General features: G+C 41.7%; 3 protein-coding genes across 6 annotated transcripts; 2 read left to right on the forward strand and 1 right to left on the reverse strand.

Annotated features, from left to right (window-relative positions):
• The first annotated feature begins 20,076 nt into the window (after positions 1 to 20,076).
• RXYLT1 (ribitol xylosyltransferase 1) lies at positions 20,077 to 32,132 on the forward strand. Its single transcript, XM_080349129.1, has 6 exons — positions 20,077 to 20,373; positions 20,885 to 21,055; positions 22,084 to 22,186; positions 27,061 to 27,375; positions 29,743 to 29,913; positions 31,166 to 32,132. The coding sequence occupies exons 1-6, from the start codon at positions 20,229 to 20,231 to the stop codon at positions 31,581 to 31,583; spliced, it is 1,323 nt and encodes a 440-aa protein (XP_080205255.1). The 5' UTR covers positions 20,077 to 20,228; the 3' UTR covers positions 31,584 to 32,132.
• Positions 32,133 to 66,726: 34,594 nt separating this feature from the next.
• On the forward strand, positions 66,727 to 209,160 carry SRGAP1 (SLIT-ROBO Rho GTPase activating protein 1; the record flags this gene model as incomplete). Of its 2 annotated transcripts, none has more annotated exons than XM_080358401.1 (22): positions 66,727 to 66,793; positions 139,993 to 140,188; positions 142,516 to 142,678; positions 151,084 to 151,146; positions 161,496 to 161,678; positions 162,067 to 162,195; positions 168,669 to 168,890; positions 169,653 to 169,754; positions 171,447 to 171,644; positions 171,764 to 171,848; positions 175,809 to 175,836; positions 178,478 to 178,580; positions 182,294 to 182,354; positions 182,517 to 182,594; positions 184,155 to 184,289; positions 194,065 to 194,170; positions 197,366 to 197,590; positions 198,193 to 198,272; positions 205,650 to 205,830; positions 206,398 to 206,532; positions 206,657 to 207,002; positions 208,783 to 209,160. In XM_080358401.1, 22 exons carry the CDS (start codon positions 66,727 to 66,729, stop codon positions 209,158 to 209,160), a joined length of 3,264 nt encoding a protein of 1,087 aa, XP_080214527.1. The 2 variants fall into 2 exon arrangements, with proteins under 2 accessions (XP_080214527.1, XP_080214528.1); XM_080358402.1 differs by lacking the exon at positions 178,478 to 178,580 and adding an exon at positions 179,091 to 179,124.
• A 20,458-nt stretch (positions 209,161 to 229,618) lies between these two features.
• On the reverse strand, positions 229,619 to 241,962 carry KICS2 (KICSTOR subunit 2). Of its 3 annotated transcripts, none has more exons than XM_080361906.1 (4): positions 241,667 to 241,962; positions 239,475 to 239,548; positions 239,260 to 239,378; positions 229,619 to 234,531 (listed from the first exon to the last, which is right to left on the reverse strand). In XM_080361906.1, the coding sequence occupies exons 1-4, from the start codon at positions 241,899 to 241,901 to the stop codon at positions 233,715 to 233,717; spliced, it is 1,245 nt and encodes a 414-aa protein (XP_080218032.1). In that variant the 5' UTR covers positions 241,902 to 241,962; the 3' UTR covers positions 229,619 to 233,714. The 3 variants fall into 3 exon arrangements, with proteins under 3 accessions (XP_080218032.1, XP_080218031.1, XP_080218030.1); XM_080361905.1 differs by having other exon boundaries at positions 239,260 to 239,396; XM_080361904.1 differs by having other exon boundaries at positions 239,260 to 239,548.
• Positions 241,963 to 243,018: the final 1,056 nt, after the last annotated feature.

A 243,018-nucleotide genomic window follows, 5' to 3' on the forward strand; every position in this document is an offset into this window, starting at 1 on the left:
CAGTGAGGCCTCATAAAGGGCATGTATACTTAAGGCCATGCTGAGGTCAGTTCTTGGCCTTTACATTTTTATTAATGATCTGGAAGAAATGAGAGAATTCTTACTGATTAAAGTGTACATGTGACCCATGAAAAGGGGACGTGAAACAAATGAGTTGATAAGCTGCTGCAAGCAAATGACATGTGAATCAATACAGATAATTGTAATTCAACAATATTCAGGAATTATAGACATAATGAGACACTATCTTGGGAACAGCAACTGAAATGATTGGGGCATCACTTCAGTCAGCTGGAGATGAGCTCTTTGTGCAGTCTGCAGAGGGAATAACAGCAAAACAAAAAGCCAGTCCTGGGATAAATGAGCAAAATAATAACAAGAAGGTTAGAAAGGTTACACAACCTGGCACTAGCAAGTCTTATGAGATGCTGTGGACAGTCCTGGTGCCCACAACTCAAGAGATGAACCAGGAGAAAGATTAAAGGACTGGAAAACCTGTCTTAGTGGAAAACTGAAGTTCAGTCTGTTTACCTTAACAAAAAGGCTAAACTGTGCCTGGATAGAAGAAATATATCATTTGCCATGAAGGTGGTGAGGCACTGGAACAGGATGCCCAGAGAGGCTGTGGGTGCCCCATCCCTGGTAGTGTTCAAGGTCAGGTTGGATGGGGTTTTGAGCAACCTGGTCCAGTGGAAGGTGTTGCTTCCCATGGCAGGGGGGTTGGAACTAGATGATCTTTAAGGTTCCTTCCAAACCAAACCATTATATGATTCTGTCATTCTGTGACTGTGGTTTCTAATTAACTCTAGGGGTAATATTATAGAAATCCAATAAATGAGGGCTCTTCAGTCTCAAAAGCACAAACATAACAAGACTGAGTGCCTGGAAGTTGGAAGTAGAGACACTGAGAAACAGAAATTACATGCATCAGTATTATGAATATTAATCACTTCAATAATTTAACAAAAATAATGATGGATTGTCCATACTGCAAAAATTTAAATTGAGATTTTCTGTATTATAAAAAGAGATGCTCTAGTTAAACATAAACTAGTTCAGGGAAGAACTGACCTGTGCTGCTTCACTGGGGGTCAGAATAAACTATCATCTCTGAGCTTAGAATCTATATTGTTTCATTTCATTGTGGGGGGAGGGCATATTGTATTTACAGTACGTGATTAAAAACTTGATATTATGATATTTTTTCATGAAATTTATTTTACTGTATTGTTAGGATGCTGTCAGGAGGATGGAGCCAGGCTCTTCTTCGTGACAACCAATGACAGGACAGGGGGCAACAGATACACACTGGAACACAGAAGGTTCCACTTAAATATGAGAAGAAACTTCTTCTCAGCGAGGGTGACAGACACTGGAACAGGCTGCCCAGGGAGGTTGTGGAGTCTCCTTCTCTGGAGACATTCAAACCCGCCTGGACACTTTCCTGTGTAACCTCATCTAGGTGTTCCTGCTCCAGCAGGGGGATTGGCCTGGATGATCTTTCAAGGTCCCTTCCACAGAATCACAGAATCACACAGAATCACAGAATGTTAGGGATTGGAAGGGACTTCCCTAACATTTTGTGATTCTGTGCACCAACATTATTCTGTACAGCAGGCCAGTTTGGAATGGAGGAGTGGAACTTTGGTATTTTAGGGCGAGAGCACCAAAGTGAGATTATGCTTGAAAGCACCTGTTAATTGTGGATGCACAGTTTCAAAAGCTTGTACCTTGCACTTCTAAGCACTTCACATATTAAAGCACAGCTTCTACTGGCATCAGTCATGGCTGTTGAAAGCTCATTACTACCACAAATCAAACCCTAGCAATTCACATGGAAACTCAGAAATTAAGGTTGCACAATTAATGACCACTTCTGGATGAAAAATTATTTCAAGTGATTCCTGCAGTAGAGAACTGCAGGAACTCAGTGTCCAAATCCAGTTCTGCAGGGCAACATTCAAAGATTTAACTGTGAGATCCTACTCTGAAATCTCTTCCTTAGACTGGTATAGAACTTTTTGCTTCTGTAGCATGTGAGGCAGGGATACTAAATAACACTGCACAACCCCAGTTCATTCTTGGAATACATCCTACCACCACAGTATGTCTCATAAAGGTCCTATGAGAAAACGGTGCACAATGAGGAAATAAAGGTACAGTATAATGTACATCCATGAGGCTGTAGAGAATTTCTCTGCAATTATGGTATTTCCTAGTTATCAAGAGTCTGTATTTGCAATCTTTGTGCTTTTTCTAACAGTTTATATTTTAAATGTGTCAATTCCAGGCTGCTTCTGTTCTCTTTTAAGCAGAAAAGGCAGCACTGCCTTTTTTACCAGCTGGTTCCTCAATGGAGTAAAAATATCCAGACCTGGGATGCAGAATTGCACTGTATGAGCTAGAGCGGGAATGAGCTCACACAAGGCAGCTGCTGTCCTTCTCTGTCCTCACACGCTTCCTCACTGGATTTCCTACATGGCCATGGGAGCAGAGGAAGAGTGCTCTGACACCACAGATCACCCTCTCTCAGGCTTCATCATGGCCCACTCTCTCCCAACATACTGGTGGCCTAGACCATTCCTGGTTTCACCCGTGGCTTCCTATCTATCGCTCTGTGCGCACATAGGGAGAGACAAAACTGTGAGCTCTTGGAGGTGCAGAAACCAAGGAAAGGAACTTCTTGGCACGTGTCTGTGTGCAAGAAAGGTAGGAAACCAAGGAGAAGTCCACTTGAAGCTGGAAGAGCTGAGCAGAGAGAGGAATCTGGGCAAACAGCTTCTCTGGACACCACACCTGCTGGAAACTGAACCAGGGACCAGCCCCCAGAGATTTGTGTTCAAAAGAATTCCTTCGGCTGCTGAGCACTTGGGGTGGCTGGGGTGCATGGAGCAGGCTGAAGGCCGGCAGCGGCAGGGGCCACAGGCTGGCAGCCACCCACGCGAGGCTGCTGCAAGCTGGGCTCCGCACAGCGCCTGTGAGGAGAGCAGCCAGCGCTTCCCAAAGTCACTGGGACATGAGACGTGCCGGCTGTGTCCATGTGTGTGGCTGAACTGTGCATGGGCAGCACTGCAGCCAGGCTGGGGACAGCAGGCTGCTCTGCCACCCCGACCTGACTCACCACATAGGCTTTCTTAACTACTTTGTGTAGCACAGAGGTGCCTGAGAGGAAGGGACTTCCTCTAATACGCAGGGAGTGTATTGTGCCTGACTAATTTTATGGGTCCCTATTGACAAAAGGCTTTATCTGTGCTTTCTAGCTATTTAACTATAGATCTCAGTATTTGGGAGTTTTGACTCATGGGGACCGATATAATTTAGCTTGATTAATAATTCTGTGTTTTATGTAGCGCGACGAAATCTTTTGGTAACATGTAGTAATTCATTTTTTCATAATTAATGCGTGACAGACAACACAGTACAGACATAACAGACTGTTGAATCAACAGATATATCAAGGTAAGCCAAAGCCTACACAAGCTGCTAGTTAAGAATAAGACAGTGCTTTTGCAACAGCACAAAATCCAACACAAGCTGTAAAACCAAACTGTAAACACATTTGCAAGCAGTCTTGGTCCCACATATCTACCGCCTGTGGTATTGCTCTGAGACACCTTTGCCTCCTTCTGCACCTGGTGTACACCGTGGTGCCACACACTGTATACACACACTTTGCTCTTCCCAATCACAGTAACTTGATCTTTCCATCATATAATAATCCTCTTACATCTTCTGAATCTTGAAATATTGTGATAATGCACTAAAAAGCCACAAGCATCCCCAAACACTTTAACTTCCAACAGTTATCTTCTGAGATGAAGCTGAGTAATGGAAACATTATCAGTAGGTATCCATTTATGGGAATTAAAGGTCTTTAAAAAGTCAAAAAACCTTTTTGTTGTTGTTTTTAAACCCAAATTTCTCCATCATCTGTCCCAGGAGGTTTCCCACCAGAAAAGCCAAGGGCTTGAGAGGAGTGATGATGATTTGCTATTACAGCAGTAAGCCTACTGCAAACTGAGGGATCTGGAGTTGGCAGGCTGTCCTGGCAAGCCCATTTTCAGCAAGGAACTGTAATCAGCAGTCAATGCCTTCACAGCCAAGATTAATTAAGAGGCTCTACATCATTACTGTAATAAATTTGCAAAGGCCTGCCTGCAAGAGGGCCTTTTGTAAATCTTTCTACAAGAAGTGCGCCCCTGAAATGGCTGATAGCACTGCAAGCCTGGTCCTGCAAGATGTCTTGTGTTGGGCTGGTGCATGTAAGTACTTACCATTTCCCTTTTTGTCTGATGTTGCTGAATGCATGTGGCAGGTTGGAAGAGACAGGATCTATAGAGGGTATGGAAGCAGAAAACAGAGACTAGAAATTTGGTACAAAACCCTCCATGTCAACCTTGACAAAAGCAAGGGAAATCTACCCGTTGACTCCATGGTTTCTCAGAGGGTAGTCATGGAAATGGCCAGCAGCACTTGTGAGGTGGAGGCACAGGCTGTGGTTCATCCCTTGGCAGTGGCACGTCTGGCTTCACTGAGCAGCCAGGGTGAAGGTTACTAGGTGATGGTTACCAGTAACGCTGCTGCTCCATCAACACCTGGTCTTGCAGGCCATGGGGCTGGATTTGTCAGAACTGCCCTGTCTTTTATCATCAGTTCACATGCAGAGGTGCTGCCTCTGCAGCCAGCTTGGTGATTCCCAAGGACCCTTCAATGGGACAGCATTGACCAGAGAGTTGTGGAGATGCTTTGAGTCTGTGTTGTTTGCAATAGAGAAGCAGTCTGTGTCATGAGGGCAGATGCTTCACCTCAGAAACATCCTCATGACATTTGTCATCTAATTAATATGCCATTTCAGTCCTTACATGTTCAGTACTTCCAGAAACTTGTATTTCAATCAACACTTCATGACTGCATGAATGTCAGTCTCATGATTTATTATCAAAAACTTTTCATTCTCTACATAGAGGCTCTCAAAAATATAATGTTTGTCTTATTTGTAGAAAGGTCAAAAAGGTATTGCAGAGGATCCTGCTGGTACTCTTTATATATTCACTATCTGTTTGGAAAAGCAAAAAGTATGAGCACAGCTGACAGGCTATACGGGATAACAGATGCTGATACCTGTAAATAAAATGAACCCTCTGTAATCATATCTTAAAGTATTCAATTGTGAAAATTTATTTAAAAATACTAACGTTGCCTGTTTTCCACCCAGTAGACCGTGGTAGTGCTCCTACAGTTTATTAACAACACCAGCAAAATAAGAAGCAATATAGAAGCTTCTGGTCTCTTGCTGCTAGAATATGTCCACAGAAAGCCTCCTTACAATCAGCGTAATTATTTTAAATTTGTGCGTAGCTTTCATCAGCAAAGACTTTGTCTGACTTAACTATCAAGAGATGCTTCCCACTGCGAGTGCTTGTCTTGCTCTGTCAGGTGTGTCAGCTGTCACTTGTATTCTGAATATGATAAAAGATGGTGGGCTTAACATTTAAACCAGCCTATAGCTTCCACAGCTCGGTGGCACACAAAGGACATAAGCTCACATGCCTGATGTACAGGAAAGGCTGTGAACTCTACATTGCTAAGTTAGACACAGATAAATTCTGCTTACCTGCATTTATCATCCTTGATGACATGCTGGTGGTGCACATCTGCCTGCCTCCTTGCAGGGCATGCTGGCAGCTGCAGCCATCACAGCAGCTGAAGGCACCTGCCTCTGGTACAGCCACAAAGAAGGTGGCATGTGGGCTTTTTATGCTGAGAGTTTGCCACCTTGGATCATGTGTGACTGCAAGGGAGGCCTTCCCAAAATTTTAAAAAGAAATGGAGGAATCCATAAACTACATTTGGATGTAGAGGTCATATTTTAATGCAGATGCAACCAGTGTAAGTGCAGGATGTGATATATGGGAAATGTTAGGAAGTAAAGTTTTAAATCCTGTTTGCTACATTAAAATTACTTTTACCATCTGCTTGGAATACCATCAAGACACAATAAAGGCCAATTTTAAGTAGAATACATAAATAAGTAACATGATTATTATGAGTACGACTATTACAGAAGGGAAGTGAACGTCTGTGGAGGGGCTTTAGTATCTGTTTAAGAAACCTATCAACAGTCATTAACTCTCTTTTTCCTCCCAAGACTAGCAGCTCCTGTTGCTGTGGACTCTGTCCTCAGCCTTTTTTCAAAGAATGTCTGAAAAAAATCAGGTCCACCCATAGACAGGAGTGTCTGAGGGAAGCCCTGATGCTTTGGTCTGATTCTGGGGTCTCTTACAAAAAAGATTGCCTCAAGTCAGTCTCTCTATTTTTTTAATGAGCAAATTAAGCAGGTTCCAGCCTCAAAGCTAGTCTTGTCACAGGCAGAATTTATAAATACTTTATAGCAAACAGAAATTTTGGTTAATAGAAGCATCAACAACCAAATCTTTACCTACAGTTATGTTGGCCTGTACATGTGGCCTCGGCATTAACCATAGAAAATTTTTCTGTTAAAGTTTTCTGCAGCCACACTAGTTTGATTACTTATGATCATTACAATATTAAAATTGATGTATTTCAGAGGTTCATGATGCACTTCAAAAGTTGCATTGCAGACAGCCACCAACAACCAAAGCAGATGACTTGCTGCTCTGAAATTAGTCAGCCAGGCTCCTGTAGCTGTCAGAGGTTGCCAATAGCTGTTTGGCTTCTGTGGTTCTACATAACAGTTTCTCTCTTGTGAAACTGTGGAACTCCATGCAGCATTCCAAATGCATAGACATTATCCCTGTCGTTTTATGATTCCGGCTGTCACAGCAGGGGGATGCCGCTAAACAAGAGTCTAAAAATTATGTTGATAAAAAGGCCTGGAGAGGAATCATGGTAGGTTCCTAGTCCCACATTTTTTACCATTTACAGTTAAATTGCACAGATTCATTCCTGAGAATGTACCATTTATTTATTCAGTGGTATAATGATAGTACAGTTTTGTTTTCTACTTCTTCCCTAATGATCTCTAATGTGAGGCCTTTTTGACATGCCCTGAGCATTACATTGATGTTTTTAGAGCACTAGCTGCAATAACTCCAAATCTTTTCTCCATGAATCATAGCAACTTATTCAGAGACAATCACTATGCATCTGTAGTTAGAGACATTATTTTTTCAAACCAAAGGCATTAACTGGCCTTATTGGCACTGCAATTCATCTGCTATATTGCTGTGCAGTTATTCAGATGATGTCTTCTTTACCTTAAATGAAATGTATTGTAACGCATACAGCAAACAAGCCAATGCTGCATAACATTATTGTACAGACAGCATGCAAAACACAGCAGAAAGCAAAGGTAAGAATTTGCAGTCCCAACACACATTATAGTTATTCAAAGGACTGAACATGCTGTAACCCAAAGAAAAATATACCTCTCTCTCCCCACTCCTGCTCTATTTCTGTTCTTTTCTGTCTCTCTCTTATTACCTGGTAAACTTCTCTCTTTCAAAGAATATTCCAGAAGAAGATCTCATATTAAAAAGCATCACCAAGTTGTACTCAGTATCACCAAATATTTCAAAACTAATGAGCTGTATTCCTCCAGTTACTTCATATGAACAAAAATTAGAAATTAAACCCTCTCTATTCGTTTTACTGTTAGAACAGATATAAATGTTCATGTTATACAGCATTTGTTAATGAACAACTGTATTGACTTCTCAGAAAGCGGCATCTTATTGAACATTGATAAAAATGAAGTTCTAATCACAATGGAATTGTTCAAAATGTTAGTTGATTGGTTGCACGAATTTTTGTGAGGAACTGTTATCCTGAAAACAGAAGATGCTCTAAGATTAACTGGAAAATAAGGGAACAAGAATTTAAAACAATCAATCCTAGCAATGACTGAAGGACACTGCCAGCTGACCCCATACTGTCACTCCTCTGTCAGCTTCAAGCTGAAATTTTCAATATATTTTAGGTCCATTGTCAAAGGCAATATCCTTGGGCTAATAATCTCCTTCTCTGCATGGACATGTGGACATGTCCCTCTGAAGGTTTTTTAAAATGGAGCAAATCTATACAGGTGGATCAAATATGTACAATCAATAATACAAAATTAGTAGGTCAAACGTGCTGAAGTCCACAACATGGATGCATAAGCTCATTTCAATGGAATAGAAATCAGTGCACAAACACTTTCCCCCTCATCCTATTCCTGTTCCGGAGGGTGTTATGTTCTGGCTGTGTAACTCAGTGCCCATAAAAAGTGGAATGGCACTATCAACTTGTCTGAGCTGTCTTCACTTGAGGATGGTGTGATCAGACACTACCTCTTCTCAGGTCCAATGTGCTGGGCTGGATTTTACCTTCTCATGACAGCAGGTGATGGGTTAGGATCTCACTCTGGAACAGATAACATAATATTCACAGTGGACCATAACTGGACTTCACACTTAGGAAAACTGAATACATCAATGTGTGGGCACATCACAGATGTGTGGACCACAAAGATGTGGCAAAACCTTCTCCTTAAACTGCTAGAAATGTTGTAGATTACTTCATTTAATCAGATGTTCTTGTCAATGAAACCAGAAGGACAAGTCTTGCAGTAGCATCCATGAGCTACTTGCAGAGAGAAGAACCTCTTACCTCTGGTTGGTACAAAAAATGTTAAAAAAAACTGTTAAAAATCAGTGCTTTCATCATGTCAGGATTCCTAAGCAGCTTCAACAGGAGAACGGATTTGGCCCCACCTGATGGACAGACAGGCAGACTCCCCATATTAAAAGAGAAACATTCTGTTCTGATTTAAATAGTTTCACTTCCCCCATAACTTAATCATTAGGGAACTGTGAGATTGCATAAATAGATGCCATTCAGAATATAAACAGAGGAGTCACTTAGATTTGTTTCCTTTTGGCAGAGTACATCCAAAAGGATGATAAGCAAAGATAACGTATCTTGAAATTCCATCCTAACAAACAATAAATTACCCTGCTGAAAACAGGATTTCAAAGTACAATTCATGCAATTTCTCAGCCCAGCACACAGCCAGATGTCTTGAGGCCAAGTAAAACCACCTCAGAAGCAAAAGTATCTGGCAGGTCATATAAAGGGTCAATAATAAGAGTATCACACGAACCTGTGAAGATAGTAGCAAATGAATTTCATTATGGATTCAAATTCAAAGTTTTAGAAGAGCAGAAGTTCCAAATTTAAGGAGCAGTTTCAATAGTTTTCCATTTACTATCTATCCAAGGACTCTAAAAGGATTTGCCGTATAATTAAAACCTTTCAGTGAGATGAAAGAGCTCAACAGGAAAAATCAGATAGTCAAAAATAAAAAGGTGGCTTCTAAATATAAAATCATACTACTTGTTACAGCTTTCATAATTAGCTTCTTTTAACTCACTTCCTACTGGGATATATTCAGAAAGCCTAGGGCTTTCATTATTTCCATGTCTAGTAGGAAAAAATATAAAAATTAGGAAGATAAAATAAACACAAAGGATTTGATTTAGACTGCATACATAAGAAGAAGGGCACAGCTGCATTTCCTTAGGTAATTCTAGTATAAATAACTGAGAGCAATGCTCACAATCAGAAAAAAGATGATAGTGTTTCAAAAAATGATTTTTCTTCCACTGGAAGTTGCTGCTTCTCAGCTGTAATTTACTGATTTTGTGTGTCATCTTAAGACTTACACAGCGGGAAGTAAACAAGATTCACTTAAACCACCTTCAGGCTGACCACTGACACGAAATCCAAACAGAGCTGTGACAGTAACTCTTCTTGGTAGTCCGACTAGTGCATGGAGGAGTGAAGCCACCAAGCTTAAGGAAGAAGAGAAGTTTATTTTGGTTCATCTAAGAGCATTTTATTCTGGTTTATCATTACAGAGTAAAAAAAAAATAATAATAAACAAAATATAAAAATAAAAAATAAAGAGCCTATCTTCAAAATGGACTTTTATTCAGCCCAGAACGAAGCAATTTCATTCCAGAACATATTTTATTTCTTTGCACTGTTATTTCAAAATGTTCACACTACTCCACCTGTTTAAAAGTTGTTAAAGTACTTGTAGATAGTCTCAGATTCATGAACAGATTTAGCTAAATGACATGTGCCATTCTCAACTTGTAAAATATTTGAATGAAAGATTATCCATGTACAATATCTTCCTGATTGTTCAAGTGGCATGAAAGAGGGTTGGAAGAGAGCATGCACAACAATAATTCATGCTATGGTAGGCTGCAGAAGATGAAAGAGGGAATGAAACCTGACAAAGAGCCATTGTACAGAAGCACTTGGAGAAGTCATAAACGACAGGAAAGCCCAGTCCTTCCTATTCAATACAAAAGTCTGTGAGCTGGAAAATAATATGATTCCTGTCTCCTTCTTGGAAGGGAAATCACTCTGAGAAAGAGGTCAAGCAATAAAGAAACATTCACAGGTGAGAAGCTCAGCCTCCTAGGCTTTAAAGAGGAATGTGAGCCTTTGTAGCCTGAGAAAAGAGGGACCATGCTGGTAGAAAAGGCCAAAGGGAACAGCAGGAGCATTATGATCACAGGCAGTCATGGAGGCACTACCCTTCCTGAGCCTTCGACAGATTGTAATAGGTGAAGTTTCATTTTGTTGAACCATAATACCTAGATCTATCCTTCACAATCCTTTCACAGGTGTCTGCTCCTTATTAAGCACATAAGCATCCTTGTTCATTGATCTACAGGTTAGAGGTCATTACCTCTATGTTCTGATCTTATTGTTTGGCCTTCTTCCGTCCTGTTTCTAACTGTATGATGTATTATTATTTTCTTTGAAATAGTCCTCTGTGTAAAGATTCCTTTCTGCTTGTCACATAAGTTACTTATCTATTAATTGTATCACAATTTAGGATTGTATTTTTAAAATAATAAGATAATGACTGCTTTCAGCCAAAAAGAAGAACCTGATATCAGCAATCATATATGGGCATTACAATGAGCTGCTTCCAGCCTCCTAAGAAAGCAGACATAGAATGGTTTCCATGTACTTTATGATACCACAGTATTGCAAACAGGCTGAATATGTGATACACCTTGTCCATAAGAACTTCTGCTCTTCAGCCTGAATCCTAATGACATTACAGCTACATGTTACATACCCATTCATTTGACAGCATGAGAGCAGAGGACCAAGATGGGCATCAGGCACAGTTGAAGCCAACATGCAGGTGGTGACGCCACATTCTCACTTGCACTGCCATATCTCACAGCCGCAACCAAGTCCCAACATGTTGGCAACATTGACATGTAGTGTAATGTAATGGCTACGTACCTGCCTAACATTCACTTAGTGAAGGAGAAGCTTCTTCTTATACCATCATTTCTAATCAGCTGATGAGATGAAGCACGGACAGCTATCTGTCTGTGTCAGGCTGCACTAAGCCCAGGAGAGGCTCAGCAGAGAGTAACCTGGTCCAGAGCTAAGGGGGGAACAAGGTGCCTGACCGTTCCCCTTTTCACTTTTCCTCCCACCAGCTGGCAGGTGCCTTCCTTTTGCAAAATACTGAGTATTGGCACAGGTGAGACACATAAAAATCAGAAAAATTATTGGGGGGCCAAAAAGCATATTTGAGTTGGTATCTGGGTCTGTTTTGGAGGACTGGTAAAACAGCCATTCTGCTGCCAATGCAAAGTTGAACTGTTTTGTTAATTTGTCCTCTTCCTGGGGTCAGCAAAACTCAGTTCCGCCTACACCCATAGCTGGGTCTAAAAAGAATTCCTGATTAGGAGTGGCAGGACTGCTGTACCAGCACTGGGCAACAGAATTTACCTTCAGCTCTAATGTGATTGCCTTAATTTAAAGTTACTGTGAATCGCATGGGGACAAGGCAATGCTTGGATATCTTTTTCATTCCTTGCTCAAACATGAACCAAATCATCACTTTCTCAGCCTTCCTGAAGAAGGAAGTGAAGCTTGACCTCTGGCTGCAGATCCAGTCCAAGTTCTTTAAATGCTCAGTACTCCCAAAAGCCTTATTCTAATTGCTTCTGTTGAAAGGTCCATTGCACAGGGAACAGGCACTGATAGGAACATCAGTGTTGGGGAATAATCACGCTTCATTCTGAGGATGTGGTCGTGTTCAAACACATGTATAGTTACATCTGAAACTGTATTCTTTCAGATATAAGAAAGGTCATTACAAGGATAATATTTCTTCCTGAGATTAATTCACCAACATGGGCTTTAAAAGCAGATTTCTTTTATATCTTCCATATCAATTGGGCAAAATATGCATTTGTTACAGTACATCATCCCTCAAACCACAGCAGCATGAGAGCACTCCTTGATGTTGTGCTCTTTGTCATGTTTCAGGGGTGTGATGGTTGTCTGAACACTTCCACATCTGCTGATAAAGGATTATCTCCTGAAAAGATTATACATAGTGGGTTTGGATTTATGTCTAACCACATAAAACATTGCTCATAAATGTCCAGTATGAAGAACTCAAAATAATAGCTCTGATCTTTGAACACACATGAGGAGAGATGGAGAAGAAGTGGTAAAATGGATCGGCATCCACAGGACTGCTCACATCGCAGGAGACGTCTCCAGCCTCTGTTACCCATGTCCTTTGGAGGAAACCCAATTGAGACAAACAGTAATCCAAGTTCCTAGATCAGTAAACAAGCTTTGGAAGAAGCCTAAGGAAGGTATGGTTCAGATCAGATTCGGTTCAGAATATTTTTATTTAAATGTAAAGACAGCAACTTAAAGAGAATATTTAAAATAAGGAGGCAGAGAGCCTTCTAACACCTAACTTTTTCCACTGTATTTTTTCCAGTTAGAGACCAGACATGTTGAAATCAGGGTGAAATTAAATCTATACAACAGAGTCCTATGTTCCGTTGAGACTAGCAAAAATACAATTTCTGTTAGCCCATCTTCAGGTCCCAATAGACTTTCATCCATTCAACTTTTGGCAATGAAGTTTTGGGTAAGACACAGTGCCATATATGTAACCCCCATGTTTGTTTTCATGGGAGTGAAATTAGATTTCAGCAACAACAGATTCTGACCAATTAGCAGCAGCTAATTCTTCCTCTTTCCCCAAACTGCAAAACTGCCATTATTAATACCAGTAAAGAAATGTTAAATCAGAAGTCACCATGTAAGGATGAGCACCAACTACAGGGACAAGGGTATGCTATCTAAAATTTAAGCTGCGTTTAGTACTTTGATAAGAATTGAGAATGAATCGCTACTTCAGACCTCTCCTCCAAATCTCTGTGTCATCTATCTAATGCATCTTTAAGAGGTCTGGACTTCAAGATAATGAAAACTGAATCTTGGGAACTCTTTACATGCTTCACCTCAAAATAAATAAAACTGTTGGTGCGAAGAACCATAGAAATCTTGGTAGGAAAGTACCTCTGGTGTTCTCTAGTCCTACCTCCAGATTACAGCAGGACTATTGCTAACATAAACTCAGTCAATGCTTTGCCCAGTTGAGTCTTGAAAACTTCCAAGGATGAAGATTTGCAGCTACTCTAGGTAACCTGTTCCAGTGCTGCACTACTCTTCTAATGAAATGGTTTATCTTGATGTCCGTCTTGGATCCCCTATGCTGCAATCTGTGGCTCTCTCACCTTCTTCAAGTAGTCTGCCAGTACCAATAACATTCTGGCCCCACCATCTTTGTAAGTACCCCTCATGTAGTTGTAAGCTGATATTAAATCTCCCTTTGCCCTCCTTATTTTTGTCAAACTAAAGAGTTTCAACCTCCTAATCTCTCCCTACTTTTTGTGGTCTCATGTTGACCTCTCGATAGCCCTCCACTGGACCCTCCAGTTTCTCAACATCTTTGCTGAGCTCAGGGTCTCAAAAACAGGTACAGCTGTGGCTTCATCAATGCCAAGAAAACATAGGACTTCCCAAAGTCTGCTGGTCACGCTTCCCCTAGAGCTGCCCAGGATACAGTTCACTTTATTTGCAAGGAAAACATTTGGTTTATTGACAGTCAACTTGGCATCCAGGTTCTTCTGGAAGGGTTGCTGGCCCCTACCCTGTACTGACACATGGGGCTGTTCAATCCCAGGTGTGAAACTTTGCATTTCTCTTTGTTAAACTCCTGTCAGTTTTCTCAAGACCTCTCCAGACTGAAAGTTCAGCATGCCACCCACCCTCCTGCCCAGATTAGTAGCATCTGCAAATTTGCTAGCTCATCATTCATGTCATTACTGAAGGATTTGAACAGTATAGTCCTTTGTATGGATCCCTGGGTAATGTTGTTTATTACAAAACACTGACTGGGCACAGAGTCGATTACTACTTCTTGAATACTGCTGCTTTGATTTATTTTTCATTATGAATTCACTTCTTAGGCAAGAAGGCCCTCTGCTGAATTTTACAGTCTTCCTGCACAGGAGGATTGTTTGGTTTTGAGTGCTCCTTAAAAATGAGCCTGCCATAGTGAGGCACCTTTCCACACTATGGCATCTTCCCAGGTGACTGTCTAACAATAAACAATGAAGTCCTGCTCTCCTGAAGACCAGACTCCAGACTCCACTACCCACCATTCTAACCTTCCTCCAGCTTTTAAGTAATTAATTGCTCTGAATAATTTTAAAAAGCCATTTTTTAGAAGATCTTTAGTTTAAGAATAGGCAAAATTCCTTAGTATTGAAGTCATCAGACAAAGAAGTATTGGGTGCCCAACATAGAGTGCCACTTTTTGCCAAGTGCTCCGTGTTCCTTCTCTTATCACCTGTGTAACTGTCATGTAAATGAGGCCCGTACAGGAGTATCACAGGAGACGGTTTGATCAAGTGCCAGAAGCACAACTGTTCATATGCTGGATGGAATCACAAACTGCAGCTCTAGAATTCCTCCATGAGAAATTACATTGCTTGCCTTCTGGGCATTAATTCTTAGAGAAATTGCCATTTCAAGTGATTTTAAATGGCACTGCAACCACCTCAATTAACACTGTAGACTTTAAATTATCCCTTCTTTCCCCTGCAGGCCATGTGATACAGAAACTCAGAGTGACTCACACCACAGTGTGATATTCTAATTTAGTTTTATTTTAAAATGTGGCCAAAATTCCTGCTAGTATGAAACCTACTACAGTTCCTCCTATAACAATAATTTATTTCCCTTGGAATCTGCTAGATGAATGTGATATACAAATATGTGTCTCTTTGCTACTCAGTGTAAGAATGAGGGTAGGAGAGATTATAATCCCATCTATCGACAAACCATTTATACTATTGAAAAACCTTGAAGATTTACACAAAAGGCCAATGTAATGGTGTTGGTTTTATAAGCGTTAGCTTCTCAGGAAGAGGCTTTTCTCTTTTAAACTAAGAAGCTACATGGCCACAGGTGGACACCCACTTATTGATCCAGCTGTACCAAAAAAAAAAAAGTCACTGCCCTTAATTTTTCACCACTATCAGTAGTTCCTTACCCGCACCTCTTGGCCTCAGGCAATCAACCCCTTGAGGTCACAGTTCAGCCACTAATTAGTTTCAAGTAAAAGTGCAGTTAACCTGAGCCTGATTCTTCCTGGAGGGTGATGCCAGAGTGTGCTCATAGGGACCAGAGCCAGCAGAACAAAAACCTATTTCCATTAACTGAGCAGTAATGAGCACCAGGGGCCATTATCTCTCTTGTCACAAGAGACGTATCCAGATGAGAACTCCTGTCAAAGCCCAGGAACAGGTGCTGTGATCTGTGGCCTGCAGAGAGGCCTCTCTCTGGATTCAATTCTTTAATTGCCTCCTGCAGACTTCTCCCTTTCATTCTGTCTTGTATGGTCTCGCCGAACAGGAGACTTGGGCATTTTTGTAACAGCAGCTGCCTGGTAAATTCTGCAGGTGGCAGTAGAAAACCCTGCAAACTTAATTAATGAAGACAGCACTAATAGAGCAGTAATTATACCCCCAAAGTTTTCTGCAGGGATTCTGGCAACAACTATCTTCATTCCATGTTCTAGCTAGATGTCTAACTGATGCTTTCTTTTGTTCCTAGTTGTGTCTTAAAACCTTGCTCAGGTCTACACGTTATATGTTGGCAAATACAGTTTCCTAGAACTTTCCAGTAACATCTGTCAATCAATTCCAAACCAACAGTCAATGAGCTGAGACTAGGATAAGTAATGCCACAGAATTTGACAACAGGTTTTGTTGGAAGAATGAAATGGAGATCAAAGAATAATTTATTGTACGCAGTCATGAGTAGTAAAAACAAGTATCAGGAAGTATTGGTTTTATCATAATATGTACAGAAAAAATTGCTTTTCACAGTAGAAGTCTTACTTTTACAGCTCCTTACTCAAATTACCTGATGTCTAGCAGAATGTATTTTGACTTAGGCTTCCAGCCATACTCACAATATTAATTTTGAAATTCCAGGTTATTTTTCATTCATTATAATGAACTCTTGAACAGAATAGGCATTTGTTGAATGTACTTGACACTTCCATGCTCTTTTAGTTCTTTTTCTTATTTCTAAACACCGTTATTGAATGTGATGATACATTTTCCCCCCTGTATCTCCTAATTTATGGTGCCTTATAACATAAATAACTTGTAATGTTTAATTCTTTACTCCTCAAATCCTTGTTATTAAATAGATTCTATTTTTGTTGTTGTTGTTGTTTGGGTTGGGTTTTTTTTTGGTTAGAGCTTCCTGTCTTTATCGAGTGCCTGTAATTCAAAGAAGATGTCAATTATTTTATATCAGCTGGGATTCATAAGACTCCCAGAAGTTCAGTGTCATGAACATTTTACGAGGAGCCAGCTGGAGCACCATGAGACAAGATAATTTGCCACAAGTTCATACAGCAAGCTGCCTCAGAGCTAATGAAGAATCGAAGTCTCCTAATTTAGCGGATCTGAGGTCAGGATTTTTGTGAGTCTCATTAGCTGCTACTGGTGGGCTTTTCACTCTCTTCTACACTGTAGGACATGTCTGCTGCTTAATTTCATCTAGGAGATTTAATTATCTTGCTTGCACAGAGGTCTAAGTCATCTTTGATGCTCCTGATATCTCCTCCCTTCTTGTGACAAATCACTTGACTTTTGGTTTTCTGCAACATCTCTGAAGTCTGTTATCGAGTACTAGGAAATAGTACTTGCTAGGCCTTTGTAGGCCCCCACAGGCACTGTGTATGAAGTACAGGTATTTCCTAAATTTGGTATCTGCTGAATGGTTTCCCATAATTTCAGGAAACTCTGTGGTTAAGGTGATTCCTTCCAGCTTTATGTTCCTATAAGTTTTACCTCTATAGTCCCTGGCCAAAGCTCCTACTCTAAGATCTTAATCCATGTGGGCATTCTGTTAATTACATCCCCTCAGCCCCGACCCTTAGCACATTTTTAACATTAAATATATTCTTAAGTTCCACTAGTTTCTATGTGACTTGTGTTTGCATTATAGGAAATCCATTTATTTGAGTCTCTCCTGAACTGGATGGATATTTTGAACAGGAGCCAAAGCTCTTTTCATAAAATGAGTATGCTTTTTTACATTATGTATAGCTTTTTTCCATCCTGTTCTGCCCACGAAATAAGCCAATGCAACTTGCAAAACGTACAATAAATTAATATGAGTAGGAAATGTAAGATTAAGATGTTATGTTCAGGAAGTATACACTCTTCCTTCTTACACATATTTTCACTACATATTTACTGCATTTTAATTTCTTGCCAGATGATCAAACGTTGTCATCTACTCTGAGGCCATAATCTACTACAGTTGTTCCGAGACTTTGACAGATTTTGTGTTTACCTCACTTCAGCTGGCGTGTCTTTCACCTCTGCTGTAAATAAGATGACTATATCATCACTACTGTGAAAGACCCGCTGGGCAATGATCACTACTTTTCTAAATTACATTCACTTTCTGCACTTCTTACTGAAATTCACACATTCAAATGCAGACTTTCATGATGCTCTATTTATGAAGTGGTCTATGTAATCCAAACTCTTCTTAGCCTAATCCTTCTTGACTTCTTCTTTTCAAGCATCTTCTATCATTTTTATAAGAACTTAACTGCACCTGTCTGGGGCAGAAGAGAGAACTTTCTAATAATCATTCAAAGCAGTGAAGCTGTGCAACAGGAAACCTGTGTTCCCAAATGATTGAATATTTTACTTTCTTCTTTGCTCTTCTTAATTAATTTCTATTACTTTCTTCTTTCCTTTTGGCTCTATATTTATCATACTTTCATTATCATATTCTGTTTTAAAATAAAGTCTTTGTACAAAGGCTTTCTATGAATTTTTGCAACTCAGCACAAGGGTCCAGTTACTGGTACAGTCTAGAAAACTGACCGCAGTTAAAGCTGAAAACAATTTATTTTCATATTGACCACTACAGACATCATGTCTTTGAACTTTCCAAAGTTTGTGACTTTACCACTTCACTGTGCATTCACGCAGATGCACTAAGCAAGAAAAGCAAGAGAGAAGCTCAGTCTTTATTTTGAAAGCATTTATCTGGTGCACTTTTTCCATAAATTTATAAATTTCTATAACCAAAGCAAAGTGGCCATAATGCCTAACAGGAACAAGCATATTGACCTGCAAATTTGCAATAGATTACCACTAGTACTGACAAGAGTCATCTGTATTACAGCAGATTTTAAATGGGTGGGATTTCAATATATAGAGGGTTTATAAGAAAGATGGAGTAAAACTTCTTACCAGGGCCTGCAGTGACAGGACAAGTGGCAACAGTTTTTAACTGAAAGAGATTGGACATAAGAAATATTTTTTTTACAATGAGGGTAATGTGACACTGGAATAGGCTGCCCAGAGAAGCTGTGGATGCACCGTCTGTGGCAGTGTTCAAGGCCAGGTCGGATGGGGCTTTGAGCAGCCTGGTCTAGTGAAAGATGTCCCTGCCCATGGCAGGGGAGTTGGACTAGATGATTATTAAAGTTCCCTTCCAACTCTTCCAAACCATTCTATAGTTCTATGGTTCCATGAAATCAGGGTTACAGTTAGGATTAAGAGCTGGGCGGGAAAAACGTGATGAGTGAAGCTAATGCAGACAATCAGGGATATCAAAGGACTCAATGCTGCCAATGTGGGTCATCAGGATAGATTTGTAGTTCAGTGAGTGAGCAGGTCGTTAAACTAGATTTAGGATTTGCCAGTGGGATGACTGTAAGCTATTTCAGAAGGCCTGCTAAGGCAACTAGTTAGATGTTGGTTTGGAGCAAGCAGAGGTCCACGGAATAAATTTTAGGTCAGGGTTAGAGCAAAGTTCAATGATCATAAGAGTAAAAAAAAAATGATCAGAAAAAACAAAATAAAACCCCCACAAAACAAAACAAAACAAAAAACCAAAACAAACAAACAAACAAAACCCCAACACTCAGATCCAGAGCAGGCTGAAGGATTGTGTGTTGTGTCATCATCTACACTGTTCCAGACTCTGCTTCAGGTAGGTGAAGGTCCCATGAGGACCATGGTGTTTGAAAACAGACTAACAGAGGCTCTACAGAAGATGTGCCTTAAGAAGGACTCATGAATAAACTAAAAAGAGCTTCAACATTCCCTGTGTAACATCACTCAGTCTGGTTCACCGGCAGCTTTCCCTGTTATATAAAATACCCATGACCTATCCTTTTACCATCTGGTTGCACATGTCACACAGCTGCTGGGCAGGACCACCCTTCCTCCTGTGCCCCAGAGGCACCAAACCGCCAGGCACAGATGACAGGAGCTGCATATAGGGACTGCATATATCAAATGCTAAAGGTGACATGTATTTACGTATGTTCAACAGCCTCAAGTTGTTAGGAGCTTCTGAACCCATCTTCAGTGCATATTGATCCTGTTCTTTCACAAGCCTTTGGAAGCGCTCAGGAGAACGCACCATGTACGGTGCACCACGGCTGCCCGCTCGTCCGAGCCGCGGGGGCAGCAGCCGCAGAGGCAGCGGCGCCGCCCGGGCACCCCGCGCAGCACGTGTGGGAGGCCGAGCCCGGGAGCTCTCGGTTCTCGGCTGCAGGGGCCGAGCCACCGCGGGACAACGGCTTCAAGCACTCAGCGCGCACCTGAGGCTGCACCGGCAATGCGGGGGGGGTTGGGGGGGCAGAGGCAGGTCCTGGTACGCGGGGCTCCGAAGCTCTTCCCCGGGGCCGCAGCCCAGGGCCGCGGGCGGAGGCCCCTCCCGCCCCAGCGGGCGCGGCTCCCGCCGCCGCCTCACGGCGCCCCCCGCCGGGGCCTCCGCCCGCGCTGGGCGGGATGCGGGCCGCTCGCAAGCGGCTGTGCTCCGCCTTGATCGTCGCTTACGGCCTCTTCTCCCTCTACGCGGCCTACACGGTCTTCCTCCGGCCCCGCCGCCCGGCCGTCCCCCGCCCGTCCCACCGGGACCGCCGCGGCCCGCGAGGTGAGAGCGGCGACGGGGCCGCTGCGAGCCGGCCTGCCGCGGGCCAGCCGGCCTGCCCGCTGCCGGCCGCGCAGCCGCGGGGACGGCGGGTTCGATGTGGGGCCAGCGCGGTCGATCACCTCCTGCCTGCGCCAGAGAGGCCTCGGGAGAGCGGCGGCGCCTCGGCCCGGTGTTGTCCTCGGCCTGCTCCGTGTTCTCCAGGCCCCGGCCAGCGCGCTGCCTCCAGCGCCCCTGCTCGGGCCGGCCGCGGCGGGCGGGGCTCGCAGGCAGCGCCGCAGGGGGAGCGGGGCCTAGGCCCCCGACTCCGCCGCTCCACCGACCCTCCCGCCGGGCCTGCGCTGGCGGCGGCCACTTCCCCGGGGCCTTGTGAGGCAGCGGGCCCGGCGGGGCGGGAGTCTCGTCGGGTGCTGCTTGAAATCCTGAATTCAGGAAAACTGGACAGTTTTTTTTCTAAACTTATAAGTCTGTTCTTATTATGTGACTTTTTAAATGTGACTTTTGGGTTTCTTAGATCATGCTGCCTTGGGAAATGAAGAGTGGAATCCGTGGGAAGAGGAGGAGAAAAATGAACTGGTGGCTTCTCAGCAGAGATACGAAGCTAATCTTAAAATGATTAAAAGTGCAAGATCTCACCTAGAGCAAACCAGTCTTAGAGTTCAGATTTGGGGCAAAGCAGCAATTGGTAAGCAGATGTAGTCAATGTCTGTTAATCCCTTAACCTTTGTGATAGACCACTTTTTTCCTTAATGACTGAAATTTGTGTGTGTGTTTATGATTAAATAATGTGGCTATCTGTACATGAAGAGCATTAAGGAGCTGTTACTTAAAATTATGGTAAGACCAATACTAGAGTAGTTAGACTCCAGTTTCCTTGTGTCAGTTCTCATTAAGGCTGGTTTTCACATCTGTCAAAGAAAATGGTTCAAATGGCAGAGAAACACAGTTACTTTTTGAATCTGATCTAGCTTGCCGTACAACAAAAGGACAAGCCTCTTACTTGGTTGTATCAGAATTTAATTTTTCACATTTGCACTTTATGAAATAAAGCATCACACAATGGGAAATCAGGTGTTTTCTGTACTGCGGTGCTACTGCCACTGATGAACTTGGAAATTCTTCTGTTGTAGAACATGCCAAGTCTCCACATAAACCGAGGGCCAAGGTCCTTTCAAGATCTTTCAGTACTGCTGAAGACATGTAATTGTTATTATTTTAACTTTTTTGAAAATACAAAGTTTCCAATTTAAGTTGAACTTTCAGGTAGCATTGTACAACAGGTTGGTTTGTTATGTGGTGATACATTCTGTCACAAAAAAGGTGTTTCACAAAAGCTTATGAGAAATATGCCTGTCATTAAAATGCTGATTAATTTTTGCTCATTTTTCAGTGGTAGGTGTACTAGAAAGAGATGCTAACATATGTGGTACCATGGTATATCTTCATCTACTGATATTTTGACAGCCAAGTAATCTTTTTAAATGCCTTGACTAATTCCAAATCATATGGAATTGACTTGATGCCTTAACTAATTCCAAGTCATACAGAGTTTGGGAAACAGTGTCCATATTATATAGGAAGCTCTGAAATTTTTTTCTGCAAGTTCTTATGTTGTTATGCTTTTTCATTTCCCAGAAATGCTTTATTTGCTGGGAGTGTAGAGTAGGCAAGATCTGTGCATTCAAATTCTCCATCATATCTTCATTTCTGGAGGTCTTTACCTTTGGCAACATATTTTTGGAGGGCACCTTCAACCAGCTGATGTGACTGCACAGTGGAGAGAAGGAAGCCAAAAAGCAGGAAAAACCTACTTCAGGTACTGGCTGCATGGTGTTAACTTCAACTTTAACAAATGATGCATTGGAAAGTTAAATAACATGATAAGATGCACAGGTGCGTTATTTTGTGTATCTCAGAGCTACAGTTATTTTGAATATCAGTTGCAAGTACTTTAATTTTGTTATGTTTTGATAACTGAGGAATATGCATACAACAAGGAATGTTTATGTTTATTCATGGAAGCACATACTTGATAAAACCAGCACATTCTAGCTCAAACATGCTGCTATTAAAAAATAGAAAACTAAGGAGCAAATTTCATCTGCCGTTTTATGAAGATTTGTGTATTTGAAAGAAATGTGGAAAGACTTACACATGCTGGGAGGTCAGGCAGCCAAGAGATCTCGGAATGGGGGGAAATACGACCCTGAGGGAAGTCTGAGAACTGCGGTTTGGGGCTGACAATTCACTGAAATAAGCTTGGAGTTGTGAGGCAAGATGTCCCCCACTATTTGCTTTCTGTTGTATTCAGGGAAAAGGGACTTCACTCTTTCAGTCATGTATAGGATCGTGTCAAAAAAACTTGTTGTTTCCAGAATGAAAATCTCAAGCTATAGAAATCAATTATAGAATCATTTTGGTTGGAAGAGACCCTCAATATCATCAAGTCAAACCACAACCTAACTCTGACGCTAAACCATGTCCCTAAGAACCTCATCTGTACATCTTTTAAACACCTCCAGGGATGGTGACTCCACCACTTCCCTGGGCAGCCTGTTCCAGTGCCTGACAGCCCTCTCCATGATCAAATTTTTCTAATACTCTACCAGATAGATTGTCTTCTTAGTATGGATGTGAGGATTTTTTCAAACCCTTAGTTTTCATGTCTATAACATGAAAATAATTTGCTGCACTTAATGAGTCTGTCACTTGACTGATTATGGTTATTTTCTCTCTGGTGTGGCTGTTTCAGATGAATAATAACTTCACATGGTTCCTTAGGGTATGCATCTCTCAAATAAAAGACTTCTATACTGACATTTAAATATGTTCCTGTTATGTTTAGAGGAACCAGGGATAAGAGAGTCTTTATTTTAACCAACTTGGATGCTAGATCCAGTAAAAATATGAAGTTTAAGTTTGGTACCAACATAACAGGTCAAAATTTGACAGGCTAGTAGGAACTTGTTCAAAGTATAGAAAGTACGCAAATATAACTGTTACTTTAATGATTAGAATTATGAAATGAAATAGCAGAAGTTCTACTTTTAATTCAAATTGGAAATGTTACTTTGTATTTTTTTGTGAGGAAGAATTAGTACATGGCTTTGGCTGCTCGCTGGTTATCAGATTTTCTAGAATCACTGACTTCTGTATTGCCTGGCTGAGGTAAATTACCTCCATTTGGTTACTAGATGAGGCTAGAGGGAAGTAGCTGAGGTGACATATTTGGAGAATATGTCCTGCTGGGCAATTGTATGTGGTAAGTCTAATAATTGTTAAAACACAGAGCTCTCATGTATGTTTTTCAATAATATCAAATCTAAAGACACAAAAATACCAAAATATCACTTGAACACAGTTGCATGAATAAGCCCATTTTGTATATTTGTGATGAAGAATGCACATACTTAATACCGATTTTGATGGCTTCAAGTTTTTACCAAAGAAGTTGACTAAAGAATGTTAAAAGTATCAACTTCTGCATAAAATGTAGGGACATTTATTGAAAAACATGAGTGAAGAAAGAGCTGCATAGCTGTGGATTTTAGTGACAAATTGGCACGTTCATACAAGAAGCAGGAGAGCTGGGTTTAGCACTTTTCTCAGCCTGAAGCAATTCACACCCTTCTCTCCTGTCACCTAGGAGGATGCTGTATAGCGGGGAGTGCCAAACTTGTCTTTTATGATTAAGAGAATTCTTAAATTTCTGTTCCACTGAGAGGCACATCCTCTCTATTTTATCAACAGTCAGTGCTGCCTTCCTCCACCCCCTGTTAAGCCCAGTTGCTCATCAGTTCTTAAGTCCCATTCTCCTGTCCTCCTTATGCAAATTGCAACCAACTTGATACATGTCAGAATGAAAAGAAATTGGTCAACAAAGTTAACAACCAGCAAAGATTTCTTTAGCTGCCAAAAGATTCTGCCAAGGATAGCTTGTGGCAATTTAGTTTCCTTAACAGACTTTAGCGAAGCTTTTTGAAAATCAAAATACACTATGTCTGCTGCATTCCCTTTATCTGTGTTCTTATTGACACACTCATAGATCTTCATCAGATTGATGAGATAGGATTACTCATTTCCAGCAGTGTTTATCCATGTATGTGATCAGTGATCTTACCTTCTGATAAGATCCAGTGATCTTATTGTTTATTACAGACTCTTCCAGAGAGGGAATTCATACGGACTGATCTGCTCCAGAGTCCTCTCAAGCTGTTTTTGTAGGTGGGAGAGACACTGACAGACCCCTTCTCATCAAGCATAGTGTCTCTTCATGACAGCTGCTGCAAAACTTTGCCAGCAGTTCTGCAGTTTTGTTTATGTGGTCCTTCAGAACTCTCAAGTGAATGCCATCCACATCCAAATCCTCAATTTGATATAACTCTTGTGTTTTTTCACCTTATATTTCTTGCTGAGGAGAATGAGTTAGGTGTGGGAATCTTTCCTTCTATGGCTTTGTCATCCCATTTTAAAGCCTTTTTAAACTGTTGTCCCTTCAGTTCTGTAGTTGTCTTTTTGGTATATTTTTAATATATTTTTATTTTCCTCTATTTAATGAACCTTTACCTAGCAGCCAAAACATCCTTTTACAAGGTGCTTTTCAAATTGCTTTTAGCCTTCATTTTCTGTTTGCATTTCATGAGCAATATTTATGAGCTTTGTGTCCTCCTTGTTTGGACAAGCTTTTCATTGTTTTCAGTGCTGACCTTTGACAGCCCCCCTAACTTTTATATTATGCTGTATGGGTTTTGTGGGGGGCACTGTATTGTTTTGGTTTTGGAGTGAAGCATGCAGCATGCTTGGGCTTCTTATACAGTGATTTTGAACAGCCTACACACACCTTGCAAGCTTCTTGTTACTTGGGCTACTCCTTTCAGAATTATTTTCTTGATTTTTCTCATTTTTAAGTAATTCCTTTATTGCATAAGGAGTATTTGTCTCTATGCTGGATAGGTTAGGTATGTTGTCTCCTGCTACAGTGTTAAACTTAACCATATTGCTGTTACAGAATGGCTGTCTCACTAACACCTTCAGAATTAGGGCTGAAAGACCCAGTCTGGAATAGTATCTTTTCATATGGTTTCTAAGACTAGTAAGGAAAAGCAAGGACTTTATAGGAAGCAAGTCAATTATTGAGTCCAAAAAATGTAATCTCCCCATCCCATCCTTGATCTAGCCTTCTAAGACTACTGTCTTAATTTTGAAGCTTCTGTTATCTCTCTTACATTTCCCAATGCCAATTGTATTCCGACCGGGTGCTAATAGTACAACCTTAGCACTGTGTTTTTTATTATTAAAGTAAGGGATTTCCATAGTGTTTCTTTTTTTTTTTTTTTCCCCCACTGTAATTTTATGCCATTAAACTTATTTTCCTAAACACAGGTTGTCACTTCCCTAACTGTAAATCCTGTAATTCCCGTAGGCTTGATAGCCTCATAGCACTGTCCATAGATAAAACCCTTTTCCCCCAGGTCTCTTTTTACAAGGTGGTCATTGGATCAGCTGTGTATCCTGTTCATTATTTTTGGCATCCTGATGGTCAAGGTGTTCTCTCATACGAATCCCAGTGATTCTTTTCTCGTTGTCTGTTAAACTTCCAGATTTAAGTTGTCTTGATTCCAAATCATGAGTCTCATGAAGCTTGGCTCCAAAATATGCCACTTGCACCGAACCAACAGCATGTCGGCTTAACTCAGGTTTAAAATATGCTTGCCTGAGGTCTCTCTGCTTCAGATAACCTTGCTGGAGTAGTTTTTACAGCTTGTGCTGTGAATTTTCCGCACTAAGTACACTTTTAACTGTCAATCCCAGCAGTTCATAAGTTAGAACTCATCATCATTCTAAATTAGTTAAAACACATACTTAATTTTAAGTTAAGCTTTGCTGGTAGCTGAAAAACTGTAGTAATGCAGCAGTAATGCTTCATTGAGGTTCATGAATGGCTGTTGTCAGATACTTGTAAATTATTAGTGCCAGTGATTTTGCAACATGATTGAAATTCCTCTGTTAAATACATTGTCCGAGATCTAGAAATGCAGTTTTCTACCTCAAATGTTTGTGCTTACTAGCTTACATTAGAGCCTCAAGTTTGACATGGGTCAAACAGGCAACATAAGTTTACATTTAGATAGTTACCTCTTGTGTTATAGTTTCTACTCAGTATCAGATGACACAGTGGTTTTTTGATCTAACCTTAACCAAAATTACTGAAAAAAGTAGTATGCCAGACCAGCTTTCTGTACTTCATAAAGATATCTGGTTTAGTATATTGTAACATATTTTTGGGAGGATTTCTCTCTTGTATAGTATTCATTGATTATTACCGGAATCAAGAAAAACTTTGACCTTTTGTGAACATCAAAGTACATACTTTTTCAGAAGCTGACTGATTTACCCACATATTGATGTTTGAATAAGGTAGTAGTTCTGGTTTATCAGCAAAATACCTTATTTTCATTTAATTCTAAATCTCCTTTTTCCTGAATAAAGACAGAAGCAGCTTTATTCCATTGTTAAACTGTAGATGCTAACAACAGAAATGGTTACAATTGCACAGTTAGAGTATATTGCATTTACTTTATTGAAGAAAAAAAATCTCTGGAGTACAGACTGTGTAGTAAGGATGTTTAGAGGATTAAGATCCATAATTTGTCTAAAGAGTGTTTACTGTTTGTGTTTTGGTTTTCACAGCTTCATCACTGGTCCATCTGTAGTTCCTGGCTACTTCTCAGTTGAGGCTGAGAATGTTGTGCTGGTTCTGAACGGGAGAGAAAAAGCAAAGATTGCTTACGCCACGCAGTGGTTGCATTATGCACAAACGTTAATTCAGACCCACAAAATACAGCGTGTAGCAGTTGTGCTGCTTGGAAATGAGCAGTGCAACAATGAATGGATTCAACCATACCTGAAAAGAAATGGAGGATTTGTAAATCTGCTCTTTGTTACGTATGACTATGTGTTGGTAAATGAAGAAGATGTTTTCCAGTGGCCTTTAGGAGTAGCTACGTAAGTGTTACAGACACAGATTATAATTGAAACTTAATTGTTATGCATGAGGTACAGAAAATATGTCTGAATGCTTCTGCTGATGCCCGAAACAATTACAGTAGGTAAATTGTAGAACATGATCGTATTAATGATTTTCTAAATCAAGTGTTGGAAACTTTGGAAATTGCGTTTAGCAATAGAAACAAAAACAGGAAAAGAATGCTGGGATTTAGGAAGCTTTTAAAAAATGAACCTGTGTCTGGTAGGGTTTTCTGTTTGGTTATTTTTTCTTCAGTAGATTTGCTCTAGAGGTTTATCATAACTGCTGATGTAATAAGTACCAGTGACACGGGAATTCAAAATATATTTACGTAATTAAATTTCAACTACTGATTGTTTAGGAAAGGAAAGGGATGGTACTGGTAGTACTTTTTTAACCCAGGTTTTTGCTCTCAAAAGGACGTCGTACACCTCCTGTTTGGAATTAGTGTACTCTCGTATCACAGAAACCTAAGCTGGCTTAACTGCTCACTCACAAAAACATTTTTGTTTGACTTACTGCTCAAAGTATTTATGTGGAGTAGATAAAGGTTTGATTCACTTAGTTGCATTTTTACTCCTTATTAGCAGAGTTAATAGTGGTTTACTTATCACAGTACCATAAGATGAAAAGAATACAGGATTATTTTCATGTATTGTGTTGAATTTTAATTCAATATCCTGTATTGAGCCAGTTGGCAAACTGAATGGAGTTTTTATACATAGCTTGAACTTGTTCATAGTGTCATTGAAATACACTAAATTTGTCTTCTTGGTAGTACCAGACAATTAATGGTATTGAAAGTTCCTGAGCAAAAAGAAGTTGAGTTTTTAGATGCCAAGATTAAGGTGACAGAAAACAGAAAGAAATGACAGTTAGAACAGTAAACTGGGGTGCAAAGCTGGGCAGAGGAAGATACATCGGGTATCAGAATGGGGTTTGCAGTCCTTGTGCGCCAACAACAGTTGTAAAAATAGTGGCTAAAGGTATGCAAATGTGCCAGATTTTCCCACTGAAAAGGGAAAGTAAAGACATAGAATCCTGCAGAAATATTTATTGTGAAGACATAAAGATTTTCTGAAAGTAAATTAATATTTACCATGTAGAGGAACTAGGAAAGGTCTGTTCCATCAAGATTTGGGAAGGTCAAGGAAGTGAATATGTGTTCAGAGAACCATTCACTAGTAGCAATGGAGAAATCATTGTGAAATAAAGTAGAAACTACCTTTGAAACCAGCAAAGTATTGGGATCAGGGCATAGTTTTTCTGACAGGGAAGTAGAACAGTGATCCATCAAAAATACAGGGTGTTTCAAAAAGATGGACCCAATTGCAAAGCACTATATTTCACGATGACAACGTGCTATAATCACACAAAAATATAGAGGCATCTAGTGGTAATAATTTGAAACTCTATGCCCCACACTTTCAAGTAGTAAGAGTTTCATTCATGGGTGGTTTGTAATTGTAGAGATATTTCTGTATATAAATTTCAGATTGGATCCGTCTTTCTAAACACCCTGTAATGACATTGAAATGAATATCTGTCTTAATTTGAGAATGCAAAGGAGCAGAAACTTTTTTTACCATACATCTGTTCTGGAAAGAAAATATTAACTTAATGTAATGAAAAAGTTAGTGCCAGCCCTTCAGTTGAAGCAGTGTTCAACTGGCTGTCATACTGGCCAAAATAAGTGCTGTAAGATTTGAGGAATCAGTCAAAAAAAAGAAAAATGCCTGATATGAAGACATATCCGAAAGGATGACATACGCTATACTTTGGATCCCAGGACTTTGCATTGGTTTTGTTGAGTTCAAAAAGACAAGTTAAATAGTTTGTATGACAAGCTGTGTAGTAGCCAAAAGATTAATGAATTCCACCTAGGTTAAAATGACATTTTCATTTGAGAGGTTACCAGTGGTATTTTCAGTTGATAAGCATGCCCTGAGATTAAGGTATCTGAGACCTAAACTCCATAGTTACCATTAACCCAAACATTTCAGTCCAAACTAGCGGTTGTGTCAAGACCAACTGCTTTTGAAAAAGTATCTTTCTCAGGAACATTTTGTAACATGCACACGTATTATCTCCCGTGTTGAAAGAAGACATAAGTATTCTGGAATGTCTCTGAAGAGAGTGGTGGGGGCAAAGGGAATAAAGACCAGGTTTTAGGACAGGGCTTGCACTGCTTTGCTCATGGGTCTGTCTGAGTCTAGAGATGTGGATTGGCAACAAACAGGTGATTTTAGTCTTAGAATCTGCTACAGTAAAGATAAAATGGTATAAAGTGTTTTTTCTTTGACGTAAAACATATAATTGTCTAATGTAATACATTGTTTTTACAGCTACAGAAATTTTCCAGTTGTAGAACCCAGCTGGTCAATGCTACATGATCCAAGAACATACCTATGTAATTTCTTAGGAACAGTTTATAAGAACTCTTCTAGGGAAACCCTAATGGAAATTCTGAAGCAGGATGGGCTTGATAAACTTTGCTGGATTGGAGCCAGAGAACAGTAAGACTTTGATTTACTTCAGGAAAATATTCAGACTTTTTTGCCTAGTTCATTATTACCAGTCCTTTCTTGAGTGTTGAAAAATAGTACAAATAAAGGTAACCAGTTGTAATTAAAACAGAGAACATTTGTATAGGCCTTCATAATGTTTCCATTTATATATTTTACATAAAGCATATTTTAAAATACATAGAAAAATCTCCTACATATACTAGACATACAGACCATCTTTTATTTTTTCTTATTGACATTTGATTATGGTGGGAGAAGAAATATTTGTCTTGCACCTTGTGTGTATTAATGTCTGAGTAGCTGAAAAAGCCAGCTTTGTTTTGTTGTGCTCCATATAAGAGAGTGGATTTAATCTGTACAACATGGCTCTTATTTATTTCAAGTAGATACGACACATCTTTTAACTAACAGGAATAGAGTTCTGATTGCATTTCTTAATTTTGCTAGGCAGCACCTGTAAAATGTTTGATAGCAGGCACGGCAGTGCTTTGGGAAGACCTCAGCTACCCTGATGAAGAATATGAGATCGATTGTTCCTGTGACATAAACTCCTATCTCACAGACATTCTGAGGCAGTTCAGGCAGATGAATTCAGAATAACAGATTGCTTTACATCCTAACTTTTGAAGAGCAAACCTGTGATGATTTAAAGTATTTGAGGCCAAAAAAAATCATTTAGAAATCCATTAAGTGTCATGTGATGATTTAAAGTATTTGAGGCGAAAAAAAATCATTTAGAAATCCATGAAGTGTCATGTGATGATTTAAAGTATTTGAGGCCAAAAAAAATCATTTAGAAATCCATAAAGTGTCATGTGATGATTTAAAGTATTGGAGGCCAAAAAAAATTCATTTAGAAATCCATGAAGTGTCTTCCCATATATTTGTTTCTGAACTCTGCTGTGAAGTAAATTGACATATGCATCATGCAAGTCATGAAAGAAGTTTTAAAATGGAGTTTTGGTTTGCCTCTTACACTTCTAAATATTAATAATTTCCTAAAAGAACCATGTCTAAAAAGTGTTACAGTCTGTTTTCAACAGTGACATTTTCAATAAGTTTTTAGAATACTCTTTAAGAATAGTTAAGACTAAAAGCTTATTGATTATTTGTGTAATATAAAATTTTTACTTTGACCGTATTTTAAGTTTTAGAAAGAGTTTAAATTAAAGTGTGTCTCTGTTTTCTCATTGCAGTGCCTGTGGGAAAATATTAATTTTTAACCCCTTTACTTTTCTAGGTGGCAACCTCAAGAAACAAATGAGAGTTTCAAGAATTATCAAGATGCCTTGCTGCAGAGTGATTTGACATTATGCCCAGTGGGAATAAATACAGAATGCTATAGAATTTATGAAGCTTGTTCATATGGATCTCTTCCTGTTATAGAAGATGTAATGACACCAGGTGATTGCGGAAATTCATCAATGTACCACAGTGCTCCATTGCAATTATTAAAAACCATGGGGGCTCCATTTATCTTCATTAAAAACTGGAAAGAGCTTCCTGCTGTTCTAGAGAAAGAAAAAAAAATGAACTTACAAGAAAAGATTCAAAGGAGAAAAAAGCTCATAGAATGGTATCAAAACTTCAAAGCATGGATGAGACAGAAATTCATTAATACTTTGGAAAATTCCTTTTTGCCAAGTGATAAAGGATAAATTGTCCCTTTTGACAATCTAGAGTAGATTGAAAGCTTGATTTCCATTAACCTTCTAGGGAAGCTTGTATACAAAGAAATCTTACAGGGTGAATGGATTCCTTTTGAAGTCAACAGATCTGCACTAGCTTAGCCAAGAGCTGTGCTTGGCCCTCCATCCTTAACAATGTTGCCTCAGCAGGGTGGTAGTCTGTAAGGATGACAACTATTCTATTACTATTTTTACAATTTCCTTGTTGATGTGTGACCTGGTAAGTTGTTTTTAGGATAATATCTTTGAGCATGTGAACATGTTAAAATCCAAAATGAGAACAACAGTTGTGTTTGAAGAAAAGAGAAGAATGAAAGCTGTATGATACAGAATAATGTATTATGTAGCCTAAAGAAGAAAAAAGTATGGTTGTAACAAAATTGCCAGGTTTAGCGCCATCATTAAGGTATATCCTGGTAAGCACTTGTTTTGAAAACGTGAACTGTTTGCTTGACTGACATTTCATTTCCAAGGAAGTGGCCATAAAGCTAATTAAACACTGTGGAATAAAAATGTGTATTTCAAGGTAAAAATGGAGAATTATTTCTTAGGAATGTGTCATAGCAGTGTACTTCCCCTTTAACATCAGAGGTCAACATTTATTTCTTCCATTTCCATTGAGTCTTGGGACATCCTGCAGTTCTGCTGAAGGAGCGTTCGTTACCTACAGTTACAGCTACACATTCTGAATACCAGGCTTTAACATGAATTTGCTTGTAGCTTACTTGATTTCTCAAAATCTGCTGAAACTTGTCAGCTCCAAAAGGTGGCAGAAGGATAATACTGCATGTGTATGATACTACACATGCAACAAACAGTTTCAGCAGTTCTTGTTAAATGTAGCCGAAGCCGATCTGTTACTGTTCTTGTACATCAGAAATGGGTGCGTGCTGTTATCTTCACTGTGTTGGCTGAGCTGTGTTACCACACATGCAACACTGGCAGACCGAAGGCGGAGTAATAGCCAGTTTTCTGTCTTTGTCAGCGTGCTGTGTGGGTTCATTCTCAGGCAGGAATTCGAAAGCCAGTGCAACTGTATTCTAAGTAATATTCATTTCCGTAACGATACTATATAGTTCTGGAATATGTATCATACAAGAGCACTTACATGTGTTTTTCAGTTTTCTTGCAAGTGGTTGCTCTAAATCTGGAATAAGGTATGCTGCGGAACATCTGGATTTATAGGAGCTTGCATTCCCTATGCATAGTAGCTGCTCTCAGAAGACAAATAGTTTAAATCCAAATAATCTGAATTGTATGTCTAACATGAAGTTCCGGTGACTATCGCGCACCCATTTTAACTGAAGCATCAAGCAAAGATGCAATACAAAGCACAATACTCGGCTGTGACTGGAAGTACAGCTTTCACAACTCGGCATTGAGTTGTTAAGCTCTGCTTAGATGTGGGCCTTGTTAGACCCAACTTATGACACATTTCTATACTGAGGATCTGAAGTAACCATCTGCACAGTAGTACACAGCACTTAGGGTGTTAGAGGAGGCTTCAGTATCTGCAATAGTGTAGTGTCATGGCTGTAATTTCCTTCCAGTAGAATATTTCTACGCAAGCCACAAACATGCAGAACAATGATCTAGAGCAGCGGTTTTCGACCAGTTTTCAGCACATACTTTGGCACGCCTGCCAGGTTCCAAGGAGCTGCAAAAAACAGCTGAGAGAGACAAGTCTTTACCAGTCAGCCTAGATTCTTACAGAAGAGGCTGCAGCTCCTAGAAAATGTTAATGTTGAGCAAGTCAAAGTCTTTAAAACAGTTTAGTGTGTTACTTGGTCATCAGTAGGGGAAACATGCTGCTGTTCATGTGTTCATTTCTAAGTAAACGTGAGTTTCTTTCCAAACTCGTATGGCAATTGTATCTTAAAGGAGGCCAAGTCATGCACCAGAGTTTTATCAGAATTTCACATTTCAGCTGCTTGCCTGCTCTTGGAGTTCAAAGGGAAGTAGTTTGCATTTTGTCTATATTTAGCCAGTTCCTGACACTTGAAATTCACCTGCTTCAGTCCTGCACACGAATTAGTGCTAGAAGATTTTTTTGTGTTCTACTTCCAGGGATAATGAAGCAAAGAGAGCAAAACACCTTTAAGTCAAGGGAGGGTTCCGAACACATTAGGCAGGTTGGTAGCATTCTAATTATTTCCTGTTCCACTTGTGGGAGAGATTGTAGTCCTCCTGTACTTCCTAATCTTTTCTCATTTGGAAAAATTATCAAGTCTGTGTCCTGTTCGGATTCAGAGATGAGCAGGACCACAAAAGGGACCTTGGCAAAAAAAAACGATGAGACCAGAGGAATAAAGACAGTGAAGGGTGCAAGAAATCAGAAAGGAGGTCTTACCAGTGTAGAGCAAACTGGTTTAAAAGAAGGGAAGCAGTCAAGCCACTGGTGATACGTCCAGGCAGGAGTAGATAGTATCTACTGTCCAAAGATGATGAATCAATTCTGTTGGTTAATTCTGAGAGGAGAATGGATGTCTCTGTTTGACACTGGGATGAAGTGCAGTTTTGCAGGGCACAAAACGAAGACTTGAGGCCTTTTGCAACCGCACATGCTCTCTCCGTCAGAGTTCTATACAGAACCGAGCCTGTCTTGAGTCAAGAATGTGAACTATAACATCAAATGTTATACAGATTGCTAATTGGGCAGTATTTTGCATCATATTTAGATTTGAATGCAGAATATATAACTACCAGTTTCCTTATCAGAGGTATTCCCTGCTGATGAAGATTTCACAAGTGAAGCTGGATTGTCTTGCTATAAGAACCAGCAGATCCAGCTTCCTACAATTAAGTGTAACACTGTCTCTCCTACCTAATTCTGAACCCATTAAGAGTGGCTGTGAACGCATGGTGTAAACTGTTGGAAAGATCAGCTTCTATCTAGAGAGCAGTATGTTTCCAAAGAAATGTAACCAGTCTATATAACTCTTGGTAACCCTGTAGATAAGAAGGTGACTTGCAAAGGATCCAGCTGCCAATAGCTTGCCATTCTTGGACATTTAAGTTGTGATACTGTAATTCAATAGTTAGGTTTTCTGGTATTTTTATAAATTGTTTTTCAATGACTGAAACGTACAAGGAGTGATAGAGCTAAGTTTTGTTGGAGCCTTTCTCACAGCTAGTTATTAAGCATTAATTAGGATTGCTATGTGCTTGGATCACCAGTTTCTTTCTTGACTTACTGCCCTTGCCAAAACACTTGCAAAACCACAGAAATAAAATTCTGTTACCTTTGGACAAACCTTTCATGTTAGTAATAACCCCAAAGAGCTGGGCAAACTCAGAAGCAGCTTCCACATTATAGAGTCCTAAAATATTTCCAGGAATTCTTCCTGATGGAATGGGAGAAATGGATGATAGTTGAACAAGATCATGCTTATTTTGGCGTGTACATAATGACTGACATTGGGAGAGACAAAAGTATTTCACACAAAGGGTTTGATGAATCAGCCAGAAAAAAAAAAATGCTGAACTGATGAAAATGTGCCTGAAAGGGTGATGAACAGTTTATGCTGGATCCCAGGACTTTGTGTTGTTTTTCTATGTGAGTCCACAAAAATAAATTAAATCGTTTGTACAATAAGCCCTGTGGGATCACTCCAAAGTGATGCTAAAACAAACATGCTGTGCAGCAAAAATGACAGTGGTTCTCAACTCTTCTTCTCATCCCAGAGGCTTATGCTGTTACAAAGAATTGCATGGATTTCTTACTAGTCACCAGTCCATAAATCATGACTACTAATCCTCTTGACAGGGAAACAGCTTGCAAAAGGTCACGTTACCCATCAATACTTAAGGTCAAATTTCAGGATTTCTTCAGTGTCTCCTGAATAATAAACACCAGCAAATGAGTATGTATTTTTATTGTGTCAATATAAATTCTTTTAACATAATTACTACTAATCCGAGCATGGAGGGCTGCTTTGAGACTTAAAATCTCTCCATGTGACTCTAGTTTTAAAGAACGTAAAAGCTGAAAAGGCACTAGAAGTGAAGTCCGAAGGCCAAGAGGAATGCTAATGAGAAAAAGGTTAATGTCTGTGTACATTTCTGATGTACTTCATTCAAAGTGTTTAAGAGAAAATCCATCTGAGAACTGGAGCTACACAACAGTAAAATGGTGAGGCAAAGCATTTCAAAACAGGCTAGGTAACGTTAGTCCCCTGGGGTCTGGTGTTTCAGCGCTGCTAGTATTTTAAGTGTCTGTGTCTGGTTCAAGATCCCATAAAGAGGCCTCAGTCTTCAGAAGAAACTGCTACGTGTTTTGAAAATCACAGATCTTGTAAGATATCTCCAGTACCCAAAAGCCGCTGTCTGGGTTTGAGAGCCTGGCCACACAGCCAGGTATAATATTTGTATGGTGACATCCCTTGTCTCCCAATTGTGTTGCGTGCCCTGGCAGTACAGGCTTTACTGTTCACATTTTCTTCTCCGAACCCCTTGGGACCAGACGGAAATTCAGTGAACACTGCTATAGTTGGATACAAAATGTTTCTCATCCATAGTCCCACAACACATATGTGTTTGTCAAGTATGCCATGAAATAACAACTTATTCTCTCAGCAAGTCTTACACCAGCCTCATCACAGAAGAATAGTTTTAGGTAAGTATCCTCAAATTGCTTCCTAGCAGATACTCCACACAGTCCTATCAGACAATGCAAAATTTCTGGTTTTCAGCTGACAGCATTCCCCATTCCTATGGTCTTCATTTTATTCATCTTCAGGAATATATCATTTTGGCTTGGGCTGCATTTTTAAAACACATGGAACAGAACTATACATAATTTCCATTAAATGTGTGTTCCCAGGAGATAAGACATGCAAAACAAATGCATCAAACAGAAACAAGTCATTCACTAAGATCCAGATAAAGACACAACCCATTGAAAGAGCAAGTTGTACAGGTGGCCATATATAAAGAAAAATAAATCTCGGAATGTCTGTTTGCTATATCAAAGGAGTTTTGTTCAGGGCCAAGATGCAAGGTTTCTATGTAAGTGATTTGTTTTCATGTTTTTCCCTCTGCAATTGAGTTATTTTCTGAAGAAGGGTAGTCCCAGACCATGAGTGGAGATCCAACTTAAGTACTATTTACATAGGAGATGCCAAAACATCTTCCTCTGTGGCTGCTTATGTACTACTTTTTAGTATTTGTGACAACCCATGTTGGCAATGAGGCCACCACAGTGCTAGATGCTAATGCACAAAATACACAGGGAGGTGGCAGAAGGAGGTTCAAGCCTTTGGTCCAGCTTGGGCAGAGCAGGGACGCTGCCGTGGCCACCACCCAGCTCCCATGTCAGAAACATGAACACGGGGAAGGTCTACGTTGAATCTCTTTGCTCCTACTTCAAAATAGTGGCGGGGGAAGGGGGGGAAATAAAATAAAAAAATAAAATGTTTCCTTTGTCATGGTGGAAAACTGGGAATAATAAATCTTGACATTTTGTATGAGACTTGAGAACAGTCCTGTGCTACAGAAGACAAACCATCTCTCTCTGAAGAAACTCAAAAGACCTGAAGAGAAGTAATTTCTGTCAGGCTCTAGCACAAAACCTGATTATTTTTCTCCTACTTGTTTTCCCTAATCATGTTTTCTGTTGAATGGCATTTCATCAAATCACACTATGCTAGAATCAATTAAACTATTTGAACAGTAAGATCAACTGTGGAGTGGTGGAATGTAGCAGTAATGTTTGTATCTTGCTTGATGTTAAGGAGTTTCACAGGAGAAGAGATACTCCAAGAGGAACTTGAAGGTGTCCCATATTCAGGACAGGATTGTATCACTATTTAACAACCTTTTATTCATCAAAATGTGTGAAACCCTGCATATATTAGGAATGGTGCTCTTTCAGTGAAATGCTGGATATTATGCTAGTCCTAAGCAAACTTAATAAATGAACTAAACTTCCTGATAAAATACTTAGTAGATTTTGATCACCTTATTACTTTGTTTGCTAGTAACAGAAATTAGGCATTTGCTACTTCAGGTGTTGCACTTTTGCTTTTGTATCCTCAGATGAAAAGAATTGTATCAGAAACTATTTTTTTTAACAATTGTTTGCTGTCACTGGGTACATGGAAAGTAGGTTGATTTCAAGACAGTTACTCTTAATTTCCACTAATACAACCCAGTGGACTTCAGCTCATGGGTCCTCTTTTTTTACTATGGATCTCCATATGCATTCTCTCTGAATATGGAAATGAAGAATTAAGGACAGCTCTGTTCCCCTGAGGGGAAATGGAATGTACTGGTTAATTGCTGTAGGAATTTAAATGGTGCTTCACACTTCCTTCAAATACTAGCACAGATTTAAGACAGCCAGTGACATGTGTTCTCTGGTATGCAGTCTTTAATTGCATATTCCTTATTGCTGGAGGGTTCAGCTTATTCATTTAATAGCAATCAGTGAAAGCGAAGTTGTCTTACTAATGCTAAAACTGAAGACAATATACCATCTGATCAGTATACAAGCAAGAATCTGCAAGTTACATCACGTTGTACCATTTTTCCTTCCTTCCTCTGTCTAGTCAGACTCTGATAGTTTCTTCTTGTCTCGCCTCTTTGCTTTTTTCTGCCTGTGAACTGATTTTATGCAACTGACCCTCTTTTCACATTGTTATTTTCAGATTATAGCAAATTACTTTCTATCTGGTAGGGATATAATTTCCTTGTCCCCATGGAGAATTTCTACCAGGTACCCAATCTCTGTGTAGATGTAATTAGGCTTTTGCTGAATTTCTGCTTTAACAAAGCTCTTGCTGTTACACAGCACGCTGCCAAAATATCTCTCTGTAGGATATTACGTCATCCATGTGCTTGTTTCTCAAACATTTATAGTCTGATGTTTTACAATTTTTGACCATCTGTACTAAAAGTTCAGTGAAAAGGATTGTGTTTGTAGGAGCAGAAAAGAGGACTAACTTCAAACAACTCTTTGCTTTCCATTATATGGCAAGGACTATTCTTCGTTCCCTGAAACTTCACATGTAACTACAGATACCTGAACACAGTTCATGGCGTTTTACACCAAAGTCTTAGGCATTGGCTCATGACTTTTGAGATCTGAATTCAGTTCCCCACAACATAAGTTACCGAGGGCCAAATCCAGGAGAGGTTATTCACATCCAGTGAAAATCCAAGAGCAGGTCAGTTCTGCTTAGGTTAACTCTCCAAAGGACCAAGCTTTTGAACTACTGCTAGACAGTCTGTGGTGATGATGTGCTGGTGAGCTGTGAATGCTCACCAGCAACACCCCAATGCGCTCCTCAAAAGTGTTGCTTTTTGTGTTTCTTGGTTGCAAATGCACATTCCCTCCATGCAGATAAATGAAGGAGTTCTCCCTGCTGCCAGTGGTTGTGGTGAAACAAGATCACCTCCCTGCTACTGATTTTCAGTAAAGCATTTGCAAACATGGAATATGATTTAGATACAAAAAGTATCTATATGATAAGTATTTTACTATTATTCCCTCCATCATCAAAGAGCAGTGTGATGTAAGGTGGAGGCTGGGCTCTGCTCCCACCCCTGGCTGTTGTGTGCTCCCTTGGTTTAAAACCTACTGGTTGCTCTAAGTTCCCACACTCTCACCCGTGGAAAACCCTCTATGACTGCACTTCCACATGCCCCCAAGTCCCCCATTCTAGTCAGGGCTGGATAACTCCACACTATCTCCAGCCCAGTGTCACTCCTCAGGCTTTGTATTCTCATGTTCGTTACCCTCGGGGCCCATCACACATGCCCACAGCACACCTCATGCATGCCTCTTGGGCTGGCTTTTTCAAAAGGGAAAGGCAACTGGCTTTGTGCAGAAAGCAGCACCTGAGAAGGAGGGGATTATGCCTGTGCTTTCATGTGACTGTTCAGGGGTGAGAGCACTTCCCCAAGATGTTTGAGAATTAGGTTCAGTTCCCTTCTCCACCTGTGGAAACTTGAACCCATGTGTTCCAGCTTCCAGAATGAAAAATGCACCAAGTGTCAGCATAGATTGGGTTTGCCCTTTCTCCATGTAAAGTCATCCTGCTCTTCACAAAGCCTTCCAGCATTCACTGGAGTAGCAAGTGTGCATGTATTGGTTATGGCATCCACCTAGAGGACAGGCATCCTGAGTTCCTGTCTCTGTTCCAGATGTTCATGTATTTCACATAAACATCAGGTACACACCAGTTTCCCATCACTCGTTGCAACCCTCCTTCCTTGCAAGGCAACTCCACTTTTGTAGGAACCGAGATGCATAACTCATATGAGGGACTCCACTGTGGTGCTGCCACACCAAATTGTAACACTGCAACACTGAGCATCCCAACACTTCAACGGTCCGGCCAAACCCAGCCCGGCACACCTCTGTGCCTCTTGTCCCGTATGAATGAGAGATGCTATGCCTATACAGCATATAATAGCGCAGGGTTATAAGCTTAGATCTGAAAGCTGTTGCACTACATCCCTTGTGCTTCCAAATGTGGTGGTATGTCCACCAGCCCCCCAGAGGGGCTCACGAGGAGCAGCAGCACAACATGCGCAGCAGTCCCCCAGCTGCCACAGCTGCCACTGGCTCTTGTTCTTGCTACAAGCCTCCAGTGGCAATGTAAATGTGAAATCAACTTAAATAATGTTAATAAAAATTAGCTTCTAAATATTTTAGAAAGAAGCAGAGCAGTAGGAGTACTGTACCTAGACAGCAATTTGTGAACTCCTGAGTTTAGCCCTGGCTCTACAAGCCCCTCTCTGCCAGTTCCCCTATTTGTAGAACAGTGATATCTCCCCCATCTCCCATGGAGGCACCTGTTGATCACCTGTTGGCACCTGTTGGTGTTTGGTCAGTTGGCTGATGATTCAGATTGTTGTACAAATCTGTATGTGCAATCCTGGTGTTGGATAATTATACATTTTTAAACTTTGGGAGTTTGAGCATGCCTTGCTATCAATATCCCAGCAACTTCCACTCTCAGTTTGTATTTTCTGGTAATAATTTTATGTATGGTTTACAAATGCATCAAAAATAACTTTTCTTAATCAGAGCTGACAACTGTACACAGTGCTTTTCTGTTTAATACTTAATTCAAGCCCTTAACCTGTTTCTGGGCTGATAATCAACAAGACATTTCTGCTGCATAGAGCAACTATCAATCTCCCCCTCTTTCCCTGTTGACTTAAATTAGAGTGTCTCAGGCGTTGATTGAACCTCCTTCATGCAACATTAAATTGTTTTATCAAAGGAGCATAGCTTTTCCCTCCTAAATTCACAACCTGCTATTAACACCCCATCCTCCGGTGTCTTGATTGCTCTGATATTTCATTAGAGGCAGCTCTTCTGCTTCAGGGTTTTGACTAATTTTGGTTCCTCAGACTGAAAAGTCATACAGTGTAGTCACACACCTAAAGACTACCCATGATCATGGCTATCCTTCTGCTACCTTCTGCTGCAAACAGAGGTAATAGATGATACAGAAGGGAGCCATTACTTTGCTATGATCCAGAGCCTTGGAATGACCATACATCACCTTGATATACCTACTCTCAGTATGAGAAGTATAAATCTTTCAGAAACTTTGTTAATGATTTCTCAGTTGCTTAATGTAGCAAGCATAACATAGTGTTCATGTGAAGGATGAGTTAGATGGTAAAATGCAAAGGGCTGACTTGCAACAGTTCAGTAGGCAGGAAAGGGAGAGAGACAAATACACTCGCTGTGTATTTTATGAACTTGCAGCAGCATTTGACAAAGAAATATTCAAGTTGCTAAGAAACAAATCCAACTGTACCAAAATAAATATGAAGTTTTCACCTTCATATTTTCTCATTTATTACCCACAATAAGATAGTGATCTGAGTTTTGGTGACCTTACCGGTAGTGTTTTGTAGCTTGCACTTCACAGGGTTGGGGCCACAGGACAAGAATGAAGGAGTGGCAGAAGGACAGAAACCTGGATCTCCAATAGCATGAGATGAGGACTGGGGACAGTGGCAGCAAGAGCTGCTTCCAATATCTTCAAGCACTGCCCAAGACAGTAGCTTCACTTCCCACTCTAAGCAACTTGGCAGTGTGATACTTTTACTGCCCACAGTAAGTGCATATCCTGGAGGCCACTGTTCCAATAGTCACCGGTGAAGTAGCTCGATAATACAGTGTAAATACACTCTTGCCAGAGACATAATATCACCAGCGTCTGAGGCACTGAGGGTTTGGGCAAATTTTCCCTGGATTTATCCCAAACATGCTTGACCTCCTGTATTGGGCTTGTTGAAAGCAAGAATTGTGGCTCTTCATGACTGACTGCTATTTTTGCTATTTCAGGTAGAGAAAGTCAAAGAGCTTTTGCCTCAGTGCAATCACATGAAGTTTACCCCCACCAGATGTGATTTCCAAGCAACTCTGGTGAAAAGCTGTTACAGAATCATTAGAAATGTGTCCCTCTTCATTGCAACAGCAAAAGACCAGCCTTACCAAGCCTTTCCTTGCTGTTCACTGGGAACTGGGTCCACTGAGGCTGCAGTGAACGTAATGACATTTAGAGTACTGTGATCCAGAAAAGGCACTGCTAGCTTATCATAATACCCCATGTGCAAGTGCTTTTGGCCCAACTCATGAACAAGTGCTTCTGCACCACAGGTCCAGTAGTAAGTCTATCACAATTTGAACATCCCTGGCAGCCATAGAAAGGACAAACAACATTTGGAACAACAAAGAATTTTAACAGAAGTTACACAGCATGAGATCTTTGTGGGCCCTGGTTCAGACTAATCAGTCCAGATTATCAGTAGGTACATTGAACAGATGGACAGTTTGTCATATGGAGAGCACTGTAGACACCACATTCTTGTACGTCCTTCACTGCAAGTATCTGAGGGAGCAATATGGACTCAAAGAAGATGCCAGCTGTGCTCCTGCATCCATTCCCCATTCATCATCCAAGCTTGTCATTCCTGTTGTACTTCTGGCTGGTAATCCTGGTTCATACTTCTCCTGATGAAAGTTGAATCAGGAATGAGGAAAAAATCCTCAGAGGTTGTGTTTTTAAAGTCACATTTAATTCCTTTCATTGGAAGTAGATAAGCTTTTGCTTATCCTTTTTTTACCCCCCAGAATTTTCACAGAAAGTACTGATTTGCTGGAGAAACTGAATAAACACAAACTGCAGAGAGCGGAGATGTAGCTAGTTTTTGCTTTTTAAAAAACCAATACAGCAATCCAAATCAAAAGGCATTTGAGAAAATTATGTGGCTTAATCATCTGGTAGAACCTTTCTTATTCCATGAAGAGCTACATTTGTCAAGAAAGGAACAATCAGGGAAATATATCTAGTTTATCTCACAACAGAACCAGTACCATCGCCTGAAAACAGCAGAAAGTTCTCCAGTTCAGGAATGGTATTGAGTTAGCTTCCCAGTCCCCTCTTTATGCGCCTGAGTAAATGGGGAGGAGGGGTTATTTATATAGGAATACCCTAAGAAAACACGGAGCTGGGATCATCTCTTTGGTAGCATCAATTTTTATTCATCACCTCTTCCCAGGAATTTAGCCGTGCCAGATAATAAACTGCAGCACTGTAGAAAAGTATCGCAAAGAGCACTTGGCAATTCTGAACTACTAATCCACATAGTTACAGAATTATTTCTCAAACCCTCCTTTGCTCAGCTCTCTTCAGCTCCTAACCAGGTCATACATCTACGAGCTGCTTCTACACAGCACTATGTCCTCTGTCTCCACACTGGTGACATATTCTCTACCTCTGATCCATGATATTTCAGCAACAGCAACTTGCCTATGAACGGGAATGGGAAGGGACATGTAGAAAAGCACTCAGATCCTGCTTTGCCTGGAGGTTTTCCCCTATGGTGCCCTGAGCAGCTATGACTCACCAGAGCAGGATTATGCACTGTTAAGGTCATACACAGAATTGACAACTGCAGCAACACCTTGTGTTCTTAAAGGTTGTTTTGTCCTAAAAGTGGACTGAATTTGCATCTTACTTTCTGATAAGCATGATGCCTTCCTCAAAATAGCAAGTGGTTGGAACCATTTAATCACATTTGTTCCAGTGATTTTCCTCTGATGGTCACATTTAACTAACGTTTAACTCCTGGGAAACTAATGAGACATGCGCCTATGGTATGAAGCACACTGCAAAATGCTGGGAGAGATGTCCTCTGCCTTTGTGTTTCTAAGGAACAGAAATGCAAGCCAACCCTGCCAGTGATCAGCTCAAATAAGGGGCTTGTTGCTGGAACCACTCTAGCACATGAAGATTATTTTCAAGACTGATTAATGAATAGGATTTATAAAGACCATGAAAGATATAGCAGGAGATGATTTTTTGTACTATCCTTTTCTTTTGGAGAATCCCCATACCTGCTAGGATATTGGACTACAGGTTTTTCCAGGTGGTGTAAGTAGAAAAAAGGTATTTTTCAGTGGTTACAGGCTGGTATCAATTAGAAATATTGAAGTGCAGTTGCTTTGGTTTTCTTTTTACCCTCAAATTTGCAAATAGAGCAATTCCATGAATACTATTTAGAAAAATGGTGTGTAGACAGGCCAGTTTTCATATGACAGCTCCCCTTCATATGAAGGGGAAGGGAAGGGAAGGGAAGGGAAGGGAAGGGAAGGGAAGGGAAGGGAAGGGAAGGGAAGGGAAGGGAAGGGAAGGGAAGGGAAGGGAAGGGAAGGGAAGGGAAGGGAAGGGAAGGGAGGAAGGAAGGAAGGAAGGAAGGAAGGAAGGAAGGAAGGAAGGAAGGAAGGAAGGAAGGAAGAATTGTGATTGGAATTAAAGCTTTTCTTCTAAGAACAGGAATTCTGCCTCCTTGGTGTTTTTCAAATGTGTAGGATGATTCAGATGATTAGACTATCAAAACGATGTCTCATAGCCTCCTGAAGAAATACCGAGGGCAAAAAGGAAAATGGAGTAGGTCTCTGTGTCAAATGTCACCATTTCTTTTTGAGTCACTAACTCTTTGAATATAAATTGCAATGGTTACATTTGGATTGGTGCTCTGTGAAGGCAAAAAGAGGCTCCCAAGTTGTTATTTGCCACAGACCATCCTATAACTTTGGTAAACACAACCACCAGCAGATGAACAGCTGTCTGTAAGATGCACAGAGAAAAAATGAAACAGCATTACTGTTGGGGATTTCAATATGAGTGATTGAAACGGAAGACTCATAAAGCCAGAATGAAACATCCTTGAAACTCTTCACTATTATAAATTACAATTTGCTAACTAGCAAAATACTGCATCCAATATCAGGAGATTTTAGTCTTGCAAAAACTTTGTCGTGCAAAGGATAGGAGAAAGGGCTGTGCAATAGAAAAGCAATAGTTGCTTTGGTTACACTGACAGTGTTTTGGCCATAAACAGCCTGTTTGCTGTGGAGCAGAATCTCAGCCAGCCCTGCAGGCTTTGCTGATTGCCCCCAGAAACAACTCTGTCTGGGCTGGGGAGGTTCCAGAGCTGGAAGTATTTAAACCAAGATTGGACCTTTTGCTGGAAAACATGTTCTGCTTCAGTCTGAACTACTAGACTTTAAGCGGTCATTAATTTCTGAAATCTCATGATCTATATAACGCAGCAGATCAGCCTAAGGAGATCATACTGGCATTTTCTTAATAACTCAGTGTTAAAAACGATGAGCATTAATGTAGGCTATTGTCACAACTTACTGGTGATGCCATATGCCCAAGCATTTGGTATTCTCAGTGTAAACACTATAAGCTAAACTTGAGAAATGAATGAATTGTAATGTTTGAGTTTTATACACTTTTGCCTTTAGTAGGAGGTACTCAGTTTATTTTTTGCTGTATATGCTGTATGTTACTTTGACAGAGATCAGCGGCCTTTTCTAACCTCCAGGTGATGTGGAATATAATGGCAAATATAAGGAGAATTGTTTTCATGTAAATAAGACTGAAGAAGGCAATTATCATAGAGTCAATACTATATCCAAGTAACCCCCAGGGACCAGGAGCCAGAGCCTTTACAAAAATAGAGGAGGAGCTGGCACAGTGTCAAGCCACTCTAGAACCTACACTCGTCTGTCACTTGCTTTTGATTGTTTTCTTTTGACAGCTTTATTTTTTTATTCCTGGACTAGACAGAAACTCTAACCAAATATTTAGAAAATGTGCACTCCATTAGCACGGCTGAATTGTAATATGTAATTAATAATTATTATGATTCTGACAATAATAACATACATTTCCCTAAAATATTATATCAGAAATTATGTCTTAATTTTCTTTCCTAGAAAAAAAATTACTATAGTCTGACATTGTAGGTTCAGCATTGTGAGGTTGAACTAGTTATCCTTCTGGTTTGGCACTGAGACTCCTACATTTTATAGAGTACCATTAAATCAGCAACATGTGAACTTTACTGTTATAGATGAATATCAAAAGGAGCTTGAAAGGTTAGTAGAGTTGGTGTTTTTATTCTGCTGGAAAAACAGGATCCTGTGTTTATCAGTTGACCAGATCAGTTAGTCAAAACTCGAAATGATCTTTGTCTGTAACTTTTGAGCCATTCTTTGAGAAGATACCATTACACTAGTCAGTCTAGCACTGTGAGAAATACTGCCTTGACTCTTGTAAAAACACCATATTCTGTATTTCTCATCAAATGTACCACCTGAGGTATTTTTATTTTAATCCAGTCACAGGAAAAAATTAAAGCAACATTTTCTATAAAACATCTAGGTTGACCCAGCTTGAAATGACCAGGAGTCTGCTGATAATGGTATAAAGAATGTGAGCTTTAAGCTAGCACCAAAGTGCATTCAGACTCAATTCTTGCTCAGCAGGGCCTCTTAAATGACATTTGTGGGAGGAAAAGTCAAGTCACCCTGAAGAGGAAGAAAAAGGATTATGTCTCTTCTGATAGAAACACCGTTCAGAAGCTTTTCTTGTATCTTAGTGATAGTATATTTAACAATGCACTGGGTTTTTTTGGTTTTAAATCTTATTTTCTGGCTGGTTACTGTAGGCCTTCTGTGCTACTTGCAGTTTCTGTTCTCATTCAGCTATTAAGCCTAGTCCTACCTGCATGCACCAAAGCTGCTGCTTAAATTAAACATTTTCTTTCCACCAGCAAAATTCACCCTATTCCCCCAAGAAAAGCTTGTTGTTTCATTTGCAGAGATGAAAAGCAAGCCCTCCTGAGGGTGGATGCAATGGATGACAGCACACCATGCGCAGGCACCTGGAGGGAAGAGACACTTCTCTCAGCATCTCCAGCCTGTGAACGGTGCCTGAAGGAGAGAGAGCACACCCCTCTCAGCCGCTGAGGAACCACCGCAGTACCTCGCTGTTATATCTCTATAGAGGAAAAGGCTGGCTGAAAAGTCAGTTTACTTTACAATTTTTGAGCTGTATGGGGCTTTTTTAAAAAAGATTATATTTATCTGATTTAAACTGAGAAATCCAGTAGATTTCCTCATCTTAGAAATATTCCTTGTGTTGCATATTATTTAGAGATTAATGCTCTAAACCCGCTGTAAATTAAGACAGGATATGTGTAATCTAACAGTGACGCACCTTGGTGTTTAGAAGCCTTTGGCCTTCAGCCTTAGGCATATCAAGGACCGAGCATGTTGCTCTTAGATCATCCTGTTCACTCCCTCGCAGCTCAGTGCTCGAGGGCCCAAACCTGCCCCCACTGAAGCGGAGGGCAAAGCTCCAACTTTAATCAGTGTTTGCAGAAGAAATTTAAGCCTTTTAGCTATGGAGACATTTTCTTTTCACAAGCACAGGGTCAAATTAAACACAGGGAAGAGTCCAGTAGCTCTTTGTCAGTGTGAGGAAGATTGGGATGGTGGAGGGAGCCCTAGCGTAGAAAATGGGAGATCTGACAAGAGTTCATGGTTCTGCTATGGGCTTTCCATAACTTAGACTTGCCGAATATGGCTGCACTCCTAATACAAGCTTTGGCTGGCTTGCCGTAGCTCTTCAGTTGTGCCAGCTCTCTCTCAGCTTCTGTTTTTAAGACAGCTAAATTTGCATTCACACTATAGATGTTGTTTCACGGCACAGCTTTCCACATGGCAGGTGGCTTTCTAGTGAGATGACATTTTGTTCTAGTGAGATGACATTTTGTTCCTAATTAACGTATGCAGTTCTTTGCTCAGGCTAGGTGATCAAAACAAGCCCTGCCAAGAAGAAAGGAAAAAAGCATCCACAGCTTGAACACTGGGCCAGCTTTCCTAATCATTTCAGACAATTAGTTCTGAAGCTGACATAACATGTATCCTTCCTTCGTCTTCCTCTTACATCTGTTAAATTACGATTATATTGCCTTCTGCAAGATCATGGACAAGGTGAGACCATTGGAGAGCAAGCTGCCCTGGGTGATCTGAAAGGGGAGCAATTCTTCCTCAATTGATTTTCATTCTTGTATAATTACATAGATGCTGAGCTGTCTTGTATTATCAGAGAATTTACAAGTCCATCCATGGAGAGATGATCTTGGAAGAGGATAACCTTTGCAAGCTCATGATCCCTTCTGGAGAGTGGAAACCAGAAGACAGCAGGTGGCAATAGATGTTGGCTGAATCAGCCCACCTTCAGAAAACCACTGGAAACAAGGCTGGGAGTCTGTGTTATTTATAAGCCAGGAAAGGAGAACTGGTGGAACAGTTTGTTTACGAAATACCAGCTTCTGATCCTGACTTTTAGATGACCATTGCATGGTTAGGAGATGCTCCTGCTCAGCAACTTGCATTCACACCCGTACAGCCCAGCGCAGGCTGCTTACCATAAGCAACATCTTAATTCTCTAGCCAGGAGCTTGGTTTCTAAAAAGAAAACTAGAAATGGCTGCATCAGACACAAGGCATGTTTTGGCATATTTTGAAACTGAAGTGTGGGTTAGTCTGCATGCAAGGAAACAAAGCCATTATTTACATGTGAGCGTACAAAACTGACACAGCCTGTCTCCAACTTCTGCATGAAGGGAAAGCCAAACACTAGCACAGGCGCAAGGTATCCTTCATGCAGTGTGAATGCAGCCAGCCCAGGTAGAGTACAGACCAATAAATCAATAACCACACACTCAGCTTTTCTTAAATACAGGGAAGACATTACAGCCCAGCTGACAGGTCCTCGGTCTGGACAGAAAGTATGCGGTGATGGCTTGTTGTCCTCCGGGGGAAAAAGCACTAACCAAAACTGATGTGATTTCTGTGTCTCTGATCACTGTTCCCAAATAGGGCCCTGCAGAACCTGTCTCTCGTCACTGGGCCTCAGCGAGGACCACCACACAGAAAGAGCTTCGGATGCTCAGGAGGTGTCACAGTAGGGGCTGTGTAAGTACCACAGGTACAAAGTACCTGCCTTGCTCCTCATGTTCAAAGGTTTGTTGCTTACTCTGAACTATTCCTCCAATGTGGAGTTTGCTTTAGTCCCCTGGCTAGTGCCATCATCTTCGTGTAAACACAGCTGGCCATGTGCTCCCTGGAGCTCCCACAGACTGCAGGTCTGACGAGCAAAGCCTGCACTTCTGTGCCTGGAGGCTTGTGGTTTGTAGCCAGACATTTAGAGGACACTTCAGGTATATCTGCATGATCATGTTAGCTCAGAGCACCATCTCACAGTCAGCCAAACCTCCTTGATGTTTCATACCTTGCTTCACCTCATTCTGTGCTATAGTCTGGAGTGAGGCAACTGCTGCTACCCTCCATGCAACTTAGGTAACCCACTAGAGAGTGGCACTGGCCCATGGGCATGCTTGACGCCCCTGGCAGGACGGATGCACCTGATTCTGCAGGTTTGGACCTGGTGAAGCTGGCTTAGCTTCTGTCTACCAGACCAGTCAGGCTGGTAAGGCAACACAGGCACACTGCCCTCCTTATCACCCCTGATGAGTGGGCCAGGAATGGTGGCTGCTGCAGTGATGGACGCAGATTGCAGTGCAAGTGGCAGGAGAGCTCATTTGTCCCTAGAAAGTGGAGCATGCCACCTCCCCTCCTCCCCTCACAGAGGAGGCCAGTCCTTTGTAATGCCCAGCAAATGAAGAGGACAGGGCAGGTGTGTGGTGGGCCAGAAAGGGTTACAAGAAGGACTGAACTGACTTTCCAGATGTGGAGCGAACATGTGGTGACTTGGGCTTATGACATACCTGGACAGTGTGAATGGCAGGTGTGGGCCCACAGTGGTGCAGACACTCATTACAAGGGAAAATACACAGTGGGGAGGGCAGTACAGGAGAAAAGTGAAGCTTGCTCTTGGGACAAAGAAGAACTGCTCTTCATCTAATTCAGGAGCCTTTCCTGAAAGGGTTTTATTTTTTCTTTAATTCCTCCCACTACAGAGGGAAGTTATTAAAATATGAAAAGATGCTGGGATAAAGCACATACATCACTGTGTGCTAAATAAAAAAAATCTACAACAATATACTAATGAACTTCTAGCTAGGGCACCGCAGTGTGTTACCTGGTACTGTGAGGAAAATTATCTTGTTTGTCCTCACAGTATGAGTCATCTACAAAAAAAGGAGCTTATTGCATGTGTTTGCCATAATTAATGACACCCACATAAAATGAGACTTTTGCCCCTTCTGTGAGCTAAAGCTTAACTTGCAGAAGGATCCTTTTGAACACAGTGGCACTAAGCTTATCAGTGGCTTAGTGCAAAGCATTTTCATCTTGCTTTGAAGCTCTTTATGAGAGCCTTGCAGCAGCAGAGAATAAAGTTACCTTTGTCTCCTACATGCTCCTTCATTACAAGTTCCCCAAGGACCATGCACAAGCAAATAAAATAATAAAAATTAATTTCAAAAGGTCTAGTTAACACTTGTGCATGAAGACTTTCAGTGAGTTTATGCAAAAGCACATTGGAGACTATGCTGTGTTTCTGTACCTAAACTCCAGAATATCACCCACTCAGAAACAGTCACAGCTGACTTTCTCTACTTCATCTTTTTATCATCAGACAGCTTTAAATAGCCCTCATCTTAAGAAAATTACAGGGTACAGTGGACTAAATATGACATGCAATAATCCTTAGCAACTTTGTCATAGGACTACAGGTAAAGCTGCCTCTTTTTAATTACAAAGGCAAACTGCTTAGTCTGAAATAAGAGGAAAGAGAAGATATGTTTTGGTCCATGTATAAGAGTTGGACTTTGAAAACATTTGAACAATTTGGAAGAGCAATAGGAAAATCATAGCGCTCTGGCAGGAAAGAGCAACTGGGAATGAGATGAGGTCTCAGGTAACTGAACTGAAGGTGGAAGGAACAAGAGCCCTGATCTGGCAGAGCCACCTCCCATGGATATTCTGCTCTGATGGTGAGGTTTGGCTGGGATGCTGTGATTACCATTTAATGGCTGGTTTAATATCTTATTGAACAAGCTACTGACAGTGTAGCTGAAGGGGTAAAATATGTTTTTCCCACAAAAGAGAATATAGGATATTGCCGAGTAGAGAACTGTTCCCACCAGAACATAATTTTCTCTTCACCTTTGAGCCTGCTTTCTGTTAAAGGCTTTAGCTTCATACTCCTTTGGCAAAGTCAACCACAACAAATATCCACAGTTTGAGCTGTGCAATATATTACATTTGAAATGTTCGTTTTCAGAATGGTTGTTCTACACTCATTAAAATCTCAGTTGCCATGCTAAAATAAGGTTAATGAGATTTCTGGCAGTGAGAGAACCAACTAAGATAAAATGTTTTCTAAACATTAGATACAGAGTTATTTTATTCCTTTCTAGAAAGGAATATCAAATCAGAGTATCTGCTCTTTCTTCCCAGTTCAAGGTAAATTGTAGCCACTCTTTCAGAGAGTTTCTGGCTTGACTCATCTCAAGTTAACACATGAACTCCTAAAAAGAAAAGTGACAGAGGACTTTTTCACTATCTCCAGCTTTTTTTAAGAGCTAGCCAAAGACAAACTGCTGGAAATTCTGTTTGCCAAAGGCAAGCATTTCTTTTTTTTGGATGTGTGAGTAAGGTAGTATTAATTTTTTTCGTCATAGTAAACATAGGACAAGTAGGACTGTGTGCCTAGGCTTGTAGATTTTCATGATGGCTTTGCATACTGGAATGACTCATATAATGAAATAATGCTGGAAGTTAATAAAAGAAAGGCAGTTTCTTGCATGATCCAGATACTCACCAAGATACAGTATCCTACAGCTTCTTGAAGTCAGTGAAATTATGCCAAATTATTTCAGCAGCTTTGGAACATGCACATAATGGAAATTCAACATTTCCTTCCATGTTGGTACCCGCTTTACATGGTGATTTATCCAGAGTGTTGTTCTAGTAGAAGGTAAGTAAAATACTTACTTGCCACTAGAGACAGAAGAATCACTCCTGTGTTTCATTAGCAAGGTAATGCAAATCAGGCAAAAGAGACAGTCTAGCTCTAAATACCAATCTGGGCATGGTCCTGTCCTAGAAGAGGACTCAAGCAGACCTCAGATGCTTGTCTCTCAAAGTGTGATATAAACATCACTAAACAGCTGGCCAGACACCTAACGTTACTGCATACACATTTGTCTGCTTCACCTAACAGTCCCCTCCATTCCTGGGCATCTGAGCAGCAAAACACCTGCTCTGGACCTGTAATCAAACAGTTCCAGAAAACAAAGGCTGCTTAAGCAGATAAAGAAGAAAAGGAAACAAAAAGTTTAATGTCTATGGTTTATACCTTGAGCCCAAATTCAGGCACTGCGGGGTTTAGTGTTGGATGCCTGGTCCCAAAAACAGAGTTCAGGAGCCTGCACTACAGGAGCCTGCACTACAGCTTCCTATTGAACACACAGATGTAGCTGGGCATCTCAACTGGGCAACCAAAAGCTCTGTGCACAGCATGGACAGTCACTTGGTGTGAGCCAGCAGGAGGAGCTGAACACAGATGTGCCTGTGAGAAGCCTCACCAAGGTGTCACCTTCCAGGAAGGACCCAGCTGCTCTCAAGGGCAGGTGCTGGTGCTGAGCTGGGGGGCTTACAACAGCCCTCAGCAAGAGGGGAACAGTGGATTCAGTTTCCACCACCATTTGCAGATTTTACCATAAGCAGTCACCCGATTACTGAAGGGAAAAATAGGCTTTGAAGCAGGGAGCAGTATCCCTGCAGGCTTCTGTGACTCCTGCTGATGACACTGAGCACCAGGCTACAGAATTACACTCCTCCTCATGCTCCCTTGCTCTCTCCCTGGACCAGTGATTATTGCACACCTTGCTGCACAGCAGTGCAGCCTCACCAGGGGGAGAGGAAAACTTTTTGCTCTTCCACCAGTAAGTAATGATGGCATCCCTTATTTCTTCAGTCAAGCTTTAAAACAAATGTGTATGCCATGATCAGCCTTTGGGAAGAAAGGAGGTAGGAAGAAGAGGGGATTTCACCTTGTATCACAAACCAACTGATATTTGCACCAAAATTCTGGTGGTAGTACCTCACCTACCCTCCCTGTTTCCTACTAGCTACTATTACATTGACCTGCTTGCTATCAGTTTTCTAGCTCTCCGTCCTGATACAATTCTTTCTCTCTATGCACTTCATAGCATCATACTTTTCACACAAAGTTGGGAGACACCTAACACAAGCTTTGGGACTCTGTTTGACACGGCAAATGCCTAAAAGCCAGCACCTCATCATCTGATTCACTAGCACTGAAATCTTATGATTAATTCACCCAAAGGAAGTAGCAGTTTAAATCCATCAAACAGAAAATTGGATCTGAGAAGAAAAGGAAAAGTTTAACTGCATTGATAAATGTCAATATGCTGTGGGGTGTTTTGGGAAGGTGCAGCAGAAAATGCTCATGTTCTTGAGGAGTCGGCAAAAGCTGCAGCTCTGCAAAGTGAACCTGATTTGACTTGTTTCCCATGGCTCCCAGAACTGAGTTATACCGTTCAGTGTGTCCAGCTTTGGTACAAAATCTGTTCATTACATCACCTCCAGATCAACTATGCAAGCAAAATGGATGTGGCACACATTTTTAACTTGCAATTATTGTCTTTGCCAACTTTTCCTAATTGGTGCAGATTCTCTCCATGACCTATTTTCAGGAACTGAGCAGTTCAGTCAGGTCCAGCTGATAAAAGCCTGCACTTTTACAAAACAACTAAAAGCTCATCTGTAACTTCAAATTTCCCTTTAGCTGCTGCAAAAAGGTTATAGGTACAAAATAGGCCACTTATTTTCAAGGTTAAACCTTGAAAGTCCTTCAAGTCCTTCAATTCCTTCAAGTCCTCGGCACTGCAGACATTTTTAGTCAGAAGATCGCTTCTGTACTTCATCTCCACATTACTCTATGTTTATATAGTGCAGATGTAACTCCTTCACCTCACTTCCTTACCTGGCTGAAGAGTGAGATTTACTCTCATATTCTTTCTCTTGTGGTCCTGCCTGTTCATTCTTCATTGAATCTTATCATCCTGTCTGAAGAGCCACACAGTTTAACGGGTCGAACAAAGACTACTTCCCTGGACATCATTGCCTATAGTCTAGCGGGCAGGATACTTTCTTGGGCAGTAGGAGATGTGGCTGTGAACCCCTGGCCATGGCAGCTCTGCTTTCAGGAGGAGTAGTTTAACCTGTGGGCAGCTACACAGTGGAAAAGACTGGACTATGCCCCATTCTTTAAAAGGATAACTAGGTATCAAGAGCTGTCTGCCCCATATGGCCAAGACACCTGCTCCCACGCTGGAGAGCTGAGGAAGGATTCTAGGCTTACTCCCATGGTCGTGTCTCCTGGCCCACACAAGGCAGCTCCCACACAGCACACAGGATTTTCTCGGCAGTCACTTCTCCCCACATGCTACAAGAAGGAAAGCAAACAGCTAAAACTGCATTGGGCATTAGGCATCACAGTGCTTGTGGGGACTAACATAATACAGTGGGCCAATCTGATGTATATAAAAGACAACCTTTGAGGTGCACTGATAACCCTGTATCAATCCTTCACAGTTCTCTTTATGAAAATAAAGTCCTCCCAGTCTAAAACAATTTCAAACCAAATCAAGAAAGTCTCCAACAACAACAAAAAAATCTTGTGCTGGAAGGTTCTGTTCTGCTGAATCCCGACTGCCCCAACGAGATGCATCAGTTGCCAGTGGCTCAGCTCACTGGGACTGCTTGGGAGCTGCCCATAAGGCTCTAGATTTAAGAACTGGCTCTCCACACTGCTCCACAGGCTGAACTTGCCAACTTCTGAGTCATGTCCTATTGCTATGGCTTTGGGTTTTGAGACTCAAGGTTTTTTTTTCTCTGTAAGTACTTCCAGGTTAGGTGAGAATGTTTGGGCAAAGGAAGGAGGGGGAGACAGATATTAATTGGGTCTTCTGATTAGATTCCCTTCACTACATGTTTCACAGAGTCACAGGATGGTTGAGGCTGGAAGAGACCTCTGGAGGTAATCTGGTCCAACCCTCCTGGCTCAAGCAGAGTCACCAGGAGCAGGTTAGCCAGGACTGTGTCCAGATGGCTTTTGAATATCTCCAAGGATTGAGACTCCACAACATCTTTGGGCAAGCCATTGTTTTATAATGTTCATATTCATGGTAAGTTTAGTGTATTTCTTACATTTTATAAAAATAGGTAAGGACTCCATATTTATAATGTATATATATATATATAAAGTGTAACATGAAATTAGTGTTCAAAATTCTGAGTATGAAGCAATAGTGCCCCAGAAAATCTGGCCTTCGTTCTCATGTAACCGTATAGTGAAAAAGCCTCTTTTGACCAGCTAGTTGTACTGTATTTATACTTGTGCTCAGCATTTCTCTGTCCTAGGTGCAGAATCAGCATTTTGACTTGTTGAATTTCATCCCATTAATAGCCCAATGTTTCAATCTGTTTAGATCCCTCTGCAAGCCCTCTGGTCCCATGAGGGAGTCAACAGCACCTCCCAGTTTGGTATTATCAGCAAACTTGCTACTGGTACATTAAAGCCCTGCATCCAAATTGTTGATAAATGTACTGAACAGACCTAGCCCTAGAATTCATCCCTGAAGAATTCTGCTGGTGATGGGTTTACAGACAGTTGTAGCCTCATTCACTACAATCCTTTGAGCTTTGCTCTTCAGCCAGTTATTCACCCAGTGCGCCATGAACCCGCTTATCCCACGGTTGGACAACTTACCCAGAAGGATGCTGTGAGGGACAGTATCAAAAGCCTTACTAAAATCCAGAAAGACAACAACCACCACCTTCCATTCATCCACTATGCAAGTGATCTTGTCATAGAAGAGCTACTTCTTGTCAAGAGCTACTTCTAATTTACTCGGTCAGAGTGGGCTCAGATAGAGGGGTGACCTCTGCACTGCACAATGTCCCGGCCACTGTGCTACAGGTACGTGTTGATGCTGCAGGTTCTCTCTTTCCTGCTAAAGCTGGACCTGCAAAGATTCATGAGATCTACAGTTGCTTCTCTACATATGTTTTTCACAGAAGTTAGTGCACTGAAGACCATGGATTAGAGTGTGCATCAGAGCTGCCATTTTTTAAAAGTGTTTTACTAATGTGTCCCACTCTCATTCTTTCCAAAATGCAACACAGCAGTTACAGTTTACAGAAACCTGGGAATATAGTATATATTTGATCTAATTTTTGAGGTGCACTTAGCCTACCTAAAACCAGATTAAGCATGTTGTGAACTACTGATATGTGACAAGACAGTCTGCATTATTAGTGGATTTCCTCACACAGGGTATAGGTCCAAGCTGTAGGAAGGCAAAATAGCACCCGTTACTGTCTCTGTGAGTAGACAGATGTAAGCATAAATTGGTAGAGAGAAAAGAAGGATCAGCATCCCCTGACTATGTGTAGGATGTTTTATAAATCAAATAAATCCTGAAATATTCAAGGAGAAGAAAACAGCTTCTGTATAATTATGCTTGAATTGCAAAAGTGTAATGTGTGCTTATTAAAAACAGCAGAAGCACAGAATGCTTGATTAAGATAAGGCATATTGATGATTGGGAAAAGGAGCTTTGTTTTTTAATAAATGTCATTTTTAAAGTGATCAGACAGAGTCAGTGTTCTTAATTCTGTCATCATGAAGTATTACAGGCATATAATTAAAAACACTTACTTTGCAGAGCTGGGAGACATGCAGTTGCCAGGCAACATCTTATGTACCTTGAGAACATATAACAATGCACATGATTTATGTAGTGCTGCTGTTGTGTCTCCAGATGCTGCTACCACTGTATGTAATGCAGATTCTCATAGGCTGAGCCACCACCCAGCTATAGCCATCATATCGAGTCTATTCTTTGGTTTGCCAGCACTATCCATCAGCTGCAAGGCCATTTTTAAACCTACAGCTTGAATCACTACTTAAGATAGTCAGTAATGTAAGCAGAAGTTGGTTGGACAGGAGCAGTAATGACCTGCGTTAAACTCCATTAATTACTTTTGTTCTTATATCAAATTATTGATCTAATAATAGTAAATTATCAATATAAAAATATGAATATAGGTGGTGGCTTTTACTGAATTTGGGAAAATTAAGGTATTTATAAAATGCATGTGTCACAAGGCACCATGTCCCCAGAAGCCACAAAGATTTCTGGGATATAAAAGTCACACAAAGAATTACACCCAGAATTAGTATTATTGGAGATCTCTCAAAATAATTGTTTTGTGTTTTCAGGTTCTTGGAAAGAAAGAACCCACTCCCATTCTCGATCTGTTATTTAGCTTGGGTTAGACTCTGTCATTCACGTGTGTGTAACTTCATCCACTATCACACTTGAAAACCCATAGAAGGAGGAGCTCCTGTAGAGGCTAAAAATTACCAGTAATTTGTGTTACGAAAGCAAACAAAGAAAACAAATGTTCAAATGGACGATACGTTTTGTGTTGCATTTGTTGCAGCTATTTGATGTCAGGGAATGATATTTGCAGAATATTAATACAGGAAACCTTCCTTATTCTAGTACATGTCAGACATTGTGGTTTCACATGCCATGTCACCCTGCTCAACATGAACAAATGCATTTACATAGTAGTCAAGAGGAAATAACTGTTTTGAGTCTGTTTGAAAATCTGGACCATGTAGGTTAATTTTCACAGATTTTATACTAATCTTTGGTTCAAATATTATCATATCATGAAGAGAGAATGGAGTATCAGGTACTGTATTCAGACTCCCCCCAAAAAAAAAGAAAAAAAAAAAAGAGTGTGCTGAATATTTTCTTTTTTGAGGTTTGGAAGCTTTGGGTTGGTGTCTGCAGAAACCTGCTCCTGCACAAGTCTGCTGCCCACCATCTTCCCACTGGAGGGAGCTGCGACATTTGAAATACCTCCACAGCCTCGGCTGGAAACTGCCCTGGAGGCCCCCAGGGAGGATTTTCTATACATCTTTTGTCTTGCGCTTTTGAGAACTATGGCTCATCTTAAATAGATATTGTCAGATCCATTCAGTCTTTCGTCAAAATAAAATTTTGAAGCAGTTGGTGTTAACAGAAAGCTTTCAGTTACATGCATGCGTACGAGAAACAGAGAGACGACTATAAAAAACATCATTGCTTGGAGACAAGTATCTGTGTGTAGCTTGCAATACTTGCACACCCAACTATTGTTACATTGGGTTGCTGAACAGAAATAAAACGAAGCTAAGATCAAGAATAAAGTGCAAACAAATGCCAACAATGGCAGGAAAAATTGCTCTTAAACTCCTTGCTGATTTTCTTCCATGTGGACACATCTTCTTGGACACCAGAACAAAAGCTTAAAAGCTTTACTTTGAAGTTGCAGTTATGAGGGTAAGACCATTATATTTCACCTTTGAGCTGCTGTGTGTCTCCTGCTGACAAGAGCCAGCAGCTCAAGTGTGCAAAGAGGGTCAGCTGCAACCTGAGGATACGACAGAAAATTGGCTCCAATCAAGGACGAATGTACTACAGCATCTTCTGCCTCCTGACCCCAAGGAGGCAGCCTCTGCAGCAGATGCTTGGGCATCGCATAAGGAATCATAAGCACCTCAAATTCAACCCAAACCATCCATGCTACACAAAGAGACTCTCACAGCCAGACGACAAGTAAAGCCAAGGACAGAGAAATGTCTGAAGTCCCCCTCCTGCCCAGGGCTAGGTGTTTGACACAGAATTTTGAGAGAAAGATTGCAGCAAGGACCACCTTCTCTTTACAGGATCATACAAGTATCAAGTCTTTAAAAGAACAGCATTTGGGTTAACCCCCATCTTTTAAAACCCCGTGGCAGGGAAAGGACATTGTGATGCCTTTTAATACAGAGGAGCAGCATCCAAGAAGCAGGAGGTCTGGATTCAACTTCTTCTGCAGCTTGAAACCATTCCAGCTGCCACCACCCGGCTCAGCCTGGAGTGTTCTCAGACCATGCTAGCAGCTGGTTTTTTGAGTGATGTTAAACTGGCACAAATCAAAATGTAGGTCTCCCCAGGCCCAGATCAGTACCTCTATGCCTTCCTACTTGCATTTGCCCAGCTATGGACTCCTTTAGCCATCTGACATCCCCCCGCATGATTCCAGTTCATCTTTTTGCGATAGTGAAGGCAAAAGTAGCTGAGGGAACAAAACAAACAAACAAACAAACAAAAAAAAAAAAACAACACCAAAAAACCCCCACCAACTTGGGAAAGCAGCATGTTGCTGCCATCAATAATCAAAGCAGAAAATGATACAGAAATAGCCTTTATTTTTCCACACTTGTTTCTCTCCACTTGCTCTTGGGCAAGGGCTGAGCCAAAGGGTGGGCCAAGGGGCTGAATCAGAGACAGCAGCCTGCTGGGTAGACCATTAATAGCCAGGGACTCTTTTAGCCTGATAGGCTGTAGCTGTTCCCACCCCTCTAGCCCACACTAATGAATAAGCAGACTAGCTAGAAATTTCTGTGAAAATGAACAAGGCTGACATTTGAAGTGTCATTGCTGGGCTTCAAAATTAATGCCCTTTTGAGATAAATGAGGGCAGTTCACAACCTTACAACTACTGGCATGGTCTGAGGCAGCCCGGAAAGCTGAGATTCTGCATATTCTGGATAGTGCATGAAGGCCATATAAGGATGGCAAGACCAGGAGTTGTGTTCTGCTGTCTAAGTTCTGAGGGTACAATCCAGGAGCCTTATTCACATAAGCATTCTAGATAACAGCAGCATGATGAAGTCCATAGGACGACTTTAAAAAATACAATGTTCTTAATTGTCTGGAGCTGCTTCAAGTAGTTTCTTGTTCTTTTAAACTTAAACCCCACTATTAACATTCTTCCCTCCAAACCATTAGTGCAAGGTCAGGAGTCATGAAGTAGCAGAGGTATTTCATTTTCAGCTGAGAACTGATGGAACAAACATAAACAATGCAAATGGGAAATTTAAAACCAAAACCTAAGTATCAGAGTGGCAATTATCTATTCATCTAAGACTTGAATTACCACAAACATGGCCCCCTACGCTCACTTGGAAGAGTTCTTTCAAACATATCAGTGTTCCCCCACCAGGCTTGGAAAGAAAAGCTAAACCAAAAACCGTCCTAGTGCTTCTCTGGACAATACAGCTGTTAGATTTAACAAGATAAAGATCTGGAATAACACTAGCACATGTATGCTGGCAGGTGTAAGGCAAATGCTGTTGCCTACATTTAGGTGTATGAAGCTTAGAAACTGGAAATTCAGCTCATTATGTTGAGAAGAAGTGGGATACTGGAGTCTCAAAGGCTACCAACAGAGCAAAAGTAGCTCTACAGAGAACGCAAACCCTGCAGTGAGAACGCAATTACTGCTGTATTTCTTCTCCTTCAAAATGGCAAGACTGCCTCAGTCTCTTCTCATTAAGTGAGAAAGTTATTACTTAGAATTCATTCCTCCTTATAATTACTAACTGGGAAGTGAATAGCAATACCATCTAAAAAAAAAAAGGATCATATTCTTAACAGCAGTAAAAGGCATAAAGTAGCCTCATCACTTTATATATATTAGTTATGTCATTAGTCCTATTAGTACCACTCAGAATGAACACGTTAACAAGGAAACATTAACTGCACTTCATGACTGTAAAGCCAAAGGACTAAACGTTGACATACTAATTACTGCTGTAAGACTCAATTATTTTTTCAAATAAAATAGCAACAAAACTAATGTGGTGAGGTTTGAGTTTGATATTTTTCTTTTTGCTTTAGAGGAAATACCATGCTCTTTCATGTCCCAGACTGCATCAGTCCTCCAGGGCTGAAATCTTACCTTACTGAGATAGAAAGATCTCTTTCACTTAGAGTCAGTGATTTCACCTGGAAGTAGTTTTGGTTGGTTTTGTTTGTTTGTTTGTTTTTTCTGTGATGTGAACAATTCTCCATTGCATTCAAATGTATTTCATGCTGAGAGCGCTACCGTATGTGTTTGAACATGGCAAATTTGCTGTGTACACACATACACATATATCTAGAAGGTTACCTAATGAAATTTTTCCTGAATCCTCCTTCAGATGACAGACTGACAGGATTACTTTCCAACGTGACTGTGAATAGTAAATGAACAAAGTCTGCATACACTTAGCAGTGCATTTTAATTGGGAGCAAGGGACTACAAATATAATCACCATCTTTCTAATAGACTGTTGTTAACATCCAGCATATTACATTCAGATTTGATGAACAGGATGTCATTGCTGTCTTATATGACCCCTGGTTATGATAATAAGAAAAACGGAAACAAATCTAAGTGTCCAAAATAAGCAAACAGCAGTGACCACCACCAAGGACATGCCCACCTCTCTTGATTGACTTTTGAAAGAGGTTAAATGACTTGGTTAAGTGACTCGTTTAGGCATATGACTTAAGTTGCCTAAATTTAGGTGCATGAAGCTCACAAAGCAGACACTTGGATCATTATGCCCAAAAGAAACGTGGCAATTGTTCAACAGACAAAACCGGGAATCTAATGAAGTACACAAGAAAGACCTAGGTCTTGAAAATTATTACAGACCCAGTTATAGCAAGAATTTAAAACATATTACCAACTCTACATACTCCACCTGTAGACACTCTTATTGTGAAATAAGAAAGCATTTTCTTCCTTTACTCTGCTTCTGGAAGCTATTGTGTCTACAGGCCCTTACACTCAATACACCAGTGCCAGTGGTCAGAGTACTGCTCCTGAAGATGAAAGGTCAGTGACAGCTTAGGTTCCCATAGAAACTCAGGTGAGGGAAATGTCTTTCCTGAACTACCGAAGTTTGAGCACCTCGTGTTCCTCATTTCATTGCTGTGAAGGCCCAGCTGAAAGCTTTAGAGCCACTCACTGTCAGGTCAGCCAGGGTGAAGTCCTGGCTCTTCTGCAGCTTGTGACAAACCCCGTAAGCCCAGATTTCATCTCCATGTCTCAGGAGTTTATAAGCACGGAGCAGCATTAAGTGCTGCACTGGTTGGGGGCAGGGGAGAGAAAAAAAATCCTTGCTGGTTTTATATCTTAGATAAGCAACTGTATTTACTACAATAATCTCATTCCCAAGCAAATAGATTTGATTCTATAGAATGTGTATCTTATCAGTGACAAACATTTGAACAAGCTCTTTGAATGGTGCCTCTTACTGATTTTTCAATAACAATCAAATGTTTCATTGTTTCAATTAAAGCCTGGTCTTTCATTTAGAGACTTACTGTCCAACAGTAAAATGACTGATTGACTGTAATTATAAAGCACAATGAATTATATCTGTCGTCTTTTCAGCCTAAAGAAAATTAATGTAGGGTTTTGTTGTTTAAGGGCGTCAGTGTATTTCATTATGCGCTCACAGGGAACAGCTCAGTGATATTCCAGCAATCAGTTATATGGTCTATTTGTATTAGCAGTACAAGAAAGCAAATACTGCACAGCTCATCAGGCGGTGTAAATGAAATGCAATAATGAAGTTCTCAAGCAAGCAGAATCCAGCATGCTTGCATTATTCCCTTCTTGCACTGAGTGCATGAAGTATTGCAGGAACTGCTCTCTGTATAAACATATCTCTGGTTTATCATACATAATTCAGGATTTCCAGTTCCCTGATGGAGTAGATTATCTAACTCCATACACTGAGGTACAGTCCACAAACTCTGCACGAGTATTGTACCGCTGCAGTACCTTACCACACTGCATTATTGATACAACTCTGCCCCTTGGAATAACATACATGCTCTGAATCAGCTTTATCCTAATACTTTTAAAATGTCTGTAGTGTTCTCCCTGCCAAGACCTGGATATGTTCTACATGCAATAATTTAGAGTTCACAGAACAACACTAGATAAACAAGCATTTTCAAGCATCACCCACAGATGCACAAGGGTTCATACAACAAGACTGTTCCATAGCCCCAGCACTTGCTGCTCTTGAAATTGGTGGGAAGTCTGTGAGGACCTCTTTGGGAACAGCTCTCAAAAGACAGGCATTTCTGTAATAATTTTCCATGTCCTGCAAGTCACCTCAAACCTGGCATTGCAGAGTCTGTGCCTGTGCAATCACCATCCTCGCAATGGGATTGCCAGGAATGTAAATCAGTGCGGAATTGAGTCCGGAGACTTGAGCTGCCACAAACATCTTAAAAGATTACACCCATGTAATAACGCACAATCCTTTGACAATCCCTAAAGAAGGGCGGGGGTTGACGGGGCGGACGGGGTGGGTGGTTAGAATCAGATTTCTCAGCCCATTCAATCCTGGTTGTCCTGCAAGTCAACCCTAACTCAGGGATCCAGAATATGGGCAGCTCTGAGCTTGGCATGCTCAAGCCTCCTGGGGAGATGAGTCCTTCCTTCGTCAGTTGTCCTGACATGGACATGCACCCCTGAGCTGTGTGGCTGAATGCCGGGAGATCAGTCTCCAAAGCCAGAAGATGGGTTTGGCATCTTCACAGGCAACTGCTTTTGCAGAGTGACAGAAATACTCTGTCTGCAGCCTCTGGCTTGGCTCTGCAGAGCCAGACCCATCCTGTGGCTGTAGCATCTAGTGCGGAGGGAAGGGATGGTGTAGGCACAGGTGTTCAGCCCTGCTCTGCACCCTTCTCCTGAGGAGAAAGATATGGGCAGTATTTCCCAGCACAGGCTCAGTGGCAAGAGGAGGATGTGTCCTTCAGCCACCAGGAGAGGAGGAGGCAGATAATTTCATGTCTACACCTCCAGCCACATCTTGAGCACGGTTCACATGCCCAGCTCCTGGGCAAGGGAGATGGGGACTAGCCTGGCTGGAGGTGCTGGGATGGCACAGTGTCACCCAGGGCGTGAGGGGACTTGGCCACCATTCTCTGTCCTCACTGTTCGGAAAAGCACTGTGCTTTGCAGGACCAGGCAAGACTCACAGCTAACCTCCAGCTAATGCCCCATGTCCCCGGAGAAGGCAGCCCACTGTCTTGCAAATCAGCCTGTCCCCAGCCTAACAGATGGACTGGAACAGCCAGGGGGCAAGACTTGAGCATCAAAGCCTGAGATGAAAATCAGAATTGGGTGGGATTACAGAGATGACTGCTCTTTTGAGGCTGGGCTTTTTATTCAAGGGATGTAATTTGACCATCCAGTTTGGAGTTAAATTGGCTTCAGACAATAACTTATTGTACTAAGATTGCTTTAGGTGATCTGAATTGGGATCAGTGCTAGAAAAAGATTGTGCTGGGATGGTAAGAGAAAGAAACATAATAAAATTACAGAGAACAGCACACGAAGAGGGAAAGGGGAACAGGAATCCTGTTATCCTGATCCTGTAGCAGGGGGAAGTATGGTACCTAATGAAACTGAAAGACAAACTGCAAAGCACAGATGTACACTTATTGCTGAAATGCAGAGGTGTGGAAGGGAGTGACTGCAACATCGAGGCAACATGTGTATAAGAATTAATAATAAAAATAAGCAAGAATGACTGCATGAGTAGTTAACTGTGCCATTGCCCCTGAGGGTCATAGCAATAGCCCCCCATAGCTCTAAAGCTCGAATCCACCTTAATTACTGGGTAGCCAGCTTGAACTTTCCCAGCAGCAAACGATCCCACCATTCACTCCTGTTTGTCCTGAAGGGTCATGTCCTGGCGGTATCAGGACTAGCTGTCCAGGATAGGATCTGTGGGCACTTTCACCACATGAATCATATTAATACAGCAGCCACTACTTGTGAATAGTTTGCAACTTTGTCTAATCACTCCTGGACACACCTGACATCAGCAGAGCCCTCTGTGCCTCCAGAAAGTCCCCTACCTGCCTTTACCCTCCCCAGAGCTGACCTCCCTGCAGCCCAAAGTCTGCAGCTCTGGCCTTAGGATTTGGCTTTTGCCTTTGACACATGAACAACAGCCACACTCTTTGCCCATCGCAAGGCAGCAGTGTCCACCCCTCCTTGCTTTTTCCATTTGCTTTTTTTTTTTAGCAAGCTCTTCTCTGGCAAACGCTGAGTTTCAGGGCAGCCAGGGGAAAGGGAAAGGGGCTGTGCAACCTGAGTGATACCTGACTCCTTTTGCAAGTGATGCCCAGGACATAGGAGAAGTGTGGCTACTGGGTTTGTGAACTACCATGCTCAGCTCCTGGCATGCATGGCCTCATCTCTGCCTGCAGAGCTGGCAGCCAGCTCATCCTCCACAGCCACAAAGTGCTAAGCCAGGTGCCAGCTCTGCAGGCAGAGAAGGAGGCTGTCCCCATCACTGCTGGAGGCACCCAGGAGCAAAAGCCATCTCTCCCCTTTGGTGACTTGCCCCGTGCTCCCAACTGCAGCTCTTGCTGCTCTTCTGGACCATCTTCTTCCCCTTCTCAGAGGCCTTCTGACCCTGACATCGAATGTGACGGTCTGGCAGGGCCATCATGCACAGCAGCTCAAGGCAGCAGCATTTTGGGTGGCCTCTCACCCTGTTTTGCTCGTTTTTCCCATGAGCTGCAGGGAGTGCCCTACACAGTCCTGCCCTTAAGAACAAGCTGCATCCGAAGGGGAGCACCATGCAGGCAAGGACGGTGGAAGCGAGACCCACTTTGTTGAGCACCACGGCTCTGCCCTTGGTGCCGCCCTGCCCTGGCCCCTCTGGGTGCTGGCCTTGGGCACACTGGTGCGGCTCAGCACCGTGCCCTGCCTCCACAGAAACAGGGCAGAAAAGCGAGGTCCCCAAAGGACACATCTCCCCTCCAGGCTCTCCCCTCCCAGTGCGGCTCGGTAGTCGTGGCGGCAGCATGGGGCTTTAACTTTCCCCACCGGATCAAGGGCTTTCTGTCACCTTGTCACCACCTCGCACCCCTGTTTCCTGAAGGCACCGGGCCACCATATGCTCGCTGCAGGCCACGGGGCGGGGACGGCGGCCCCGTCCCTCCCGCCTCTGCCCAGGCCCACCGGGCCTGCTAGGCCTCCCGCCGCGGGGCAGCCGTGCAGCGGGGCCTGCGGGCCCGGCCCCGGCGCGGCGGTGGGCGGTGGCCGCGCTCCCGCCCCGGCTGCCGGCAGGGGGAAGGCGGAGCGGGCGCCACCAGGGACGAAGCGAACGAGGAGCGGAGGCGGGCGGGGAGGCAGGAAGGGAGGAGAGAGCGGCGAGAGGGCGGGGAGAAGTTTATTCCCGGAGACACCTCTCCAGGGCGCGGCGGGGTGCCGCCCCGCGCCAGCCGCTGCTCGGGCTGCGGGGCTGGGACGTGCGCCGTGCGCCTCCGCGCTGCCGTCCGGAGTTAGTCACGGCGGGGCGCCGGCCCCGAGTCCCCACCCAGCCGAGCGCGGCGGCGGGAGTAACTAGTGCCTCTGGCGTACGGACCGAGCGCGGCCGCCCGCCTCCCTCCCAGCGCCCTCTCCCTGCTTCTCTTCCCCGCTCCCGGGTGCGTGCGGACAGATAACAATGGTGGGGCGCAGCCGCCTGGCCCCCGCCCTCGCCTAGTGCAAGCGGCTGCCCCGCGGCCAGCGGCAGCTCCTCCGCCGCCCCGCCCTGCGGCGGCCCCGGGCCGCGGACCGCGTTGCTGCCGGCAGCGGTGCTTGGAGGCGATGGTGCCCGCACCGGGGTTAGTCTGATCGCCGCGTCTCCGCCTCGCTGCCTCCGGTGCCGGCGGCGCTCCCGCGGGGCCAGCCACCCGCCGTCGCGCTCGCTCGGGCTTGCGGCCATCCGATAGAACTTGGGAGCCCCTCTAGAAAAATAATAGCAATTAATAATAATAATTTAAAACAAGGAGAAGAAGGGGGAGAAGCGGAAGAAGCAAGTGGATAATGTCAACCCCGAGCAGATTCAAAAAGGACAAAGAGATTATAGCGGAGTATGAAAGTCAAGTGAAAGGTAAGCGCGAGGGGAGGGCGGCGGCGGGGAGAGCCCCCGCGGCGGGCCGGCCGCCCTGCCCGCCCCCGCCCCTGCCCCTGCCCCTGCCCCGGGCTGCGGCCGGCCGAGCCCGGCCCCGCCGCCGCCCGCCGGGCGGTCGGTCCCTGTTGCCTGAACTTCGGGGCGGCGGTGGAGGGGCGTGGGGAGGGGGCGGCGGGCGCTGCCCCCACACACACACACTCCGAGCAGCACCGGTTTGTGTGAGGGGCCGGCGGGGGCTGGGCGGCAGCTGCGGCCGTTGTCCGCTGCCTGGCCCTGGCAGAGTACCGTCCCTTCCTCCACCGACTTCTGTAACATTGGAGAGGGGGGGATTAGAAAAATAGAGGCTTGGCAGTTAAACTGAGGAGACAGACAATAGTAAGCCGTGCCCCTTTCTTAAGGCACATGGCTGGTGTCCCCCACCCTCCCCTCAGGGCTGTAGTTTCTGTGTTGAGCTGTGGACGATGGCTAAGAAAGAATCATCCTTGGCTATTGAGTGAGCCCTTTCAGCCACCCCAGGAAGTATTTCAGCCTTGCATTGCCCGGCTGTATTGCATCCAACTATTGTGCCAAGGACAGCACTGGCAGACCCTGGCCGGAGCCACCCGTGCTCCCAGACCCTCGAGTTTCCTCACCCAGCGTTTTGCTCTCTGCCAGTGTCTTGGGTGGAACAGAGGATGGGAAAGTAGTAGCGTGGGCAGCGGGGTGTGGGTCTCTTAGTGCACATCCATTTTTTCTGGATGCTGTCGGGGAATATATTGCATAATACACTATTTACAATAAATCCAAGCTTCGAGGGTGGATGCAAACCTGAAATGCAGTGTTTAAAAAGCTCTGCAACACCTGAACTCTGTTGCTTAGAATGATGTGGGTGTGGTCTTGATCTACCTGGTGTGGACCCTCCCTTATGCTGCCCGCGGTCTCTGTGCAGAGATGGAACATGTTCCCACGCACGTCTGTGCTCAGGCAAGGGCTGGGAACCTTCAGACCAAGGTGTCTGAAAGAGGTTGGAAGTAACCACTGCACAGCTGTTCAAAGATTTATTGACTTTATGTAATTGCACTGTATTTTCTCCTCTTGATCCTGCGAGATCAGATTTTTATGACGATGCTTGGGGTTTTGTTGTTATTTTTCCTTCTACTAAAGAAACAAGTAGTTTTTGAGTCCTCTTCCTCCTAAGTTTAACTTTTGGTGAAAAATAGCTGTCACCAATGAAAGCCTTTTTGTGTCCAGAAAGGGATTTAGACTTAAAATAAGGCAGTGAGGGTCTTCTCTGAGCTGACAGGTAGGCCAAGAGTCTGTTTGACATGGGCAGGGCTGAGGCAACTCTCACGTAGCTGGTGAATTCACTGCCATTGAGCCCTTGGAGGACTGGTGCTTCTGCCTCGCTCTGGAGATGGTAGAGATTTGTCTTGATCACTGAGCAGAAAAAATGCTCAAGATCTTCAGCTCTTTGCAGAGTGTGCAGGCTGCTCTTTTGCCTCCTCCTAACACGATTGCTATGGCCTCAGCTTTTATTAACTACAGCCAGTTGTTCTATAAGCCATCCTTTTCTTTTGAATAATGAAGAAAGAATGAATAATGAATAAAGAGAAAATGCCCTTCAGCTACATATATTGGATCATTTCACAAACAACAAAAATTAAGGTAGCAAGCATCTCAGGTAACCTGTCTCCTTGGTGTTATTGGTCTCTCACTGTAATTGCAGAGGGAGGTGACGTTTGTAAACATAGCTTAGTAGGAATTTTGCTTGCCTTTGCTCCTTTGTGGTAGTCTGTGGTGTGTCCAGTCCAGACTGCCTCTCCTGAATTGTTGATTAGCAGCTGTTTGAAAAAGTGTGCTGGGCTAGAAATTTAGCCAGAGCTTCTTTTTGTTTAACCAGCATCACTACAATCGAATTTCAGGTGGCAATAACTGACTGTACTGACATCTTTCTGCTTGATGCTGTCTCAGTGGTACTATAACAAAGTAATGATAGCATTGTGAGATACCTTGAAAATCTTTTTGATATTGGGGTAGTCAAGGGCTAAGGAATCAGTCCTAGTTAGCCAGCAAGGTAGCTTAAGTGAATATAACTACAGGAAATGCAGGTCCCTGTATGCTACCTGCAGTTTCATGCATTGGAATAGGAGAAAGGGTGTGGCCCAAATGCTCTTGCTGCTTATGATTTTTGGTGTTTGCAATGGATAGATAATTTCTCACTGCTGACATGTTTAGTTGCCTGAAGGATGTGGACAATTTGGCAGCAAACTGGCCGTTTGAGGTCCTCTGGACAAGCACATGTGAAGGAGTGTAACACCACATATATCCCTTACCTTGTTTTGAGACTGCATTGAGCCCAGCGTGCTGAACACCAGGGTTAGCGATTCAGAAACCACGGTATTGATGTGTGCGTTTATAAATCCTGTCTTAAGATGTCTCAATATTGGTACTGAAGAAAGAGGGGCCTCTAATGTACATGGCCTGTAGGGTATGTATGTGGTGCCATATTTGGAAATGAGGGTTTAACAGTGCCATTCTTCACATAGCTATTCTGCTCTTAACTCCTCAAATAGGAAGCAGTAACAGATGTTAATTGTTCTGCCTGATTCCTGCGTGGTGTAAACTGACATCTTCTCCTTGAACTTCTAGCAAGTTGGTTGTTGGCTTTTTAGCAGATTGGCTGGTGCTTTGGTGGAGGTCATACAGGAACAGTAGAAAGCTTGCAAATGTTACCTCTTCGTCAAGCTGAAGTAGAAAAGGAGTACCTTGATGTGTAGGGCAGAACATCTTATTGCCTTTTTTTTCCAACATTCCTGTTCATCAGGCTAACTTTTGTTAAGAGCTATCCTAATTGTTGCAGTAAAGGAATTGTGTTCACTTCCCTGCCCATCATAGAGAAAGCAGAAGGATATTTCTTAAGTATGTCTTAATACTGAGGCTAGATCTAAGTGGATACCTATACCCATTGTTTTGGAGGATGTAAGGATATTATTATGATATAGGCACTTGAATTTATAGACATAAAGGCATGTGGGAAGTATTGCTTGGTTCTGTAACTCTTACTCTTTGGAAGTGAGCTATCTTGATACACTTCAGCTCCAATATGACCTTGCTACTTGATAATTTTACTGAAGCACCTACTTCTCAGAAATGTTTCACTTTCTAATTCAAAAGCTTTAGGAAAGGCTTCAAGAGCTTGTTTATTCAAGAACATTTTGACAGTTCTGAGGAACAATTTATATTATTGTTAAAATGACTTGGGCAATGTGCCTTGTAGACTTTCTGCAGGCTGTATTGAATTACTGAGTAAAATCACTTCTTAAAATATCTCTGATCACCCAGACTATCAGTTTTATGTGTTTTTTTTCTGAAGAATGTGATAGTTTTATAGGCCCTCTGAAGTCATTAGAGGTAGGTTTTCTACCAGCCTTGCTACTAGATTGGGGATTATGACTAAAGGGAATCCTGTTTAAATGAGCAACAGACTGGTGGCATAGTTAGGAGTTGAGTATTAACTTTCTGATACGTGATCCTACTTAGATTTATACACAGCATTCCTTAACTCAAAACTCAATTGACTATAGTAGCCTATTATTATCCCACCTTTTGTATTCCGAGGACCAGCTGCTCATTGGTACTGCTGATAACGTGAAGTAGTATCTGTTGATGAAGTTACTGAGCAATCCACAGTAGCAAAGAAATACTAGAACACCCTTCTGATGTCCGCATGGGGATCTGAGGTCTGGTTAAGGGTGAGCTAGTGAGATCTTGAATACCTGTCTCGCTTCAGAAATGTATCTCTCCGGAGAAGAAATGTGTATTAGTAGCAGAGGATCAGGGGTGCTGCTCAATAGCAGTCAGATCAGTCAAGTGTTAAACTGGCATGTTTACCTTCTTAAGACTTGTAACTGGCCTTCCATGCACAGGAGAAATGTGCTTTGAATAGGGAACCATTGTGCTGAATGATTATCTGGGCCCGTCTGTTCAGTGAGGTCCTCTGCATGGTCTGAACTGTTGAGGATCTTTAGAATTTAACAGTCTCTTGGCCTTCCTACACAGCTGCATCTCCAGCTGAACAGGACTGATGGAAGAACTGCTTAGATGCTTCCTCTTTCCACCCTCATTTTCCGTTTGGAAATCACTGAGTGGAAATGTAAGCCCAAAAGCAGCTTTGAGAAGGGAGACCCCTCCCTAAGATCAATATATGCGTGGTTGTCTTCAGAACAAAATACTCCTATTTCCCACCAGAGGCAATTTGTTATCACACTGTATTACAATGCCTAATTAATTTTTTTTGGAAAATGAACATTCTAGTGTGTGAAACTGAATTTCAGTTTACCTCAGATTAAAACAATCTAGAATCAAAACAATACCAACAGAAGCCTCTCTGAGGAAAGGCTGACTTCTGAAGTACAAATTGGCTTGATGTTTCAGTAAGCTATCTGATAACTATTTTGAAAAGACTCTTTGTAATGAAAAATTCTCGAGTGTTATTTCAAAAAATTCTGGTGAATAGCTGCCGGTTTCCAAAGTTCAAGTTTATCAAGTGTGGTTCAGTAGAAATTTTTCTGATCACAGAACCTGACCACAATGATTTTTGTTTTATACAGAAAGGCTATTGTTCTCTGTGCTGGTTTTCAGCTGGAGTTACATGTTTGAGAGACAGGCTAATGAAGGGTAGTTCCTTTTTCTTCCACTACTTTCTTCCTGCTCTCTGATCTTTCCCTTTGGAGTACAAACTTCAGTTGTCCAGGTGAATGTTAATGAGTTTGTAGTTGGCTATGCAGCTGAAAGGGGTATCTGCAGGTTTAGGTAGTTCAGTCATAAATGAAACAATTATTATTATTTTTTAACTTGTATATTCAGTACTATTACTCTTCGCACAGCTTTCTTGGAATGAGCACTAGGGAACTTGTTTTAGTTCAATACTGTGCACCAAATTATTTTGGGGATGTAGGGAGCCCTACAAAAAGCCTGCTTCCCAAAGATCGTGATTGAGGAACTTCAGAGGTTTGGCCTCTTAGTCTTTTTATATAATTAAAGGGGAAAAAAAAATGCCTTTTCTTTGTACCTGTTTGAAAATATGGCCAACAGTCGGGAGAGTAGACTTTTTTTCCTGGCTTGATCATACACTGCAGCTGGTGTCTCCCAGCACTGCAGTAAAACTACATGTATTATTTTATTTAACCCAAAGGTGAATAAAGTCCTAATTGCTGTAACACACTCGAAAGGGTGAGCAATACTTGGATTGTCTGACCAACACTTCTTTCTGGCAATATGGCAATCATAATGCATGTTTAATGTGTATGTTTTGTGTATATCTGCATTTCTTTTGTTCGTCTCTAAGAAAGTTTTAACTTGCCTCTGACTCTGAAGCAGTTTGGATCCTTTTATGATCGCTTTTTGGGGGCTTTTTTTCCTTTTCAGGCATACTTTCTGTGCGGTTTCACTGTTGCAGAGCAATGCTCTAAATCATTCTAAGGTTCATTTAATTTCCTGCCATTATCTTTTATTGGTCACTTTTTTTATGAACTGAAGTCCTAGTTGCTAATAAAATTAAACTTACAGCTTTGAAATGGCTGTGGTAAGACAGAATGGGATCCGAATTTCATCTCATTTTCTGCCTTAAACTTTGCTTGGGTAACTTTTTGCCTTTTGTGAAAACTGGTCCCCTTGTCAGTCAGAGGTGATGGATGGCAGCACTGGAGAAAAGTGGGTCAGTGCTGTTGAGACTGGGTAAGAAATCCCCTGCTTACCATTACACAGCCTGTTAGAAATCACTGACCATGGCTTGACAGTGCAGCACTTCTAATCTCAGTTTTGGACAGGACTGGACATGGGGGAAAGCACAAATGGAGCCAGGCAGGTGTCAGTGGAGGCTCATGTGGTGTTTGTTTTTCCCTTTACCTTTTTTTCAAGCCCCACTACATCCAGCTGTCACACGACTCACGTCTAACCTTTCTGGTCTCCCTAGTGGAAATTAGTGCTACCTTAACTTGTATTAATCCCTATTAGAGTCTAATCTACTCTTACTGCTCGGCTTTCACGGAGCAAAATAGGCTTTGGAGTATAGGGGTTTGGTCTTTTTGGTGTGAGCGATTAGTCTAAATGTGTTACTAGGGCCCCTCACGCCCCTTGTGCTGCCCCCTCTGCTCCCTGCAGGCCTTGGTCCAGTGGCAGCATTTCCTCTGTCACTGGCTGCTCCCACCCACCAGTTACTGACCCAGCCATCCTGGGATCCCGCTGTGCTCTCTGCTCGGAGCTCTCGAGGCTGATCCGATCAAGCACTGGCCGCCTCCGAGGCCAGGCTGGCTGACCTCGCTCTGTGCTGGTCAGTCCGGGAGCTGTGAGTCATGAATAGCCTGTTCTGCCTGAGACTGCTCTATGTCTTTTCCTTCCTCACTTCTTGTCTCTCAGGCACTGTGCCAAATACCCTGAGGTTCGAGAGATTGTGGGGGTGTGTATGTATGCATGCATATGGATGAAGAGCAACAGCTGAAAACTGGAAGCAGTGGTTGGAGGTGCAATGTCTGGCATCGCGGCTTGTGTACTGCTGACAGGGATGAGGCAGGTGGGCTGTGCAGTAGCAGGTATTTGGGCTGGAGCACAGAGGCCCATTGCTGAGAGCATGGGACCATCCCTGGGTAAGAGGCAGAGCTGTCTGCACAGGAAGACTGCTTGCTGCATGTGTTTTACATTACCAAGACTATATTGGCACCAAAGCCAGAGGAGTTGGTTATCACTGCTCTTTTTCCTTTGTTTCCAAGAGTTAAACAACTGCTGGCTGTTCAGGCAGTTTGTGTGGTGGCTCGGTCCTATGGGAGTGCTCTAGGACAAACAATTCACTTTGATGTGTAGTAATGGGAGCGGTAATCCTGAGGCACCACTTCCTCAGGAATCCACTGTATTCTGCAGTTTGTGGAAGTTATCTTCTGGTAGATATAGAAGTGTGTCACAAGTCAATTATAGCCACCTGGTAGGCTAAAGGTGGTATATTAAGTTTTACTGATGCTCTACCCACTAATTCCTTTTGTCCAGGCAAAAGACATTTTCTATTAGCTATGGCTTAGTAACTGAGCGAAGAAAATATCTTCAATAGCCTTTCCCTCTACTCTGTCCATGTCACTATTTCTCAAGCATATACCTGTATGGATTTCAAGGTGCAGTATTCAATATTGCATCGTACAACCTCCTGGAAACCTGGACTTGACCTCAAGGTGAACATTTGATACATCCTGAGATGGAGATGCAATCTCTTTATGGAAAATGAAGAATGTTTTGGAAATAACCCCAAAGAAATCTAATGTTTTGTTTCTAAGAACTGTTTTGTATATGGGTGTGGCCATAACTGTATTACTCTCTGCTAGTCAGTGAGTGCAAACATTATAATTAACAGTTTATCTTCTCTAGAAGGAGAAAACAGTTGTTTTAGTTCATGGTTGGCACAATAAAATCATCCCAGCTTTAGTTGCATGTTAATAGGATAGGTGTTGCAGGTAGAAAGAGAAGGTGTTCTTCATAGTCTTTCACTTGAAACATTTGGGCAAGAAAAGGGCTCAGCCTCCTATGTCAGAAAAATTGCTACAAAATAAACTCCGGCAAAACCACTTAAAGCTCTCAGAAAATGCTGTGGAGAAAGGGTGCGGTTTATGATTTGACTCTGTAATAATCTTATCTGTGAAATGAATTAAGGATGACCTGTGACATTGACTTCTAATTCTATCCAGTGCAGGACAGTACAGCTGATCTGGTTTTAACGTAGTTCCTCTGAAGGTCTGTGGGTACTTGATTTGCATTTACCTTGATTGTGGCATCTAGGGGGTTGCTTTAAATTACAGAGAGGTGAGAATGGAAAAAACCCCACAACTTTGACTATCATTTTTCTGGAAAAGATTTCAGTAGAACTTACTTAGAAGTATGATTATGCATTCATCAGTTAGAATATCCCTGTTAACTTTGTTTTCTATTATTGACCAATAAAACCTGTTTGGATTTCAGTTGCAGCCTCCTGAGGCTTCCCATTACAGGTGTAGAAGTGCTGACAAGCAGGTAGGAAATCAATCTGTATTAGCATATTAAGCAAAACATTCTCGAAATATACTAGACATTTTTTTAAATTGTGAAATAGAAGTTACAAAAATATAATTAGAACACTTATGGTGTAGCATTTCTTCTTAACTATGTTGTGAATAAAAAGCAAATGCAGCTGGCTTACTGGATGATGACTTTCAGGAAGCAGTGATTGTAACTGTGACCCTTTACATAATTAGCTGTTGTGGGAGACATAACTGGCTGCTGCAGATTCATGTAAATAGACTGTCCAGACTCCTTAACTGACTCAGTGCTTACTCATCTGAATTAGTCCACGTGTAGGATCTGCTAGAAGACCTTCGGTGCTGTCATGTGTTGGGAGTCTTCAAGATACTGCTTTGACTTGTTTCTTCTGAGGTCTCACAAGTTGAATGATGCACACTTTTGGCATTGCTCTGTTTCTGTGTTAAACTAAATAAGGAGATATGCTGATCCCCTTTCGCTTTCCAGTGTACATTCTTTCATATGGTAAAAGAAACCAGCCTCTTCTGTTCTAGCCAGTTCCAGAGTATCTGCTTCCTGAAAATCAGAGGAATCTGCTCATGTTTACAGAGTACAGCAGAAGTGTAATAAAATTCAGTGATAACTCTTGTGTGGCTCTGTTCTTTCAACAGCCTGTCTTCTTACGAGCCTTGCTGTTCTTTTACCCTCTGCCTCTTTTTTAAGAGGAGAGAGGATAACCAATCTAAAGCATTAGGTCAGAAGCAAGATAAAATAAGTGCTCATTCAATACCAAGATGGGCAGGCATCTGAACCAAAACTTTCTAACTCAACAATTAAGTTACTGTTCTGGAAAGTAATAGACAAATTGAAATGATTACAAGCCACTTAATTATTTATTTTTTTTAATATTATAGAACAAGAAGATCTATTATTCTGCTTTTTCTGCTAAAAAAAAAAGATCCACTTTAGCCTTTAATCACTAACTTTTTTTTTTTTTTTTTTTTTTTAAGTGGTGACTATTCAGTAAATAATCTTCTAGGGAAAAGTATACAATAGGATTCCTTTGATAAAAGCAAGCTAGACTTGATGATCCACACAGTCCCTTTCCCTAAAGCTTTATATTCCTGGTAGTTCATGGCACTGTGTCAGGCAGCTATCTAGTGCCTCTACACATTGTTCTCCTTGCTTGCTAGGTACCCCGCAATACAAGCTTCTGCACCAAAACATGCTGCGACTGAGTTGGTGGGCATGAAGTTACTCTTATTCCTTTGGCAGTATTTATGCAGGCATTCAAAAGGTATATTAAAAAGAAAAAAGGTTCTCACCCTAATTACAGGATACTTGACACACCAAAGTTGTTACAAGTGTTTAGATGGCACAGTATGCTTTTCTTCTTGCGAATCACTAATTTGATGATTAGTAGAAATGGAAGTATATAACCTCTTGTTCATAGGTGTCTCTGCATTCTTGGCATAAATAACATCAGCTCCATGAAGAACAACCTGTGTAGTGGAAAGCCAGCTTGTCTGTTTTGTGTTGCAAATGGATAACTGGTATGTTTAAGAACCTGATTTCAGTTAAGAACTTGACAACTATGCTGTCTTTGCCCAACAGGCTACTTGAGGTTATGACCCAGGGTAATAAGGTTGTGTGCATTTATGTACCTTTTTAAGGCTGCCTTCAAGTATTTGTGTCTTCCTAATATCCAAGTAACGGTGCATAAAATTAGTGAGATTCTTAATGTCATGACAGAAAATAGAACAAATGCGATAATCTCCTCAGATACCCTTGCACTGAAGCCACAACCATGTGCAGAGCCAGAGAAGGTCCCCTGTGCAGCGGAGATGAGGGAGCCCAGCGCAGGTAGCAGGTCCCCACATTCTGGGGGCTCCTCTCCTCCCAGGGTGCTGCGGAGGAGCCTGGCGGCAGCGAGGCCTGTCGTGCGCGCCCGGCATCGCCTCTGCCCCGGCAGCCTGCTGCGAGCCGCCTCTGTGCATCTGCAGCTGAGCTCATCGGATTATCGTCCCCTGCATTGTAATCTTTTAATTGCCAGCCACTTCTGATGCCATGATGTTGTAGCCGTGGGTCAGATCCCATGCTGCTTAAGCAGTGCTCTCACTGCTGTCTTTTAACTTTACATGTGGGATGGCGGAATACGCCACCCCTTGCAAACTCGTTCGTATGGACTTCTTGAGAGACAAGCATCCAGGAGCATCTCCAAACAGCCTGTTCCTTGTACCTGACGTAAGCTGCTGATCTTCAGTGGAGTCTGGACAGACAGCTCTCTGTCAACAAACTCCTTTAAGCCAGAACCTATAAATTGGGAAAATGAAATGAAATGTTACTTTTTCAGGTTTCTATTGGGCCTGAGAGGTTATGGGGTGTGAGAATTAGGTGGTTTTTTTGTTTTTCCTCCAACCCTCCCTCGAGACTTCTTCCTGCTTCAGGTGTCTTTTCCAAGGTTTTAATGCATTATCATGACAACCATTCTGAATAAAAGCACCTAAGGGAGGCACAGTATCTAGTCCTGTGGAGATGTCTCCGATACTTTAACGTTTTTGTATTTTTCTTTACTTAATGACAAAACTGTGGACAAGAAAAACAGTCTGTATTTGAGCAGGGCTCTGGTGCTGCTTCTACCTGCCACCACAGCAGAAGTGGAAGCGAATACTGAATTATGTGCGGCTTTGGCTGACTGTACCCACATACAGAAAACTGGAGCACCTTTTCCTTATGAGACTGCTTTTACAGATAAAAAAAGATGTTGTGAAGTTTATGTGTTGCACTAGGCTGCAATGAGGTGTGTAGTACTGAGAGGCTGGTGAAAGAGCAAGGAGACCCCAACGTGGAGTCCTGCGTCCACCTCTGGAGCCCTCAGTACATGAAGGACATGGGCCTGTTGGAGAGGGTCCAGAGGAGGCCACCAAGATGATCAGAGGGCTGGAACATGCCTCCTGTGATGACAGGCTGAGAGAGCTGGTGTTGTTCAGCCTGGGGAAGGGAAGGCTCCAGGGAGACCTTATTGTGGCCTTTTAGTACTTAAAAGAGGCCTGTAAGAAAGAACACACTGGGAACACACTTTTTAGCAGGGCATGTTACAATAGGACAAGGGGTGATGGTTTTAAACTAAAGGAGGGGGAGATTCAGGCTGAACATGAGAAAGAATTCTTTTTTTTTTATGGTGAGAGTGGTAAAACACTGTCCCAGGTTGCCCAGAGAGGTGGTAGATGCCCCATCCCTGGAGATGTTCAGGGCCAGGCTGGATTGGCCTCTGAGCAACCTGATCTAGTTGAAGATGTCCCTGCCCATTGCAGGGGGTTGGACTAGGTGACCTTTGAAGGTCCCTTCCACCCCAAACTATTCTGTAATTCTGTGATAACTCTGACCACCGAAGGCCAAGTGGCTAATGTGTGCAAAATTTGTGTAGCAACTTTTGCCTGTTTTTCAGAACATCTCTGGGAAACCTTTCTGGGCAATCCCTCATAACTAGTTTGATAATGCTGAGCAAGAAAGTGCTCTTTTTTCATATCAAAAGAGCAAAAATCAATGAAAATAAGAGCCAAAATGTAATTCCTCCAATATGTACCACCCTGACTCACAAAGTAGCAGGTTACTGGTGAGAGGGGATGAACTGACAGAGGGACTGTTGAAGGAGATACCAAGCACATACCAGTCTGGTGTCCAGTTCAGCATAGCTCTGTGTCATTCCCTGGTGCTTGCAGGGTGGTCTCTGTGTAACAAGGGAGGTCTCTGCTCAGCCCTGAGAGAACAGACTTTCAGGCTACACCACCAGTTCTCACACTATTCCATATGGAGTCAAAGAGGCTTAGGGTGAAAAATAACCCATGGGATTAAATCCATAAAAGAACTCTAACTCCTGTGTTTGCCTTTCAGATGCCATGTTTAGTTCCCCTTTGGCTGCTGTCTCAGTTCAGAGGTGTCTGTGGGTATGTTTATGCGACTGCATGTACTGGCCTACATGTTTATTCTGCAGACTGTTGCAGGAGTTATAATTTGAAACACAGCATCTCACTCACATAGTTTCCTTATTTATAGGCCAACAACTGCCTTGCCTCCAGCTGGCAGAGGCAAGAGATAAGTGCTGACCCGATCCATGCTGATGTTATCTGACTTGCCACCAGAGAAGACCTAAAAATGTTGGTTTCTTTTGCTGAGCCATGGGGAAATAGGTGTGATATTGCAGCATAAGGAATATGATCATTGTATCCTTCGAAGTGATCAGAGCATTTGCATGAGGAGTCTGTTTTCATACCTTGCTGCCTTTATATTACTCAAAATTGTGTCTTGGATCCAGCTCTTCCACCTTGCAAATGATTGCTCTGAGAACTAGAGAACAGAGTATTCTGGGACAAGTCTTCCTGGTTTTTTGTTTGCTGAAGCTACTCAGCTTTTTCCCTAGACTTAATGAATATTGAATTATTTATAGAGTGATTATGAATCTGTTGCCTGGTAGTTAGAGCAGTCACCTGAGATATGCAGGCCTCACTATGTATTCCAGCAAGTGTGTGTTCTTGCTCTGCTTCTTTTTTAAAGAAATGGAGAAGGAGGAGGGCCGTAGGACTGACATATTTGTGTGACCATTCTAAATTAAGAATAATTACTTTATTAATCCAGAGGGGCAAGTATTCAGAGCATACCTTATTTATTCATTACATGTGGTCATACAGCATACAGAAAAAAACCCCAACCCTTTCCTTTGTATTGATTTTTAATTTTAATGCCCTGCCAGCATTTAAGGCAATTTTTGGCAGATTGCCTCTAGTTTGGCAGAAAATCTATGAAAAACAAAAAAAAATTGTTCAGCGTTATTTGAAAAGTACATATGTGACTGTTTCTTTGCATGAACCTTTGCTATGATGGCTCTTCCTGCAGCACTCCATTCGCACCACATATTCAGTCCTCTGTCCCATGGGGATTCTGCTCCCCAGTTGCCTGAGTTGCAAGTTCACAGCTTTCATTGCAGCCACCAGGAACTTACTCTGCAAATATTCCCGACTTATTTCATATCTGTGAAGAGTAGGGTCCGTTTTTTTGAGGGTGGAAAAACTATCTCAACTGATATTTCAGGAGGAAAGAAAGGGAGCGCCTCTGCAAATATTACTGAGGCAAGCCTGCAGTTGTTAGTCAAACAACAGTGAATGTTTTGGGGTTTAGTGGCTAGGGGTGAATGATTACAGTGCATTAATATAGCTGTAAGAAGGAGGAACTCTTTATCCATCATGGCAGTTGATCAGGTTACTTTCCTTGCAGAATTGTTTTGGAGGACACAGACAATACCTCTAACAGCCAAGGTACTTTTCAGATATCGGGCTTTACTTGCGTGTATTAACATGCCTATTCTTTATTTGTGCTACTTGAGCTGAATGGTGGAGTCAGGTTGTTTGAACAGCTGTATGCAAAGTATCGTAGCTCAGAATCAGGCAAGAAGATGGAAAATGTGGAAATGTCAAAATTATTTTCTACTCAGTTTAAAAGGGGGATTTAGGAAGACCCTCCAGGTATGTATATTTCCAAATTCGTGCACTGACACATTTTGTGTTGAAAGTAAGAGCTTCTGCTTAGTTCTGTACTGTACTCCACTCGGTTACCCATTAAGTTATCTAGCCGTTCATTTGACTGTTGTTTTTTTTTTTAATTGTAATTTAATGTTGTATTAAATGAATAGCTAATGCATCCTGAATCAGTAGGAGTTCTTAGTGGATAAGAAGATGCTTATAAGCTTGCTAAAGATGCTGTAAATAAGGAGATAGAATAGATGTGAAAACTTAATAGAAACTTCTGTTCCCTAACCTTAAGTATTTATATGTAATTTGTTGTTTCCTGAGTTGTAATATCTGACTTGCAGAGCACATGCTGTTTACATTATGTGGCTTTTTATTTTCTTAGTATTGCTTGTGTTAGGATATTTTAAATTTAATTTAATTCCAAATGTCTTTTCTTTTTAAGATAGCATCTCTGCAATTACCTTTTTCTGACACTGGTGTGTGAGATCATGGGATTAGCTATGATAACTACGTCTAGTCAAGGAGCCTTCCCCTTGCTTGTAGGTGTATTTGCAAGATGCTCTGAAAGAGAGATTTTTAAGTTACAACTTGCATGTTGTACAGTGCAGTGGGGATTCAAACCTGATATTAGGATCATATGGGTCATTAGTCCTGTTACAGTGTGTTTATAACCTTGGAATTGCTCCTTTGAATCTCATCTCAAGAGTCTCTGATTTTGGGAAGGTACACTCTTCTGTAGTTCTTGTGCAAATAGACCTGATGTAGTGAAAAGAAAACACTTTTGGTATTTGCTTCTCCAAGGCTGGGACAAGACTCTGTTCTAACTTGTGTAAGAGCACAATGTGAAGAAAGATCTTAATTTCAGGTGACTGAAAGCACTGTCAAGAGTCTTCAGAAGCGACTGAAGGCAGCCTAGCTCAAAATCCAAGTACTGCATTCCTTGTAACGTGATGCAGGTTTCACAAAGCTGAATGAGAACTGATGGAACTGGTGTTTCCCTTCGTGAATTTTATTTTTCCTGTAATGGCTACAATTTTCGCCAACATCTGTTAATTAGTCAGGTCTCCTTTACTTTAGCTTGTGGTTTCCCAAGTGACAAGGTGGCCCTTGCTGAAGCTGTGCCCCACATGGATGGGGCGGAGCTGGGAAGTGCTGCTGAACATCCCTGGTTGTGTATAGACATGTCAGTTCTCTCTGATGAGCTACAGAAAAAGCTGGAGACCCACTGCTGTAAAATTGAGTCAGTTAAAGCATTGGGCTTTGTGATGTATTCAGTGCTCTGAATAGTTGCTAACGTATGCGGGGCTGGAGGGATGAATGGAGTGCTGTTGCTTTTACAAGCGGTGCAGTAGTTGCCGTGTGTGTCCTGTTACACACAGCCCTGTTTACTTCACACACATGAATTTGTTGACCTCGCCAGAGCTCTTAACCTTCCTAGGGCTACTAATCTCCGTAAATGCAGCATTGGGCTTAATTTTGGCACGGAAATATGCAAAATGAATGAATCAAACTGTGAGTCATCGTTTTTTACAGTAAAATGTTCTGACCGAGTCCCACAGTCCACGTGTCTGGCTGATGCTTGCCTGGGACCTTGTAGGATCTGACCCATGCTTGGGGAATCCTGACTGCTTAAGTGTAGCAGAGACTCTTCTGAAACAAAGGAAATCTAATTCAGAATATACTGAAGCAAAGCAAGAACTGTCATTTGATTCAGATGCAACTCTCAAGATAAATTAATGTAGGTTGAGGATAGAATTATGCATGTTACAGAATGTTTCAGTAGTACTCGAAATGCCTTGTGAAAACTATAGTGGAGATATGTTCAATTTACTGAGTGTTGTTTTCCTTTTTTGCATATAGCGTAACTGAAGTTTGGTACAATAAAATAAACTCACTTTTAAAATTTATTGGAGGCACTGAATTGTGGAACTAATGCAGATAAATGATGTGAATGCTGCTTTCATGTCTGCATTATAAAATGCAAAAGCACAAACACAGTAACCACAAAGATATTTTTTGATATTTTAATCTTCTAAGTCTTTGAAATGTTAGTGTGCTTGAAAGGGTTTCTAAATCCATTGGTTAGTCTGTGCTGTCTCGTATTGTGTTCAGAATCACAGCAGATAAAGGAAGAGTGATCAGAAAGCTTAATGCAGTCAGAGCGTCACGACCTCTTATGTAAAACAACATTTGGCAGGGCCTTCCCAGCTGCTGTAAATGAATGTTAACAGCATTTTATCGGCTGCTTTCAGTCTTTATTACATAATCTGAATATTTATGACCCTATTAATATGTTTAGCTGTGAAATTGCAATATTGATGGAATGAAGGTTCCATAGAAGATTGAACTAAAAGAATTATTTTTTTGCTTCATGAACAAAAGTTGTGTTAATATTAAAAATATTTGAGTTCATATATCAAAGAAGTTTGCTGAATTGCTTTGCAGATGTGGCATGCTATATCCCTAAACATTGTTGTAGAAAAAGTGCCTAGATGACAGGGTAGTGCTGCTGAACATTGTGTGTGTATGTGTGTGGATAAAACACAGAGCGCTAACCAGAAGGTGGTGGGTTTTGTTTTGTTGTTGTTGTTTGTGTGGCTTTTTTTTCTTAAGTGTTAATGCAAGTCCTTGAATCCCTAATGATGACACTCCGTAGCCTTGAACAAACATAGCCAGCCTGTGGGCCATACAGCAGACCCAGTTTATCAGAATTGCCTCTATCCAGAGAGCTGCTCCCAGTAGGACTTTGGAGCAAGCTGTGGGCCAGGTTATTATTACAATCATTTTTTCTTTTTGTCTCTAGTGGCCAAGATCTTGCTTTCTGCCCCACTTCCTTGCAGCCCTACAACCCCTCCTTCTGTTGTGACTAGATATACTGTCATCTTGTGACCTCAAATGCATGTCACTTAATCAGGGTATGTATGCACCACATTGTATGGCTGGGGGCTGGTTGCAGATGCTGTCCCATTCCTGAATGCACACTTGCGTGTCCTTGGAATGTCCGGGAAGCTAATATGCTTGGTCAAGAGATGAACAAGGGTCTGTAAGGCATTTCTCTTGGGAGCCGTGTATTATGCTCCCAAACAGAACTGCACCCCACCATTTCAACAGCCATCTGCAAATTTCTAACAGGAAGATGTTAAGAGGCTCGACACTGTTGTATTCAGTGACTCCCATCTGTGGAATTCACAGGTGATGTTGGTACCATGCTTCTTTTATCATTCTGCAGGATAAATAGCTCAGCCACAAGCTCACGTCTGCAGGTTGCCTACAAAAAGCTGAGCTGGAAAAGTAAGTTTTGCATTTGTTTTCAGTTGAATCAGTGGTAGAATCTATAGCTTGTCTGAAAGCTACTATCCTATGTGTCTTACCACGGATTACCAGGGCTGGAGTTTCTGAGAATTGCAGCTGTTTGTGGAGACCCCTTTTGTTTGCAAAGTCTTATGTGTGGTAGTACAAATCCTGTGGTGTGTTCTGACACTATACCTGAGTAACTCTGTCTCTTAATGGTCTCTGCTTCTACCCTCTCCACAGTTCAGACCTCACGAGCTGCTACAGGAGACAGCTGCACATGGCTGTAAGTGTACAAAATGTTAGAAACAGAACGATAAATGAGTACAGGGTGTGGAGTGTCAGAGTTGGGAAGAAAGTTTAGATTAATACATATTTTTTAATAGTAGTTTGTCCCCGAGCCAGTTTGTTATAGTTACTGCAGATCTCAAAATGGACTTTCTTCCCTTGTGGGGGTTAGAGATTTAAATATGTATTGTTCATCTGGGCAGTAATATTGAGCCATCAAGTAAGGTTCATAATAGAACAAAGAAACTTTTAACTGGGACAGGAGTTTCAATTGCTTTGCTTTGTGTAAGAGAAACTTGCATTAAGTCAGGTAAATAAATAAAACAATGGAAGAGGCGGAGGAAGTTTGGAAGAAGCACATCTGTTTACAGAGTTAAGTGCTGAGTTTACAATAAACCAGTAATTTTCACTTGGGAAGCTCTGATAATAAGTTTCTCCTTCTCCACATCCCTGAGCATCTGAGTCAAGATGTTTTAAGTAAATGTTTTTCAAATTATTCAGTGGTTTGGTTTTCAGTTTTCTTGTTCACTTTATTTTTTCATTCCAGAAATACCTTTATTGAAATGTAAAATTAATAGCAATGTTTATATTGTTATGATAGTTTGGGTTTAGGTCTGTACATGCATTGTAATTGCATTCTTCTCTTATTCATCTTTGTACTTAGTTTGTATGACCTAAATACAATGCATTATTTCCTATAAACATGAAAAATGTCAATAAATCATTTCTGGTCTCCTCTAGAGTGTACATTGCTTTGTGTTGCAAAGGTCTTGAAGTCAGTAACCTTCTGCGCAGCCTCAGCAAATTGCCAGTGTGCAATAAACTATAAAACTGGGGCCTTTATGGAATAATATGTAGTAGCTTCAAGGGTTTCTTAATTTGTCTCTGAACTGATCTTTGACAAAAATACAAACTATAGTCTTTTCTTCCCAACAGACAGTGGAAAGAGGAAACCTAGCAGATTTGAAGCTGGTTTTCTTTTGCACTCACTTATCTAAATGTTTACTGGTTTATTACATGCAATGAGACAATGGAATAACCTCCTGTCTGAAATTCCTTTTTTAAAGGAATACCTTAAAAAAGATGGTTGTGTTGAAGCTTTGACCATCTGTCCTATGCCTGTCCTCTGCAGTTTAAATGCCAAATCCAACAATGACAAAAGACCACTGTTGTCTGGGAAACGATTGATTCTAGTCCTTGTTTGGGTAGAAGAGCTCTCGGGCATGGTTCAAGATAGTCCATTTCCCTCATTACCTACCTCTTTGGGTATTTTACAGTCTCCTGCTCCTTCCCATGAAGAGAGTGCTTTCCATAGCAAAATCTCTGTCTCTTTAAAAGACCTAATCAAAACTCTCTAAATTCAGAAGGAAACTACTATTGACTTCAATGGACTTTTTGTCAGGCTTTTGGAGAGGAAAGGCATAGCTCTTTGCATTAAATAACTGATGTGATCTTCATTGGTCAAAATTTTATTTTGTGGGCTGTTCTAGAAATATTAAAATTCCAGTTTTATTGGGTGAACAGAACTTGATTTTAAGTACAGAACACAGTACATCTTGTGGAGATGCAAAGGATACTTCACAGTAACACTATACTTGGAACTTTTTAAAATCTCCTGCGCTAACACACATCTTGCATCCCTTTTGCTGCACCCGATGCAAGTAATTAATTTGCAGAATCAAGCTATTGTCCTCCCTCCCCTTGGAACAACCTCAACTGTGGGATCCTTTACCAGGAAGGAGAGGCAGGGACATTGTGTTGCATTTATAGAATGTGCTACTAAATGGCCCTTCCTGTTGCCTGACTTGATCGTGAGTGTTTCTTGTTTGTCACAAGGATCAGTATGGAAACCTCACATAAAGGAGATACAAGTAGTTTGAGAGTGGAAGTGTAAAAAGCTATTTTTTGACTGAATTTCAGTTAGTGCCCATTGCCTTTTTTATTTTCCCTGGGCATCACTGAGAAGAGTCTGTATCCATCTTCTCTCTTCCTCTCCCCTGTGCCCCATCAGATACTTTTACACATTGTTAAGATCCTCCTTGAGCCTTTTTTTCTCCAGGAAGAATGATCCCAGCTCTTTCAGCTTCAGTATGTCAGATGCTCCAGTGCTTTAATCATCTTCATGGCCCTTTGCTGGACTTGTTCAGGTATGCTCATTGTACTGAGGAGCCCAAAACTGTACACAGCACTGCAGATGTGGTCTTACCAGTGCTGAGTAGAGACAAAAAAATCAACTCCTGGCAAGATCCTTTTGGATGGTAGGACGACCATATGGTGTATCAACTGCTCTTCCCAGTTTTGTTCGTCTGTAGGCTTGCTGAGAATGCCCTCTAACCAATTGTCCACGTCATTAACAAAGATGTTAAACAATACTGGCTCTATAATCATCCCCCGGGGTACACCAGTAATGGCTGGCCTTCAGCTGTACTTCATACTGTTGATCATAAGCCTTTGAGATTGACAGTTTAACCAGTTTTCAGTCCACCTCAGTGTCCATTCATCTAGCCCGTACTTCTGTCAGTGTTTCCATGAGGATGTTGTAGGGGACAGTGCTGAAAGCCTTACTGAAGTCAAGATAGACAGCATCCACTGTTCTTTCCTCATCTGCCAAGCTAATTGTCTCATTGTAGAAGAGTATCGGCTTGGTCAAGTCTGATTTTTCTTTTGTAAATACATACTGACTACTTGAAATCACTTTCTTATCCTTAATATGTTTGGAAATTATGTCCAGAATTACTTGCTCCTTCACCTTCCTGGGGATCAAGGTGAAATTGACTGACCTGCAGTTCCTGGATCTTGATACCAGAGCTTGCCCCAACCCAGCTGCAGGACCTTACACTTGGCTTTGTTGAACCTCATGAGGTTTGCATGGGCCCACTTCTGGAGCTTGTCCAGATCCCTCTGGATGGCATCCGATCCCTCAGGTGTCTCAATTGCACCACTCACCTTGGTGTCACCTGTGAACTTGTTGAGTGTACACTCAATCCCACTGTGTGTGTTTTTGATGAAGACATTAAAGAGTACCAGTCCCAATATGGACGCCTGAGGGATGCCTCTCATCACTAGTCCTCAGAAACCTGTCCTGATAGTTATGACCTTTTGAAGGTAGAGTGGCCTTGGAATGGCTTTAACCAGCTCTCAGTATTCATGGGTGCATCCTATCAGGTCTAATGGACTTAGGAATGTCCAGTTTGCATAAATGTTCCCTAGATTAATCCTCTTGCACCAAGAATAAGTCCTGCTTGTTCCTGACTTTCCCACTGGTCTCAGGTACCTGAGATTGGATTTCCATGGCAAGACCTGCCTTTGGCAAAGTGAAGATGGCACCGGGTGGCTGTGCATTTTCTCCGTGCTTTGTCACCATGTTCTCTGCTCCATTCAGCAGTGGCCCCACATTTTTCCTAGTCTTCCTTTTGTTTCTGACAGGCTTGCAGAACCCTTCTTGTTGCCCTCCTTGTCTCTAGCCAGATGCAACACCAGAGAGGCTTTGGCTTTCCTAACTTTGTCCCTTTGTGCTTGGATAGTGTCTGTATACTCTTCCTGGGTCATCTGTCCCTGTTACCATCTCCCATATGCCTCCTTCTTAGGCTTGAGTTTTGTCAAGAGCTCCTTGTTCATCCATATATGCCTCCTGCCACTCTTACTTGATTTTCTGCTTATCAGGGCAGACCATTTTTGAGCTTGGAGGGTGGCAATCCTAGAATATTAACAAGCTGTCCTAGACCCTCTTCTCTCTAGGACAGTATCCCCTGGGCTGCTAGCAGGTCCCTGAACAGACCCAAGTCTGCTCTCCTGATGTCTAGGGCTGTGATCCTGCTATTTGTCTCATTGCCTCCTCATAGGATCCTGAACTTCATCATCTCATAGTCATTGCAGCCGTTACTGCTCCAACCTTGACATTCCTGGCCAGTTCTTATTTGTAAGTATGAGGTCCAACAGAGCATCTCCCCTCATTGGCTCCTTGATCACCGATGTCAAGAAGTTATCAGTGTGCTTCAGACACCTCCTGATTGCTTGTGCTGCGCTGCCCTTCCAGCAGTTAGCAGGGTGGTTAAAGTCTCCTACGAAGACTACAGCCTGCAAAAATGCCTGGTGAAGGCCTCAGATTCTACTTCCTCCTGATCGGGTGGTCTGCAGTGGACACCCACCACCATGCTGCCCATCTTGCTCTGCACCCTGACACTGACCCATAAGGTCCCAGCTGGCTCATTGTCCATCCCAAGGCAGAGTTCCATGCATTCCCACCACTGTCTCACATGAAAGAGAACTCTCTCTCTTCCCTGTCCTGGCCTGTCCTTCCCCAAAGAGCCTATATCTGTCCTTTGTAGTACTTCAGCTGTGTGAGCCATCCTGCTGCATCTTTATGATCATGATGAGATTGTAGCCCTGCAGATACAATCAAGCCTCTAATTCTTCCCATTTGTTCTCCAAACTCCAAACATTAGTGTATAGGCATGTCAGGGAGGTATCCCAGTCATGCTGGTTTCACAGAATGGGTGTGAGCTTCCCCCATGACACCATTCCTATAGGTATTTTCTTATTTCTGTGCATATGCTTGAGGTGGTTCCCCTTCAACCCTGTTTTGTTGATTACAAGATCTCTCTTGTCCATGTTACTCTGGCCCCTCAGCTTGTAATTCTGGTTTACTATTTCCTCACTGGATTGTAGTTGTCTTCTTCCTCCCTGTCATTCCAATTCGAAAGCTCTCCTCACTGGCCTGGCCAGAGATCCTTTTGCCACCAGCTTGTGTGGGGTTGCGATACAGGGATTCTCATTACCTGATGGTGGCATTATGTACTTGATGAAGTGAAAATACATTGCATGAGCACATTCAAGGACTCTATCGTCAAAATGAGTTGGTATATTCTTTTACCTTGGTTACTAAAACTTGCCTAGCCGTTTCATGCAGATTTCTAGTTCCTCCTCCGCCTTATTGACAAGCAGTAGGGGGAAAAAAATGGGGTGTGTTTTGCTTGAATGTGTGTTTTTGTTGTTAAGAAGCATTGTATTTGGAAATGAAATGTAAATATGTTTCCATGATCCCAACCAGTTAAAGATTGCCTGAGTCTTCTAACAGCTGTCTTGAAGCTTGCCTTCAGCCTGGAAGAGGCTTCTGTGCAAAATGGCACACTTACTCTACCTACAGGAGAAGGATAAAAGACCCAGGAAGCTTTCCTGATGTCCTGCTGTATCTACTGATTTAAGAGCTGCCAACTTTTCCTCTCTAGCTCACCCAGACACACAAGGGTGTACAGAGAAAGGGGGTGGCCCAGAAATTCAGAGGAACTTAGGAATCGATAGCTGCCATGTCTTGATGGCTTTCTGTGTTGCTCTTCTGGAGACATTTTGTCGTACCAGCAGAGCTCTAACACAAGCTGGCTCTGCTGCCTTGAGGTAATTCCCAAAACTACTCTGTCTAGAAAGAATGGAGAAGAATGTGTTGCTTGTAAAACTCCCTGTGACTGCTCTTAAAGTCATCTGTGTAGATTAGGAGATTTGTTTGTTTGTTTGCTTTTCCCTAGCTCCAATTTAAAATCAGTTCCTCACCTTGATTCAAATAGGACAGAACACGTGGTGAGGATGTGCCAGCAGCAAACATGTGCTTATGATGGATGGATTTGTGTTGCTGATTAATTAAATTTAATACAACTTAGACTGCATAATTAAAGCAATCAGGAAAATACTACTGCATAGCTATTGAAGTCTGGACTGATACTAAAGGTTTTGTGAATGAACCTCTTTGTTTAAGCAGTGATATTCCTCTGTAAACTTTTTAAACCAATCCTGTACTGAATAATTCTAGAGTAAGTTCTACAGGGTGGATTTAGGACAAGAATGTCCCTAGGTCAGTGACACATGCTGACTGTAGCCTTTGCAAGAATTTTCTCTGTGAACAACAACAACAAAACAGTACATCTTCCATCTTAATTGAACCCTTGAAATCCATGCCTACAAACCAAATGAAAATGGAAACTTTATACGTCTTGTCAGCAAATCACAAGCTATCAGTCACAGCTACAGATGAAAGCTTGCACGACCTACATCTGTCGTGTTGCTACAATGGTGCCAGCATTACAGTTCCATTGTTTAGGTTTAGGGTCAAGCCTTTTGAGACCTCTTTTTATTCAGCTTTCAATGTATCCATTTTCGCTAAGTTTTTCAAAGCCAAATGAAAGACTCAGCAGGGCAAGACGTGGTGATGTTGAACCTATGTGAGTCTTGCAGCCATCGAACTGTCTCGTAGTCACAGATGGTCACTGCGATTGTCCACACCAGTTTTACCACCGGAGCTGCTATTGAAAGGGCACAAAACTGATGGTACAAAGGGACGCTTTTTTTCCCGCCAATAAATGAGGCTACTGTTGCTCTGAGCTGGCATTGTCGGAGGTTTTGTGCAGGAGAAGAATGGCTGTTGACAAACCAGTTTCCATGCCGAAAAATGCTACTCTTATTCCTAAACTTAGAGATCTCTCCTTGGGTGAATAACATTGTCTGACTAATATCAGAGTGGCATTTTGCAAACTATTTTCATCGATTATGTGGATGATGGCTGTGCTGAGAGCTCAAATGCTGACAGCGGTAAATGCAAGCTTGTTAATGTGCTAAACAAGGCATGCTTCTGTTTCGTAATTCCATTAGAGGAAAATCTCTTTGGCTGTACCCTGTTAAAAACATCGGGGGCATTAATTGCTACATTTCTATGTTTAATCCTCCAGTGTTAGTGTCCTTACATAGACTGAAGCTGCTCGGTCAGTTGTCTGCCAAAGTTATGTAATTTGGTTAACAAAGTACCAAGTATCTTACTCTTCACACTATAAAAATACAAGGTTTTGGAGCTAGTAAGTAAATCTTCCGAATCCTCCTTATTGACGCTGTGAATGTGCTCTTTGTTTTGTTATGTCTTTAAACAGAACTGCTTCTTCCAATATTAACTATGATTTTCCTCCTTTTCTGCTATGGTGAGGTGAAAGCCTCCACATAAATGCCCGGCCTGTTTATTAGCTGCCTGGCGAAGGTTCTGCTGAGATTAAAATAGCTCTTGCCTGAAAGAACAGTAAAAAGCAATAAAGCTGATTCCTGTTGTACGGGATGCTTTGTGGCCTCTGACAGATCAGTTTACCGCTGGTGAGGGAGCCCTTAAAATTCAAGTGACCACGGTGATGAAATGGATGCTTGTTTCTAGATGGGAAATGTCAAGCCTCTATGGAGACCAATTGAATGATTCACCCCATAGCGTCTGGAATTCGTACTTTAATAATTAGGGTGTGGGGTTTTGGTTTGTGTTTTTGTCACCCTAATCCCACTGAAGCTGTCTGTTGGTTACCCTCCTGTGCTACAGTGGAATTTTTCAGCCCCCTGAGGCCCTTTGTAATTTCTGAGTGGCCTGTTGCCTCAGGAATTTCATAGCTCTCCAAGTACATGGACGTTTGTTTGTTTGTTTTATCCCTTCCTCTGGCCTGGGAGTCTGTTGCCACATGAAATGTCTTAGCCAGACAGGTATAAGTTACAGAAGAGCGTATTTCTGCATGTGAGAGGTAATGAGCCTGGTAATGTACTTCAGCTTGCAGTCACTAGAATTAAATACTTCTGTGCCAAAGATGGAACTGAAGAAGAATAATATTTTTCCCATAAGATGAAAATCATTTGCAGAGGGATGGGTCTGATTGTTCCAGAAAGAAACTTCCAACTTTCTTCTGCATGGATTATTCTGTTAACAGTGGAATCTAAAGAATGAGACTTCTTGCCAGGAAAGAGATGAATATTGATGATTTTCATGATTCTGAAAGAACTGAAAGGAATTTGACACTGACCTAAAGCTGGGTCACTTGGGCAACTAGTCCTTCGTAATGACCTCAGTTAATGTCCCCTTGCTTTTATGATCCCACTTTCTGTTGCCTTCCTTGGGCTCAGATCTAGTATTGTTTCTCCTCTTTCTGCCTTACGGTATACTACAGGCAAATAATCCCTAAACAAACGTAATGTGAATGATTAGAATTTGTCGATAGTGACTTCCTGGAAACTCTGTCCTGTTTGGGGGCAGTTTCTAGGCTGGCAGTTTCTTTTCCTGTAGCTTGCCTGCAGTTTTCATGTCAGCATAGCTTAGGTTGGATATGATGCAGGCAGAAGCTTTTCCCTGTTGCTTCTGATGTAACAGGTGCTGGTAGACTAAGCAATAAATGTACTTGAGCCAAGCAGTAACATATTTCACAAATTCAAAGCCTTGTGGGAAAACCACCAGCCTCTGCAGGCTGTGGATTGCAAAGCTCTGAGGTCTGTGAGTGGGGAGTGCTGGAGGTGACACGTAGGTGACATGAGCCAGAGTGTGGTCCCTCGCCTGCCAGGTGGCATCATCCTGGGCAAGTGCTGGGAACAGTCATAGCTGCTTCAGCAGCTCCTGTGCCAGGCAGAGCTGCCACCTCCTGCACCCACCTGCTATGTGGAAAGGCTCTTCTGACTCCATTGTTTCTGTGTTCTGGGACCCTACCACCTGCAGATAAATAACCCGTCAGCGTACTGGTCAGGTTTAATTACTAGTTTTAATACTGAAAAAGAACTGCTTCAGATTTTCTGTGGTCTCCATCAGAACAGGAATACCACTTCAGCCCCCCTTTTCGGCTTCAGTTTACCTTCACGTTCAGAGAGAAATCGAGATCTTGCCCTGTCAAATGCACTGGAGTCAAACAGAGGATCATAGTGACATGTCCATTAATTGTACCAAAAGAGATACTTCATGACTCTGCACACAGAATCAAATACTTCTGCACGCAGAATCAAATTTCTAAGAATAAATAAATCTAAAGGAAAAACTCTGGAATATAGTATGCTCTGCTGAGGGAATGGTTCCTGATACATTTAGGTTGGTTGTCCCTTCTTTGTCTGGTTTCAAATATGGCTGCAAGTCGGATGGAAGAGCAAATCCAAAAACACTGTTAGAAGATCTAAGGGGTTGGGTGTGGTGGGTGTGGTGGTTTTTTTTTTTTTTTTTTCCTTTTTAGCCTTACATTACAATTAAAGGAAAATCTGTCCTGTTAGTTATCATGCAGGATTTAAGGTATTAAATAAAATGTGCTGCATAAATTATATTGAGGTTTGAGGCTTAAGGTATCAGCAGCATCCTGAAAAAAACAGGCATGCTTAAGCTTTGGATTCCTGAAGAGAAACCTTCCTCCTCTGTGAGGAGTTACTACTCTGTACTTAAGGGCAAAACCAATGTGTTGCTGTTCACATGGCAAAATTAACTTGATCTACTTTGTCGCAGTGTCATAGGAATGTTCTGCGAATTACCTACTTAAGTGCCCGAAGTGATTCTGTGTGCACTTCCTTACTATTCTAATGTTTTAAAAAGCTCCTTTCTTACCATGTGCTGCTTCTTTTAGGAAATACTTGTAAAATCAAGTTTGCAATTCCACACATAGCAGACTCTACTGTAACTTTTTTGTAGATTGTAAAATGGCTTCTGGATATTCACAAAACCCAGAACAGCACAGGATTTTTTACCTTACCTGGTGATGTAGCTGAAAGCATCTCCAGCACCCTTAGAGAAGTATCATGTTCCATGACAGAATTAAGATGTCTGGCAAGTGTTCAATATGCTGTTTATTACGATCGTGATTTCCTTCAAGACACCTATTTTCAATGACCTGTCCTGTGTTATGGCTTTTCTTCAGAAGGAATGGAGAGATTCTCCCTCAGGTAACTGCATTCACCAGACCATTTTCATACTGTTTAGGAGCCTGGGGGGTGTTACAGCATTCCAGCCTGGCAGGAGGATGCGAGATACCAGAATTCATCGGCTTGGGGCTGTCGCTATGTGAGAGCTTTCAGTGTGAGGACACTTGGGAGTTCGTGAGCTACTTCTAAGGCGGTCTGCAGCCAGAAAACTAAGAAGACAAACCTGTTGATAATCTGCTGTGTATGTAGCTCTTCTGGAAAATACTCCTGAAGTTGCTCGACTCAAGTGGGATTGAAATGCAGTGCAGCCAGGGTGCTACGTATTGCTCTGTGCCCCAGCCTACAATTTATTTTAACCGCTGGGACCATTTTTCACTGTACTGTGATGCTTTCTTTCTTTTGCGTTCACTCCTTTTGCATCCCAAGTCTCAAAGGTGGCTATTGCTGCCCTTTCACCTGAGGAATGCTGGCAGTCTCACTTCTGAACTCTCCCACCTAAATTCATTATCAAAACGTCTGCGCTGTGAGAGCAAGTCTGCTGCCTCCACGGCTCACCTGAACAGATGTGTTCGTCCTTCTGTGGTGGCTGGACTTTGCCCCCTCTGTCTCTCTGGCCACGAGGGGGTTAAGCATCTTAGTTTGGAACGGTCTTCCTGTGGTTTTTTGGGGTCTCTGCTGCTGGTTACCAGTTACCTAGTTCTGCATGACAAACTGCTGCTTCTTTTAAAGCTCCTTTCCCTCCATCCCTTTAATTCTTTTCAAAAATATGCAAAAAATAAATGCAAACATTTCAGGTGCTGCTGTTATTATCAATGCAAATCTTTCAAGGCATTCTCCTGAGGGAAATCAGCAACACCTTATTCATCAGTGTGCTTGACATTAGTCTTGCTGGGTTGGGTGGTTGTTGTCACTTGGTTACTTTGCATTCCGGTACAAAGCATGTGAAAAACATTTGCATGATTTGTGAGTGCTTTGTATCAGGAAGAACTGGAATTTGCTTTTACTCTTTAAGCGTATAATTCCTTCATAAGTTGCTTATTAAGTTAAAGACTAATTACAGCTCGAGCTTTACATAAAACTGAGGAGTGGCAGAGAGTAAGAGACTTCTAGTAATACCTTGAAAGTGATGAATTCCAACAGGGGCTGGAATTAGACACCATGCTTCCCAAAGACATGGCCAAACCTCCGTACTTGAAGCTCATCTTTCATCACCTTGACTCAAGAAAGGACTGATTTCTTTCATCATCTTGCTATGTGATGCTGTCTGTTTGAGAGTATCTGAAGTTGTAGGTGGAGTTTAACCTTAAAGCCACTCACTATGTTTTTAAAGAAATATTTTCGGAAAGCGTGTGATACAAAAATCTCAAAATAAAAAAGCACAAAGGAACTTCTAACTGCTTGAGCTGCATATGCTTAAAGTTTATGAAAGGAGGTATTCAGGGACAGGGTGCAGTGTTGTGTCTTGCATCCTCAACACAGCTGCTTAGCAGCGATAAAGAAGCAATGCTCTATTCATGCTGACCTTGTTCCCAAAGAAGCCTTGTCCTATGAACTACTGAAAATAAGGAAGAATTTCCTGTGACATGCTGCTCATGTTGGCTTTTAAAGGGGAGTAGAATGAAATCTCTGAGCACGACACATACTGTATCTAACCACACAGGATTTCCTGTGCTGGAATGGAAGCTCAGTGGAAGCCACGTTTTTCTCTTCCTCTTAATTCATTCAGAAAAATAGAGGTCAGCATCATGAATTGATATGGCTGTAGTCACTGTTAAAAGCTGAAATCAGCAATTGCTAAGGGACACCTTGTGATGCCAAGAGGACTGCAAGGCACAGTTGTTTCCCTTTAACACAATAAAGCCTACACATGCCCATGATTACACTTTTAAACTCTCATAAGAGAAGAGTTGTGCAATTAAAAATTATACCTCACTGAAGGTAAGAAAAATAATGCATGTGTTGCATTAGACCTTTTGGTAGTGTGCTTTTTTCCTCTGATCAGAATGAATTAAGGTATTGATATTCAACGCTTGGTTTTTGCCTCCAAAAATTGCTGGTTAGAGGGTTAGATATAATTTTTTTTTCCTCAAATTAAACTTAATTTTATAATACCTTAGCTAAATAAAATTCCCAGTGTCTTTTTAATCTGCTGTTGATTTCTGCTGTTGATTTGCAACTTTATCTTCCCAGTAATGTTTCATTGGGCTTGACTAGTAAAATCGGAGCTTCCTGCCATAACCACAGTGAAATTTGGAGTTATGCAAACTGATTTTCATGGGTTAGAGTGCATATATTTTTAATCCAGTTTAAAAAATAATCACCCTGTTTGCAGTAGCTCTTCAGGAAGTGAGCAAACAGCCTGTGCCTTTTCCTCATGTCCTATCTGTGCTTAATGGCAACTCATCTAGACACATTCAACACTTTGTGGTGGCACCATGCAAGATCACTTTTCTCCAGAGCCAAGCTGGCCAAACAGCCACCTGATGATGCTGTCTTGATGGTGAACCCAGGGTATCCTCTCTGTGTACTTCTTGACTTGGGTTCCATGCTTTTAAGTCACTAACACATTTTTGTTTTTCCTTAGTCCAAATTGTGGTCTGGTGTCATCCTGGAATATGGGTAAGAGAGTCTTTATTGACTGAAGTTGCTTGTGTGGACTCTGTGCAAGTTTTCTCCCCATCTGTGGCATTCACAGTGGAGAGTGATTAATTAATCTACAGTTTTCACTTTTACTCAATTATGTAATTTGTATTACTTTAATGTCATCTGGATTTGCTTGGGCTCATGCCCAAGGAAATTTTTTCTGTCTAAGAAGTGAAAGTTTTCTTACACCTGGAGTGGTTCTGCTTCTCTCTAGTGATTCTGAGACATATGTCTTAACAAGCTTTTTTTCAAAGGGAAGGAAGTCGTCTCATAGCACACCTACAGTGCTTCTGCTTGGTAGAGTCTCTGTACTTCTTCATTTTCTTCCGAAATATTCATAGCCTGGTCCTGCCATCCCTCAGTGTCATGAGAGCCAATGAATGGTATATGCAAAAGGACTATCTGGATGCGCTTGACCTGCTTTTTAGCGTAGTCCCACTTGGCGTGTTTTCATGTTACACATACCAGCCCAGCACATCAGCTGTTTCTGTAATGATGTCCCTGCAGTTCAATTTTTACTTGAGTCAGTATGGTACAGAGAGGATTCTTGGATCTTGTATGTCTCACTTATTTAATTGATCAAATATTTTAATCTCAAAGCAAAATCATGAGAGGCAAATTATTCAAGATTTTTTTGTGTATGTTTTAAATGAGGACTTCCTTCTGTGCCACTTTGCATATATTTTGGTTTTGTATTTGCCTTGAAAGAACAGAACAGTACTCTGGAGCCATTACAGACAGATGAGTACGTAAACAGTTTGCAGAAGCAAACAGAACTTGTAGATCAGAACATTTCCATTCAATTGGATGATCTGTTAAGTAAGGCAGAATTTAAAGGCACTTCTAAACAAGATGCGATGGGGTTTTTCCTCCCTCTCTCTTCCTGCAACCTGCATCTCCTCCCCAGATAATTGTTTGAACAAACATTCTACTTATTACTGAAACTTGGTAGTCAAAGATGGAGTTTTATTTTCCTTTTTTATTTTGAATCCACTACAAAACATTTTGAGTTGCATAGAGAAAAAGTAGCATAGCTTTTAAAAAACGTGTTTTACTCAGAACGCAAAGTATTGCAGGTTTTTAAAGTGACAACAACTTGAAAATACTGTATATCCTTTGGCACATTTGAAAATTGAGGTAATAATGTATTTTATCTTTTTACCCAAAAGGAAGTATTATTCACTTTTGGTTTTCATATCATACTGTGTGTTGCACTCTGGGTGAGGACAGTAGCATACACTGCTAAGTCTGAGCAAGACTGTAGGTGTGTTGGCCCAGCAGAAATAGTTTAGCAACTCAAGGTAAGTCCTAGAAGTACTTCATTGAGAGGAATAAGGTTTATTCACCTCTTCCAAGGGTCATACTAGCTTTGGCACCATTTCCAAGCTTTCTGTTTCTTTGGTCCCTAAAGGAACCACATTTCTATTCATCAGGTGGCTTTCCCCTTCTGAACAATACTTACGGATTTGCACAGCACAACCAAAACTAAAATCCAGTATATGTGGGTGTGCTGTGCGCTGCTTATCTCAGCCTACAATGTATTTTACTTGCCAGTCACTTACAATAACACAGATAAATTCCAGTAACAGGTTTTACCTGGTATGTAGGAAAGTGCCTAATGCATTTATGCTGTATTTTGGAAACCTTTCATTTTAACTAAAATTTAGCTGTGCTGAGAGGACACAAGCAGCCTGCGTTTAAATTTTTGGCTCCTGGGCTTCTGTCTGACGAAGTCTTGAAATTCTGCAAGCGATGGCAGGCATAGCTTGGCAGACTCTTATCTGAACTACAGTTTGACTTCACACTGAAGTTTTGCAGCTATGTACCAAGATAGTGTGATAATTATGCTCTGTACCTGCCTTTAAGGAAGTAAAGGTAATTTTAAAGTGACAGTTTGCCATTAGCAACAATCAGATAAGGTCCTGCAGTTGGTAAAACCAAAAGGGAAGTATCTGAAACTATACAGGGTGTACAAGCCTGTGTGTGTCCTGCTGGCTTAGTGGCAAATTCTGCTACGTATTGTTTCAGTGCTGCTTAATGAATGAGTTGCAAAGAACAGCTTTGCATCTGCAGGTTATGAATGAAACATTGGATTGCATATTGACATGCTGGTGTTCCCACGTGGCATTTTGGTTGCTCAGAGACATTAACCACACTTACTTTTGATACCTAATTTAAATACATACATACTTTGTTTGTGTGTGTCTATGTGAGATAGATAGTATGAGGATGGCATTTTAATATGGTCTTCTTTTACTATGTTTGTGGCAACCCGGAAAAAGAGTTAAAAAAAATAATCTGGTGTACTTGAGAGTCATCTCGTAAGGCTGCTGTATCAGCTCTTGCCTGACACTGTTTGTGTGGGTGCCCAAAGGCTGCGAAAGGGAAGGTGGGCCATGCACTGACCTTTCTGAGCATCAGACAGGCTGTAACCGGGTTGTGATGTTTAATACTTGCTGGGAAGATGCTGAAGGGCAGGTACTGACGATTATTCCAGTTCACCTTTCTTTGTATTTTTCCCCTCACTTGCTTGAAGACAAAAGAAATGTTGGTGGAAGCTCAAGAAGGTAGCCTGACAGTGACTTGTCTGCTTGTTGGTTAAACAGTTTGTCACTCATGCCCTCATGGGAAAGGTACAGTTATCTGCAAAGGAAAGAAACAGTTACCGATAGAATAAACACAGTGGCAAGAAGACAGTAAATGCTTTAAATTTCATTTTAAGTCTTTTCAGTTTGAAAATATGAAATTACTGCTTTTACTTTATAGTGGTAACAATTGTTTCATGTTGCCTGTAAGCAGCAAGATTCATCAATAAACATGAATTGGTCTACTAGCAACTGCATTTCTCTTTTGTGCAGGTACTTACATATGATAAATGGAAGACAAGAAAACATCCCTGAATTGGAGTATAGGAATTAGTGAGGACATATTGTCAGAATTAAAACTGGATAATATTTTGTAAAATTAATAAATGAGGTGAGGAACTAGATAGAAGGAAGATATTTCTTTTTCACAACGAGGATGGTAAAACACTGGCCCAGGTTGCCCAGAGAGGTGGTAGATGCCCCATCCCTGGAGACATCCCAGGCCAGGCTGGATGGGGCTCTGAGCAACCTGATCTAGTTGAAGATGTCCCTGCTCATTGCAGGGGATTGGACTAGATGACCTTTGAAGGCCCCTTTCAACCCAAGCTGTTCTATGATTCTGTGAAGGGGGAACAGAGTAGGAAAAGTTGTACAACTGAACAGGAAGTCTTTGGGTAAGAATTTCAGGACTTCATTGGGTTAATACTTAGTATTTTCTTTGCATTTCCACTGAGTCTTTATTGCTGCTGTCAGTGAAAACAATTGCTAATCTGCCTGCACAGTCACTACTTCTGATTTAAGTAGGCCAGGATCATTTCCTTTTATAAATTTCCAATGTTACCATTGAGTTCCACAGCAAATTCTGCCATGGAATGTGCAAAGTCTTCCCTACACACAGGCTTTGAAAGGTATCAAACATCTGGTGCAGCTGGTCACAGATGCTAGCAGATTTGGCAGTCTGGCCAGATTGATTATGTTATTCTGAAGCTGGGACATGGAGTGAAATGTTCCCTGTGTCTTTCAGAGAACTGGTGCCTGTCAGGTGCCAAAACTTCTTTGGCAACCCAGAATCACAAAGTACATGTGAGTTCCCTAGAGAAGAGAGAGTCATTAATATACATTCACTGCATCTTCTGGTAGATTGCTTACTTAATTCTAGAAATTATAGATTTAAAATTTATTTCTAGAAATCCTCTGGGTTAGGAGTAGTCGCTTTACTAAAGTAATTCCCAGATTTCACAGCCTGCAACTTTGCCCTTCTGTTTTGGACCAGGAGAAGGGTAGGCTGCAGACCACAATTAGTCATCACAAATCACACTGTGATTCTTTCTGTCCCAGGGGACCGGTTTCCCTTCTGCTGCCACCAAAATGGCAAGGCTCTCCCATCACATGCTAGACATACATCTTGTCACAAGACTAGGTGTAAGTGCAGAACATCTGCATTTGGGCATATGGTAATTACAAGCAACTACCAGTTGTATGCCCGACTGCTCCTCCTGCCATGGCTGCTGTGTGTCTGGGTACAGAAATGCCTGTGAGCCATGGAAATTAATGCTTGTTTTTCCAGAAGGTTTTCCCTAGTGAAAGAATATCTAGAACATCACTACCGTAGATAAAATGTGGGAGGTATGCTCGAAAAAGAAAATACAGTATTGTTACACAGGTGCTCATTTTCTTTCATTATACATTATTTGTTGCTGCATCAACTAAACAGCTACAGCAATTTTAAAGAAACTTTGAAGAACAAAAGTCACGGAAGCTATCACAATGTCACACTGAATTACTTTTCATATATTGACTTAGAGGAGACTTTCCACGTCTTCTAGCCTTGAGTTCTTCTTATCTGGCCTTCATACCCTTGTTTAGTTTCTCATCTTTAAAACTATAAAGGCACCTACTGCAGTCCCTTGGGGACAAACAGAATCAGGATTAAATAGAGGAGGGGAACTCCAAACAAAACAGAAACAACCTTGTGATAGGAAATGGAATAGGTCAGAGAAGTGGACAGGACTTCTGAACTGCTGAAGTTTTACCTGAACTCTTGATGTTAAAATAGCATTGCATGCTATTATTTTTAACATGTTCAAGAAGGGATGGAATGTGTATGCTGTTTTTGATGGGGACTGTGAAACTATAACGGCATTCTTCAGAAGTATCTGGCTCTGCTTTGTGAGTCAAGTCATAGGATATAAATATGTGTTCTGGGCACTTGAGAAGGATCTGATCTTTGATAAACTATTTTAATCATTTTTCATATTGCAAGAGTTCATGAAAGTTCTCCAAGTTCTCTGGGTGTTTTTAGTTTGGAAGTATAATTAGTGCCTAATCAAAGGCATAGCAGAGCTGGGCATGGTTATTATTGCCTCCAGCTGAAGAGACTGAGTCTCATAGTTCCCTTCCCTGATGAGAATGCCCTCATCATCAGATAAAAGCCCATTTTGGGGATAGAGCCTCCTCCTGCCTTCCATCTGGCAGCGTTTGGCTTTCCATGGAGTCCTGTGTAATCATTAGAGTTTGAGCAAAAGGGAGAAAGAACATCCTCATTTTGAAACTCACTTTTCAGCGGGAATTTTCTTACAAGCCTCTTACTGATAAAGAGGGACCTTACCTGCTTATTTTTGATTGCTGTAGACTGGGTGTAACCACTAGACTATGGTCATTGGTGGTGTTTTTCTCCTGGTCACTTGAGACAATGAGTCTCTGAACTCAGGCAGCATTAAGTGAGGCCTCTCAGTTTTTTGGGACAACCTGGCTCTCATTTCTATCTGGCAGAAGAAGAGCTTCAACCTAGATTCTGTCATACTTGGTGACCACTCTTCCCAATGGGCTTTTGAACAGAATTTTCTCTTGTCTTTCTTTCTTTCAAGGAAGAGTTAGAAGTTTGATTCCTCTCTTAAAGTGAATGCCAGAGGTGTTTGGATCTCAATGCAGGGAGCTGTTTTTGAGCCTCAGATATAGCCCATGAAGTTCCTTCTCTATCACAGTGGAAGGCAGAAATCTTCGTCCTGGAGTCTGGAAGCAGCAGAACTGCCTTTACATGATACTGTGTTGGAAGAAGAAACTTGTGTCTATACCAAGTCCCCTCCCAATCTAAAGACCTGGAAAAATAAATGAATGCAAACAAATGTGCACTTTGTGACATTGTCTCTTCTGTGGCAGAAAGTATAATAAATTCTCTGGGAAGAAAAGGTAGCTTTATCAGGCTGTATCCACAAAGAAACTGCAAAGATTTCTTCTGACAGTCTCATTTAAACAAAGCACATAAAAACAGGTCATCAAACCAAGACTGAGTCTGCAAGTGCTTCGATACAGATGTCAAACCCTTACAAGCTAATACAGATGGACTGGAGCGTCTGGATTTCTATTTAGGATGCTTTTACGGTGAATATGCCAGGAGTTCTAATACTGGGTTGTATGTCAGAATCAGAGTAGGATGTAAAAGCCATCTTTAGGATGATGGCTTTGTGCTTTAAGGAAAGTGAAACTGGATAGCGTTAACAAGCCAAATGTATCAACAAGTGACTCAGTCCATGTGCATAGAAATTTAGTGAATACATAGAAATGATCCTGGAAATACACCAGCAGTTATAGCATAGGATGGTGTTAATGATGCAGAATAATGATACAGAAGAAGATGAGGATTGATGTGATGTTAGAAAACAATAATGACCAGAGACTTCAGTTACTTCTACACGCATGAGGGAGAAGTCACAAAAGGTATCATGTGGAAATAATCGTCAAATATTAATGACTTTCATGAAAAACACAGAAGAAAAATTTAGATTTTTGTCCTAAGACTTCATCCACAATTTATATGCTGAGGAATTGTAGTAGACAATGTAATCTATTTTAAATCAGTTTTCTCATTAAAAATTAAAAGGCCTCCAAAAAGAACCCACTTCCCACTATAATGTTTCAGAAAGGAAGTAGATAAAAATGAGGAAACAATCAAAGGCATATTAAAAGGAGCAGCTGTAAAGGTAAAATACATAATAGACTATAGATTAAGCTATTAAACTGTGGCTATGGTTTCATGTGGTATCTTTAAGTGTTCAAAGTTAATAGTCTGCTACATATCAGAAAGAGTCTGTTGCATAAATCCATGGTGCGGAACTTCTTGAGCACTTTATATGACTGTAGTCGCTCTATTTCAGGAAGAAGGTAATGTAAGTAAAAATGTACAGAAGACAGTCGGAAGCAGGGGAACCACTTAGGTGCAAAGGTGATTCCAGACAGCCTGGGAAGAAATGACTGGGGAGGGAACAGGGAAATTGTGTGTAACTGAAGTCAGCAAAGTGATGCAGGTCATGGAGAAGATGGCTGGGAATGACTGAAGTGGTGCCGCTCTGGAGCACATCCTTCCTGGAGATGGTGAGTACAGAGCATGGAGAAGACTGGGAAGGAATTAGGCAATTATTAGCCCTCGTTAGAAATGTGCACTGTGAAAGGTGGTGATCTCTAATGTGGGAGGCAACTGCCAACTTGCAAGTTCTTCAGCCGCCAGTGGTCAGAGATTGTAATAACTTATTAGGAGTAAGTCTGCATTTACTGTTTCTCTCCTTGCCCTGGTTTTTGTTAGAAATAATGCACAGGGCTGCACGGACTTTTGCACCGAGTTGATATGGCTGTTCTTCTATACTTATGTAGTATTTATAACATTGAATTTTATAGGGATAACCTTGGTTCCTACAACCTGTAGACCTGAAGTATTGCCATTCACAGGTAAAACTGATTGGCTGATGAAAATGTCATTTTTAAGAAACTCGTAATTCAGCACTAAATAGGTGGAAATACCTTCTGATAGACAATTGAAAAAATGCCTCTGTGCCTGGTGAATAGCATGTAGTTCTGTCTTGCTGTGTTTAATTCCTTACTAAGAAGAAACTATTCAGTTCAAGGATGAAAACAAGTATTTGGGATGCTGGAAAGCCTTGTACTATGTTCAGTGTCACCAATTCAAAGGCTAAATTAATTATTTTATTTGTCAAGTGATCAGGTATTCTCAGTCTTTCTGTACTTTCAGAAAGTCATTTCCTTGACATGTTGCTTAGAATGACTTTTCTTTCATGGTTGTTAGCATTTCACCAAATGGTCTGAAAATATTGCTGTATAATAAAATGTGAAGGAACTGGCTCTGGACCTTTTCAAATAGATCTTTAGGGAGCAGTTGGGCTTTCTTTTTAACTTTTTTTTCTTTAACTTGGCCTCTATTAAGTAATTTTGTTGATATTTCCAGTATGTCAATTACATACTGGAGTAGTAAAACTTACATGTGAATACCCTGACATTTTTATTCTTGAAGAATTTTCTTGCTGTATCCTAAAACTGTCCTACATTCCTGTGCAGACATTAAGTTATATGAAAAGACACAAATATTTTTTTCCCTGAAGTTTGTTAGGCTGATCTGATCATGCTTACAGTTTTGGATGACACTTCTTCCAAAAATGAATGCATATAGCAGCATGATTCAGTAGCTATTGACCTTGTCATGTTAAAAATGTTCAAAAGAGCTTTTAATCTACCCTGTGCATGTCATATATGCATAGCTAATAGTCAGTGCCTTTACAGAACTCTTTATATTCTCTTGGGGAGATCTAGATGTCTTCCTGATCCAGGTAAATTGTGTGCACAATAATATCAAGTATTTGTACTTTCAGAATGATTTTTCTTGTTTCCACCTGAGTTTTGTTAATTTGAAAAAAAAAGCCAAACTTATCTGGGGGTCTGTCTACAATGCAAGGAGGAGTTCAGTCCAGTTAAGTTTTCTTCAACCATAATTGTCTAGCAATATTATTTATTAAGAAGTGGGTGTACGTTAAGATGAATATGTACATCCACTTTGCTGGTGGACATGCAGATTATCTTTTCAGTGCCTGTATAGAATCGTGGTATAATTTAGGTTGGGAAGCACCTGTGGGGGCCACCTAGTCCAGCCTGCTCCAAGCAGCCCCTTGGATGAGGTTGCTCAGGGCCATTTCCACTTAAGCTCTGCCTATTTCCAAAGATGGAGATTTTACAACCTCTCTAGGCAACCTGTTCCCTTGGTTGACCACCATCACAGAGAGAACTTTGTCCTTAAAGTGAATCGGAATTTCTTCTCATGCATTTTGTCTCTACTTTCTCCTCCCTGTCACTCTGCACCTCTGAGAACAGCGTGGTCTGTCTTCTGAACACTCTCCCGTTTGGTAGTTGAGGGCAGCACTTGTATCTTCACTTGTATTTTAGTCAGTGGTTAAAAGTGGAAAAACATTCAAGTTCCCATTTAGTTTTCCTGTGGCAATCGTAACATGGAAGTCTTTTGCCTCAAAACTCTTCTGTCAGCTGAATTTTCTAATTATAGGAATCTTTTCCCTTCCTTTTTAAGGAAGTGTAGTCCAGCTGAACTTGTCCATTAGATGGTAGTGGAAAGTATAAAGCACTTGAATTACATCTCTCTGAGAATTACAATTCAATTTTGAATCCAGATATTTGCAGCTTGAAGCGTTTTGTTCTTTCAGGCTCTCTTCCAACAAAATATCAAAATCTTGTGTGTATAAAACAGTCTTTTATAGGAAAAACTTGAGCTTTGCCATTCAATATAAAATTTGAGTCTGACTTGATTTTGCCAGAAAGCTTTTAAGCAGATGTTTAATACATCTAATGCATCTGGATGCATTTCTGCTCCTGCCAGAGGAACTGTACCCTAGTGTTTTCTGAAAATGATGGCCTTCATTGTGTTTTCCAAGCCCTCTGAAAGTTCATCTTTGGTGATTTCTAAGTTGTGGCAGTTTCTGATGTTCTGGCCAATTTTGCTTTGGTTGGAATTGTTGCTTCTTTTTAATGAAGGATTGTTTTTTTCTTTCCTACTGTATACCAAGAAGCAGAAAATGAGTGCCTTTTGTGGGATTTTCAAATATTAGATTGGAACTTCCTCTGGAAGAGACAGAAGACAAAAACCAAAAAGGCAGGAGTTGCTATGTTGAGCTGTGGTGTTTAGTTCTGCCATATCAATTCAAGAAGGTTTAATTGCTCAAAATGTACCGTGCCCGAGCAGGCACGCTGCAGTACTTTTGACAACAGGACCTTACTGCCTTGTTCTGATAGAACAGGCATTAAATGAGACAATTTTATCACCTAAGGTTTCTGAAGAAACATTTTATTGCTTGGAGGTGTATAGGATTTAAACATACAAAATAGTGGTATTTTCAAATCAATAGGAAGGGAAGAGAATCAAATACGAAGATTTACTGTGGCCTCTCCAATGGTGTAACTCAGCTTATTCAGATGTATAAAATACAGTGAAATTCTTCGAGCCCCATGTTTGAAGCTGATGAGCCCCATAGCTTTACTTCAGTTTGCATCACACTTTGATGTGTTTGACCTGGTTTGAGCCTTTTGAAAAGACAAGACATCTTCACGTTCTCAAAGTCATTCCTTGCAGGGCAAGTTTTGAAAAAGTCTTTTCATCTCAGAAGGTTTTAAAATGGCTCATTGTGGCAGGCAGAGTCAAACCCTGACCAGTGCTTGGGCTTGAATTACCGAGGGAGTTAAAAGACACAAAAGAGAAGAATTTTACAACTTATTTTTTAGAGGTAGCTACATTGATAAAAGTCAATACAGCTAAGGTTAGAAGGACTGTGTGAAAGCACAGAAAATTTCTTTTCAAGTATTTCTCATGACACACACTGAAAGTGCTCGTAGCAACTATCACCAGGGAGACCAGTGAAATCCTGAAAAATCCGAAGGTCACATGTGAGCACCGGGAGACATTCCATCTTGATTAACTGGGCTTTGGACCGAGCGATCCCTTTCCTCCCCTCCCCATTTCAATGTTCTTTAAATGCCTGAAGAACACCCTGCTGTAGAATAAAGTAATTCTTCGTTGCTGAAAAAAGTTATGCAGACACAGACAGTGTTACGTAAGGCCAGCATGGGGCTGGCATCGTAATGATCTCAAACCTCAGAGCAAGCTGTCAGGTTGCCAAATGGCCGTGAAAAGTAGTTGTGATGGACTCAATGCATATTAGGCATGAGTCCACAGTCTAACAGCTTGCAGCTTCTTTATTCTTTTAATGTATAAATGGCCACCTCCTGCAGGTGCTGCCTTTTTTTTTTTTTGGAGCTGAATGTGAATTTTAAGGTAACATCTGCATCTTCACAAATTTCTGTTTTATGTACCGTGAAACCAAGTTGTTAGATGCAATGCTTGGAGGTATGCCAAAGGATGTGTTGTTTGTTTGTTTGTTTTATACTTAGCTTGTAAGTTGGAAGGAAGTATTTCATAATACTCTTATGAATATTAAGTAACAAAGGACATTGGAAATTCAGAATGCATAGCTGGCAAATTCTGGGACAATTTTTCCATGATTTGCCAAACCTGCAAATCTGACTGGCGGATCCAAATGCCCAAAAGCTCTTAAACAGTGGGTACGACATCCCTGGTGGCGATATCAAGAGATTTTCCATTCATTTTTATTTTCTCACAGTTCTTTCTTGAAAGAGCATACCTTTGCACCTACTTCTTTGTGCCTCTTAGTTGCCTCTTTTTTTCAAGTTTATTTTGCTGTGTCCAGGGCTTCACTCTTGCACCATAAGTCATCTTAGCGTATATTGCTGGCTTGAGGCTTATCTGTGATTTTCCCAGTTTTATACTTGGGCTCTGGGAAAAGCGCACTGACGAACGTCGCACCCTGGCTCGCTCTCCAGCCAGTCGCCGTCCTCCACTCCTCTGACACATCTTCTGTTTCGTGGCCTTTTTATTGCTGCTTTTTCAATTGGGAGCAATAAATAGGCCATCCAGCGTAAGAAGTGGGGATTACTGTTTTCTGCTATTGATTAACTTATGCATGACCACACTTTTTAATTTGTGTGGATAAACAAAAACGAAGCAGCCGGGCCAGCAGCTCATTTCTTACGTAACGTTTCCAATTGAGTGTCTTTGGGCTGCAGCCTGGATCGGTCGGTCTGGCTCCTATTGATGGAACCCGGCGCTGGTGGAAGGACGCGGCAGCTGTTAGTGTTGAAACTGGCATCGTTGATCTGTGACTGAGCCATCAATGTTTACAAGGGATGTTCGTAGTTTTAAATGAGCAAGCTTTCCCTGATATTTTAAGGTTTGTCTTAAAACTCATCATTCTGTGTCTTTCAGATGCTGCTGGCACCATCCTAGTTGTTTTGTGTGATATCTGTAGCTGCCTTTGTGCTGATCGTAGTTTCAGCTTAGGACAAGGCTGAAACTTCTCGCTGAAGTTAATGATGCTCTTACATATGCACCACCTTGATTCAAGTTTAATAAAGGACTGGAAAGTTTTCAGGGAAATAAGTTATTTTGTTCTGCAAATGGAAGTGTTTTGAACACTGAACTTTTGTACTATATGAAAGAACAAACGGATTTGACCTTAAATTTTGATTTATGTAAACCAGGAAAAACAAAAGCTGAATTTTCAATACCTTTTATGTAGTTTACAGAGCTTTTGGCTTCAGATGAGGGGTATGATTTGTTTGTTTGGGCTTGGGTATTCACACTGGAATGGCAAAACACAAGAGTAGGAAATACTTTTTAATGAGACTTCTCTAAATGCCTAGAACACGCCTTTAATAATTATAACCCTGCTTATTCTAAGCAAATAAATATCATGACCTTTGCTGAGAAATACATCCTCTACCATTTAATATTTTAGCTTCATAATAAAATGCTTATAAAAAAAAAGCAGATTTGCATAAGAATATGCTGTTTACTCTCAATAATAGGAGGAAATGCTTGTGACTTAGGAGACTTTTTTTTATGTTTACTGATGATGGTGGTGGATGTACGTTTTGTGAAATGAGGGTCTTCTCATAGAACACAGGAAAATAAATCTTTCATTAATTTACTTGTTTGTTTGCCAGGGTTATAAGACTCAGGGAATCGCAAGATAGAAAGAATTTGGTTGGTTTGTTAACTCTACCTTTTAAGTATTTGATTCTTTACTGCCTTTATTTTTTATGAGGAGAACATGGTAATTCTGCAGGACTGGACTGGCAGTGTCACCTTGTTGGATCATTTATAAACATCATAAATTACTTACCTGAATTAATTACATGAATTATTTATATGTGCCCAATTCTGAGGACAGCAGGGATAGTTTTGTTTTTGGAAGATCGCTTTTGTTAGGACTTACAAGTGGCATCTCAAGCGCTTTCCTTCACGTGGGCTGACACTGAAATCTTGCTAGTCACTTTACCTCCGCACATACTTATAGCAGATCTCAGATTGTATGTAATTTTGCTTGCCTCAGATGATACTGTGGGATGCGGCGTCTGCCACAGAACGCACATCCCCAAACGTCGCCATGGGCTGTGCTGGGTTGGTGGTGGCAGCACCCGCCCACGCCATCCTGGCATCTCCAGTGACCCCCAGTCTGAGCAGGAGACCTCGAACCCTCCTGTCCAAGAGAGGAAGCCTGAAACTCTCCCACTCTTAGGCGGCACCGTGAGTTTCCGTCCTCCAAATATAGCTTGTGGTTTTCTCACCAGGCTTAATTTATTCCCTAGACTGTGTAATTTTGTTCCTTTTGGAGCAAGGACACGCTGGTTTTAGAGCAAAAACCCGTGCAAAATAAGCTTTAGCTTTGAAAACAGTAAAGTGGTTTAAATGCGGTGCATGTTTGCTGAATGTTTAGCCAACATCAGATGAGCTCAGATACTTCTTTGTAGCTTTTCTGTTTGCTACCTTGTTTTGGGGGGTGCTGGCTCTTTGGGGGAGTCCTGGCCATTCATCCAGCCTTTGTGGCAAAGGTGCTGTTTGTCAAGCCTTCAGTCTTGTCCTGCCAGCTTTTGCAAAACAAGATTTGCACCTAACTGGAGACAGAGGAAATAAATTCCATGCAGCTAACAGCTTGGCCCATTGTATTTCAGGAGTGCACTCTAATGTTCTGATCTGGGAACCCATTGTGTTGCTTCCATGTTTGTTCTTCCCTCAGCCCTATTGAATTTCAGCATTAAGACATACAACAACTGCTCTATTAGACGATGCTGAGTTACAGAGTCTCAACAACTGGCTTACCCTGCAATGCTCTAACTATTTTTTTGCATAGCAGCTTTCTTAGTATTCATAGCTTTGCGGTGTATCACTTCTATTTCACAGCTTATATCATCCGTCTTTTAAATTGTGGCTGATACATTGATAGGTTTGTTACTCCAGGGGTAGAATATGGTCCTGTCATGGCATTTCTAACAGGCATGCTGGAGCACTCAGACAACACAATGTGTTTTTCTTTATAGCTACTTTGCAAAATATGTGATATTTGTCTCTTTGAAAAAGCAAAGACTGATCTCTGTGCATCTACTGGATTTTTTTTAAAGACATATCTCTTTGGGTAAACTGCTTCCATCATCTCCAATGAAATGGACATTAGTAACCATTAAAATAAGCCACTCAGAACAAAAGCCTAAACACTGGCAGCTAAAACAGAACATGACAAAATCCCAATGAAATGTATGATATGTTCACAGTAAGTGGGGAAGAATTTAATGAGGCACTTGGACACTTCGAGTTGAGCTACTGGTGACCCCAAAATGACAAAGAATTAGTGTGCTACAGTAAAAAAAATAAAATTAGAAAAAGGTTGGCAGCACAAGTAGATAAGGGGTGAAGGAGATCATACCTTGGGAGAGTTTCTAGATCACTGAGGGAAGACCTTGATTTGATCCAGCCCATGGCTGGACGGAGACATCGTGTTGTGGTTGTCTGTTGTATCAGATCCCTGCAGATCTGGATTCCTTTCTCAGCTTTCCTGCGTGGCTTGAGCAAGAGTCTTTGTTTCTCTTAGATCTGCTGCCGCAATGTAAAGTGGGAATGGTACTTTCTTTGTCATCCTGCTGATGATAAACTTTGGGCCAGAGTTGTGTGCTATTCTGTATTTGCACATCATTTAGCACAGTGGGGTTCCTTCTCAGCTGGGGTTTTGGGAAGCTTTTATGCTTAAGAAATATTTTTTTCTACTTCAGTTATTAAACGGTGGACATCTTCAAAAAACTTAAGATGACAGCTAACTTTTTTTTGTGCCTTGGAAATAAACCTAATACACTTATCTTTCTTACGCATTTAAATATACACTTGATGCTTGAACATTAACCTTGAACAGAAATAGCCAGCCAAATCTTTAATGCTCAAAACCTGCTTTGAGAGAAAAAGAGTTTGTAGTCCTCTAACGTGGAAAGAGTTAGGCTATTAAATGATATTCACAAATCTCATTTAAAAATAAAGATGCTGTCAGTATCAGTGCACTCCCCAAGTGGTCCCATTGAAGATGTTCTTTGCAGGGGGCACCGACAATTCAGGTGGGCAATCGTTTTTTGCAGCTGACAGAACTAGGCAAAAACTTCTGTCTAATTACAAAATGCAGTAGAAACCTTCCAGAGGTTTCCGCTGAAACCAAGCTTCTCATGTAAGTATTAGCATCCTCTAGAAAAGCCTCTTGCTGATTTGCATCAACAAATTCCAGTTCTTCTTGTCTGTAATTTAATAAATGAGATGTCAAGCTGATGTGTTTTACAGTACAACAGAAGTCCAGTATCTTCTTCATGAGGCCGCTGTGGTATATTCTATCCATTTTTTCAGAGTCAAGCGGGAACATAGTGCAGGTTGGATCAGCTGTTCTGATGGAGCAACCAGCTCTGCCTCTGTCATGTAACAGAAATGGAGGTGGCCCTCATGCATCGTTGCCATTTATAGAGTCACAGAATATCCTGACTTGGAAGGGACCCACAAAAATAACTGACTCTAATGCTTTACTCCACACAGGGCAGCCTAAAAGTTAAACCATATATCTAAGTCCATTGTCCAAACGCTTCTTGACCACCAAACAGGCTTGGGCCCACGACCACTTCCTTGGGGAGCTTGTTATGGAAAAACAGCAGCTGGGAGGCAGCTACACAGATCACTCTGATGGCAACAGGCTGTTCATGGCCGAGCTCCCTCCTGAAGCTCTCCAGCCCTGAGCAGGGAGGATTTAATGGCAGAAGCACGTACCTGTGCCCAGAGTTGTGTGCACCCTTTTAACTCCAGTGCTCACAGGGAATCACCTGCAGCATGGATGAAGGTGACATGTTCTGCAGACACATGAATGACTGATGTCGCTGAAAGGTGGAGGCCACCATGTTTCACTCTTTTCCCCTGTTAAAAGCTGTGTGGCTCACCACAGCTGGAGGATTGGGAACTACTGTGCTGTTACCTAACACTGTGCTTTAATAAAGCTTTTGTGATGGGCTTCATAATTCTCCAGTTCCAGCTGAACCCTCTGAAATACGTTAGGTATTTCCTGTGCAGTGTCAGCTCCTACCTAGTAAAATTCATAGTGACATCTAGAAGCTATTTGAGTCTGTTTCCTTTTCCAGTTTTAATATCTCTGATTGTATTAATATTCAACAGTTGTCCCTAAGGTGGCTGTGCTGCTTCCTCATACCTGAGGCAGTAACCACAGGCATGGGGCTGTTGTTTATATGGGGTTTTTTTTCCAGTTGCCGATGGCAGATGCCAAATTTAAACAGTTCGATTTGCATTTATTAGAGTGCAAATGTTCAAGTGTAAGCGTATTCTGTCCTTTAGCAGGTTTCAAAGAGCATACTGTCAGTTGGTAATAGCTGTTGCGTTTATATCTATGATCCTGAATCTCCTTTCTTGTTACTTTTTGATTAGGAAAAAAGAGGTAATGGCAAATGAAGTGTTAATGGCCAGAAGCAAGACCTAATTCTGGGTACTACTAGACTTTAAAAGGTTAAACTTGTGTCTCTACAAGGCTGGAAGGTGAAGAACTGCAGTGAAGGACCTGGTGCCTCCTTCAGCAGAGTCAGCAGTAGAACTTGCTTTGGTTTCATTGATGCAAAACTGGATATTAAAGGAGCAGCGGTCTCTGCATTCTTGTATGTTCATCTTGGCTGTAGTTTTCGTCATTTTCTGAACTTAAAATGTTTAATAATAATTCATACTCTGTTGAAAAAACAAAAACAAAAGCAAAACCAGCATCAAAACACAGTGAGGACTGTAGCCACCTTGAAATACTGAAGCAATTGTACACTGGATTTGTACTGAACTGCAGTGATGCCTTTTGCAAGACTGTATTGTGTCTCTGATTTGCTTGTCTTGGATCTTACTCAATATATTGGGATTTTACTAACACAGTTATGCTGACATTTTGAGAAGCTGTCTTAAAATTTTTGAGTTCCTAAATACCCAAAGCTACCCATCAGCATTCCCGTTTGCCTCTCTCTTCCCATTTCCCTCTTAAAAGCCTCAAAAGATAATTTGTTTTCTCGCAGTGCAAGAGGAACATGCTTGTTTGTGTTCCTTTATCCTTCAGATTTTTAACCTGATTTCCCAAGGAAACACGTTTGACGGGATCCTGCTGTGTCCGGCTGCCTGCCCTCCGCTCTCCAGCACCTCCTGAACCAGGGGCAGATCTCGGCCCCACAGGTCAGAGGGTCAGAGGCTGAAAGACAGAACGCTCCTGCGAGCTTTCACCATATGCATAGTTGTCTGTAGGAGGGAGGTTTTATTCCCATTCCAGCTGAGGGATGTGCTAATTAATTAGCTCATCTTTCATTAGCTATCAGGAGACAGAAGCAAACGGGTTTCATCACTTCCGCTTTTATTTTTTCCTTTCCTCTGCCCTTGCCGATACTTCTTGCTGTTCGCTTCCGCTCCGAACAATGCTGCTCTCTTGGGAGATCCTGTTGTTTGTCATCCTGTTATTTTGACCAATACTCTTGTCTTTGCTCCACAGCTGCTTATCTTTTGAACTCTGCTTGCCTAGAACATTATTGGAGAAGCTGCAGGGAGGCCAGCTGGGAGTCACAAAAGGCATCGGGGCTGCGAGGTCTGTCAGGAAACAGGAAACCCGAGTTGGTCCGGGGGGGTTCTCTGCTGCAAGGCTGCGACCAGCAGAAAATCCAATCCTGCCATCCTTTGCTCAAGTGACTAGTCCTAGTCTGCGTGTTCAGGCCCTGGGAAGTCAGCAGAGGCTACCTGTGTGTGTAAGAGGTTGCTGGACCAAGTCCTTATTTTGAGAGCCAGCTAAATTGTTTCTTGCCTTTGAAACTGGTGCCAGCAGAAACAGTTTGCTTGCACTGAAAAAACAATATACTTGGGTGAGCTAATCACTTCAATGTTCAGCAAATGGCTAAGTGGTAAACTTTAAGCAGATTACATTTCACTGAATTGTTTTCCCTATTTGTTTCTTGAGATGTCAAATATATCACAATGCAATTTATGAAGACATGCCTTCGAGTAGAACCACAAACACTTATAGGGACACTTGCTTCAGACAACATATGGCACATCATATAAATTATGCACAGCCAACATAAGGAGAATGGAGACAGCCTAAGGAAATGATTAGACATGTTATCGTAGCAATGACTGTTCATTATTTTCACTTGACTGGAAAAAATGCAGTTTTACTCCAGATTGAGGCTGAGATTCTTGCTTACAGGTGCAATATATTAGCAATGCATATGAATATTTAATGGTTGCTAGGAAATGTGGTGGTTTAGTTTGGGCTACAACATTAGTCCATTGAAAAACTAGTTCTCTTCTGTGCTGAACCCTGTGTTTTTGATGTTGCTGCTGTAGCCTTATTGCAAGAGCAGGGGCATAAAAACAGATCTAAATTTTTGTAAGTGTGTAATTGTTACACACCAGCAAATATCACACTCCACATGGGCAGCTTTCACCAAATTTGCATTTACTGATTTCTCCTCTTCTTGATCTGAAAAATAGGTTTTGTTTTTTATACTCAGGTCAATAGCATTGTTCCACCAACAGGATTTGCTCATCCTCCAGCGGAAATGCTATTAGTAAAATGCTGATAATGCAGCTTGGACTGTTCTGGGGTGAAAGGCCCAAAGGTTTTTAATTAAAATCCTGGCTCTGCTTCTGAGGATTGTCGAGTGTCTTCCACAGCATTTACTTCCCGGAAAAAGACATAGAATGGGCTTGTTCCACTGACTGCAGCCCAGCCCACAGCGCTTCCCTGCAATTGGGCAGGTGCCCACGAGTGACTGTGCACCCAGGACATTTGGGCCGGCTGTAGCGGTCACTGTTGGGGGGCTTTGCTGCTCCCAAAATTTCTGCTACAGTTAAAAAAGAAATCCAAAGGTGATATTTTAAGTTTAGATGGTTCTAATTTGCACTGCAGAAGTGAAGAGCTTCCGGAACTTCGTCTGTGAGATTCAAGTATTGCAAAACCAAAGAAACAGAAGTCATAGAAAAGAATGCGCTTTCTTTGCACCTTTGGATTTCCAGCCAGACCTGCTGTACACTGGGAACCTGACAGAAGCTGAAGCACCAGACCGCTGCTCTCAAGTCTATCTGAAAAGCTCTTGTACCATCCATTATCTCCTCTTTTCTGATAGCGTTAGCTATTTAATTCTTCCCAGCTGACTGATAGTTAAATAGGTGTTCTTCAGCCTCTTAATTAGATATGTTTCCCATCACACTTTCTCCCAGCCAGTCTCCTAGTAAGTGCTACGTGCTGTTAATGAGCTAAGCCAGAATCCTTATTCCATGTTAACAGTCTTGCTTCTGCCACTGTTGCTTTCAGCACCCTATATATTAGGTATGTGAAAGCGTGTTGGTTAGATAGTAAAGGACCTAGATTGTACACACTGTAAATCCGTGAAACTCCTGTGCTTCTTTACTGTTGATAATACTTTCTGGCTTTACCCTTCCTGAAGACATCTGTCATAGCACTAAATAGTAGCTTTCACCATAGAGAATTAACAGGTGCTTCACAATATTTATAGGCAAAAAATTTATGGGAAAAGCTTTTACCTTTTCTGTGGAGGGAGAAAAGGAAAGAGCAGAAAGTGTCTCAGTTGAATGATGAACAACGTAAGTTTCAGAAGGGGAACTTTTAGGATGTGAAGATGCAATGGGCTTGGGAGTAAGTGAACAAGAAGCTTATTTGTCCAGTGGCATCTTACTGAGAGACACGATGACCTGGGAGCTGACCCTGCAGCTCTGCTGCCCGTGACAGCACAAGTCACCAGGCAGGCTTGTAATCAGAAAAATGTTCTTTTACTTTTGAAGGAAACATGTTTTTCCTTTCTGGGAGGCAATGAGAGTGTCACCCTACATATTAGAGGCACTTTTTAATCAAGAGTCACAAAAGACTTGATTTCTTTGAGGATTTGAAGTTTAACTTAGGGATTTTCCACAATACTTTCTCTGCTCTGTAAAATGCAGTCACTGTGCTGAGTTTCTTAAATCAAGTTGAAAGGTTTCATGAGGACAGTTTAATAATAAATGGGTTTTTTGTAAACAAGAATTGGCTTTAACTGCTGCTTGTCGTCTCACTAATGTGTGCATCACCCGATTTCTGGATCAGATAGCATTTTTCAGACAGGAGATTGATAAAGTAACTTCTTACTATTCAAAAGCATCGTTTAAATATCTAGAGTTAGAATTTTAGACTTGCAGCCAAGATAATACAGAATAGCTACAACATTTTGGAGCTTTCAAAGATGAGTAAAGATACAGATTATGAGCATATCATACTGTAAACATAGATTGGTTCAAATGTTGCCAGACAATTTACAGCAGCTTTTCATACTTCAGATATTTTTACATTACTATGGTCTAGTTTTGTAATTCCTTTTTTTCTTTCTTTCTTTCTTGTTTTTAGGCATTTTGCCATGTGTAATGGAACCTCTTGCACTCTCCTCAATGGTAGCACTTATTTCCTCTTTTAGGCCCAGCTGCTGGAAGTAGATGTAGACAGCTGTAGGGCTCTCCTGCTTTTGAACTTGGTCAATAAACTGCTTGTGACTATGCAGATGTTAGTTTTGCACACTGAAGGCAGCATTGCACACAATTTCCTCTCATCGTCCTACAGATGTCTACATATTTGAATTGTAGAAATGGGCTTCTTGACACCTAGAACAAAATGTTTTCCTTAGGAAGCTGGAGGAAGTTGTTAGTATGCAAACCTGCAGCAGAGCTTTCAAATGAGCTATTTCAAAAGTGCCATTATAGTATGCGGGTAAATGTGTCTCGTATTCTCTCTATACCCAAATTGTTCACTCCTCCTGGATTTCCTTTGCCATCAATGCCAGGCGTTGTGTCTGTCAGTGTGCAAGGGGTCAAGCCTGTAGCTGGCAGGAGGAGGTGGTTTTGGTGTCAGAAATCTGCTCTCACTCGCAGCTCCTTGTCCTGTTTCTCAGCCATTTCTTTGGTGCTGTGCCCTTAATTCCTCCGGTGGGAACTCAGGCACCTAAGTCGTCCTGCCTTAGTTCCCCAGGCCCCATGTGGCTGTGCCCATAGCTGCCTCACTTAACATAGTGCTTTCAAGAAGACAGCATGGAAGTTCACTGCAGTATTAATTGCATGTTGTTTTAATAACAGCTGCCTCTGTGAGTCACGGCTGATGAGCACCTGTAGCTTGGGGGTTCGTGTTAACCACAGGAGAGTAAGATAGAGTCATGATGAGGGGGAGCAGCTGAGGAAGGAGAATTGATTGCAAACCCTGACAATGAAATGTACCATAATCTCTGTAGCCCTTAGGTCCCTTCTGCCCGACTTCGCTAGGGTCAGGAGAAGGCAAGAAGATACCCTGATCATCTCAACACATGTCCTCCCCTGCTGCAGTGTGTATGCAGTGGCAAAAACACTCTCACCTCCTCAGCACATGATGGCAGCAAGGGAAGAGAGACCCTGTCATCTCTTTTTCACTCCCTGGCAGCAATCAGGGGTATGATGTATAAGCCTTTTCCCATCCGTTCTCCATCCCCAGTAGCCTGAAAAAGCTGAGTAGGAAGAAATTATGGAGCAGGAGCATAAAGGACTGAAAGGTTTTAAGAAAGATGGACAGCTGTGTCTTTGGAGCGCAGAAAGGAGAGGACATGCGGAGTAGGAAGAACAACACTGAGCTGGGAACGGCCGTGTAACAGCCCCTGGTGCTTGGCTGCGTGGAACAGGGCTGCTCTGAGCCCGGGTCCATCACACACTCCGCTCTGAGGACCAGCAGCCGGTGCAAGGTCATGGCAGACACCTGGGAACAGCAACAGTGAACCCATGAGGGAAACACTTAGCTGGAAAGGTTAGATGGGGAAATGCTTTTCATTCTGTTGGCTCTTCGTCCCTGTGCATTTTGCACCTACTTAGTTTTTCTCCTTTCTCCTGTAGCATTGATGCCACAGGAGCTTTTTCATTTTTTGTTGCGGGACGTGTTTTTAGGATGTCAGCAAAAAAACCCAAACCAAAACCATAGCGGATCTTTGCCTGGGTTACTCTTTCTGATGCCTTGGAGATTGGCTGAGTTGAAGTTGGTGGTATGCCTTTAAGATTGGAAATGATAAGCGAAATCAAGCCAGGCCAGCTGAGCTCTGCTGAGAGCCCCATTAGAGCTTCTTATTCTGCCATAGTTACAGTGGTTTTCTAGCTATCGACTTACACCTGGAAAGCATTAACACTGTATTCAGTTCCTTATAGAATTCTCTCAAATGCATTTGTTTGTGGAAATAAGTTATCCATTGCATTTGATGTGACATTTATAATAATTATAATTCCTACCTCCTGAGACAAATCCTTCGTTTGTTCTTGTGAATGGGTTTTTTGTCATAGCATTTCCTTTCCGATATATTTGCTTTATAGTTTTAAGTCCCTTTGATTAAAGAAATACTTGGTTTTGTTCCTCATTTAATTGCTGTAACTACGCTCTTTCCTGAGTAGTATGTTTGTAAGTGTTCATAACTTCTTTTGTGTTAGCTTTCCAACATCTGGACTTAGAAGTTCTTGCTAAGTGCCTCTGATCCATAATATGCACTGGATATCATCTTCCATGAAGCTTTTACGTCAGCAGTTGCCTTGGGACAGCAGATATATTGCATCCTAACAGAATAAAAATGAGTGGGAAAGATCAGTAGCAATAAGGGAAGTGCTGCTGTAGTTACCAAAGGCATCCCACTGGTTCAAGAGATGTTGACTCAAGTCAGTTTGCTGTGGCACACAGCAAGGAGGCATGTTTCTGCTCCTTCAGACGAGAGCAGTATGTGTCCCTGTCTAGCATATGTGTATTAGCCAGCTGGTGACCTGGCCAAGCTCCTGCTTGGCAAATCTGTCCCTTTCAGGTATTGATGCACAGGATAATGTTGTAACCAGCTCTTGAGAAAAGGGAGCAGTCCTGAGCAGTGCCATAGATCTGTGCCCTACCTATCTGGGACTGGCCATTTCAGCTCCTCTCATGGGAGACTTTTCTCCTCAATAAAAATAACCAGACCTACAGGATAAGGTATTTCCTTTTCCTCACAAGTGAATAACATCCTGGCACCTCCATGCCTCAGGCTTAAATGCACACATGAAGAAGCAATTATATGACAGACCGTTTCCTCCCCAGCTTCCTCCATAATTCAATTGCTTCACTTTCCCATGGGCTTTCAGCAGTGGTTGACCTGTCCCCTGTCACAGGTGTCCAGGACACTTGGGACTGGCCACCTGCACAAACATGGTGGAGGAGGTATTAACCTGGGTGTTGTACCTGCTCCAAAGTCCCCGTGGACTCCATTTGTAGTTGACTAAATGAGAAATAATTAAGTTCCTTGACACAGGTGCCACTATATCTGTTTGAAATACTTGACATGGGTGCTTGCCCTCCTGAGGCACAGCATCCTGTGGATCGCTGCTCTGTTCTGCTGTAAACCCAGGAGGGAGGTGGACGTATTAAATCATGGTGCGATCCGCAAAACCAAAAAGAAATCTTTCCACAGGAAACGAGGTGAAATATGTGGTTGTGTCTGCTGCAGGCTTTAGGCAAGAGAGTCATTTATCAAGGAGGAAGCTATATCATCCTTCTTGTTAATGCTTTACACATGCATTTTTACTCAAGTGCTCGACAATATCCATTGTACTTTATGGCTGATAGTAATGGAAATCGCCCCTGCGCTGTAGGATTTGGACTGGAAGACAGCAAGCCCTTGGCATTAGTGCCATTACAATTGCCAAGGCATCGGTGCTTCGTTTTTAGGGAAATGTAGCCTTGCAAGTACTTCACCGGGGTGCCTAATGCACAGCTGACAGACCAGCCAGCGCTTGTGCCAGACGCTGCAGGAAATGGCAGAGCACGCGATGAGATGACAGCACAGCACGTAGGGCCAAGAGGGCTTTTCTTGACTCTTTTTTTTCTGACGTTGACCGCGCAACTGAATAATTGAAGTGAATTTTTGTCCGTGTGCCGCTGCGCCTGTGTGCTACAGTTGTTCTTCTTGCCCTTCCCTGACTCAGTGGCGTGGGGGGCTGCCGCTTGCCATTTCAGGTGCTACTGATCTGTTTGCCGATGCAGAAATGGGTTATATGGAGATCAGTGGTTTGTAGTCATCAGACCTTTTTGGAAAGGGGCTTGTTCCTCTGGGGTCCCTCTGTCAGCAATGGAGAGAGGAGCAGACCAGGCGCGTGGCAGTCAGCAGATGCTCTGAACTGGTGGCTGAGAGAAGCAGGGTGGAAAACGAGCTCTCCTAGACCAGAGTGATAATGCAACCCTGTGATAAGGCAATTGGCATGGATGTAAACAAACCTTACCCTCAATTCCCTCACCTGCTTTTTTTTAATTTTCTAGTTGGATTCACGCCTTAGTGTGACAGATCATGCAGCCACATGCATCTTATCTCTGGAGTGAGAAGGGGTGAGAACCAGGGGAGAGAAGGGAAGGTGGAACCATACATGTCCACAGCGCCCCACAGCTAGTCAGCTGACAGAGATCAGCCGAAGCTTCAGCCCATCTGCCCCTTAGGTCCCCTGGCCAGTCTGGTCAGCAATAACCTTCTTAGCCCCATTCGTATGTTCTTGCTGTCTGCTTCCTCTCACACTGGCAGCGCTGTGGTTGCAGGGAGAGCTGATCTGATGGATAATCTTTTTTACCTCGTTAGTTTTTAGTAAGATCAACACCCTGAGCAGGCATAACACATGTTAGCGCAGATGCGCTGCTGTAGATCCAGCTTAGGTCAGCTTAAGCTGCACCTCTGCAGTGTGCAAAGGGAAAAGTCAGATGGATATTGTTGTTTAACAAGTGCAAAAATAGGCAGTAAGATTTCCCTTATCTCATAACACCAAATTTGATACAATATTACTAACAGTTCTGCTTTTGATTGTACCTGCAGTAGATAGGATGGCTGCTGGGTTTTTATCCTGCTGGATTTCCTTTTTCCTCAAAGAGTTGGTTAGATCTGCCTTTCAGAACACAAAGATGGACTCATCCTCCTCCTCCAGTGCTTTGTCTGAATGTCAGAGCTTGGATTTGCCTGCCTGCTGTTGTCTGAGGTGAACTGGATTGTAGGGAGTGATAAGTGGCCCATGTTAGAGAATGAATGGCCAAATACAGTCCTGTCAAACTGAAGTTTTTTGCTTTTATTCACAGTGACTACTCCTAGACAGCTTCATCTGAAGATAATACTCCTCCATTTAAAAGTGAGGTTTAAAAAAAAAAACAACAGCATGAACGCAGGTGGTTGCCAGCTTTTGATTCTTTGTTAACAATCCAACTTTGTACTGAAATACCCTTCCCCTTATTAAAAAACCCAAACAACTCACTTCTTTCTCTTTTTTTCCCCCTTTTTTCCTTTTTTTTTTTTAAAGAACTTAAAAAAATGAGGGTACAAAAAATTCTTGAAAGAAATGAATAAGTTGCAGGGCCACTGCGAATTCAGTCACAGAAGAAAGTGAGACTCTATCTTAGATCACATGAGGATTTAGGGAAAGCTGAGAATAAAATCCCTGTTTCCCAGGTGTTGCCATCTGTGCTGTCTTCACTCTCAGCCACAATAGCCCCTGTCTTGCCTACGTGGGTTCTAGCATAGGATACTTAACACTGCACGAAAAACACATTGTTCCTGTATGTGCTGCATTTGTCAAACAGTGGTTTGAGATTTAGATGGACATGGGTGATAGAAAGGTCACCATTATGTACCACAGAAGAATAAGCACAACTGCACATTCATTCATTTGACCAATACAGCTGCTGTTGTGAGCCGTAAATGGCTTCCTTCACCAAATCTTAACAAAAGATGTCTCGTATTGAAGAGAGTGCAATATTTTGTCTTTTTATGCAAGAAAGATACACCTTTCTGAGCTGATCTGACCCTTACTATATTTCATCTTAAGCAGCGCACCCATATTAAGATATTTATGTCTACAGGCTTTAATAAGGAATGCCCTTAATGTTGCAGAACCTTGTTCTGTATTTTTGCAGAAGTGTTTTTGAACTGAAAGATTTAAAATCTTCTCTTCAAGTAGATTTTTCTGTCCTCTCCCGCTCTTCCAAGTGTTTCTCATATAAGCTGCCTGCAGTGGAGCAAATGATTCCACTCCTCCAAATTTATTTAAAAAAAAACCCCAAAACATATGGGGAATACAGAGGGAGCATATGCCTGCTACGTGAAACATTTTGGTAAATGGAGAGGAGCATCCTGCAAATCACTGTGTTCTACATGTCTGTCTAGTACCAGCGTAAAAAAGATAGTGAAAGGATTGCCTTTTGTCCCCAAGCACTTAAAGTTCTTGCTGTCCTTCCCTCCCCACATTCAGAGAGCGTGAACACAGGCTCTTGAGTGATGGCTGAAGGTGTTGAGACACCTGTCTAGGGCAGGGGGAATACAGGGAAGGCATCCAAAAACCCATTTCTGAAAGGAGACCTGCAATGATACAAAGGTAGTTTTGGATTCATTTGCTTGGGAGCATCATACCAAAGTCCCCTGAGCACAAAGGAGTTCAGAGGAAGGACGTGGGTGGTGGTGAACCCTGCCTACAGCAGAGACAGATACATTTGGCTTTATAGGAGGAACGGCCAGCCAGACAGTGTGTTCTCTTGCATAGCTAAGATGTGAACGAGTGCAGGTTTCTAATAAGACGGAGTGTCTGAGATGTGCCACAGCACTGAGCTGATGGAGTATGTGATGAGTGACAGCACAAGGAACAAGGACAGCACTTTTTCTCATTATGTTTTTGGTGAACAAATGCATAGATCTGAAGGTGCAAATTGGAAAAAGTCTGGGACTCATGAGAATGCTGACAGGTTTGTCAGGTATCCCCCTGCCAAATGCAGCCTCTGCAAGGTTGCTGCTTCTCCTGGATCCGCTGTTGTTTCTTTCCTTCCTTAAATTTCCTTTGGCAGCAGTTGTTTAGTTCTTTTTACTTGGAGATTTAAATTATAACATTTCTATCTGAATCACACTGACTAATGATATATTAAAAAACAAAACAAAACAGAATTTCCCTCCTGCAGGAAATGGGAAAGTTTTGAACTTTTGTTTACATCTTCATTGCGACCTTTTAATAAATCAAAACACTGAAACTTTGCAGAGGAGAGAAGTTCTAATTAAATCTTTAGGTGCTTTAGAACGGGAATGTTTGCTGTCCTTTGTTTCATAGCAATCCTTAAGGACTTTCTGGATTTGTTTAGGTTTTTGTGTTGGTTTTTTTTAGATCACTTCTGGCTATGCTGTCCGTGCAGCCTCAGGGGCTGAGATATGCTTTGAAACCATCTTTCCTTTTCTTCCCCAAACCTGGCAGATCTGCAGTGCTGGCGATGGGGCAGTTGGCAGGAGCACAGTCAGGCTGCCGGGCCCGGGATTCCCAGCAAGGCACCCGAGGGACGGAGGCCGGTCAGGGTGAGCAGCATCCTTGGTAGGATGGCAATGAGGGGTTTTTTTGAAAGGAAGGATCCCTTTTCAAAGTTGTAAGTGTCCTAGCCTGAAATTGAGATCCGTTACATTTCTATCAAAATACGTTTTTTACATCTAGCCTTAGTGATGATTCAAGAAACAAATAATTATTCAGAAGAGTTAAACTGTTCCAGATGAAGGACATGAGAGAGGTCTCCAGTCACCATCTCCTCACATAGCTCCAGACGGAGACTCCCCTAATTCTGGGCAGCTTTTCCACCTACTCTGAGGAGCTCAAGCAGCTTGTTTGGCTGGAGTGTGAGCTGCTCGTAGGTCTGCTGGAAAAGTTTTTCCTAGCAAGCTGGCTCACAGACAGCTTTTTTTATTTGAGCTGCTGGCTTTTCTGATCGGAATCTTACCTGTGTGGTTAGAAGACTGTGGAGAGGGGGAAAAGCTTGCTGGGCTCGGCGTGCAGGGGGGAGGCTGAGCTCAGCCTGGCTGGGTGCCATGTGCACTGACGGCCCAGACCAAGGGAGGCTTTTGCCAGCTCCCGTCTCTCAAGCAATCTTGTAAATCTAGTTCTAGGGTTAAAAAAAAGATAATAATAATAAAAAAATCTAGTTGTAACTTCTCAGTAGATTTCAATTATATTTGCAAATAGTTTCAGGGTGATTGATACAGTTATATGCAGGAGGAGTGGTTGTTCGCCAAGCAAATTTACTCTTGTTTGGAGATAGGGAGAGGACATTCCTGGTGAGGTTAGCTGGGTTCATCTACAGCAGGATCTGGGTGTTGGAGTTCCGTTGAGTTTTCTGATCAGCCTTTCGTCATACCTGAAGTTCATTTGTTTTATCATGGGTCAAAAACAATGCTAATTTGGGATGAAACAGGGTTTAACAGACAAGGAAAGAACCATTACATGGAACAGCATGTTAGAAAGGCTGGACTTGCAGGATGCTTAAATACTATCTGAGCACTTACTGTCTTTGCTTTCCGTTCTAGATAAAAAGTTATTTTATTTTTCCTCCTACCAGCTGTTTTTCTTTCAAAGTAAATAAAAGCAAATTATATTCCGAACCCTTCTCGGCATGTTCTGGCTATCTTATTCTTGTTCCTTATAACCTGAAAGTCTGTGTAAACAAGTAAAAATATATCTCCAAACTTCGTGATGAGACTACTTGGTTTAGAATTTGCAACTTGCCTTTGGACTTCAGACAGTTGCACTTTGCTATTTGTAATAGAAATTTGGTGTGGAACACCAGGATCATGCAGTTTCCAGCCCTGCCTGAAGGTGGAACAAATTTTACAGTAGTAGTCTTGTACCTTTCCGAATGGTGTTTGTGCACATGCTCACAAACAGGTCATTCCACCCATAGAGTGGTGAATCAGCTAAAGACCACTGTGGCTTCACCATTAGTGTTTGATGTGTGTCATGTTGCTGTCTACAGTCACATCTGGGCTTGGCTCTTTGTGCAGCACTGCACAGGTATACTGTGAGTTGCAAGCAGAAATGGGCTTATAGATGACTGTCCTGAGGAGGGTGCAACTTCTGAAAAGGTCATTGTTGGATAGAGAAGCTGCAGAGGAGGTTCTTCAGATATGCCCAGTTCAGATGTGACTGATCTACAGTTTTACACTGTGTCAGGTGTCTGTGTTGCATGTGCGGAGTCAACAAGGATGACTTGAACTGCTTTCAGATGTACCATTCATTTGTTTGGGATTTTTATGTGGCTGGATTATGACAGACTAGGAGGATGCCGAAGTGGTAAAGCAGTAGATTAGCACTAAGGTGAAAATGTATGTCCAGGTAGAGGGCACAGGACTGATCCTTCAGTAAACACTCTCGCTGTACTTTGACAGACTAGGTGCCAGAAGGAAGCTGCAGCCAAAATGCAGGTTTTGCAGAAACTCAAAAGGTTACATTCAGGTTATCTATATTTTTTGTGTCCTTTAAGGTTTGTTGATAAGTTTTAAATGAAATGGGAATACAATAATTTGAGGCTAAGGACTGCAGGTAACTTGAGACTGAAGGTCAGCTGGGTTTCAGTTGTCCACTATCTGTTGATAAGCTCGAGTAACTCTAATAGCTTGCCAGCATAGAGTTTTGTTTTTCAGGAACTGACCTGATTTCTCCTTATCTTTCTATTTTTGTTTTATAAATATTTCTGATGAGAGCTTCAGTAACTTATTCAACGCAGAAGTGAATTGCTTGCGTAGAACACACTGGCATTTCTGCTCCCCCTGCCCCTTTCCAGGAGATGTTCTTTGGTCACAGCAGCCACTTTCAGGGAGTGGGGCCACGTTCTTGTCAACAGTTTGGCCACTGCACCCCAGGGTTCGTCCAGGATAGATGGGTATGTACTGTCCACACCTCATGACGTTTTGCTCCTTAGTTTATCGTTTCATTTCAGCTCCTTTCCCAGTACTCCTGACTGGCCTAAGGCAAACATTTGGAAATTTAGCATTGTTGTAAAACCAGTATCAAGAGCAGAGTATTCTTGTCATCCTTAACTGAGGATAAAGCCTCCTTTGGCAAATTGTCAGAAACATATGAGTCTCTTATTGCTTGCTGGCATGTCTGGTTTGTCCTTCTGAGTACCCTTGCTTTCTTCTGCAGTTGGCATCTGTGTTTATTACATTTATTCTTTCCAGAAGTTCCCTTAGTTTTTTGCTCATGTCTGGAGAACAGGACAGAGATTTCTCCAACGTAGGTTTCACATCTTTGATTTCTTCACCAAGTTGCATGCTGCTTTCTGTGAATCACCAAACTATGTTTTTTTCCCAGAATAATGAATAGCTATTTCTGCAGGTTACCGCTTTGCCATGCAGCTGCTCTGGCTGCTGGTGTGCCTCTCAGAGCCGGCACTTCATACATAGGAAAATTAAGTGTCTCACGCTCAACTTCATTTTAGCCCCGGAAAGGGCCTCAAAGCTACTGCCCCACCCTGCACATCACAACCTTTCTCCTTTACTCACTCCAGCCAGGCTTTTGCGACCAGAATGCCTACTTGCAAGTGAAACTAGGCTAAAAACGCAGGCATTAATAGGTTTTTTAATGGCCTTTTTTTATGAAGGGATCCTGAACTAAGTAGCGTGTGAAGGATTCGTCCCTTGGCCTTTCACTGAAAATGCCCTAAGTGGCACATCTGTTTCCTACAGCTGTTCTTGGTGTCTTTGCTGCCACAGAGCAGCCATTGGAGCTCTGCTGGGAACTCCAGCCACCCAGATGTCTTTTGGAGAAAGACGTTTGCAGAATAGACAAACCAGCGCATTAATGCAGAAAGACGATGCAGATAGTGCGTTCTACAAATCATCAACTTTAAATTTTGTTCGTTCTGATATTTCATCTAATTAAAAAAAAATGTGTGTTTGGTTTTTTTTTTTTCATTTCTAACAGATTGAAGATTGTTTCTAGGGGAGCTGGAAATATGCAAATGATTTTAGCCGAAAGTTCGCTTACTAGCAGATACTATTCTTCATCCTACTGTTGTTGAGTGAGTGAGCAGTGGTTACCTACAAACAGTTTCACAGTGGATATTTTTTTTCTATTCCCATTAGCAGGAGCCTTGGGCTGGGGGGAGCTTTCTTCTTCTCCAGCTGTAACAATTAAAGCTAAATTTAATTAAATCTGGTTCACAATCCAATTTATACTTCCCTGTAGCAGGAAGATGAAACAAGGAATCTGCTCTGTGACACTGAAGGATTTGTTTTTTCCCAGCTGCTGTTAGTGGAATTTGGGTCTCTGAGTAATAGGGTTCAAACTTGTCAAAAAACCTTCCTTTGAGGTAGACATTTCATTTTCTCACTTAGAAATTACATATTTTACCAAATCAGAGCAGAACATAAACAAATGTGTTTGTAGCTTGGCAGAATTTTTATCATCTTGTTAATTCAGTGCCATAAAAATACCTGTCTGTCACTACTATTTATTTTATAGTTATAATCAACCACCATGGTAATTATCATTATACATTATTTAGGGTTTCCACAGGCAGGAGTTCTTCCCTCGTGATAGATGTTATTGTTTTGTTTAGTTAGTAAAAGTATTATTTTTTTTTTTTTCTCAAAGTTTGGCATATGAAACTTCTTTTTTTTTTCATTCCCAGAATGTGGTGTTGTCATGTTTCTGAAATCATCTATTAAATTCAGTATTATTTGCTGTGTGACATTGAGACAACACACTGAAATACATCTTTGGATAATATCATAGTCATGCTCAAAAGATCGGTAATCACACAGTGGGACTTTTCTTTCACAGACTTGGGCCACGTCTCTACCAAAAACTGATGCAGATTGTGGTCCATCTGGTCTGACAGATACATCTCTCAGCAAGGCTTGCATTTATACAGATGAATGTGTACCCGGAGTATGAAGCGTGGTGATACAATTTAGTTCAAAGATTTATTGGGTGGTAGACACCATCCTTCGCTCAGCACTGAGTGAGTGGGGAAGGAGCTCAAGTCCCATGCTGCCACGGGGACACCTCACTGGTGCAGTGTGGTGGGAACAGTCCCCGGTCTGTGCTGTCCTCTGATTGCTGCACAGCTGGTGCCGGTGAGCAGGATGCGCATGTGCCAGCAGTGTGGCCAGATGTGTGGCAACAACCAGACCAGACTATGCAGCTCTGATGTGTTGCTCAATACAGTATCTTTGCTCCACTTGCCTGACACCTGGGGAACCCCCCTAACTACAGGCCTCCAACCAGACTCTGTGCCATTAATCACAACCCTCTGAGCTCTGCCATCCAGCCAGTTTTCTATCCATCTCACCCTGCACCCGTCCAACCCACACTTCCTGAGCTTACCTATGAGGATGTTGTGAGAGACTATATAAAACCTTGCTGAAGTCAATGTAGACAACATCTACTGCTCTCCCCTCGTCTGCCCAGCCAGTCATACCATCATACAAGACTATCAGGTTGGTCAGACATGATTTCCCAGAGCCCTGGAACAGGCTGCCCAGAGAGGTTGTGTAGTCTCCTTCTCTGGACACGTTCAAAATCCACCTGGACGCATTCCTGTGCAATCTACTCTAGGTGAACCTGCTTTAGCAGGTGGATTGGACAAGATGATCTCCAGAGGTCCCTTCCAACCCCAGCTATTCTGTAATTCTGCGATTCTGTGATTCTGTGTGACCACACTAGATAGGACCTTATACAACTATGAGGATGTACTCAGGCAAGTAATTAACGTACAATGTGGACATAAAGTTTTAAAACTGGTGTTGAAGGCACCACAGTGGCATAGCTGTTTGTCTTAGCAAAGAAGAGGAGCATCATGGAAATATGTTAAATTTGTGGGGTTTAGGAGTTAAAAGCGCGAAAGACAAATGAGCAATAATGAAAGTATTTTGCTGCATGTTAGGCAGGTTGGGCTGAAAAGGGATGTGGGTAAAATCCTGGCACACAGAGCACAAATTGCGGTTTCCTTTTTGTCCTTAACTGGGCTGTGACTTCATCTTGGGACTTAAAAAGCTGTCACTGGAAGTCATGGCTGGGTCAAATGTGTGCTCTTATTTATGGCATGTGGCTGCGTGTATGTCATACTAAAAATGTTTTACTGACCTCTTGAAGGTGTGCCATGCATAGAAAATCATTTTTGCAGGGTGTAGGGAGGTCGTTTTATCTAGTTATTAATACCCGAGTCTTATCACAGTGATAGTCATCAATGTACAGAAGAGGCTGTGTCTGATTGATGCACAGATTTCATGGCTTCCCTGCCCGTCTTGCCACTCAGGAGTTCCTGCCCTGCGCTACTACCAGCATAACTCTCATTTTAACAGCTATGTCATCTGCCGGAGGTTCAGAATAATTTATTTTTTGTCAAGAACAGACACATCTATCAACTTCTAATTTATAGAAAAAGCCTTCAGACATTTTCACTTGTCAGCTGTCCGCCTGAGATATTAAGAAGGAAGGGTTTTATTGTGGCAGAGTTTAACGAAATGAAATGGTGCTCACGTCTGTGTGGTAGGATGTGTGCCAGCAGCAAGCCTGGGGTCATTTCGGGAGATGTCGGTGGAGGAGTGATGCAGTGTCTCTCGTGGAGTCCAGAGTTGCTGCCATCCTCAGCCTTGCAGCAGCCGGGACAGGGGACTAACCTGGCCTCAACCAGCTCACGAGTAAGGAAGCTGATTAAGATCATTAGATTTTCGTTACAGTTGTGATCATGACAGACTGTTTTTTGGTTTGGTTTGTTTTTTTCCTGCATACTTGCCTTTATACTGTGTTCTGCGCTTTTAAGAAATTTTAGAAGAAACTTCCGAAAGCAGATGCTGCAGCTACCAAACATTTTGTGCTTAGTGCACAGACTCTACGCTGAGGACACACATACACCCCTTGTTGAAGTACTGGTGCATCACCTTGTAGTTGACTATTTGTTTCTGCTTGGTCTCGCCTAGGGGAGAAAGATGTAAAATGTTCTTTGAATTGTCATGTTACATCTTTCAAGACAATAAACTCTTGGAGTTTGGGGTAACAGGGAGCAGAAAGGCATCTAAAATGAGAGTACTGAAGGAGTTGAGTTGCCTTGAATTATTTCCAGGGTAAATATGAACTTGCTTTCACTACACATCTTATTTTCTCACCAGCACTTGCATATCACTTTGAAAAGTGATAGCAATTATGAAAGTCTGAAATCTGTTTTAGATGGTTTTACCATGTAAATTAAATTAGAAGAGGAATGAGTTAATAAAAACACTAAAATAATTTCCAAGTGCTAGAGAGGGCTGAAAAACATGGACCTAAATCTGCCACATTGAGATAATTAAGCAGTGTCAGGCAGGACTCAGAGTTCTCACTGGTTCAGCAGCTCCTGCACTCTCAGAACACTGTCTCCAAAGCGCAAATTAAAATGGAGAAGGAAAGGACTACTTCTGTCTGCCTTACAATTTCCTCATTTTTGCTGCTGCTTGCAGTGGAAATTATTAAAACTGAAGTAGCAGTGACCAAATATGGTTGTGTGTGGGAAGCAAAGGATTATCCAGAAGCCCTCTATGGCAAGAAAGGTTTCTTTAACAAGCTTGCTCGTATTTTAAGTCAGAGTTGTTGGTGGTGATCCCAGGGTCTGTAAACATCCAGCATTGCTTTTGCATTTTACTGTCAGCTTTAAGTCCACCAGCTGCTACTCCTCTTCTTCTCCATGTCTTGCTGTTTGTTGCTGTAGCCTGATGGGTATGTCTCTGGTCCCAGAGGAGCCCTTTGAGGGCAGCTGTCTGCACCAGTGTGTAAGGAGACTCCATGGCCACTTGGCCACCACATCTGAGGAGCCTGGGTCTGTGGGCCCACAGATACCCACAGAAATGGGGCACTGGGTCTGGAAGTTTAGCTGAAATCATACTGGTTTAGAGAGTGCTTAGTAAGGTACATTTCTTGGCTTCTTGGCACACCCATATTCATTTTACATTGGCAAAGGCTCAGTGATGGTTCAGCTTATATTGCTTGTTTCATTGTATAGGTAATTAGCTCTATAAACAGTGCCATGAACAGCAGGAAACTTTGTAACTGTTCTCAGGACTGTTCTGGCTTTGAAATAAAGTAACAAAGCACAAACCGATGAGAAATTATTATACTAATAATTTAAAAGCAAGTAGTATGAGTATTTCATTAAAATAGTGAATTCACAGATAGGGAATTTCTACAAAAATAAGCAGATTTCCTTTGACGTTCCAGGTGACCTGAAATTAAAGTATACAGATATGCAACATACATACGGGAAGATAAAAGCTGCCAGCAGTTTGTCTATGAAGAGCAAGAGAATTGACTGTCACCCAGGAAAGTGATACCTTGGAGCTTGATTTGATTTGTAAACCAGATATGGCATTTGAGGAGCAGCGAAACTGCCTCTTCAGAACAGCTTCTCTGCTGATCCTTGAACACCATCCCATTCGTAAGGCCCAGTTTCTCTCACCGGCCCAGTCTCATGGCTACTGGTGCCTCTGCCAGGCTCCACCAGCCCCCAGCTTGGCCACCTCCACCCTGCCCGCTGCCCTCGGTGCAGAACAGGCAACCTCACCAAAGAGGCCGTGCGTGCTCTGCTGAGCCCGATGAGAATGCAGGATTTTACTCTCAGCATAGGCTGCTGCTGGGAAATGATCTTGTTATAGCTACCAACTTTTTGGGAAGGTTTTGAAAGAGATTGAGGCTGATCTGTAATGGCACTAGTGTGAGCGCTCTGACCTACCCCTGCTTTTCTCTTCCCTGCTCCAACAGTACCCATGGAGTGTAACTGGCAGGAAACAATTTTCCCTCTGTGGGTTAGTCCTTCTGTCAGTCTGCAGTTCTGATACTGAGACATGGTGACCTGGGCGGGTTGCATAGCCTGGATGTGAGAGCGAAAAGGACTGCCTGCTCTGGTCGCAGTGTTTCCACTGGATGAGTATAAGCTTCTTGTAAGTTTAAGTAAAGATGATCATCCCAGCATGAGTAAAGTTAGTGACAAATCTCTATTGATTTCAGGGAGAGCAGAATTTAGCTTACAAGCCTTAATCTTTTGCTGACATGAATTTTCTGGGAGACATGAGCTTGACCGTTGGTTGATGCTACAACTGCTTTTAATGCTCTAGAAATGAAGGGGTTCTTTTCTTCCACTTTATGAAGCAGTGTGGCTAAAATAACATTTCTTTGGATGCTAATTGAAATGTAGAATTTACGATCTAAACACAGAAAAGCAAGCATGTGACAAGGATATAGCATAGAACATATACTGGGTGAATTCAGTTGAATAGTTAAGAGGAAGTCTGTTCTGGAAATAAAGAATTTTCTATACAGAGAAAATAACCAGAAGGAAGGATACATTTCATCTACCAATTAGAGCAATCATAGAAGTCTATAATAACCAAATTAAATAATAGACTTTGAGAAATCTGTGGCCATGAAGGGTTATGTTTTTTTCTTGTAGAGGGCTCTTGGTCAATCCAGCATTCTAGACACTGCTCAAAGAATTATTCAGAGGAGAGCCATGAGTGATTTTTCTGTTCTTCTGGAAGATACCTCATTGGTAAGAAGAGGAGAAAGATTTGGACATACTGAGTTTCCTTTTAATTTTGTCATGTGCCCAGAATTTAGGTCTGGAACGAAAGGCTCACGATATCTTTAATAAGCATAAAAAAACCTCGGTTGGTCTAAATCCTTTGGAAGCTTCGGAATAAGTTGTCACATACATCTTGACAGTTTAGATGGCCTAAATGGGTTTTTAGACACCTACTACATGATGGGCTGTCTGCTTGGCAGACAGAGATGCCCACAGACTCCCTGTCTGTCTCTCTCTGGTTTGTGTTGGTTTTTTTTCCATTCATCTCTAAGGCTGCAGGCCTTTGCCATGAATGCCATGGTTGAAGTAGTTTCTGCTTTGTTTTGTTGTTCTTAAGTATGTTTGCAGGCCTGTTTGATGTAGATTCTTTGCTCTTGTTTTGTCTGCTGGTGGTTTGCAGAACTGATGTGTTCTTCTGGGGATGGGGCAGTTGGAGTTGAAGAGAGCATCTGCTCCCGCAACAGGAGGTGAGGGTTGGGTCAGGCTGGTGAAAGACCTTGTGTTGGACCACAGAGACCCCCTCTTGTGCTTTGCTCTCTTGGTTGACAGTGTTTAGGGGATGAGCTGGGATTTTACTGTTGAACAAAACAAAGGTCCCTCTCCTCTAAGGGGCAGAAATTTTTGTGCTCAGAGTCTCAGCTCCTGTGGCCAGAAGGACAAAGTATGTCCTGCTCAAGTTTTGGTAGGACATAGTGCCAGCTCTCCATTACGGTTGCAAAGCAGCAGCTGCCGCAGAAGCAGTGGCACTCAAGACGTGGTGCAGGCAGCCTGCCCGCTTCAGCCCACGGTCGCTTGGCAGTAGCACTGTGGCAAGAAGTGTCTTGCCAAGTCATGAGCTGGCGCGATGCCCTCCATTCAGGCTGGGACTGTAGGCAGCCAAGTGACCAGCAGCTGTGGCTGTGAATAGCAGGAGGGCTTTATTCCAAGAACAACAAGAAGAAAAGCTTCTTCAGCTATGTGCAGAGGTTTTCTTGGCTCTTCCAGACATATCTTCCCATTTCAAGGTGAGATGGAAGGTGGAAGGTGCCCTAATGCAGCCACCACTTTTAGATCCCGTCCACTGGGATCCCCCAGTTACACAGTTCTAGTTGGGGCTGTGTTGTTGCTCAGTCTGGCTGCATTAGGTAGGAGTGTGTTTGCTTGAATGTGTAGAACAAAGTTTGCAGCTGCAAGGAGAGAGTTTGTTCTTTCTCTGTTGTCTTTGTTTCAGCATGACAACTGAAGAGACCTGTAAACAATTGTCTTCATCCTGCAAATGGCTTCTATACTAGCTTTCCTGCTAATGGCTACACAAGGACTGTTTTTATCTTTAAGCATGCCAAAGTTTTTGAGTGAACAGGGTTTAGAGTTTTTAAAGGGGTTGACAGATGTCAACAGGGCCTTCAGATTCCTGACCCCTTTGTACAGCTCTTCAGCTATCAGGTGTGATTCTCACTGCCCATCCATTTCAACAGGGTGCTACAGCCTGGGTGTGTTCCATTGAAGACAACCTCAACCACATCCCTCAGAACCCCCAGGCAAACAAAAAGTCTGAAATGAATTCTCTGGGAAATGACACAAAGCCAAACAGTAAATTTAGAGCTCGGGTGTGCATTGCAGAGGTTTCACTTAAAGTGGGAACATGCATCAAGCTGTATGCTTGATGTCCTAAGTGAAATCAACTGGAGGACAGATGAAAGTCCACAAAAATCTTGCCTTTGGAAGCTCAAGAACATCGCTGTTTATGCAAACACACTTCTCACTTGCGTGTTGAACACAGGGAAGTGATTTCCACTAGTCTGTCATAGAAAGTTAATGTTGTGGGACAGGCTCATGATCTATTTAAAGGCATTTCTGCAGCAGCCTGCGAGATCCTCACCCCAGCATCTCTCATCAGCTGTCAGGCTGGTGGAATTTCTTGGCTTTTGAAGTACTTGTGGCCCCAGGAAAATGGCAGCGAGGACCTGGATGAGAGCGTGAGCCAGACTCCCTGCTGACCACAGAGCTTCCCTCACCATTTGTCATCAAACACTTAAATAGCTTTCTAGCCCTGGGTCTAGGAAATAAAAGCTTGCCCAGCACTAGTACCTGACGGCTGTGTATCTCAGAGAGGAGTATCAGCAGCTGGGCCAGAGCATTCACCACAGAGCTGCTACCTCTCATCATCTTTGTCTTCTTGCCTACTGAGAGGCAGCTTAATATCCCCAGCAGGTGTGGGAGCGCTGATCCTAGGGGTGACATGGCGTTAAGGACTGAAAAATGTGCACAGGGGCACCTCTGGGCCCCTCTCAGTGATTCCTGCTGCAGTTTCTCTGCTGGCAGCATCCTCCGTGGGCTGGAGCTAAGCACTTTCCTGAAACAAAACCTCAGCTGCAGATGTTGGCCAGCTGTGTTCAGCTGGACCATAGCTCTGCCTGCCTCAACAGAGAAGCCAAAAGCAGGTCCCTACACAGGCAGAATGCTGGGGTGAAACTGGAAAGATCAGTCCCCCAAGGCGGTACCCCAGCTTCTCACAGCAGCCTCAGACATGAGCCATCCTTACAGTTAGTAACTGAGGCACAGTGAGAGTCATGTGAGACTCGAGTGTCTTCAAGGGGGAACTGCAAGATGATTAATGCTTCAATATCTGCTCAATTGCAAGTGCATGTCAGTCACCAGATGGTATATAGATGGAATTTAATGTCTGAATCTTTTCTTATAGAGGATGATCTGGGTATCATGAAAGGGAGAATGAGGGATATGCATGTTGATAGCTCAGTGGGGCGAAAAAATGACAAATTTGTAATGGTTTGGAAATACGAAGTCTAAGACAGCATACATTATCCTCAGTGCTTTTGATGAGACATTTCTGACCATTTTAAAACTAATCTAATTGGTTTGGGGTTTTTTGTGAAGGAGGTATTTAAAGAAAGATGGGAAGTAATACAGGTTTGTCTGAAGTTACCAATCAGATAAAGACCTGCAAACGTAACTGTGCCTCATCACAGCCTATTTGTATTCTCGAATAATTCTGACAAGCTGCTTGCTTTTATAATCATTCACAGGATGGGGCCCTGGGGCTGTTTGTATTATTTTCCAGTAATATGACTGGATTAATGTCTGCGTATTTAGTGTATTGTAATAATGACTTAAATATAGCTCAGTACTGGGCAGGGTGAGGCAGCAGGCGGGAGGCTTGCAGGGCAGCCAAGAGGGTGACCAGATAGAGGTGTCTGGATCTGTGGCATCTTACAGAACTTTCAGCAGACACCAAAGAACGTGCCAGGGCTGCTCTGCAAGCACAAAAGTAAATTCCACTTAAACAGGAGTTGAGAGTAAGAGGCTGCAACAGCTCTTGAGGTGTCTCAGGTGGGAAGCAGCTCACAGGTGTGTGAGAGCACCACAAAGCAGTTGTGTTGCACTTGAGTTGCTTTGGTCGAGACTTGGTGATGGGGGTTCACCGTGGCCTGAAGAGTCTCTGATGGCTGACAGGACCAGGCACGGCTTCGTCCGGCATGACGGGAGCACCGCAGGGATACATGGGTTGCAGTGGGGATCACTGCGGAGGGCAGCAGTCCACACACAAAGTGCTGGTCTGGCAGCAAGCTAATTTGGTTAGTGCTGTGTATTTACGAAGTGTCTGGCTTGTGACTTCAGGAGGGAGTTTTCTGTGGTCTTCTGGGATGTTTAATGGAACCGGGTGCTTTGGTGTGTGTGGAAGCAAAGGTGACAAGTTTTGTTCCTGGCTGGTGCGTGGCCAGCACCATTGTCATGTGTCACATCGCAGTGTATCACACCATGTGTGCCTTCAGGTGGGGCAATGGCCTATAACTGGTTACACATATCTTCTCCAGGGTAATACGGTGTATTACTGCAGTGCTATGTAAGTCATTATTTGTAATACTGTGCTGTGTGCAAAGAGGTAACCTTGATGAGTTTATTTCTGGTTATGATTTGGGTGATGTCACTAGTTCAGCTTCATCCGCTCTGTACTTAACTCTCATAACAGCTATAATTTTGTCTCCTTTTGTTTTTCATAGTGCACTGATTTCACCTCTTGTCAGGACAAAATAAAGATTTGTTGAAAGGTTAGAGTTACATCTTGAATGCTGCCACAAATAAAACCTAATTTTTCACTTAAGGCAGTAATTTTAGAGGATGGTGTCAATGAGGGCATAATTGAAATAATTTTTAACATTAGAATCTTTAGAAATAAAACTTCACATAGAGGTTATTGCTTTAATTACAGTCACATTAATTGCTTCCTTGCTTTGGTCATGTGTGCAAATCCTGGGCAAATGGTGTTTGTTTTTTTCTTTTTCCACTCGATGTGAATTCAGTCAGTTCAAGCTGCAGTGTAAATGGATGGGATGTTCTTTTTGAACCAGTCCTTGGCCAGAAAACCAGTGAGTATGACTCAAAGCTGCTATACAGAGAAGGAGAAGGTGTTAAGTTGTCCAGGGTTTAAACATGCCTGTTCTAGGCACAAAATAGCCTGGAAACATTTGACATCAGCTGCCCCGCAGAGGAGAATAGGACAATGTCATTGTCCATTACAGCTGGTATCAGTTCAACTTTGAATTTAAATGTGCCAGCAAAATAAAGACAGGCACCCTTCTGTTGCCTGCTGCACCTGTCGCCGTATCTATGGAGTTTGGGCTTTATTAGTTCTTAACTTGGCACCTTCTTGGTGTATTGGGTATTTATTTATTTGCATACAGTGCAGTAATTTTCCATGCCTCTCTTTGTAGCCCTAGGGAAATCACACTTGGGGATTGGCTAAAGGATGTAGCGTTGCCTTGGTGCATTGTTCCATAGCAGTAGGTAATGGGTAGTCTATGTTAGTTAACAGTACTTGGATAATTGTGATTTGGTGATGTACAGCTGCTCAGGCTGGCTGGCTGTTATACCAGTGTTTGTTGGGTGTTTCTTCTTTGTTGTTATGAGGTGTTTTGTTTTGTTGTTTGTTTTTGTTGTTTTGTTTTTTAATCCACAGCATTCTCTTACCTGAAAGTAAAAATCACAACATTTGCTGGTCTGATTCCTCATTCATTGCCATCTCCTCAGCCTGCCAGTGTGGCATTACACACATTACTAGTAAAAGAAGAATTAAAGAGTGCAGAAGCAGAAGGACATGAAAGACTGGAAGGAGAACTGCTATGCTGAAGTCCTTTCTGGACAGCCTCTGGTCAGCTGGCACACGTGGGATGTGCGTCTCCCCCTTGTCTTCTCCAGCAGGAGGCCAGAGGCTCAGCCTTTGGGGGCCAACATGTTCTTTCTCCTTGTCAAGATTCAAATAGCTAGAAACTGTGGAACTTTCTCCATAAGGCCACAGTCCCCCTGCACCCCTAACTTACCACCTTACTCAGAGTTTGGGCACCTCCAGTCACCATCAGCTTTCAGAGATCATGCTTCAGTTTTGGTTTCTAGTATACAAGTTCAAAGGAAGCCACTAGTGTCCACTGGAAATCGAGACAGCATCAGAAAGCTCAGGCTTTTTCTCATATTGTATCTCTTGTCCCCTGTTCGTTGTTTCCTGTGTCTCTATTCATATATTCCTGTTTCTAAAATCTTTCTGTTTCCTGTTGCTATGGTAAAAGCCTACCTAAAAAGGAGGAATTGTAGCAGCGAGATCCACTGACCTACAAAATACTCAGAACATAGTTGCTCTGTGCAGAGCTCTGCTTTTTAAGTAACTAAAAGAAAATCTGTAGTGGGAAAGGGAGGTGGACAAAATACAGGGACCATGTACATGGATTTGGATTTAGACAAAACTCCAGCTTATTAGTGAAACTGCTGCTTCTGCTAAATGAATCTGCACACCTGGTTTCCTATATGCAAGAATTTTCTATGATTGCAATAGTAAAAGTAGTGGGCACCCAAAAAAGCAGTCTTGGGATTTTGTTTCTGTTAATAACCTTCCAGCAGCAATGTGATTTTCTCCTCTATGTACAAGAATGTCATTGATACAGTGTTCTGTTACAGTGGCTCATCCTTGCTGGAGGCATGGTCCTTTTCCAAAGAACTGATTCGAAATGAAAACCCAAACCATGAATTTTTTGGTTCACCTCCCAGACTGTAAAAATGGATGGTCTCATTAATGATTAACAGAGCAGCTGGTAGCTCAAAGGAGATCCAGAAAAAAACACTGCAGTGTCTTCCTCCTCCAGTAAATAAATTGACTTAACAGTTTTCTGTGCCCATCCTACCTTATTTCAGTATACACATTTGAATCCCAGCAGAGTGGATCTCTGCCTTCATACCTGGTTTAAGATCAATAAGGACATATTAGTTTCCAGTTGCATCAGGTAATTTTTTATAGCATCATTACTGCTAACTGTTTTGCAGTTCCCTGTGGTGTTAGCAGTGGTTTTTAGAATGCTTTTCTATTTTGAACCAGTGAGGCATCTATGGTTTCCAGCATCTTCTTACCCACAGCATGGTTACATCGTTAGGAATCAAGTAAAAGTTCACAACAATTTTGCATTTACATGGACACCACTTCTGGCATATTATTTTCCTATTGATAAGTCTTTGTTTTAGTATGAAACTGTTTAAAAATGCATACATTATTATGGTCACAACGTGTTTATTCCTATGTTTACTCCACAATGTTGAATTACAGTGTGCCTGGGCAGCTCAGCTGACAAAACTTTAATAAACCAGCCTCTCAAAAGAACCAGAGGGATCTTTGTAGACTAAGCGTTCCCAGAATGTGATTAACTGCTTAACACTCAAGAAATAAAAGTGCTAAAAAAAAAGAAAGAAAGAAAAATCCTAGCACATAGCAGTTGTGCATATGGTAAACAGCATACGATACAGTGGTAAGAGCTTGTTATTCTGGATGATCCCTGTGAGCATATATTCCCTTATAAACTGGATGATTTTGATTTACATTAATAAATATACCTCAGTCTATGGAACCTTGTGCACATTTTCAAATAGCTGACTCTAACTATAGGTACACTTTTTCCTCTATATTTGCTATAAAATATTAGTGAATGCATGTATAGTAAAGCAGTTCCCTCCCTGGCAGAGATGAGGCAGCTGCAGCAAATGCCTCCAGGGTTTATCACAAGGTTGTTTCCATGGTGTACATGATGATACCAACCAGTGTGGTCCACCTGGCAGTCAGCAGGCTGATCCCAGCCCAAAGGATGCTTGTTGGGCCTGCTGGTTTTCAGGGCAGCAGAAGGAGCTTCTGCTCGAATGGTTGCACAGCACCTCTTGCAAGGAGATCACTCTGAGCCAGATGTTGTGCTCATGCCTGGAAGAAGATGGGAGAGAAAGGGGGAGGCAGGTCTTCCGCTTACCTGAGCCCAGCAGAGTCCTGAGCCTTTAGTGAGACAGACAGCGGGTGGGAGGATGCTGTGGCCTGGGACATCAGCATGTGGTGGCAGAAGTGAGAGCTGCCACTGCTGTGTCCCACCGCAGGACCTGAAATCCAGATCCAGCTGGTGTAGCTGGGGAGGCTGAAGTGCGCTGTGGAGTGTTTGTAATTTTGGTTGGTAACACTCAATTCTCATTTGCTTTCACTGACCTGAGTGGATATGTGCTTTTTTCATTAGAGATCCGAGCTCAACTCATCGAGCAGCAGAAATGCCTGGAGCAGCAGACTGAAATGAGAGTGCAGCTCCTCCAGGATCTGCAGGATTTCTTCCGCAAGAAGTCGGAAATAGAGATGGAGTATTCCCGAAATCTGGAAAAGCTGGCAGAGAGGTTCATGGCAAAAACAAGAAGTACCAAAGACCATCAGCAGTACAAGTAAGAGAGATTTCCTTCCCCCTCATGCCCACGTTGGCCATTGCTGAAGTGCTGTGCCGCTCTTTGCTTCTGCTGGTGTTGGGTACTGCTGGTTGAGCTCAGCTTCAAAGGCATATTTAAAATTCCCACCCATATTTAACAGTATAGCAGTTCTCGTTGCAGCTGAAGTTAGATGGATACCTAAATACTATTTTATTGGTTTGGCCCTCCACACTTATTCATGTAAGCTTCTGACAAGTGGTTTCAGTGTCTTAAAAGTTAGGTTGCACACATATTATCCATAACCTACCAAATGGAATTTAAACCACCCAGAATACATGGCATGTGAACTTGTGCTGCCTCTTGACCCCCCTTACTCCTGAAAATGAAGATGATGTGAATATTATGCCTTACTTCCAATTTAATGTATCCCTTTCATGGCAGAGTAACTTGTGTGCAAAACAAAAGTGGTCAGGTAGTATCTGGCAAAACGTGTGTACGGTATGTTTTCAAAAGTGTTTCGAATCTCATCTGGTTATTTTCCTGACTTGAGCTGATTAATGAACACATTTGCCTGGCCATGTTATGCTTAGGGGTATAAACCAATATTTTGTGTTTGTAAAACTGAAAAATAAGTATATTTTTCCTCTGTCTGCTTAGTGATGTGCTAGAGATACATAGAGCTTTTGTTTCAGAAGAAAAGTCTTTCCCAAACACATCTGGCAAAGGAAAGGTTAATCCCAATACAGCTTGCACAGTTCAAAGAGCAATAACATATATTTCTTAAAATTCAGTTAAGTGACTTAATGATTCCCTGAAATAACCAGTGTGTGCATATGTCACTACTTGAGAGGGAGAGAGAGAGCCCTGGAATCTGTTCAGCTTGTGGTAAAATCTTTTTGCCTTGTGCATACAAACATCTTTCCTCATTCTTAAACATGTGTTAAATCCGGAGTGGCAGATGTGCACAGGGGTCGTGACTGGAGTCCTGCCTTGGGCTTTGCTCTGCGTTCTCTCATTGCTTTGAGAAGAGGTTGCAGCAAAAGTCACTTTAACTGGTGGTCCCCGTGCTGTTCCCACCATTCTCCCCAGCACAGGCTGGAAGGTCAGCATGGACCTTCACGGGTGCTCCTGGTGGCTACCATGGCTGAGAAAACCCTGAAGCTCCTTGCTGTGAGTAGCACCATTAAGATTTCCATCTCGAACAAAATGAGGAAATTTCCTTAACTCACTTCTGATTCACAGCAAAGCAAAGCACTGGTGATTAAGAAAAGGCTTTTTGTCTGATAATCATTTGTTGTTGCTTTGATGCTGGAGGTGAAAGCTAAAGGTAGGCAGGCAGATGAGGAATTAGGTGTATTTCTAACCATGGGAATAGCAAATTATTAGAATAATTTACCAACAGTTGAAGGAGTTTCTCCCTTGATTCATCACCAGCTCTGGCTGTTTTATCTTCACAGGCTTGATCCTTTTGACTATAGGAGAATCCTTGCACAAGATAAAACAAAAAGAGCAGCAAGTTTCTTGAGCACTTAGTTGCAAGGCTAACTTTAAATTAAAATTTCAATACAATCATAAGGCAAATTTTATAAATAGCTTTTTGTTGTCTGTGAAACAGTTGTTGAACTACATGTATTTTTTATTTTGCTTTGTGTGAAAGAAATGAGAAGGGATTTCACTTTTTGCAGTGTTACAAGCTTGGAGTGGGCCTAGAATGCAAAAAGTCTATCAAGGAAATTCAGAACTGGACCGCTGTGCGGAAAGTCCCGTCCTGCTGTTTGTCTTGTAATTGAACCATCTGGGACTGGCAGTAGCAGTTTATTTCTGAGTGCCATGAATTTATGAATGCTGATCACAGAAGATGTACGCTTGTGACATTTCCTTCTACTCTTATAGGAGTTATACAAATCCATTGCAGTGAAACAGCAAGACCTGCAATTTTGCTCATGAAGGATGTGGGATGCTCTTGCAATGCTTGTTTATTTCTGATGTCAAGAATTAATTACTGTTACTCTTTCAGCAGTGACCTTTATTGATTTTGAGTATTTACATGTACTCCATACTGTGAGCTTTGTGGCCAGATTTTTTTATATGCTCAGGTGGCTTGCAGTGTTCTGAATTCTTACACTTTTTTAATATTTTTGCATCCATGCCTCATGGGATTTGTAGAATGTATCTTAAAGAGTGATCTGAAGCTTACCTAAGCCAAGTTATTCCAAGAACGGGTTGACTGTTCAGAAGCAGCCATTTTTACGTAACAAGTTATGACTAGAAATGGCAAGGAGATATTTGTGTTAATAATGTAACTTTTTCATTTCTATACATAATACATGCGTATCTTTCCTTAGGAAAGACCAGAACCTCTTATCGCCAGTGAATTGCTGGTACTTACTCCTGAACCAAGTGAGAAGAGAAAGCAAAGACCATGCAACATTGAGCGATATCTACCTGAACAACGTGATCATGCGATTCATGCAGATAAGCGAAGACTCCACCAGAATGTTCAAGAAGGTAATGTGTCTCCTGCAGTGCTCCAGCCGGGCTTGTAAGATGCATGAGGGAGGCAAAAGTGTCCTAATAGGTGGCATTTGAGGAGAAGATTCAGCACACGTAGCATAAAATCTGTTTTAGCACATGTATAAATTCTTCATGACTGTTCTCACAGAGCAAATCCTTAGTGCTGAAATGCCTGGGAACCTGCTGTATATGCTGGTGACCTTAAGAGCTGAGTTGCAAATATCCAAAAGACAGGGAAAAAAACCTGTTCTTCTCTCAAAAGCATGCTTGTCTATCCATGCAGAAAGGAAACAGTTTTCGCTTAGGACTCTCAAAATAGTAATGCTTTATTAATTAATTATTTGTAAAAACAGGAGTATCTTATGACTGTCATGAGAGAAACTGATTCAAGCCAAAGTAAGTATGTGCCTTGTAGTACCTTGGCATAAAAATTGTAGTGTATGTTGCAGTGCCCCTAAAAGTGTTTCCTTTTCTTCACAATATTAAATATGAACATACACTTTTGGTAATGTAACTACTTCTATTAGGTTATGTAAGCATTGTCTCTGTACATGTTTGTCTTTGTACGTGCCTGTTATGTGTTTTCATAGCACATACAATGTGTAAATCCTTCTTGTGCTAAGTAAGCACTCTAGGCAGCCTTAGTTTGAGATCTACGTAATGTGTTTGCAGTTGTTGTTGTTATAATGTTCCAAAATAAGAATAGATTATAAATGCAAATCCGTCAGTCACAGTGGGATGCTGGCAGGCAAGCGCCATACAACAAAGAGTTCAAAAAGAATAAAGGTTAAAGAATGTCAAGTGTGTGACTAAATGATGGTAAGGGTACTAGATTAATGTTTGAAATAGGGAACTGATTTCACATATACCTGACCACAATCGTAGATAGATAGCCATGGGGTGGGGAGATGCATCACTTGGGGAGTGCACAGATTGTACTTGGAGGAAAAAAAAGTGAAAACATGAATCAAATTTATTGGTGTGCATTAAAACCTGTAAGAGTAATAGAGTTGAAATTTATAGTTTCTCAATCAGTAATGGTCTGTTCATATGATATGTCTGATGCATAAAACTGTAGTTCACAAACCACTACACTTAGCAATTTGGAAGATTATTATAGAAGTTTAAAGGAATGGGAGAAGCAATTTGAGCATGCTGCAGTACTGTCTACGTGAAGATATCTCAGACTTGCTTGGATCAGTAGAAATTTTTCAGTATTAAATCTGGAACAGTTTTTCAATTGCGTACATCGTATCTCAGAAATCTCTTCTTCACTCGGTGTGCATTATTAGTGTAGCCTGTTTGCTTTCAGTGTAGTTTTGTTCTTTAGCACTGGAAATCTTGCTTTTCCTTCCCTTCTCTCCAGATGGACTGTGAAAAATATCTAGATAAAGTTTGCCATGGAGAAGTGTGTGTCCTTCTTTATTCACTCATAACTTATTAATGGAGACTGCTGAAGCTTACCTCTCAGAAGAAGGAAAGTATATGGATGTTTTCAGTGCATTAATAGGATGCATATTGTCACATCTTCCTGACAGACTCGTCTCTTTCCTCCATATCATGTCCAGGAACGTGCAGCATTTCAAATTTTCTCTTTGTAGCATGGCTTCTTGAAGAAGAGCAAGCAGCTGCTCTTGTGGTTTTGTTTGTTTGTTTGTTTGTTTTGTATTCCTAGCTTGGATCTTTTACAGGGGAAAGAAGAGAAAGGCAACTGAGGGAGTCCTGCTGTGCATAACCTGGAGCTTACATTAGTGGGGCCCAGGTCCTCAGCAGCCCTATTGTGCCTTTCAGTGGGGTTTGCCAGCTGACACTCAGCACGAGGGTGTCACATCAAACAGCTGGTGGCTGAGGGCAGAACAAGGCCACCAAAGGCTGCGTGAAGGGATCTGAGCCAGGCACAATAATGTGAGGGGAGGGTGGCAGGAAACAAGAGACACCTCCACATGGTGTGGGTGAGCTTCAGGAGCATGTGGCAGTGGTCGTTCACCAGTATTAATTTTGAGCATGTATTTTTAGGACTTTAGTCTGTCAGGACTGTTGGAGAAGGTTGGTATTTCCACCAAGCTCCAGTTCTTGCTGTGGTGGTTGCTGCAGAGTGCTGGTGATTTATTTGCTTTTAATTCCCAGCTGCAGAACTGGTAATACCTTGAATGATGATGAAGCTCCAGTTTCTCTTCTGTGAAAAGGGAAAGGAGTTATAAAATGAGGTGAACAGAATTATACAGAGAGAAAACCAACACCTGTGCAGGAAGTGAAACTGTTAGCAAGTTGTCTTGCTTTATCAATGAAGAACAAAAGCTGTCTACATCTATGTTTAGCCCAAATGGTCAGCTTCAGTCCTCATGGTCTTTAAAGGTCCATTCCAACCCAAACCATTCTATGATTCTGTGATAATTGCTGTCAGATGTGAATGAGCAGTCTAAGGTTCATCACAAAGTGTCTCAGAAATGCTTCATGGACATCCACCAGGCAACAGAAAGAAATAAGGTGCAGAACACATGTCCTGTACTACAGTCCCCCTTGCAGACGGAGGTCACAGGAGCAAAGAGAAGATGCATGTAGAATGAGAAAGACAACATCCAACATTCTCCTCCACCAGACTGTATTCTCCCTAAAGAAAATGGTGTGGAATTTGTTGGAACATCGAATAGAATATTTAACCAATTTCTGTCACTTTCTGTGGGTTACTTTTGAAAAAGACTGGTTTTAGAATAAAGTTCTGTCAGAGAACAGGATAATCAGTCCCAGTGGGTGTCATCCCTATGAAAGCGTATGGGATTTGCTCACTACTCACGGATTTCAGATTAAGATAGAGACAGACTATATCCTGCAGATACTTCTATGCTGGAGTGCAATCATACTGTTCTGTAAAATATGTACTCCCTCTCTTATTACTAATAGATGTAAATAATAAGAACAGTAGTAACATGAGGATTTCAAAAATAAGGACTGACAAGTGCACGCTTAATATCTTACTGCAGTCAATGGTCAAGAGCAAGAAATACACTCATCTGACGTGTCTGTACTCCATTGGCTCTCACAGCGTTGCACATAGGAGCACTTAATGTCTTTCTGAGTAATTCTCAATACCAGCTAATCAAGCTTCTCTATATTCAATAATTAGATCATTTAATTATATATCTACCAGTTTTTTAACCTAGTAGCATTGTGTGTCACTATTATCATCTTGGTTTAGTTCTCCCTCGGTCTTGCAGCATCAGCTTCTGCATCTTTGGAGGTGCTTTAGCTCTACTTCCAAGTCTGGAGAGTAATTACACCAAGTCTGTAACCAGAGCAGGTCTTCATTGTTCTGCTCTGAACCCCCAATCTGCCTGTTGCTGAAAGGGAAAGTGTCTCAGCAAGATACAGGAGACAACAGCAAAGTCACCTCGAGCTTCTTGCCTCCTTCTGCTCCCTCTTTTTTCTCCCCCGCCTCTCCCCCGGGAGAAGACAGGACTGCTTTCTGCTTCTCAATGGTAGCCCTTGCTGCCTTTGTCCACCTCACTGGTGGGCAAGTACATCCTTAAATGAAACTTTTCCATGAGCCCAACATTTTCTAGAGGGATATTGTTTGCATGCTCTCTTGACTCCAGCTTGAATTTTAGTAATGAAACAATCCATTTCCTCATTTCCTGGCCATGCTTACCAGTAGAGTACTGGTTTGTGCCCTCTGCTGCTGGTGTATCCTACATGGGAAAGAACACAAAGTCATGAGTCTGTAGCAACCTCTTTCTTTAGTTTTTCTGTAAAACTTGTGTACAGTATCCAGTGTTGGTCTATATGAAATGTAGTGATGAAGTCTATCTGTGCCCCTTGGTCTTTCTGCCTTGACTTTGTCTCACTGTCTCTTGTTCCTCATCCTGGTTATTCCTTTTGGGTGCATGTATACATCTGTCTCAACATTTGGATTGTATTGGTGAAATGATCCCAACTGGTTGTTCCTTACACGTTCTGATGGGCCAGAATATATTGTATTCAGGTACCTGATTGTACGTGGCTTTCCTGTCTAGACTTGCCCACTTAATGTGTAGATATTAATTATTTTCATTCTCCCGGGAGCTCTTTGCCATTCTTTTTCCAGGGGTCATGAACCAGCATCTGTTTAAATGTACTAAATGCAGGACAAAGATAGGATCTAGTTCACATATTCTGTGGCATTTATCTGATGACATTATGTCAGGCCTCATATTTCCAGATAGGCACTTAAGCTCTTCTTCTTTTTAGTTGCTGGCATATAAAAGCAGTACAGATTGCTGTTCATGCCAGGCCTTCGTGCTGCACATAAAATTACGAACATAAAGTAGCAGAGTTCAAACCTTGCATGCTTGCGTGTTTCTTCAGGCAGATGGGGTAGGTGGCCTCATGGGGACAATTAAAGAATAAAGTAATAAGGAAAAATGTCAAGCAGAAGGGAGAAGTAGTATGCAGAACATTTCATGCAGTGATTCTTGTTACCCCCGCATTAATAATCAACTGTATAAACACATACCCACAAAATCCTTAAGCAGATTTGTATATTTATAATTTATAAACATGTATTTTCTTTGGACAGAAACCATAATGAGCCAAGATGAACATATCTTCCAGTGTTTACAGTAAAAGATGCTGGAGAAGCCAAGCACAATAAATATTTTAGTTCCATAATCTGGCTATTAACAAGGAATATGACTACCTGCCAAATCTATTTGAGTTTATGAAGATTGTGGCATATACTGAGATTTTTTTTCATCATTTTCTCAAACGTGTAGAGGTTTAAAAGTATAGCAAAGCTAGAGACTGGCAAATCTGGGACAAAATTTTACTATGAGTTGACTATGTCAGTGTCACCACAGCTCATGAAAACTCCTTAAAAGAAGGGTTTGCAAATTACTTCCCCCAGGGACCAGCAGCAGACTCATTTAAAAGCAATAGTCACAGAATATTTTCCCTAAATGATGTAACTGAGAGCAGCATTATGTGTGCTAAATACAGACACTAAAGAGTTCCAGGAAGAGCTGAACTGACACTTAAATTTCAGTTAAAAAATGAAACAAAACAAAACAGGAAAGTTTGGGTGCCCAATTAACTGAAATGGCTGGAAAAATTCTTACAGACGTCAATGAAAGGGTATTAATTTAGAATAAAATTTCAGGTTTCTCAGATATTAATCTAGAAATATAAATCTTGATACATCAGTTGGACCACTGGTGTGTTGGAAGTTTGAGCACATACTGAAAGGCTGGTTTGGATACACTTATATGTCTGTTGCATGGGCGTGATCTATCCTACCATCAGATGAAAAAATTACGCGTCTGTCTTTTAATGTTTTTAACCAGATTAGTAACATATATAATATTTTTAGCAAGAGTTTGCATGTGCTCTAACATTTTTATTATATTATTTGTTCTCTTGGTTAATAGATACTAATGCATGTCTCTTGGACATAGTGAATAAAAAAACCACCTCAGTGGTTGTTTGTCAGGTTTTAATGGCCTGATTAGAGCTCTCAGCTCCAGGAAAACACGTGCTGTGTCTTACATTCTGTTGTTTGGCCACCCTGAGGATGGTTCCTGGAGAAGCACACTGTTCAAACATGCTGAACTACTGCAGGGAATAGGAAGCATAAAAGAGAAATAGGAGGGCCATTAACCGCTGAAAATAAGGGCTCTTCTTATCTGGCGCTCTAACACGCTATGTACTACACAGTAAAAACCGTATTGCTTGCCGCTTGGGTCAGTATTTCTTGATCTTAAATGGCAATGTAAAAAATTCTGGTTCTTGAAAATAAATTCCCTTTATACTGCAAAGATTAAGCAAATTTCCTGATTTTTCTTGGACAATTCCTACAAAATTTTTCATCCGAAAGAGGCAGCAACTGACATGTTGCCCTTCACTACAGGCACCTTCTTCAGGTTGGATTCCCCAGATGAACTGGTGGAAGGACGATTCGTCTGTGATCCTGGGGCATTGCCAGGCTGTCTCTTCCTAATTTTTACTCTTTTTGCTGATCATTTTTCACTTCCCATTTTAGAGCCTATTGTCCTTTCCTGAAAACATTTCCCTCTTTCCTCTGTCATCACCTCTTGCACTCACCCTCCAGTGTAATATTGACCAATGTGCTGCCCAGAAAAGACTGTGCGTGCATGGTGGCCAGTAAATCCTGAGGGCTGGACTGCTTGTGCTTCAGTGCTGCACAAAGCTCTAAAGGGGCAAAGGGAAGACATGAGTCCTTGTAAATAGTGATAATTCCCCTAATCCTCAACTCATCCTGTGTCTGTTTGTGTTGAGGTGTAAGTGAAGAGCAAAAAAGTCGGCTATGTCTTTCAGTGAACTATTGTGTGCTTTGCTTACAAGAAAACTGAGTTGGAGTTTTGTGTCTCACCTTCTGAAACAAACTTTTGTGCTGCCAGGCTAAGGCACAAAACATTCCTGTATGTATGGCTTGAGTTGCCGTCAGCTTTGAGATGATAGTGCCCAACACTTGAAAGGGATAAATTGCTTGAAGCTGGAGTTCATCTATGTTTTTTTCCCACATGTATGTGCTTTCATCTTCCAGTCTTAATGTCTGCAATCTTATTTGTATGTTGTGTCCTTCTTTCAGCTAAAGCAGTTTTAAAAACAGAATACTCATATTCAGCAGTATAGAAGCAGCTATCCAAGAGATAGTGGTGGCTTCCATGTCATGGAGCTTTGAGAAGATGTGTAAGCTGTGTCAGAACTGTGCCGCTGACTTTTAAGGGCAGCTTGCCAATGTAAAGCAATGAAAAGCAATTCAGAATTTTTGCTAAAGCTTTTACTGTGTTTCCCTACAGCAGCTTGCCAATCTGCGATCCTTTTCCAATTCTTTATAAGCACTCTGTGCACTGCCCTGCATATAAATTTTTATCCTTCGTATTAGATTAAAACAATCTGATATTAGCAAAGAAATTTAAGTAATAAGCCTTCTTCGCTATTAGAGCATACCTTGTGAAAAATACCAGACTTTGAAAAGTATAAGCAAAAGGGAAGTTTTTGTAGTAGTTCTGTATAACTGTGCTTCAAAGCGTCTGTCTCACTGTGCCTTAGCTGCTACAGCCAGTGCCCTTGGGAATACAAGAATTCCACTGCAGTGTTTTTTAATTTATGTTTCTACCTTCTTGTTGGTTAAAAATCATCTTGCATATAAGGATTCGAGTGAATATTGATAAGTGGTATGACAGGTTCCTAAAAATACTACTCAGAGTTAAGAGTGTGGCAATAGGAATAGGAGCAAAAAATGCAACATTTTCTGTTCCAGCTACTGTACGTGTCTGTTGCATCTTCCTGGAAGACGCAGTGGGTGGGATGTGTGGGGTGGTTCCTCCTCAAATGTGGGTGTTGTACTGAAGCTTCTCATTCAGAAACCGTTATTCCTGCAGGTGTTTTAGTGATGGCCAAGTATGTGTTAGCGGCTCTGGAGATGAGTCATCCCTGAGGATGTTCCTTTGGCTTCTATACAAACACTAAGTACTTCTCATAGCTTAGGCCATTATCTATCATGAAGTTGGAGTTTTAGAAGCTGGGCTAATTATCAATTTATTCACAGAAAGAAAAGCTGACATTTCCAGCCTGGATATTACAATGCTGAGCATCGCAGAAGAGATGTAGCCAGGCGGTTTGCCAGGTCCCATAGCTCTATTCTACAGCTGTTTTCCAAAGCTCATGGTACAAATGCCTTCAACTCTGGCACAGTTGCCACAATTTTCATCCGATTGAACTGCTATGGACAACTAACAAAGGAATATATTTGAATGAGACTCCAATTAAATACTCTTGTTTTGACATACTTGCTTTCTTTAATAACTAGTGCTAAGCATTTCTTTTTTTCTGGGTCAGAACGAAAGTAAAGACACCGTCCAGAAAAGCTAAACAAAGCTGTTTCAGCAGCCCAGTCTGTGGAATATTATGCAGTTGAGTATCTGTTTCAAAGAGGAGGCCCAATTATTTCTTGCATAAATATTTGGATAGTTGCATGTGCTGAGAGACAAAGACTATTCTAGGTGTAAAACTGGGCGGGATGTCCCTCTAGAATATCACATTCCACATGGCTTAGTTTTTGTATATATCATAGCAGTTGTAAAACAGTACACAGTTTGTTCCATTAAAAAGGTGTATAACATTAATCCTGAACTTCAGCCTTTCTGTTGGCACCTAATGTCCTGATGCTTCATGGGAAAATCTCTCAAATTACTTCTGGGTTTCCTTTTAGAAGTTTTCTGTCCAGGTGTTATCTGTGTACCTCTGCATCATTATTTTAGTTCACTGTAATTCTGTCAGAACAGTGTCTTTGCAAGCAATATTGCATTCACTATCTAGGGTGAACAATGAGTATGAATATAAAGAAGCAAATGCATGTTGCATGTTTTGCATGTCTTTTTCTAATTATTTCTTTTTAATTACAGAGCAAAGAGATTGCATTTCAGCTTCATGAAGACTTAATGAAAGTTCTTAATGAGCTTTACACAGTAAGTACTGTCACTTATTTACTTTATCTTCTTCTATATCAGACTTCTTCTATAAGTTTTAAGTGTCCCTTTATCTAGCAAGTTACCCCCCAGTGGAGATGATGCTTGTTTTTGTCTTTTTACACAGTCTGAATTATCTCTTTTGGAAAAGCTACTCAGTTGTTTATAATACATATGCTAATGCTTTCAGGATTACTCTTTAGTTTCAACTCTTTTTCCCTCCAGACTATACTAAGCCAGTTTATTGTAAGTTTTGTTGATTATTAGCAAGGCATTTCTACTCAGAGCTTGCCAGAGCAAAGGTTCTTCCTTTTCTGCCTTGTTTCGTCCATGCTGCCATCTGCTTGGTTTGACTCATGGGCTGCACTGAGTAAAAATAGTAAATGTTACTTATGTGCCCTTCCCTCTCTCGATCTGGAATAAGTACATAATTAAAAGAAAAACAGAGTGTTGTGTAGGTTTTTCATACTATTCAGAGAGGTCAAGAAAAAAACACACTAAGCTTTCTGGCAAGCTGCTGCTAACCCTTTAGAAAATCTGAGACAAGGTAGGTCTGAACTTCTTTTCCTCTTTGAAAATCATCTATACAACTTGTTAGTAGAGGATGAGGTCTTGTCTACCCAAAAAATGTTTCCCAAAATATTTTTGAGGGGATATGTTCTGAGAAAGAACAAAACAGGAATTACTCTTTGTTTTAAACATAGATATACAATGAAGAGGAACTGGTAATATCCACCCCTTACAAAAGTCTATTGATTCTTGAGGGTTGAGGAAGTTGTACATTAAAATTCTTCCTTCTGTCTGGAAGAACTGAAACTTCTATGCTCCAGTACCCTGCATAACAGTCTCTAGACTGTTCCGTTCTCTGTCCTCAAGATTTGGGGGACCAGAAAAAAAAAAACCACAATATCTATATCAAGAAACAATTTGTGATGTTAAGGAAGTTTAGGAAGATATCACAGACCAGGTCTCCTCAACGAGAGGTCAGTCAAACTTTACTTTTATGCATCTTGTCAGTTTTTCTTTTAACTTAGGTAAAATGTGCACCCATCAGTGGATGGGTTGAAGAACATTTGAACTCAACAACTTAGGTGGCAAAAATAAGATCCAAACAAATATAGACGTGTCTCACTGTCCTGGGTTCTCTTGGTTTGTAGTTATGGACATGGATTCCTAACACCTACTTAAATTTTTTCCTGGTGGCGGAGCAGGGGGGCTTTTCTTTGGGGCTCTCTTTTTCCTGAAATCACCACTGATTTTGTAGGATGTAATACTGCAAAACTCTGTTGGCTCAAGCCTGTAGTCAGGGCAGTGTGCTGGGATCAGCTTCTGCACAGCAGTGGCAGCCGCAGGCACTTCACACAGCTGCTGGGACCAATGGCTGGAGGAGCCATTGCACTAGTGGGGCTTCAGTGGTGAGTAAGCCCTGAAAATACAGTCAGTGCCTGGTGAGGTGCGGGATTAGTGTCCCTGCTCCCAGGGTAGGAGAAGAGTGAAGAATGTGATGAAATACTTTGCTGAATCAACAGTGAAAATCTGCAGGACTGGATTTTGGTATTTTCAATCTCTTTCTTCTCAATAGGGCTGTATCTTCCCACTGATGGCTACAGATTTATTCAGATCACAGAATGTCAGGGATTGGAAGGGAACCTCAAAACATCATCTAGTCCAGTCCCCCTGCCGGAGCAGGAACACCTAGATGAGGTTACACAGGAATGTGTCCAGGAGGGTTTTGAATGTCTCCAGAGAAGGAGACCCCACAACCTCCCTGGGCAGCCTGTTCCAGTGTCTGTCACCCTCACTGAGAAGAAGTTTCTTCTCATATTTAAGTGGAACCTCCTATGTTCCAGTTTGCACCCATTGCCCCCTGTCCTGTCATTGGTGTCACCAAGAAGAGACTGGCTCATCCTTGCGACATTAACTTGTATGTTAATGATATTAACTTATATGTCATGGCTTTCAGTGAATGCAAACTACTTTCTCAGAAGTTCAGATTTTTGCAAAAGTTTTTGAAGTTATTAGAATACAGAGCATGTGAACAATTTGAATTAGGTTGCTGTTGCAGGCTGGTTTTTTGGATGGAGTTTACTTCACCTAATGTTCAGGCATCTGCAGTGTAGGTACAAATATCTTAGCTTGCCATCTGAGTTCCAGTGATAGTCACTGGAAGTCTAATATGGGGAGATCTACACCATTAACTCCATTGTCCAGCTTTCATTGACTGCAAAGGAATTGGTCAGCAGTAGATTCCCATCTTTAGCCAGTTGCAACCAATACTTAGCAAAGTGACAGTATGGTGCAGAACAGCACAAGTTCCACTGATTGCATCTTTAGAATGATCATCAGCATATCTGTGTAACATATGTGATTGTGCACATAAAGGTAGAAACCTATCTGGACACATGGAAACCTCCTGCACAGGTTTTTAATTGTGTGACATTTACTGTTTACAGAATAAGATCCCAGTGGCTGTACCAGAACAAGTATCTACAGTTTTAAAACCTGGGAGGTGTGTTTCTCAGTCACTTACAAAAAGGAGAAGTTATCTTCCTCTTTGCCCGTGATTTATGGAAAGACAAATTTCAGTCTGACTATTATGAGATAAATCTTTGTGTCCAAAAGAAAGCAAATTAATATTGAGTCAGCAAAAAATATAATAATATTGAAGTCTCTACTTATTGCTCAGCTCTCTTGTTTGTTTGTTTGTTTGTTTGTTTTTTAAAAGGAATGGAACATTCATGAGGTATAACTCTTAAAATGTGAAGCCTTTTTGGAGTTTCAAAATCTCTAAAGACTTTGAGTGAGGGGAAAGTATTGGAGTTTTTAATGAACTGAGGGTGTGTGTGAAGAAGGGTTTAGTAATCTGTTTACTTCTTATCATCATTCCTTATCTTACAAGAAAGGTTTGTAAATTAAGGTCACCCTCCAGAAATACAAAACAAGCAGTTGTGTGTAAAAATGTGTTGAAGAGAATGAGAGAAGAGAATTAAAGTCACTAAGAGCTAAAATAGTGAGAATTGTTTGTGCTGAGGCACATGTGTATAGTCAATGTAAAGAAACTGCATGTTTTATTCGTTACTTCTTGAACTTCTCCGATGAGAAGCGGGTTCTTTAGGCAGAGGTGTTCAGGCACACACAGTAATTCTGCAGCTCCACAGTAACTCTTTCAAGCAAACACGTTGTTTGCTCCACAGACAAAGTTTAAGACATAATTTATCTGGATTTCCATAATGCTACAGGGTCAGGGACTAGATTAAGTGCTTATTTTAAACTCAGAAGATGAGAGGCTCTACGCACCCATCTCTAGGATACCAGCCAGACCCAAGGCTTCACCACACCTGCATTCAGACTTCTCCAGCACCAGGTATCCTGAAGCCAGGTTATCCAAAATGATCCAGAATAAATGGGATGTTTAAAGGACTTGCTATGAAGTTGGTCCGAGTATTTTTAATGGATGAGTTCTAACACAGCCTACTAAGTATCAGAATAACAACTGGCTTTTCTTCAAGCGACAATGCTGTATCATGAGTCTGAAAATCCAGTTTTGCACTTCTGCCTCAGAAAATCCTTTTTAACCTGTTCATAGGGCCAGATCTGAAACCTGCTATAGCTAGGGAGTTGTGTGCATTTGTTTTGATGTTTTTTAGATCAAACAAGTCGATAAGCAGTGCCAGAGACTTTGCAAAGAAGAAACTGTTCTAAAGAGAAGAAAATAAGAAATCACTAAGGAATTGAAGAGACATGCTACCTTCCACTAAGAGCGGGTTATGGAAGATTTTCAATTAAATAAAATTTCTGCTCAAAGATATTTTTAACTTGCAAAAGCTTGAACTTCTGCCTTTTGAGAGAGATAAACTAGAAAGCATTTTGGCTGCTTATTTAATGTGAAAAAGCTCAGAACTGTCATGAAATGTCAAAAAAACCCAAAAACCAGACACTGTGGAGTATTAAGTATCTGCTGTTCTTTAAAAATGCACACTAATAATAGATGTTTCTCCTTGCTTACACTTTACATAATGAATTTATTTTCCTGTTTTCATTACTAGGAATAATTTTGAAATAGGAAATTTGTACCATAGGTCTTCATTTACTCCCTGGGAGTAGCTTAGCTTGTGTCGACTTTGACTTGTGCCATCCTCATTAAAATTAGATATCATGTACAGGATTGTCGAAAAAACAAGAACAGAAGCAGGTGAACTGAGGCTTCAGAAGATATTCTAAGAACCAGTGAGCAAACCAGGCTTATTTTCCTGGAAGAATCAGAATTTTTTAAGGGACACAACTTCATTTCCCATCTCTTTTACATAGAGAAGGTTTTCTTACCCATCACATGGCATATTCCTATGTTTTCTACATGTTACTCACATGACTAGTGAAATGCATTTTTAAGACTCTGCAGTTTGATTTCTCAGTATTTTAAGCACTTGTTCTTAAATTATGACTCAAAACATCATGCTAGAAACAATTAAATAGCTAAGCTGCAGTCTGTACCTTTGCAAGTTCATGAAATTATGAGTGGTGAGTACTTTTAATTATGCCTGGCTTCTCCCTGACTGTGCCAGCCACTCAGCATTGCCAGGTCTGCAGCATCCCAGCTGCTGCATTCCTCTCTTACTCCTCTCCCTGTTACATTTTCAGCCGATGTAGACTAGTAATCAGTCCCACATTTTACCTAAGGATTTAAGCTGTTGAGACTAGAGCAAGGCATACATTTTGAGTGAGTGGGGATAGGGAAAGAGGAGCCCAGTTGGTTGTCTGGAGTCACCGAGAGGGGGTTATTTCCTGACAATTACAGGTCAAACTCAAAGCTGCGGGAGGTTTTGGTTGGTGTTTTTTCTGAACTGAGAGATTTAGAAACCTTCTTACATGTTGATTTAAAGAGGCAGCAGATTATTGATTTTACAATAGATCTTCTTTGCAACAGAGAGATCTCCCCAGTCAAACTCTTTTTCTGTTTTTCTGGAAAGCTAAAGTATCTTATATTATTAGATCAAATACTGGAATATGACAGTAATGTCGGAGTGATTTGGAACAGTAGGAAACAGAAGGTAGGCAAAGCCTTTTCTTGCAATGGAGTGGGGTCTTCACTGGATTTATTTATGGGTGAGGGCATATTCAAAAGGCATTGGGGGGGAAACAGTGAGGTGACAAGGTTGCTAAAAATATAAAGCTGTTCTGGTAGTAAGAATGAGGACTAATGGTGGAGAAAAGTAATGTGCATCATAAAAATACATCTTCACTTGGCTTTCTAAATTACTCCTACTGGCATCACGCTTCTCACAAGCAACACAGATGTTAAGGCTTTCAGAAAATGGAAAAAGTAGAGACAGTCCAAAGCAAACAATTTAATATTAAATAGGACAGGGCTGCTGTGCCACTTTTATTTTCCATTGCTTTATCTTACTCTTTAAAAATCTTGGCTCTTTAATTTCTCAAGATAGTTGCTGCCAGATTTTCTTTTTTTCTTTGTTGAAATAACACAGAATCTGGATCCAGTATAGAACAGTTAAGTCCAATTTCCTATAGCACACCAGAGATCTGAGAAGGTGAAATCAGTGACTCTGTGTTGGTAGTAATATATCAGTGACAGTTCCTGGAACCACATCAGAGATTGGTTTGGAAGCGAACAGGATGCTGAAAACAGCTAATACTGAGCCTATTTAACTGCTGGAGGCCACTGATGTAGTAAAATTGGCTTAAGATTTTACTTATTTCTTGGAGAAAGTGCTAGCTAACCTGATTTAATGAATCCCTTGCTACTCCACCTTCTGATAAGAACTCACAACTTAGCAGAGACAATTCTGAAATAATTCAAACACAGTAATTGCAACAGGGATGAACTACTGTTTCATTAAATGCCTGTTCCCTGAGAACCACTATAAGAAAGCTCTTAATTATGCAGTTTTATTATAAAAATCAAGCATATGGTAACACATGGTAATTCCGATATATTTTAACTCTGTAGCATTCAGTCCTAGTACATTGAGTTAAGAAGCTTTCTAGAAAAGAAGTATGCATTTAGAAAAGGAAAACCAGGGCCTTGCTATGGGAATGTTTTCCTCTTGTAGCCCAACACTAATTACTGTCTTGTTGGTGGATTTGCTCACATAACAATTGTGTTTTTAAGTAAAATAATTATCTAAAGGTTTACTCTAACATGTCCTTCCCTGTAATAAGTGGTATCTTCTGCCCTAAGCTGAGCTCTTATGAATGATGCTGAAAATTTGGCACACAAAACAAGATGGTCATATCACTAAGCGAACAGTCTGTCACCTACAAGTGGGAGAGTTTGGGTAGCATAATCTTTTTCATCTCCTTATAGTCTGACTTAGTTATCTGACAGAAATATATATATTTTACATCACTGGATCTGCAGAATAAACCTGATAAATTAATTGGAGATAAACTTACTATTTAATTTTAGAAAGGGACTAGTATGCATTTAACAGTGCTTGTTCACTACAGTGGAGAATTGCAGCATATGTCGTGATGACAGTTCAGCAATCTGCAAAATTATGACCTTGCTTTCTCTTTTCAGTGCGTACTTGATGGCTGATCAATAAGCACTTTGGGGACTAATTAAAGTCAGTTCAGTGATAGATACTCTCACAGGGTAGTCTGTCAGTTCAACAGTTTGGTGGACATTTCAGAAGCAGTATTGCTTGTTTCATCCAATTATTTGTCATTTGCATTTCAGATCTATGGATCTGTTAGGTATTCACAGGTTGGAGATCTGTGGATCTCAGAACTCTTCATACAGTAAGTCTATTTACCAGAATTAGGCAAGCTGTTTACTGCCTTTTACAGTATCTAACAGTCTTTTGAAAACTCCAGGGATAAAAGATGGTATTATGTTAAGGAAAAGAGTCAAATATACAACTTAGCATGCAAATTCTAATTTTTTTGAAGAAGCATGCACTGAAATACTTGGAAGTCACTCTCTAGCTTGTTCCCATTTATTTTCCATGTGTCTGTCTAATGCTTTCTCAAGTTAATCTTAGCTGCTGCAATATCAGCTCTTAAAAAACATTGACAAATCATGAAAAAGGCTGGAGCTGTCAGCTTTCCCCACAGGCCTGCAAAATAATGATGTCACTAGTGCATGAGATAAGCAGTACTATCAACATCAGCTGAACAGGAGTCAAATGCATGGGCTGATCACCACTCTGTACATAGTCTGTATGGATTTCTAAGCCTGTGTGGCTTTGGTAAGACAGACTTTGACTGTTTTCCAGCTTTGTGAATACTGCCAAAGGGAGGGCTTCTTTTTCAAACGTAGTTATCTTAGGAATAATTTGTACCAAGAACTTGTGCAGAGATTGTTGTGAGAACATGGATTTTAAGTAGACATTTTGATTCCCCATAGAGACGATGAATTCCATGTAGTTCTCACACAAGACTTTCAGTTAGTGTAGAGTGAGACACTCTGGACTTGGCAGCATGTGCTGTAAGCAGGCAGTGAGAGGGAGAAGTCCTCTTCGGGGATGGGAGGTTAGAGGAGTCAGTGTGGAGGTGTCTGAGCCTCTTGGTGAGAGCTGGTAGTGATGCACTTCTGCTCCTTCACTCAACAAGGAGGCAAGCTGGAACGTCACAGCCGCAGCAGAAAGACATTTACGTCCAGTCCGCTGGTCTACATGGCACTCGGAAAAAATGCTTCAAAAACTGCAGTGCTTATTGCTCTTGTCAAGCAGAACAAATCCTTGCTTCACCACTTCAGTCAGATGCTTTGAGATGTGCTGTTAGGAATCTCTGAGGTATTATTATTGTTCCCTCTGCAGGCAGAAAAACTGGGAGAGTATTAAAGAAACTAGCTTTCTTAGATGGAAAGACATGTGAGTTAGCCTTGTCCCACCAACTAAAAAGTCTGTGCAGCTGACTCAGGACAAAAGATAATAAACAAAAGCAAACACCTGTAGACTTCTGTAAAAGAGCACTCAAAAATTGAGTAAAAAGGCCATGAGAGAGGGGCACCACCTTGGTTTTCATTTCATTTTTCCCATAGTTTTTAATAGACCCATAACACTTTCTGTGCTTCTCTGGTTTGTTTTATAAATCACTTCTTTAAGAAGCTCATTACTTCTCTTTGCAGTAATTCTTTCCATGTGGCTGTGTGAGTTAGACTATCTGGGCACAGATTATTGACAACTTTAGGAATGCCTTTAGTAACAAGGCAGGGTACAGGGGGCTGAACCTGCTGCTTGGTTAAGCTGGGAACTGTGCAGATGTCGGCTCTGCAGGCTTGCCTTCTCTTCCCAGACTGGCTTTGTTCATCTTTGGGTTTTTCTTCATCCATGTAGACACTGAGCTACTGGGGCAGTGGCTGTTCCAGCAGATGTAGGCAGTGCTGGGACAAGGAGCTCTGCTCTGGTCAGGCCTTGGAACGTGACTGTGCTATCAAATGACAACAGCAGTAATAACACTAAGCCCTGCTTTGGGCAGTTTGGATTTTTCCAGCAGAGAGCTGTAAACATGTGTTTTTAAAAATAAAAAAAGGGCCGCTGTTTTTGATGGGTGCCTCCAACTGTTTTATGTTACTACAGGAAGCTGGTGAAGAGTTGCCTGTTTCATTGTTCATATCAAAACTATTTCAGTTGTATCAACAGCATGCCATCAGTATAAAACAGTGACATGCATAGTTAAGGTGTATAACATATGTGTAGCATACATGGTTATGCAAAAATTCAGCTCTCTAAAAGCTTCCTTATTTCTGTTGCATAAGACTTTAAATATGCATCTGTTCAGCCATCACCTGACATGGCATGCAGTTGAGTTTTGTTTATCCACGCTGCAGCAGATTTGCACTAGTTAGCTTTAGCATCCCCAATGTTGTCACTCAATAGATGTTCCTTAGGTTGGCCTAACTACTCAGTTACAAAAAGTACTCTTCTCCCTAGGGAACATGGCAGCTCCCCAAACTAATCTGTCCGCTCCGTGGGTCACACAAAGCTTTGCTGAGGGAGGAACAGCTCATTTGATTCCTCCCTGGCTGGGTCCTTTGAGGAGATGTGAGTGGCTTGCATGGCCTCGACCCAAAGATAACATCTGCTGCAGAGAGCACTTTGGCATCCTGTGAAGAAGAGGGGAGGCCTCTATCCGCCCGAGGATGCCTTCATGCTTTGTTCCTTGCTTGAAACTTAAGACAACAAAAAAAAACAAAGGAAAAAAAAAAGGCTGGGGAAGGTGAAAAGTGCTTTCTGTGCTGGAGATGGGCAGAGACAGCCCTCCCCAGCAGAGGTGGGTGGCTTGTGGTTGCTTGCTGCCCACTTCACAGCACTCAAGCTGAGGCTTTTCTTGCTTGAAGGAGAAAGGGAGGACTGGGCTGAACTAGCCTCTCTCCCTCTTTGTGGTCGGTGCAGCACGTATTTACAGGCTGGCAGCCCAGGCCCTCTCGTCTGAAGAGCCAGCATTTGTGTAGGGGTAAGATAATGGTATTACCTAGGGGGCTATGGGGAAAGCATCTTGACAACTTGTTTGTCAGGGGAGTCCTCCGGCTCTCATCTGGGTTTAGGTCACCCCTGATCTGCTGGCTGCACAGTTGGGAGCTGTGTCTTTCCAGGCCATGGACAGCTGTCCCGCTGGCCGGGGATGTGCTCCCAGACCAAAGCTTCCCGTTGCTTCTGCTTCCTTCCCGTTGCCTCTGCTTCCTTACCCTTTCCTCCATGCTAAATGGGTCCTTCTGCTTTCAAACATTCAGTGTCCACAACTGAGCTGTTCACTTAGCCCCGACGAAGTCAGATAGATGTGGCACTGACATAGATTGTTTTATTGCTCATTATTTCATGCTTTCATTCAAAGACAGGAATCCTGAAGTTTAGTAAGATGGATTTTTCTCTTTCCTATCAGAGCGATGAAAAAAAAAAATCCCCCCCAAATTTTCTACACAATTTTGACTGAAATGTTTGGTAGCTTGTTGCCCTGTTGCCTACCAAAATGTTTCTGTGATACAAGACCCTTCTGAGCAGACATGAGGCAGGATGAGAGATGGTTTCACAAGCTTATATTACAACTCCATCTCCTTTCTCTTTATTTATAGTGATTAGTAAAGCATTCCTAACATATAGAATTTTAGATATATGAATACCTGTTTCTTTAAAGTGAATGCTGGCAGTTTGGACATCATCTGAAGGCCTCATTGAAAGTCAGGTGTATCAGCAAGGCCAATAGACTCACAGTGTCCCTATTGGCATAGTGTTAAATACATCAGAAAAGAGAAATGCTCTGTCTCTGTTGGCAAAGAAGCTTATTCAAGGTCCGTGTTCATAAGCGAACTCAAAGGCCCTGTGATTTTTCATAGATACCTTTGTATTTTCATTTTCTCCTAACTCTGTTTTCACTCTTGTCTTTTGCAGGTGATGAAAACATACCACATGTATCATGCAGAGAGCATCAGTGCAGAAAGCAAACTGAAGGAGGCAGAGAAGCAAGAAGAAAAACAAATTGGAAGGTCAGGGGACCCTGTTTTTCATATTCGACTAGAAGAAAGGCACCAGAGACGGAGCTCTGTGAAAAAGATTGAAAAAATGAAGGAAAAAGTAAATAGTCCTTTTACTTAACTTCATTTGAAGTAAATTCGGTGCATTTGTGGCGTTCTTTAGCATGATATTAGACAGAGAAGTCCAGCTGGGAGTTAAAATTAAACAAGGTACACATAATAAACTAGCAGTGGGTCATAAATAACTTGACTTAATTGCAGTTCAGAGAGGGGAATACTTTGTTCCTAGTATAATTCTTACTGTATGGTTTGTCACATTGGAAAGAAAATACTAAGTTATTACTTTGTATTACGTTTGATATATGTATAACAGGCTGGCAGCTAAGATTCTTTCTTGTTAATAGGAAGGTGTGCTTGAATTGTTACCATTTTGCTGCCTACCAGAAGAGAAGTAATTCAAATACATTAATATACAATCTTTTTCCTAGCGTCAAGCAAAATATTCCGAAAACAAGCTGAAATCTATTAAGGCCCGTAATGAATATCTACTCACCCTTGAAGCAACCAATGCTTCTGTTTTCAAGTATTACATTCACGACCTTTCGGATTTAATTGATGTGAGTATTGGCACATTTGTTTTCACGTTTATTCTGTTGTATTAGCACATTTGTTTTCATGTTTATTCTGTTCAGGAATTTATTTTTTTTTCATTTTCAAAGGGAATACATTAGTCTTATGGGTTGCCTACAATATGCTTATAATTTATAATATTGTGTGGTATAATCAGCAGATTTTCCCTTCATCTTTATATTTCACAAAATAAAGTGCCTTTAAAGTTAGAACGTTATGATTTCTCCCCATGTGGCAAGAGAAAATACGACAGAAATAACACAAAAAAAGGTAGGCATTTCCATTTTGTACTATAAAAGGATTTCTGGGGTACAGATATTTTTTACAAAGTAAGCCTCTTAAGTGGGCATCTAATAACGGTACTTGACTCAAAAGAAGGCATTTCCTCTGTGTCTTCAAAATCATTTAGTTTCATTCATTTAGTCATTGAATCAAATATACACTGCTTTTTATTCTAATTTCATGAAGTTTGCAGAACAGACACAGTCAATCCCATACTTTATACTGTGAACAGCATTTTTACTGATTTCCATTATGTTATTCCTGTGAGAATATCACTGGAGAATGAGGTTTTACACTGATATTGACTTGTACCAGCATTTGGTCTCCAGAACCTGTATTATTGACATTCTTAGATAATATGGAGGGAGCATCCCACACTTACCATGTCCCACTCTCTTTGTAAAATGACCACATGTCTGATAGAGAAAATTTGGAGACAGCAAACACAGTTCAAGAACATTCATTAACTAATAATGCAGTGTTAAGTAAGTCAGTGACTATGCCTCTGTGGCCCATATGAAATCCTAGATATTGGAATATGCTTTCTACTGCAACAATAGCATTTGTTATTTACAATAGTAAGTAACATTCACGTACAGTCATTTCTGGTGGGATGTTCATCACAAAGATAAGCCAGCTGAGCTCTGGTTTGTAATATAGGATAAATTAATGCAGCATTTGACAAGAGGTTTCTTATTTCTACCGTCTGGAGAAGCAAAGCTTGATAGAGAAGGTGAAAAATGCCTTCTTGAGATGAATGGACTAAAATAGCCTCATATATGCATTTTACTGAATGTTTTCTGAATACTGAGTGTCAGAGTTGCAAGGGGAAGAGAAGTGAAGCTCTATGTACATACATACACAAAGACCAAACTCTTTGGAGTTAGCATTTGTAAAGATATTTACATAACCATAAAGACTAGAGCTCTCTCATTTTACAATATTTAGTAATGCAGGAAAATGATACCTACTTTGCATGGCCTTTTCCAAACTGTGGACCAATGGAGACAATAACATTCTTTTGGCAAAATGGCCTTAGAAATGACTCTTCCCTAAGGAATTTAAATGGAAAACTTAACTGTCCTTTTCATCACTGTTTTGTAAGAGCAGGCTGTAAACATGTGCAACCAGAATTTGCTTCAGAGCCAATTTAATCCGATAGTGAGCTTGTTTAAATGAAGTGTCTTTCAGACATTTGTATTTAATCATAATACACTGTGAAAGCATTGGTATCTGGACAGAGTGTTTACTACTTGACAAAGGAAACACTTCTTGTAATGCAAGAGTCTTGGCAAGATTTTGGGGTTATATCATTGCAATGTGTGACATGCTTCCCACTGGCCATATGTTGCAACCATCCAGACTATTTCATTTTGTAAATCTATTAATGTCATGGTACGGTTCTGAATTTTCAGAGCAGCAGTGGCTGTTTCATTCTTTGCCCTCTCTCCTTGTCCCTGTGTGCCTGCCTGACTTTCTGTGCTTGCCTGAACTCTCTCTTGCCTATATAGAAGGGGCTACTTCTCCTCTATGTCTGAATTCCAGTTAACATGGAAGAGATTTAGAACTCCCCAAGCTGTTGCTGTTGCCCGTAAATAGAACTGAATGTTTTCCTGTGTTACTGAAAAAAATATGTCTGATAAAAACTGGATAAATAGATGATGGAATGCAGCAAACTGTTCAATATATACATTTTTTTTGGTAACAAGATTGGGGAGGCTTGTGGGATATAATTTTTTCTTACAAAAAAAATATAGTTCTTTCATTTGGATTCTACTGCATTTTCCATTTGTGAAGCTCATGTGGAAAATCCTAAATTGCAGTTCCTCAGCTGAACTCAGTCTGAACTGTTCAACTCCTTCATTTCATCAACAAAGCTCAAGGCTTCTGACTTAAAATGATGATTTGTTGTTCATCTTCAGCTCTTGCGATAAAAGCAAGATAAAGATATTGCTGGAGTCTTAGCTGGATGTTTTAATGCATTTAGAAACCTGAGGATTGAGACCAACATTTGCAAAAAAGTAGAGGGATAAACAGGATTTGAAAGGCACAGAATATTTCTGTTCCCTGCATACTGTACTAGAGGAATTTGAATTTTCTGTTAAATATTTCTTCTCTGCTGATTATAAGTAGGATCTAGTTCAAGGAAAGGACAGGATTAGTTTTGTTTATTTGTGCCTTGTAAAAAGGTAGTCAAGACTACTTGTTTTGCTGAATAAAATAAGCTTTATCTCATATGTAGAATTTTTTTTTGAGATTGTGGGTTTCAGAGTACAGACTCCTGCTAATCTGACTCTTAGTACCAACATCTGTCCACATGGCACATACTGTTACTCATTTACTTGAAGATTTCCATGTAATTGAGTTTATTAGATTTATCTGGGTATAAGAGGAATGCAGGGACCTTTTTTTCAGACTTACCGTGCACTCATATGATCTGAAGATAAATGCTAGGAAATAGTGATCAAAACAATTTGACTGTAGTTCTGCTGCTGGAATAAATAAAATATTAATGTCTTGGTCTTTCTTAGAGTGGAGATTCTGAATCTCTAATTGCAGTCTGCATGCTTTGGATGGTTAGGAAGTTAGGGAACATTTAGCTCTTATGATCTTAATGTATTCTGTAAAGGTTCTTTGTTAATCATTCATAGAACCAAGTTTAAAACTAGGCTAGAGTGTGTGAAGCTCACAGTATTTGTTACATAAGTTCTCATAAATATGATATGTGCAGCCAGATCCCTTCGATTTGAATATTGATGTCCGTGTAACAGGAAGATTAGCAAGTGACTTATTCAGAGGTTAAGACTTTTTTTATTAATTTCTCTTTCCATTGGCATTAGAATTTTATTATTATTCCTGAAATGAAATGAAAAGTAGTTCGGCTGTTTGATTGGAGCTCCGTGCTAAGCACTGCAGTTTATTTTGTTCAAGCCTAAATATACTCTGGGGTGCAATAAAGACAGTAAATGCTCTTGAGACTGCTTCAGATTTAATTCCAGATAAGAATAGAATGCAAATTACAAAATTAATTTCTCACACATATTCCAAATGCATCACTCATCTCCCTCCACTTTGCCCAACCAAAAGTCTTTATGAATCCCGAAATGCAATAAAACTTGTAATCTATGATTTCATTTTCTCATTTCTCATCTTCGTATCTTGTTGCACCGAGTTCTCATCTCTCTGGCCCACAGATTGATAGCAGATTTCATTAGCCATGCAGCTGCATCCGTGGTGTGCTGATGAGTGAACCTCGAAGATTCATATTTATTTTGGTTGACAGTGGGGTTTCTTGCTTGAACTTTACAAATCCTTCTCCAAGCCACAGATTTTTCCTGAAAGTCTTGTATACAGGCACGTGTGTGTGTATCTGCACACGAATGTACATTTTTGCAACACCACAAAGGTTAGTCATTTTTTTTTCTAAACCTGGTCGGACAGGATGTGATGGGGGCAGCAGTTTATCGGCAATTCATTAAATTTTTACTCTTAGTAACAAACAAAAAACTAAACTCCCACCTCCGTTACAGACAACTCTCTTTCTAAACCATCACTAGTACTAGCAAATTAAAGCAGTACTGTCTTTCTGAGTAGCCATGAGTTGCTGTTGTGACAGAGCCATTCCCCAGTTGAAATTATCTTTGTCTCCAAATTTTGGAGAAAGTGAACTGTAGGCTGGCAGAAGTAAGAGCTATGATGTCTAATGAATGCTTATTTTTGCCTTTATAAAAAAAATAACTTTACTCATACCTATTCTTACTTAAATAGTTAAAGCAAAATTCCAAATTCAGGCATTTTGAATTCCATTCAAAGAGCCAGTGGTGATAAGGCATTAGTTCAGGATCTGGCTTTAGTTCTTGTTTGCTGTGTTGGCATTGCAAGAAAATGGCTGAGTCTGGCAGGATATTCTGCTTCGCTTGATGAACCCTTGTTCATGGCTGAGAGGCCGTATTTGTCACCCTGTCCAGCTGTCATCACCTGCAGAAGATGGCCGTGGCTTCCATTAATGGGCAGGTGACAGTTACTGAGTAGATTAAGGGTTAAACAATAAAGTTCTTGGTACTGTCACAGCATAAAGGCTGCAAGCTTGTATTCCAACTTGCAAAAATCTGCATCAGAAACCCATATGTCTCTAATTGTAAATGAATAAACTTTCTTTTGCTACTCAGACTAATCCTCTAGAGCCAAAATTCAGTCTCTAGATGCCTGTAGTTTTGTAACACATGGAAATCTGGCCATGCTAAACCTGGCATTGCCCTCTATTTCTAATTTCCTCTCAGTTTAATCTTCCATGCGGTCTCTCTGAAACTAATGCACATGAAATAAAACAGCTGTCCTGATCCACTTTCTTATCAGCACTTTTAGTCTGTCTTTTTCATCCAAGATAGTGAATTAAATATGAGATCTGATTTGACACAGAACAAGAGAAAAACACCAAGAGAGTTTTCCTTTTAGAAACAATATTTTTTAGGCTGGAGGTCTTTGAAATATGGATGTGCTTTAGTAGAAAAGCTGAGTGGCTGTTTTAGTAAGTGTAACACAAATTTCCATTCTATAAATGCAAAAGAGAGAGGTTAACCTATGTGTGTTTGATTGAACATGACATCTTTTTCCCATTTTCTTTAAATGGTTCAAGAACTGGGTTTTGGGTGGTCACTGTCCCATCTGCAGTAACTACCCACAGTACTTGCTACAACTGAAATCTTAGTCTTTCTGGAAGTTTTGTTGTGAATAAAACAGCCCTCTGTTGTCAGATCTCAGGGAGCAGTTTGATCACCAATCATTAGTGCACCTAAGGCAAGATATGATGGGCTTCTTTCTCTTCTACACACAGGTTTAGGTATGGCAAATACGTTGAAAACTCCTTTCCGCACAGTGTGTGCATGTATCTGTCTGTCTCACTCTCTTTTTCTTTCTTTTTTCAAATAAGTAAGAGGAAAGGGAGGGGAACATGATCCCAGGAGTCATAAGGGTTTGTAAGAGCTGAGAGGGAAGTATGCACATAAACATAGTCTACAGTGAACTGAATTCAAATCGCTTCTTTACCCAACTGCGTCTCTTTACTTGTGAGTCCTGCAGGGAAGGATGATTTTAAACTGCGGGTGGGCACCAGGACGGGTGGCTGAAGCCTGAGGGATGCCCTGCAGCTGCATGTTCTCTGGCCAGGACAAATCTCTCCTGTTTGAATAAAGAACATTGCTTTGTATGCAGCCCTTAGCAGACTGATGTGCCACCGCTGGGTGACAGAGGGGTTTGCGTTACATCTGCCATTACCTGGAAGCTCGCTGAGCAGAAGCTGGGGTTATTGTTTACTGTTTTAATGTGGGGAAAAAAATAAGGAAACAGCACTTGATATGCTACCGCTGTGACATTTTAAAAAATATATTCAGCTGTTCCTCTAAAATATTAACCAGTCATGAATAATGCAAACTGAGGATGTTTAAAATTCAAGAACAAACACAGCTTTATGTTCTACCAATTAGGTTTCAATTGCGTTCCAGTGTTATTCTCACCCCCAGAAAAAAGGACCTAAATTATGACTTTCTGCATTTAGTAACATGATGTACGTTGCTGACTCTGTCTGAGCATGGGAAAAAAGATGTTTACAGTAAATACATTTTCACTGTCAGGGGAAAAGATGTTAAACCATTCTTGTTGCATCAAAAAGCATCTTAGATGGGCCACTAATGCTAGAGGCAGTTGTGAGGGTTTTTGTTTGGACACAGACATGGTGAGCAGGAATTGCTTCATTTTCAGTTTGGTGCTGCTGTTGATTTTGGTGGTAGTTATATCAGGCTGGGTTTAAATGAATTATCCAAAGCTTACATATGACAACAATACTGAAAAGCCCACTTGCGTGTGGAGTCCTAGACCTTTTCTATGTAAGTACAGTAACTGCACGTCTGTATCTGATAAATAAATGCAAACATATTGCCATACTTGTACACTCGATCACTTTTCTAAAACTATCCTTTAATCTTTGCAATAGACTGAGGATAGTAAATACTTACTGTCTTGACCTCAGTATTGTATTTTAATTTAGAAGATATTTTGTAAAATACTTCAAAGATAGAAGAATTTCAGGACAGAAAATTTTATTGATAATTTGTGGCTTGGGAGATTGGAATGGTGTTCCTCCTTTTTAATTTGTTTTATTTTCCCTTTGTTGTGTTTTCAGTGTTGCGATCTTGGATACCACGCTAGTCTGAACAGAGCCCTAAGAACATACCTTTCTGCAGAGTATAACCTTGAAACTTCCAGGCATGAAGGCTTAGACATCATTGAAAATGCAGTTGACAGCTTGGAGCCACGAAGTGACAAGCAGAGATTCATGGAAATGTACCCTACCGCTTTTTGTCCACCAATGAAATTTGAGTTTCAGTCTCATATGGGTGATGAGGTCTGTATACTCACAAGTATCCCCATGGTGACTATTTCTGTATCCCAAGATAGAGAATTTATCCCCTTTTACAAAGAGTTTGGTAAAATCTACCCGAAAGCAAGTGGACCAGCAATAACACTTTGCAAAACTGGCAGTGCTGTTCTGAGCTTCTTCAGAGTTCTCAAGTAAACACTGTTGTGTGTTATTATATTCTGTATTACTCATAAGGACATTGCTGCAAGTTTGCTGGCCAGCCTGTGCTCAGCCCAGCACCCGTGTAAGTAGTGGCTTTATGGCTTCTCTACCTGCCTCATCCATAACAGAGCTTATGGGTGCAGAGCTGCTGCATTTTACACACCCTGAAATGTTGCCTTTTCCCTTTCTTCCTCCCCCACTTTATCATCCGGAGATTTCAAACGCAGAGGGTAGCCCCGCTGTGCCCTGTTCTGCCACACCAAAGGCCAATAGGGAAGCAAAATGCAGAGTCGCCTGTGTTTATCTTTGTCTGAAGGAAACTCCAGGGTTTGCATTTCTGTGTGACAGAGAAGCAACACAAAGCAGCCTTAAAACAAGGCTGTGCTCTGTAGTCATAAGATGTGGAAGGTAGTTCCACACCTTGTAATGCATAAATACTTCACATTTAGATGGGCACATTTGATTGTCTGTTTTATAAAGTTTTTATGACTTTGATAGCAATTCACCCAGCTTTAATGAGAGCAACCAAAGACTATTGACTGGGTTTTTTTCCTTGCATCTTACAGCTCTTTCTGATTCTGTTAGGTTTGTCAGGTCACTGCCCAGCAACCTGTGCAAGCAGAGCTTATGCTTCGCTATCAGCAACTACAGTCACGATTGGCCACCCTCAAAATTGAAAATGAGGAGGTAAGATCCGTGTCCATATGGACTGTGCATTGAACACTGTTTTCAGGAAGGTGCGGTGTTTTCTGCTTTATCAAAAGCATGTAAATGACCCTGAAATGGCTTCAATCTGCATGAGCTGTTTTAATTTTAAAAATCAAGCACTGGCAAATATGCTAAGGTAGTTCCTTGTCTGCTTTATAGAGGTCTGGAAACTTCATCTTTTACCTCTCCATGTGTTCACATTACTGGGTTCTGTGTTTTGCAGATGCTTCAGTGGAAACTTGTTAGAGATTTATTTTTAATGTCTTGTGGCAGAAAGCCACTGAGAACAGTCATTGTCTTCTGTGACCACGCTCTGTCCAGTGCCCAAATTGCTACTTCTGAAGTACAAAGGAATTTGGACTGTCTTTTGTGGTAGCTGAGTCAAAATCTCCTATGCTCTCAGCTACAGCTATTTAGAAACACGGGTACTGAGTGCCTGTGGTGGGAATAGCTCACCTAGTAAAATAAAATGCATTTTTTTGTAAAATACAGAAAAGCTATGCTGTTTTCTTTCCCCGGTTCTGGCAGCAGAGAGAGGCCTCCCAATGGGTATAAATTGCACTTCTGTCCAATTTAAGGCAGTGTTAAAGGCCCTCAGTTCAAATGAGCATCTGTTCCTAAATTAAAACATAGAGATAATTCATTTTCTTGGTGTACTTTTTTAATAAGTTTTCAAGATTCTGTTTTTTCTCAGTCTGTGTTATGTGCTGAATGCCTAGAACAAAGTATTAATGTCCATGAGACATGTACACTAGTCTTTAAAAAAACTCACTTGACTTCAGAAAATATCTCAAGGTAACGAAGACAAAAGGAAGGAGAAAGATTATTTCTTTCAGTGAAATGAAGTGCAAGGGAATAGGGGGAGAAATCATATTGGCAGGCAGAAGAAGGATATTTGCCTACACCAGAGATGTGTGTAGAAGTGTGCATGATTTGGTTAAGTTGCCTGTACTAGAGACTCTTCCAAAGCAGAACTGGGAGGTAAATCATGTCCTTGTGAATCCTGCCAGTTTCTTGATTACACCGTGGAAACGCTGCATCCCCTGCTCCACGGGCTCCATGCTGGGTTTACACTGTGGGCAATGGTGCTTCATAGCTCCCAGGAAGTGCTGTGGGGCTGGTGTAAATTGTTCATTCTCCAGCTCCCTCCTCCACTGCATTCCCCTTCTGCAGTGTAAATATCACTGTGCTCCTCACCACAGCAGTCCGCAGAACAGTGTCACAGATTTTTATCTTGGAAGAACATGTTGTCCTGCCAGCCACATCCTTGGACACATTCAGTCTAACTCGTTGACCACACGTGGAAGAGTTGACCCTTCGGAGCAGTGTATCATCTCTATTGCCTGTTGCCCCAGGTTAGGGACCATAATCAAATCGTGTCACATTTCAATTCTAATTGCAGGAAACAAATGCTTGAGAGAGCTATACAGTTGACACAAGAGTGCATCCATGTTTGTGGATTGTACCATGGTAAAGCACTAGATAGGAAACCTATTAATGGCATCCTTCTGTTACACAGATGTGTTATAGTACATTTAATTTTTCACATTCACACACGGATTTGTTTTGGGAAGTGTGCCAGAGAATTATTTTGAGTAATGAGCTTCCCTTCTATGCTATTCCGGCATGTATTTATCTTCCCATTTGGTAAATCATGCTTTTTAACTTCAGGTTAAGAAAACAACAGAGGCTACCCTGCAGACAATACAAGATATGGTCACCATTGAAGACTATGATGTGTCAGAGTGTTTCCAGCACAGCCGCTCAACGGAGTCTGTGAAGTCAACAGTCTCTGAGACATACCTGAGTAAGCCCAGCATTGCAAAAAGAAGAGCCAACCAGCAGGAAACGGAGCAATTCTATTTCATGGTATGTCAGTTGCTTCCTCATTCATGTGATACAGACCAAACATGTGAAGTAAACATCATGCAGAAGTTCCTGGAATTTATATGCCATAAATAGTAATAGACTGATCTGCATCTCTACAGAAATTCAGAGAATATCTGGAAGGTAGTAATCTCATCACAAAACTTCAAGCAAAACATGACTTGCTGCAGAGGACACTTGGAGAAGGTAAATATCAGACAATAAACTGCAAAGGGATTCCAGACTGTACAATTAATTTGCTGAAATGCCAGCAGTATGCAGGAAAAAGTTACAAAACTTAAAGCTTAATTGTCCAGTAAGCATAGATTTGATTTTTACCAGTCATAGTTTTGGTGCGGTGGTAAGACTACACACTATACATTGATTTTATTTCTTCAGTAGGTATTTATTTCCACTATGCAGGCGTTCAGACAAGTGACTATATTTGGAAATGGAACTGTTGAATGAAAAATCCTGTGTGTGAAAGGAGAGCTGACACAGCCAGCGCAGGGTGATTTAAGAGCAGTGACAAATGTGCTGTTTCTACTTCCCAATAATTTCTGTTGACTTGGGATGTTTGGGTTTTTTTAAGAGTTGGGGAAGAGTGATATTTTTTTAAGCATAGAAAATTGTCTCTTACAATTAAGTAAAGCTGAATGAGAGCAGTCATGAATCAGGCACTGTGCACAGTTCCAGCCCAGCTCTCACCAGCTGTCCCAGCAGGCACTTCCTCATGAACCAAAGGGAAAAGGAGAATCACACTGCAAACCTTGAGGACTGTCCACAGAGTGTTACAGACTTGAGAAGAAGTGAATTACACCGCAAAGAGTAAAAATCCTCTCCTGAACGCTCAGACTCAAGAAAGGAAACTTGTTCTCTAAAGAGTGTCTCTGAAGGATGTGTCAGTTTATTTTCTTTTTACTGCCAAAAATGTGTTCTTAATCAGATCTCTTCTTGCTTTTAATACAAAAGCCCAGATCCACAAATCCAGTTGTGGAGGTGTCTAAAGAGCTATTAATATTTCAGTGGCTATGACCCAAAGAAAGCCCCTGTCCAGGGAGTGACCGAGGCAGGTAGGAAATAAAAAGCATTTTCTTGCAAGGCTGGACTGTAGAAGATGGTATCTGGTTTTAGACAACTGACTATATTATGTTCTTTCTCATGGAAGTTTTTCTTAAATAGGGTATTTTTTAACATGTGTGTTGAGTAGTTCATTCACACAAAACAATGTGTAGCTGGTATTAGTCAAAAAAAGAGGAAAACTTTTCTCCAAAGACTCACAGAAAATGTATTTGGAAAAGTAAAGTGAATGTTATTTAGAAGCCCAGTAAGATGCATGATCGCCTGCTGAACGGAGAAAGATAAAAGGCAACAGAATCTATTGCTAATGCATATTGGAACGAAATAAGGAAAGAGCTGTATGAAAGGACATCCAAAGAAAAACTTCTCAGCAGGATGACCTGAGTGATAAATTGCCGTCAGGCCCTGGGCCGTTCTGCTGTGCTCAGGCACATTTGGACCGTTCTGTTTGAAGAGTTGCCCTTGACCCACCAGTTCTAACCCCAAGCAGTTAATCTTCTGTTGCCCAGAGTGTGTTTGCACATAGTTGTTGCATCATCATACCATAGCACATAAAAATAGTAGTTCAAACACATCTACATCCGCATTCAAAGCTGACACATTGAGAAAAAGCCATCATTCTTACAAGTTGAAAAGTTCAAGTACCCCTTTCTTTTGAGGCTGTCCTGCATTACAGTGCACATGCCTGGGAAGATTGACCTGGGTTCTGTATCTTTCTTGAATGGAGATGGTTGAAAGGGTAAAATTACAGTGGAATTAAGAACATTATTGCTGTAGCTAGTACAGAAAATAATTTGTAGGAATCCAACTGCTCCCCTGCTCCACTCAAGCTGCCTTTTTTGGCAGCATTAGTGTCCACAACACGGCACACAAGGAGTACAGGGTGCAGTACGAAGTAGTGCGGAGGAGAACGGGGGGGAAAGGGAGGATTGTCTCAACTACAAGTTTTCCTTTGGCACCTTCTCTTACTTTTATCCAAACCTGTACAGTGTAAGGATGTAGGCTGAGTAAATCCAGATTCCAATCTGGTGTCCACAATGTTGACAGCATTTGGCTTCTGTTCCAGTGCGTCACCTACCTACTGCAGTCTGTTGCTGTTTAAGGACACAGCAGATACATATTCATGATCTGCACAAGGGAGATAATGAAGTGCTCTGTGCTGAGTCTGCATCTACAAATTTGGAAAAGTGAATAAGAAATACTCAAATGAAATTGATACTAAACATAGGAAGCACACTGATACTCATATTAATTCTGGCCCAAGGCTCATCTGTTGAATGTACAAATGAACAAAGCAAAGGGAAATGCAAGAAAGAGAATAAGCAGTTGTAAAAGAAATTGCCCCTGTGTCTCAGATCGTTTTTGCCCTAATCTGTTTAATATCAGAGATGTGTTTAAAATCCCCAAGACTCATGATTTAGAACATTTTTTTTTTTTTTTTTTTTTTTACTAGCATTTATTATTGGGATTCTCAATGAACTTCCCTTGGTTACACAAGTAGGCAGAAGTCCCTCGCTTACCCTTTTTCTGTCACAGGTTATTTCACCTGCTCTTCTTTCATCCCTCCTTTTCACCTCTCTAAAATAGGTGCCACCAATCTTCACATGTCTTATTAACGCCAGAGATTTTTCCCAGAGCTTATTCTTTGTACCACCTTCTGCAGATGCTCACTCTTCTGGTACTGCACAGTAGATGTTCAGATTAGGGTTTTCAAAACTGTGCAGTATTTCAGGTGTACCTGGACATTGCCAGATAATGTTACATTTTGCATGTCACTGTTTTCCATTCTTTCTGCAGTCTGACAAGCTTTTTTGATGTCACTTTCAAATTGAGCGGTGTACTTAGACCTATCCCAAGTGATGCTCAGAGTGATTTTCGGAGTTGGTAAAATTATCTGTTGTTCCATTAGCTGCATAGGTGTTTAATTCCTTCTTCCCCAATATCTTACGTGAACCCATCAATACGGAATTTCATTTGCCGTTGTGTGTCTTGTTCCTTAATATGGTTAAATCTCTTTGAAGGGCTTCAGAGTTTTGTCAGGACTTGACACAGAAGTGTTTCAGTCATCTGCACAATGTTCTGCCTCCTTAGCTGCTGTGATCTCCCCAAGAAATTAATAAGTGTATTATGTATTACGTAAATGATCCTAGTGGGAAGGCTTGAGCAAATTACTGTTGCACTTTTGTGATGATGAAAAAAGACCATTTAATTCCACTTGCTTTCCCTTTTTTTCATTAGTTTTTGATCAATGAGAATATTTTGCCACTCAGTGCATGGCTGTTTAGTTGCTTTAGTTGCCTCTTATAAAGAAACTTACCAGGGGCCTTTGAAAGTCTAAGTAAATTAGTTTAACTGATTCTCCTTTATGTGGTATTTTACTGGCACGTTCAAAGAATTCTCATAAATTAGTAGGGCACAATTTCCCTTTGGGAAAACTAGGCTGATTGGAACCTATCATACCATGACCTTCCTACTGTTTCATTATTTTCCTTTTCATTATCATGAGTTGACACGATGCACATGCCTAACTTGCTGTTCTGTTGTTCTGCAAAGGTTATCCAGAAACCTTTCTAGAATACAGTATTTGCTTCTTTACAGCTCTCTGTGTTTCTCTGTGGTGTTTCCCAGTGGTAGCATTATTTTTTTGTGTGTGCAATACGCAGACAAAGGAGAGGAAAAAGTCTTTCAACAGCAAGCCATTGGTGTCTAGAGCTCTGTATTTTCAGCACTGAACAGGTTAAGGCACAAGAGGAGATGTAATCTAATCTTGGTGCAGCTCCATTTCCATACTGATTTAGCCACTAAAACACATAAGCACAAACAATAGAAGTTGTTTGGGGTTTTACTTCAAATTGTTTACAGTATCAAGTGACTCTTTAAGTTTCTTAGAAGTTGTTCCATAACATGGATTGTGTTTGTATTTTAAATGTATCTGTGGAGAGGTAGATAATTGCATTGCCCTGTTTGTTGTATAATTCTATATCATGAAAGTTAGGGTTATAAGTAATTTGTTAAAAATAATTTAGATACAAAAAAATCTACCTGAAACCTACAAATGTTCGTTTCCTGTGTATTGAACTTTTCTAGGTCACAGGGCTGAGTACATGACAACAAGGTAAGATATTTTTATTTTACTTAATTTAGAGTTACAAATGGATTAAACTATTAGAAATCACAAATTTTAGAGCAAATCTGTAAGAGTATATAACATTGTTGCTGTTGTTACAAAAATTGTGTACAGGCCCTGCGTGTTTTAACATTCAGCATTTCTGTTCCTGCATTCTGATGGGTAAAGGACCAGACCGTTCATCTGCTTCATTCTTGTGAGCTGCTTAGGCCAGTGTCAAGGGTGAGACAAACTGGGAGATCCCTAAAAATATTAGTGAATCACATAGCAAATTTAAAAGCTACAAGGGATTTTTTGATGCTAGAGTTTAATATTTTATTTTCAGTTGCGAGATATACCTTGCCTCTCATGGTTTGTAACTCAGTTGGTCAGGATACACAGTTCAGAAGAACCTGATACAGAGATGGATGTAGGGGACAGGCTGCATCTTTGATAACCTCACTCTGGTCAGGAATACCTGCCTCCGCCAGCGTCCACGTGTTGGATATTTAAATCACAGAGTCAGAGAATGATTTGGGTTGGAAGGGACCTTAAAGATTATCTAGTTCCAACCTCCCTGCCATTGCAGGGACACCTGCCACTAAACCAGGTTGTTCAAAGCCCCATCCAACCTGGCCTTGAACACTACCAGGGATGGGGCATCCACAACTTCTCTGGGCAGCCTGTTGCAGTGTCTCACCACCCTCATGGTGAAGAATATGGGTCTTTATAGTCCCAGACAAGCACACTGCAGCCCCCAGGCTATCAGACTGTGGGGGACAATGGCAACAGTTTGGATTTGCAGTTGCCACTTGTGTGTATCCCCAGTACAGGCACTACCTTTCCCATCATGGTGGTGGCAGGAACATCCAGCCGAGCTTTCCAGGTCTCACTCTTCCCTTTCCATGCAATACATCTTTGCTCAATGCCTTCTCTTTCTGCTTTTTGCTTCCTGGACAGGAATGACTTTACCACCACCCCTTTGGATTTTTTTTTTTTAAAAAAAAAAGGACTTGCCCTCCTAACTAAGAAGTTTGGATCCAGCTCTGGCTCTGCCTTTGCTGGGCCACTTGCTTTTGTGTAACATCTTTGGCCTGGCCCGCATATTCCTGGAGACATCTCTACAAACTTCAGACCAGCCTTTCTCCCGTTACTCCGTGGTCCATTTTAGATCTGTAAAGCTGGGCTTTCTCACTTTCTTTCCTTACATGACTCTGGGTGAAAAGGGGTAACAAATCAGAGCATTCTTCCTGATTGCTGACATTAATTCTGAGACCTGTGCCCTTTAACCATGCCCTCAGATGCTACCAGGAATTCATGGAGATCAGCAAGCTTATGTCTAATGAGAAAAATGTCATTTCTTGACTCTGAAGCAGGTGACTCATCAGGCTCACATCATCCTAAATTCCCTCCTCTGTAAGCAGCTGAAAGAAGATGATGCGTTTAGGCAATGATTTTAGCTTAGTAAAGTGAGGAAGCAGCTTGAAGCCTTCTTACCTCCTATCGTCTCACAGCCGGTCACTTAGGAAAAGAAACTTTGAGGGAGTAGGGCCTGCCTGTGAGTTCCTCATCACCAGTTCCCCCACTCTGTCTGGGACCTGCCTGTTGCTCCACAGTTAAGTCCAGACTGTAAGACATGCAGATGGCAATGTTCTTCAAGGTCAAAGTTAAACTGTAGCAGGGAATAGAATATCTTTAAAGATGAGTTTAAAATGGCAGGTAGTACCCAAACAGACCAAATTCCCACCACTTAATGTTCTATGCATTATTGTTCCTCACTGTTTCCCCAAAAACATTTGATTTTTTTGCTAATTCTTGAAAAATCTATAGAAACAGTGGGCTGCTGGTGCAGGGGAACTAGGGATGCTATTGACATGCAGAGTGCCTTGACATTAACAAAATCCGTTGTGACCTAGAGGACAGTATTTAGTTATATTCAGTTATAGTCATTACATGTGTTACATGCTAGGTAAACGTTTTACTGACCAATGTTTTGTTTGTTTTTCCTTTTATTTTTTTTGCTTTATGCTGCTTTTGTTTATTTGTTTTAAGTTGCTGATATTCTTTTAACTCCTTTAGCTAATTTGCAAGGTGTTACTTTTCTTATGTGAAGATGCTGACGGTTGGATGTGGAAGGCTAAAGCTGTTTAACCATCCTGACTCTAGTTCAAAATGCAGACAGTTTGGTTTTGAAGAACATTAGGAGAGTGCTGAGCAGCTTTAATTTGCATTTGGAGCTTCTCCAGCATGATGCAACTTTTCTGCTTGATAAGAGGTGCTTCGAGTAGCCTGTGTTCTGTCACGGTGGCAGGATGAATTGCAGTGGTTGCTGCACATTTCATGCATGACCGCAACAAAAAGGACCATTCCAATTGTGCAGTGTTTGGAATAAATGTGTATGGTAAAACTGCAAAGCAGGGGTTCATAAAGAATGTCAATATTTATCCATAAGTAGTATGTTTTTAATGGGAGTTTTTCTCTATCTTTTAATCACTGTTACATTTAAATTTGTTGGAAAGTCTTTATTTTATAAGTACTGTGTTTATTTCTCCCTTTACAATGTTTTACTGTTTTGGTATGAGCTTACAGACATTTCATTTTATTGTGTGACTTAATTACCTTGCTCAGTAATCATATTCCCTTCCCTTAGGCCTCCAAATCTTCCCCCTAAGCCCCAGAAACACAGGAAGCCCAGACCCCGATCACAATATAGTGCTAAGTTGTTTAATGGTGATTTGGAGTCATTCATCAAGGTACTGGCACCAGCCACCCCAGTGGCTGATCTCAACACTTCTTACTATAATGGTCACCACCTCACGTGAGCTGAGGCAGATCATTATGTTTAAATCTGTTCTGGGGCTCTTTTCTTTCCCGGTTGATCAATATAATACTTCCTGAAGTCAGAGGGAAAGAGGGGGATTCATTTTTCATGTTAGCCTCCCTACAATTTTGTTAATCAAGTAGGGATAGTATTGACAGCCTGGTTTTGTTAGGAAACTTAGCATCATACAGAAGATAGAACGTAGTGGTGCATCCCACGACTTAGCACAATTTCCTGTTTGCCATTTTCATTACATTCAGCATCTAAAGTCTGTGCAGAAGCAGAATCACCCTGGGTTTGATATCCAGCTTTTGATTTCCTGTGACTTTAGGAATTTATTATATTGTGTGAAATTGTGATCACCGCTATTCTGAATCTTGTATCTTTGCTGTATTTACTATCTTCTTCTTTCTCATACTTTTATTTCTAATAATGCTTCTAGCCGAGGCCGAAGGAACTCTCACACGAGACATCAGGTATAGTTCTGGTGACAAGAGAACCATCTCCGCCTCGCTCTCGGGTTGCATTCACGCCTGCCTCAAAATTAGCTCTTTCAAAGACCTGAAGGGAGAAGTTTGCATTAAGAAATGAATCTACAAGTACAGCAGACAAAACCAAACCAGAGCACAACTCTGGAGTGATTGTAGTCTTAAATGATGGATATTTCCTTATTCATTAACAGCACCTGCCCATCACAGTCAATTATTGCCTCTGGACACTAGCTGACAGAGCTAAAGGAAGGAAATCTTCAAAAAATATGTAAAAATACATTTATAAATGCAGTGAATGAAATTCCTGACTTGTGAACTGGGTTTGAATGTTACTAGGATTTTTTATTCTTCGTGCACAAAATATCTATCAGCAAATATTTTGAAGAATGAATTCTGCATTCACTGGCACCATAACAGCTTAGCTGTCTTCAAACAGAGCTTTCAGCCACCCTCCGTACAGCTGTAGGGAAAACTATTATTAATATGCAGGTGGTGCTGTGAGGTGCAGAGACTTTCAGGAAATCATCACACAGTGCAGGAGATTAATATCATAAACAGTTTCTTGCTCAAGGATGAAAGTAAGTGAAGAAGCAGAAACTCCCACAACAAAAAGCCTCTGGATTAGAGAAGCACAGAGCAAATTGGGAGATACGCCACCCCGTCATTTTCCCTCACAGGGAAGAGGGTTATGCTACATGGCAGTGTGGGTTGCAGGGCTTACTTGCAAGTGGAGAATCCAACATAGTTAGTTTTTCAAAAGGAAAGAAGGAAAGAAAGCTGATGGCCTTATGACAGGCTTGCCAGCATGGGAGGTAACCTAGGAAAGCATCTCTGCCCAAAAACCATATCATTCCTGATAGGGATGAGTCATTTTGACAGACTCAAAAGGATTATAGCTAGTGAAGTACAAAATTCCACCAAATTGCTTTTCGTTACGTTTTTGCATCATAAGAAATTATAATTAGCCCCAAACATACATTCGTGACTACACATGTCAGATTAAATTCACAGCAGTGGTAGGGTCACTGTTCTTGACATTTCACCAACACAGATTGTTACTTCAAAGTATTTTCCAGTCATTAGATCCAAAATCCAAAGATGTTCATTTAGATTATTTCAGGAAATTACTTAACTACAAAGTTGTGCCTGTTTCTGAACAGATTCTCCAAAAGCAGGTATGAACGTAATCTATGTTTTTGTAATTTCTTACTGCAAACACTATATTTTCCGAGGCTTTATATTCTTTGCGTGAACCAGTTTACTAACAGGAGATACGGGTGCATGCTGTGCATGTTTTCTAATACACTTCTTTTTTGGAGAGCCAGTCTGCTCAGTGTTGGTGAAGATGACAGTATTCCTGATTTTAGCAACTGACCTGTTACATGGGATTTTTTCATTCAGCTGTTACTGAATCATGACACAACTCAAACAGAAGATGCTCATCCAGACATTACTGATTGTTGGGTAGCCAGTCTTTCCTTGGTTTTAAATTAAAAGACAAGTCACAATTTAAATAGTGTAATTTGCGGTACAGTCTTTTGTAAGCACCACTAAAACAACATGGAGCACACAGAAGATCGGGAGTTAAGTTGTCTTGAGAGGTGCATTGTTTCATTGCTTCACTGTGTGTTATTTTTCAAAATTTTTTTAGTAGTTGGCTTTTCTTCTGCTTGGGCATCATTCATAAACTTCCCATTAGTGTAATTTAGCATGAAAAAGAAGGACTAGTCTGTAAGAGGAAATGTGTATTCTAAGTTACAGGGTGCTTTTGAATTCATGAGTTTGGAATACAGACTGGTTTTATATTAAACTTTCAAATGAATAAGTTAGTTCTCTGAGCGTTTACATATTTGGAATTCATTTGGAAAGAAAAATTATAGCTTCCAAGGCAAAAATTTCAAAGGTACCTATTATTGATGAAACAGTAATTTTTCCAATATAAGCACCAACTTTTCTAAATAATTTTTAATCATATGATTTGTGCCTTTAATAAATATTTGATGACGTGTAGTCATTAATGTACTTAGGATAATGCGTCTATTTTTTTAAAGTGCCAAAACACACTAATACACTGCTTTTTTGGACTGTCACAAAGGACTGTGACAGTTCTTTTGGAAAATCAGCAGCGTAAAAGAAAAAGACAAATAACTCTCGGAAAATCAGTGTATAGTCATCTTCTCCCCCTCCCATCACATTTTTTTCTCCTTTATTAAGACACCTCTACTTAACTGAAGATGCAGCTGTATCCTGCAGCTGTATCATGGCTGAGACCAGGAGCTTTGGCTCCTGAGCTCTGCCCATTGCAGGTGGGGAGGTGTGGGCTGTGTCCTTCCTTTCCCAGCACCTTTTGTGCCTACAGAAGAGGCAGCTCAACCACATCCTCAGCTCACAGGGGCTGCAGTTGACCAGCCAGTGTATCACCAGCTGGTTCAAGCAGCCCGAACCAACGTGCCAGGCCGTCATCTGCCCCATGTTAGGATACGCAGATCAGCAGAGCACATAGGGGTGTCCAGGTCAGGAGGGAGGCACCTGGTATACCCCATGCAATGTCATTTGGTGACTCCAAGAACTCTTCTGATAGTCCAGCAGGTCCAGAAGAGGTTTTGTCAGCTGTTTGTGATCAACATTTTTACAAAAAAAAAAACCAAAACAAAACCAACACTCAAGGAATTAGGTCCTGTGTAATTAGGTCCATGTAAGATTTTCTCCACCAGAAAATGAAAGGTAAGTTAAATGGATGCAGAGAGATCATCTTCATCCTGAATTATTATTCTTAATGATAAACTTTTTACAAGGCAAATTCACTGCTTTAACTCATTTTGCTTCAAAAATCTAAAACACATGCATGAGCTTAGATGTCACATACAGTGTTAGCCAGATACAGTGGCAGAGGTAGAGAATGAAGTCTCTGAAGTTCCCAATACAATTATTTTAATGGAGAACCGTAATCTTTTCTCTTCACCTGTTCCATTCCCTCCTTCCCTAAATGGGAAGAGAACTCTCTTAGAAACGATATATTTTCTTATGTATTTTTTTGCCAGCACTGTATGTCCATCTGGATTGACCAAGAAAATGCATTTTCACATTCAGTCCAGAGTAGGGAGGTTTCCTCTTTCTGGTCTGCAGCTCACTCTTTCTGCTTCTGTTTTTCCAGGATTCAGGACAAGTCATTCCTCTCATTGTGGAAAGCTGTATCAGATTTATCAACCTATATGGTAAGCTCTGAAACATAGTATGTCATTTCATTAGTGCCCTGACTTTTTTGTGCATCTTTTACATAGTGTATTTACCACCACAGCATTGTCTTCAGAATAGAGATTAAAAGTATTTTTAAAACTATATTAATTTCTCACCACCGTCTCCCATCTTTACTGCAGGTCTTCAGCATCAGGGAATTTTTAGAGTGTCTGGTTCCCAGGTGGAAGTGAATGATATTAAAAATTCATTTGAGAGAGGTAATTGCATTTTCATTTATTCGAGCACCTTAATATCTGACATTTAAAAATCTTTTAAATTCTAATTACTTTCTTGGTTGTTTAAGCAGTTTGTGTGCACTTTGTGTACCGCATCTAAAAATTTGAACCATCATATATGCTTAAAGATGAAGTGTAATGATGACACCTACATGTTTTTCCCCTGTTAAGTTCTAGGAGCTGGAAGTTGGTTTTCATTTTGTTTAGATGAGGCGTATGACTCTTGAGTCAACTGTAAACTTTAATCTTTTGTTAATGATAAACTGCAAATAATAGTTTGTCTATATTTTCTTTTAAAGAACATCAGAAAGGAGAGATTATGGGTTTTAATTAGATTCAAGAGACTACGTAATGCGATTTGAGAACCCTGTTACTTGATCTTCTGGAGTATGAGTGCTCAGCTTTCTGGTCCCTCTGCCAAAGTGGCATCACGATCAATGAGAATAGGGCTGTGAAAGGGTCATTCCTTTTTCAACCAGTGGCTTCATTCCCAAAGGAAACTTCAGCCCCAGACGAGAAATCATGGGAAAAATACTAGGAAGTAAAAACAGCTTTTTAAACATGAGTGGTTTGCAACACCCAGCCTAGGATTGCTCTGCAAGGGGGACCAGGATCCAGCAATCCCTTAATTGTGTTAAAACAATACTAGTTACTTTTTTTTTTTTAATCTTACATTCTCTTTTCTTGGCTCTTAGAAGCTGGTTTTTTTAATTTCCAGAAAAACCTTTTGCAGATCATCTGCTAATGAGAAAACCCTTGGAGCAATAAGTCTTGTGACTAAAAGCATGAAAAAAATATGCACAGTATTTTTCTCCCCAGGATTAGTTCTAGATCTTGTTTAACCTGATCTCGTCTTTGACAAAATACATGAAGCAGCTGTTTTTACTTGCTAAGTGAAGCCATGTTCTCCTATACGCCAGCTTTTAAATCTGCCTTATTGTTAACCACTTATTCTGGGTAGTGGTATTCTCCAGAATATCTTCCAAGATACATACATTTTAAAATGTTTCAAAATGAAGATTAAGTCTTTTAAGTTTCATGTAGTTCAGCCATGGCTGAGGTTTCCGTTTGGGTTTCAGTTCCCATACAGTCTTTTCACTAAATGCTTGCATGTATTCCTGAACATTTTAATTTTTCAGAATGAAAACAGATTTCCGGTTCAAAAGAGCTATCTAACTCAATTTGCTTTATGTAAACTCCCAAAGAATAGTCTGAGAAACCCTATTCAAATAAGACCATTTGGCTTTTTTATTTTACTAACTGTAGTTCACAATGTGTCCATAAATACGTAGTTGGAAGTTCAGGACCTAAGAGATCAATAGATTATGTAATTTAAAGGAAGCTTTATTTAGGCTGCCAGTTTCAGTTTAATCATAGCCCAGGGATTCCTAAATCAGTGTTTATTATCTTACTTGGATGCTTGCATTGCCACCTCCCACACACTACAAACAAAAAAACCCCAAAATGTCACTCACTTATAAAAATGTTGCATGTAAGAATGCTCCTGCATGTGTGTTTCATTCACTTTATTTACTTTTTAAGGTGAAAATCCTTTGGCAGATGACCAAAGTAACCATGACATTAACTCAGTTGCTGGAGTACTGAAGCTCTATTTCCGAGGGCTGGAAAACCCTGTCTTTCCTAAGGAAAGATTTAATGATCTTATTTCTTGTATCAGTAAGTAGAAATCTCTATTTCTTTCTCAATATAATTTTACTTTCGTATATCCAATAGCAGCCTGAAAAAAAGAGCTAACTTCACAGATTTTTCTGAGACAATTTGTTTGCCATCTGTATCAGTCTGGGTCAGCTATTAGTCATGCTCACAGCTGTGGTTGTTCCCTTTTCCCAGTGGGATTAATGTACAGTAAAACTCTTTGTTTAATAGGGCAGGAAGGATATTTTTTGGTATACAAGAAATAGTTAAATTTAAACACATTATTATTTTCCTCTGTGCACTGGGGCAGACAGAAGGCAATGAAGTCATGACCGTGCAAACAGAGGACGTTACTTTCCACAAAGATTTTCGTGCCCCGCAGCTTGGAGTCAGCACTGGTGAATAAGTGACCAAATGCTTGACATTGTGAGGTTCTAGACCTTTATTGTGCTCAGCTTAAAACCAGCAGGAAAACCCCTCCACGCAGGAGCGGAGGGGAGCAGCTGCATGTTGTCTGCAGAAAAGCCCGCTCTGCCTTCCCATAGACAACCCGTCATGGGGCGCCTTGGAGGAGCGTCACAGGGGTCTGGGCACTGCTGGTGTTCATAGCTGGACACAAAGAGCTTGTAGTAATTTAGGAAGTTCTCAGTGGATGAGTGAATTGCTCTGGCATGCACCAAACCTCTTCCAGTTCGCAGATCCCTGCAGATGTTGGGGAAGGGTGAGGCCAAACCACCCATCAGTAGGTTTACTGTTCCCTGCAGATCCATCAGAAAGTGGTCAGAGGTGTGAGCTTTGTGGAAGAATTTCCTCCTTTCAACCCTTCTTTTGTAACATGCCTGCTTCGGCCAAATGGAGAAGGAGGGTTTCACAGGAGACAACGGCCAGTCCTGTGGGATATTAGTTAGGGCAGGCTCTCTCCAAACTGTTATTTTGGCAAAGGGGTCTCAGCCCAGCAGGCAGGACTGCAGATCAATGTGTGCACAGTGTCTTGGGCTGACCATCAGATGGGCTTTTCTGCTCACTGCTGGGGAAACCCAATGTGTGTGGTTTTCTTCCCAGATAAGGAGGATTGCAGTAATTCAACCTGGAGATTATGAATAGGTGGATCGTCCATGTGCAATATTTTGTGTTTCCTTTTTTGCTGCTTTTCTGCAGCTGTTGCTTTTTACAGGCTCAGTGGTACTGAGGAGTCCTGAAGGACCTCAAAACTGCAGTTTAACAGTCTGATCCCTGATGCTGAGGGGGACATTGTCTCTTTAGGAAGCATCATCTTGGTTCTGCATGAGTTCAGCTTTAGTTAACTGCAGTGCCACAGCCCAGAAAATGTCTGTGAGTCATAGAAATTGAAATCTAAAAAGGGACCATTTTGATTGAATGAATTTCTGCATGACAGGGATGATGGAACTTTACCTAATAATCCTGCACTGATTTCCATAACTTCTCAATGAATTAAACCATGTCTGCTGGAAAAAAAATATTGATTTAGTGGCTTCTGTTGACATAAAATTACCACATCCTTGGATAAGCTGTTCAAGCGATTAATCACTTTCATCGTTAAACATTTGTACCAGATTTCCTTTTCAAAATTTCTGCTGTCAGATTCTGCCCATTGGATCTCTTTATGACTTTATTATTTTGACTAAGCATTACGAAAACTAGAAATGATGGTACTTGTATGTGGAGATGGTATTGCATTCTGCTGTGTTGAAGAGCTTTAAATAGAATTGCAAAATAACAAGAATGAGTATTTGGCTTACAACTATTATACAAGTGAATGCCTAGGAGATGCAAAAATATTTGCCCAAAACAATCTTTTAAATGTCTTCCAAGAAGAGGAACCTGGATGATTTCAAAGAATTTCCGTTCACCATTGAAGCTTCTGAAGGCAGGCCACGGTATTTGGAAAGAGGGGTAGAAGCTGAAATCCTTAACAAGCAATAGCCTGGAACAATGTCACTGCTTTTCCCAGCCACCTTTTTAAATGGCACAGTTATTGGGAGAGAGGTGTTGCCATCTGATCCTGGTTTACACTGGCTGTTCTCTGAGGCTGTCGTGAACCTGGATTGTCATCTCTACGGCACCTTGTCAAGATGAGGTGTAATGACTGAGTGGTTCTGCTAGGTTTGACTTCTGCTATTGCTGGTACAGAAGAAGACAGAGGATTTTCTTCCTGATAATGTGTTGTAAGAGTCCCAGGTCTGTTTCTGGCATGTTTTGGAGGAAGCCAGGCGAGGATGGTTTCATCGTGGTTTGGTTTGGTTTGCACAAGGTTATCATTAGGGGCACTTTGAAATGTCCCATCAATTCCTTCGTTCAGCGCAGGGAGGAGCGGTCACTTTGGAACAGGCAGGACAAAAGGGGTTTACTCTTTGAACACCCTGGGGTGGTTTTACTTTGTGTTGTCACGGTGTGGGGGTTGGATGTGGTGTGAGCAGAGAAAGAACCTTTCTTGTGCTTTGCACCCACAGCCAGCCCCAGAACCGCCTGCTGGGAACAGTGGGCTATGTGTCTGCATCTTCTCGTTATCTCAGAATCCTGAGGTGGAGTGTTTTTACAGCTGTGTACCTGGTCTACACGCTTCCTTAAGTGGCCCACCACTTCCAGGGAATAAGACACGCTTTTTATTTTTTAATAAAACAACAAGCATTTCAGAATTTACTACCTGTCACAGTTTAGTTCAAATAGCACCTACGTGGCATGTGCTAACAAAAACTGCTATTCTCAAAGACCCTTTCCATTGCTGTCTTTTAACCTTAACACTTTGTACATCTTGCAAAAAGGAAGATAGTCTAGGCAAGATTTTTCTTCTATTTTAGACTTTGAACCTGTGATAGTTGCATTAGTTTCTTTTTCTGTGCTCACATGGCCTCACATATTAAGTATGTTGGTCTTCATGTTAATGGGAGCAGGGCCAGACTCCCTTTCCTCTGTGAGAACACACATTACTGTAGCTTCTTTAGATCACAACGTGCAAGTCCACAAAGGTTTCACATTTTTAATTAAGAGGGTTTAAATACTCTTAGTTCATATAGCATTCCCTATCTGATAAACAGTGGGGAAATTAATAAACATTAAGTTGTTTTCAAAAAGATTTTCAAGATAAATGTGTGTTTTTCTTAATTGTTGGCAGAAATTGTTATAAAAAGTGGGGGCGAGAAGGCAAATACATAAACTTAATGTTCACATAAAACTGTAAAAGGGCGGAATGTCACACATTTTATATGGAAATGTGATGTTGCCAGTGAAAAACCCCTTGAAACTGAAGTGCTTAGTTATGGATGTCAAGCATAATTGAGGCTACAGCTGCAAAATGAACCTTTCCTCAGTACAGCCACTGAGGAATTCCTTTGCATTTATGCATATATTTCCGAATGAAATGGAGCATTGTGATTTAATGCTTTCCCTTTTGCAAATACAGTGGAAACAGTGCAAAATGACTGTGACTTTTAGGGCAATTTGTATTAATTAGACTCATGAGAACAATATTATGCTGTTTGGGCTTATGAACTGTTTTAGATAAAATTTATGCCGAATTATGGTTTCTCCAGAGCAAGCATGAAAAGTAGAACAGAATGTAAAGCATCCATCTGATTATGGGCCATAATTCTGCATTCTCAGCAAAAGAGGTGGCTACTATTGCTCCCAGCAGTACTCAGCAAGCCGGGGGCTAAAATTGAGGTGGTGGGGAAGGAAGGAGAGTTGCACTGGGCTTCTTGTAGAAAAAAGGTTGGGTCAAACACAAGCAAAATATTTGTGATAGGAGTTACATGGCTGATCATAACTCACCTTCACTGCTGGGGGATGGCAGCTCCTCTCCTGGTGTCAGTTCTTATACATGTGAATTACTGTTCACTTTTATATATGTAGCTGTGCGATGCAGCAGCAGACACAGCTACCCAGAGCACCTAGCTTCTGCTCAGGTCATTGTCATTCTTCTTGGTTTCATCTCACTTGCCTTATATTTGATACACTAAGATGCCAGGATGGATGAAAACTTATATATTTTTTCCTTCTGATTTTCATCATTTCAATCCCTTGCTGCCAGCAGTGCCTGTTTACCTAAAGGCATAAATGCTATAAATGTTATGAAAGGAAATTATTTTATCACTTCTCCAGACTATTGCCCATTACTTAAAAAGTAAAAAACTGTATTCTGAATTGTCAGCTCTTCATGAAAGAGTTTCAACAAAATTACAATGGTTTCCTTCCCAAAATGACAGTGGAGACGATTGTGTTTGTCCTTCTGTAATGCCTTCTTAAATAGATCTGAAAGAGCTGTAAGTGGTACTGCTGAGTTAATATATACATATCTTTGAGTTGGATTGGACTCATCTACCAAAGTGGAAGGAGGCATAAATTGTTAACTTCAGCACTAATACATATTCACGTGAATTGCTTGTCAGCTGCAAATTGACCATAAAAATTACATCTGCAAGTGTAACTCAATCCCATGTGACATTCAGTGGGTGTGTAAAATACGCATTAGGCATTCACTTTGCCATTAGTTAGTGCCACACCAAGTGGAAAGAGCAAGTGACTCCCACATTGTAATACCGCATTGGGTTTTATCCTTCAAAACAGTGATCCTAAAGGAGAGAGGTGACTTACGTTACATTTTTCTCCCTCTTCTTCCTCCTTTTTGCTACCCTTGCCTGTGAAATATGCTGAGCTTGCGCTACAGCTGTTACTGTAGCACAGTTCATTCATTGCTGACACCAGGTTTCTCCTTCCACATGTTGTGATCAAGAATATCTACACTTTGCCAAATGTTTGCAGGTCTTTTGTTGCTACTGATGTTGGTGCATGCAAACTGTCTGCTAACAGAGAGTGGTAGAACATACACGATCTGGAACTCGCCATTTCTGAGCTCTGGCTGCTCCCAGGGTGAATCTTCTCGCTGGGTAACCTCTCACCTCCAGTGCAGCAGAGGCCATGCGTTGGACCAAGACCAGGAAAAGTGCAGTGCTTTTGTAGCATTTTTAGCTAAACCAAAGTGATAAAGGCGTGTAGCTGTCCAGTTGGCCCAAAACATTTCAAAATCACCAGCAACTGCTCTCTTGCAAAAGTCTTTTGTTCTCCATCACCAAAGCACTCCATTTATATATTTGAATATTTATTGCCTTTTATATGCTCCACTGATTCAGGATTATTGCTTAATTAAAATTCAATTTACATTTTCATATCGTTATTTAGGATGAATGTACCCCTGTCTTAATTTATAATTTAGTTTTGTTTTGTTTGTGTTTGGTGGCTCATGTTAGTAATTGTGTTTTCTCCCATCTCAGCTTTCCTTTACTCTCCTGAGGCAGATTGTTCACTTTCAGTCTCTTTCATTTTAGACTCTGCCCTTGCAAAAACCTCATCGTGAGTCACCAGGTGGTTAAAATGTGTTATTTCTCCTAGAAGGCAAAAGTGGACGTTCATTGATTCTGTGTGTCTCTGCAGTAAGCAAAGGTGACGCCACCTCTCCAGAGTAGGTTCCAGTGTTCTGGGAGGCTGAAGATCACACTTTTTAAGGCTTGAGTAGCTCAGATTTATGCCTCTCTCAGGCTTTTGAGAAATGGTCCTTAGCCTGTGGCTGACAAAGAGGCAGCTGGCTGATAAGTAATTCTTTCATTTATGCAATGACATTAGTCTCATCTGGATTCATTCGTTCGGTTCAAGGACGAGGAGTGTTTGCAGAGGAAGTCCATGGAAGATCACGAAATAAATATTTTCCAAGAACAATGCAAGATTGCCCCTCAACAGATTTTCTTGTGGAGGTTGTGATCCACCTCTTTAGAGGATTTTATGAACAGGTTGGACAGACATCTCTCAGAGGTGATTGGTGTGAAGTCAAAGAGTGAGACTGTAGATGTAAATGACCTCTGAAGAGTCCTTCAACCTCTCTGTTTTTCGTTTTTTGTGGTAACTGGTGGAGGCTTCTTAGATCCCAAACACCTCTGACACTTAGATGCCTAGATAATTTTGTGAATACATGGAAAACCAATCTCCTTATATTATTAGAGTGCTTTGGTCAACTATTGTCTGATAAAAATACATTAATAGTTCTGGACACAGGTGCCTGGCTCTTCCCCAGAGTGCTATAGTCATGAAGCCCCAGAAGCTGGCCTCTTCCCTTTCCCTTGTTTCACCCCACAAATGTCTCCTGTGCTCTGGGCTGCCCTGTAGCTCCACTTAACAGGAGCGGTGTTCCTATGCCAAACACCTTCTCATCTGGCTGCAGGAAACTCTCCTGCTTGTGGGTTAGACCCCTGTGGCTGAGCCAGGTCTGGAAAGCCAGAGCTTGTGTGTGTCGGACCAGAGCTCCATAAGTTTTGTTCTGCTCAGAGAACTGGGAACTAGAAAGTAATAGCCATCTCTGTTAGTGATATTTACCTGACAGTAGTTTTGATTTGTGGTTGATATTCATGTGTCCTTCACACAGATCTCCCTTCCCTCCTTCACAGTCAGAAAAAACACATTAGTTCTCAGTGTGCTTGGCCTTGCCAGAGGCTTGTCCTGTTGCTTGTCTTTGAGAATGTGAGTCTCGTATCATTAGAGTAATGAACCAGTTTTCAAATCCCATGATTTCTGTTTCTGCCTGGCAGCTAATTGCATTATTAGGACAAGTCATGTAATATCAGCACTTCGGTTTTCTTAGCTGAGAAATGGGTAATACCTCACCAGGCACTGAGGAAGGGCTAATTACAGTTCTTGAAAATCAGAGTAATGGCAAGAGGGCCTCCACCAGAAGTGCTGTGAGAGGGGAGGCACAGCCAGCTCTCTGCAGTGGCTCCTCACAGCAACCAGCCTGTAGCCTGGATGCCCATTCTGCCCCGAGGCTCTTCGGCAAAGCCAGCAGAGGCAAAGCAATGCTTTCCCTTCCCTCTGCATGGGAAACAGCAAAGCTGCAAATTCTTTTTGCCTGGATGCAGAGAGGTCATTCTGCATTCATTCCTTCTTTCCTACGTACACAAACACTCGCACACCGCATACACACAAGCAAATACGAAATGTAGCTCCTCATTTAAAAGCTGCACACAAATACATAATGTTATTACCTATCTCCTTTAAACCAAATCAATGCTGAGAAAGAAAAGCCTTTTGAAATAATGTGGAAAGCACATTAATTTACTACTTGGCAATAGTTTGGATTTTCAATAAAGGGGCTTTCATGGAAACTGGGGCTGGGTTACCAGGAAGGTATGGGAAATAAACACACCTCATTCCAGCATGTAGAGCTTGTAACTGCTGCAGTATAGAGGTGACCTGCTAGTACTTACTACTGATCGTGCCCGCAGTAGGGCAGCTGGGATAGCTCAGCACCGGGCCATGCAGCCAGACTCTCTCTAACTACTCTTCCATGTCCGTGCTGCCTCCTGGAACCAGTTTCTGGCTCATGCATCCTGTGAACCATGTCTAGGAACTGCTTGGAAGAGTTGCAGTTGGCACAGACCACAAAGCACATAGGAGAGTGGGATAACCACTGTGTGGCAGCTGCCTGCTGATATTTATGACTGCGACCCGTCTTGGTTTAGCTCACCAGTTTAGACAGAGCACCAGATAGGCAGCAGAGCGGTGAAAGGAGACTCTGGACCCACCTGGGAGCCCAGCCAGTGCATTTCTCAGGTCTGAATTGAGTTCAGCGATGACCGAACCTGGTCCAGGGCCAGTCTCCAGAACTGGCGGGAAGAGGCGGGTCTGCAGCACAAGGCATTAACCGGGAGAGGCTGTAATGCAGAAGGCAAGTTCTGGTGCTGCATCACAACTTCCATCCAGCTTCCCACGCCCAGCACATGGGGCAGAAAGGCTGGAGAGGAACTGCGGTGCCACCGCACAGCACAGCAGTGCTGCTGAGGCGGGAGCGCTGAAAGATGTAACCAGAGCACCTTTCGACTCCCCTCTCTCAGCCCCACTCCTTACAAAACCCACCTGCGCACATGCACACAGGCTCAAAACCACTCAGACCTACAGCTCTGTACAGAGACTCACAAACAGGCTTGTCAGGGGAAAGGCAGGCTGAGCTGGAGACTCACAAGGTGCCCCAGCTGTAACAGTTGGAAGAGCAGGAACCGAAGATACGGGCAGGCTCCTTCTACTGGCAGTGGCTTAGTTTAAGGAGGTGGAGAAAGGCCCTGCACTAAAAGTGACGTCTGTGGGCTGCACAGAACAGCAGTGTGGCACAACCCTGCAGAAGTGAGGGGACGTAGCATTGTCATCTCCAAGATGTGCACTAGCCAGCGAGAGGAGAATTGTGTTTGCTCTGCGCATCCTTGCGGTGCAAGCAGCTCCCAGGCTTAGAACATCCCTGCCGTGGACTCCAGTTCTTAACCAGTAACCAGAAATACTACTTGATTCATGCAGTCCATGTTTAACAGCAACATAAATTCAAGCTCATATTCCACTTGAGAAAGTGTAAAGGCTTGAACTGATTTTCAGCTAGAGTTTGGGCTCAGTGTGACTCATTAGATTATAAATTGTGAAACCGGTCAGCAGTCCTTTTCCGAGTTTCACCCCATCCAGTGGCATTCCACCGAGCCAGTGGAATCTCCTGTAAATGCAGGTGTGGGAACAGGTTTCCGACTCCGGTTTACTACACTGGCATTTCCTAATGAACTGCAGCACTTCTGTGTGGTAAACAGAAGTCTCGCAGCTGACGTGCTCTGCATATGCTTAGTTCTTGGTACCAAAATACCAATTACCAGACACTAGTTGTTCTTCTAAGAAACACAAGTCAACACAGATTGTGCATCAACAAGTAAATGCTAATTGGTACAAATAGCCATACCAAAAAACACAAATAAACACCAGGAACTCTATTTACAGTTACATACTTTTGTGTAAGTAATTATTTAAAACATGTACTCTTAAATGTCACATTTTGTGGTACAAATGGATTTTCAGCTATTGGAGTCAGCTCCTATTTCTCATTTCCACAGTTCTGAGCATCCATTTTGTTGCCACTGGACAGTATTTCTCATGTAGTCTGCTAAGATTTCCCTTAGATGTTGTTAGTTGCAGCATTCTTTCTTGGCTGACATAAAAAGCATTACTGAAATTGCAGGTTGTTTCTAATAGTGTCATTTACACAGAAAACACATTGAGTAAAAAATTGAGATATTACTTATTTTGAAAAACAATTTATGCTTTTATCCCATCACTACACCACTTGCAGCCACATAACCTTTCTGGCCAACATGGAAGATAATGCACCCTTGTTATAAGACATTAGGAACTGATGCTTTTGTTAAGCTGACCTTGTTCTGCCTGCTTCAGAAGAATTTTGGTAGACTGCTATAAAATCATTTTTGGGAAAATACATGTGATCTTTTTGTTTGTTGTTTACACACCATAAAACATAAGGCCTTTATCCTGCTTTGCCATTAAGAGAGTTATAGCTGGACATTTGCTTAAGAAAACTCATTAAAGAAGCTCGGTGATTGCAATATTATACCTGATATGAACTTTCAAATAAAGAGAATGAATCTGTATTTGAAACTGAGAGCAAACATCTCTCCTTGGTTCTCTCAGGTGATTTATGGACTGGTATTGTGATTTTGTGAGCTGTCTGGCTCAGCACGTGGCCAGGGTTTGACTTGGGCAAATTTGTGACTTCTTAAAGTAAGGATGTTACTTCTAAACTGTGGGAGGGAGAAGGACTTTTAGATCTTATTTTTGTAATACACCAAAATGAGAGCATATTGGCTACAGACATGTGATGGTAGAGTCGAAGTAAATTGAGTGAACTGATTGAATGTTATTTCAGACCGTCATACAAAAGGGAACTTAAAATGCTTCCTTCTGTTTCCAGGAATAGACAATCTCTATGAGAGGGCTCTTCACATCCGCAAACTCCTCCTTACTTTGCCCAGGTCGGTCCTTATAGTGATGAGATACCTCTTCGCCTTCCTCAACCAGTAAGTGCTTTATAATTCCCCAGCGTACCGTATCTCTACCTTCCTCTGCTGCTATTGAAGTTCTTTGGATTTACTCATACTCTATGTAGAATTTACATGTGAGCTCCATTTAACACAAAAGCTGATCTAATTGGCAGTGAAAACAGAAGGAAAACACCAGTTTTCATCCAAATTACAATTGCATTTGTCCAAAACTGAGCAAGGTTGGAATAAGACAGATTAAAGTGTTGTCTGAAATGGGGAGTGCAGGCTACAGCACTAAAGCTGGTAACAAAATAAGCTGATAAGAGAAATAACAAATACAAACTGCAATTAATAGTTCACTTAATTTAAAGTAGATTTTTTTTTTTTCCTTATCTCAAGCTGATTTTAATCTCCTAACAGGAAAAATAAACAGCTTATTCAAGAAGCACAGGCACTACAAGCTACATGTTTGATGCTACGCACTGCCAGCATGAGACACGGTGTTTGCTGCTTCTATTTTCTGATGATAGGGCTACCAGTATAGAGAACATACACTCCCTGTGTATGCTTTGATATAAAGTAGCTTGGTTTTCACATTGCAACGCTCAGGCAGATGCTGGAAGGAGGATAGTGTGAGAAAGGCAAAGTGGTGTTCATGTCTTCGTCATCCCAGAAAAACTTCTCCATTCTCAAAGAGAAAACAAAAGACAGTTTGAGCAATCACACTGTGTTTCTCCCTCCAGTCCTTCACAGCCCTTTCTTGTTTTGCTGACCCCGGTATTTTCACTGAAAATTTGGCTTCTTATGCACTTTGCCCTGGTTTTCCCCTAGCTTTTCTCTTTCTGCTGTCATATTATGCATTTCCTGTTATATCTGTTTTCATATTGCCTTTTTCCTCTTTTTATTCCTAAATTTGCCCTTTGCTGATTCATTCTGTCTTTGTGACCTTCCCAATTTCATCCATCCTTTCTGTTCCTATAGAAACAGGGTCTTTGCATCCAGGTGATGTGTGTGTGCCTGTATTCACAGCTGTTCCCATTTCCTTTCTTCTAGTAATTTCTGAACCACTTTCAAACAATGTTTGAAAGAGGGGCAGAGATCTAAAGTTTTATGAAAATAACCATTCATTTGAAACATTAATTCATCTCTGCAAAGTGACACAGGGTTGTAATGTCTGTAAATGTCTGTGTAAATGTCTCAAAGGCTGATATCACAGCTTCTCCCCTACAGATTGACCAGCTGTATGGGGTTGTACTTGTTACATGGTCATGTCATCTACATCTCTGCTCTCCACATGAATGCAATTCAGAAAGCAGGCTAAATCCCTTACCACCTGCAAATTGCTCCTGGTGCATCCACAGGAAAAATGTTCCCATAGTTTGACTTTCTGTAAATCCAGCTCTGCTTTTTGCATATGCAATTATGCCTGCTTGGCCATGGGAAGTCACCAGACCTCATGGCAGACCTCCTCTGGTCTAGTCTGCCACTCAGAGCTTTTGAAGTCAGATCGAGTTGCTCAAGCCAGATAATCCACAGCCTCTCTGGGCAGTCAGTCCCAGTGCTTCATCACCCGTATAATGAAGAATATTCTTCCTGCTTCCAGTTGGAATATCCCTTTCTGTGACTTGTGTCTGTTGCCTCTCACCCCTTTGCTGCACACCTGTGTCTGACTCTCTCTTGTTTGTAATTTTAATAGTAGAAGGTTGCAGCTAGATTGTCCAGTAGCCTTCTCTTCTAAAGGCTGAAGAAACCCAGTTCTCTCCGTTTTGCTTTATAACCCATATGGTCCAGATCCTCAGCCATCTCCATAGTCCTTTTCTGGACTTGCACCAGTTTGTCAGTCTCTCTAGGTTAGAGATAGTACTCATGTGCAGCTTCATGAGAACCAAGTGGAAGAGGAACAACCAGTTCCCTTGAGGTGCTGGCTTTGCTCTTCCTAATAAAGTTAAAAGTGCAACTACTATTCTTTGCGTGGGGCGCATTGCCAGCTTCTTGTCCAGTGCTTTTCCCAGTGTTTTTCCTTGGGAATTGCTATCCATCAGTCAGCTCCCGACTGTAATAATACATGGGGTTATTCCATCTCATGGGCAGGACTTTGTGCTGATCCTTGTTGAACTTTATTAAACCCCTGTTCGTCCATTCCTCCATCTTGTCAAGATCCTTCTAAATGGCACCCCTGACCTTTAGTGTATCTTCTGCCCTGCCACAGTGTGGCATCATCTCTAAGCTGGCTGAGTGTGTGCTCCATCCCATTGTCTAGGTCATTCATGGAGATATTGAGCAATATCAGCCTCAGTGTTGAGCCCAGAGGAGCACCACGTACTGCCAGCCACCAGCAGAACTTCACTTGTTTCATGATGATAGTTGTCATCTTTTTCACACATTCTTGCACACCTATAAAGGCTGGACCACTTTATAAATCAGTAGAACAAGATGTCTCCAATTAACACTCATGACATCATCATAAATCATGGCATAAGAAAAGGGAGACCATGATAAATATTACAAGCTGATTATGAGGAGAGTCATTTAGAAGGTTTGCCTCTTCAGTTTGTATTGTTTCTACATGAAAAACACTCTCTCAAATTCCCTTTCTAAAGGGAATATGATGCTGTATTTAAACACAACCAGACATCATAATTCATGTGCTGCTTCAGAGTCTAGAACAACATTGAGGTAAAGGGCATCCCAAATGGATGCTTCCAAAATGAAATTCTAGTGGAAGTTTGTGGGCAAAAGGCAAGGTGCTCAGGGATTTCAGGTTGTATGGTAAAAACAGAAACTAGAACTTAATTGCTTCCAGAAGAGAATACAGTCTGCCTAAGTTATACAGCCAGTTAATGGTAGACATGCATCAAGTTCTGGTGGGAAGAGATGGGCATGTGTACCCACTTTGAATCTAGCCCACTTGGACCTCCAAGGATAAGCACTGATCAGATAGAAGCAGCAGCAGTTAATGCATTTACGTTAGCCCATCAGGTCAGTGTATAGTAAACACAGCAGTGTGGGAACACATATATGTACATACATATGTATGCTATGAACTCACTTCATAGTGTATATAGCCTATTGAAGAAATCCTCTTTTTGTCTTGTTACTTTATATGGGATTAAGTGTCAAGGAGAACAGGAAATCTCTGAGATGTGATCGAACATAAAGTTTCTCTAGTTTTCAGAATAAGGTTAGTCACAGTGGAAAAGTCAATTTTTCTTGATTTTTCTGTTATAACAGCCTTTCACAGTACAGTGATGAAAACATGATGGATCCGTACAACCTGGCCATTTGTTTCGGGCCAACCCTGATGCCTGTTCCAGACATACAAGACCAAGTGTCTTGTCAGGCACACGTGAATGAGATAATCAAAACTATCATCATCCATCATGAGGCTATTTTTCCGGATGCTAAAGAACTTGATGGCCCAGTGTATGAAAAATGCATGGCTGGAGATGACTACTGGTAAGTCAGAATATTACCCTTCTGTCTCCTTAACAACATCATTAGGCTGGTTGTCTGGATAATTCCTGTGATACAGAATTACTTTCACACACAACAGAAGTATGAAGATAAATGAGAAGAGCATTTAGGTTCACATAGTGAAGTGTTAGCCATAAAAAACATTAAGCAAAGGCAGTTAGGATGAGATTCCCTACAACATGTTGTGAAGGAAGCTACCTTTGTGTTCAGCCCAACACAGCCAGAATTCCAGCTGTACTGTGCAGAGCACACAGCCAGGTAGGAAACTGGCTCTCTGGCTGTGAACCACCCTACCAAATTTCAGCTTGTGATGCCTTCCCCCTGCTCCTCTCTTAGCACTACACACACACTTTTTATACATGAAAGGATCCAAAGGTTCTTGGAACTTCTTAATAAATGAAGATGTTATTTCTATGAGAGGTGTGTAGGCTTCTTCAGTAATTGCGTATTCATAGCGTGTCATGAGAATTATATTGCGCATAGCTTTACAACGTTGTAAGAATAATTTTAAATTAATCTCATAGGGTGGCATGTTTTTGAGATGTGTGGTTTGTCTCTCTGCCTGACCTTCTGTCTCCATCCAGTGACAGCCCATACAGCGAACATGGTACATTGGAGGAGGTGGACCAGGACGCGAGTACGGAGCCCCACACCAGTGAAGACGGTACGTCTGTTATGTTACTGTGCCTTTGATGGGAGCACGTTTTACAGGTGTTTCATGCGGGAGACCTTCTTCCTTTCCTGATTGCGTCTTATTTGAAAGAAGGGGTTTTCAGTCCTGGTGTTCTGTGGCAAAGCCGTCATCTTTAATCTCTGTTTGTGTGCGTTTTAACTCTGATTCATCTGTGTTTGACCAGCTGTTTCCTTGTTCTCTCCTGATTTTCCCAGTCAGGAAGGGCAAGAGAAAAACTATTTCAGTCAGCACATATTATTTTCTGATACAATTATACATTTTTAGTGTCTCTTTGTCTTTTGTCTGCAAAATCCAAACTTATCAACAGTTTGTCTTTAAATATATCAACTAAAGAATATTTGCCATTCAGCAGGCTCTATTTTGATATAAATTTAAAAGATGTTCCATCTAAAGGATTTAAAACCACTGTGTACCCCCCGCAGTGAAACTTCTGAACAATAGTCATTTGCTATAAATATTAATCACATATACTCTGATAGTTCTGGGTACGATAGATATCCATGAAAAAATGGATGCATCTCTATTAGATCCACTCTTTTTAGTCAGATTTCCTATAGGTGTATTTGACTGTGACATGTTTCAGTTGGACCATCCTTCACATGTCCCTCCCAGTAACTTCTGCTTGGTTTCAAGCAAATATAACAGGTGGAAAGAGGTGTCAAAATTGTTAAATAGCTGACAGTTTCTTGACAATTAGTAGCCAGTTAGAGGAAGAGGATTCAGAGTAACGCTCCCTGTAGAGAAAAGCTGCAGTGTGAACTCACTGCGTAACTGGCCAGCAGTCAGCCCAGACAGAGCAACCAGCACCTGTGCACTGAGCACCAGCAGAAACAAAAGCTGCCCTTGCCCGTCTCAGAGGATGTGTGGAAGGAGGAAGGGGAAGAGACAGAGAGGGGGAAAGGGGAGGAAAAGAGCTCCAGCAGAGAAGGACTTTTATTTTTGTTTTTCCAAAGGATGTCATGAGGGATACTGATTTGGAGCTGGGACAATTGCCATAGGGAAGGGGAAGAGGAAGATGTATCTATAGGAAACCTGGCTACACGGGTCCTATTGCATACAGAACAATGTAAACAATAGTTCCACTCGAGCTGTATCTGTCGGCTTTGTCACGTCCACAAGCTGTCGGTGACAGATTGGCTCTCTGCCCCTTTGCTGCCGTGAGGAGGGACAGGCAGAGTCTGTCAGTGCAGCTGCTTGGAGAGGAGGGGCGGTTGGGTGGGCAGGCGTCACAGAAGGGAGAAAAATTCAAGGTAGGAGATAAGTTGATGTTAATCTTCTGCCTGGAGTGTCTACCCATGCCTGAACCCACAGCAGGGAATATTGACAGTTTTACAAGACAGCTGGTACATGGGTTCCTCTTGACCAGCTCTGTAGAGCTAAACACACCATCTTCCTACAACACAGTTCCACTAAAAGGTGCGAACAAAGTCATAATTGCGCTGTATTTTTCCAAGGAACTATAGCTATGTTTTATTATAAGAGCTCCTTCTTCCATTAGAGGTATGAAGCAAGAGTGGAAGCCGAAGGAGTCTGTCTGTCTGTCTGTCATTTAGAGCACAAGTGAAGTAATGAAATGCAGGCAACACACCAGTTCAGTATATTGGGGCTGACTTTTGGGTCCTGTGACCAAACTGAGAGATGAAGGCCTGAATGGGCATGGAAAGGTGGAGCTTTTCATAAGCAATCAGAAACTGTTACTTCAAAGCCGTGCCTAGGAAAGATTAAAACATAAGCTGGAGCCAGAGGAGCAGGACCATTTTTTTGCATAGTACATCACCTGTGCCTCAGTAGTCATGGGCTTTACCCACCACTGTGTTGGTTATTATCAATAACAGTTTTACATTCCCATTGTGGTGCTGCCTGTGTTACAGCTCTGTCACTGGTGGAGACAAACCCTGGAGAGAATAACTGCCAACAGGAGAGAATTCTGTTAAAAGATTTAACTGCTCAAGACGTGGCTTTTTGTTCACCAGATCAGTCAGCAGTTTAATTCTAGTTGGCCCATCACACCTTTTTAATTAATTCAGTGCCAAAAGGAAGCAGCAGAAAGCATTTGTGTTTACATCAAAATAATTGTTAGCGTGAAAATATGTGTGATCTAGGGGAACACTGCTGCAAAGATAAAGACTAGCAAGCCTGGATCACTTACAAAACAGTGTTGGCCTTCAGTTCCCAGCCTGCAAGCTCTAACCCTTTTTTTTCCATGGCTATGGCTGTCCATTATAATAGCACATTTTTCTAATGTAGGTTACAGGCCTTAAATTAGATGCACCTACCATCTCTTTGCATATACATTCATGTGTTTGTCCTTTGGACAATTCCTTTTATAAAATGTCCTTGATAGCAAATATGAGAGTGGGTGAGAATTTTTCAGTTTCCATATCGAACTTCCTGAGAGTCAGTGATTGATTGACCTGTGATGGACGAAAAGCATCTGGAGTATTTTGGGGGTTTAATGTGATTGATTCATTGAGTATAAGCTGAATGCATCACTGCCAGCTCTTTGTGGAAAGGGAGACGCACCATTGTTGCTGTATTGATCAGACATGTGGTACTTAGGTATTTCCCTCTGTTAAGAGGTGGAAGAATCAGATTCTATAACTAATTTTTTTTTAAATGTTGAAAATCTGATTAGTTTTATACTAAGATGTTGTATACATGCACAAGACCAAGCAGCTAACCCCACAGGAATTACTGTGTTATTGAAACATAATCCAGATGCTATGATCAACAGCAAAAGGATTTAATTTTCTACTTTAGTTATTGTTGTTATAAGAATTATTTGCTGTATAAAGTTAAACTAAATGTGAATCTCCCTGTGCCTACTAGAATAAACCTGTCTGTAGGGGCTGGCTCCGTAGCACTAGGAATGTTTAATTACAGTTTAGAAAACACAAAGACTTTTTAAAAATTAAAAAATAAATTATGTCTGCAGAGGTAGAATCTGGTAGCTTGGGGAAGAGAAGGCTGGAATTTACAGTTTAGCATATAAACACTTCATAACTGCTTAAGTTTAAGCATATAAATTGCCTTTTTTTTCTAAGGTTACTACTTGTGTTCTTCTATTTCTGCTGATCACTGGAGAGAGAGAAGGAGGAGATGCGTTTTGCTGTAATGTTTTCAGTCTTCTTTAAATGTGCAGAAAGCATCTCTAGTAAGGAAAACACGAAAGGTTCTTCTTTCTCCTAAATTTGGACAGGAAATTTAATGTGTGAAGTTCAGAACATTTGTACTCAAGCTGAGGCACCAAAAAAAAAATCTATCTGTAATTTTGCTGCAGAAAAACCTTTACCTGTAAGTGCCTCTGCAGTAAAGATTCAAAGGATATAGTTCAAGTTTTACTGAAGCAGGTTTTAGCACATTTCCTTTACCTTCAGTTTGCTGGAGATGTTTTATTCTTGTTGGAGGCATATGGAAAAGGGTGACTAGGTTTGTTTTCAAAGGAAGTAAGAGAGAATTTCCTGAGCAAGTTAAACAGATGGGTTTCTCCTGGGAAAACATACATACAATTAATATCCTACTGTTCATAGATATCTCATAAACATAGGGTAAAAATTAAGGTGGTAGTTCTACTGGAAACAAAAATTACAGGAGCACGTAAGGCTGTAAGTTATTGTTGTGTCCCCAACACAGTAATTTTCCCGCTCTTCAGCAGTGCGTTCTGTGATCAGCATTTTGCCAAATTCTGTTCTGTCAACACCTTGCAGCATTTCTTTACTTTTTCCGTTCCTCAGTCAGGACTTAGAAATGGCAAAGCTGCTGGTCTCCTCTGCAGAAGAGGATAAACACATGGAGAAGGAACCTCTTCCCAGAGAGTTCAAGGACGTGCTGTAGTCCCAACAGCCAGGGTACATCTGGGAGAGCTGAGGAAGAGCAGAGTAACAGCAACCCCCCCCTAAAAGTGCAGGGGATGGTCTCCCCTCTTTTCCTTAGCTCCCTGTGCCCTGGGGCGCAGAGGGCAGCTCAGTGCTACCTCAGTGCCATCACCCCGCAGGGAGGTTAGTGCCACATCTGGAGCTCCAATCCCAACATTTAAATTAGCTCTTATGGTTCTTCTGCCCTTCCTCCCCTTCCAAGCAGTGGAAGTTTTTTCCCACAGTTCTTCAGTTTGTCCTAATTTTTCAGTTCCATAGCATTGACCGAGTCACTAGAGACAATAGTGGGTGAGATCCTGTATGTCATCAAATACTTCTTGCTATTGTAGGCAAATGCCCCCGGGTCTGGACAGAGCAGTGCAATTAAATTTCCCTCTGAGCTGTCAGTTTTACTGTTAGACATTCAGTACCACATGGAATTTGAGTTACAGATCCCAAATTTAGCTTTTAGCACCTTTGCTTTTTTGAAAATGCTTGTCTGTCATTCAGTAACCTTGATATTAAATGTCTTAGCTTTGCAACATGCATTTATTTCTAGGAGTAACTGTCATGGTACTTTGGTTTTAACTATTAAGGCCTGACCTGTAACAAGGTGAATTACTATTTAAATACAGTCTCAGTACTGTTTGCTATAGGAAAGTTCTCTCCATGTAAAAGCAACATTCAATCAAAGGAAATGCCCCTTTCAAAATCATAAAGCCTGTCTGAACTTATTTTTGCTTCCATTAAGAAAACTGTGTGAGATCTACTGGGCCCTCCTCCCCAAGGAGGTGGGATTTGTTGCCTAGGCAATCTAACGAACATGCCTCTGAAGCCACATCCATTACGGTACATTACCAGTTCATACAGCTGGTTCCAGTGGGGCAACTTCCCTCAGACCTCTGAGGACGTACGTGAATCTTGCAGGCGAGGGAAGGACACACAAAACAGATTCATGTTATGCACCATGCTTAGATTAGTGTAATTCCACTGAGGGAGACAGAACTATTTCTAGTTTAGTCCATTAATTTGTAAATAGGAAGACCTATAGACTCAAATGTGGGATGCTATATGGTCTGTTGAAATTAGCAGAGAAATGGGAAATCACATAGCTAATCAGTGCAGGGGTTTGTCAATTAATCCAGTACCCATGACCGTTACCAGTTACCTTCAGAGGATGCCAAAGGAAAATATGTAAAGGCAAACTGGGATTTTTTTACTTACTGTAAAGGCTTTTTTGTTTGATTGGGGGTTTATTTTATATTTTCAAGTATTACCCTTTAGTGAGTGACTGGCTCACTGAAACCTGGAAGCTTTTGCTTCTGAATTCTTGACCCACTCTTCCATAACCCGTAACTTACCCGCAATCTGAGAACAGCGTGTTCATACAAGCGTCTGCTACTTTTCAATCCTACTCAATCCCATAATAACTTCTTATAATTAATTCCACAAGCAATATGCATGATATGTGTAAAAACAGCGTTCTTTTGTCATTGTTACATTATTGACATTATATTTAATATTGACCTCTTAAACATGATACAAGATAAACAGGGATGTTTAGTTTATTTCTTTTCATTTAGCAGTAGTGTCTTTCCACGCCTATAGTTGCTTTGTCACATCTATACATTCTGTTACAGATATACTGTAGGTAGAGTATCTAGAAATGAAACCAAGGTTGTATATTAGAATATATCACTAGTACATACACCAGCATTAAAGTTTTCCCAGTTTTTTTGAATGTTTCTTTCTATGTTGTCTTTACATTTTCTTTGCTTAAAAACATAAAGCCAAGAAATATATCACAACCCCCCCCCGCCCACTGGGGAATGCCCGCCAGTGAGCCAGTCAGTAGCAGCGCATTCTCAGGAATTAATACTGTTATTGCTACGTTCTTATTCGCATTTATATAATCAAAGTAATTTCTGCCAGCATACATTACTGTTGCATGTGTAACAGTGAATTCCCCACATCACTGTATGCCATCTCAGGAAAGTTTCTGGGTTTGTAAGTCCCAAGCACCCTGCAGCTCATCACTGACAGAAGCTCTTAGCGTGACTGCAGAAGCAGCAAACCACAAGACAGCCTTCTGCAAGTTATTAAAAATAATAATAAAAAAAAATATTTAAAAAAAACAGCTGCAAACTATAACCTCAATAAAGGTGCTTTCATTATGTTTTCATGCTGCAGGATGAAGCTAATTTTAAAAAGACATTCCTGTGCAAAATGTTGTCATAAAGGGACAGTGGCTTTTATTACCAGCCTGGTTCTTCGGGGAATTACAACCTCAGCGATTTTAATTTGCACCAGACAGAAAGTTGCTATGCTAGTCATTAGCCCAGATGCTAATTTCCATATAAATATTGCTTTAATTATGTAAGGAAATTTGTCATTTCAGGGACTCTGTGTTACTGGAGTCAACAAAACGTGTGATTTTTAAACCTGTATTTTGCAGGTTTTTCTTTATGTTGTGAGACTGCGGTGACAAATTTTCATCTGTTTGAGCTCAGATTCTTTTGGTTTTGTGCAGAAGAAACTAGAGGTTGATAAAATCACGGCTGTTTCACCGATGTCCGGGCACAGCTGTGAAGATACCTGCAGGCAGACATTCCGCAAGGGGGTCTCCAGTGGCATCAGCAAGTTTCCAACCCAAGCTTAGGTTACAGGATGGAGTCTGTCACCAGCGTAAGGCTGAATTTACCAGTGTACTGAGGGAAGATTAGCCGGGACTGCTGTAACCGATGTTTGACCTCAGAAAACACCGGCCTCCCCTGCAGAAACCAGAGGAACTCGGGAGGCTGGAGCAGCCAGAGCTGCCGCAGGCAACTTCAGGCCACACAAGGGCTGCCCCTGCGGAGGGGTCACCCTGAGGCGGCCTGGAGCTGTCTGCCTCGCTCAAAAAGGGCGTTAAGGAAGCAGATTAAAGCACTGGGCTTTGGCATTGTGTAAAACACTAGGTTGTCACTAGGTCTGTGCATTCATCATGCAAAAGACAGAAATCTCATAGCCCAGTTAGGCAGAGCATCCCTGCTCATTCAGAGGGAAATCCTGTCTTCCTTCCTTTGCCACTGTGGGTGTTAAAGGCAGTGGTTTGTTTTTCCCTTATTGCTCTGATTGTTCATCTGGGTTTCTTCAAGTTATTTTTGGAGGTCTTCATTGCCTGGCCTCCGTCTTGCCCCCCAGCCATGAGGGAGCCCTTGCAGCAGGAGGCAGAGGCCTCTCTCTCTCCCAGCAGCAGCTGCTGTGACGTTTATTTGAGTTTGCCGTTGTGTTTTCTGCAGCTTGTGAAGCAACCCAGATATTTCACACTTGGGGCATGGATTAATTACGTTTCTTTGTGAAGGACACACTGTAACTGCTGCCTGAAGTCTGCCTGATTTCTGTCAGCTCTGCTCAATAAGAACAAAATACAATAAGTGGGTTTTATGAAACCAAAATGAGCAGGTAAGCAGGTGCGGAATCTGATATCTGTTCTTCTTCCCTCCGTACCCAGAGTGTGAGCCCATAGAAGCTATAGCCAAGTTTGACTACGTTGGAAGGTCTGCACGAGAACTCTCGTTCAAGAAAGGAGCTTCCCTGCTGCTCTATCACCGAGCGTCTGAAGACTGGTGGGAAGGAAGGCACAACGGAATTGACGGCCTTGTCCCTCACCAGTACATAGTGGTGCAGGATATGTAAGCAGTGTCTGGCATAACTGGGTTCATGGTGGGGCGTAAAAACATGCTGAAGCAATTAACAAAGTGATTTTCAAGCTGTACAGTGGTTTGAAGGCCCAGGTAGAGAAAACATTAGCCTTCTATGCAGGATGTCTCTGTCTTCATTGCCCTGAATTGACAGCTCTTCATCAAAAGCTACTACAAGGCTAAGCTACTTTGTTTATATTCCTTATGATTATATTCATTAAGAGGTGGACACCGCTGCATCTCTTTTAATTTGACTATCTCTTTGTAGCAATTGCTGACATTTAACTTCAGAATAGCAAGGGCTGGAGTAATACAGCCCTAAACTCTTATTTTACAGTATTAAGCATGTGTTTTGCCAAGGAAGACAAAGTTGTTGTTTACAGAAAAGGCTGCAGTCAAAATGTGAAGATCTCGGTAAAGAGAAGGATTATAAGCAATTTTTGGAGTGTCTTGTAACATGCCTGCTTTTCTTAAGGGGATTAAAATCTGGGAGTGCCCAGATGTTCTCTGTCCCACCTAACTACTGACTTCTCATCTCACCGTGTGCGTTCTGTTCAGGGATGACACTTTCTCAGATACGCTGAGCCAAAAAGCAGACAGTGAAGCCAGCAGTGGACCCATAACCGAAGACAAGTCGTCATCAAAGGACATGAACTCTCCCACTGACCGTCACTCTGATGTGTATTTAGGAAGGTAAGCTTGAGCATAACATTTTCAGTAGGACTGCTCACAGCTCAGGTAACACAGCAATTACTTCTCCATTTGCTTATGGTGGGTCTCTACAACTTGTCATGTAACCACTTCTTCATTGGTGCAGGCAAAGAAAGAGATCAGAACCTCCACCTCCTCTAAGACGCCCCGGGCGGAGCAGTGACGGTCACTGCCCAGTGCACCCACCTCACCCCCTCTCCAACTCGTCTGTGGAGCTGGGTTCCCCCAACCTGGCAACTCACTGCAGTCCCAGGGCCCTCCTTCAAAACCGCAGCCTCAACGCCGACAGCCCTGAGAGGAGGCGTAGACCTGGACACGGCAGTCTCACCAACATCAGTAGGCACGATTCTCTGAAGAAGATTGATAGCCCTCCAATTAGAAGATCTACATCATCTGGTCAGTACACAGGTTTCAATGACCATAAACCACTGGACCCAGAGTCAATAGCTCAGGTTTGTGTCTTTTTTATTTTATGTCACACTCTGATTTTCTGAGGAGCAAGTCTCAGTGAGCAGCATAGCACAGAGCACGTACCCTGCTAAGAGTACATGTGCAGAATATCCTGCTTCGCTTTATAAACAGAGTATGTGTGAAATAAGGTGCATTAAGGGATCCCAGATAGAAGAAGCACAAGGGGTAATAGATGTTTTGGTAGCAATAAAAACAAATTATTTCCTGTTACACCATAATGAAATCGCCTCTGCCATGCAGAACACCAGGATAGTATCTGATTACAACAGCGGCGTAAATCTGTGTGCTCTGATGGAGCCTGGCCTATTCTAAATTGCATGTAATTAGTGTTCAATTATTCCTCAGTATTGTGCTTTGCAGAAAGGTGCTCTGGCTCCCTAGCAGTGACCACTGCCATTCAAAGCACAGATTTACATTCCAGGGTCCTGTGGATTTTACATAGTTTTCATATAGTTCATACCATATGTCGATTTGATGCTTGTAGTTGTGCCTAAGAACCCGATGTGCAAGACACAAATACATCGCGGGCCATCTTGTCCTTGTGTGAGCACTCACCGCTCTCATCTCTGGCAGTGAAGATGGAATAGGGAGCACCCGAATCATCAGATTTGTCTGTTGTACAGAGCTGGTAACAGCTCTTGAGCGAATAGATGCTGCTGTCTTCAGAACTCGCATTTTGTCTAGGTAGTATAACGTGATTACTGGGGGTGCCCTGAGGGCACAATATGATTGCAAAAGTATTTTACAATAACGCTGGCACTCATGTTTTAAAATTTAATGTACTGGTGATGGTTGCTTTCAAACTCCGCTTCCAACGAGGGATAGAAGGGACTGTCGTGCTTGGGTCAGAAAGCTGAACTGTGCATTAGAGAATCAGAAACTGTAAACATTGTTACTGTTTTATTTTACTGTAAGTTATTTATTTACTTTCCTGAAACCACACACAGTGCTTTTTGGTTTAAGCTGTATGCTTTCATACACAAACTAGTGATCATTTGGCACTGAGAGAACCCAAACTTTGATTAAACTGCATGAAAGTTACTGTGAGCAAACAAGGAACACCAGATATTTAATCCAGTTGTATCTCAGTGCCACTGAAAAATGGTAAACTAGTGTCTTGATGCATTCTTTCAGCATTTGTGCTAGAAATCCTGATTAAAAAAAATATTTCTTAGGTAAGCTCACTGAACAACATCTTGAAGTTTTTTCTGCGTAAATTTTAACTCAGAGAAACAGAGGAGCTGATAGACACACAAGCTTTATTTCCTTACAAAACCTTGTTTATTGTCCCCATGAGGCAATACGGATCCTGGGCACCTGGGGCACTAGATGAGGGGAGCCGTCAGCTAAGAGATGGCAAATGGACTAAAATCTTTACAGCTGTCAGTACCCAAGAGATGACAGAAATCTTCACAGTTAAAAATGCCGCTGAGAAAATATCCATTGTCCTGACAATCACTTAATAAAATGGCCTGCGGGACATAGTTTAATTGATAGTTTAAAATATTCTTAGCTGAATTTTGACTGTCTCAGGCGAACAGGTTAAATATTTGTAAATCCAGGCAAAGCTGCCACCTTGTCAATCGTAGTGTCTTTCAAATAAATCCAGTGGGAATTTGCTTTAGCGCTATAGTATTCATTGAAGAGAGGATGGTGGGCAAATCAACTCCTGCATCTTTCACCCCCTCCCACTGCTCCTCCAGTGCCATGCGTTTGGTAGCAGGTGAAATGATGTCCCACTCTCTCTGTGCTCTGACCCAGGACATCGAGGAGACGATGAACACAGCGCTGAACGAGCTGCGTGAGCTGGAAAGGCAGAGCTCGGCCAAGCACGCTCCCGACGTGGTGTTGGACACCTTGGAGCAGATGAAGAACACCCCCACCCCTGCCACCTCCACGGAGTCGCTCAGCCCTCTCCACAGCGTCGTTTTGAGGAGCTCCGAGCCCCAGATCCGCCGCAGCACTAGTTCTTCCAGTGACACCATGAGTACATTCAAGCCCATGGTGGCCCCGAGAATGGGAGTGCAGCTGAAACCTCCTGCTCTTAGGCCAAAACCTATTGTTCTTCCAAAAACAAATCCTAGCATCGGGCCTTCCCCTCCTTCCCAGGGTCCAGCTGACAAATCTTGCACAATGTAGACAGCTCAGCCACCCACAGTGCCCAGCTGGGGTATGCTAGGGAAAAAGATGGATTAACGATAGAAGTCAGGGCTCTGTAACATTGTTTGTTCATGTTTGTAACTGGAGAGGCTCTGGTTTTCAGTGTTTTTGAATGTATTGTCTGAAACTAGCTACATTAACATGGGCATTTGTATTTTGTATGGTTTCAATTAAAAGAAAAACTGGACAATTGTGCATCGTTTTAAAAAACAAACATAGACTTACTTGAAATCTTGATGCTGCACCATTTCTAATAAAAACAACACGGATCACAAACAGCTTACCACGTTGTACCGTACTTCACAGTCTTACTGTAGCTATATAATAACAGATCCTGCACAAAACTAGGGGGTGGGGGGGTCAGGGGAGGTGGGACCTCTGATTTCTGGGTCACCAAACCAAATCTCAAGCAGGTTAGTAAGAGCTGAAATCTAGGATGTGAGGATTAAGTGTCTGTGTGGAATGTCTAAGTCATCTCAGGCCACATTTCTTATTTAAGACACACCAAAAAAAAAAAAAGAAACACCAAACCCTCACAACTCTCACAATTGGCACCGAGCTTTAGCTTTCTTGTTGTCAGTCTCCTGAGAGACAAGTGGTGGATGGATCTGGAGATCACATTGCTCTCACCGATAAAAAGCAGCATTCCAGGTCACAGCTAAAGCACATCTTCAGAAACTCCTTTTGCTGTCCTCTGTAATAGCGTACCTTTTCCCGTGAAGCTAGACCTTCGTTCTCTGATGTCACGTTTTTCACAAAAAAGCTACATTCTTTTGAAGTTCATAGTTGAGCAAGCCAGGCTCCGGGAGTACACGAACCCACTGGTCCATTAGGCTGGCTGGTAGGCGATTAAAAGGCTCAACTTCACAGTAATACAGCAAAGTATCCTGTTGACTTTGTTGCTCATTGTCCGTAAAGGCACAATTTGAGCTGGAGTAGCCGGAGTCCCGGGCTGACCCGGCTCCACTGGCCGCCTTGCGGGGCATGGACACTGCGCTCCTCGGCAGTGGGACGGGAGTCTCTGAGAGGGGCTGCCTCCTGCCCACTTCTGCTGCCTAGATTCAAGTTGGCTAAAGTTTTCCATAACCACTTCCCCCTTTCCCACTTCCCTTTATATTTTTTTAAACGGCAGAAATCAGTACCTTTCTTATGTCTGCGTGAGTGACGTCTGTCAACTTCGCTTAGCGCTCTGTTAAACTTTGTTAGGCGCGAATTAATACAGCTGTTTTGCACATTGCAACAGTAAGCCATAGTATTATTTCTGTGAATACATTTTCCAACATCCAATCCATAAAATAAGTTTCAATGAAGAAGATGGGGAAAAAAAAGAAAACAATTGTGGCTCACCTACAGGAGTGCAACTGGCTTTAAGATCTGTTTTCCATGTATTATTTAAGATCTCACTGTTGGAAAGCCTGAAGTTTTACCACTCGCCATACATAAAAAATTGAGTATGGGAGGGAAAAAGTAGTGACAAAATTTGATGGACATAATTACTGAGGTGACAGGGGTGATTTCCTGTTGGTTTTTTTAGGAGTAATTTGTTCCTGCTCTGGTTTCCACCCAGTAGATAGGAAATGCGAAGCCCCAGGTGTGAAAAGAATCCCATGAACCGCCTCTGAGAGCCAAACTGCTCCTGGTGTTTGCAAACCCATCTCAATCCAGCCACAGACTTCATGTACATCTGGATTGAAGACTAAGTCTTAATCCCCTGCAGCGGACTGTGCAGCATCAGTTGGTGAGCACCCAGTCCTTGTGACTGTACTGCCTAGTCCTAAAGCCAGAGCGAGAGCCTAAGCCAGGCCAGCCCCAGCTGCAGACCAGCACTGGTCCGTAGGGTCTGTTCACTCGGTCGGGACCAGAGACATTTTCAAGTAGTTCCCCAGTTTACTAGGATCAGTGGAACAAACTGGAATTTCAGCATTCTTTTACATGCAGTTTTAGTCTAGTGTTTTTAAATTAACCCACCTGGCATAATTGAGATGGATACCTGTATCTTTAAATTGCATAGGGAATTTTGTATGTTTAAATAACTGTACTGGACTCCATAATGCTTATATTAGAAATTGTTTAGCAAAAGAAAATATTAGAAACAGTGCATTTAGTGAATGCATCCTCTTAGTGCATTCACACAGTTAAATGTGTAGTTTGATGGTTATTATAGATACTTAAAAGTATAGTAAGTGGATATGTAACAGGAAAGACTGCTACAACTACAGACGTACTAAAGGGTAACTCCTGCACACCTAATCCAATCAGTATTGTCCTTTACTGTCAAGTTTGATGAGTTGCAGTACTGGTAGCTACCTGCTTGTTGACTGTTACCTAATTGTGTCAATGTACATCTGTAGTATGTACATGTGAAAGTGCCTTTAAATTTTAGAGGAGCTTTAGCCTTGCTCTTGTACTGTTGCATTTCCATTGCATCCTTCCCTGTTTGTGTATGGCTGCGTTCCCATTGCATTCCTTCCACTCTTGAAGAACAAAGAAAAACATGGAAATTTCACAGTTCTGGAAGAGAAATGTACTGTTAATCTGTTGTGACAATGCACTTTTATGTATAGTACTGTACATTTTTGGCATGTACCATTACAAGCTTCAGTATACATTCAGGTTTGTTCCTCATACTGTACCTTTATAATAAAGATGATAGTTCTGTCTGTGCGTGTAGTTTTGCTGGGTAAACTGCCACATTTTTTAAGGTGGATTGCCAATCCACCATCCACATAAAAAATATCAGGATCCTCCAGCCACCTACACCTGGCATCAAGTCCCATCACCGTCTGGCCTGAAGAAGTGCTTGTTCCTGAACAGGCTCCTACCTGACTTGGATCACCATCCCCATAAGCTCAAAGTCCCTCCATACCTGAAGACCTCCCACATAGACCCACCAACCTCACATGGTTCTGCTTTAGCACCCATGGAGGGCGGCCAACTCCCGCTCATGCTGCCTGTGGGACCCCCTGCCACTCACTTGGCCGTCACCCCGTCACCAGTCTCCTCCTCCCCACAGGAAAAAATGGGGTGAAAAAAACACTCCCAACTTCCACATTTTAAATACACATTCCCAGAGTGAAAAGAAAGTCTACCTGGGGCTCTTACTTACAGCAGAAAAAGGGAGGCCACCGCACTGGGGTTGGGGGCTTGTGCCACAGCTTATCTTCAGTGACTCGTCCAGGTAATGGTGGCAACACACACACCTGTGGAGTTGGGCCCAGGAACTGGAGGACTGTGAGCATCAGGCTGTTGGCTGCACAGGGGACGTTCAGTCATGGATCAGACATTGTCGAGGACAATTCCTGAGCTTGGCCTGCGGCTGCATGGACAGACCCACCATGCTGCCCAACTTACATGTGTTTATGGAGAGAAGAGCTACTTGGAAATGCATTTTCAATCCTTGCTTAAAATTTTTTAAAAATTTTAAAAATCTTTAACAGGCAGGAGCCACAGCTGAAGGGGCTGGTTTTAAAGTCATCTCTGGTTGTGGTTGAGGACCACCATCTGCCTGGAGGGAAAGAAGGGGCCAGATGTCAGGTGGTGTGGGGCAGTACAGGGGGATGGACACACCAGCCACCCCAGCTCAGAGCAGGACTTCTGTTCTTCATGCTGGGAAAACTGCCATAACACAACTGGTCGTTAGTGGGCCCATCAATCAGCCTGTGCTGGCAGCCTTTCTACCGCAGTGTCCAGTGACCTACTTTGGGTATTTCTTCTTGTCCCCTACTGCACAAAAGCCAACTAAGACATTCAGGAGGAGACAGTAGAGGTCATTCCTCCCTCAAGGTCCTGCAGAGCCCAGAGGATACAACCGAATTTCCACAGTCAGCCCATATGCTGGTGAGGAGAAAGGCTTCTGTGGTGGTTTTTAATCTGTTTTAAAATAAATAAGAAAACACTAGAAGAGAGGTCTCTTCCCATTGTGTAATGTGAAGTTTCCGTGTTGCACTGCGCTGATTTCTTAGCTTGCTTCCAGGTTGTGTAGTGGATGAAAGCGCAGCTCTCACCAAGATAGCCAAAGGTTTTGGCAGGTGACAGGGAACCGCTGACATTACTGGCACTTGTTTTGCTGAGAAAAGTGTGTTGACTGAACAGAAAATGAGCAGCAGTGGCAACGGGGTGTTTAACTCTCGGGCCACAGCTGAAAATCGCTGTTTCAAGCCAGGTGCAGCCCCAGGACACAGCAGTGCCCCGGTCCGCACAATCACCTGCTCAGCCTGCATAAGGAAACCGCAGAGGATCAGCCCAGGTTTTGTTCTCCTCAGTAGAGACACATGGTTTGTTACTTGCTGTGCAGCTCATGGGGACTTACCCTGCCCGGAAGGATCCGCAGTTGCTCTGTTCAACCACAGCTACTCTGGGACAAGCCTTGGTGTTAATCTGGATGGTACCGGTACTTGGGGAACAACTGAAACCAGCCTAAGTATTAACTAGCGATGGCACAGGATGAAAGTGCCATTCTTGTAGGTAAGAATATTGCTTTTTCCATTAACTTGGTTCTTGGGGGAGATGGTGAGGGAAACTATAGCCTGTGAAAGCCCAAATAGATCAACAATTTAGCATCTTAAAATCCAGTTAGCTAAAACAGTTAAATTACTGTTTAAAAAAATAATAAGACCACCCCCTAGCTTAGACATGCCTCTGTAACTACAGCCTCTACTCCTTTGCTTTCTGCCTTACTCCAAGGCATTTGCAGCTGCTGCTGCAGCTCTCTGTGCTCCAGCAGACCCGGTGTGAACAAGGTTTCCTGCCGGGTACTGGGATCCTTGTGACTTGGGGGTGTCAGTCCCTCTCTCCCCCTCAGTGCCACAGCCCACGGCAGCCCCAGCCCGGCTCACACTGTCCCCCAGCCCGGCACTCAGCCCCGCTGGATCCCCCACCTCCCTCTGACCGCCCCTCTGCCCCCCAGCCCCAGCAGGACAGTGACCCTGGCACTGTATTTCGGTTCCTCTCATCCGGGCGTCCGGCTGATCAACAAGGGCAGTGCTGGTGGGCAGAAAAAAAGGAGGTGGCAGGTCAAGGACCAGGCAGCTGATGCACCATCCCAGGCAGCGGGGAGAAAAAACTTGTGTGGTGGTGCTAAGCCAGACTTAAGGGAGAAAAGAACAATGTATTTGCTTACCTTCTCACTCAGACTGGAAGGCTACATGCAGAATTTGATGCTGGCTGACAGATTAAATAGAATTAAATAACATAAACTGGGTCTGGCTGAATGGGACAAGTCAGCGGGCTTTCTCCCACCTTTCTCAATACATGCATGCAAATCAAAACCAGCAGCAACACAGATTTTATGCCACACTCTGCAGTCAGCTGCGCCCGTGCCCCACGGCAGCACAAGGATGGCGCATCCCGGTTGTGCCGCTGCCACCTCCCAGCCGGGTCTGGCCACGCTGGCCACCACAGGCACCCCAGAGCGGCTTTTTCGTCCAGGGTTGGAGGTTGGGGCTTTTTCCTTTTTTTTTAATTAACAAACCACATTAATCTCTTTTTTTTTTCTTTTTTTTTTTCAAGTAGCATAGCAATGGCATAGGAGTGCAAAGTACAAGGCGAAACAAATTCAGCTGTAAAATAAGACAGACGAGTGGTTCTGTGCAACAGACGTCAGGCACTTGTGGGATTGAAATCAATAGTAGCTGCACTCAGTGGGGCAGCGTGGATAAACCAAACCCAAACCCCGCCTGTTCTTGTTTCCGTGGAGCACATCGATTCCTCCCTTACTATCTGCCACGTGTGTTTTCGGTAGCATAGATTGACATCTGCAAACACTGACCAGACAACATAAAATAGTGGTTTGCATTTATTTTAATGAATTACCCTCTGGGAGGGACAAATCACTGGTACCGCTCTGGAGAGGAATAAGGCGGTCACTGAAATGGTCGTTCTTCTGGCAGTGACTTCTTGATTACAATGAAATAGTATTAACATGGAGATTGCTAATGGAGTCATGAATGGTGAATTAAAGTGTACTAAAAGTGGAAAATACCTAAAATCCTTCACAACTTTGACAAACAACTGCTGAGTACTGTAAAATGACTCAGTGCAACACATATTTTTAATTGTTTTTTCCTGCCTACAATATTTTCAGAGGTAGCAATTACAGTACCACGCCAGCACCCCTGGTAACCATCACCAAGGTGAACACAACGGGGTTATCCACCAATACTCACAGGTTTAAACTGAATTTCATACCGATGGTTTTCTCAACAATTAAAATGTTTTTTCCTGAACGGTCCTCCAAGAACGTGTCAAAACTTAATTTCAGACCTAGCACCAAGGCCTTTTTTTCCTTTGTCACACACATCACAAAGCTTATTTTATGGCTAAACCAAACTTACTGGCACATTATCAATTAGCCAGCCAGGACTCTTTTCCTCCACGTTGCTCTTACAGCATTCAATAAAATGGGCGCTGGTCTGCAGATGCCTGCCCTACTATTATTTTTAGCAGCTCTGCTTCTCCCTAGACAAAATCTTAGAGAGAGAGAGATTGATATAAGCTGTACTTCACAGGACAACATCCACACATCTGCACAGGCAAAAATACAGCACTTCAAATGGCACAAATATCAATTCAAAAATAGAAAGAACCAAAATCTATTTGCATGCAAGGTGCACTGAAACCAAGACACATTTCTTTCAGCTGATAAAGCCAAAGGCTGTGAAAGCCATCCCTCTGTATATGCTGGTTTATTCCACCAAGGCCTAGGATTTTATCTCTATAATCTCCACGTCTCTGCTCAGGGAAATACAAAGGACAGAAAAGAGCTGGGGGAAGGGTGCGGGAGAAACCGCTTTCTAATGTGGTAGCCCAAAACAGTAATCTTGCAGCCAAAATCGCTCACTTGCCATGAGAGTGGCGTCTGGGCCAGCAATATGGGAAAGTCACCGCACATTCAAGGGCGCTGGGCAGGGTGCTGGCTGGATGCCTGTCCCTGCTCGTCCCCCTGTCCTCTCCCACCCTGTCCTCCCCGTCACCCTCCTCTGTGTCCCACACCTCCCATCACCTGGGGAGACAAAATCAAAGGCAAACCCACCCAAACGCCACAACACTGGGCAATGCCCTCTTCAGCTTTTTGAGGCAAACATTTCCAGCGGGCAGCTCTTGCACGAGCCCCGGCCTCCCACTTGCTCTTTCTGCTGTGGCATCTGAAGCCACAACAAAAATCAAGTTTTCTGACCACATTTCAAGTCTGCTGCTGGTCTCTCAGCATTTCCTTCCAAAGGTTATTAGCTCAGTTTCTATGAAAGGTGAAACAAAGTCTTTGGTGAAAGCCATCGGGTTTGTCCATGGCAATACATTCATTTAGAAAGTTTTCCGTTTTTTAGCAAAGGATTCAAGCAAAGAGGTGATGAACCAGGTCCAGGTTACTCCTGTGTGCCTGAGGTACCAGGAGGTATTCTGCAGCAGGGTCTCCTCCCTGCCAGGATGGGGGGAAAGAAGCAGCACTGGCTGGGGGAAGTTGCAGGATACTTTAACCCCTGTTTTCTCTGACATTTCAACAATTAAAAGATCATGGAGGGGAAAACAAACAAACAAACAAAATTACTATAATTAGGTGAAAAGCGATGCTTGAATTCCTATCAAACTTCCTACCCACCACAAGTTTTTTGTGTCTGTTATGTTGTTGTTGAAGGCAGGAGTGACAGCTCATGCTGCAGCAGGACACCAGGACCACACAAGAAGACTTGATAGACTTACCAAGCGGGAGGCGAGACACCGGGCATGGACGGGCAACCAAAGGCACCACCGGATTATTTCCCCCAGGCACAGATACAAACCCACCTCTGGGATGATTATTTGTAAAACTGCCCTGTTTGATGCAAGGCCGAGAGTCCTTTGGAAACTTCGGTTCCCTTTGAGTTGTTACACGCACCACTGGGAGCATGAAATACAAAGCAATTTATTTTAAGTTGTAGTTGCTACCTTGGGGTATCGAGATATTAAAAATTCACAGTTGCTGACAATTTGTGAGGTTTTTCCGTGGGGTTTACCTTTTACGGAGCCCTGAACGCACACCTGATGGCGGGAGCGCTGGCGTTCGGCCCGCGCCACATCACGCACCTCCAAAGCAAGAGCCACCAGCGGGTTAACCCACATAAAAACATACGCCTTGTGCTCCAGAACACACCATTTGGATTTTTATAAGGGAAAAACCCTCCAGAAGGCTTAAGCTAAACTGTCCAACAGCCCCAGTCTGGCTTCTCTTTAAATTTGACTAATTATTTCACAAGTGACACCCTTTCTCCCAGACTTAAATACGAACTGAATCGGTTCTATGGTCCTTTAAGAGACTCAAGATTTACAACTGCATCTCTCATTCTATATATTACACATTAACTCCACACTGCATCTTTATGAAAGTATTTTATATCTAGGTAATTTATAAATTGCAGAAGGCTGGCCTGTAAAGATATCGTACAGCAAATATATTTAAGCAATCAAAAGGTCAACCACAAACTGAGAAAACATTATTTCTTGCACAGCCAAACACCTTGTTAATACGAGACATAAAACAAAATGAAGCAGCACAGGGAGAAAACAAAGCTGATTTGTAATGGGATTTTTCCCTTTCACAGTAAATTCTACAAGCTTAACTATATGTTCCATAATAAAAATGGACAAAAGAATCTCTGTAACTTGTTCTTAAATGACATTTTTGAATTAATTTTTACTGAAATGCTTTGCTGCAATTCTTTCATCCTTATAGGATAAATGCATTTCATTGTAACAATTTAGATAAAACAATTCTGCTTTAACATAAGTAAAATACTTCTGCTCTTTCTAGAATGAAACACTGCTATGAAGTATGTCTGAAAGAAATACTGTGGGTGTCACAAGGCAGATGTCCTGGTGGGACAACATCTCACGGGAAAATTGCTGGTCAGTTCTGGCAAACAGCTTTGGGATGTCTCACAGAAACCTCCTGCGGCACATGAGGAAACCCCAAATTCCAAGCTGAAGTGTGGGCGGGCAAATATTGCTATCAAAATAGTCATGTTTAAGAATATGGAGGAAGAGCTGTCAGACTAAGAACTTTTATTTGAGGGAGAGAGGTGAAAAACTCAACAGCCGCATGTTTGATTTAGGGAGTTCAGCTGAGCAACCCGAGGACACTGGAACGCGGCTGCTCTCCCTTCCTCCAGCAGCTCTGCAGGACCCCGAATAGAAGAAGTTTAACCAGTGAAATATAAGTCAGATATATTGAGGTTTCCATAACACTATTCTTAGCAGCAAGTCTCACCCCAAACTCAAGAGTCTCAGCTCTTGCCTGCTTAAAGCTCCTTCCTACCCCTTTCCTTCAGGTCACAAACACCACGGAAAGGGATGGAAACTCCTGGTCTTTGAAACCCCGGCTGTTAATTATTCATGGTTTGTAAATGTCCTGCAGGCACCGACTCCTCACAAATGTTACTTTTTTAATTAATCCATTAACATCAAGTGTCCCTTAGTTAGCTCTTAGAGCGTTTTATAGAGAAATAACCTCCATATATATATTAGGTTTTTTTAACAGCCGCTTGATTGAACTTCTACAACATCATTTTTCACTTCTCCCATTTATTGTGCAATCAATTACTTTTGAATTCCTGCAAGGATAAGATCGATAGCTCTCGGTTTCTCTCTCAATTCTCCATTACACACACACGCACACAAACAAACTGGTTTCGCACCCCTATCGCAAATCTTGAGGACAGGAGGCTTCCTACTCCCAAGGCTTTGGGAAAGTTCTCTAACATCTTTCCTCATCCAACAGACCCATCAAACAGGGATAACATTCTCCAGGTGTTTTACAGATATACATTTATTTATGTATTTTTGAAGGCTGAAGGTGACAATGTCACAAGCTGAAATCCTCTTTGATGCACTGCATGTGTTTCCTGCCATCAAAACCAGTTCATGAGCAGACCAGTTACCTTCACGTGGATGCCGACTTCTCCCTCCCAGACTTTCTTTGCATTTTAGCAAGCAGTGTTCTGCGGTACATTCACGGCAAAGCAACAAGAGCCTGTTGTCTGTGCCTTGACTTTGTTCACAGAAGGAAAAAGACTGGGCTACAAGGCCAACTTCTTCTGGTAGTTCTTTGTAGCGTCCTGCAACATCTCATTAACACTCCTTGTCACATAAAGAAACAGCGATGTACATATCAGAGGAGCTTTACTGATGTTTAAAGTTGCTTCCACTCATCTACTGACTGTGATAGTTTGTTGAACATCTTATAAAAATCTCTAGGACAAACGTTCATTCAACAGAGCTTTCTACTAAAATATTTGCAGCAATTTCATAAACTTGCCTTCTAGCAAGAGAATGAGTTTCTGAACCAACTCTGTCCCTGTAAACACTCTCCCAAAAGACGGGGGGGTTGCCTGTATCTAGTAGAGTTTGTGTAACATCATTGCAAAGTTCTCTCAGAGCTCATAAACCCCAAGTTTACACATTAGCTGACTTGTGCGTCTTACAGCCTCTGCTGTAAGAAACTACGAGTGTTGACTTCAAACAGTCCCCTTCATCTCAGCGAGCTTCAAAGTTTTTCAGCAGCTGAACACAGTTAAATCCACCTCTCTCAAGATATGGTGACAGACATTGTGTCTTCCATTTGGGATGGAGAGGGGAGGGAGCATTCAACAAGTCTGGGCATAAATCTTCTAATCTATACCAGTGTAACGCTAGAGTTATTAATGATTTCAAAAAACAGTTTTCTTTTATCATCTGAAAGACTGATAAGGTAGGAAAAAAAAAATCACTGTGCCTCGTAAGGCTTCTTGAGGTGACTTGCCAAAAATCACTCACAGTAATATACCTGCAGAACAACAATGGCATTTACAAATCTTTATTCACTGGCCTCACCCGATCTGGGACCCAGCTGGATTCACATCACAGTTTATGCCTGAATGAATATCCAAATAAAGATCTTATGAAGTCTTTCATACTTCATTTATTTGTAATTGCCCCATAACCACGGACTTGCATTAACCCAAACAAAAGCAGATTGAGCAGATCCTAGCAGAGAGCAGGGACAGCCTGGAGGGGTTCTGAACGGCTTCCAGGGCTGATGCAACACCTGAAGAAGATGACAGGCACTGCATAGGCCTCCCACATTGCCATTATTTTTTTCTGTCAACAGGACAACCCAAGGAGACTCTGGATTTAAGTCCAGCACTTAAAAGATTCAAGCAAATAAAAGCACAGAATGTTTTGTATGAAAAGCAACAAACAGTAGGGAGATGACACAGCAGAGGTGTCACATCTGCAAGATCTTTAACGAGATGTAGCAACGATTTCCCAATATTTTACACAGCTTCTTGTAAAACTAATGGTTCTGAGAAGCCTGTGTTAAGGATCCAACCAAGAAAGGCTGCACCAGGTTTGTCTACAGGTCCATGTAGCTCCATTCCCCATCCGTATCAGGAACTCCTTCACATATCCAGGGAAGTTTGGACATATCCAGCACCCAGTGGTACCTTGCTGCTTCTAACCAACTTGCAGCTGAGAGTTTGCCTCACCCAGAGGCTACATTTTTGTGCTTAGATTAACACATGGGAACCACATAGCCCAGTGAGTTTCTGAAACTTTAGTTTCTTAAGTCACAGAATCACAGAATGTTAGGGATTGGAAGGGACCTCAAAGAGTTTCACATCATTTATGGAATTATAAAACTGCGAACAAGGACAAAACAAAAGAAATTATCTTGTATAGATGTCTTAGTGATGCTGTAGAAGCTGAACTTTGCTTAGAGGAACTGGAACTGGCACTCCAGCACATGTAGCCAACAGGGACTGCTCACATCAGTCCTATGCTGAAGCACACAGCAATCAGAGGTTCTTAAAGCACAAAGAACTTAAAAAATATGACTGTGATTACTTTCTTAAATCCAAAGTTACGCAGCCTCAAGCATAATCCAGATTCCACTGCATAGGTCCAAATCCCAAGATGTTTCCAAGCCAATACTGTTCTTATGCTCCCTGGCAATAAATACAGTTCTGCTGGCACACCCAAGATTTATCTGCTAAAAAGCACAAGATAAAATAAAATATCAAAGACACTTATGAAATATCAGTGCTTTAAAGTTGTACATCCCAAATTCAGATTTACTCAGTTGCCCAGACTCCCTGGTGCCTGCAAATAGCAGCATGAATAACTTGTTGTGAAACACCACTAATGCTATTTTCAGGCTGCATTTTGAGGTGTATGGTTCAGCACAAAAACTTGCATGTAATGAAGGGTTTAGGGATCTTTAAAAGTAGATTAGGAGCTGAATGTTTTGTTTTTTAAAAACAGAATGTTTGGCTCTTTAAAAACAGCTATCATCTTGAGTCAAGCTGAATATGAGATTTCTGTCCTTACAAAACGAAATTGTTGAATATGCCCTACACTCTGGGAGTTTATTTTATTGCATAAATGAAAAAAACATAGCTGATAGGTATGCTCTTGGCTTCTATGTGGGTAAAAGAGGAGTTACACCAGCTGTCCTAAGGAGAGGAGCATTGATAGCAATATAATTTAGATACACTGTACTTGTGTACTTGACGACCTAGATGAAAAAAAGCCTGACAATGAGGAACTGATGCACAGTTCATGAGTAAGGGAAAAAGATTGTGTATTGCTCCTAAAGTCTAAGAAGGAACAGAAGGCAAAGGCAATTTAAATAAAACTGCAACAAAAAAGATGCATTTCCAAGACAGAACATACATTATTCTGTGCTAAAAGGGAGTATTTGAAGCAAATTTACTTCAGATCAGCTTAAAATTATTTTTTCAAATGGGCATGTAATGTCCTATTGAGTTGTATTATGGGCTGATTCAGAGTTGAAAAGCACACACAAGATTAAGGAAGTGTCTGGAAACAGCCCCGCTAGCAGAAGTATGTTTGATTAACACACCTTGTATGGCAGCGCACATAATTAGGTCAGGCTTAGCAACTTACGGCTTACCAGAGCTGTTCTTAACTTTCTAAACATGAAATAAAAATTTAGCATCAGTATGTGGAAAACCAGGTAATGGTACTGGAAGGACAGGTACATTCAGCCACTGCAGTAGGTGCAGCCACTTCAACCAAGGGAAAAGACAGGAGGCGAACAGTCAAGTTCAGAGCCCCCCAAAACAGCATCCATCCCCCTCCTGCAGGAACGTGACGAAAAATTGTGCTCCATCACCATGACAACTCATGCTACATCATTGCCATAGTAACCAGCTGAACATCGTTAGCTTTTTACCACACGCACAGTGGCCAACATGCCAACAAGGAGTAGCCACCACCACAGCCAGGCACTCAGCTCTGTCCTGCCGCTGGTCCTACCCCAACCCATCTTTGTGGCTTCATCTGACCTCCGTCCACATTTCCCAGCCCTGCACCACCGGCTGAGCTCCTTGTTACCACAGGCTCTCCAAAACCAAGTCCATGTCATCACCAGGGCGCTAATTTACTGCGTTTTCCTATTGCTTTCCCCCCCTGTTCGCTCAAGCGATTTATCAAGCTAAGATTAAATGTAAGCAGAAAATTTTCATCTTCCCTTTGAGTCACTGAAAATCTGTTCTATTAAACCAGCGCACCATGGGGTGGCTTTACACGCTGCATTTGCATCCCACGCACGCAGTCGCAATATCAGTTCAAAGGCACCGTCCTGTCCCCTGAAGAGCCACAATTTCAGCATCGTCATGGCGAAGGAATGTGTTTACTGTGCACCACCAAAACCCGTGTGATCATCATTTTAACACGCCCGCTCAGGCCGGGCTGCTGCCTCCCTGGCAGAGTTGTCATGGTGTGCGGTGATGCGAAACAGCAGCAGGGGAAAGACACGCTAACACTTCAGATCACATCAAAGCCGAAAAAGTTCACGGCCGGATGATGTCTTTCATCCAGCTATCTTCTAACATGGAAGAAGGAAAAATAAACACAATTGTTACTGGGGTTTGACCCAGCGCGGGGGCAGAGGGTGAAGCGTGGGTGACGCACAAGCCTGGTGGTCAGCACAGAAGGATGTAGCGGGTTTGGAGCAGTTTGTGGTGGGGGTTCTCCTTCCTACGGCCCAGGGGCACCATCCCCACCTGGACCTTGGGCACAGCAAGCCTGTGCCCCTGCTGAGCCCTGTGGATCAACCCTGCGTGCATCAATCATGCTGAAAGTGCCACAAAATCAGCTGTTGCTCCTCTCGAAGGACAGGTAGGAGAGGGCCAGGATCCTGCCGCCACCTTGGCCCTTGTATCCCCCCCACCTTCCCTCCATTTCTTGCACCCATCATCTGCCTCCCACAGCTTCTCCTTGGGCTTGATGCAGGATGCAGCATCAGTGAAACTCCCCAATTTCTGCACCGAAGGAGCACGCCCAGCATTGTCTTGTGAGGCTCGAGATGGTCCAAAGCAGCAGCAGCCCCAGCCTGAGCCACCCAGCTGGGGATCGGCCACCCAGCCCCTGCACCACCCTGTCCATGCACCTTGGCCTCCACCACTCAGGCTTGGTATGGTCTACCTTGGCTCATACGGTGCATACAGCATATATGTCACATAGATATATAACCATATACAAATATATATATAACATCATATACATATAAATATATAACATATGGTTATACCATATACATACACCATATACCATATATATTTATAGCATCTATATATATGCATATTCATATATCACAGTAACTCTGCCCACATTAGACTATCAAAACCCTTCTACTTTGCATTAGGCTTAAACTCCAGCCTGACCCTATACGGACTTTAACAGTCATTCAACCATACTGCACTTGCCTTGATAAAAAATAAGTTAGTTCTCCCACTGTTTAAGAAAAGAAAAAATAAATGAAGGAGGAAGGAAAAAACCTACCTTGTATTTTCTAAAGTGGAAAGCAATTTTAAGTGAATTAGTAGTTTTCAACAGGAAAATAATAAAAGCTTTTTTACTTTTCTTTTTTTGCAATTCAATAAAAAAGTCCCTCGCAAAGAAGATGAAATGTCATTTTAGTATTCATATATACATTAAGGTATCCTGCTATTGCTGTTTACAGCTGAAACAGAACTACATAAATCACTCAATTGGGAAAAAAGCCAACAAGACTCAAACAAACCTGACTAGAGCACTAAAACCCACCTCATGTTTATAAATGTGTAGGAGAGTATAAATTATTTTATCCTGGAAAGAGCCAGAGTCCAAAATTACTTTTTTCTTTTTGTATTAATACCGCCCTCTAGTGGCAGTTTTTCCTGCTTTACTGAAGCTAAAGGGTAGTTTTAACATACTGATTTTATGCATAAAGAAATGGTACAAAAATTGCAAATAGCAATTTGCTTACTTGCACTCAATTTTACACCCACACTCTGCAGTCTCTGAATCTCTGCAGCTTTGGAAAGAGCCGCACCTGGCTTGTTTCAAGCATAACAAGTGCCTAAGAAAATGCTACCATGAAAAGCATAAAATAATGAACTCCCTATAATGAACAGTTGCAGAATAACCGTCCAGATGGATAAGTTCCTCAGTGCTTGGTGAGCAAATTACACTCCAAAGCATGACCCTTATGCTTTTAGTATATTATTCTCTTATTAGCCCCCTGAAGACATTTTGGTTGACAGCTTTAAAGAGAGATGTGACAGTTCAGTCTCTGGACTTGCACCTCCTTCTTGGACGTGCTACAAACTCATCAGCAAGGTGGTGGGTTTGGTTTTTTTTTGATCGTTCTCTCACTATTTCAGTCAGAGACATCTACACTTTGCCATAATCTAGCAGACATCATTTCAACACATCATCCCTAAGTAGAGATGGGCCTGAGGCACCTAAGTTATATTTAGATATCGAGACCCTTACATGTTCAGGGATGAGTGGATCTGGGACATCAACTCAGTCTACAGGGAAAGGGAAAGAAAAAAAGAAGTTAAATAGTCCCACTAGGCTGGTTCAAGATTTAGGCCCATCTATTTTTATGTGTAATCGAGTAATGCACAACTTCAGAGATTTGCCTCCTGCTTTTCTCACTGAGTAGTGCAGTCAGCAGGTGAGCTGGCCTGAGGTAACAACCGCATTAGGAAAACACTGCGTATAGAATTTTGGACTTCTCCAGGCAAAGGCAGCCTGCACAGAGTCCGTAACTTCAGCATGGAAATGGCTGATCAACTACATCTCATTGTATCGAATTTGCAGGCAAAATGGTGCAGATAAACTGCTTAGGAGGTTGGGGTGGGGACTTGATTCATCACACTAATTCCCCGCTTCTGTAACAATAAATGAGGAACAGGCTTTTCCCAAAAACCTATTACACAATGAAAAGTAATTACTCAATTGGAAGTAATTTGCTCTTGCTCTCTTTGGACAGGGATGCACGAAGGGCAGGGGATGATAGCTTTTACTCAGCTTACACATTTTGCCTTCAGCACAGCTCCAGGCACTTTACTCGGAGGTGAGCTCTACAAAAAGGCTTCCACACCTAGAATGGGACTTAATTGGCCAACTTTATTAAATAGTTCTGAAAGATTTGCAGTATCAGAATAAAAGCAGAAAGCTAAAGCGCTTAGTGCTCCCAACCCCTCATCCATCTCTCCGACAAGTGCTGGCATCTCTCAGGGTATGGACACCAAATTTACTAAGGGAAAGGACATCTGTCAAATGGGCTGCTGTGCTGCTGGGGGCAAAGGCAGCCTCAGCTGCCCCACTGCATGGCTAATCGAGCTCTTAGATAAAAGTATGCTCTCATAATCCAAGTTTTAACCCTCTAACTGTTTTATGTTCCTGGGCTTTTACCTCCAGGTGATATGCAGAGCCTCACACAGTCCCAGGTGGTCCTTGGAGAAGCATCACGCCCCACATCCAAAGAACCAGAGCAAGTATGCTGGGAGGACACAACCCCAGGCTGCAGCAGCCACCCTGGTCCTGAGAAGGTGATGGTCCTTTCGCTACTGTTCACACAGTGGCCCAGTGATGACTGCACCCATCCAGAAAACAGGTAAGTAAGTTTCTCCTTTTCAGGCAGTTTAAGCTCTCATCCCCCATTTGAAAACAGAATGATCCTGTATGTGTCCTGGTGTTTACTGAAAACCCCTAGGAGCAGCTGAGGCTGTAGCACCCTCCAGCCAAATCTGGAAGTCACAGGCACCTGATACAGCAGGGAAATACCTGGAGGTTCTGCTGAACATCTGTGCAAACATGCAGAGGAGGGACACGCTGACTTGGATTCCCCTGGCCAAAAACAACATTGGATCTGAGTATGATTTTTTACTAAGTAAATGCTTAAAAGACCAACAGGTTATTGCATGCTCTGGGAGATAATGTTTCCTCTGCTTGTGTTCCCAGGGAGGACTAACTCCAAGACAAAATCAAAGACTGGGAATTCAGTTTAACACAGACAACCCCGTCTCCCTTAGCATCTCTCGCTGGCCCTCATTTTCCCTCTGACCACATCATCCTTCACACAGGACACTTAAAGGTCTTGGTTCAAGGTTGTGCATCCCCGTATGGGGATCATTGTGATGCTGGCTCTTTATGGCTCTAACCTGAGGAATTTGACTTGCAGACACTAAAAAACATTCTAGCACTTCTGTAGCAAATTATGCATATGCCACAGAGCCAAAAATTTAATGCTACTAAATATTTTATCTGATCAGCAGTGAGCTGCACAAATAAAGCACAACACTGCACCACTCTGAAGCTTCAGATGTTAGCTCGTAAAATCGTACCAGCACATTCCAGTTAATAATGGGATACAGCAAAGCCTGTCTTAATCATCTGTCCAAAAACAGATGCTTTGCCAGCATTATTGGTACCTAAAGATTGGACACTGCCATCCTGGAAATAGCATAGTTACTCTAAAGTAGTCACATAAAACAGCAGCTACCACAGACAGGGTCTAGCACAGCTTTTGCAGGATATAAAATTTATAGATTCCCACAAAAATAGGCCAGCAATGCAGAGGGGCCAGCAAATCCCACCTGCTCACGGTCTGCCTGCATTGCAGTCCTTTTGCATCTGTTTTCTCCCTGCCCATCTTTCCCAGAGCTGTCATCTGCCCCAGCCCATCTCATAGTGCCTTGTCTCCTCTTCTCCTGCTCTTTGCTATTCTTACCGCTGCCATGTACAGCCAGGGCACAGTCACGTCCCAGCTGCAAGGTGGAGAGCCCTGTTACTCTACTGCAGACACAGTAGCTGCAACACCACATTAAAAGTTAGGAGAGAACTGAACTCAAACAGGCAAATCCTCCCAGAAAAGCTCCACAGCAATTGCAAAAATCAGTCAGGCAATGTGTTGAAAGCACACATGCACAAGAGAGGAAAAGAAGCAGCTCCTGGAGGAAAATGATTGAGTACTTAAACAATTTCATGGCAAAATAATCTGTTACCTTTATCCTCCAAAGGAGACTTTTTCTTTAAATCAGTCCTTCAACAGGAAAAGGAAATCGAAGTTCGATTCCATCTTGTATTTGACTTCTTTATGTTGTGTGCCTGCTCTGTGAGGCATGACACTATTGCTGTCCTTTGTCAGCATTCTTGTTTACAGAGCCTCTCCTGTTTTTCCCATAAGCAGTTCCTGCCTTTGCACAGTCGCAGCCCAAAGGCCATCCCGGCTGAGCAGCACCACAGTTGTCCCCAAGGGGCAGGACACTCACTGCGCCTGAGGCTCAGGCAGAGGCCAAGCAAATGAGAAGTGCTTGGTGTCAGCTGTGTCCACCCAGGCAGGGCTGGCTCACATCTCTGGGAGTCTGAAAATGGGACTTCCGGAGAAAATGGGGCAGAAACACCAAAGTTTCAGCCAGGCTAGTTAGCTTAGTGTCAGCACTTCTGGAAGCAATCAGAGCTAAGCACAAGTCCAGGGCCAGCCATGCTGTGTGACATGTCTTACAGCAAGATGAGGGGTTGCAGATATTGGGACAAAAAACAGGACTTGAGGAATGAAGTATAGCGCATTGCTGATTTCCTTCAGCAAACCTGGGTTACGAGAAGACTGGGAGCCAGTGCAGTAAAAGGCAGCAGGCTGACCTGTGGCAGCAGGTGCTCTGGACTCCTATGTAAGGAAGCCTCAGATAACTGATGTCAAACAAAGAACAACCGAACTGATGTCAAACAAAGAACAACCGCTAAAATGATGACAAGTGTCTCAAAAAGTTCATCTGTGAAGAGTGGAACAGCACAATAATTAACTGGAAGAATGCCATAGAATTATTTCCAACTGTAGCGCAGACATTTTTTTAAGTGATTTAGATAAACACTGAGTGTTAATATTCAAATAGATACCAAGAATTTACATTACTTTTGGATCATTAAAACCTGAATATTATGTGAATTTTGCATATATTGCAGTCCTTTGTAGCACAATACAAAATATATTGGTAGTTTCCATTTCACAGAATCATTTTTGTTGGAAGAGACCCTCAAGATTCAATCCAACCATAACCTAACTCTGGCTCTAAACCATGTCCTTAAGAGCCTTGTCTATATGTCTTTTTAACACCTCCAGGGATGGTGACTCAACCACTTCCCTGGGCAGCCTGTTCAGTGCTTCACAGCCCTTTCTGTGAATAACTTTTTTTCCTAATGTTCAATCTGAACTTTACCTGGCACAACTTGAGGCCATTTCCTCTTGTCCTATCACTTGCTACTTGGGAGAAGAGACCAACACTCTCCATGCTGCAACCTCCTTTCAGGTAGTTGTAGAGAGTGATAAGGTCTCCCCTCAACCTCTTTTTTCCAGGCTAAACAGCTGCTCCTCATGAGACTTGTGCTCCAGGCCCCTCACCAGCTTCATCACGCTTCTCTGAACTCTCTCTGGCACCTCAATGTCTTTCCTATAGTGAGGAGCCCAAAATTGAACACAGGATTCAACGTGGGGCCTCAGCAGTGCTGAGTACAGTGGGACAATCACTTCTCTAGTCCTGCTGGCCACACTATTCTTGATACAAGCCAGAATGCTGTTGGCCTTTTTGGCCACCTGGGCACACTGCTGGCTCATATTCAGCCAGCTGTCGATCAACACCCCCAGATCCCTCTCTGCCAGGCAGCTTTCCAGCCACTCTTCCCTGACCCTGCAGTGCTGCCTGGGGTTGTTGTGACCCAAGTGCAGGACCCGCATTTGGCCTTGATAAACCTCATACAATTGGCCTCAGCCCAACAATCCAGCCAGTCCAGATCCCTCTGTATGGCCTTCCTACCCTCCAGCAGATCAAGACTCCCACCCAATTTGATGTCATCTGCAAACTTTCTGGGGGTGAACTCAATCCCCTTGTCCAGATCATTGATAAAGAGATTAAACAGAACTGGCCCAAATACTGAGCCCTGGGGAACACCACTCGTGACTGGACACCAACTGGATTTGGCTCCATTCACCACAACTCCTTGGGCCAGGCCCTCCAGCCAGTTCTTTACCCAGTGAAGAGTACGCCTGTCCAAGACATGAGCTGCCAAAAAATTCTGGCTTTATGTCTTTGTGCAAAGGGGGAAGGAAAGATGTTTTATTCAAGAATTAAACCAAACCAAACCACATACACAAACACCACACACCACTGCATTTAAAAGAAAACAGCTTACAGGGCATAAATACATAATATGTCAGATGTGTTAGAATACATTTGCTGTCAAATTCACATTCCCAGCAAAAAATACTAAATTAAATGCTCTGACAAAAAAATCCTCATGGACCCAAGTAAGTGATGAGGTATATGAAATTCACTACAAGATCAGCTTCCACACTGCTATTCTAAGTAATCTGAGTGGGTAGCAAGAATATGAAATCTCAGTAGCTGATTTAAAAACTTTAAAATATGTCTGGAAGTGTTGGCTTTCATTATGTTATCATAAACATCTTTACATCTTGCATTCAGTCACTTACACAAGGCTTTTAAAGTACACTACTATATTAAATTGGTGGAGAGGAAAAACTCGTGGGATATTGCCCAGCTCAGCAAAAAGTACATTTTTTCTCCGATTCTTAGAGTAGAAAGATTGATCAAGATTTGAATATATTTTTTTCCAGTTACTGAGTTTCTGGTCACCTTTACCTACTCCACATATATGTTCCCCCCCTTACTTATGTGGGCTGTCATTACTGGCCTAGCCAATTTTACATTGGAGAGAACTCATTTGTCATTTAAATTATAAACTCCTCAAAGCATCATCTAAGGAACTGTGCTTTAAGTCTTCACTGGAATAACAAATCTGCAAATACTCATTCCTCACACACACACACCCCTCCACACACACTTAGTTTTTGGTCATAGCACACCTCGGCTCTGCAAAACTATTTTATACTGATTATTCTATTGCAGTTACCTCTTCAGCTTCATCCCTGCAGGTTTCATCCAAGCCACTTCCTACAGCCTGGATTTTCTGCTCCCCACCTTGTGTTAATTTAAGGCTGAGATCTCACAAGGAGAGCCTCAGGGACAAGACTCTGAAACCCAGAGACAGGTCCACAAAGTTTGTCTCTCCAGCATCTAATTCTCTCCCATTGCCTCCCTTCTCACACCATGGGAGAGAGATGGTTATAGGTCCTTTTGGTTTCTTTATCTGTCTAAATACTCCAGAAATTCTCACCCACAAGTCTGATGGCTCCTCTGGCCACTTCCTTAAAATCCTCAGGAGAAAACTGCAGCAAACAATCCCACCAGTGACAAGGGACAGAGTCCCTTCCCCATTGCCAGATACTGCTTGCCAAAAACAGCAGCAGGAACATGCAGCAAACCCCCAGGTCTGCTGAATAGAGTTGTCTCTTTTTCCTCTTCCCATAAAAACCATCAGGAACAGTCTCCAGCCATTTCAGCAGATGACAAAAGCTGCTGGTCTGCCCCAAAGTGCAGCAGATTTCTCTTTCACCTCTTCCAATATGCCCCCTGCCACTCAGAAATGACACAGGAGTTTGTACCACAGGCAGTCTCTTCCCCCAGCCTTCTCGCCCGCTTCCCACAGATAACTAGTTGTGCTGGTTTGACTGAAAACAAATTAATTTTCTTCATGCAGTTAGAAATATTTCTTTTCCATAGCTAGCACGCTCATCATTTGGACTTAGTTTGAGAACAAGAGATAACACAGAGATAATGTTTTTAATTGCTCTGGTCTGAGAGCCAAGGACACTCTCAGCGCTCTGCTCACAGGTGTGAGGCATTAAGGAAGGAAGGGATGGATGGGGCAGAGCTTGATTGACATCCAGACTGATCAATAAGAGTATTCCATCCCGTTAGCATCATGCCACATATTTAAGAAAAGTCAGGACCTTCCGGGTCGCTGGTTCTTCTGCTCTTCTTTCTCGCCCCGGGCTGCAGCCAGGGGAGTTTGGATCAGGAGTTTTAGTTTGGCCTTTTGCCATTTTGCAGAGGCCTCTGAGCCCTTCTGCCTTTTTCCTCTTTCTTCTCTCTTTGGGACCAGGTGCTGTTTCCTGGGACTGGCTGCTCAGCACGTTCATGAGGAATCGTCTTGAGTATCTTTTATTTCTGTTTTACATATACATTTACTAGTAGTATACTAGTATTTTGTTATTTTTTTAAACTGCATTTATCTCAGTTCAAGTTTCTCCCTTCCCTTTTGATCCTCTGCCCTACTGCGGGGGCTGTGGAGGGGGTGAATGAGTGGCTGTCGCAGTTGTATTGCTAGCTCAGGTTAAACCATGACACTAGTACAATGGGGAAATATCGCAGAGGCAGACAGAATTTGTGCAACACTTTATTATGCTGCTGAAGACTGGGAATCAGTTCTGGTGACAGACTATTTTCTATTAATTAGGCTGAGGAAGCCAATAGTACAGTATTATTACAGGGTCACTGTCTCACAGAGGGAAGCACACAAACTCTCTCAGTACTGTCACTTGCAACTTTGTCCTGTTACAAAGGCAATTCAAGCTGCCAAGAGCAGCACTGTTACAACCAGGTGCCCTTCAGCTGCTAGTGTATTTCCAACTCTGTTACCTTCCAATGAGAAAGAGCAGTCTCTAAACTTTTGCGAGTGATACTGCATATGAACTTCATATGAAAGGCAGTAGCACAGATATTCACAACAGACTAACAGGTAATTATAGCAAAGCATGGAAGGCTCTCTTTGGCACAATGTGGAAGAGCTTACATCTGGAGAGCAGAACATGCTTATGTGATTGTAAAGAAATCAATAATTGCAGCAAGATGAGAGACAAGTTACCATCACCTTTTGTAGGAGAGAAAGGGAATCGGTAAAAGCCACGTCTGCAATGGTTATCTTTTATATTTCAGTCTTAACAGAAACCGACATTTTGATTTAAACTCCCTTTTAAAACAAACCTGATGATATTATACCTTACACAGTGTCAGCTAAGGATCTAGAATAACTTTACTACATTTGCATACATCATACAGTAGACTCATATCAGTCCTCCTGAACTCCCATGAAAGTGCTTGCACAACTGCATAGTTAACAGACAGAGGAATCACACAATATAAGGCTACAGGTACAGCCATATGGACCCTTTTATTGTAGTTGGAAATATTGATTTCCAAAATAAAGCACTTTCAGGGTAACCAGAAAACATACCTTTTCTAAACCTGCAGCCTAGAAGTGGTAACATTTTAGAATGAGGTAAACATACTGCATAGGCTATATATTTAAATTCAAATTCCAATAGTTATTTGGCTTAATGGTGAAATTACTTCAAACTAAACAGAAAGAGAAAACTATACCTATACAAATCTGAAAACAAATCCAGGTTGACCCTAATAGTAAATCAGAAAATAATTCATTTACAGAGGGCATTTTCTACTGCTTTTTTTTTTTTTAAGTTACCCAGACAAAAGCACGATATGAAGAGAGCTTTGCTGATTTTCCCATGGAGCTGCTCCTTCTAGAATACCTACTCAACCTCATCTTGTCTCCCTCAGTTAATCTGAGCCAAGACTGCTACTGGGCATGTGCTGTCACAACAGCGCAGTGAATACTGGCCTTCCAGCCTATGCTGCAGCTTTTCTTGCCACAAACAGCACTCTGGAACAGTGACAAAGCTTTGACACAGATGTTCAGAATAGACATTGGTGCTTAACAGAGTGTCAGAGACCTCAATTATAATTTTAAAATAATTTGAAAGCTAAGTTAGAATTAACAGTGGTGCCTTTCATTATTCTTGTGTTTTTATTTAAAATGCATCCTTGCAGGTTTGTTTTTTTTAATATTCCCTTATATCAGTGTTTAGTTCCCAGAAATCATTCCTGTCAGACACTGCAGTTTTCTGAAAAGACAGTATCTTCCATCCTCAGAACATTTTCAATAAACTCTGTAGCAGACAGTTAATGATCACACTAAGTTAAAGTGCATATATTCCTTTCTGATACAACAAAGTTGTGGACTGAAAATACAAATCATACTGAAAATTGAAAACCACACACAAAAAAATCCTACTGTGGCCATTTAGCACCCCACAATGATGTTGTCCCGCTGAGTACTGCCCAAAAATACTTTTCTTCAAGTGTCTGTTAGCTTAAAAAAAACTTATAACATTAAAAATAATAGTTCCTCTTTAATTAGACTCTGAGAAGCATGAATTTATGTAATCTTTGAAAGCTACAGCTCCCCCAAGGCTGGCATACCGCCTTGACGACTTGTAAGTAGTTTGTATTTTACCCTTTGGATCCAGGCTTCAAGCTTGCAAAAGCTTTGGAGTTCTTAAGGGAATGTGAAATTTCATTGAGAAAAGAAATAAAATGATAGTCCCTTTCTGACTTTTTGGACTCAAAAATAACTACAATGGTAAAGTGAGGTTCGGGGCGAGTCAGAAAGTACGTGCTTTGGACTTTGTCATCGTAGAAGTGAACAACCTTCTCCAGACTGTTGAGGTCAGAGGTTCTGTCAGTCATAATCATGATCACATTGGGCCAGTGCATAACAGGCCTGTCGCTGGGCAGAGACACCACTGCAGGGTACTGATCCACTCCTTTGGGGGCTTCCCTGTAAGAGTGGGGATGATGATAACCATGTCCCTGAAAACTCTCTGACCCACGATTGTCAAAAATCAAGGAAACGTTGACGGCATCGTACTTCCGGATGAAGCTGGAAATTTTCCCAAAGTAATCAGGATTTGTTTTAGCAGTCAAAGTTTTCATCTCAGATGCTGTTGTTTGTCGACTAAGGGCCTCGTGAAAATAAAAGCTAAACTTGGCAAGGAGAATGTTTTTGAGCTTCATCAGCCAGAGGAAGAGGTGCGGAGGTTGTACAGCCTTCTGAGACTGCCCTCCAAACAGATGCTTCTTGGTCTCTCGCTGTTTCTCAAAAATTTGGCCCCAAGTTTGTAGTTTTGTGTGAGCACTGTGCAAATTGACCAGGGATGGAAGGAACTTCCACTCTGAGATCTGAGCCTGAGCCTTTAAGAGATGTGCAAGCACATCTACTTCCAGCTGGAAACTGCTTTCAAGAGGACTGAGGATTGGATGATGAAATCTAGAAAACATAACATTATTCAAGACATGAGAAGTGCTGTACACAACAGTGAAATAATCACATAGGATGTATTTGTTAATTCACAGACAGAACAAGCATCAAAGCAGAGTAACATGTAAACCAAAAGATAACCATGTTAACATAAAAAAAAATATATTTTAACGTAATTAGAGCAAGTCTTTTAATAAATATACAACACTTTGGATTTGACAAAAACACCTGTCAGACTTTTCTCTATCAAAGCAAGGGAGTTATATTTGATCAGTTCAAGAGCAACCACTGTTTATCTCGACCTGTGAACTACTATAGCACCATTTCTCTTTAAATTCAGTTGCTTTTGTTCCAATTTAAAATCCCTTCTGGTGGTAAAATACATCCTAATGTCCTTCTGCTATTGCAGAACTATCAAGTTAAATCAAAGGAATTATGTTTTAAATTTGCTGTTTGTATAGGTGTATAGGAAGCTGAGGAAGCCAAGCGAAGCTTTTTTTTTTTAATTCACAATAAATTTGTGATGAGAAATCAGTCAACAGAACCATGATTAACTGTATTTACCAACAAACCAGGTCTCAAACTTCAAACCTCAGTGTACCAAAAACTATGAAGAGGAAAAACATTTGGCAGGATTTCATCGCATCACAACGAAGGCACAGTAAAAACAAATTTCTCTCTCACTAAAAATTCAGGTCAAGATCAGCTCTCAATTTAACAGATTAAAGAAAAAAATACACCTCATCTACCAGGTAGAAGTGCCACTGCACATCTTATTCACAGGGGTGATCCTACTATTAGAGCAAATCTCAATGAAATGGAACTTTATAGATCCATTCTATAGCTTTCTCCCTTTTTCTCTAAATGTCAGGAAATAGGACAGATCCAGCCTACCTTCCCTCTCTTCATACTCAAATTACTTGTAAATGTATAACATCATAATCAGTAAATACATACTTCGTTCAAACTGTGCAAAACTGTTCTAGTTACAGAAGCTAAATACTTAACTTTAGAAATAACGAGTATTCAAAGACAGAGGTGGTCTTTTTAATAAATGTGTTCCCTAATAGGCATTTAGGACTCTTAAAGAGGCCTCCAACAAAGAACAACCAATAATTCAAAGACAAGACTTAATGAGGTTTCTGTTTAAGACAGATGTATCCCCTCACTTCAGAAGAATATTGTGGATCTTGTTATTGCTTTAAAACAAATAAGTTTGTATTTAATCCTTTCGATCTTTAATAGATTATCTTCAGACAAAGTGAAAGCAACTCCATTATTCCCCTCAGCTTCCAGGACACAGTACATCTAATCCATTTCAGAAATACTTAGTTCAAAACTGAAGCACTTAATTATGTTGTGGACCAGAAGAAAGAATGGGAATTTTAGGCTTTTCATCCCCCCTTCCTTCACTATTTTCTCTCTGATTTTCCATCAAGCTCTTGCCAAAACATTAATTCTTAGGCTTGTGAAAACTGTCTCACAATTTTCATGCTATTTTTAAGCATCTCTTTCTTTGACAACTGCAATACATGTCTTGAAAGGATTTGCTATTAAGATGCAAGTCCAAATTTGTTTGAAGAAAATCAAATTATGCATATCATAAATCAGTTGATGCACCCCATTCTGCAAACAGGGGAGGCTGGGTGACGAGCCACCTTCTGTACACAGTACATGTCAGCAACCATCATGCCCACCCGCTACAGCGGAGATCCAGGGATTACTGGCTGCTTTGGTGGGCTGAGAAGTCGAGAGTATATTTACATTTCTTTAAACAAACAAAAATCAATTAAAAATAATATTCCACTAATAGTCAACATCATTTTTCCAATGGTTTTGGTATTCAGCAGAAAAACACTTTTGTTGCCATATATTAGAAGAGTGAAAAAAAACCCAAAACACACAACCCACAACATTATGCAACATTATTTGTTCCAGATAGTCCCAACAAGTGCACACTTGGCACAGTAGTTTCAACACACTTGCAGTCAGACCAAGAAGGTTATTCTTCAAGATTAAAAGCAATGAAAAAATTCATACTAATGCAGCACTGCCAAGTCTCCTGGATTAACATTATAACGTATGGCTTCCCAATTCCACTCTGCTTCATGGCTCATAGCTATCTTCACATTTCACTGCACAGCAGGATTTGCTAAACTGTTTTAATTCAAAAATACACATCTCAGCCACAGCTGAGAAGCTTGATATGGTTGCAAAGTAAACTAACAGGTTATGTACTCAGTGCATCTGCTGTAATTAAGTTTCATAACACAGAAGCTGACTGAGCTCAGTATCACGTGAAATAGACAGGTTTTTCCAATATTTCAATAAGCCAGAGTGTTAAGAACTTAAAACAGACTGGAAAATTGATTTTTCCCCCTAATCATTCTCTGAAGCAGAGGGATGACAGAATTTTGTTTTGCAAGCTATAAAGAAACCTCATTTTTTTTACAAGTTTTTATTTCTTTCCATAGATCACACATGCATGTGTGTATTTACAAAATGCCAGCTAGATTAATAACATTTAACACTTAAAAAATAATTACATCAAAATAGGTTTACTAGTTACATATTCATTTTATATTAAGCTTATAAAGGATCTTGTTTCTGACATTGTTTGAATTATTCCAGTTAACATCCTACTCAAACCAGTAGTTCAAGAATTCTGGAAAAGTTGCTTGTCAAGATGCATTCAATAGAAAAACAGAGAGGAAAATGTCTAGTATTGGCTGTTTACAAGTCAGAAATAAGTAGTAACAAAAGAGCTTTAAACTATTCAAGGGTTGATGATTTTTCAGATACAGACAGTACAATTTGATTGTTGACAGTCAGTTAATTCTGTCATTCCTTTACCAGTAAGTAGTTATTTGCCCTGCATTATCTGATCAGCTATTTTTAGATGTAAATTAAAGAAACCAAGGCCAGAATCTATCTACAGAACAGATACCATGTCTTAGCACAGTTGGCAGCAGTAATGGCACACATGCCCAGCTACAACTGAGGAATATGTTCACAGAAGGAAAAGGCTGGGTAAGGATGAGTTTCTTTGGCCTTTCACCTGGGAGTATCAACAAACTGTAAAACAGAAATGCCTTCCAGCCAGTACACATCAACCTAACAACCCCCAGAAACTGACATGAGATATGAAGAAACTAAAGAAGGACTAAAGGAAGGTGTCATTATCTCCACTTTTATCAGAAATAATCTGTACATGACTGGGGAGGACCACCCAGTAGCTACTGAATTAGCTCTAACAGCATCTTAGAACATCCCCGTCACAGAGAGTGCTCATTAACCCAAAGCAAGATCATCAGTATTTTTCCCAGTGAGACATTGGTTTTTTTTAAAAAAAAGAGGTTGTAATAATGCCTTAGAAATAGAGACATGCCACTGAAATGTATTTAAATAGGATAGCAAAACATTTCATATATAACAATCTCAAGTCACTTTGTCAAAGTATCAGTTGCGGTTTTAAGATTTTTAACAGTGCTGTTGACCCAGCACATGCTCAGAACACATGACGATGGTTTGCATACAACGTAAAGTTTTCAAAAAACCTATTACACCTCCCTTTAATGTTTTTCACACCAAGGAAAAAAATATGTAAGTTTTGTTTTTCATTGGACTAACAGCCCATATATTGTAAGGGTTCACAAACCAAGAATTGCTAAAAAATTCACAAGTAAGATCATACAGGTTAGTTTCGATTTTCAAAAAAGCAAAATTATGTAGCAATTTGCTTAAGTTATTCCTAAAAAAGATAAGAGAGTCTGCTGCAGTGATCAGATCTGGCATGTCAGAAAGCAGCACTGAAGTATTTTAATTTTTCCTAGGTGTACCCTTCAAAAATCATAACCGAAAAAAATCAGACCTCAGAATATTCTCCCCCAATGTCATCTTAGACACTATTTCACTAACAAATAATTTTTAAAATTCAACTACATTTGAAAGATATCTTGGCTACCCTATTTTTCTTGAAAATAAAGTGCTAAAAATTGAGTCTGTTGACAAGCATGCCAATTTTTTTTAATATGCCACCACTTTCAAGGCTCACATGTCTTAGGTGTGAAATACCCACCCCAGAGTCATCTAGAAACATCCTTGGATTCTTCTAACAGGAACTATTAGATCTTAATTTCAAGAATGCATAACAGCAGGGACCAAAGACTCAGAGGTGTTCCTCCTACTGAGTCCAACACCTCTCAAAAGAAGTGATAACAGAGCACCATAAAACCATACTAGATAGGCCAGATAGCGATGACGTACCTTTTAGAATTGAGCAGACATATATTCTAATCTAAAAGTAAAATTGTCACACAAATATCTGTTTTATTTATACGTCCATTTTACTGAAGTCCATACAAAATTAAGTCTTATTTCCTCTTGGCTTCTAATGAAAAAGTGCAAGTCCTACACCTTTTCTTTAAGAAGGAAAATTACTTCCTCTCTGCTGAATATGAACATGCAGAGTATTAAGGAATAGCAAAAATGGCTCCTAGAACATGATGAGAAGAAACACCTTCCCTTTTTTAATTTTTCTTCTTCAGATGAGTCATATTTTGAGACCTCACAGATCTGACGCTACTGACCGACATTCACTTCAGGCACAAATTCATGCAAGGGGCTGTGCTGCTCGGAAGTTGTAGGACAGCAAAGTTTTTAGGCCCGCTTTGAACCTGAACATCATTTATTACAGATCATATGCCTGAGTATTACTGCCAGCAAATAAGCACTGACCTTGAGCTGTATTTCTTTAAGATGGATTCCAAAATGTTTACCAGTTCCTCAGAGTTAATGAACTTTTGGGTGCTGAGCGTGTACATTTTTTCATAGAAGTCAGCAATTTCCATCCGAGCCTGAACAAAAAAACAGAGCTGTTCAGACAGGTGAGAAAGCAGCTCTTCCAAGTGAGGAGCTGTTCCTCCTAGTGCATTGCGACCCGTTGCCACCACCTTCTTCAGCTCATTATGCAGAGATGTGTAGATGGTTCGGATGGAGTCCTTTCGGCTGAAGAATGACTGACCACCTGTTCAGATAAATATGGAGGTATTACCAAAATCCAGGGACAGCAAAGATAGACAGCAATACTGGAAAACTGTATGTAACCACACTTGTTTTACACTAGGCGTTCCTAAGTGGTATTTGATCCCAGTATTTTTTTTAATCAAGAAAAAAATTTCAATGTATTATTTTGCAAGTAACTGAATTACACGTAGTATAAACTCAGAAGCACTTTACGTAATTTTATAAAAGTTACACTTGCCCTAATTCATATTTCAGTAGCCAACGACTGCTGGAAAACTTCTTCAACTCCCTTACATTTGTCTTAGTTATAGTGTGACCTTTCAGAAAAGGGTTCCGATCACTTTGCTACTATGATACATGACCTGGAAATACCGTTATCTGCAGAAGTCAGAAAAATCAAGTCATAATGAAATTTTAATAGTCTTCACTGCTATTAATAACTCTAGATCTTTTAAAGAGAATTCTCCCAACAATACCTCTTTAAACACAAAGCACTCAAATCTGCAAAGCAACCTTTAAATGGGAACCACGTGACATTTGTGTGTAGAAAAGAAACATTACAAGTCCCTACACAATCCTAATATAAATCTGAATTCAAAGGCAAAACAATTGCAATTTATCTCACTGAGACCACAGTGCAGGTTAATCCACAACTAAAATGGGGGGGGAATTGTCAGTGCTTTTCTCTACCTGCTTAACACTGTGAAAAAAAAAAAAAAAGTAGAGGGTCAAAGTAAAAAATATTTAACTTTGATGCTACCAAAAGACTGTACAAGGGTATTCCCCTTGTTTCATCATTTCTATTTACAGATGGCCTTATGTGCTGCTGTGGCACTCAAGAGCTGCAAGAGAGCAAGGATCACAAGGACTAAATCTGCAGAACTTTTTAAAAACAGATTTTGAATTTAGGTTCCATTTTGAAACTATTTATAAATTTTGTAATGGTGGCTAGTCCTTTACGCATCCATATTACCCATATAACGTTCAAAACGGACCATAGGAATTTGAGGCAAGAAAGCAGATAATTGGTTACCACGGAGAAACAGGTACCTTCCTAAGCCAAAAGCTGTCCCCAGATCATGGGCAGGATGAAGAATCATCTATTGACATTGTTCATTAAGTACATAAACAAAATTTTGTCCCGTCTCAATTTTGCTCTTTCTGCAAGCCACCAAATTAAATTTTTGAAGTCAGACTTATACATAAGAGTTTTGTCTGTAAAGATCTTTTTATAAAATAGTTTCAAGTCACCACTCAAAAAATCAAAGGATATTTTTTTTGAATCTTTACTGCATTACACATCAGAGTCATATCCCTTGTTCCATTTTCCATGCCAGTCTGCAGTGCAAAGGGAAAATAAGCAACTTTGCTCAGAGGAAAACATGATGACAGCTCATCCTGTGCCAGTTTGAGATTTTTCTATTCACATATTGAGAGGATGAGAAGCAGCCAAAATTGTGGCAAAAACCTCCTGAGATTCAGCAGTGTTTACACGAAAAAACATTTTTCAAGAGGCTATCTCCCGCCCTGAGTACTTGCACATGTACTTAAGCACGTACGGCTCTAATATTAGGTCCTGGAACTGTGATGTGAAAAAGCTTTAGCCCTTTGGTCACCCCACTGAGCTCACCTTTGCCAGAACCTCAGCCAGAGCATCTCAGCACAGAAATGCCGCTGACTAAATCTCGGGAACGGCAGGTAGATAGGATAGTCTACCAGCCAATACAGAGATGCACCGATTTGCACAGCTACTGTGCCACCTACGCTCTTATTTATTCTTTAAAGATGGCACAAATGGCACAGCCGATTTCTCACGGGACCCAGGGACACTTGCTGCCCCGTGTTTCAGACGCATAGACGCACCTCACCGAGGCCTGGGTCCTCGGGTACCCAGCACTGTGCCACTGCCGGCTGACAGATCCCCTCACAGCCCTATAGCAGCCACCCCTTCCCTACCGCGCTGCCGACACCCCTGGAGCTAAATCCGGGGCGGGCGGTGAGCTGCCGCGGGCGTCCCAGCAGCCACCTCAGGCGCGGGCGAGAGGCGGCCCGGAGGGCGGCAGGGGACAAGGGGCTCGGGGAGAGGAGCAGGATCCCTCCCCCCGGGGCGCGGCGGTACCTAGCTTCTGGCCCAGGAAGGTCATGCTGTGGTAGGCCTTCTCGGCGGCGGCCAGGTGCGCCAGCCCGGCCAGCAGCGCCAGCCAGCTGGCCCCCGCGCTCTTGTTGGCCTCCCGCTCCTTCTCCACATTGTCCTTGGCCTTGTCGTAGGAGAAGATGCCCAGGTGGGAGAAGAAGGTCTCCAACACGGCCTGCTCCACCGGCACTGGCGCGCCCAGCGGGATCGACTCGCCCATCCCGCCCGGCGGTGCCGCCGCCGCCTCCACAACGGCCGCTACTTCCGGGTCCGGCGCCGCGACCGCGTGAGGGAAGAAGCTCGCGCCGCCTCTCCCCAACGCGCCTGCCGTTGTCACGTGACAAGGGAGGCGGGGCGGAGAGGAGCCGGCTCTGGGCCACGTGACGGGCTGGGCCGCGCGGCCACTGCACAGAGTCACAGGATATCGGGGACTGGGAGGGACCTCGAAAGATCATCCAGTCCAGTCCCCCCACAGGAGCAGGAACACCCAGATGAGGTTACACAGGGAGGTGTCCAGGTGGGTTTTGAATGTCTCTAGAGTAGGAGACTCCACAGCCCCCCTGGGCAGCCTGTTCCAGTATCTGTCACACTCACCGTTAAGAAGTTTCTTCTCAAATTTAAGTGGAACCTCCTGTGTTCCAGTTTGTACCCACTGCCCCTTGTCCTATCATGGGTTGTCACTGAGAAGAGCCTGGCTCCATCCTCGTGACACCCTTTACATATTTATAAACATTAACAGGGTCACCCCTCAGTCTCCTCCAAGCTAACTTGGCCTCACCGTGGAGGTTCCGTGCAGCAGCATCCTCCAAGGGGACCAAAACCCTGAGCCCCAGCAGACAAACACACAGCAGCCGTGTACAGTGACTGCTCCTGAGTCAGCCGGAGCCGCTGCAGGCACTGTTTGCAGGCTGGCTGCACTGGTTCCTGTAGCCAGCTGTCCTCTGTCCTGCTACTTGGTGGTTTTTTTTCTGCAACTTAAATCTGACACCCATTTTCACAGCAAGCTTTCATTTGAAATGTCCCCAAATACAGGGTCTTACAGGCGACCTTATTCCCACCTTTCAGCATCAGCATGGCAGGACACCCACAGGACCCACCAAAGTTTCTATTGCCCACCATTTTGTGTTAATGGTTCCCCTGCCCTTGCACCCAACGGGCTGAGCTTCAGCCTTGTCACTGAGCCACTCTAGAGATCATTCATTGCTTGAATTAATCCCCTTTTTTATTGATCATGTTTCAGACAGACAAGCTCCTTGGACTGATTCACTGCAGAGGCACTGAGGAGCATCAAGCTGAGGCACAGGGCGCGACGCCATGGATGGGGCTGCGGTGTCAGC

This window comes from Nesoenas mayeri, assembly GCF_963082525.1.
Source record: "Nesoenas mayeri genome assembly, chromosome: 1".
Classification (NCBI taxonomy): domain Eukaryota; kingdom Metazoa; phylum Chordata; class Aves; order Columbiformes; family Columbidae; genus Nesoenas; species Nesoenas mayeri.

Excerpts from the sequence above, each read along its gene's own strand:
- RXYLT1 (XM_080349129.1), top strand. The coding sequence starts at position 20,229 with ATGCGGGCCGCTCGCAAGCGGCTGTGCTCCGCCTTGATCGTCGCTTAC. Across the intron at positions 21,056-22,083 it reads TTGGGGCAAAGCAGCAATTG|GTCTTTACCTTTGGCAACAT; the intron begins GTAAGCAGATGT and ends TCATTTCTGGAG. Across the intron at positions 22,187-27,060 it reads GCAGGAAAAACCTACTTCAG|CTTCATCACTGGTCCATCTG; the intron begins GTACTGGCTGCA and ends TGGTTTTCACAG.
- KICS2 (XM_080361904.1), bottom strand. The coding sequence starts at position 241,901 with ATGGGCGAGTCGATCCCGCTGGGCGCGCCAGTGCCGGTGGAGCAGGCC. Across the intron at positions 239,549-241,666 it reads CTTCCTGGGCCAGAAGCTAG|GTGGTCAGTCATTCTTCAGC; the intron begins GTACCGCCGCGC and ends TTATCTGAACAG. Across the intron at positions 234,532-239,259 it reads TTAAAGAAATACAGCTCAAG|ATTTCATCATCCAATCCTCA; the intron begins GTCAGTGCTTAT and ends TATGTTTTCTAG.